The sequence below is a fragment of the Ambystoma mexicanum genome, chromosome 3q (assembly GCF_040938575.1).
Source record: "Ambystoma mexicanum isolate Mex_15411 chromosome 3q, UKY_AmexF1_1, whole genome shotgun sequence".
Taxonomy (NCBI): Eukaryota; Metazoa; Chordata; class Amphibia; order Caudata; family Ambystomatidae; genus Ambystoma; species Ambystoma mexicanum.
Window position 1 is genome coordinate 611,024,687 of NC_090926.1, and position 288,358 is coordinate 611,313,044.

Genomic DNA, 288,358 nt, shown 5'->3' on the forward strand with positions numbered 1-288,358 from the left:
GTCTCTGACACCAACGAAGCAAAAGCCACCCATTGGTAGCTTTTGTTTATTACAGCTGGCTGGCTTTTGCCGAAAGGGCAGCACAGGAGGCTCATCCATTTCACAAAATGGATGCCTCCTAGTGCTTCAAATTCTAGAGTTTGAGCTTCATTTGCTCATAACTTTACATAGGGACTTTGTTTACAAATATTTTTTACATATATTTTTGATGATGGGCCATCTTTCTAGACAATAATATTTTTGACAGCACTACACTTTTAAGCCCAGGGACTGCATCTCTCCTGCCCTAAACACACTTAATTGTTTCCCAGTGGCTGCATGGATTACGTTCAAATCCCTCTGCATCATCTACAAGGCTGTCTGGGCCTGGGACCACGCTATCTGCAACTTTCTCTTACAAATACTCTCCCTCTAGACCTCTACGTTCCTCTGGCACCAACTCTCTGTGTGTAAAACATTTAGCTAAAGAGTGCGCTGGAGGCCGATCTCTTTCTTCAGCTGGCTCCCTCTTGTGGAACAGCCTCCCCCTTCCTCTTTGACTTGAGCAGGACCTCCTCAAATTCCGGAAGCTCCTCAAGACTTTCCTCTTCACCTCCTCCTTCCCTTCTTCCATCTTCTGCTAATCTCACAGTAACTGTGATTGGTGACCAGGGCCCTTATGTGTCCTTCGGAGTCCTGGCCATCCACACCCAATCGCCTCACCGTCTTCCTACTCACAGCACTTGCCTCAGCACCCCCCTTCCTTCCTCCTGTAGGCTTGCACTCGCCTATCTAATTCGGCTCCATGCCTCATAGCACTTACTACACTAGGCACTTACCTCTGCTGCTCACCCAAGAGTGCAGACACTCCAGCATCTTCCCCAACTCCCATCTTCTCCCTGCACTTGCACGTTCTGAATACTCATAAGGCATAGTAGGTTTGTCTTCATCCTCCACTGTATTTATTGTTTCAATGCCATGTCCCCTCCCTGTTGCCCTGTGGGCGCTTTGAAACAGAATTGACTTGCTGTATAGGCGCCTAACAAATGCACAATAAAATAAAACATAAACAAAATAAATCACATTTATTTTTATTTATTTATTTATATGTTTGTAAAGCGCTGAAAGCCCGCGGGCATCAGAGCGCTGACAAGGAGACAGGACAATGAATAGTGAAAAACAGGACACAGTGTGTATTGACAGATTTCCTCGTGAACGATTTGACCTGTTTAGCGGAGTTAATTGAAAAGTAATGTTTTCAATTTTTTCCGGAAGAGAGTGTAGTTGGACTCGAGCTTCAGTGAGGTAGGAAGTTTGTTCCATTTTTTTATGCTTAGAGTCGGAAAGGCTTTACCGAGTCCGTGCTGCTTTTTTGTTGTGGTGGTTTGCAGTTGGCCTGTATTAGAGGATCTGAGCAGCCTTGTCGGCGCATACCACTTGAAATGTTTCTTGAGGTAAGCTGGTGCATTGCCATATAAGCAACGGTGAACCATAGTGAGGGACTTAAACGTAATTCTTTCTTTCATAGCCAACCAATGTAGCTCTAGCAATGGTCGTGCTATTTTTTTGGTCTAGCAGTGGTCTGATTTTTTTCAGTAGTATTTGGTGATATTGACAATTTTTCTTTAGGTAAACTGTATGTGCTTCAGCACCTAATGTAGTTTGAAGATATACTCCTAGAGTCTTCACTTTTCCTGAAATCGGAATAGGGGTGTTTTTAATGGAGAATGGAGAGTAGAGAGGGCTCAATTCTTTTCTGGCCTGTGTAGAACCGAATATCATGAGCTCGGTCTTAGAGCTGTTTAAACACATCCAATTTTCTTTCATCCAGCATTCTATGATGTTGTATAAAGATGAGAGTGTCACAGTCCTTGTTGTAATCCCCACTGAGTTCGAAGACTAGCTGGGTATCATCAGCAAAGTTCGTAAAGAAAATACCCATTTGGGAGAGCATGGTACAAAGGCAGTGCATATAAAGATTAAAAAGAAGAGGGGAGAGACTGGCCCCTTGTGGGACGCCACAATCCACCGGTTTGGTGTTAGATGTTTTATTTCCCCAGACAATCCTAGATTGCCTGTTTTGAAGGAATGAAGCTATCCATTCGGTTGCCCCTGGTGAGCAATTTCCTGAATTTTCCAGGGCTTCTTGGAGTTTTGTGTGATCCAGCAAATCGAATGCTGCTGAGAGGTCTAACAATATTAATAGGCCTGATTTTTACACATGGTTGTACATTAACATTTAAAATACTATCACCATAAACATCAGATGTTTTATATGTTGTAGCTTCACCATACACACATGAAGACTGAATAGGGTTTGTTTAAACAAAGTGGTTCTCAGGGTTTTGCAATTTGATGGTTTTGAATGATGGCACAAGCCATCAAAAACTCTGGAATTAAGGGATCTTTCCCACAATAAAGAGAAGTATACCATTTCTCTCCTTGTGGAGGGACCACTCTCCCCTGACAGCCATCTCCTCCCATACGATCCACCCTCAGAATAACAACCTCAGGGTCAGGATCGGGTAACAGCTGCCTTCCCCTGGCCATATGGGAGGAGACTGTAGGGTGGGGAGTAGTGATGACTCTGCAAGATTTATCACACTATGAAGATGACTTAGGTTACTCTTCATAGAAGGATGCATGTGCCAGACCCGTGGGATTCTCTCCCCTTGGTTCCTTTTCGCTAGGGATTTTAGCTTGTACCCCAGGTGCTTCCCTTCAGCCCCAATATCATGGATCCATGTGTCTGCCAGTGCCTTCTGGTACCCCTTCCAACCGCACCGGTAGCCCTTGTACCTTTAGGGTCTCTACCATCTCGCCCTAGTAAGTCTCGGAGCTCTCCCCCCTCTGCTTCAGGCTTCTCTCGGCTTCTCTGCATTTCCAGTGTGCTGCGGCATCTCCGGGGCACTCGCAGATTCTCAGCGGGTGCACCTTCCTGCAACTGTGTGCTCCTTCTGCTTTGCTGGCCAGGATGTCAGCTGATCTGCTTTGCCAGATGGTCCTTCCATGTCAAACCAAGTAAGAGCCTCTCTGCTTGCCCGGTAAACTCGCCTGCAACTGCTCGGGCCCTTTGCTGAGCCAAGTGTTCCCCACGCTCGTGGTTCCTGGTTTCCCACTTCAGCTTTGAATGGGTTTTGCCCAATTAGCTTTCGGGAACAACTAGACTGTTCATTCAGGTTCCCACGAGTGCTCGCTATGCTTCTACACTGCTTGTTGTGCCAGTACTGATCTTTAGGTCTTCCAGTGAGTCAGTTGGTCTCTCCCTTGTCTCAGTACTTAATGGATAAATGCTCCTTGAGGAGTACACACTGTTCCTCGACCCAATACTTCCTATATTTGTGGCATGACAAAAACATAGGGGAAGGGGGACAGGGGGATAGGAAGGTGTGCTAGGGTTAAGTGGGCTATGCGGATACCATGTTCTCCCCGGGTCATCAATCCTATAGGGGGCTTGCCTTCCCATGAGATCAACCGCTGAGTACCACCCCCAGGGGGACTATCGGTTAGCTGCCTCCCCTCCCTGGCCTCATGGGAAGGGGATCCCCCAAGTACAGAAGTGAAAACAGTTGGGGATTCGCCACAGAACCTGTGGTTCCTAAACTGCTCCCTCGGCTGCAGGCATACTCCTAGTGTCACGTGCCACATATTCGGGTTCCAGCTCATCAAAGTTTCCCCATACCGTCACAATCTCTCTTTTAGGTTAATTGAATTTGAATAGGTTTGTAGTATTTCTGTTTGCTTTCCGAGGGAGGGCATTTAGCAGAGTACTCATAAGGGCAGTCCGCCATTGTTCCTGTCTGCCTCTTGTTGTTGCCACATTCTAACACTTCAGCCCCTGATGTTTTGCCGGCAAGTCTCTTTTAACCCGGGGCTGTTCTATGTTACAGAAATTCCTAATTTCCAGGCTCACGGGCACAGCCGTGTCCTGGTGGGTCGCCATTTGCCTCAGAGAGAACAAATGTTGAATGCTGTCAATTCCAAGTCTCTGGGACTCTACATTTGCTGCGTCCCAGGTTGATCCCATTGCCACTATCTGCCAGTCTAAGTCTCTGGTGCTGGCTTGCGTTTTGCCAACAATTTTCCATAGCACACTCCTTGACGATGAACTGTTCCATGCCAACAATTTCCTGAGTAGATGCCAGTTTGTGATATACGAGGCAGTAACTGTGCTGACACCTGCAGGCAGGCGTGTAACAGTGTAGCGCTCAGCCAAACGGGTGCCTGAGAGTTCGGTGTGGCTGGGGCTAGTCGGTATTTATTAACATCGTGATGCGGCTCTCACCTGACCTGGTGACGGTCTGCGGCATAACATCCCTTCCAATCTCCCAACAAAACAAACAACAACTGCAACATTAGCCTGATGAGATAAAAACACTGTTACTGATACGATCATAACAACATTACTAATACTTGTGGGTCCTGCTGCTCACTCCAGCACATAGTTTCTCAGTCTTTGGGGAGGCCGGCGATCAGCTTGCTGGGGTTACCTTACCAGGTCGGGTTCCAGAGCCGAGCTGTCCTGGGGTTGCTTAGGCCGGCAGCGACTTCCTCCCTTGGTGAGCCTTCACCCTCGTCCTGGCCCGGGGAGGCATTGTGACTGCCTTCAGCTATCTCTTTGCCCCTCAGGGCCGCTCGGAGTTGACGGAACCAGCTGCTGTTCCGGGTAAGCGACTCCCTTCCTCTGGTCGCGGTGATCATGGTCCCGTGGCGGGCAGTTACTGTCCATGGAACTGGATTGTGTGGTAGGCACAGCTTGTGTGTGGGGTTTCTTCTGGCCAGCACGCAATCTCTGACATCCAGTGGCTGTTTTACCAGCCCTCGCCGGGCGGAATCCATAACATTTGAGTGCTCATGTCTGGCCTGTACTGCAGAGGGGTCTACCACTGCAGGCTGTCTGGACTTCTGCTCTGGGATGGTCGACATGACCTTCCAGACAAAGAGGGCCTCGCTGGGCGATACTTCTGTCATCAAGTGGGGTGTAGTACGGCAAGCCAGCAGAAAGTCTGTGAGAGAAGGTTCGAGCGGCTGCCCCCCTTCCAGGGCAATGCGGAAGGTTTTGTGAGGGGCCTCATGAACCTCTCCACATCCCCGTTGGCTCGAGGCCAGCATTGCGTTATTCGACGGTGCTCCACTCCGTAGGATGACAAAAACATGGCCAGGTCCTCCCTCTGGAAAGGGGACTCTGTCCGACTGCACCGAGCTGGGGAACCCAAATGCTGAGAATATTTCCTTCAGCACTGGAATGACCGTCTGGCCCGCCATGGAGTTGATGAACTGCACCAATGGGAATTGCGAGAACTCGTCCAGCGCCACCAGGAAGTGTTGCGACTGAAGAACGGTGCCAAAATCCAGCCTTTTCAAGGGGCATCACCCCAACGCAAGCAGTGTAATAGCGGGGCCTTTCGCTACCGGCCTCGCCGCCTGACACCACGTGCACTTGGCAACTATGCCTCCACCTCCCATTCCAGCTCGTGGAACCACACTCTTTCGCGTAAGCGTGCAACCGTCTTGCTGGTCCCTTGGTGTGTGGCTTGCTCAGTCCCAGCACCTCCTCTTGGAACGCGAGGGGTGTCACCAGCCATGTCCCTCGAAGTAGCACCCGTTCTGGGCCCAGTCCATTTCTTACTCTCCACAGCCCCTGGATAAAAGCTTGTGCCTCTGGCATCTGGTGTTGCGTCATGGGTAGGAAACCTTTCCATTGCATTCCAAGACAGGAGGCAGGGCATAACTCTCAACCATTTCTGTTGCAAAGGCGGGTGAAATCACCCGATTTTGTTTTTGGCGGGTGAGACGCCCATTGAAATGAATGGGCGTGCAGGAGGCTTGGCGGGTGAGTCAGCCCTTTACAAGGCGGGTGACACCCGCCAAAAGCGTGTGAGTTGAGAGCTATGGGCAGGGCTCTGCTCACTGGGACGGTCTGCCCGCAAAAGACTTCCCCCATAGCTCTCAACCATTTATCTCGCAAAGGCGGGTGAAATCACCCGATTTTGTTTTTGGCGGGTGAGACGCCCATTGGAATGAATGGGCGTGCAGGAGGCTTGGCGGGTGAGTCAGCCCTTTGCAAGGCGGGTGACACCCGCCAAATGCGGGTGAGTTGAGAGCTATGCTTCCCCTATTTATTAACATCATGATGTGCCTGTCACCTGACCTGGTCACAGTCAGTGCCGTAACAGTCAGGGTGAGCCCCGCCAGGGTCCCAGCTGGGCCCTGGCTCGGGAGCCCATCTTCATAGCTCTCAACCATTTGTCTCGCAAAGGCGGGTGAAATCACCCGATTTTGTTTTTGGCGGGTGAGACGCCCATTGGAATTAATGGGCGTGCAGGAGGCTTGGCGGGTGAGTCAGCCCTTTGCAAGGCGGGTGTCACCCGCCAAAAGCGGGTGAGTTGAGAGCTATGCATCTTAGAGACTGCTGAGGCTTTGCCCCGGTGTAGTATAATGAATCTCAGGAGGCAGGAAGCTGCGGGTTGTCCAAACAGGCTTTATTGCATCAACATGGGTTGTTCTTACAAATAACCCTAGCAGCGGTGCTCTAACAAAATGCCAACGTGGCCAACAACATATGGGGCTGCGAGTGCCTTGTCGGGTGGTTCGCAAGTCCTCTTCGTTTTCCCGTGCTCGGAGGAGCCCGGGGAGACGCTCCGCTTGCGTCCTCCGCTCGTCCCGTAATCGCGCGTAGCGCGCGGGGGCGGGGCTTCGTTACGCTCGAGATCTCGCGAGAGCGGGCGCTCTCGCGACATCTCTACACACCTCCCTTTATCACAATGGGAGAGGGGTCACTGTAACACAAAGTCATTGAATCTTACCGGTCTTTTATGCTCCCTTCTGGGCCTCTCACTGGTTCCCGGGCAAGGTCCCTGCGGAACCGGTTCAGGGCTTACATAGGGTTCTTCCGGTTGATTCTCTGATTCTTCTCTCTCTCCATCGCTTCTCCCTGGTTCTGGTTCTTCATTCCCCACATCCTCCATTTCTGCTTCAGTGCGTGGGGTTTCTGGAGTCTTAAGTCTTTCTTGTCTGCGTTGATACAAAGCTACTCTTTCGAAGTTCCACGCGCGCCCGTCTTCTGTGCGGACGTGATTTGTCCCTTTATGAGTAACTTGTATGGGTTGACTATACCGGGAACCTGTGTCTTGATCTTTTCTTGGTAGTTTGATTTTGACCCAGTCCCCTCTTTCGATGCTGGGCGCTTGCTTCGTTCTCCTTCTTCTGTCACTCCACAATTTCATGCGTGACTTGTTTCTTGTAATGCGCCATACTACGTCTGCCATATCTACCTCTTCATCTATTCTTATTTTAGACAGCCAAGGCGGGATAAGTGTTGATGCCGCACTCCTCCCTCTCAACATTTTGAATGGGGATACATGGGTAATGCCATTCGGAGTGAGTCTATGTGCTGCTATGGCTTCCTTTGTAGTCTTGAGGGGGTCCATGCCCGAGGCCATTGCAAGTTGGATGGCCCCTTTAATGAACCTGTTCGCCCTTTCCACGAGTCCATTTGCTTGAGGGTGATACAGGGCCGCCTTTTTTTGCTTGATGTGGTTCTTTTTGAGAAACTCCTCCATGTCTCTAGAAACTAGTTGCACCCCATTGTCCGTGACTACTTCATTGGGGAGCCCTTCCCTTTGAAAAATTTCGGTAAGCACCTCTATAACCGTTTCTGTAGTTATGTTTGGAACAAACTCTGCTTCCACCCACTTGGATAGGTAGTCGACTAGTACAATTCCGTATTTGTGTTCTGCTGACATCGCTTCCAGGGGTCCGATAAAGTCTATGCCCACTTTGGACCATACTGTTTCCGGTATCTCGGTGGGTATGAGAGGTGCTTGGCGAATCTTCAATCTTTTGTCGCTGTTTAAACACTCGTGGCATCGCTCTATCATGGAGCGAATCTCCTGGTCCATGGATGGCCACCAATATGCTTCCCTGACTCTGCGGCGAGTCATCGTGTTTCCCAAATGCCCCGCATGAGCCCTGCATAGAATTGTGCGTCTCATTCCTGTGGGGGGGACGATTTGATCCGACTTCATGATTATCCCTTGTGTTTCGGACAACTCTTCTTGTACTTTCCAATATGGCCTCATGCCCTCGGGTAGCACCCTTTCATCTGGCCAGCCTTCTTTGATCCATTTACGAATGGCGGACATGGTTGGGTCTTTCCCTTCTTCTTCTTGCCAGTGCTTTTCACTGAGTTCCAGATATTCTGGCATTCTTATGTCCGAGATGGAAGCAACAATGCACTCCCCTTGTAGAAACGGGGCAGCCTTTTCTTTGTTTTCCGGTAATCTCGACATGCAGTCAGCCTGCGAGTTTTTCCAGCCAGATATGTGGTGGATTTCGAATGTATATTCTTGTAATTTCGCGGCAATACGAGCTAGTCTGGGAGTGGAAGCTTTGGTGCCTCCGGGACTGAGCATATGGATGAGTGGTTTGTGATCTGTCACCAGCTTGAACTTGGTGCCCCACACATAAGTCCTGAAGTGCTCCACTGCCCATGCACATGCTAGCATCTCTTTTTCGATGGTGGAGTAGTTCTGCTCTGCTTCAGATAGTGCCTTCGATGCAAAGGCCACCACATGCTCGGTGTCACCCCTCCTCTGCGTAAGTACTGCTCCCAGTCCATACGCACTGGCATCGGTGGTGATGACTGTTTCCCACTTGGGATTGAACGGTTGAAGGCACGGGGCTTCCATAATGTGCTGTTTTATGGTGTCTATCGCCGCCTTTTGGGGTTCCTGCCACAGGAATTCGGACCCTTTCTTGAGAAGATCCCGTAGAGGTGACGTGGTCTCAGAAAATTTGGGTATGAATTTTGCGTAATATTCTGCTAAGCCTAAGAATGATCTCACCTCTTCCTTGTTGGTGGGATTGGGTGCTTTGATGATGGCTTGCATAAGGTTCTGTTTGGGGCTGATGCCCTTTTCTGAAATTTTGTATCCCAGGTACTCGACTTCTTTTACTCCAAAAGAACATTTCTCGTATCGTAGGCGGACTCCCGCTTCTTGTAACTTGTTGAGCACTAGTTTGAGAGTGGCATCGTGTGTCGGTTTATCACCTGCATACACCAATATGTCATCTTGGAAGTAGACCACATTTTTGACTTTTCGAAAGAGGGCATCCATCATGCGCTGAAACGCTGAGGCAGCTGATGATAATCCGAAGGGCATTTTGGTAAATTGAAATGTGCCGAACGGGGTGATGAATGCCGTGAGAGATTTTGATTCTTCATGGAGCTGGATTTGGTGATATGCGTTACGCATATCTAGTTTTGAGAAGATATTGGCTTCTTTCATCAAAAGTATGAGTTCATTTATGCTTGGAAGTGGATAATTGTCTGTGACGACTTCCAAGTTTAAGCTGCGCAAGTCTATACATACTCTTAATTCTTGCGATTGTGGTTTCTTTATGAGAACGACTGGGCTCAGCCATTCGGACGCTTCAATCTCTTCTATCACCCCTTCATTCTTCATTTTGTCCAATTGTTGTTTGAGGGTGTCTCTCGCTGTGGCTGGTACTGGCCTCACTCGGTGTTTTACAGGGATGGCATTTCTTTTGAGGACAATTTTGTGTAGAAAACCTTTGATGTGGCCCGGCTCCTCCGAGAACAGTGCTGGGTAATCGCTCTTGACTACGGTTTCAGTCCTCACGCCTATGGATAGGACTTGCTCTTCTGTGCTGGGGTCGAGTCTGATCTTCAATTTGTCTTGGTCATCCCACCCTAGCACTGGAGGCCCTTCGTGGCTGAAGTATATTCTGGTGTAAGTTTCCCTCCCTTTAAATTCGACTTTGGCGTTGATGTAGCCTAGTAGTTCAACTGATGCTCCACCGAAAACCGTCGGCTTGTGTTTCGTGGTGAGTACTTTTACTTTTTCTTTCCCGAGCATATCTTTGTATGTTTGTAGGGGTAGGATGGTAAGGTCCGAGCCGGAGTCTGCCATGACCCTTGTCTCTCTGCCGTCGATCTTGATCATGCAGTGTGGCTTCTCTCTCCTGGCTCTAGTACTGTTCACCATGATTACGGTGGGCCTTCCTTCTTCCTCCGACGAGGAATCCCTTTCTGCCATGCGTTCTGAGGTCAGACTTGTGACTTTCTTATTTCGCCACCTGCACACTATTGAGAAATGTCCTATGCGCTTGCATACTGTGCATTCTTTGTCTCTGGCTGGGCACTCTCTGTCGAACGCTAGGTGCTTTGTGCTGGTGCACCTATGGCACTTGAGGGGTTCTTTCTTGTTGGTTCTCCCTTCTCTTGAATCTGGAATGAACTTTTCCTTTCTAGGACGGAACCCTACTGCTTGTACCTCAGGGGAACTTTGGGTACCTGCAAACTCTTTTCTTCTTCCTGCTGTTTCTTCCACCGCTCTGGCTATTTCCACTGCTTTCTCTAACTGTACTTCTTTTTCCATGATGTACTTGTCTTGAACTTTCCGGCTGTTGGTGTGGACTATTAGCATGTCGCATATCTGATTTTCTGCATTCGTGCCGAAGTTGCATAAAGCTGCCAGTTCTCTCAATTTCGTGATATAATCGTCGACAGGTTCAGACGGTTCTTGTTTCCGCGTATAAAACCGAATCCTGTGGAGCACTGTGTTTTCCTTACTGGCGAACCTCTTTTCTATTCTTCTGACAGCCTCCTTGAACACATCATCATCGTCGTCTTCTACCTCTATCAGCGCCAGGCCCTCGAATATTCTTTGTCCTTCTACCCCAAGGGCGTTTAATAGCATGGCTCTGCGTCTTGCCGCCGTGAATCCTGCTCCCCCCATCGCCTCCACATACGTTGTAAACAGGGGCTGCCATTGTGGCCAGGGAATGGCAGGCCTACCTGGCGTCTGTAAAAAGGGTGGTGGCGGTGTTGCTCCCTGCATGCTTCTGCGCGGTTCCAGGAGGTCCTCGTCGCCAATTTATGTAGTATAATGAATCTCAGGAGGCAGGAAGCTGCGGGTTGTCCAAACAGGCTTTATTGCATCAACATGGGTTGTTCTTACAAATAACCCTAGCAGCGGTGCTCTAACAAAATGCCAACGTGGCCAACAACATATGGGGCTGCGAGTGCCTTGTCGGGTGGTTCGCAAGTCCTCTTCGTTTTCCCGTGCTCGGAGGAGCCCGGGGAGACGCTCCGCTTGCGTCCTCCGCTCGTCCCGTAATCGCGCGTAGCGCGCGGGGGCGGGGCTTCGTTACGCTCGAGATCTCGCGAGAGCGGGCGCTCTCGCGACATCTCTACACCCGGCTAGCCTGGGCCCATTTAAAGCCCTGGTTGAAGTTATTCTACTAGCAGCATGATGTCAGACTGTCAGAAAAGTTAGTAACTAGCTCTGTATTATAACTGTGAGAGCAAATTAATGATATCGACAGCAGAGTCATTATGAAAATGGTGAGCTCTAGACTACGAATGAATATCAAGAGTTCTGTTCGTCCCAGGGCATTCAAACGTGTGCATGGAAAACCTAATTATTTGAAAATAATTTTCACACAATTACATTTTTTTTAAACGGCAGATTTGTTTGCAAAATTTTGCACCATCTTTACTTTTTATATTTTAGTGCAATAAATGAGATTTCTCCAATGTATTTTATACCACACGATCGTCGTTTTCTTTCAATGATAAAGCGTGTTTCAATAGCTGTATCCCTTGGACAATGTGCTGTACTGAATCGGAAATGCTCCATTCCACGATGGCCTCTCTCAGCTGCTGGCGACTCATCGGTCTTGTCCTTCGTCTATGTCAATTCGGAACTCCTCTGTACTGCTTCCTTCTTGCTGTCAGCGTGCTACTTCCGAGCACGAATGGGAGAGATTTTCGCCGGGCTGGAAAGGTTTGAGCACGCCTTTGGTGCCTCAGATTGGGAGGGTGATTATGACGGGTGTTGGAGTCAGTGAGGAACAGGTACCGAGGTTAGTGGGGACGCCGTACCTACATCTCTTGTGCTTTAGCAGTGCATTATTTTCGGTAGCCAAATTATGGTAGTACGTTTATTGATGCGTTCGTTAAAGATGCGTGACCAAAACAAAATTATGTAGTAACTACGGGCGGAACATTTCCAGCTGGACTAAAGGTGACAAAAGACTGTTGGACTGTCTAACCTAGGAAAGCTTCCTAAATATGTCAAAACTGCCCTCCTGACGACATAAACATAATTTCCGTCCGTGGTTTTCGTTGTTTAGAATGTGGAATGCCAGGCTGTCCATGCCCAGTCAATATCCTCTGGGTACATATTTCAAATGTAATTTCTTCATAACTGAACTTAATGGCTGATTAGGAGTTTGTCTGTAGTGGTAAAACACCCTGGAGCTCGTGTTCTATAGCGGTGTAACGCTAATGGAAGGCGTAAACGCGTATAAGGCTTTAACTCCTCACTTTAATTTCATGCCCAATTTTCAGTCATGTGTATGGTGGAGAGGAGGGGCACAATACAACTTGTTTTTCTGTCGCCTCCATTCCACACAAATGCTCCAGCCATGCGGGCGCAAATGCTGGAGATCCGTGTTGGGGCCGTTGGCTTTGTGTACCAGCATAAAGCCCGGGGACCACCTAGGGATCCATTGTAAACGCTGCTTGCCATGCTCATAGCATAGCCAGCAGTGTTCACATGCAAGCATGAAATTGTAATTGTAAACGCTGCTCGCCATACAGCGTTCACAATTACAAGTGAACATTGGATGGTCTTTGAGTATGCCAGGCAGCGTTTACTCACTGTGCACGATGCAGTGCATTCATTTATGAGTGGTATACAAATGCAGTGCTTGTTTCTACCCTTTTTGCGTTTGTCTTCCTTTCCGTAGTGTGCGTCCTGTATAAGGAAGGTTACTGTGGGTGACCACTCCTAAAAATTGTGAGTTATTTTTCTAAAACTAATTTTCAGCTTGTTTTTTGTTGAAGCAATTCTATGTCAAGACCGGAGGCTCAGATTATACTTTCTTTCTTTACTGACATCTCAAGCAGCATACAAAAATGTTTAACCGTATCAACATGAAAGAGAACAACACAACCAAAAAACTACATTTCCCACAAAAAAATCCACGGGTGTAGTTTGTTCTCTTTATATCCATTAACTTCAAGGTCACATGACTCCATCCTCCAATACCATCCGAAACAGCCCCTTATCCTCTACGGTCCTCCTGTGTCCTTACTCTTTCTTTGCTGCTCGGGCAGCCAGATAAGTGCCTTTTCATTTTGCATGTACACAGAGTTGGAATAGTGTGAATGTCATTAATGTTATATGGTAGCGATATATAGTGGATAGCAATTGACGGAGCGAGTGCGCGCAGCTTTAAGCAGAGTTTGGCGGAGCATATCCGCATTGACAAGCATTTTGAGGTTGCGACCGCAACAGGGCTTCGTAGCACCGGTGGTGCAACCCTGTTAGATTGGCAGAGGGGGCACTGTGTCACACGACGACACAGAAGCGCGACGGGACCTGAGAGGTTCCGGCGCCCTGTGGTCATGGCTAATAGTAGTTGAGAAGGGAGACGCGTTGAGCGGTGTGATCATTAGTCAGGCGATTATCAATACATCGCCGTTACGGCAGTTTATAAGAAGCTGACATAGATAAGCAACGGAATGTTGCTCAATAGTGCCATCTGGTGGCTATTGAAATTTTGACCACAAACAGCTTGTTTGGGAGAATCTGCTAGAAGCAGGTACAGAAGCAGCAGCCTGAGAAGTGTAAGTGCTAAGCACCTCATAACGGGCGCAAACCCAAGAAAACCTGATAGTTAATAACCCAGACCCAATAAGCTGCATTAATAGACAGGAGAAGGCCCAGGACTCCTGCAGATAACCCACCAATAGTAGTATGCATAGCTCCAGTGAAGCAGAGGAACCCCACACCAGCAGACAGTGGTTGGCGGCCAATAAGGCTACAGCAGTATAATGCGTGCTAATAACCCAGACCCAATAAGCTGCATTAATAGACAGGAGAAGGCCCAGGACTCCTGCAGATAACCCACCAATAGTAGTATGCATAGCTCCAGTGAAGCAGAGGAACCCCACACCAGCAGACAGTGGTTGGCGGCCAATAAGGCTACAGCAGTATAATGCGTGCTGGGGGCAGGTGTGGGGGGCGGGAGCTTGGTGGAGGATCTCATTCATTCTCTCAAGGGATGGAAGCCCTGAGAACTGTGGCCCCAGAGAGCTTTTGCGAGGGGCATGGGGGAAGAAAGAATGCCCGAAAGCGCTGCAGCAACCTAAACCCTTCCCCCTCCCCGGGCTCGCTACGCAGGATCAAGGGTGACAAAAAAAGAGTGAGGTCTTGGGAGAGGAGGGGCTCCGTATATATGGAAGACGAGTCCTATTCAGAGGACACAGAAATGGAGGAGGAATGGGGCAATTCGTCCGAAGATAGCTTGCAAAGAGCAGGCACATCCTCTTCATGCCCCCCTGTAAGGCTACGAAGAAAAGGAAAAGAAGGGATGACGAGGAGATGGGGGAAGTGTTCGACCCCGACTCGCTTATTCATCCCAGGTCCGCAGAATGGGAGCCGCCCGCCAAGATTTAAAATTACGTAAAAAAGAGAATAAGGTGTTCCCTCTCCAAGGAAGCCAGAAGCACGTTAAGGGCGGAATGTCCCAGGCCCTGAGTCTCAGATAATATGGCAGATACGCCAGAGATTGATGAGAAAATGATGTTCTTTATGGAGCGTTATGGCAGGGACATCAGGAGGAATCGATAGGTCCTAGAGATCCTGCCAGGACAAGCTCCTGGATGTCCTGGGGCCAGTGACCAAGATCTGGCAGATGGAGGAGGAGGCCAAGCAACCTGAGCAGAGGGTGGACCTGGAAGTATTGTCAGGCTGGGCTCAGAGGGCTATATGCCTGCTTGGCAATGCCAACAATGCAGTTACAACAGAGAGAAGGAGGTCCATCATGGTAAAGATCGACCCAAAGATGGGGGAGTTGGCCACGGCAGAGTCAACCTCCAACAGTAAAGGGAAGCTGTTTGGAGACACCTTTATTAAGGAGATGGCAAAATACATCAGCACCTATGCAGCTATAGACTAGGCCCAGGCCTCGCTCAAGAGGGTATTCGGCAACCAGGTTTTCGGCAGGAGTGGCAGAGGTAGGGGCCGCTCTGCCAGCCGCTTCTCATCCTTCAAGCCCTATGCCAGCAATAGAGGTGAGTGGAAAAATCAGCAGGAACGCCAACCCAACCCCTTCTTTCAATCGAGAGGAAGGGGCAGGGGTAGAGACTGGGGAGGAAACAGAGGCCAATAGGCTGACACAGTGAGCAGAAATACAGAAACACACACACGAGGAAGCAGAGGGGACCCCACTAGTAGGGGGGAGAACAGCTCAGTATTTGGAGAAATTGTCAGATTTGTCAGGAGATACATGGGTCGGAGAAACGGTCCGAGGTTTCAAGCTAGAGTTCTGGTGGGAGCCATTCCAGAGTGTGGAACCGAGACCCAAAAGCTTATCACGAGAGGATGAAGATCTGTTAGACAGAGAGATCGCAGAGCTAGAAAGGAAAAGAGCGATCGAAAAGGTGCTAGATCCCGGGCAGGGTTTCGTGAGCAACGTGTTCCTGGTCAAGGGCAAGAAGAAACGCAGACCCTTGATCAATCTGAGGAACCTGAACGGGTTTCTGGTATACAGACATTTCAAGATGGAGGTTATCTATCTGCTCAGGGATGTGTTACAGAGAGAAGACTGGTTAGTCAGGCTAGATCTCAAGGATGCGTATCTGACGATTCCGGTAGCACTAGAGGACCGGAGATTCTTGCAGTTCTGGTGGAGAGAGCAGAGGTGGCAGTTCAGTTGCCTACCATTTGGTCTGGCATTGGCCCCTTGGGCATTCATGAAGCTGATGCGAGTGGTGGTAGCTCATCTCAGGGAGCAAGGCACCATGTTAATAATTTACTTAGACGACTTTTCCCTGATGGGGCAGGACAAGGAGAAGTTAATAGAGCAATCGGAGCAGACAACCCGTGTATTGCAGGAGTTAGGTTTCCTGATAAACTGGGAGAAGTCAGTGTTGGTTCCGGTACAGATTATCAAATTCCTGGGCTTTGTCGTGGACACGAAAGCAGCAACACCCAGCCTGCCCATGGACAAGGTGAATACAATCAAGAAGGAGATCAGGTCGACGATTGCGAAAGAGGAAATATCGCTCAGGGAATTAGCAAGACTAGTGGGGAGACTAGCAGCGTCCATCCAAGCGATCTTTCCAGGCCTGTTGCATTACAGGGCACTAAAGCGCCTTAAGATTCAACACCTGAGGAAGGGGTTATTTTAGGAACAGAAGGTGCCAATTTCCACGGAGGCGAGAATGGAGCTGTGGTGGTGGTTCGACCACATGGAGGCTTGGAACGGGAGAGCAATATTTGGCTCTGTCCCGGACCTGATCATAGAGTCGGATACCAGCTGCTGGGGCTGGGGAGCTTGGTGTGGAGAAATAACGGGAGGAAGATGGTCGGGAGAGGAACTGAAGCTTCACATCAATTACTTGGAACTTCTGGCGAGTTCCTTTGCAGTGAAGTGTTGGACCCAGGACAGGGTGAACTGTTGTGTATTGCTGAAGATGGACAACATCTCAGCGGTACGGTACATAAAAAGGTTAGGAGGGACAAGGTCCAGACTGTTGGCGGAGATGGCGAAAGATTTCTGGCACATGTGCATAAGGATCAAAGTCAGCGTCACAGCGGAATATCTCACAGGATTGCAGAATGTAGATGCGGACTGGAACTCGAGGCACCTGAGGGATGCCAGCAACTGGAAATAGGACAAGTCGGTTTTCGAGACCTTGATGGTGTTGAGGGGCCCATGCAATCCAGATCTCTTTGCGTCCAGGCTGAACAGGCAGTTGGAGAGGTTTTTCATTTGGAGACCGGATCTAGCAGCAGCGGCGACGGATGCGTTTTTGCAGACATGGGGTCCGGAGAAGGAGTACGTGTTTCCTCCTTTCGCTATGATCCCGAGAACGATAGCGCAGGTCAGGAGGCAATAAGCAACGTTAATTTTGGTAACACCAGACTGGAGGAGCCGGGTGTGGTTTCCGGATATGCTGGAGATGTCTTGCAAAGACCTGTTAATGTTACTGCTGTTCAGGGAACTGATTCTGAATCCAATGGGAGAGTGTCACCCTCTGAACCAATCAGGAGAGTTTAGATTGATCGCATGGACGATTTCGGGAACGCCTGGCAGAAGCCATGCCTATCGGTAGAAGCTACAAGGTTTATCGAAGAAGCATGGGAACCAGGAAAGCATATAGACTGGTGTGGCCAACATGGGCTAGCTGGTGTGAGGCATAGAAGATACATCCCAATGGGGCAGATGTCATTCAGATTGGGAACGTTTGGCAGTGCTAGCAGCGCAGGCCATGGCTTATAGAACAGTGAATACCTGTAGATCGGCCATCTCAGCAGGGCATCCTAAGATTAATAATGTAGTGGTAGGAGAACATCCCCTGGTATGCAGACTCCTCAGAGGGGTTAGGATGTTGAAACCTTCATTACCTAGATGCACCCAGACGTGGGATGTGAATGTACTATTGAGTATGTTCATGAGCTGGCCGGATAATAATAGATTAACTAGGAAAGCATTATCGGCAAAACTCACGACTATTTTTTGTTTTTTTTGTTTTGTTTTTAACCTTTTTGGTTTTTACAAAAAAGCGAAGTTTCAGGAGTAGTCTTTCAGGATGTGCTGCGTGAATTTAAAGAGAGCTATATTACGACACCACTTAGGAAGAGTGATCAAGTTTTGTGGGCTTGAGCGTGCTCATTGGGGTGACCAATCCTTGGGCTCAAGTTCCCAATGATCGTAGCAGACGGGGAGCCACTAGTATCTTTGTTGGCTTTCGTCAGGGCCAACGACAGGAGTTTGGCTGCTGTTCTGGACCATCTTGCAGAGTCACCGGCTATCAGTCGGGCCCAGCAAGTTTCTTTGTCTAGTGCTAGTGGATCGCTGATAAGTGGTGTCATAAAAGTTTGTCTCTCACGTAAGTGCTGGACATTTCATGAGGAGGTGGCAAACCGTTTCCACTTGATCTTGCACACCGCACAGGCGACAGTCAGACTTCGGAGCCAGTGTTCTTGCTGCTAGAATTTCCCTAGTGTGCAGTAAGTTTAGTCGAGCACGCAGAAAGATCTTCCTTAGGTTTTTTTTCTGGAAATTTCTCGCAGTATTTTAGGGGCACTTTTAGCTTGTTGTGAGTTGGCGGGAGGTGCTTTAGAGACTTATACTGGTGGGTTAAATTGACAGTAATTAAACTCACGACTATACTATGTCTTATATCATGTAAGAGGGTGTCAGATGTCAGGGCTCTGGACATAGACAGGAAATCATTTAATCCAGAGGGGTTAACCTTTTGGGTTAGCAGGAGAATGAAAACTGGTTTAGATTTGGTGTCATATGTAGCTTTCCCAGACCGACAAGTTATGTCCGGTCAGGTGTTTAAAGAAATATGATGCGGTGAAAAGTTCTGTTAGACCCGCACATGTTTCACAGTTGTTTGTAGCTTTGAGGAAACCATTTAAGGGAGTTTCGGGCCTAACTTCGCCAGATGGGTTAGATGGTGCATGACCCAGGCAGGCATTGATACTGAGGTATATGGAGCGCATTCAGTTAGGGGGGCCATGGCAACCAAGGCATTTAATGCAGGGGTTAGATTGGAGGATATTCTCAAGGCGGCTGGCTGACTGGTCGAGTGAGTCGACATTTAAACAATTTCACTTCAGACCCATTGAAGGCATGTCTACGTTGGTGGTAGGTAAGCTTTGAACAAGCATAATCCAAGCCTCCGGTCTTGACCTAGAATACTGATTTTCCATACTAGCATTATAGAAAGTCAAGATTCTATTAGAAACACTGAGGCGAAGGATTATCCCACCCATGTAATCGTTTATGAAATGTATTTCTGTGAAAGGTTAAGTTGTTGAGGAATATTGTCAGGAGGTTTATTGTAATTGCTTACTGAAAATGATATCGAAATATGTCTATGAATACCCACCCTAAGTCAGTATAACTAAGCAGCTTGTTTGGATTGCATTACAGGTACGGAAGGGAAGAATGCAGCAACTTGAGGATCGGAAGCTGGAGGTTTTGGCGCTTACCGGTTGAGGCGCAGGTTTTAAAGTTAAGCAGGTCGCAGACAAAGAAAGAGGAAGAACACAGGAGGACTGTAGAGGATAAGGGGCTGTGTCGGATGGTATTGGTGGATGGAGTCATGTGACCTTGAAGTTCATGGACATAAACAGAACGAACTACACCCGTGGAATTTTTGGTGGGAAATGTAGTTTTTTGGTTGTGTTGTTCTCTTTCATGTTGATACTGTTAAACATTTGTGTATGCTGCTCGAGATGTCAGTTAAGAAAGAAATCATAATCCTTTGCCTCCATGTATTTAATAGAATCTTGACTTTCTATAAAGCTAGTATGGAAAATCAATATTATTGGACACTATGCAATCTTCTGGAACTCCAGAATAGAGAATAATGGAAATATCTGCATGATCTAGAATAATGCGGACCTTTTTGGGCACCCCATAATTACTGCCAAAGTGATGATCGGGCCATAGCTGGGAGTAAGGTGATTGTGAGAATGGCTGGAGCGTTCTGAGGTATCATTGTGGTTGATGGAATGATTGCCTGTGTTTCTCTTTGTTTCCTCAAGGTGGCAAAGTTTTATATATTTATTTTGGCATTTTTAAAGTGCACCTAACCCTGGGGCATCTGGGCGCCATATACCTAGGTAACCATTGAGGTTTCCCTTCATGTGTTAATTATTTAGGAGTAATGCCGATTACTCAAATCCCTGCTACTGGCATAGTGCTTATTTACGAGATACCAACCTCTGACAGGAAAGCTTTTTCTAAATCTTTTTGCTGCTGAACCCCTCCCTTTGGGTGTAATATCCCACAATGCCTCGGTTAATTCGCCAAGTGTAGAGTGTGCCTCCTTATTCATAGCATGGTCGGTGTGGCAGGTCATAGGTACTGTGGCAAGAAAGAGTAGGACTAGGAATTAATAAAGATTGTAGCACAAGTGGCTGCATAGTTCCTTTCAAAGAAATTTCCTTCAAAGAAACCCTGTTATGTTCTTGTATACTGCACCTGTAGAGGCCAAGTTGGAGCCAGTAGATGTAGATCCCAAGGTGGAGTTTATTCATAGGATTCTTCGTGTCCAGGCTGTAATTAAGGTAATCATTGGATCAGGATTATAGAGGTAGCAGCACCTATTGGACATTTTTCTGGATCAACGGTCACTCATGGAATACACCTACTTCTGACATGCCAGCGCTTCCGTGCATGATGCCATATGTGTCAGCACTCGCTGTCTGTCAGTCCCTTCCTTTCGCAGGACACAAACTAGGGAAAGGAAGACCCAACACCACAAGGGTACAAACGGGCACTGCATTTTCAAAATTGTAGACGACATGCTCAGTCCGGTGGTAGGTTTGGAAGAAACACATAATGTGCACAAAGGCATCTCGTACATACATGGTTGTGAAAACGACAAGCTTCTTCACACTTTACCTAGAAGTGAGCATAGAGGCCTAGGCACATTGTTGATAATCGTAACAAGTACAGTTTGTATGGCCCTACAAATGTTGATGGGCCAAGGCGGTAAATGGACAAACTGTCGGATCATTAGTATAAAACCTAAAACCCGGTGCCTCTTACCTAAAGCAATTTGAGGTGATGAATGAGTCCTGCAGCATAGCGATACCACAGGATGATGTCAAAAATATGCGTGTACCACTTTGATGTTATCCAAGGAGCCCTGATGATAGAGAGATACAGGAAGTTGAGGGAGGGGCGTATAGAAAGGAATCCAGCCTTTTGATCCTCGATGCATCCAACCTCCATGCCCCCATAATGGGCCGCTGGGAGCGGAATTCTGTGAGCATCTTGTTCTATGGGGCAGCAAATGGGCCCAGTGTCAGAGGCCATCCTGGCACACATCTTCTTTAATATCTTTGGACGTAAATACCATTCTCTGTACAGCAATGCATACAATAAGCAGTGTCACATAGGAATTTGCTATGCAATTCTGTAGGTTTGCTAATCAAATTGCCACTTCAGTAGTACAACTAGCTATTTAAATTGTCATGTTCAATGAAACAGCAGCTCACCCTGCATTCCTCTCTTGCCCTCAAGGGCTCTCTCGGCCCTCTTTTCTCTGTTCACTGCAAGATCAAAGGGGCTAATGGGAAGAGAGAGAGAGAGAGAGAGAGAGAGAGAGAGAGAGAGAGAGAGAGAGCGCGCAACAGTAATCCTCTCTTCCACTCTTAAGTGCCAAAGGCCTGTGTGGCAGTGCGAGGCAAGAAACATTATTTTCCAAGTAATTTTCTAACTGGAAGTAATCGGGATGATATTTCATTAATCTATGTTCTGTTTGATATGTGTTAACACTTTTTTTTAAAAACAGTCCTGCAATTTCATGCCTAACAATGTATGTTGTTACATAATGCAGAATTACGGTATTGCAACTGTAAAACATTGCATTTTTTGTTTTTCAGTAAGGTTTAGGTTAGTGTAACTAAATCTCAGTGTCAACTATATTTCATTTTGTTGGGGAAGGTTCATCATATTGACAAGTGAAAACTTTTGCATGATCACAAGGCTAAATGATTTTGATGGCAATCCCCATTTCTGGGACCTGCTGTTTTGTATACATTTGTGCAATAGGTGCTCAACCCACGTACTGATACCAAAATCCTTGACATTCTATCTTCTCTCCTTTTTGTCTGATACCAGCTACCCTGAAAGTGAGATGGCCGCAAACTACAATATTCCACATAGTTTGCCCAGTTCTCTGCCTGCTGCGCCATCCACTCTGCTTAGTCTCTAACTTTCTTTCTTCTTGCATAATAAAACGCAAAGCTAACTAAAAGTTTACGCAAAGTAGTCCTCAATAGTTCCATCCAGTCTCCAATACCATACAACATAATCAGCCTCCAGAGCTCGCTTTGCTCTACGATTATGTTTGCATTATATATTACCACCTGAGGGAGAGCGAACCCACCCGGAAGCTGGTACGCAAGCGGAATCTGCAAGTAGCTACCCACGTTTTATGCTGGGCAACTACACCTCTGCCCAGGCTTCACCTTGTCCATGGAGGTGATGCCCCAGGACAAGTATCCGCTGGAGTGCCACTTTTGTGGGTGCGAAAGGCTGAAATGCTGTGCTAGGGCCTACGTGACTCTGGTTTAAGGACCTTTAGCAGGCCTGCCCTCCCTGAAAGTGGTATTTAACGCTATATTGGAAACAGTTTATATCAATGACAACAGGCAGGGGCCATCTTGTCCACCTGAAGTTGCCATTTACCCTGCATGCTGCAAAACCATGCTATGTCCTTAGTCTCAGGCTATAACTTTCCTTTGGCATTGTGAACTTTTTCATTGATGAAACTTCCGAACTTCTCCTTGCACAACAAAGGATGGGTAGAGCATATAATATACAAGACACTGCCCTGTGCAACACCGACTGCACCCAGTGCACAGAGCCTTGCACTGAAAACTGTTTTCAGAGTCTTTTTATCCTATCTGTGTCCATTCATTTTTTTCATCAAACATTTTATTGGGTTTTATGCATATATAAACAATACATCTGCTGGTACGCTTTAAGTAGCGTCCCAAGCCTCATGAACTTTAAACTAAAAAAGGGGTCTAAAAATCAAATGCACCAGTTTCATCAATTAACATTTCAAAGACAATATTTGATTTTCATGCTTTACATGTCCTTCCGGAATGTGACTATTCAGCAGTTCATTAGCCCGGTCAGTGGTAGTCCTCCCATTTCTGCCAATTTTTTTTGTTGCTTTAGCCGGACGCCCCCTTGCAGTGTACACCCGGTGCTCCATTGCAGCACACACATCCACGTCCGTGACCCATTGGTCGTAACTGGGTATAGTCTCTGAGCCCCAAAATTGTACAATGTTCCTCCTAAGCACTGCCATGGCGGTAAACAGAAACAACATTTCATATTTGGACAATTCACATTAATTGTCCACCCCCGCAGTAATTGTTTTGGCTTCCTCTGTATCATTTTACCCATGACCCTTGATATTTCATTACAGCATGCCTGCCAATATTGTTGCATGTGGCCGCACTCCCACAAGATGTGAAGGAAAGTATCTTCTTCGCTTCTGCAACGCAGGCATTGTGGATTCGAGACCCTGCCCCAGCGATAAAGTGCTACTCTCGGGTAGTATGTGCGATGCAGGATTTTAAATTGAACAAGCCGTAGCTTAGATGATATGGCTACCTCCCTGGGATACATCAGCGCCTCGAACCAGTCTTCTGACTGTAGTGTCCCCACATCCCGCTCCCATTTAGCCTTCTGGCTAACCAGTTCCGTTGTGGCAAAGGTAGTGATCGCATTATACATAGTTGAGGTGACTTTCTGCTTGATCTTTTCTAAGACTATGTTGCGTTCCACTGGAGTGCACTCGGGCATATTGATCATGTCTGGGAGATGAGCTTGTAATGCGTGTTTCATTTGGGTGTAGTGGTACCGTTCTGTGGGCGGGATAGAAAAACGGATTTGGAGGGTCTCGAATGTCGCTATTTTCCCTTCTCGTACAACATCCCCATTCTTTGTCATGCCATGTGTTGTCCAGCTGGGCCATCTGGGGAGTTTGTTTATTTTAGGGAGTCCTATGTTATTCCATAGTGGTTGTATGGGTGTCAGCTTCGTGTTCCATCCCATGTGTCTATGCGTTTGTACCCAGATTCGGGATAGATGTGCTAGCATGGATGGGGGAGGGGGGGTGACCGTCTTGGGTCACGATATAAGAGTTCCACCGGGGGTATTTCACTGCTACTGTTTATCGCTCTAATGTGTGGCATTGTCGCCTTCCCATGTAGCATGTGGTTTATAAACGTCATTTGACTGGCCCAGTAGTATGTTTGTAATCCGGGCAGACAGATGATGCCCCCTTCCTATATGGATCTCTGCAGCGCGGCGAGTGCTATTCTTGGGTGGCCTCCACACCATAACAGCTTTCGGAGGGCTCGATCATTTTTTTTTTTTTTTTTTTTTTTTTTTTTTTTTTTTTTTTGGTATTCATGTTAGGAGACATGCAGCGGGGCATTTTGTAGGGTGATCATTTTAAAGAGGGCCGCCCTGCTTAATGGGGTTAGTGGCAGGGTGTTCCAGTGCCACACATCTTCCAAGAATCTCGCTGTGACGGGATGCAGATTCTCAGATAGGTAGTCTGTGAGGTTTCCGGTAATCTGTATGCCTAGATACTTGAAGCTTCTCATTTCAACCCGGTATGGGCAGTCTGCGGGTATTGCAACGTCTACTCTCCCAATCGGATACAATATGGATTTGGACCAGTTAACCCGTAGTCCGCTGAAGGCTTTGTATCTCCTTTGTAACTGCGTGACAGTAGGGGAGGAGCTGTATGGGTCTTTTAGGTAAATCAGTAAGTCATCAGCATGTAGCGAGACTTTGTCTTCCCATGTGTCCGACCACCGGAAGCTCTACCACAACCCTGTTTCTCTCAGTATTATCGCAAGGGGTTCTATTGCAGTTGCGAAATTCGTGGCTGACAGGGGGCATCCCTGCCTAGTACCTTTCCCCAAGGCAAAGGAGTCCGACAGCCAGCCATTGACTCTGGTCCTCGCCCTCCGGTGGCTATAAAGGAGTTTCACCCAGCTCATGAACCGATCACTATAACCCATGCGATGCATTACTTCCCAGATAGCCTTCCAGTATACTGAGTCGAATGCCTTTTCAAAATCAATGGCGAGCAGCGCCAGGGGGCTCTGAAGGGAGTCGGCTCTTTCTAGGGCTAAGTGTAGTCTGTAGAGGTTCATGCGGGTTGACCGCTGTGGCATAAAGCTGCATTGGTCCGGGTGGACCATATCTGGGATGACCCGTTGTAGTCGGTCAGCCAATACTTTTGCAAGAATTTTTGTCTCACTATTAATAAGAGAGATCGGTCTGTACGAGCTGCAGCTCTCCGGTGGTTTGTCCGCCTTGGGTAATACTATTATAGTGGCTTCTCTGAGGTTCTGGGATAGTGAGCCTTGCTCTTCCGTGCTCTGGTACATGCGGAGCAGGTGCAGGGCGACCTCGACTGCCATAGTTCTACCGGGAAGCCATGCGGACCTGGGGATTTCCCAGACTGGAGCCCAGCATGGCATCTATCACTTCCTCTTCTGTGATTTTGGTCTAATACAAATGGCTCTGAGCCAGTTGTGTTGAGCCGTCTGACATGGGTGTGCCCTTTCTATCTGTGCTCCAGCCATGCTAGCATCTTGCTGGCCTTGTCCCTGTCTCGTACACCCTAGCACGCAATGCTCTGTGTGCTTGCTTAGCGTTGTCCAGAGCTATATTATGAAGACGTTTTTGTGCTAACACTAGAGCTTGGTTTGTCCCAGGGGTATCCAGATTTAGGTGGGCCTCTTTGGCTCGTTTTACCTGCAACTCGGCCTCATGGATTGTGGTGAGGTGTTTCTTTTTATGTGCCGTGGTCCAGGATATGATTTCGCCTCTTATTACCGCTTTGTAGGTTTCCCACGGCATTCCCGGGTCAGCTACAGTCCCTGTGTTCAATTCAAAGTATGCCTTGGTCATTTCCTGGAGCTTATCTACCAGCTCTGGGAATCCCAAATAATAGTTATTTAAGTGCCAGCGGGGAGGGGGGGTTGGCCTGGATGTGCTGAGTTCCATTACCAGGGGGGAGTGGTCGGATATCCCTCTGGGAAGTAAGTATGCCTTGTGTGCTTTAGGCAGGTCTGTTGCCGGGAGAAAGAAGTAGTCTAGCCTTGATAGCGAGGCTGGGCACCAGAGTGGTAGGAGTATTCTCTTCCCACAGGGTGTAAATCCCACCATAAATCCCCCATACCTAGGGCGCCGGCAGATGTGGCCAATTTTGTGCTTGTGGCGGGGTTTCTACTGCGTAGGTGCGATCGTTCTATTTCTATGCTTATGACTTCATTGAAGACTCCTAAAATCATGACGTCGGATGTGTCTTTGGTAATTAGGGGGGCAATATCAGTGAGTAGCGAGGTTAGCAGGGTTGCTGGTGCGTAGACTGCTATTAATGCGATGGATTGTTCCCAAAGTACCCCTGTTATGTAGGTGTATCCGCCACTTGTGTCTTGGGTGGCATTGGTTAGGAGAAAGGGGAGTTTCTCGTGTGTCAATATCAGTACCCGGCGGGAGCCCATAGTAAAGCCTGCATGTATTGCTGTTCGATAGTTTGTACGTTTAAATAGGGTGCAGTTCGTGCCTGCCAGGCGTGTTTCGGTCAGGAACACCACATCCAGCATGTGCCTGTTCAGGAGTTGTGTGACTAGTCACCATTTGATCCCGCTCCCCAGACCATTAACGTTCTAGGTGATGACCTGGAGGGTCTTGCCCGTTTCATTATGGGTGGCCATGGTCATCGAAAATGGGAATCTAGCATGTCATTGCGTTTGTCCCTAGATGTTCCTGCGTTACTCACATTGCACCAAGCCGTGTTGGCACATATAGGCATTGATTCCTGTGGTGCAAAGTATTGCCTCTGAGGAAGCGATGTTTGTATGTCGCGGCCTTGTCTTTGAGTTGTAGTGTTCGCCCTGCTTGACCCAGAAGAAAAAGCAAAATAACATTCCCATGTAACCCACGGAAAAAAACAACTTAAAAACATGAGCTCCGCCTCCCCCCTCCCTATACTCCACCCCTAAACGAGGTACCTGTCGCCCAAACATTGCCGACACTCAGAACTTGAGCGTCAGTCTAAACTTGATTGCCAACGAGTTATTATCCCAAAGTTGCTGCCTGTAGCAGGCCCTAACAGGCAGGTGTTGAAAGTTAAGTGAGGGCAGAAGGGTTAGGGAAAGAGCAAGAGAGGGGATCAGATAAGAGAAGAGTGGGAGAGGAGGTAGATGGGGGGAGGACCCATCCCAGCTCTCTGTCACCTGCGCTGACTATAAACTACCTTCGCGTTGGTTTGGGATCACACACCCAGAGGTGCATCTGAAAACTCTGTGCTGCTCCCATCCGCCTTAATCCACTAGGCTGGATCGTATCAGATTCAGCGTTCATCTTGATTTGCTGCTGGTTCCGGGGCCTTCAGACCTTGAGCTTCAGGGTTTCTCCCCGAAGGGACCCAATTCGGTCTAGGCCGGGACCTCCCTCCCTGTCTTGTTGGTCTCGCGGTCCAGCCGCCTTCGATGTGCGCTTCAGGACACTTCCAGGCCTCCTGTGGGTCGGTGAAGTGTACTGTGCTCCCTTTGTGGTAGACCTTGAGCTGTGCCGGGAACAGTAGTCCATATTTCACGTTCATGAGGGCTAACTGCCTTTTACGTGGTTCAAATGATTGCCTTGCTCGTTGCACCACCCGGCTGTAGTCAGGAAAGAATGCAATCCGTGATCCATTATGGATATTTGACCCTTTCGTGCGAGCCATTTGGAGGAGCACGTCTCTGTCCCGGTAGTTGAGCAATTTGGCGATTACTGTCCTGGATAGTGCACCTGGAATTGGTCTTCCCGAGGGCATCCTGTGGGCTCTTTCCACTGAGAAGAATTTGGAGAAGGAATGTGGCGTGAAGATGTCCGTCAGCCATTGCTCCAGAAAGAGCTCCATGCTGTGCCCTTCTTCACCTTCCAGCAGCCCGAGAATGCGCACATTGTTGGCCCGCAATCTACCCTCTCCTTCATCTACTCGGGTTTCCAGGTGGTTCATTGCTAGTGCAAGTTGTTGGTTGATGCCTCTGATGTTGTCCTCCACTCCAGAGATACGCTGTTCCGCTTCTCCTGTTCGCGAGGTAAGCTTCTGGAGATCATGCCGTAGAAAGGAGACATCCACCGATATACTGTCCATCTTGATCTCCATTGAGGAGTGAGAGCTGGCTATGGTGGCCATTACATCCCGGAGTGAGAGGGGTTATTCTTCCATGGGAGATGTTGGCCTTGTTGTTTGGCTCGTCGGTGCTAGGGTGCTGGCGATCGCATATTGATCCATGCTACTCTGCGTTGACATTTTCTTTTGCTTATCCTTGCCCATTTTGTGGGTTGTGTGGGACCTGGGTTCTATTGATGTTGAGCCTGGCTTGCTGTAGCTGATTTTTCGTCTAGCGTTATGCACCTACAGGTTTGCATATCTTTGCTCAGGCTCTCCCGGTTATGCTCGGTCGCTGCTGTTGTTGACTGTGGTTGCTGGTCACCAGCTTCTCCGTTCGCTTTCGGTGCTTGGTTTGGTTTACGTTGCCATTACTTCTCTTTGGTAGTCCCCTGGACTAGCGTGGTGTTTTTACTGGAACAAAGCTGGCCCTCCACCCTCCTAAGGTGTCGTGGGCCCTATGCAGGCGGGTCCGTCAGTTTGCCCTCATTTATATTTTGGCCATAAGGGGGTCGGATGGCTTCTCTATGTCCTTTGTCTGGCTCTTGTTTGTCAGACCATCAGCAGGCCCCCCCAGCCCAGAGCTTAGCCTGTGCTATGGTCGGAGGATCTTTGCCTTGTTCCTGCCACGTGTGATCCTGGTGCGGCACTCTGTTGCTTTCCAGCTCAGTTAAGGGCCAACATTCACATCCCACCAACAGCCACTCAGCAGTTTCTCTGCCTCTTTGCTCTGGGGGTGTCCCCACAGTGCCCTGGGAGTCGATGAACTCTATGTGGTGCAGTGATTTTTGTTGGGAAGGTTTTGCCGGGGGGGGGGGCACTTACTTGGAGTGTATCTTCTGATATCTGTGTTCGTTCCGCTCTGCCCAGCATGCCTGAGGCAGTACACGGTCTCCGCCGTATGCTTCTCTCCCCGTTCTCCGACCCTAAGATGGGAATGTCGCTGGGCCAGGTGCAAGCTCTGCGTGCTGCGGTCGTTAGAGCCAGGCTCGCGGGCCTGGAGGGTCTCTGGCAGTGGCCGTATATTTCGCTGGCCGCCAGACAAGCAGGTCTCCCCAGGGCTTTCCGCTTAATTAGCCGCCCGCTCTGTGTGTGCCCCCTCTGCCTCTCCCTGCGCACAGTGTCTCCTTAGGCGGGATCTGGGTGCTCCATTGCAACATAACAAATGTTTTTTACATTTATTGTACATATAGAAATGTAAATTCAAAAATATATGTAAATAGACAAATATTGAAAGGTTGAATTATTCAACCAAAACAATAAAAAATGACTACTGTATACAGTTTGAAAGTGTTTATCGCGTCACCCCAAATATGGGAAATGGCATGGTTACAGTTAACTTAGGTTCATTCATGAGAAGAGAGCATAATCAATCTTTCTTGGACATTTTCTCAAATGTACGGAAGCCATTAAGTGACTAAAATATGCTGCACAAAAAACGAACGTCACTTGGAAAAGCTCCATCTGATGCAAAGTGAAAATCAATATCAAGAGCTTCTGAAACCCAACAACAAACAGCAGTACGACTTGCCGACCAGAGGACAAGAGCAACTTTCTCCAGGTCAAATGAGATGCCAGAAAAAACTGAAGCCAGACTTTCTCATGAGGACAAGAGCAACATCCTCCAGGGCACATGAGACACCAGAGCAAACTGAAGAAATACTTGCTGACATGAGGACAAGAGTGTCAGAATCTGAAGAAACCTTCTTCCCTTCCTCCTCACCTGGGTCTTCCGCAGAGCTTTCTTCTGGATCCCTCTTCTTCCTTCTAGGAGTCTTTTACTTGGTGCTTCCCTTTTTGTCTTTCTTTTGGAGTAAATGGGGTCTCGCTCCTCAGGATGCCACACTGTCGGTAGGGTGGTCCCCAACAGTGTGGTCTCCCCTGGAGTAAGCCCCCAAACAGGGAAATGCCTCCTTCCTGAAAAACCATGTAGGGCCAAAGATGGAAACCTGGACTTGCAGCTAAATTCGAGGGTGAAGCAGTAATGTTGCTGTGATTCCGGGTAAAGCTGTACAGATACTGTGGTTCTGGGTGAAATAGTAAAGATGCTGGGGATCCCAGGTGACTCCACGAAGCACTCAAAATAGAGTAGACGGCGGCTGGCCACAAGAAGGTACATATCGGCTTTGGAACGAACTAGTGAGCAGATGTATCTGACTTGCAAAAAAATATGAAGAAAATGAAAACAGTTTTTGTTCAAATTTCTTTTCCAAACCGGCCCCCACTCCCCAGGGACGATTTCGGCCCGGCCACGGGCCGAAAGACCGAGGGACCAATCCGACCCTGGTGTTAACAACAGCAATACATTCCTTGCCTGCAAGCAGCATTTCGCCTCTGTTTGGAGAGTCGAGCCTTTCTCCGATACTGCGGAACAGTGGCCTGGGTGTTCTCTTTGCCAGGTGTGTAGGTGAGTACAAAATCAAACTGAGAAAAGTAGTATGCCCAGCGGGCATGCCGAGCATTCCGGCACTCCATCTGTTGGAGAATCCAGAGATTGGTTCTGACCGAGAAGCGATGTACTGCTCCTTGTAAAAGATGCCGCCATTCTTTGCAGGCCTGACATATGGAGAGCAGCTCCTTCTCGATCCCAGACTAGTCAAGTTCGCTTGTGGTTAGCATCTGTGAATGGTAGGCTATAGGATGTTCTATCCCGTCTCCCCCTTCCTGGAGAAGGACTGCCCCTATAGCACCATCCGAGGCATCTGTCTCTACCACAAATGGGAGGCTTTGGTCGGGTCACCTAAGGATGGGTGCTGTGGTGGAGGGGTGCTTGAGCCGGATAAAGGCTTGTTCGGTCTCCGGACCCCATAGAAATGGTACCCCCTTCTTTAGCAGTGCTGTGAGGACTAAGACCTTGTCTGAAAAGTCAGCTATCAACCATCGATAAAAGTTTACCAGTCCTAAAAAAAACACTGGATGTCTTTCACCTTCTTAGGGGTTGGCCATCTCACAATCGCCTGGATCTTATCGGGGTCCATCTGTATCCCGTCGGATGAGAGGATGTAGCCCAGGTAGGAGATTGAGGATACCTCGAACAAGCATTTCTCTGGTTTGGCATAGAGATGGTTGTGATGAAGATGAGATAGGACCTCACGAACAGGCCTACAATGTTCAGCGGATGAGGAAGAGTACACCAGGATATCATCCAAATAGACTATTACGCTCACGTATAACAGATCTGCAAACAACTTGTCCATGAACCTCTGGAACACGGCAGGGGCATTGACTAGTCCAAAGGGCATAACAGTATACTCAAAGTGGCCTAGGGGAGTTCTGAATGCTGTTTTCCATTCGTCAACAGATCTTATTCGCAACAAATGGTAAGCTCCCCTGAGGTCCAATTTTGTGAAGATGGATGCCCCCTAAACCGCTTCCAGGATTTCTCTAATTAAAGGCATGGGGCCTCGGTCCTTGATCGTGTGTTGGTTTGGGCCACGATAGTCTATGCAGGGCCTCAGCTCGACAATAGGAGGAAGCAAAGGTTACTGTATTGTCTGCCCAGTCTATGGAAGGTTTGTGGCAACGCAACCACAGCATCCCCAGAATGATGAGGAAATGGGCTGCCTTGACGAGGTCATACACTACTTCTTCCTGGTGCTGGAAGATGGTAGCTCAGATTGGCTGTGTCTCTTTATCAATGGGCCCAGAAGATACAGGAGAACCATCTACCCCTTCCAATCGGTCTAGTCTTTGTGCGATTGGGAAGTTAGTTTTCTTCTGCCCAACCGATGTCTACTAAGTTGCCGGCCACACCACAATCCAACATGGCCAAGGCTTCCCATTCTCGGATAGCAGAGGACAATCTCACCCTCAAGACCATGAGACGACTGTCTTCAGGACTCCTAGTTGCTCTGGAGAGACTACAGGAACTGATAGCAACCACCCCTGACCTATCCCTGTTTAGGTCCGGGGAGCAGTGTTTCCCGGCCGCCGTGGCAGAACTTCTGGGCAGTTCCTTAGCACATGCTTTTGGGAGCCACAATACATGCACACGCAGAGCTCCCTTCTTCTCTTCCGTTTTTCAGGGGTCAAGGGAACCCACGCGGTCCCGATCTGCATCGCCTCCTGTCCTGAAGTGGTTGGAGGCCTTTCACTGGGCTGGGATGGATTAACCAGCGGTTGCAGGGTTACACGGCTTTGCCTCCTTTCAAGTCTTTCCCCTAGATGGAATTCCATCTGCAGAGTGAGGGTTACTAACTCTTGCAAGGTCTGGGGTCATGCTGATCTGGCCAGCTCGTCCTTGATGTCTTCGTGGAGTCCACGGCAGAAAAGCGCCTGTTGTGCTGAATCCGGCCATCCTGCGTTAGCTGCCACGTGCTGAAAAGCAGAGACATATGTTTGAATGTCCTGTGAGCCCTGTCGGAGTTCTAACATGGCCTCGTAGGTTGAGAACTGGACTTGGGTTTCTTGAAGAGGGCTCTAAATTGTTGGGCGAACAAAGCATAGTCATTTATGACCGGATCAGACTGGGTTATCAAGGGCGTCGCCCAGGTCAGGGCATTGCCTACCAAGTTCGATACCAAAAACCCCTGAGGCCGAAAGGTGTAATACATAAGGCAGGCGTCCAGGAATTTCTTAAAGGTCTTCGGGTTGCCGTCGTACTTCCCAAAAGGTAACGGTAAAGGAGGCAGGTCACCCAGAGTACCATCATTCTTAATGCTACATTCTCTGAGCTGACCTCTGCCGTCAAACCCTGAATGGCTGTGACCAGTTAATGATATTGTTTCAATGAGGCCATAGTGTCCTTTGGGCGTTGCACGCTGTCGGAATCCAAAGAAACCTCCCTCCCTTCCTCCTCACCTGGGTATTCCGCAGAGCTATCTTCTGGATCCCTCTTCTTCCTTCTAGGAGTCTTTTGCTTGGTGCTTCCCTTTTTGTCTTTCTTTTGGAGTACATAGGGTCTCTCTCCTCAGGATGCCACACTGTCGGTAGGGAGGTCCCCCAACAGTGTGGTCTCCCCTGGAGTAAACCCCCAAACAGGGAAAAACCTACTGGCTGAAAAACCCTGTAGGTCCAAAGATGGAAAATTGGACTTGCAGCGAAGTTCGGTGAAGCAGTAATGTTGCTGTGATTGCGGGTAAAGGTGTACAGATACTGTGGTTCCAGGTGAAATAGTAAAGATGCCGGGGATCCCAGGTGATTCCACAAAGCACTCAAAATAAGAGTAGAGGGTGGCTGGCCACAGGAAGGTACAGATCGGCAGTGGAACAAACTCGTGAGCAGATGTATCCGCCTTGCCAATAACGCGGGCAGATCTAAGGAAAAAACGAGAAACGCAGGAAAGCGGAGCTCTGGAAAGAGCCTGAGAGAATGACAAAGCAGAATAAGGGTCGGAAAGGGATACCCGAGAACTGGGAGGCAGTCGTGCAGAATGCACAAAGAAAGGAGAGTGAAAGCGAAAGGTTACAAGATGCGGCTGGGAGCCGTGAGGCGAATGGAAAGAAAGGAAGTAGGAAACGAGAGGACTGCACGGGACAAAGAAAGAAAGCAAAGGGTCTCTAGAAAGGAAAGGAAAAATAGGAACTCCAGGGAAGAGCTCACTAACGGAGAAGGGCTGAGAACGTTATCACAGGCAATAGAGAGAGCGTAGGCGCACAGAAGAATCCAAGGTGCAGCGCACCGAAGCGCCGTTGCTGTGTCAGTATATGCCGGGTGGCGGCCATCTTGGGAAAAACAACTAGACCGTTACTGACAGAACAGTAGAAACGTGATGGACCACCCTAATGGCGCCTTCAGCAATCCCAGATCTTCCAAGTGGGCATGACAAAGAGCAACACCCTCCATGGCACATGAGACACCACTCGATCAGAACATGGGCAACACCGGGTACCCCGGATAGTATTACTATATTCATTATCTACTTCGTAGACTATTTACTAGAGTTCTTGACATGTTTCTGCTCTGCTCTTTTTCCTACGAGGAGAGAAAGCAGAGGATTCACAGGATGACTCCTTGAGGGTGCTATTTATATTTTTCTTCTCGCTGCATTTTCTGGAGCTCATGATCCTAAATTCACTACTGTCACTATCCCACCTACAGGCAATAAAGTATGGCCAAATTTCTTTCTGGAAAACAAAAAATACTTTTTGTTTTTAATAATGCGGGGGGGGGTGGACCACCTTACCTTAATTAATACCCTTATCCCACCTATTATGTACTTAAAATATACCAAAATCCCTACCAAATTCGAACAAACAATCTCAGTAATGTCTGCCTCGTTTAAAACAAACATCGGTCATTTCTTTACCCACACAAACAGCATGATCAGTTTCCTTCCCCTGCTTGGGACTTGAATGCACAGCAGGGCGCTAGCAACCCAAACCAACATGTCTGCCACCCTTCCAGGCCCCCAAATGGATCCAGTCCCTCTTTGTATTCCAACATCCGGTGGCGCTAGATGCACAAATGAACAGCTGCTAAGAACATTTAAATAAATAGCTGGTGCTCAGATAGTGGGCTTATCTCATTGCACGCGCTCTTACCTACTATGTGAATGCTGTGTGCTATGTGAATCATCAGTGCAGGAGTCATGCTTAAATAAGCACAATACCCCACGACAATCTTGCTATCATCATGCTGCCCAGCAGGATCGGAGGGAGATATTAATCCAATGTTGACGTCCTCAAAGGCCAGCAGTGGGAAATCCTAAAGTGGTAGTAGACAAAACCATCTGTCTGCTTGGGTCCCTATCTGGAAAAAGAACGGGAGCAATGTGGGATACTGGGGGGTGTATACTCCCAGTAAAGGGGGGTGAGGGGACAGAGCCAACAGACTTATAAAAATAGTAATTTTAATTGGAGGTGGGCACCTCATAAGTAAGTACTGTGATGAGGCAATGAGACACAGTTGATGTTAAACTCTCATTGTTACTGTTTATTAGGGGGTAAACAATTTAAGTGGACATTTACTCACCCCTTCTGTTCTTCACACGCGCACAACACACTGTTTCTTACTCGTCAATAGTCAGTAATCGCTAACCAGTGACGAGTGCAGATTACATCACATTTCTGACAGTCCATCACACGTTTCTTTTAACTGTATAATTGCTGGCTAGAATGTCACACAAAGCAGTTGTACATTTACTAAATAGCCATACACATGTGCTTTATTATATCTTTGTAAACTGCATATCTGGCCACTTCACCTGGTAATGCCACGCAAGCCAAAGTTAACCGGGCCTTGGGGACATAAACAAGTTAGTGTAACAGGTCTGTATTGATGATTTATTCAGACTGTCTCAAATGGAAAGGGTAATTTTGAACAAAAGAAAGAAATTAAAACCTGCATGAAGAGATATGGGGGAGGTTCTTGGAGATAATGTAAATATTGCACTTGTGCTTGTTCAGCCTGGCTCGTGTTTGTGAAAACTGGTATGTATTGTTTTAAAATAGAAAATCTAATTACGTGAATATAAAAAAGAAAGTTAGTGTAGCCCTCTGGTGTGGGCTGTAAAGCTATTAGTACCCCTACAACAGGCTGTGTGTGCTGCAGTGGCCTGGGAATACTATTTGGCCAGGAGAATGTGAGTCATTGCACATATTTCGGCTTGAAAAGTAAGTGTACATTTGTTATACATGTGGGCGTAAGGGTTTTGAATGGTTGGAAAATTATCATAGATGTTTTAAATGAGGAGGATAAGGGGATGGAAGGCAGTTAGCAAAACCTGAAATAGCATTTGACTCGGATCTCTGGAGGTACTTGGGTGACAATCTGCTTGGATATTTTATGTACAAGAGTCAGTGGATTTATGGGCATTTAATGATTGTCACATATGGTGCTGTTCATGGGGGGGTTATGCAAGATGAAGGACAGTTCCATATATCTGATGCTTTACTAGACACGTTCTTGGTAGCTAGCTGCACAAAAATGTATGAATGTGGATTGTGGGTTTTGGCGGTCCGTTAAATATATCTGGCACTGTACTTTGTGTTACTTTGAGAACAGTTACACTCCTAATGCATATCCCTAGCATTTTACATTACGTGTTTCTGGTAGGAGTTTTGACATAAATAGTGAACACATGGGTGATTATCGGTGTTCAAAGGCTCTCACAGATACGTCTTATTGTACTTTGTAAGTGTTGAGACCATTGACTCACTGATTTAGTATATGGGGGATTATCTGTTTTTAATGGGTGTTACATTCACACATCTTGCACTGTACTTGAAAAATAATTTACAGGAACATTGAAATACCTACTTTATATATAAGTGACTATAGGGCCTCATTATGGGCCCGGCGGTAACCGTGCCGGTAAAACTGGCAGGTAGCTGCCGGACCCCTAATGAATTACCAGTGCTTGACTTCCCAGTGCCACTGGGCCGTTCCAAGTCCGGTGGCCGGGAAGTCAGGCGCCAGCAATTTTGTTAGTCCCCATTCCCATGGACTCCATGGGAATGGGGACACGGTAGTGTTAGGCAGAAACCTGTGCAGTTCCCTTAGGGACCACTGCAAAAGATTTAAGACTACAGGTGTTAGCAGTAAACCCACTTAGTAGCAGTCTGTACCACCCAGATTTACCTGGTAGCTGTGGCTGAGCAGTCAGAATTCCTTCAAGAAGAGTTAGGCAGTATGCAAAGTATACTCAATAGGCACTTAGATACAATAATACAATCAAACACTGACCAGAGCTTTGGTATCAAAGTATATAATTATTTATTTATGAACACACAGTTGAAACACTCCAGCACTCTTATTGTAAAATATTCTAAACACAGTTACTATTATGATATATACACCCCTTTTTCCCTTATTAGAAAATCACAGTAAGACACCACTTATTTTCATACAGAGGTGAGTGCTTAACTAGATTGCACTCTACTAAGGTTGTGAAAAAGGGAGGGAAAAAGACAGAATATGCAGGGTTACACCACTCTACGATTCAGGAACACTATTAGCAAGGCAGAGAGCAAAAAGTCACTGGTGAGCCAAAGTCCAAAGGCTGGGCCCACTCTTAGAGAGAGCAGAGCACAAATGCGCCCAAGATCACACAGTTACACTAGGCTTAGAAAGTCTTGCAGAGGGTTCAGAAAAGAGTTTAGAGAGGCTTAGAAAAGTTTAGCCAAGGTTTCCCAGGCTAACCCAGGTTCGAAAGCCGGGGGCTAAATCTACCCCGTACAGTCGGTTGCAAGGGAAGCCAGGCGGGACACAGTACCTTAAGTGGGAAGGACCCTCCAGCAGTGGCAGTTGTTCCTGATAGTGGTTGCAAGTTGCGGCGTCGTCCAGGGGAAGAGAATATCTCGACGTGGAGGAAAGATGCAGGTCGTTGCACTACCAGGGCAGAAACCAGCCGCAGAGTTTTCCGGTAAAAGGTGGTACCTTTATCTCGCGGTCGTGGTAAAACGTGGTATCCCGGTTGCCGGGGTGCTTAGCACGGGCAAGGCGGCCACGAGATACGTCGGGAAAGCGAAAATACGGTGAAACTGGTTATCCCCACCAGTCAAAGGAAGAAGACTCTCCGGCGGGAGATCTCCTCTGTCGTTGGGAAAAGTGGTGAGACGGTCCAGCAGGGCTCCACCGGTCGTGGTGTCGTGGCAGGTCGGCTCAGCTTCTCCCTCGTCGGATTCTTAGGTCCTGTGGCGACTTTGAAGTTCCAGTCCCCAAAGCCCTGCTTTTATGCAGCAAACCCCCATTCACTCAGCCTAGCTGTCACTCAAACATGCTAAGTGGTGAGCCGGCCGGCTCACCACTTGGGCCAATCAGGACGGAGTGCGACTTGAGTTGCCTAGGCAACTCAGTCCAGGGTGCCTAAATTCCCCTCCACCCCTCCTAAGTACCCCAGACATAGTGGCACCACTTTGGAGGGCTTCTGTGGAGAAGCCCGCCAAAAAGTGGAACAAAGGGCTCGACTTGGGTTGGAGTCACAGAAGAGAACACAAACGCCATTTTAGAATCAAGTTTTGGCAAAAAATACCAACCGGAGAATTAATATTAATTAAATAAACCGGCGTTATGTTCGAGGCTACCTTAAATAATTAAATAAAGACAGTAGCCTAAAACAATGGGAAATCAAGTAGCCTAAAACAATGGGTTATATCTAAAAAGTAGTATCCACTGCCACCAGCCAAAACTCGATCAGGGGGGACGGAGACGTGCCCCCTCGACTAACAGACCCTGGGGCAATCGAATTGCCCCAGCCAGTACGTCCACAATATGATGGTTTGTACTGGTTCTGTTCAGAATTTAAGACTAGTAAAGTCAATGGTGACTTTACATGCCCTGGGAGACAGTAGTCAGTCCCAGGGTATGGCGTCTATACTGGGGGGTCACTATGACACCCCTGTGTTGCTGCACGGAGGGTGCTGTGTAACACACATCACAAAAACACATGAAACCCTATGGAGTAAAAGACCCCATAGCCCATTAAACACATTAGATTCAAAGAAACACACTCAAATCATGTCCAAGAGTGAGGGTAAAAGAGTCTCACACTTGGCAGGAGAAAAAAATAAACCCCAAAAATCCAGCAAAGCTGCTGGGGGACTCACTAGGTTAGGAAATTCAGCCTAAAAAGAGAATTCTCCCTAACAGGTAGCACCGGCACTGTTAACAATTGTACCATGCTCCCGTGAGAACTCTGCGAGCGGGTGCCGTCCCGCCTGTCAGGTCTGATCCTGGTGGGTGGGACGGGACCCACCCAGAGTTGTACTGTGCCAGTCCGGAAATAACGGTGATGGTAGGCTTACCGCCACTGTTGTTTCCATACCGGCACAGTTGTATATGTGTTTCTGTACTTACACGTACCATGTGGGAACATTGTCCATGCTTGCATAAAATAGATGGGTCAAATGTTTGGCTGTTGTATGTTAAGTTAAAAAGCTTTCATACTGCATCGATTACCACCGTAGATGTCTTAAGGCACATGACCGGACAGTGTTGAATTGTGGTATAGCAGATCACGGTCTGTGGTGGAAAGGGTGAGGGGATAAGAGAATTAGGAGGATAGAAATGATACAGGCAAACCCATGGAATGGTACAAAAGGGTTTCAGGGGTAGTGTTTACACTTGTGGTAATAGGGGTGCATGTGCAGTCATTAGTGGATCAAATGAATGTTTTATCGAAAAGAAAGGGTGTGAAACCCACCGTGATGCTGAGCAATTTTCTGTGAATGCAGTATCTAGCACAGTGATTTCACGCTAGAAGAATTGGTGCATGGTTGTATGATGGACTGGAGTTATGCTCAAATGAGGACTTTAAATTTGGTGTTTTTTTTTCACAAGAGTTTATTTTTTTGTTGTTTTATTAACCATTCCTTCTTGTAAACCAGGAGCATAATTTAGAGATATCAAACTGGCTGGCAGATGTGCTAGAACCAAGAGTCAGTTGTTTAAAGCTGAATGCAGGGAACACACACTGGGGAACACAAACTGGGAAGTGGGGGGCGGGGGGGGAAAGGGAGAGTCTCAATACGCCAAGAGCCATACCTACTTGGCAATTTGATGAGGCATGATATTGGCTTGTCTGTGTTAGGTGATGTGTGACGATGTGTCACTTATAGTGAGAACATATACCCTGAACTTTTTATCCTCCTGGCTGTGTTCAATAGACTGTGAAAAATGGCGAATGTGGATGTGTGACAAAAATGGAAGGTAGGGAGAGATGGTGCCACGTGTCTGTCTTTCTGTATACAGTGACAGTCCGTCACCCTTTTGTGTGAATGCTCTAATGATGCACGTATGTCTTTGGCTCAGTGGTGTTCAGGCTTTTAAGCCTTCCAGATTGCCATGCATTGTGAGTTTGTGTGTGTAAGCCATACACAAGGGAAGAAACAAGCAAACACCCTTCTCCTTACTCCCCAAAGCTACTAACGGTCAAGTTCTATAGACTGGAAAGCTAGTCGGAGCTATGCACACTTTTAAATGAGGGTGTGTTTTTTTTTTTTATAAACTTTTTATTATTTTCATCGTTCTAATCAAAAACATGAGAAAGACACAGAAACGAACACAAATCAAGAACAGCATCAAACTAAACACCCCCCCACCATGATGCCAATGGACCACCCCGCCCAACCGTATCCCCCGCCACATATTATCCGTAAATGTCCAAGAGCTTGAGTCTCTGGGGGCACCATTGCTCCCTAAAGTCCCCTTTCAAGTATGACAGTGTCTCTCCCCAATCTGCCGAGAAATTCTCCAGCTTGTTATTTACTGCATAAAATGCCCATTCCATCGAGACTATATCCCACATTTGCCTTAACCACTCTTGCTCCGTCGGGGGGCTTTTTCACCTCTGAGCGATGATGGCCAGCGTGAAGATAACTTTTGCCTTGGTTCTACCCTTCCCCTCTTCTTTGCCCCCCAATCCTCTCTTTCCCAGTAGAATCTCCCGTGGGTCCTGATTGGTCCCCTCTCCCAACGCCTGGGAGAGGGCCTGCGCAACCCCTCTCCAGAAAGGCCTGATGATGGGACAATCCCACCATATGTGGGCTGCTGAGCCCATTTCCCCACAACCCCTCCAACATTTCGCCTCAGTCGCCGGGTACATCGCGTGCAGGTGAGCCGGAGTATAGTGCCAGCCATACAAGTATTTATACCATGCCTCCTGCAGCTGTGTCTCCCTCTCCACCCTTGGGATCATCTTCCAAAGCCTCTCCCAGTCCTCCTGTTCCATGCTGAACCCCAGTTGCTGCTGCCAGCTCCTCCCTTGCTATAACGGGTGTCGGCACAGTCTTGGGGAAAGGTCAGAACTTGTTTACGCCAGTCAATCTTGGGATTGTGGGTCTCCAGCCAGGGCATTCCCAATATCATCTGGAACTGAGGAGCGCCAATGAGATCGAAGGTGATGTCCTCTTGGTGACCGTCCTGCCACAGAAGCGTGACCTTCTCTGTGTAATGTGTCACTGGGCCGGATGATAGCTGAGATCCATCAACTGCTGTGACGTTTTCCGAAACCTGCTTCTGTCGGAGAGGAAGGCCTATCTGGGTAGCCAGATCTTGGTTATTGTAATTTCCCACAGTACCACTGTCAATGTATGCCTCCAAGGCATGTCTTTTTGACAGTTGATTGTGGTTTACCAGGAGCACAGGGATGACTAGATGTGAGGTCTGTATAGGTTCCTTTTCACCGCTCGACAAGTGAACCCCTACGCTTTCCGGGCGTTGGAGTTTCTCGAGTCCTGTTTTTCTTCTTCACCGTTGTCAGTGGCTCCAACTGCTTTCCTGGATGGTTTCACCGGGCATTCTAGGAGATAGTGACCTGCCTTACCACAGTACAAACAAAGCTGCTGCTGTCTCCTTTTCTCCCTTTCTACATTGGAGAGTGGGCTCTCCAAGGCTCCGATTTGCATTGGCTCGGACTGATATTGTGATTTGGTTTGATTCTCACTGGGTCGCACGTAAACCGACCGCCCCTCGGCCTTCGCCCAATCCATCTTCCGATCCTGCAATCTGTAATCGAGCTGCACTGTCAGGTCGATGTATTCAGCACATCTTTCCGGGGGATTTACTACTTGGGCTAATACGTCCTTAAGTTCCCCTCGCCAGCCTTGGTGAAAGAAAGTAGTTCTTTTCTCCTCTGGCCAGTTAGTTTGTGCTATCAGACGATTGAAGGAAGCGATATGTTAGTAGGTCTTGATTACCCTGCCGTAGTGATAACAGTTCATTGTCCAGAGCCCGCCCTTGAGTATGCTGTGCAAATAGTTTCTCCATTTCACGCTGGAGACCTCCGAAGTCTCGAAGCAAAGGATCATCCTCGTTTACCAAGGGTATTGATCAGTCTGCTGCACTATCTCCCAAATATGAGAGTACATATGCTACTCTCGCTTGATCGTTGGGGAATGCCCCAGGTCTGCACAAGAAATGTAGGCGACATTGATTCATAAAGATAGAGTACTTATTCTGATCGCCTGTGAAGTGTTCTGGTGGGGCCAGGGGAACCCCCCTGGAGAACCACCTGTACTGGTGTGGGCTGTGGAGGCGCGGCAGGAGGGGCATACCCCGGCAGTGGGACCTGGCCTGCCTGTGCCTGGAGCATTTGCTTTGCTAGTTCAACTGTCCGCTCCCGATTCACAATTAGATCCCTCCTTAGCGCATTGGTTTCCTGTCTTGAGGCATGAACTTCAGCCCGTAACTCTCCCAGTAATCAGGCCAACTGGTCAGTTTCAGAAGTTCCATAACGCCCAGGCAGAGATTCGGAGAGGCTTCATGTTGTGTTATGCTCACCTGGTCTCTGCGGAGGCATTGGGGCACGGTTGCAGCCCTCCCGGGGGTGCGGTCCCTCGGGTCCGACTTCGGCCTCTGCGCTTATGTGGTGACTGGTGGTAATAGGTGATGCTGCTCGGGACTGCTCCTGTGTGGAGAATAGGGGGAGTGAGTATGCCAGCTTGTGCGCCAGATCCCCTTCTCCTAAACCGTGGGATGCGCTGTCCCTGGAAAGCTCACCTGTTGATTCGTTTTGGCGAGCACTCCAACTTGCTGCTTCTGGCAGGGGCGCTTGTATGATCTGGACTGAGTACCTTCACTGGTCCCTTGCACGTGGTAGTCAAGTCCTGCTGCGACTAAGCCACTAAACTTCAGGTAAGTGTTCCTGTTTGCTTTTGTCTGTTTTTGTTGTATTGTAAAGTTTGTTGTCTTGTATTGCTGTCTGTTCCACTTTTGATGTTTGCTCTTTTGCTTTCTTCCCTTGCAGGTGATGTTGCCGGCCCGGCAGAAACTGCGGAGCTCGAGGCAACAGCTGGAGGGAATGGGGAACGAAGCTGCAGCGGTACAGTAGCTGGTAAGTTGTTAACTAGGGGGCACACCGGGTTCAAATGAGGCACGACCCTAGGATGGATGCTCTAACCTTGTCTTTCTTCTTCACAGGGTCCGAGTTCGTGGATGCGGAGTGCGTTGCTGCGGCGTCGGGATCAAGGTCACTGGATGTCAGGAGATGAGTCTGCAGATGAAGCGATGCAGCACCGGTTTCCTGGTGGTGAGTATGCAGGAGAACGCCTGGTTTCAAATGTAAATAAACTGGTCCAAGCGGCGGTGAGCGTCGCGTTGCACGCGAGTGCACAGTAACGTGAAGCACCGGCCTTAATGATGGAGCAGCTTATATAGCTGAGCTTCTGAAGCCACGCTCACCAGGTTCAGCCTGCCTGCCACACCCTACCACACCCTATGAGTCTGCACATGAAGACCAGGCCTAGGGAGCCACACCCGATGAGTCATCACATGAGGATGTTCTCCGGAATAAAGGCTTTCAGCTCCTGGAAAGTTCTTGTAAAATAAAAGCACTACTGCACTGAAATAAAGTAAAAGCACTCCTGCACTGAAATAAAGTGTTCTTGCTCACATCTCTATATGAGTCCAGCCAGAGCCCCTGTGTTTATAGGTCCCAAAGGGACATAAGTGAGTCAAGTGACCCATTGCTTCCATCACTAGATGGTGTGGTTTTTGTGGCCATGACACACACAGTGGACTGCCAGCGTCTTGACTGCCAGCGTCCTTGGAGCTCTCTCCCTCCAGATCAGCAATGCAGGTTCGTATCTCCTGTGTTCGGTACGCAGCACACCTGCAGTCTTCCGCGGCTGCTTGAGACTGTGTTTAGTCCATTGGACTCCCATGAGCAATCCTGCGCGGACGTCTATAACGTTCCTGCTTCTTCCCTGGGCCGCTCATTAAGGTTTCTAAGGGCCACTTTGCCTCAGTACTTGCATGGATGGTGATATTCATATTTTTAATTATATTCTTCATGCTAGTACTGAGTCAGAAATACTATTTGTATTGTTTTCAGTCTTCTTTGTCTTAGTTGCGTCTCAGGAAAAGATTATAATTAGCTAATCGGTCTAGTGTATTCTTCTTAACATCACCAACAAACATATTAGCATTGCTAAAGGAACTCTTTATAGACTTTGGGGTCTCCACAATGAAAGAATGGTAAGGCTCAGCCATGGGATGATAATTGTTGCCCTTAGAACAACCTGGTTTTATCGGATTGTGGGGTTGAGGGTTAGCGAGGCTGTGCCTCAGGGGCAGATTCTTATCCCCAAGTGGATGTGGTGTGGTTGTCAGCTTGAGGGCTTGGGAGTTAAAGGGGCCGTATCTCAGACTTGCGTCCTTATCTCTAGGAGGGGAGTTCTTCCCCATGAGGTCCTCCTGCATTTTACTACCCACAGAGGGGTTATAGGTTAGTGGCCGCACCGCCCTGGCTTCATGGGACAGGGCTTCCTCCTGGGGTGAAGTGACGCCAAACAAAAGATCGTCACACATCTCATAAGGTGAATGTTTGGAACCTTGGTTAGAGTTATGTTGTTTATTTAAATACAAAAGTATTACTACACATTTTCATTTTTGAGGTTGTGTATCAAAGTTCATACAAAAATGTCAAGAACAGAGCCAACATTCCAGCAAATAACATGCAACGTCCTTGTGATCATGGGTCACCAATCCAAAATAGCCAGGACCTGCCTGATCCTTTTCCACAAAATAGTAAAGTATTCAATACAAGGTTTGTTGCACTCGCTCACGAAGGTGTTACAAATATCCTTGCTTGTATTATTACCCAGCATTCCTGCTGGTCGCAGTGCCAGCAGCTGAAGCTTGAGGGTGGAGGAGCAGTCAGACAAGAGATGTTTGATGGACTCAGACCGCATCTTCCCACATAGCCGGCAGTATCTTGCATTCCTCAGAATATTCCTACGAGCTCAACAACATTGAATTCGATTTTAAGGTAATCCCACACCAGGGAATTACCAAGGAAGTGGTCAATGTAACTGGGTGGGTTATCACGGTCTTGGATGTACTCCAGGAATTCAGTGGCGTTGCTCTTGGTAGCTAGATTCACAATAAATTTAGCTTTGCTCTGGGAATCTATAATTTCCTTCATAAGGTTTTTAAATTGACCAAGAGGCATAGCCAATACGTTGTCAGGGGCCAGGTGTAGCCACCTATTGGCAATCATCTTGGCCTTCACCAAATGACTAGAGGACATGAAGCTGGCTCTAGAGTGCAACACTCCATACATCAACCAGTTCAAAGTGTTTTCCTGAGCATTCACTAGCCTCCAAAACAGTGTCCAAATTGAAACATGGTAGCAAACAAAGATCGGTACCATGTTAATTCAAGATAGACCATTTCCGGAGATGAGTGAGGAAGGAGTCTCAAGAGTCTCTTGAGGATTAGCAATTCCAATTTTGTCAGATCAACATTGTCCCCATGTGCCCAAATTCCGGCACCATACAATGCTAATGGCAACATTTTTGCTTGGTACAATTTATACAGTATTCCAACAGAGTAGCCAAGCCCACACCCCTCCCCCCCACCCCGTAGGAAAAAATAGCCGGTGGTGCCGCCTAACTGGCATAGCTTAGTTTTAGTATGCTCGAGATGGAAATCGCTTTGTAGTTTGTTGCGCAAGTATTTGTAGTCAGAGACTACCTAGACTGGGCTCCCGTCCAACTGCCAAGTAACTCTTTGTGCCTTTCTCTGTAGTGGACAGAAAATCATAATTTTCATCTTCACTAAATTAACTTGTGAAGAGTTTAAGCATGATTGGAGATCACTAGGTGTAAGATAAAGGAGGACAGGATCATCTGCATATCCCATACATTGGATGGGTGTGGCACCTAGTTTAGGTAGTGTAGATAGTGGGCTAGCAGTGACCTCTCCGAAATCTGTCAAATACAAGTTGAACAGAAATGGGGCCAAAACGCACCCCAGCCTAACAGCCCTTTGAGTGAAAATCCAACCAGATAGTGCACCGTGTTGGTCTAGGCGAACTTTAACCCGGGTCTGCTCGTGCAAGCAAATGATTATTTTTAAGAGAGCTAGAGGGATATTCCAGGAGTGTAGCTTCCTCCAAAGCCTGCCCCTGTCCACAGAATCAAAGGCCATTCTGAAATCGATGAAAGCCACATATACAGGGGTTTTCTGAACTAGCCAAGCTTGCTGGACAACAGTGGCTAGATCCAGGGAGATGGTGGTGTTGTTGAGGCCCTTCCGGAAACACGTTTAATTATAGGGGATGATGTTACTGTCCTCTGCCCAGGATTTCCAGCTATTCCAACTGAACCCTCAACAAAGATCTTTGCCCGGGCATCCAGCATAGCCAGCAGTCGATAGTTGCCAGGTTCTGTGTAACTCCCTTTTTTGTGGACTGAGACGATGATGCTGTCCCGCCAGGAGGATGGAATAGTCTGGGCAAAGGTGATCCAGTGGAACAGCCAGAAGAGTACAGCTGACCAGGTTTCGTGGTCCGATTTTAATAACTGGCTGCAGATACCATCAGGGCCAGGGCCTCGCGATAACTTACTTGCACTAATCAGTCTACGAATATAGATTCTGCTTTTCCAAAAATGCCAATCCTCAGACATCATGTCGACCATAGCTTGCAGGGAGATTCTTCCCCCTAGAGATGACTCAACATACTTGTTCCATGCCTGTTCCGAGACCCTATTAAGTTACCACAAGCAAGTTTTTCTATTAATGATTTTCTAAAACAAGGTTCTATTGCTCGTGGTCGACGCATAGACAAGATCCCTACATTGGTCGCACTGAACCTGAAATGTATGCCATTTGAACCATTAATGGACCCTATGGCATAACTAGTTGGAAGTGGTGCATCATTTGCCAGTCTACGAAGGTCCTTGCGCAGAGGCCTTTTCTTGCCCTTAATATCTTTATTGAACCTATGTGGATGCAAAAGGTTAGGAGAAATTCCGGAGCGCGTTGCAAGTCTATAGGAGGTTCTTGCCGTAATTTCTTCAGTGCACCTTTCGTAATTGGCAGTGATCAGAGAAGCAACCCCGGCAGAGAATTGTAGCTCATAGCCCAGACAGGTTAAAATAAATCCCTCAAGCATCGTAGCAGCAGCCCCAATGTTTCAATCACTCCAGGAAAAACAGTTAAGTAGAGAGTTAACCCGCAGCGTCCCAGAGGATATAATACTAGTGATACTGGTCTCTAGATGCATGTTAACAATAAGTGGAAAACAATCACATTCCTGTCCGTGATCAATTGTGAAGCAATAACATAGTCAATAATACTCAAACAATTTTGGCAAATTCTGGTAAATGAGGATGGGAGTCCGAAGGATAAGCTCCATTGGCCATACTAAACACAGCCAAATGGAGCAAGTTGGCCCACTAGGAACCCTGTTTACAAGAATGGTCCAACCTGTCACCAACGGAGGGAGAAGAGGAGCGATCAAGTGTCCGAGACCTTCAGTTGGCATCATGTGGAATCCATGAGTTAAAGTCTCCACAAATGATAACTGTAGTGCCTTCAATAGTAGCGATGAGTTTTTCTAGTTCCTTAATGGTTGCCTCGTGGCAGCCAGCATAAGGAGGGTCATAGATGTTAACAAAAAATATTTCTCTCTAATTGTTAGATTTCTGAGGAACTGACGCTCTGCTGATGAGCTTATTCTGAGATGCATTAGGAATAATAGCCAAGCCCAGCGGTTTCCTGACTTCCAATGCAAGGCCTCCTTTAGGTCGACCCCAAGGCCCCTGTGTGGCCAATGATGAAAGAACGTTCCACCCATCAACAATTAAAGGATTGATGAGTCAAGTTTCCGGGAGTACTATAATGCTAAAATTGTCAATCTAATCGAGGAAACCATCATGTTCTAATAGATTCGAATGACCTCAGGTGTTCCAACTGAAGTGAAGAAATGGGGAGCTAGGAGTGCTGCGATCTCCTTTGGTTAACTAAATTTGTCAGCCAAGCCCAATGCCACCCCTCATCCCCAACCACGTCTCCAGCTGCCATCCCTCCCAAAACCTGACATTCCCTGTTGGTGGAAAAGCGACCCTATGCCTTTGGGTGTATATGATCAGCCATCACAGCGTCAGCACCAGATGCCCCAGACTGGGCGTTTTGTCGCTGTGTGACTACATGAGCATAGATGGGGGAAACACCTGCTTTGCTCCACGCAGGGAAGGGGCGATCATCGCGTAAATTGTTAACAGGGTATTTGCCCTGAGATCAGATCAGGACACACACCCACCTCTACAGCAATACATTCATAGTCAAGTTTGTCAAGTACAGTACTGTGACCCATAATGTAGGTAAGAGAGGCCTCCGCTCTAAAATATATTGTTGAAGTCGCCCGAGTGGCTGATTTACAAATGTCAACAATTCTTAGGTCGTCTCTTCATATAGAGGGTAAAGGAAGGAAGGAAGGATGGAATGGAACAGTTCCAATATGCTAGACCGATTTTAAATGAACATTTTTCGCATTGCAAAAGAGGTTTTGGATTGTTATGCCTTAGATTTCCAGGCAGCCTGTCTATTAAAGGGAGTTGCAGGTCAGCTGGTGCCATTCTGGTGGAATCAGTTTGAACCAGCACGTTAGATGTAGAACCGCCTTGTGTAGATACAGCCACCACAGGATGAGTAAACAGCTCCTCCGGGTCATCCGCCGTGTTCTTGATTGTTTCCCTTCTGCTGTTTCACTGTCTTTTTTGCAGGAACAGCGCTGGAGTGAGGATTATTCAAGAGTCGAACCTGTGAGGCCAACATCATTTCGGTCAATTGTTTCAAAGGGCCTGCAGAAGGATTTATTAAAGTAACAGTCTGTGGCAACAACGCACAGTAATCTTCCACTAATAGTGGCTCAGTGGACACGCAGCTGGTCAAGTTTACAGCTTTCAGGTGATGGCCACCGTCAGTCAGGATAGAAGTGGTTCCACTAAGGCACGTGGGATCATCAACTAATTGAGTAACATTGGGAGCAACAAGCAGGGTAGCCTTTCCTCTCTTCTTCATTTCGAGGTCATAATACATCACAGATTGAGAGTGAGGGTTTTTCTTCCTATGTTGGTACCAAGTGGCAGAATTCATGTCAGGCGCCACAGAAGGAGAGGCAGTTTTCTGTTTACACGCCAATTGCTCTGTAATTAATTTTGCAAGAGGTAATTCTATCCCAACCGAGATGGTCAGTTGCGTTGGTAATTAATTTAGATACAAATATAGAAAGGGGGAAACCCCAAAATACTACAGTATGAGTAGTAATTTTTCTACCTTTTGATTTGGAGTAGTTAGAGACCATATATAGAGAAACAAAGTAGAATTATCCACAACAGCACTTCCAAACAGTCAGTTAATACTTAAACATATACATGTTATTCATAATCCACGTGAAAACACAGTAAAAATCAAACATTTTATAAAAACAAAGTGCTAGTGACATAGAAAAAAAGCTAGCAATTTAATAGCAGCAGTTAATTCCTGATGTAATAGTGGCATCAGTTTACTTCATCCTTATGATTCATTTGACTTGTAGAGATGAAGTGTGATCAATAAAGATCTCAATACATATCTAGTATATCAAATTATAGTATTATGCCTCGACATGTTTCAGTTCTCAATCTTTCATCTCAAACTTTCTTCAGGAGGATTTCTCAATTAGTCACTTGGACTTTGTGATTTAATCTAACAACATCTTTCCAAAAAGTGCCTACAAGTGCGTTTTTGACATGCAAGTGCTGTTGGTAAAAAGTAAAAGCAAGATGTAAGCCAATCGAATGCTTCATATCTAAACAGTGTTGATCTGCACAACCCGAGGTTCAAGAAAAAAAGTCTTTGCCTCGCGTTGGAGTGGTGGTAGTCTTCGTGAACTACTGGGTTCTTATATGATCCTCCAGTGATACTTCTGTCCAAAATTGGGCACAGTCATCTGTAAAAATACATATCAATTGTATCAGACTACCTGGAGCAACCAAGCTCTTTGTCTATAAAGCTTGACAAACGTTTTCTGCCAGTCACGTTACTAAATTAGTATCAGTGGGATGTAAAAGAAACTTATTCTACAACAACTTTAATAAAGACTTGTTCTCAAAAAAACTGTTCAAAGTCATAAAATACCTCTAGATGATGAACAGAGGAAAATAGAGTCCGGTAGTATAGATGGTCTATGGTGAAATCTATAGTGGATCTTTAGGTACACGTCCCTGCTACCCCATCACCTATTAAATAAAAGTGGGGGCAGATGAATACTCCAGTATCATTCTTAAAGGGGTTTATTTCTTAAAAACAACGTAAAAGCTACATTTTCGGCGGGAAGAGGACTGCTTACCTCTCTCAATAGAAGAATGGATATTGCGGTATTCACACAGCTAGTTTGGTCCAACTCCTGAGTTAGAGTAGGGCTCTCTCTCTGGTGGACTAGTCACCACCCACTAAAACACATTAGAGAGGGGTGCCAGTTAGCAATTGTTGAAGATGGTAAACTTCCCACTCTTATGTTAGAAATACTAGTACACTATCTAACATCTCTGTGATCCAGTGTCATTCGGCAAAGAGATCTGAGTCTAGAGTGATCAATAGTCCACAGAAGGCAACAGAATCGGAATGTGACTTGCCTTTGGGTGCGGTAACTCTGTGTCCGCGATCAGAAAATAAAAGTGACCGCAGGGTAAAAAACAGCCCATGGATATGGATTCCATTGGCAGAATTAATTACCCTGCAACAACGAGGTTGAACGGCGCCGACTAACGGCGCTTTAAAATTTCCCAAAAAACACATTGAAAAAAATGGCGGGAATCATATTAGATGTAGTATACATCTTGAACTGAAATTCCAAAGGTGCCAAAGAATGTTCCTTCATTTGTGTCTATACATTGATCTGCACATAGCCGACTTAGGTAGTGGCCCATTAGTGGTCAGCTAGCAGAATGCATGGATAGACTGGCATACTTGTTTCCCAATTGGAATATTTCATAAATATTTATGCCTCCAAAATGAATTCATAACCCCTCGTTATTAGAAAACTACAGGTTGCTAAGTTAGCAACTCTTTAAAGTTCTTTTACTTGTAGAATCAAGGTCTCATACGTAACGTAGCAGTGTAAACTAAAAAGATGTTGCATATATAAAGGCTATCGCTAAAGTGGCTGGTAACTAGATATGTACCTGAAATAATTAGCACATTATTTAAGCTTGTGCCACTCGATAGCATTGTTGAGACCTCAAAGATCACTTTGTGTCTTGAAAATTAACTCTTGTTCTTTTTGCAAGAGCTTCTTATTTCTAATGACAGGGTTATCACCTTTTACCACTAGAAGCACAGTCCATTTGAAATTCTCAAAACCAAGGTCTTTTTCAACAAAGTGCTTGACCATTGGCGCTTGTATTGTTTTGTTTTTCAAGCAACTTTTGTGCTCAGTAATGCGGGTTTTAATTTTGCGATTGGTCTTACCAATATAGTGTAAACCACAAGAGCACTTAATCATATACACTACGTGGTCCGTATTACAATTAGAGAAGGCTTTCTGAACCCATAGCCTGTTAAGGCCCACATTGACCTCTTTACTTTTAGTTGTTAACTTGCATACCACACATTGGCCACAAGCATGGTGTCTGGGGGGTAGACCCCATTGGCTGGTAATGCTAGTTGCGGGGGGAATGTTGCTTCGATATCTACTCTGACTTGCACAATTCTCTATAGAGGTGGATTTGATGTAGGCAGACAGTGGCATATTGGGATTTGCTTTGGTAGTTCTTAGCCATTTCCAATGCTTGGTTATGATATTGCGGATGGTCAAGCTGTGATTTGTGAATGTGTTGACACACACTATTCTGTCATGTAGCTGTTTTGGGTTTTTTTCCTCGAAGGGCCTCCCTGTTATCAAAAGCGTGTATAGCTGCTTTTAAAATTAATTTTCTGGGGTATCCTCTCTTTTTCAGCTTTTTTAAAGACTAAACTGAGTTTATCCACACACTGGTCAGAAGCTAGATGGTAATTAGGGACCACCGGTGAGGGCTCTACTAGTGCCCTAACCACAGACTCGATTGTTTTAGATCCCAGATAGGGGAGCAAGACCATAAGCTCCTCAGTAAGATCAGAGCAGAGATCGTCGGCAATGATGGCAAAGCCACTACATTTAGCAGAGCAGTAGCCAGTACAGGATAAACGTCAGTCATTTTCTGATTAGTCGAGGCACCCAGCGTTGCAACATCGTTTAAAAGAAAGTTTTTCTGAAGGAAGTTTCTAGAGCGGCGATGTAGGTCCATGTTAATAGCTTGAGCGGGTGGAACAGAGGACTCTGACTCCTGCTCCTCCACCAACAGGGTTCCACCCTTGTGAACGTTGTCATCCATGTTCACAGGGAAGGCTACTGCATCAGATATAGATAAAACAGTAGAGTGCAAGGGCTCCACCCTCCCTTGTTTAGTAACAGCAAGTCTCTTGGAGGCTCTGGCACCCACACCTCTCGTTGCAAGTTGCTTCAGCCTTTTGACAGAGAGGTGAGCCAAAAGTCCAGAAAGTTAAACAGCAAGGGCCCTCACCATCAGATGATAGCCAAAGCAATTGGATCAATTAAAATGCAATGGGGATTGCTAAAAAGCAGCAAGAAGTGGGGAGAGCAAGACAGGAGTCGTTAACAAAAGGAAGTCAGAGGTACGGAACTCACTGTTGTTCGGTCGGAAACCTGCACAGGGATACTATGTGAGAATCAAGTCCCGCCATTTTGAATGAGTCCAACCAGGTCTTGGTCAGATAAGGCTGTTCCACCACAGGTCTCAGACCACCTGACCGACCCACGGAACACGAAACACACTGCAATACACACAATATTTTTGCATATAGCACTAGCAAACCATAAGGTGTAAGAGCATTCCTCATGATAAGGAGGGAGAGTCGGATTACAATGAGTAATGTTTTCCGAAGGTTTTAAAATTTGAAATGATTTTGGTTCTCAAGGAATAAGGCATACTATTCCATAGCCTGAAGCCTTAAACAGCAAAACGTTTGCCTCCAGCATACTGTAGTTTGAATTTGGGACACACCAGAAAATGCTGGTTTGTGTGTTGTAATAGTCTGCATAGAGTTTAAAAGGTAAGCCTATACTGAAAGTATATAGGGGCAGTTTTGTAGTAGCAGTTGTCCACTCAAGTGGCAACAATGAAGTCCATTCCTGTCTGTATCAGAATCACAAGCCGATGTAGTTATTGGAGCGACATGCACATTATAAGGGGAGTAGGTAACTAAATGGGCTGCATTGTTTTGTACAATGTGTAATCTGTAGATTGGCTTCCTAGGCATATAAAAAGCATTAGAGTATTCTATTTTGGCCGCAAGGATGGCACTGGCTGTCGTCTTTAGATGTGTTTCTCAAGGCATAATTTGTTTGAACAGTCTCATATAGCAGGTTGTGCCACTAACCAACTATCATATTAACTTCAGGTGTTAATGACATATGCAAATCATATATAACTCCTAAAGCTTTGACCATGGGGCGAAACATGTAGGTCAATAGAATTGATAAAAATAGTAATTTGGCTTATAACATATCTGATGGTCCTTCAGCAATTAATTAACGTTAGTTCTGTTTTATTACTATTCAAACTCAGCAAGTTGCAGTCCAACCACAGTTTAATTGATGAAAAGTTATGTTGGAGGTGATCATTATCCCTAATAGAATCGCCAGACAGCAATGAAACCTACTTTCAAGTCACTCTGAAGTAATGGCATGACGTAAATATTAAAGATTAACAGAAGAAGAGTGGACACTGAGGAGCTCTGCAGTGAACAGAACAGGTGTGGTTAGAAGTCTGTGTAAAGTTACAGTTAGATCTATTGGTTAAACATGAACTAACTCCTGGTAGTGTTTTATCAGACTCCCCGACCACAGATCCCAATCTTTCCAGTATGATCTCGTGGACCAAGGCTTCAAAGGCATTGAGAGATCTAGCATGATGATAAAGAAGTCGGGGTGCGCTGTCACGACCCACATCCAGAAACCCCCCTGGCAAGCCCATGGGCCAGGAGGGGTCTTGGCCCAGGTCTCCAACAAACGTAGGCATCCTTTGCCTAGGCCCTCTTGGGGCCAGTCCTGGCACCTTTGGCCCCAGGCTCATACTTAATAAAGACTTGTGTTTAGGGAACTACTTTATTTCAAGTGCCAGCCAACATGGAGGCATCCACATAGCTTGGCTCCTTCGAACCGAGCTATGCAGTATAGTGTTTTGGGAGTGGTAGCCTAGGAACTACTTTACCTGGACTACTTTCTTGAAGCTATTTAAACCACACCCGACTTGGATAACACGCTTCGCGTTACTTTGCAATCCTGCAACGTGACGCTCATCGTGTTCAGCTGTACCCGCGAACCTCGGAAGAACAGCATCTGTAAAGAGACAAAAGGACATCGTTAACAGCAGCAGCTTACCTGTAATTTCATCGTTAGCTGCCCACAGCTCCTGCGAACAGCATCCTAGGATCAGCGCGTCTCCCGGACCGGCGGATCTGCAAAAAAGGAAGAAACAAGACATTAGACACTTTTACAACATAACGAATTGTGCCGAATAGCTTACCTCGCAAGTCGCCCCTCAACCAGCATCGCCTCGGGATTTCATACACCGGGTGAGCACCGCAATCTATGGGAAAGAAAAGACAGGTTAGCAAAGGCAAGGCATCATAGCGCTGCGCATAGGGCCTACTTACCGCCTCAAGGCGCTCTTAATACGCCATCATTTACCGGCGAGACCCAATTCAGCCAATGCATCACATTGGACTTCCGTGCACCTAAGGAAGAGAAAAAGACATTATTTAAACCAAGAAAGGCATGCAAGAATAACAACAATATACAACAGCAATAAGACCTACCTGAAAGACTCAAAATGGGCCGGCATCAGTGAAGTAACTAGATCGCATTCGCCCACAAAGGACAATGCGCCCCTGCCAAGAAGGCAGGACGGAGAGCACACCTGAATTAACAACAAGGTGGGGAGAGGTCCAGAGGGGCTGCAGGCATACAGGGTGGTGGGGGGGTTGCTTACCCCAGTTGCCCAGTCTTGAACATTGCCCACCTGTATTCCAGGCAGAACTTCCCCGCTGGTCACACCTGGGAACCGCAGAGAAGGATACCACAGTCTCTACGGCTGGGTGGCGTCCCTGTGGATACCAGGTGAGCGTAACATGCTCGTCCATGTTCTCTAATAATTGCTCCCTGAGATCTATTAAGGCAGTTTGAATACCTATCGCTGTTGTAAATCCAGATTGAAGGTCTTTCAAGAGTTCAGAGGATTCACGAAAAGACTGATGTTGTGACCATCTTTTCCAAAGTATTTAATACAATTATTATATTGGTTTATAGTGCTTGGGTTCGTCCAGATCCAACATAGGTTTCTTTAGTAGTGAAGTTGTCCAGGTGTTTTATTTTTCAAAAGAGAAGGAATGCTACCCGAGCAGAAAGAACTGTTTATAAATAGCATTGAAAATGGAAGTAGATCATGAATACAATCTTTTACAATAAATGAGGGGCAGGGATTAGGTGGGCAAGAAGTGGGATTAATATTGATTGCTACAAATTGAAATAAACTGTCAAAGGAGATTAAGGACCGGGTGGTTATTTATATCGTGAGAGGGGGGCTGTCACTCATGTTAGAGCGAATGGTCTTAATCTTCTCTTTGAAGTAAAGTTGTATTTCTTGTAACCATTCCAGCACGATGTGTTTAAAATGCTTGTCTTCAAACTGTCGGGCTAGCCCTGGGGCTGAAGGATTGCTGTGGAAGGGTGAGGCTTTTCAAAAAGGCAGTACGGTGACTACTTTCAATAGAAAATATAAGCAGATATGACCTTTTTGGTTGGGAGCCACACTATTTTTACTCAAGGAGGGCTTGACAAGAATGTTTCTACTCCAAGGGGGCTCAGCATAAAAAAGTTTTAATACCACTGGTTTAAAAGGAGTGGGTGAGGGTTTATTCTGTAGAAGTCGTAAAGTCTGAAGTATCTTATCATAGTTTTTCAACCGTTCTATCTCATTTGAGAAGAATGTATTTTTTGATGGAACCGTTTTGGACTTGTAATTAGTATGTACACCATGCAAATGGTGAGGGATGCTCTGGTACATTATGACCATCTGCATTATTGCAGCCTTGAGGTCCAGAAAGTTGGGCAATCCGCATTGGATGCACACGATGAGCACTCCGTCAAACTGCTTGACCTGTCCGTTCCCTTGTGGATGATGGAGAGACAAGGTGTGGTGCCTGACACTCCATTTCTTTATAAAGGTTGACATTTAACTGGAGAGCAGATGAACACTTCTCAGTCCCCAAAACCTCAGGTGGAACTTCTCTCCTGAATATTTCTTACTACGAAGTCATAACTTTCTGCATAGTACTTAGTACATAGTGCTCAACAAACATAATATATATTTTTATTTGTTTTTTTTTATAATGCGCGTAATACCCGAGTTCGGTTTCTAAGCGTGGATTCGGGATTCATACCTTTGTTACTCTGCAAGGTCTTGCTTCCAAGACCAGCACGTTCCTGTGCTATCCCCCGTCCAACTAAACCTGGGTCTGTTTCACAAAGTAGACTGACTTTTGGCACCCTGGCAATTTGGCAGTAGTGTTTGAAAAGGCCCCATCGAGAGTCAGATGTCTACCTAACCCAAGGATCTCCCAGGAGCCCAAGTGGAGCTGGGGATGCTCTGAAAACATTGCAAATGTTGAAGCAACTTGAACACACCCTCACCCATGTACCTGCTTGCTGGGCCACTCCAGGCAACCAGATGTTTTCCTTAACTGCTTTCTTTGAGGCCGCAATCCCTAAAGGAATTGCATTTGAATTATTGACAACTGCCTCCCAAACCCCTCTCTATGGTACCACCTGTTCTCCCTTCATCTCAGTGCCCACCTGTGTAAGCTCCTCTAGCATCCCATCAAATGGTTTATAAACCTCCAGGACACAGAGTGGGGGTCACCATCCATGACCTTTCCTAATGCAGCGTCTTCTCCCCTCTTCCAACAAGACATTTTCTCTTGCTCCTCTTCCCACTGGTATTGCATATATCCACTGAAGAGGTGATGATTTTCTCATCTCAAGCACAATTGACCAACCCATTCGAGGCATTCTGGATAACCAGTTGGTGACATTTCTCTGGTCATCAAGAAATGGTGTAGGCATACTCCTGGAGGCCATTGTAGATGGGCATAACCTGGGGTGCTCGTGTGAACCCGGCCTATTCTTAACACCTGTACTATGGATTGGTGATCAATCCTCAGAAGAAAAGGTTGCCCTTGCTGGGAAAAGCGGTACAGCCCCTCATCACCTCCCCCACCTCGTGCAAAGATCATGAATTCACTGTACCACAGAGTAGTTCACCCCTGGCGGCCCTTGAGGCATAGATATACAATGATACACTTGGTGAGAGTGTGCGGACAGCCAGAAGGTAGGCATGAATGGGGCAGGAGTGTATTTCACAGTGTAACTGAAATGTAGTTATCCAAATGTATAAAAGTCTATTTTCCAGCTTGTAGCCTGGAACATCCTGCCTTTCGAGGCACTAGGGAAAGTATCAGAGTAGTTGATAGTTAGAGATCAGTTTTTAACAGTCACACCAACAGAACCAATGCAAGATTATGAAGAGTCTGCCTTTCTGTGGTTTTGCAGACAATCCGAGCAGTTGCAGATATCGAGCCAAAACAGTGCCCCTTTGTATTTCTCTCACGCCAACTTCACAGCCTAATTTTGTCACCTTAGATGTGCAAATGTCACGTGCCAAAACAGAAAATGATCACAGCCCCAATAGTTTTCCAATTTAATTTGAATGGGGAATGTACATTGTAGTGTATATGTCCTTGCCAGTTGTTTTAGCTGTAGGTGGCAGCACAGGAAATTGAAGGGGTTTCTCAAACAATCATGACTGCTAACTGTTGTGTACCCAACTGTAAACTATGTTGCTTCTCTTCACAACTGCATTTATTGGTCTTTTCTATACGTTGTGCCCTGAATTATGTATTAAATGTCTTTTTAGCATGTTTCAGGGGACATATGATAATGTGCCAGGCCAAGAAAAACCAAGTATCGATGGCCGCGAGCTGTTCGCCTTTGGGATAATAGCAGATGTTCAGTATGCCGATAAAGATGATGGCTATAATTTTTTGAAGACAAGAAAAAGATATTACAGGCACAGTCTTCGCCTCCTTCAAAGTGCTATTAAAGAGTGGAATGACGAAGCCAGAGTGCCTAGTTTTGTGCTTCAGCTTGGAGATATCATAGATGGCTACAATGCCAATGTGCAAGCTTCAAATCCATCACTTCAAAGTGTCTTGAACGAAGTAGCAAAAAGCAAAGCCCCATTTCATCATGTGTGGGGAAACCATGAATTTTATAACTTCACAAGGGACTTTTTAACCAGCTCTGAGCTTAACACAAAGTGTTTGGAGGACAAAGCACACTTAGTTTTAAGAAAAACGCTGAAGGGCATTCCACGCGATCCGAGTTCTGAGGAATACTATGCATACCACTTTCGCCCTTTTCCATCCTTTCGTTTTATAATGATTGACTGTTACGATCTCAGTGTCATTGCGAGGCAACCTTCCAGCAAGAAATATCAGGACTCCATGAAGACCCTTAAGGAGAAAAACCCAAATGTGGACCTTAATGACCCCTTAGGTAAGTGCTTTGCGTAGAATAAAATATCTGCATTGAACAGATGGGTAGGGTGTTTTGGTGAAGGCAATATTTATTCACTGTGTTAGTTTGAAAATAACTGATACAGTGTGAAATATAATTGCATTAAGAGACGGTTACTATGGCAGTTTAAAATATTAATAATCCAATGGTCTTTTGATGAACATTGGATGGTGGATTGAAATGACCAGTTTTCTTTAATGTTTGTGATCACAGTAAGTGACTTCAATGAAAATGGCACCTGCTTATTTGTACCATGCCCTTCATTTAATGAACAGTCGCACTCCATTTTTTTCTTCTTTTATTTTTATTTATATATGGTTTACATATGAAACCTTTACAATTACATTTAATGCATATCTATAAACATTTATACAAGACATATATAAAATCAGTGCAAGAGTATAAAAATTCAACATTATTCAACATTATCAAAGATAACAATACATTCCAAATTCATGCAAAGCAGGGCATTACAGACACTCATGGTTTACAAATCAAATCAAGGGTGCATAAAGGTCTAGAGATTTGATAAAGCCAGCACCCGCAAGGCCCTCCACGATATTAGAAATTGAGAGACATCTTGACCAAATAAACAAATCGGTCCCCAGAAGTCCCAGGGTGTTGAATTTTCCCAAATGGAGAGCCCTAGAACCTTTCAATTCAACACAATCTACGAACAAATGGCAAGCAGTTTCAGTCACCCCTGTCATATGGCAAAAGCGACAGAGGATATAGGTGTCTTTAATCGCATTCCTTCTATAAAGAACTTCCTTAGTATGAAGAATATTCCATCAAAGTTTCAGGAGGAGGGAGCAATAGTAGCGATTAGGGAATTGTCATAATGAAGGACAGGGTTCCTCTCTTCTTGTATTAAAATTTTAAATCAGTTAGAGAAGGATAAGAGTGGCATTTTTCAATTGTACTATTCCAGTCATGGGAATAAAGAAGTTTTTTTCACCTTATCCAGATTTGTCATCAGAGTAACCCTGTCCGTACACAAATCCAACAAGGGCCTATCACATAGGTCTCTAAACTTTGAGAGCTATAGATTGCGAACGAGCATCCCTGTTTGAAAAGAATTTTTCCCAAATCAACATAGAGAAAATCCTCTTTAGGGCAAAACAAGGAACGGAAAAGGGCTAAAACCCGCCAGAGGAATTTAGCTCTCAGAGACACAAGACCCAATTCAAACCTTATAGCCACGGTTGGAGTTTCATGACCTTTCTCCAAAAAATACCCTCTAAGGAGTCCCAGAAAGTATAGATATCCAAAAAATTGAGTTCCATGCCATATATTAACTTCGGAACAACCTTTCCTTCAAAGAAATCTACCACTGGCTTAAAGGAAAACCTGCCGTACTTATTGTCCAACTTAATGGTCTGGGAAATAAAAGGGCAGGCCTTATGTCTAATAGACCGTCTAATTTCACCGACTGAAGGTTGAGCCAAAATCAAAAAACCCATATAAACCATTTTTTGTGCTCTAACAATCGGTTCCCCACCAGTTTTCCACACTCGTTTGTTCCCTTTTTTACATTTCGAAAACACCATTGTACGGGTTTTGCTGGGGTTAATTTTTAACCCATTCATTGTAGCATATGGTTCAAACATATATATTAGTCTTTGTAGACTTTGGTGTGAACAGAAAGGAGAAAATCGTCAGGATAGGCCAACCACGAGAACCTGAGATCCCCCAATTTTGCGCTCACCAACCCAGCATTCCTGAGAAATTCCCCAGCATCTGCCAAATACAGGATAAAAAGGCTGAGGGCCAGAGAGCAGCCTTCTCTCACCTATTCGTGTTCTTATTCTTCTGGAAAGAGTCCCTTACAAGTTAAGCCTTACATGAATCCCTGAGTTATCATACATCGCCATGATAAGTTTAAGTAGACCTATGGGGAGACCCCACTTAGAAAGTTTAGCCCAGATACAAGGCCTAATGACTAAGTCAAAAGCATTTGACAGGTCAATTGAGGCAGCATATAGAGTACCCCCAAATTTGCTCCATGCTGAATCTTGGAGTGCGGCTAGAATAAAGCCATTTAAATTGGATGAATGTGCGGCCCTGAACCCAGTTTGATATTTATCTAAAATATGGTTCGCTTTAATCCAGTCGTTAACATGTGAGAGTAGCAGAGAGTCAAATAGCTTGCAGTCCGCATCGATAAGGGAGATTGGTCTGTAATTCTTAACAAGAGACCGCTGACCTCTCTTAAAGATGGGAACTATGTGGGCACTTTGCCAACTGATAGGTATTATGCCAGTTTTCACTACATTTTGGAAGAGCATGGAGAGTAACTTAGCCCATATTTTCGGTAAAGCTTTCAATGTGTTGTTCGTCAAACCATTAGCTCCTGGTGCCCTTGAATTCTTAGCTTTGACAATTAGCCTAAATACTGTCTCGTAATCAATAATAGGCTCCCATAGGGTGTTATGTACAACCTCCCCAGTTGCAGGTTCTTGGAGTCCCTCTTCCCCTTGTCCAAAAAGCTCAGTGAAGAAATCTACCCATAGAACCTCATGGATAGAATTCAGTTGATCAGTAACTGAAGCAGTCTCTTCAGAAGAGAACCCAAAAAGCCCTGAGATCCCTCTTGACCAGGACATGGAGCATGAGCTCAGCATCGTTTTGCGGCAGTCTGCATTGTTTTGCTATACAGTAGTTTTTATATCTTTGCCGTATTGATACGCTCTTAGCATTTTTATCAGACTGTTCAATAGTGAGATTATTAGTTTCTCTGAGGAGTTTATGTACATGGGAGTTTTCTTTAGCAAGCTCCCCATCAAACATGTGGACATGGTCTCTTTTAGAATGTCCCTTTCTCAAATTATCATGGACACTACTATGGAGAACTTTCAAGAATCTATCAAAATGTGGTGTGTTAAAAACCACTTGTTTCCATAAAAGAGAGGTATGATTCAGGGAAGACAGAAGTTGGCCATTAAAGAGATTAATAGTCCAGGCGACCAGCGCACCCCCCTGTCTTGTCCCACAGTTCTCAAATTACATGGACCCCCAGTGGGGAAATTTTTGGTTGGGAGACAGCAAGAAACAGTCAGAGTCCCATGGTCACTCCAATTATTAAAGTGTACCTGGACTTCAGAGGAAAGAGGAAGGTGGGAATGATGATCTACAAAAAAAAAATCTATAGTAGAAGTTGAAAGACCTCTCTGCCAAGTAGGGAAAAGAGGGTGGATGGAGTCAAAGATACTGTTCAGACATATCAAACCCACAGATTCCAGGGAAAGATTCCAAAGTCTACCCCAAGCATATTTCTGGCTCTGATGAACAGAGTCCTCCAAATCCTGTCCCAAGGCCCCATAGTCATCATCAGAGGACATAGAACAATCAGAGTTCAAGTCCCCTGCAACGATCACTTTCCCCTTAATGTTCAGAGTTCTCCAAGCTAAAATAATTTCCGTTAAACTTTCCAGAAAGGACTTAAGGAGGGCTAAGCTTTGGTGCCAGTAAATATCAATCGGAAGAATATCAACCAAGCCCTCTCTAGAGGCGGTCTCCATGGCCAATATACCATTTGACATGTCTGGGATAATCATACTCCAGAAACCAAGAGAAGACCTTAACCAAATAAGTAGGCCCCATGACGCTCCCCCCCCCCCCAAAGCTAGTTTTGGCATTTTGGGAGTAGATTTCATAACCATCAATATAGGGGGACGAGAGCAGCCAGGTTTCCCGCAGATAGAAATAGTCATTAAGTTTTAGCATAGCAACTGTATTAGTGTTTGTCAGGAGATGTAGATTTTCCTTGTATTCCAGGACATAAATCCCAATTTGCTGGAAACTGCTTTCTTCATTTCAAAGCTCGCACTTATATTACATAGGTCAGTTCCACAAAGCAGAGGCAACCGGGCTCAGTTTCGAGCAGCTCCATAGGTCCTGGCCCGGAAATGCCTCCACTGGGATTGAGAGAACCTTTCCGGGTGATAGATCATTGTCAAATTTCCCCTGTACTCATCGGATCTTCCAAGGATTCCGGGAATTTGACTTGCTTTTACCAATTTAATTTCAAAGCCAAGCTCCCGCAGGCCCTCCATTTCTCCCGGTATCAGATCCAAAACCACTCTGGATTTCAGGACAATGTTACTAAGATCCGCACGATCCTTGAGAGGAAAATAGATCCTTTCTAGGTCATAACTGGAGACCAGAGACAGTGAAGGAATTTGATGTAGAATTTTCAAAATATTCCCTCGATTAAGACATATGGGCATATCACTACCCCAGAGACTTAGTAATTGTAGAATCTCTAGGGGCTCTTTATTTCCCAGTGTTTGGGGCAGGGAATCCGAAATATCCCTACTGAATTGGTTTAATGAATCATTTTGGGTTTCAGGACCCCTTGCACCCTGTAGTATTGTCCCTCTGTGTAGAGTAAGGAGTTGTGGGGAATCTATCCTGGTTACCAAAGGAACCTGAATTAATAGGCCTCATTTGAGTGGAATCCAAGGTCCTAGGGACATAAAGATCGCCCACTGTCTTGAAACCCAGACTGATCGGCCGGTTGGGGAAAACGGGTGTCAGCAGCATAGACCTTATCTATACCTGCAATAGAGTTAACGCCCACCAGAGGGGTGGACTCACTCTATCTGAATCCAAAAGAAGTTGTTTCGCCGAGGCAATATTGACAAGAGTCAGGGGATCAGTAGTTATGGAAATCTGAGAGTCCAAAGACTTAGAGATACATGGCAAATTCTCAGAGGGAAGAATATCTATTGGGTGTTCTTTATGAATATTAGATGGAAGCAGACCACTCTCTACAGGGTCAGTGACCTCTTTTTTTTGTCTTTAGATGTATTGGGAACAGGGGAGCCCTGGACAGAGATAGCAAGGCCCGGGACCGTGAGACCATTGCTATCATCAGGAGCAGGGATATTTATAGGAGGATCTGTCTGGATGCTTATAGCTGTTTTCAAGGGGAATTCATTTACCTCGTCTGCAGAGATACCACGTTAGAGGCCATGAAAATGGGTACCTCTGCCACCTCAGAGGTCAAAACCCCCTAAGTAGACATAGTCGTCTGTGGGGGAAGAGAGAGAGCGTTGGCAAGACCAGGTTTTTAAAGAATTTATTTGTTAACAAATTCATTTTTTAAATATTTTTCTTGATTTGTTATATAGATCTTTTCTCTAGTGGGACATGGCCTTTAGAGGAAAGGTCTTCTTTCGTTAAATCTATGGAAACAGGATCCTTCTCAAGATTTTTCAAGACTTTTGTACCTGAAAAATATGCGGCACAACTCCCTTATCCCGCATATAATCTTCAGATGTAACAGAGGCACGTGCAACTGTAGGAGCAAATGGATAGGCGGTTTGGGGAGTCAACTTATCTAAGGCTTCCCCAGAAGCAGTAACCGGTTTCGTTAGATCTATAACAGGGACCTTCTCCAGATTTTGCAGTGCTTTTGCCCCTGAAATGGAAGCAATGACATCTCCCTCATTCCGCATATATATTTTAGATGACTCGGAAACAAGTGCATCCAAAGAAGTGAATGGACCGGGAGTTGGGAGAGGCAACTTATCTAAATATCTCTCAGGGACACTAGCTGCTGCCCAACCCAAAGCCATCGCAATAAAACCCCCCTCAGAATTTGGCTTAGAGGGCAGGGAAGAAATGGAACGTTGCTTGGTTATTGTGGGATTATCTTCCATAATAATCTTCACCAGTTCTTCAAACCTATCCAGCCCCTCTAGCCTAGCATACATGTCTGAGAGTAAGAGAGAATGTGATCTGACCTCTGCCCAGATATTATTATAGAGACTAACAAAAGAACTCAGCACCATATTTAAAGTGGAAACTGTAGGATGGGTGAGCCTAATCCTTTCATCAGCTTCCTTGAGAGTGTGATGCAACATTGAGTCACTAGGATGTTCCTTTATCGGCTCTGGGAGTAGACCCCTCTCTATTAACCAATTTTGCTTTTCTGTATACTCATCGATAAAATTGGTGAGTTGGGATGGGGAGCCCATAAATGATGCATCACATGTCTGTTGGGTTAATTATTATTCTCAGTAAGTCTGGGTTCCAGCTTACTCTCGGCAATCGCTTTATCTGCACACTCAATGATGCTAATATCATCAATGTCATTGTGTGAGGCCTCCTCAGTATCCAATCGTTTCACTACTTCAGCCATGGGCAAATGATCTAGAGAAGCAACTGAAAGGGCCGAAGAGGGAGGTTTAATTAGGGTGCTAGTAGCCGTTCTTTTCCCAAAATAATTAGAAATATTTTTTCCCGGAATTGGTTCTGCCAGCGTACCCATCTTAGATTTTATTTTGGAAATGCTAAGCAATGGTTTTCTTAAAGGAGTTTTAAAAACCAGAGCTCTCAGGATGGAACTGTCAGAGTTCCTAGCAATGGAGGGGGATACATTCATATGCGTAGTTGGGCTCTGATTTACCACATCACCTAAGGTAGAAACCCCACCGAGTAACTTAGAAGGAGAGGTTGTGTGATTCGTATTACCCTCCAGATGTAAAAAGTGTACAACAGTGGAAATTCTTGTAGCAACAGGAGTTTTTATACAATTAGGTCCAAGGTCAGCCATAAATGGGGCAGACAGGGTAGTATTGGACTGAGGGCAAAAAGGGCCAATTTGAATAACATTCACAGTTTCATTATCCACTTCAATAGCAGGATCCCCCCTAGTGGAGCAACCCCTGTCACTTAAGGGCTAAAGTGGCTGCTAGTTGCTCTTCATGAGCATCAATCGAGATATCATGATTTCCATTGAAAATACAACTATTGTCACACATTGTGCGTGGGGTAATGCCCAAGGAATTAAAAACCTCAATCCTATCCTGGGAATGCATTTGGGTGTGCACAACACTTTTTAATGCAGCAATACCTACTGGGCAAAGATTTGGAATACTAGAAAATTCTCCCGGCCAGTTCTCATCTTTGCCTAGAAGGGCAGTAAAGGGGAGGTGGGCTAAACTATCTTCTTTGGAGTCTGGAATAAGGGACTCCTCAACAGACTTCAGAGGGTCAGAAGTAGCCTTCATGGCTGACTGACTCCTGAGAACCCTGCATGTCATTCAAAAAGTCACAGAAAATACTCAAGAACCAGAGGAGTAAACAGAGCCCAAAAACGGTTAGCAGTGCAACAGGGGCAATATCTCATAGAAGCAAAAAGATCACAGAATTCCTAAACAGATAACGTTAAAAAATCTTCATAAAAATGCACTGAATAAGAAAAATGGCAGAATCTGGGCAGAAGTATTCGTAGGCCCACTGCTATAATATACAAACGCCCACCAGAGAGTCCATACTGGACATAATTAATAATAGAATGCAGCTTCCCGAAAGGAGGCAATAGTTAAAGGATAGTTCCGGGACTTTTTTTTTATTGTCCCTACGGGTCGGCCATGTGCTTGTAAGCATAAATCGGTAGATCGTAGGAAACTTTCCTATGGACCTTACCCGACTTTTCGCCCATTATCGCACTCGAAATCAGCCTCCATTTTGTGATAATCCTATCATTTCGCCCCATCGACCTGGCTCACCTGCCTTTGCGGCACTAAATCAAATCCCCCGCCCCTGAAACAGACTTTATCAAAACATTCATATTCCCCGCCTCTATCCGTGACGTGACTGAGCTGCATAGGCAAACGCGCCCAGGCGTCTTCTACGCGACTCCACACAGACCCCGGAAATAAACACAGATCAGCTCACAATACAGCGCACCACAATTCGGAATATGAAACTGTACTTTGAAATCAAACCGCAAGATTGTAAATGTGGTAAAGTACATTTATTTGACATCAAATGTTTAGAGAATATTCAGCGATTTGCATTTTTATTTGCTCATGTTCCAAAAAGTTCGTATTGAGGAACGCGATGGTCCTTTGCTGTACACGGGGTCTTAGAGCATCTCACAATACAGCGCCACAATTCGTAATGTGAAACCGTGGTTTAAAAGCAAACGGCAAGATTGTACATTTGGCAAAGTACATTTATTGGACATCAAATGTTTAGAGAATATTCAGCGATTTGCATTTTTCTTTGCTCTCGATCCAAATTAGTTCGTCTTGAGGGAAGCGATGTTCGTGTGCAGTACACAGGGTGTTGGTTTACGATAAAAATAAGCTCTTCGGTCGCACTGATAATCGCATGGCTGTTCCAACAACGAGGCACTAGGCCACCACAACGGTAGGTATGTTGCATCTAACCGTTAGTACCGCGTAAGGGCATACTTGTACTTGGCGATCATCCCATAAAATGGTCAGGGTGGTAACGTTGTTCACGCGGAGAAGCAACTGGCGGCTGTAGAAGCCGTCCGCCGGTGTCTGGTACTCGTGACACAGACAGTAGTGAATGATGTACCTAAAAACATAAAAAATGAAATTAGTCTCACCATCAGATCCTTATTAAAATTATTCATTTCATAGCGAGGACAGCGCTACTGGGTGTACACAAGTGTTTAAAGGCGTGGCGAGGCATGGAGGGGGGGGGGAGTGGAGTACAAGGTAAGTAGCATAAAATAATAAATAAATAGGGCCAGCTGGTGGCAAGTGCAAGGTAAGTGCAGAACAAGTGCTGGGAAGGGGGGGGCTGTAGGATACTGAGACAGTCCCCCAGTGCAGGGGTTGACAGGGAGGCAGTGCAGGTGGAGAGTGGAAGGGCCCAGGACCGAGGTCGCAGACAGTGGACCAGTTGTAGCAGGGGAGAGGGAGAGAGAAAGCAGAAGCAAAGAGGAAGGTTTTGAGGTACTTCAGTAAAAGCAGATGTTTCTCCTCAAGATAGTGCGCGGTAGAAAACAATATGCCACATAGAACGAACAAGTACAACTGAACCCGTCTTTAAAGCCACTGTATAGTAATGAAATTGCGGTATAAACTCATCAAAAGTTACTTACATTATATTTGCATTTTCCATTGTGTCTCTGTGTAGGGCAGACCCGAAACACCACTCCTTCTTTGCCGACGTTACTTCTTCTAATGAACGTGGCTCATTGTTTCGTTTCTGAAATTTTATTCATTATCTTTTCTTAGTCTTTCGGGATGGTCCCGGCCTGTCAAGGTCAAATCACAATAGAACCTTATACTGGGTCGTGGGCCGTTCCGCCACCCGAGCAAAACATCAAAGCAGCTGACCTTCACTTTGAGCGAGCACACATTTCTAGTTTGGGCCTGCAACATGAGGAGACTCGAGAGAACAGACAATCAAATTACAATCATTTAAACCGTGATGTGTATTTCTCAATGAGCTCTGCTTTAGGTGGACATGGAACAGAGGCAATGTTGGGTGGCAATGCAGTTGTCCCCTGCATAGGTTCGTTCACCACTCCATGTATGTGCCTATCGAGGACATCTACGATAAGTCTCTCAATAAACTCATATTGCATATCCTCAAACACTGGTTTGATCACCCATTGTTTACTTCTTTTAGTGAAGGCCTTATTGTAGCGAAGCGTCCCTAAAGTTCCGGTCGTCCTACTTTGTTGACGGCCAACATTATGGTTATGTGCCAAGACCGCTAGAAGAGTCCGATTTATCATGCCTTCCATGCCAAAATGCAATCTTTTGGGCCTGTACTTTAGGCACATATTGTGGAACACCTCCAAATCTCCTGTGTGGCAGAATTCCGTGAGTCCCCTCAAATCTCTTGTTATAGTTTTATCAAATACAATCTTTTAAATGGCCTTGTGAGTGGGTGATGAAGGAATCAACCACTTCTTCTTCCGTGCCTCCTCTGTGGACAAATGGCCATGTTCACATTTGTGGAAATGCTCATTTGTCGACCATCGATGTACGTTGCTACAGTGCAACATTACTGACCGCCATTTTTCCAGTAGAATTTCCAACGACCCTTCACATGTTTTTGAGCTCCACCAAAGATGGTTGCTGATTGGCTTGGACCACTGTGAAATACCTTGCATATCTTTTTTTTTTCCTGCAGCCGACAATTTTTTATTGATTGTTTTTGCAAGATGCCATACGTCAAATTGGTGATTTATATTTTTGTACTCTTCTCTCATTGTCTTGGCAATTGAAACGTGTCTGTCCGTGGCTATCAGGTCGTTCACCATTCCCCGCGATTGTAGTTCTTGCAATGATGCTACAAAGCCAACTTTCTCCATGGCCACTGAGGATGTACTTTGTGACACCTGCACGACCACCAAACTCACAATTTTCTTACTTTCCATGTCCTGAAAGTGGTAGGTGCAGTACTTGGCTGAAAATCCTGGGCTGTCGCACTGTCCATCACCGGCTAGCCTGAAGCGTTTGCCCGCGAATGTACTTTCCATTGACATTTTTTCCATTCTCCAAGCTTCGCTGATGGCTGGAAATAGATAATCGGTTTGGTATTTGTAGAACTGACTTTTCGCAATGAAATGGATTCCCACAAACTGAAAGAAATACTGTAACTTTTTAAAACTTGAACCACTAAAAAGTGTGGCCGCTGCACAAAGTAGATTGCCTGCTGGCAGTTGCCCCAGCATGGGTTGTGCAGACCATGCGAACGGATGATATTGTGTACAGGTGGCATGTATATTAAGGTTAGTGCCTCGAATTGCACGAGTCACATTAATCAATGGCTCCCCACATACTTCCCCACCAACCCAATGCCCACATTTCATCATCATAATAATATCCATCAAACAGCTATCGAATACAATGAATTTGGCCTCTTTCCTTATACTGTCACTCTGCATCCCAGCTGGTTCGGCCTGTAACGTTGAGGACATGTCACTCGCATGAAAGGTACAATCTCTGATATCGTCTTCCGCTATGCTGAGTGATATTGATGGTGTTTCATTGTCGTCCACTTCATTCTCTTCCATTGCAACATCTGTTCCTTGTCCGGAGATGGGAGAAAAAAACAATGTCTTCAACTTTCGCGCGCTCTTATTTTTTGCGGGTGTGGATTCTGTGAATTGATCTCCGACTGCATCCAAACTACCAGGAGGACATTCACTATCAATGGCTGGTGGTGGTATAGCTCCGTTGTCAATCACTTCATATTCTTCCCATTGGCACGATGCATCTCCAGTCTCAAGTCCCTGCCAAAAGGTTTGACAAGCAACATCTCGTGTTCGCTTCACTGTCTGTGTAGATCTAGTTCTTACACCCACTCGCAACTAGAGGACAGATTAGAAAAGGGATGTTCAGTTTAAACACAACTTACAGTATTGAACTATTGACAGTGAAAGACAACATAATATAGTGAACAGGACACTAACCTTCTTTTGCTTTCTTTTCTTTGAAACTTTCTTGCCTCGAACTTCAACATCTGGACGCTGTTGCTCCGACTCGTGTGTGCATGTCTCCACTTCCTCTCGCGCTGCAACGACTATATTTTCATGATAAGCACATCCATCACTCACTGAGGCTCCATCGACTCCCTGAAACATAGAACTTTCATTAGTATGTATAATAATATTGAAAACACAAAATGTACTTGGGGACCAATACCCATACGTACATCTCAATAGCAAAACACGAATGAACGCATTGTGTAGAACATTCAAACGACAATAGTTCACGCATTGTTGATCTAGTTAGATTGAACTGTCAAGATCCATACCTCGGGCTCCGCATAGACTTCCATTGATGATATTATTGAAGATGACGCTTCAGCAACTCCCTGAAACACAGTAATTGCATTAGTATGGTTTTCTATTTTGTTTAAAAGAACATAAACTTTCTGCAGGCGTCAACGGCTCATCTAAATAGACCTGCACAAATGATCAGTTGTCTAAAATAAATAATGGATATCTAAATATGATTCGATTTGCTCCATCGTTGGAAGTGTCACCACCCAGAGATCTGCATCAACTACTAGGGGTGATGTTCTTGTTGAAGAAGCTCCGTCAGCTCCCTGAAACATAGTACTTGCGTTAATAAAGAAGGAAGTATAGCGGATGTAATCACGTCATTTGATCTCGCATGATTGATCTGTCAGTATCCATACCTCGAAATGCATAAGAACATCAAGGGACGCTGTAACTGCGGTGCACACTTCTGCAAGCTGTTGCGCCGACCCGTAACTGCATGCTCCCCCTTCTTCTTGGACTAATGCTCCATCGACTCCCTGAAACATAGGACTTTCATTAGTAATGAACACAATATTGAAAAAAGAAGACACATAGGAGGGCGACGACAGAAGGACATACCAATGGCTAAAAACGAAAGAAACATTGTGTGTAACAATCACGCTACAAGAATGCAAGATCTGATGATCTCCATCGATGGAACTGTCCGGAAACGTACCTCGAGCATCTGAGTGACATCTACGGTTGTCGTCAATGCGTTGGACTCCTCAGCATCTCCCTGAAAGACAGTACTTGCATTATTTTGGATAACAATAATTATAACTGAAAACAAAGACTAGAGGACGAGTACTGTGGTGTACCATTAGGTAAAATAATTACACGATCAATTAAAACTATTGATTTACATGCCTAAAACAAGTCAGTGTCAGAATAGCTAAGTAAGATTACCCGATAGGCGCTTGAAGTGGCTGATGACTGCAATAACGACACGGATGGAGAATCTTCCGCCTTCATATTGAGTGGATACATAAATGGGGAAATTATTGTTAGCTAATGCTACACACTACCGCAAGGCCGAGAGACAAATACGTAAACTTGACTCACCAGTGGAGGGATGTGGACGAATAGAGTGGGAATAGCGGTTGAGAGCAATTTTCGCCTCGCTCGCGGTGTTTTCTTCTTTATTAGCAATGATGTGGAGTACATGTCTGGGCTAAAGTGCCTGCTGCAGATGCGGTATCGATCACCCCTCTTGTCCGCAAAGACTTCTAGGACTCTACTTTCTAGCTCAGAGGCTGGATATCCGCAATATCGGACCCATTCTCTTATCTGATCTATTGTCTTAGGGAAAACATGCATTATAGTACCTTCAGATTTGTTATGGGTCTTCGAAGGGCAACCGCCAATGGAACAGGCAGGCATTATGGAAAGTTCTGAAAAGTAAAGATCAACAATTCTCTATGAATACCAATGTGTTAAAACATTAAATGACACATAAAAGGTTCAATGCAAGGTCCGTTTTGGTTCTTGGAACTATACACGTTATTCACATGCGGATAAGTATTTCAATAACTTTCAAAAAATAGAAAAAGTAATTTGACTAAACTCAGAACATGTGACTAGTTCCTTGCATGTACTGTCGTGAACGAAAAGAAAACATGGATGCAATTTGATGACTACTAGCAAATAGATATAAATTAAAAAATTGGACGCAAAATGATTATGGTACATGGACTTACCTTGACGAACAAACAGTTAGATGCAGGGATCAGAGTAGTTTCTTGTCGTAGAACAGGGAGCAGTTCACAGGTTGCAAACTGACGAGTTTGCTCAAAGTGGTCACGGAAGTTCACAGAGACGAAGAGCAGATAACCAGCACCTTCACGGGTTGACTAGCAAAGCGCAAAGAAGTTCTCATTAGAAATATGAAGTGGGTTATAAAGAATTCGAAACAGGGGTGTGTTTGTGAATGAATGACGTGTATATGTCGTGGCATTATGCGGATTGCAGGGGGGCGTCCAGCGTGAGGGGGGATGCTTGGCAGGAGACACGGGGTCTGGAGGTAGACATGGGAACAACAACCCATGCTCTATAGACCACTTTGAAGTGTACATGGTCTTTGGCACCTCTTGGCCTTTATCGCTCCCTGACAGCTCCACTTGCCAGCAGCGCAAGTACCCTGGTGCGAACTGCCTTTGATAGGGCGGGGGGGGTGGATCGGGGCGGTGGTCGTGCAGACAAGACACAGGAAGACTCGTGAATGGAGACACACTTATGTGGATTGCAGGGGGGCGTCCAGCGTGAGGGGGGATGCTTGGCAGGAGACACGGGGTCTGGAGGTAGACATGGGAACAACAACCCATGCTCTATAGACCACTTTGAAGTGTACATGGTCTTTGGCACCTCTTGGCCTTTATCGCTCCCTGACAGCTCCACTTGCCAGCAGCGCAAGTACCCTGGTGCGAACTGCCTTTGATAGGGCGGGGGGTGGATCGGGGCGGTGGTCGTGCAGACAAGACCCGTTTGCCGCAGGGCCTCACCAAGGAGAGGCCATCTAACTGAATGTAAGAGGATGGCTGCAGGATCTACTACATGGAAGGCAGGGGGGTGAGTTTATAAATACCTCACCCTCACAGGAGAATATACACTAGATTCATTTAAAAAATCAAAACAACCATTGTTAAAATATATGTTGGGCTTTATTTTAGATTTTAATTAAACATAAATAATAAACATTACACATTGTAAAGTTGAGGTTGCAGCACATCGAGGGAAAATCCGCGGTATTGTCCACTGTCACTGGGGAAATGTTGTCTAATGGCAAGTACCGCACAGGCAGGTATTACTCTCCGAACGCGGTGTCCGAGCCTCCCGTGAAGCCACCAAGTGAAGCAACGATAGGCCACCAGCCTGTACCACCTGTGAAAAAAAAAGATGCAAACTGTATTAAACTGACCAAACTTTCTTATCAATGTCGATTCAGGTAACGCATGTCATTTTTCTTAGAAAAAAATTATATCTAGAAAATGCACTATATGGAACCAATTTACATGCGTTCGAATGATATGTAAATGTAATTTTATATGTGGGAGACGACCATGAAATAGTGGTGGCATCACTGACATCACAAACAGAGTATACTTACTCGTTACTCGGATTACGCGGACGAACAGTGCCACGAAGTTCGTGCATAAGCACCATCATCATCCTCAACACTGTCCGTGAGAGGCAGGCTTCCCTGAACTCTGGCAGCTCGGTGATGCATTGCGGACTTTGCTCGCCTTCCTGCAGACTTTGCTCGCTTTCCGAAATGTAGGCCAAGCACCCGGAATTTTCACGGCAGCAGCAGTTCTCCTCCTCAGTTGGCATTAGCTCGCACCGATTGCACGTGCACCAGGTGGAGACGCCGTCCATGCGACATGGTCCAGGCTCTTCATCCGTTGACTGGTCCTCCCAACTGCCGTCCGAATCCCCATCGTTTTCGCGTGCTTGCCTTTCCAGTAGTTCCTCCTCGGTGTACTCGGGCTCGTACATATACGGCATTATTGTGGCCATTGTGCGGTAAAGATAGTAAAATAATTTACAGAGATGGTACAGGTGTTCACACGGGCTACAAGCGGCGAAGGTAGCTGACCAGAGCACTGAAACGAGTCACAGAATACTCAAAGTAACACAGAGAGAGGAATGGAATCGAAAATCTGCTGCTGTATGTTGTGAAACGGTCTGTTTATACTTATTGGGGAAAGAGGCGTCCTGCCATTTCCATGGCAACACGTCAATAGCTGAGGCGCAGCGATTGTTGACACGAGACGTGCTTGAAATGGGCAGTACGCGTCTGCTGATGTCAGGCTCAGGGGCGGGGGATTTGATTTAGTGCCGCAAAGGCAGGTGAGCCAGGTCGATGGGGCGAAATGATAGGATTATCACAAAATGGAGGCTGATTTCGAGTGCGATAATGGGCGAAAAGTCGGGTAAGGTCCATAGGAAAGTTTCCTACGATCTACCGATTTATGCTTACAAGCACATGGCCGACCCGTAGGGACAATAAAAAAAAAGTCCCGGAACTATCCTTTAATAGTCAAGCAGAGTTAGGCACCAAATTCCTTTGATGGCAACTGAGACTTCCAAAGAGAGTTTTATATATTCCCAGGTTACAGGGTAAGGCACGCCCTGCCAGAGTCCGACTCTCCTCCCTCACCCTGTGTACCTGAAGAGAGTAAATGGTAGTGGGGAAGCCCCATAGAAAGCACTCCAGTAATAGTTTATTATCTCTGGGCACTCACACTTTAGCTTCCGGGAGCATATAGTATTGCTTGCAAGTGTTATATCCGCCCTACGTCCCGCAGCGCGGTGACGTAGGGCAGCTTAATAAAAGCCCCGCCCCCTCGAGTGGGAGGCAGTTCCGGGCAAAGCGTAACCAGCGTGTGTGTGTGTTCTTCAGCGCTCCTGCCTAGGCCGCGCTCCAGCCCACGCAGCCTCCTGGACCGGAGCCAGCCCCTTCGTGCTGGGCCTCCGGAGAACACAACAATGGCGACGAGGTGAGCGAGCATCCACGTGCTCCACCACGACCTTGCACGCGGAGGCCACACGGACGCTCCGTGTGAATTATTGGACACCCGGTGGGGGCCCCCACGATCACGTGACCCCCACGATCACGTGACCCCCACCCCCCAAAAAAAAAAAAAAATTTTTTTCTTTTTCATTCCCCTCCCACACCTCATCCTCAGGGGGTGAACATTTTTTTTTCTGCTCTTCTCGTGTCATCCCGGTCATCACCTGCACAACGTCTCCTGCATGGCACACAGGCCACGAAGCGCCAATCCATCGGAGTACAAGTGCCGGTAGGACACTGCCCCAACACAGGGCGCGCACGAACCCAGAAGGCGGAGAATCGGTGATCAAGCGCACGCAACACCATGGCGACTGGGTCATCGACCCCTGGACCCTTCACACCGTCCAGGATGGCGGCAAACCTGTCTATGGCGTCACCACCGCCTCGCACGCAGGGGAGTTCGTCGACGTTGATCCAACCATTCGACCCATTCACAGACCCATCGTCCAGTGGGCCCAGATGGCAGCTATGGCTACAGAAGTTTGAGATGGCCATGGAATGTAAGGACGTCACGTCATCCAGAAAAATGAAAGCTCATCTACTCCTCAGTGTGGGCGACGAGGTGCTGCGCATTTTTAACTCCTTGGATGTGGATGACGGCCAAGATGCATACCGGAGTGCGAAGGACGCTCTAACAGCACATTTTCTCCCGCAACTAAATCCAGACTATGAAACCTTTATCTTTTGCACAACCATCCAGGCCACCGATGAGACTCTCGACGCCTACCACACGAGGCTGAGGAAGCTGGCCATGTCGTGTGAGTTTACGAACACTGAAAGGGAGATCAGGAGGCAAATCATAAATGGAATTCACTCGGAGAAGCTGAGGCGTCTCGTGCTCAATGAAAAGGGCATCCCTCTACAACGCATCCTGGAACTGGGTCGACAGAGGGAGCTTGCCCACTCCAGGGCCGCCAACATGGAAGTGACCCTACAAAAACTCCAGCTGTCATTTTCCACAGCGATGGTTGCTCAAATCTCGGACAGACAGTCAACGAGGAGCGAAAGTGGCAGCGGCTACACCCAGAACAGGTGGCAGCCTCGAGCACCAGGACCAACCGAATGTGGATGGTGTGGCGGTCAAAGGCACGGAAGGCGAAACTGCCCGGCGCAAGGCACCACGTGCGGAGCATGCGGCAGGAAGGATCACTACGCAAAAGTGTGCAGATCAGTGAACACGCCACTACAGCCTCCACAAGGATCCCAGGAAAAAGGGTCATCGGAAAAAAAGAAACAAGCCAGCGCGAGGAGGGTAGCGGTAGTCAACTCCTCGACAGAAGAAGAAGGGGATGACCTCTCAGCCCTACGACAAACAGCAGGCACGGAGAACGAAGGAAAGGGCCGAAAGGTGTACTTAGTATCGACACTAAACCAAGGGCCAGCACCGTTGAAAAGAACCGCCAGGCGACGAAAATGCATGGTCAACATACAAGGCCAGGACATACAAATGACCATTGACACGGGGGCCTCGGTAAACGTCATGCCAACCACCGTTTTCCAAACCCTCGCACCACGACCCGAGCTAAAATCCACAGACACTCGGCTATTTGCCTACGGCAGTCGGAAACCTCTACCAGTCATCGGGAGGTTCCGCACCACTCTTGAGCATGGCGAACAGAAGTTATGGTCGAAGATCTATGTTGTCAAGGCGGGAATTGAAAGCCTGCTGAGCGGAGATGCGGCTGAAGAACTGGGCGTGGTCAAATTCATATGCCACGTTGACGACACTTCCGAGGTCGAGAACTTCCTCAGGCAACACCCCAAGCTACAGAGGGGGATAGGCTGTCTCAAAGGAAAGACCATCAAACTACATATTGATCAATCAGTGCAACCACGCGCGGTAAGACACTGAAGGACACCCTTCCACATGAGGGAACAAGTTGAGAAGGAGTTAAGGTCACTCGAAGCCGCTTGTATTATTGAAGAAGTCACGGGACCAACACCGTGGGTTTCCCCGAAGGTGGTCACCCGGAAGCCCAAACAGCCAGGAAAAGTTCGGATCTGCATTGACATGCGCCTGCCCAATGCAGCCATCAAAAGAGAGCGACACATAACGCCTACAATTGATGAAATCATCACTGACCTCACTGGATCGTGTGTGTTCTCGAAGGTAGACCTAAAGGCGGGGTACCACCAGCTGAAGCTACACAGAGAGTCGCGCTATATCACCACGTTCTCAACCCACCTAGGTCTGAGGAGGTACAAGCGCCTGAGTTTCGGCATATCGTCGGCCGCGGAGGTTTTTCAACAGACCATCCAGGAGGTCATCAGAGGCATACCAGGGGTATTGAACGTGAGCGATGACATCCTAATACATGCACCGGACACCAAGGAACACATCATGAGACTCAAGACACTACTGGGCAGGCTGGAAAGCGCCGGACTCACAATCCATCAAGAGAAGTGCGAATTCCTAAAACCGGAAATAACTTTTTTTGGATACAGGTTCGACCGCACCGGCATATCACCTGATCCCCAGAAAGTGGCGGACATACAAGCTGCCAGCCCCCCCACGACTCCCACCGAGGTGCGCAGTTTCCTGGGAATGGCCACCTACTGTGGCAGATTCATTCGGAACTTAGCAACCCTATCCGAACCGCTGCGGGAACTAACAAAGGCCAGCACCAAGTGGGACTGGGGGCCCGAATGCCAGGAAGCATTTGAGAGCATAAAAGACTCCCTGTCGACTGATACCAAGATGGCCTACTACGACACGGACCTCCCGACCGAACTATTTGTGGATGCCAGCCCAGTCGGACTTGGAGCAATCCTGATGCAGGTCACGAAAGAGGGCACCAAAAGGTCGATTGCATATGCATCCAGGGCGCTCACAGCAACGGAACAAAGGTACTCCCATATAGAAAAGGAGGCAATCGCCGTTCTATGGGGGTGTCGACACTTCCACATGTACCTATATGGGCGTAAGTTCACGGCGATCACCGACCACAAGCCCCTACTACCAATCTTCATTGGGTCATCGGCACACCCACCAGCCAGAATCACCAAGTGGTTACTACACCTCCAGCAATATGATTTCGAACTTGTCTACCAACCGGGCAGTGGCAACCCCGCGGACTTCCTGTCGAGACACCCACGACCAGCCACCCAGCAGGAAGTGCTAGTCGCCGAAGAAACGGAGGAGTACATTTGTCATGTAGTCCACACCATGAGGCCCAAAGCGATAAACATTGAGGACATTGCAACAGAAACCCAGAATGACCCCTGTTGCGATCTGGTAAAAGATGCCATCTTGTCAGGCAACTGGAAAGACTTCATGTCGCACACACGCAACAGAACCGAGGGGGCCAAGGAGTTCCTAGCAGGCATGTTCACGGTTCGGCAAGACCTCTCAATCACTGAGGGAGGGCTCCTGCTAAGGGGTGACCGCATCATCATACCCCCGAGGCTGCAGGACAGGATAGTTGCTCTAGCGCATGAAGGACACCAAAGGCTTGCAAGAACAAAGGCACGGGTCAGACACAGGGTATGCTTCCCTCACATCGACGATCGTGTTGAGGACCTAATGAACACATGTCTACCCTGCCAAATAACGAGTGGACCACCAGACCCAGAACCGATCCTATCGGCCGAGCGTGGCCGGGCACGATGGGAAGCGATCAGCATTGACTTTTGCAAAATCAGAGAGGGTCTACATCTACTGGTGGCAATCGATGATCACTCACGCTATCCAGAGGTCGAGATACTGGAGTCCACCGCCGCGGAAGTGGTCATCCCGGTAATAGAAAAGATGTTTGCCACCCATGGTCTGCCCACGACCATTAAGAGTGACAATGGACCCCCATTCACAGGGGAGGAATTCAGGTCATACCTACAGGAACTGGGCATTAAATATCACCACATCATGCCAAGGTGGCCACAAGCGAATGGGGACGTCGAGCGATTCATGAGGACCATCAACAAGGTACTCCGAGTATCAAAGGCAAACGCCAGCCCATGGAGGGTCGACCTATTCCGGTTCCTAAGGAACTATCGGGTCACCCCCCACAGTACCACGGGCATACCACCTGCTGACCTTATGTTCGGAACTATCATCAACTCGTCGATTCCCCATCATCCAAGCAGAACCCCTGACGACGTCGACCATGCACGCGTGGAAACGAGGAGAACACGTGCCAATGCTCACATGAGCGCCAAGAGAAGAGCAAGGCCCTCAAACCACAGAGTGGGCGACCAAGTCATCATGTTGCGAAATCCCACGAAATCCAAGTTAGACACCAGGTATGAGGAACTGCCATGGACTATCAGCAACCGGCGTGGGACCATGATAACTGTCACACGGGGAGGTCGGGAAGTAACAAGGAACGCCTCCTGGTTCAAGCCCGTGCCCCAGCACCTCTGGACGGACTGCGAGGGGCCTCACGACGACAATGAGCAACAAAGCAGCGACGTGCCGGCGCAAGACCCCGAGGAGGAATCCACAGGGGATTGCAGCTGGCAATCACCGAGACTGCCCAGCAGTGAGGACACATGCAGCGAAGGTGAGCAGACTTACGAACTGAGCGGGGACAGCCCCCAAGCGAAGCGGTACAGTCTGAGAAAGACCACGAGACCGCCTACGAGGCTGAATGACTATGTATGCTAAGCCAACAGCAGTGGCAGGAGTTTATAGTTGAGCATGTTGCTTATGTTTGTTTTGTTAGGTTATTTTGAAATAAAGGAGGAATGTTATATCCGCCCTACGTCCCGCAGCGCAGTGACGTAGGGCAGCTTAATAAAAGCCCCGCCCCCTCGAGTGGGAGGCAGTTCCGGGCAAAGCGAAACCAGCGTGTGTGTGTGTTCTTCAGCGCTCCTGCCCAGGCCGCGCTCCAGCCCACGCGGCCTCCTGGACCGGAGCCAGCCCCTTCGTGCTGGGCCTCTGGAGAACACAACAGCAAGCATCTGGAAAAGCCGTTTCTTGAACAATGGGGCAAGTGCACAGGTCACAGCCAAACAGCTAAACAGTGGCTCCAGCCCTTACAGCTCCAGGGCTTAATGCCGTGAAGGCGGCTGTGCGAGGAATAAGAACGTCCACAAGAGTCACGTGACCAGACACGTGACCGCTAGGGACTCCGCCTTCCACAAGCAGCAAGAGCGGAACGCTCGCAGTGCTGCCTAACAGCTGTTCAACAACGCAAAATTAAAGTCCAAGCACGGGCATCAGAGGGACTTCAAAGTAGTGGAGCTCAACCCAGAAGTGCCAGCAAGTGCTTTTGCTGGGATTGGATTCTGCTGTGGTTTGCTGCCTCTTACTCTGGTGCTCGCTCGTCAGCCACCCTCCATTAAATAATGATTTGTGTCTTGGCTCCCCTTCGATGGATATGGATATTGAGACACATACACAAGGTCTTTAGGTGAATCTTTGGTTTTTGATCAGCCAATTCACTTTTGCATACATGTTCATACCAACAGCAGAAGGTGAGCAGGAGCAACCCAATATTAAAATTTGGATATGAAATGTCTTATATCAAAATGTTATGTCACAGTGCATCGAGAGTAAATGCGATCAAATTGAGATCTGCAAAGCTTGCAATCTATGATTACATATACAGCCAATTAAAGCACATGGTGCACAGATAAAACATGTTTTCTTATAGTAATTATGACATGAGAGTAACATATGAAATGATTCCCGAGTGTAAATGGAATACAGGGTGAATTTACCTTTACTGATCAGTGCAGTGGTTTATTTATCCATTTAATTATTTTGCTGTTTCTGCAACTTCCTGAGTAGTCAATGTTGCACCTAGAAACCTCTATGAAAACCCAACAGATGGGACTCTCGCTCCTGCTCCCTGACCTTTCTTTTTGACTAATTGGGCCAATCCCTCAGCATTGAGTGAGTGGAGTAATTTGCACTGGTTAATTATTGCATCTGTGATCCTCCCCCAGATATGTGGCCCTATGTGATGCCATCAGTGAAGTCATCGGTGTTACCAGTGTAGCACAGTGGCAGAATTATGGTTCCTTTCAGCTTTTGTTGGTTTCCACTGCCACTAAAACATCCCTTTAGCAGTTTTTGCGTTGAATTTCCTTGGTTTTTGTAATGCCAACATTACCGTAATGTCCTATAGATATATAGGATTGCTGTTATGAAGTGATTGAAAATGCAGTTCAGCTGGATAATTCTTATCCTGGTTTTATGTAAGCAGGATTCTGCAAGTTTTAAGTGTGTTGGATTAAGCCTGCACAAGCTAACATTGGAAGAGAGAATCGAAAAGAGACTCTGCGCCAGTTTGAATCAAAACTCATTAGATTTAGATCTAAACTACCACATGGCTTTAATGCAAGCAGTGGCTATAATTTGTTTTTTATAATTCCTTATGCGTCCTTTTGCAGAATATATATATTATAGTTGCAGGGACGTTAAGGTGAGAACTTCACGCATCAAAAATCCCTGAAATTCAGCCAAAGCCACCTTAACTTGGTGCCCCCTTTTGCGCAGCCTATGACCACAATAATGACATCACAGATAACATCACTGATGCCAACACTAATTACATTGTACATAACTGATTACATCAATAACGGAAGTTAGCTCATGAAAACTTTGATTACCTTAATAACAATTTAGGCCGCAGACTTGGCCATGAAAAAGGCTGGGGTCACTGGCCAGGACCAAAGGCTATAGCTAGTGGTCAGTTAGTGTACAAAAATGCCAATGTGCATGGTTAAAAGCCATGCCTAGTAGCCCATCACTGTTTTAAATTATACAGTGGGCAACGTTGAAAGCTGTAGTCGGTGGCCATGGCTAAAGGCCATAGCGAGTGCCCATTCATTTGTTAGAATATACAGTTGGCACAGCCAAAGGCTGTGGCCCCTGACTAGTACTGTGTTGAAGACCATGACTAGTGGCTGGTTAGTGTATATAGTATACCGTGGGCACGGCCGAAGGCCATAGCCAGTGGCTGGTTAGTGTTGTATAATACACAGGCCATCGCTTATTGCAGTTTATTATTTTAAAATATACAGTGGACATGGCCAAAAGATGTGCAAACTGCTTATGGTCAAAGGGCATAGCTAGTGAGGCCCAGCCAAAGATTGTGGCCACTGGCTAGTCTAGTACTAAAGTCCATGGCTAGTGCCTGATCAGTGTATATAATATACAGTGGACACGGTTGAAAGCTGTAGGCCACAATCTATGGTTGGTAGCCTGTTAGTGTTTTAAAATATTCAGTGCACATGGGTGAAGGTTGTAACCACTGTCCAAAACTGAAGGCCATGACTAGTACCCATTCATGTGTTAAAATATATTTGGTCATGCACACATGCTTAATGCTGGCTACTGTTGTAATTAAATTGATGTCATCAGTGATGTGATCTGTGATGTCATCATTGTGGTCATAGGTTCACACCTTTAACATCCCTGCAACTAAAGTATTTTCCTTGCATTTCAAGGGCTTTGTTATTCCATACATAATTGACAATAATACAGACAATTGAGCTAATGAAAACGATGTATCATGTCTACAAAGTAAAATGAAAAGAAATTGTGCAACCACATTCCTCCAAATAAACCTGTTCATAACAAACTTTGTTTGCGTATGTGCTTAACTTTTTTAAGTGTTTACATTAATATGTAATGTTAATTAATAGAAAGTTATTAAAGTGTTACCGTAACTGTGTACAAAGACTACACTCTATAAAAAACAAAAAGAAGTTCACCCACCAAGAGACAAAAGGCAAGAAAAGAAAAAAGGAAAAAGGTGCTTGGGAGAGGGGTACAACCGCTGTTACACGATATAGTGAACCAGAATGTGTTTTCTGTACGCGCGGGTACGCCCACACGCAATGACGTGTTTGCGCCTAAACTATTGGCCAATCGCCCAAATAAACAAAAAGACGCGCCTGCACGTTGCTGTAGCCACATCAAGGAAATGCCCAATCACTTTGAAAGCTGTATTGATGCATCTACGTAGCTTTGCGCCTGTTTGTAACAGGTAATCCGATCATGTGACAGTTTTTTTTTACTACAACCAATCACAAAGAGCTACACAAATAGAACAGTAACAACAATCAATGACAATCAACCTCACAGAAATACATTTTTTCCCCACCCAGCCTCGTTCATAGCCGTGACTGCAGACCTTGCTTTGTATCCGCGACTACACGTACATTTTTCTGCAAGCTCAAAATCAAACTAAATTGGCCTTCAAATCAAATAAGTGAACTAAGTACATAAAATAACCCAACCAAATAAAATTCTGTACTGTATCATCCACATAAAAATGGGATTATTACACATAAATTGTATGTTTATAAACGCGGCTTTAAATATACCTGCGTTTCCGGCCACAACTAATAAAAAGCCGAATAGTATCAATGTGCCTACACACGTGCTTTTTAATAGACACGACTACAAATACAAAACGTCCCATTTGCCATAATATAGCCACAGCTGCAAAACTGTCACATTTACCAGCGGGTAACAAAGCTGCACACAGAGTGGCTGCTCCATAGCCACTCTGTGTGTAGCTTTGCCATAAACCAATCAAAAACTTCAAAACACACACATCAAACACGCGCTGCACATACAAACTATTAGAATAAATGTCATTCGAAACAGAGAAAGACTGCAGATATCATGGCTGGGTTGAAAACTCTGTGGCTCATTGGAGACAGTTGGCTGTTTTGGTTTCTGACTTTTTGTGAGAAACTAAATATTAGCAAGGACCTAGGTTTGAGAACATTTTACAATAAAATGGTTTGGATTGCAGGGAAGGCGTTGGGTCCACGTTTTTCCGAAATTGTTAAGTCTGAAGTACAGGGCAGCCAGACATCATACTATTAATTGTGGAGGCAGTGATTTTCGAAATGTTTGAGGTGTGTCCCTTACTTTAATGTTGAAACAAGACATGGGAAAACTAATGCATCTATTTACTCACACCATCTTTATCTTTTCCAATCTGACTCGGAGGCAAAAATGGAGATGGACCACCAGATTTAATGCTAATATTGAGAAATCCCAAAGAAATGTTTTTCAAGCAGTTTAAGCATTCATGAGACCCCACAACCAAGTATGGATTTCGAACAACATACAGTTCTACATAGCCAATTTCTACAGACATGACGCAGTAGACTAACTGATGAAGGAAATGCGGTGCTACATCAAAACAGTACTCCACTCCAGATGCGGTAAAATAGTACTCTCAGTGTACCCCAAAACAGTAATATTAACGACTACTTATGACTACAAATACACAAATAAAATAAACCAAAACACATTTTTTATTATACCTGCGGTTACAGTTCATTGACTTTTTTCATAACAGCGGTTACAAAAATGTTTTTAAAAAGGGGGCTCACTTCAGGTTTTATACTACAATACAACTTAAAAGATCAATACAGTACACCACTACTCATGTACTTATGTAAAGTAGCTAAGGATAAAGAAAGCAGAGAATAATACATAACAGTAAACTGGGTAGGCAAACATTTCACAGCCACACAATATAATACCATAAGTGAGAATACACAACCTAAAATACATTGTATGGGGCATCCAAAACTAGAGTATGATTCCTCCTTTATGTATTAATTTTGTCAGACTATGTTCTTCTCTTTTTCACTAAATTCTTGCATATACAAAACTCTAAAAACACAGTCGAAATAAAAAAGACTCCAAAATACCTACCAGGTCAGTGATTTATTTCACCCCCGACGTCACTATACATATAAAAATGACTTTAAAAAATAAATAAAACACTGATATCCCAAAATATATAGCCGCAGGCACCTCCTACCAGTGGATGTCTGTAGTCCTTCATAGCCTCCGATACAGCCACGAATATCGGCAAAACGGCCATAAAAGAAAAATCCTTTCCTACCCTGCAAGTCCCTCACCAAGTGCTCCCCTCATCTGAGCCAGCTCCCCCCACTCCCCAGATTGCCCACTCAACTCCCCTGCCCTCTCCCTTGCCCCCCACAATAGACACAGTTTTCTTTCAGATGTCGGCTATTCGCGGCTATCGCCAAGGCTACAGATAGCTTTGTGTTGCAAACTCGGTCCCTGGACCCCCTCCAAGTCCCATATTTCACTTGGTGCCCATTAGCAAGGTCCCCCTCCTCCCCAGCTGTAGCCTGATGGCATTTGCATGTTTTTTGACCTGCAAATAGCTTTTTTCCTGCGTTTCATTTTCCCATAACTTCCGCTATTTTTTTAGTAAAATATTTTTATTGCCATTTGTAGACAAACATACAATGTTAAATACACATTGTTGTAGTCCTATTATAGGATAATGTCTGTTATTTCCTAACTAATAAAATAAAAACATTAAACAGTGCCTACCTTCCGGCTATGTTGTGATTGTGTCTCTTTTCCTCTTAGGTGGTGGGCTGTTGTAAGGTTTGAAGATATTGGTCTGGGGAAGCCCCGTTGGGGGGTGTGGTCAATGTCTTATCTGTGATGTATCGTGTTTGTGCTGGGCAATACGTGTGAGCTCAGGGGGCTAGTCTGTCGAAGAGCATGTCTCTTATTAAGGCTTTCCATGATTCGAACGTGACGTTTGTCACCCTCATCTCGAGTGATCCCCGAGTTCCAGGCGCTGGTTTCCGCAGTTGTCCATCTCTTTGATCCAGGTTTCATATCTTGGGCCCCCAGGTGATTTTCACGCCATTGTGATCGCTCTCTTTGCAAGAATGCATGCCATGTCCATTAGTCTTACTATGTGCTTGTGTTTGCTCAATCTGGGGTATGTGCCTAGTAGGCACGTGCCTAGTAGGCACTCTTTCAGGGTCCATTCGTACCTGTTCACTCACGCTTTTTTTTCTGCAGGCTTGTTCAATTTTGGTCCAGAATCCTAGCACCTTGCGACAGGTCCAGAACATATGGATCATGTTAGCATCTTCGTTGCCACACCATTGGCATTGCGATCGGGCTTGTTTGTTAAAGCTGGCTACCCTGTGTGGGGTCATGTAAGTTCTGTATAGAACGTTCAACTGGATTAGCCTGAACCTGGTGTTTCTGAACACCTCTTTAGGGTAGAGTAGTGCCCTTTCCCATTCGTTCTCGGTCATGGGGATTTCCAAGTCTTTCTTCCGTTTTTCTTTCAGCGACGTGCTGCGGGATTGGGTCTGTCCATTATTTGGCTGTATAATCTGGCTACGGGTTTCCAGCTGTCGCTTAGGTTGTACATTTCTTGTAGCAAGGGGTTCGGTGTTGGTTCCTCCGGCCATGTGCCCCATTTCTTATTTGCGGTGTGCTTGACCCATTGGTACCATAAGAACTGGCCTTTTGCCAGTCCCTCCTGTGCGTGCAGTGAGTCGAAGTCCCTGAAAATTCCGTCATTGAACATGTTCCCGCAGGTGTACAGTCCCACCTTTTCCCAGCTCCTCATCGCAGGTAGGTCGGTGAGGGTTTTGCATACATTTGCCAGTATAGGGATTTCAGGTGAATATGGGTGGTGTAATCGAAGCACTGAGCTGGTCTTGTTCCACACTTTTCTGCCTAGCTTTACCATCATGGGGATGTTTGGGGGTTCAATCTGTGGGTTCCGTAGTATTTCTTTGGGGTATGTTGGAGCTGTCAATTGTTGCAGTAGATATGTTTCAGCTGTTGGTTCATCTGACAGTCATCTCGTCACGTGGCTGAGCTGTGCCGCTAAGTAGTACTTCTGGAGGTCGGGAAGTTGTATCCATCCTTCCTTGTGTGGTAGTGTCAGTATGTTTAGGGGTAGTTTGGGCCGGATCACTTCCCATAAGAATTCTTTGAGCAGTGTTTCTAGTCTCCTGAAAAAGGGTGGTTTTATGTAGTAGCATATGTTTATGAAGTAGTACAAGAATCTCGGAAGGATTATCATTTTGATGATAGCTGCTCTGCTCATCATTGATAGTGGTAGTTTGGAGGTTGCCGCTTTCCCTTCTGCTAGGTTATTGTGCTCCATCCACATGGTGGCGGCTGCCGGTGTTTCCAAGAATATTGCACGGCCTTTACAAATCACCTTCAGTCTGGATGGGTACAGTAACATGTATTTTAGATTCAGTTGTCTGAGCCTGGCCTTGATTGGAACACACTAGTTTCTCGCCCTTGGCACTGTTGGTGTATAGTCGGGGTAAATGGTGATCTTGGAGTTATCTCGTTCTATCACTCCTCCCTCTCTGGAGTATTTTGATATGGTTTCCCCATCTTGGAAGTTGAGGATCTTTGCGATTATTGGCCGGGGATATGAGAGGGAGCGGTGTGCCCTTTCCACAACGAAACCTTGTGTTAGATGTCCTGCTCCGATTTCTTGCTGTATCAAGGTTTCTACGTAAGCTGTTGGGTTTGGTTCTTCTGTTCCTTCAGGTACTCAGAGTATCCTTATGTTACTGTGCCTGATGCGCCCTTCTGCCTCTTCGGATCTTGCTTCTAGTGTGACCACTTTCCTTTCTAGTTCGGCCATTCGGGTTTTTAGGTCTACAGTGTCTTCTATAGTGTCTTCTGCTGTCTCCTGGAGGGCCACTTCTGCGTTAGTAACTCTCTCTGCAAGGTTGCGGGCGTCTTGGTGCATGAGCTGCATGTCGGACTTCACCTCTTCGATTTTAGTGTCTATAAATGTTCTTAGTGTGGCTATGGCTTCTAATACTTGGTTATCCCTGTCGTCCCCGTCCATTATTGTTTGGTGTTCAATGTTGGAGGTTGCTGTGTGTGCTGGTGTGTGGGATTTGTTTGTGACAAGAGTCCATTGTGGCTGTCTTCCCCTTGCTTCTGGAGGAGGAAATCGTGGTGCTACGTTGTGTACATAGTGTGTTATAGGTGGTAGTTCAGTGCCCTTGGTGTCTGCCTTGCTTTTTGGTTTAGGCGTGATCTGTGGCCTTGTTTTATTTGTGCTATTTTCTGTGCATGTTATGGTTGTAGTTCCAGTGCTTCTTGAGCTGCCCTTTTATAATTTTATCCGTTATGGTGGCAGTTTGTGCGTGGTGGGGTTGCTTGATCTTGCCCCCCTCTGCGTTCCGTGGTGCCCTGTGGGGTTATTCCAGTGGAGCCTCTGTTTTGGGTTGTTGCTATGAGGGTCAGCGTTATGAATTGAGGCAGTTGTGGGCTGGAGTCTGCCGGTTCCGATTTGCCTTATTTTAGCCCCTTATATTTCATGGGCAAAGCGCTTGGTGGAAGCAGTGTGTGGGCAACCATACTTGTATTGTTTTGCGGGGTGGTTAAGGTGCGTTGTAATATTGATCCCAATTGTCTTTATTTGTTGCTTTCTTTAGTGCCCCCTGTTGCTGTGGTTCACCTTAGTCTCGTTGGTCCCAGGTGTGGTCCCCATGTTGTGTCTCCCTTTCCCTGCAGCTTCACGGTGGGGGCGGCAGGTCACTGATCCCTTGTCGCACACCCCATGGTCTTGTTTCTGTGCTGAGTCGTCAGGTGGGATCCTCTGCGTCTCCCGCCTCGTTGTGGGGGTTCTGGCTTACGGCTGCCGGCTGTCCCGGTCCTGGATGTCGGGAGGAGCTTGCGCATCCCTCTATGGTAAGGTGGGGCTCGGGCGCCTTCTTCCTCTCTCCTACGCTGCTTCTTTCCCTCCCCAGGCAAGGTGTAACGGAGACTACGGATTGGCTTTTCTCACCTTGGTGCCTTGGCAGCGGTCTGCTCTCCTCTCCTCAGCAGCGTAGGCTATTGGTCATGTCTGCCATTTTGCGTGGGTCTCTGGGGGGGTCGGCCCGGGCAAGTTTTAGTGCCTTCCCCGGGTCTGATTTTTTTTTTTTTTTTTTATCGTGGTTTGCTTGCGCTATGTTGGGGATCGCTTCTGCTTCCCCCAAGTCTGTTTCTTTAGGATTGTGGTGTTTGTTAAACACTGTTTCAGGATCGGATTATGGCAACTCGGCCGGAGCTCGGCGTCTCTGCCTCCTTACGCCATGAGCGCCAGGCCACGCCCCTCATAACTTCTGCTATAGCTGTGGATATCGCTTGCATCGAGAGAAAAATAAGATGATGGTCGTTTCCCTGGTTTCGGGTTAATCCCGAAATATCTCTATCTATTTTTGGGAAATGTGTACCCCCTTCTCTGTGAAATATTTAAAAAACTACTGCATGGAATAGCCCCAAACCAGGCATGGATCGCGAGTCAACGCTTCATGTCAAGTTGTTTCGGACCTGGTCTAAATCCATGTTGCGGTTTGGGCTGTGCGCTTTGGCAAAAATGTACTCTGTCTATGGGAAAATGAATGGGAAGTAGGGTGCACTTTTGGAGAAAACAAATTGGTTTTGACGCTTAATAACTTTCAGATTTTGTTAACATATTTTTAGGAAACATTGCAGTCTGGGGGGGCCCACAGGTTTTTTTTATCACTTCTGAAATTTCAGCCAAAACTGTAGCTCGAATCAAAAGTTATTAACAATAGAATTTTGAGGGGTTCCTATGGGAGTCGCACTCACCTTAACTATCGGGTGGCTATCGCCACCCTATTTTATTTATATATATATATATATATATATATATATATATATATATATATATATATATATATATATATATATATATATATATATATATATATATATATGGCTGTTGATTATGTTCAAGCACGTTTAGACCTTGACAAATTCTTTCGCAAGATCAAGCTTAAGAAATTCTTCATTATAAACCCTACTGTCATGAAGCCTTCTGTACCTCGGATTGGTCGCACTGACCTCCTCATTTCGGACATTCCATCGCTGTTGGATTTAGCAAGTCTTGAAGATACCCAGTTCGATCCTGCCAATGTTGATTTTACAGATTTTGACATTGACCTTTACTGGGATACACATACCAGGCTCAAGAACAAATCCAAATTCAATCCGCAGTTCCCCGTGGGTGGTTGCTAGGAAGCCTTTTATGATTTATGTGTCAGTGATTTGAGAAAATTACGGACTAGTACTGACAGAGGCAAACATAATCTCAATGTTTCACAATTAAAGGCCATAGGTGAATTACAAAACCTGTCCAATATTGTCATCAAGCAGGCTGACAAGGGGTCTAATATAGTGATCCAAGATAGTCCACTATGTCTCTGAAGCCAACCGCCAACTTAGGGACCGACTGTGCTATGCTAAGATATTACAAAATCCCTTTCATGATATACAGTCGGAAACTAAATAATCTCTGTACCAAGTGGGCTGACAATGGACTCTTAGAGGAGGAGCTAGTTAAATTTCTTGTTCCCTCCAGTCGCACTGTTCCCACTATGTATTTTCTACCAAAGACACACAAATCTCTCACCCACCCACCCGGGAGACATATTGTCACGCTATGTGGTTCCTTTCTTGAACACTTGACCCAATTTATTGATGAGACGTTGTTTCCTTTTGTTTCCGTTTTGCCATCTTATTTGCAGGACACTAGGGATTTCTTATAAGACATCAATGATACTCCCTGGGAAGAGGGTCTTCTTTTGGCCACCCTCGACTTTGTATCATTGTATACATCTATTGATCATCAAGTGGGAATGCAAGCTTGTCAATTTTTTCTTGAGACACGTTGATTGAATTACCATGGTCACAGTTCTATGATTTTGGAGATGTTGTTCTTTTGCCTCACCAATAATGTCTTTTTATTTGATGGTACTTTTTACCGGAAAGTCAGGGGTACCGCGATGGGCAGTACCTTTGCCCCATCGTATGCCAACCTGACGATGGGATGGTTGGAGGCTACATTCTTACACGATCTTCTTGCATCCAGTTTTTCCACCCAAATTGTTGCCTGGATGATGTCTTTGTAATATGGAAGGGGACCGAAACTGATTGTCAACTTTTTGTGAGAACTATCAATACTAATATGGTGAATTTACATTTTACTGAATGCCACAGCATTACTGAGGTCATCTATCTTGATGTTGTGGTAACTTTGGATACGTCTGGTTTCCGCACAGTTCTCCACAGGAAACCTTCCAATACTGGTTTACCCTTGCACGCTACCAGCTGTCATCCGGGGCCATGCAAACAAAGTATTCCTTACCGTGAATTTATTAGTTACCGCAGGAATTGCACCGACCTGCCATCATTTGACTATCATTGTGCTCGAGCTGCCACCGACTTCCTGCAACAAGGGTATACCAAAAGGAACATTGAAATGGCCTACACCGAGGCCAGAGGACTGTGCAGGGATAAACTATTGTTTGGCATTAAATCGCACAAGACTGCTACAGATGATGAACCCAGACTTATTGTCTCTTTCGATAATGCCTCCAAGTATGTACGTAGGATTATTGAGCGACACTGGCGTGTTTTGATTTTGGACCAAGATCTATGCCCTGTACTCTCCAAACACCCCACGTATAAAAGAGTACCATCACTCAGAGACAAGTTAGTCTCCAGTTTTTTGTCACCCATTGATAAAAGTCCTCCCTCTTCCAATTGGCTGGCGGTCTCCCCCATTGGCTTTACTAAATGTACCAAATGTAAAGCCTGTGCCCACGTTACTCCCTGCAAATTTTATTTGCATCCGGTCACCAAATGTAAGCAAATCATCAATTACTCCATCAGTTGTGACACCACTTATGTTGTCTGTTCTTTCATGCCCCTGCATGAAGTGGTACGTCGGGAGCATTACCTGTAAGCTAAAACTCAGGATTCTCCAGCATCTCAAGGCGATTAAAAACTCAGACCCCACGTACCCTATGTCCAAACACTTTGTGCATGAAAATGCCAATGATTCTAATTTGCTTACATTTTTTGCAGTGGCACACATCCCCATTCATACTAGGGGTGGAGACCGTGTTTTAAAGTTAAGACAATTGGAGACACGATTTATTTTGGACTTTGATACCAAGTTCCCTAACGGACACAATCTTGATGAGGAGCTCTATACGTTTCTTGGGACGTAAGGCTGGCCGACATCTTCATTCTCTGTTATGCCCTCCCTCTTGCTGATTCATCTCGATTTTCTTTTGGTTTAGGTGTCTCTAGCTGGCATTTCTCTCCATATTTCATATCCTTGGCTTGACTGTATTTTATCGGTGTTCTTTTGTGTATTTTTTCTGCTTTAGACTTATGTATGTCTATTTGTCTATCTGCTGCAGCACGATTTGATGGGACTTCAGCTCTTTATCGTTTCTTTTTCCCATTATTTTTTGTTGTCCTTTTACTTCTCTTATTCTTGTGGTTCCACCTTCTCTTCGATGTAGTTGCACAGTCGGTTCTCTCTTATTATCTGTACTTTTGCATTGACAATCGTTCCCACTCTTTGCTAATACTCCTTATTCTGTCTTTTCATTGCACCTTTGAAGTTTTATGACTATGGGCATCTTTCACATCATTTCTTCTTTTCTGGCCGGCCATGTACTATGTAAGTTTATATGTGTTTCTTGCTATCATTCCGGCTCTTGTATGCTGCATTTTTCGAGGTTGCTATTGTCTCTTCTATGATGCTGACACCTTGCACATTTTTGGAATTTTTGACTCTGTATAAATGGCCCGGTATATTTTGCACATTAGTATGCTGCTATGCACTTGCACTTTACTACCATTTTTAATACGGCCATTATATTGTCTTTTGCATTGTTTTAGACTTGTATATTGCTGCCTCGATGTAACGCACTTGCGCTGCACTATTATGCTGCTCCAACTGCATGCACTTGCACTTTATTCCATTCCTTCGAATGCTGCTATCTGCATTGTTTACACATATTGCCATTGTCACTTACGTTTTGCATCTTTGCACATCAATTGGCTGCTAGAATTGCTTTTAATGTCTTATTATACTGGTTCCATCGGCATTAGTAATTTATACTTATGTCTTATGATGCTCTGGATTTATGTCATTTATCTTTTAGTGCGGTTGCTAGAGGGTGTGTTTATTTCCATTTTATATTTTATATAATGGTTCTATTTATTGTGGGTGGATATAATCTTTATTTGACTGTGCTAATACATCATTAATCATAATTTATATTGTTATCTACATTCTATGGTACCTTGGAATTATAGACCTGCCCTACATGGAAGGCGTGCCACAGATTGCACTTCATGGTCATTCCGCCATGACGTGCATTTTTATGCATTTTTTATTGCTGTGCCATTTGGCCCATAATATTGCTTATCTGTGCTATTCCATTCCATCATGGCCACCACCTTTTCCATTTGCTAAGGCACCCCTGCAGTTCCAGTGAAATAGCAAAAGGACTGCACTTGTTAAACTACAAAAGTGCCTCAGTCCTTCTTCTCTTCACGTGAACAAGCACTCAGTAGAGTGTGAAACGCGTTGTGTGCGGGTCGTGCGTACCGGCGTCCTGCCTCTGTGTTGGCCGCTGCTCCTCAGCCGTAATTTGTATCTTTGTAATTTTGCCTTTTTTTATGGTTACATTAAATATTCTAAGACCTTTACCTTTGTGAGCTGGTTTATATATTTTTTTATGGATTCTGGTCTTCCAACTGACCGCGGAGAGTGCGGTTCATTCCTTCCTCTTATATATATGTGTGTTTTTAGGGGTTGGGGGGCGGTTAAACCACCAGAAACTTACTCTACAAACATTAGAAATGATAACATTAAGGTTAACAACATAAACATTATCAATTAATTCAATAATGTGTTATGTGAATATTTGTATTTAAGAAAAATGTTAAACTGTTTTTGTTTGTTTTTAATGTTTATTACATTTGTGCTGCTTTTATTAGTATTTACAGATTGGTTTATTTACTAAATTTAATTTACCACACACTACATATTTACATTTTTTTGAATGCATAGTATTATCTGTTTTACGTTTGATGTCACTAACTGTGTACATTATAAATGTGTACATATTGATGTTCTAAAAGAGCTCATGTACAAGCTCGCATCTCTGGAGCCATAAATAACACGGCTGAACTTTTTGAATTCATCCAGGAACTCGCCAATCGTACTTCAGTATCATCTTCATCTCCCTCCCAGGCCTTATGCTCTGCACTGGGCTCCCATTTTTCCATCCAAAACCCTTGACGTACTGTCCTCTGTCATCTGCTCCCTCTCCCACCTCACTCCTTCTTTCTCCTCTTCAGACTCCGTCAACCACTCCATCCTCATAAACAGTCTCTGTGACACCCTAGGTATCACGGACAGGGCACTGGCGTGGCTTACCTCTTTCCTCTCTAACAGACCCTCCCATGTTCAAATGGATCATTTTCTCTCCTCCACCTCACTCTCTTGCTGTGGCGTCCCTTGGGGATCCACCCTATCACCATGGCTCAACATCTACCTGGCCCATTTGATCTCCACTTACTCGCCTCATTTCCAGTTTTATTCAGACAACACACAGCTCTCTTTCCAGCTGACCTCCCCTACCTCTTCCTCCTCCTTTTTCTGCCTTATACCTGACTGTCTGATTCAGGCATGATGCTCTACCAATGATCTCTGCCTCAATGCCAGCAGGACAGAGATCCTTCACATTGAGACGTCTGCTCCAAGTTTCTCCCGCACTCTCTGGCCAGACTCCTAGGGTACCCTACCTTCACCCACATGTGAGGCAACAAACCTTGGGATCATCTTTGACTCCTCTCTCTCCTTCTCCCCACACATCACGGACCTTGCCAAGAAGTCCAATTTTCAGCTTCATCTAATCGCATTCTACCTTTCCTCACAGTCACCCAGAAGCTCCATGTCTCGGAGCCCTGGTTCTCGCTAGGCTCGACTACTGGCATAGCCTCTTAGTCAACCTTCCTCTTTCCTCCCTTCGCTTCTCCAACTAATCCAGAATAGGACTGCAAGACTTATCCTTGGACTCAAGCCCAGGCACTGCATCTCTCTTTAAATTCTCTCCAGTGGCTCCCAGTTATTGTAAGGATCAAATTCAAAACCCTTTGCATCATCCATAAGGCTGTCTGGGGCCTGGGACCTCTCTACATCCAGCTTTCTTTCCCAAAATACCTCCCAGACAGAATCCTTCGGTGTTCTGGCTCCAACTCTCTGCAGGTCAAACGTTTCTCCAAGCAGAGAGTGAGAGGTAGATCCCTGTCCTCGGTCGGCGCCTCCCTCTGGAACAGCCTACCTCCCTCCCTCAGACTTCAGCCTGATCTTCTTGAGTTCCAGAAACTTCTCAAGACCTTCCTTTTCTCCACTTCCTTCCCTCTTCCCCTCCAGTGCTAAATCCTCCACCTGCTGCTGTGACTGGGGCCTGATCCCTTCAGAGTGTTACTGGACCAGACCTCCCCCCACCAGTCACTCCCAGCATCCTTTGCCAGCACTTGCCCACGGGCTACCTTTCCCAGACTATCCCAACCCAATCCCCCTGTCCACTGCACTCTCCGCCCCCTTTCCCCTGGCACTTGCCGCCTTGGCCTGACCAGCACTTTCCCAGCTCCATCTGTGGGGGCACTCTTCTCCTGCATTTCTCCCACTACCCTGCACCCCCTTGCACCCCCTTGCACTTACCACCTTTGTTCATGCACTTGCACAGTAGGATTGTCACAAGCCAATGTAACTGTTTCTTCGTTGTTGTATTTTTATGATTCCCATGTCCCCCCCACCACACCCCGGCCCCATTTCTTGTCTTGTGGCGCCTGGAAACGCCTGTGTATAAGCGCCATACAAATGTCTAATAAATAAAAAATAAATACATTATTTGTTAAAGTAAATGTTACTAGGTTTTGATTGTAAATGACATTTTAATCGTTTTTCAGTTGAGTGTATGTTTTATATTCATTTTATATTTGCAATGATTATGTGTACTTTGTATTTGATATTATTTTTATTAATTTATATTTGGTTTAAGCAAACCTTTACAAACATTCGTACTCAAATAGGATAAAATAAATAAGTATACATTTACAAAATTAAAATGGAAATTCCTGTAGCGAAATAAAAATAATCTCATTAAATATATAGAGAAGAAAAAAAAGATCCGAAAAAAAAGCGAAGAGAGGAACTTGAACTGTCTAAGCATTAGACATCTTAAGCTAGTTATTTTGGTGTAATGTATGATATTGAAATGTGTGTATATTTTGTAATTTTAAATTAATGGTTAAATTACTTTTATCATTTAAAAAGTGTTGTGTATTTCATTTCTTTAATTACCCTTTTTGGAGAAATCCTTCATGTGTATATTATAACTTCAGTTTGTTAATATATAGTCATTTTGAGTGCATGTAATTATTACTTGATATTTTTTTTTTTTTTTATTATTATTTGAAGAAAAAAAAAAAAAAAAAAAAAAAAAAAAAAAAATATTATGTGCTTATACGTTTCTGGCAGAGTTAAGGTTACTGTGATAATTGATTTTAATATAATATCTTTTTTATTTAATAAAGTTTATTTTGTTGTTACCTTAACGTTATCATTTGTAATGTTTGTAGACTTTGTTTTGTTTAACCTGAACTCTTTAGTTACATTATTGTTTTTGATTTGTAATGTACATACTCCCCATGTCTGTGTACATTTTGTAGTAGGTTCATTCTAAGCGTGCGTAATGTACATACTGTACCATGGCTGTTTACATTTTGTAAAGAAGCTGTACATTCTTCTGAGCGTGTGTAATGTACATATTCCACATTCAGTATACATTTTGGATAGAATTTCTACATTAATTAAGAGCGTGTGTAATGTACAAACTCTACATGTCCGTGTACATTTTGTATACGAGCTGTACATTCATTCTAAGGGTGCGTAATGTAAATACTATACACGTCGGTGTACATTTTGTAAAGAAGCTGTACATTCTTATGAGCGTGTGTAATGTACATACTCTATACTCAATATATATTTTGGATAGAATTTGTATATTCATTATGAGCATGTGTAATGTACAAACTCTACGTGTCCTTGTACATTTTGTAAAAAAAGTTGTACATTCATTCTGAGCTTAATGTACATATTGTACATCTGCATTAATTTTGTAGAGAACGTGCACAATCAAAGGTGTCATAAGGAAGGGATACCGCGTCTCATCCTTCAGTGTCCCACTTCCACTCCCCGAAGACACCCCCCAACCAGGTGATCCTCCCGCACTGGTCCACCCCCAGGAACTGGATACAATAGCAATTGCGTGTCCTGGCCACCTGGATGACAAATCCCCGGAGACTAGCGGTTGAGACAATCTCAGGTTTCTCACATACCCTTCCTCCATGCGATGTAGTCGCAACTGTTTCACAGGGGAACCAGGAAAGGAAATCTGCATTCCCCTGGTCCTTACCTTTTCGGTGTTCCACAGTGAAACAGTAGGGTTGCAGGTCTAGACATCATCGCATAACACGAGGTTTGGAGTCTTTGCGTTGGCTTATCCAAATTAGGGGATCCAGCACCACACTCACATAGAACTGGACTAGGACTGAACTGTATCACAGAAAAAAGGTTTATGGTTTTATCTCTTTTCTTATGGTTTCCAGTCTCAAAGGGTTTTCTATTTTTCTGGCTGTTCAAGGGCGAAGAAAATGACAATGATAATGGATTTCGTCTTATTTTGAGGAAGGCAAGGTTAAGGCCAAGAGCTGAAAAGACAGGACTCTTGATAGGATTTGGTGTTTACCAATCTGCAGTGTGTAACAGACTGATGACAGCAAATGATTGGGGTTTGGCTAGATGGACCAGCCCTGGGAGATTCTGGGGTGTTCCCTGGTGGATCCCTACTTCTCTATCAACGATTGCCCTCCTGAGAACTCACTTCCCGCCAATGATGCTCCCGAAGACCCATTGATGGGTTTCGGTTTCTTCGGATTGTACTTTAGAAGGTAACCCCTTTTATACGTTTCAAGGGGCGTCTTGTCTCCAGAGCAGTACGTATAGACTTTAATCACAACTGCCAAGGTGATGGTTAGCTTTTTACTGTTCTTTTTGTTTTCAATAATACATTTTGAGTATTTTTGCATTGGTTTCATCAACGTAAAGAAAACAGTGGGCCCAATAGAGGAGCATAAGTGTTCATTCCAGTGAATAAGACAGAGGTAGGGTTGCGCAAATGCTCTATGCTGCCGCGGATCTTGTTATATGGTACGTTGTTACTGAATTTATTACCGCTATTGAGAGTTCCGAGTTCTAGGAGCTCTAGGAAGACCATGATTTTGATTCAGTAGTTGTGTTTCTTGAGCCATCAGGTTACGGGTGGCCGGCAAGCTATTTCCGGATATTGCTCTGAGTAGTCCAGGAAGGGTGCCCATATACTGTGACATTTATTTGTGTTTTCGGTGTGAATGGCGGTTATTTTCTCGGCAACTACCGTGTCACAACATTTTGCCCACCACATGGGAAGCGCCGGGCCATGGGCATGCTTCCATGGGCATGCTATGGTGATTTTAGCTGCAGTCAGTTGGTGAGTGCCTAGGTCCAATATGTGCCCCATCAGCAGGAAAGCTCCTTCTGCTGTGTCCCCTTGCAGAACTATCCCCGGATCCCATGGGATGGTTAGTCCCGTGATCAGTCGAATCTGTTTCAGCACCTCTCGCCAGAACTGGCTAGACTTGCGCAGGACCATAGTAAATGAAAGTGAGCCGGTGTTTGGGCATCCTCTCCAGCATTGAGGTGGTAGCGCTGGATTGCTTTTAATAATTCTGCAGTTATGTACCGCCTATAGCACACCTTCACCGCCTCCTCCTTGTTTGTGACACATTTAGAACTTTTGTGCAGTCGGGCCCATATGCAATCCCATTCCTCTAAGTCTAGGTCTCGTCTCAAATCCATACATCCCTTTCACATTTAAGCATATAATTTTCTTTTTTTATTGCGGTCAAATTTGTCAAATAGCCGGTATAGGGTGAGACTTTTCCCTTGGGGCTGATGTTGTTTGGGTGCGCTCCAGAGCAGTTGGGTCACTCCGTTAGTCCTTGTGTTGCTATGTGACATCCAGTGCCTGAATTGTGCATATTGGAATCTTTCAGCCTCCGTTACCCGGAATTTTGTTTTACACTCTTCGAATGTTAAAGGGGTCATGCTGACAAAAAAAGTCTGTTACGTGGGTTAGTCCCCCCTCCCTCAACTTGTCAAACCCCTGAGGGGGTAAGAAGTCAGGGTTGTTCCAAATCGTGGATAAAGGGCCCAGTGTGCCCTTGCATCCCCATTTGCGGGCTGCCTTTCTCCAGCTTTCTATCATGTTTTTGGTAGATGTTAGTGGACCTGAATTTGGGGTGCTTCAAGGTGTTGTGGTGTGTGGGAGGGTTGCTAGCGGGACTGGGCTCTAGGCTTCCTCTAGTTGTTTCCAGTGGGGTGGGTTGGTGGTTGTTTGCCATGCGAAGGCGTGTCAGAGTTGCGCTGCTCGGCAGTATCTAGATTCATCCGTAACCCCCAGCCCGCCCGTGTTTGTGCCTCGGAGCATAGTCCGCTTAGCTATTTGTGGTTTTTTCCTACCCCATTTGAATTTCAGTATACTTTTTTGCAGCTTTTGGAGATCCCTCTCCGGGATGAAGACTGGGAGGGCTAAGCAGTGGTATATTAGTCTTGGGACTATGTTCATTTTTACGGCTGTTATTCTCTCTAGCCAGGATACCTCTTGTTTGTGCCAGCACACTAGGTCTTTGCGCATTTCTCTGAAGAGCTGTGGGAAGTTAGATCGGTATGTTTTGTTTGGGACTTGCACCCTCAGCTCAGGGGACGGGGTGTTTTGTTGCCACTGCCGCTCTGTGCTTTTGTGTAATATTAATGGCTAAGGCTGCTGATTTAGAGTAGTTGACCCTGAACCCCCATTTATCGAGTTGTCTACCTGGGTTAGGGTGAGTAGGATGTCTTGGATTTTGATGGCAAATGATTCCATAGAGTGCGCGAATATTGATCGTGAAAGGGGGCAGCCTTGACGGGTGCCTCTGGAGATGTTAATCTTGGGTGATCTGATGCTGTTTATTCTCAGTGAGGTAGTGGGGTGTTGGTAGTTGGCCAAGGTCCATTTTATGAATTTTGGACCAAATCAAAAATGGGATAGTGTTTGGTTTATGTACCCCCAGTCTAGCAGGTTGAACGTCTTATGTGCGTCGAGTGAGATGACCACTAGTTCCGTACCTGTTCTAGTTGCACTTTATAGGGTACATCTAATGTTGTCCTGCGTGTTGCGCCTGGGGATAAATCCTCTTTGATCTGGGTGAATTAATTCGGGGAGAGCTGTCCGTAGCCTGGTGGCCAGGATCTTAGAGAAGATCTTGGCATCATTGTTCGTTAGTGTAATCGGCCTGTATGAGGCACATTGCTCTGGGTCCTTATCTGGTTTTGGATTGAGTACCATAAATGTTTCCTCCATAGAGAGGGTGATGCTGCCTGTCGTTAGAAAGGAGTTGAAAAGAGTAGAAAGTTGGGGGGCTAGAATGTGGGCGAATATCTTATAAAATCGAGCCGTGAGCCCGTTGGGGCCCGGGGCTGCGCTTTTCATGGTTTCTATCACCTCTGAGGTTTCCTCTGTCGTAATCGGGGGCTTGAGGACGTCCAATGAGTAGGGTGGGACTCTTTTTGGATAGTTTGCAAATAGTGGACTTGTGCTTCGGGTTCCATAGGGGGGCCTAACCATTGCCTCAATTTTCTCTCCCTCTGCATACCGGGTTACTCCGTCTGGGCCTTTCAGTTTTTGGATATTATTCCTTGTGTGTAATTGTTTTAATTTGTAGGCCAGGAGGCAGTTCGCTTTGTTATTAATGTAATAGTATTGAGTATTGCTTAGTATATGCTAGTGCTCTCGCTGATTTATCAGCTAGGTGCATCTCGATGACTGTTTTTGCTTTAATGAGCTCCCTGCCTATTTTAGTGGTTTGGCGCTTTTTGAAGCTTTTCTCTAGCTCCTCCACCCTCTCCTCTAATTTAGTTTGTTGGAGTTGCTCTCTCCTTCTTTGCGCCTTTGCAGCATTAATCGGGACCTCTCACACCACTGGCTTCATTGCGTCCCAAACCCTGGCTGTGGGGCACCCCACATTTGAGTTTTCCTTAATGTAATGTGTGAGTGTCCCTGTTAGCTCATTCCTAATTGAGACGTCTAGCAGGATCGAGTCTTGCAATTTCCAGTATCTATGAGTGGGTTAGGGAGGCCCTGAACTTGCAAGTCCGCTGTAATGGGTGCGTGATCTGATAGCACCCTTGTGTGAATTTGGACCCTCTCTATGCATGGGAAGAGGGTGCTGGACATCCGGATTAGGCCTGTTCTAGACCCTTATGTATGTGTGAATAAAAAGTGAAGTCTGGGTTGTTGGCAAGTCTCCAGATGTCCACCGTCCCTGTTTCTCTAAGGAATTCAGCGAGTCCAATAGCTCGGGAAAAGTCTGCCCTTGTGGGAGGTAATGTTTCCAGATTTTCAGGTCTGGGACTAGGTTGAAGTCGCCTCCAATCATGAGGGGAACTTCAGTGAATGCTAATATGATTCGGATGATGCCGTGGAGGAACTGGTCTAGAGCGTTATTCGGGGAGTATATGGAAGCTACAGTTAGTGGTTGCCCCTTTACCAGTAGGAATTTACCCATGGGATCCCGCTTCACCGTAACACACCCCTCTTTTTCTCACCTGCTTTGGCAAAATATTGCTTTGTGAATCTATTGATGTTGGTTTGCTTCTCGTATGCCTCTAGGAGGCGAGTTTCCTGTAGGCACACTGTCAGCTGAGAGTTGGGCTAGCCTTAGCTCTACAGACTTTCTCTTTCCCTGGAAGTTGAGGCCCTGAACGTTCCATGTTACTAATCGTAATTCTCTGCTCGTGTCAGCTGTCATGTTTGCTGTTGAGTTTTCCGCCCGCTATGCCTGTATACCCCAGGGTATGCCTTGGATTGCCCCTGTTAGTTGCCCTGATGCTTTTTTGAATGGTTGATGTTTTGTTGCTGTTGTTCGCTCCTACTCTCCCCCCCGGGTCCAACCCCTCCCTCATACCTCTCTTCCCCATACCCCCTCCCACTCTTACCCCCCGTTTAATACATGATGTTGAGCCCAGCCCTCAACCCACAGGGTATCCGGCACAAGCTCGCCACCAACCTTATTAGGGGCCAACAGGGCCCCTTGTAAACATTGGCAAAACATTATGCTTGTGATATGATTAATATTAGTTCAAGAACGTTGGGTGGCCCTTGTCACATCGCTGCCCCCGGCCATAGGCTGGGGTTTTGCACCCGGTGATAACAAAGATCTGGTGGAGGATACCCGAGTGCCTGGTTGGCAAGTCTTCGCCTGTTAATGGGTAGTAGTTGCAGCATGCACTGAGGCATCAGTCCTGAGGTTACAGAGAGAATTGTGATTTTCTGCTGGGGAGATGCCCCTTATCAGTCTTTGTCTGTTTACTTCTTTTGTGGTGGGCCCCTGAGTCTGCGTCTGCGGTCCACCCGTGACCAGTTTGCTGTGGAACCTCTCGCTGTAGATTCGCTATGAGTTGTTCCTTTCTCAGCCTTTCCGCTCTCCTCTTCAGGACTCAGAGTTTCTCTGCCTCTTTCATATTGTGCATTTGACACTGTCTGCCCTCCTAGGTGAAGGGGGGAAAGCCCCTGCGATGTGGTCATTTCATTTCACGCAGCCATTCAGTTAATGGCTTTAAGGCTTTCCTCTTCAGGAGCGTGCTGCTTGTTAGGTCTTCATAAAGCAGGATAGATGCGTCCCTGAATTGGATGTGTTTCGAGATTCTTGCTTCCTGCATTATCTTCTCCTTGACCCTTTAAAAGTGCACTCTTGCCAGCACGACCGGGGGAGTGCAGAAAGCTTGTTTTTATCTGGTTCTGTGTACTGTCACTTTCTAGCGGGGTACTATTTGGTAAAGTTAGGACTTCATCACCTCTGTCCTTCCGGTATACAGGCATGGTTAATATTCGCATTGACATATATGTATTGATTTTCAAGGACGGAGGGCTCAGCAATGGATATTTGAGGCATTTAAAGACAATACACATGCTTTTAAAAACAATGCGACTCTTCAACGGCAACCAGTGGAGAGATAGCAGAGCTGGTGTAATGTGTTTGAATTTCTTATTTTAATAGCAATTTAGCAGCAGCGTCCTGTACTCTTTGCAATCTGGATATCATAGAACCTCGTAGACCTAAGTAAATAGCATTGCTGAATACAAGGCGAGAGATAACCAAAGATTTCATGACCAGAACCTGGTGTGGAAAGGATAGATAAGGAAGACGTTTCTTTATTCTCCTCAGCGTATAATGACCTGATCTTGATATTGCTGATAATCTGTGTATTCAGTGTCAGTTTATTATCCAAGATAATGCCCAGCTTCTTAACTTCAAACTGAATCGGGATCACAGGAAGAGGTCCATGTTTGATTCTTTTTAGTTTATGACCAGGATTTCTCTCAGCAGACAATTCGTAATTTTATCTGATAAGACATCATTGTTCGCCTTAAAGTCTACCAGGATTTGGGTGATATTGACATAGTTAAAGTTGAGAACGTTCATCAGGGGTCGTAGATACAGATTTAAAAGGAGACTGGACAGGGCAGAGCCCTGGGGAACACCACATGCCAATGTCTGTAGATAAGAGAAAAGGAGTCTAGTTAGGTCTTTTGGGTACAGTTGTGCAGGAAGGATTCAATCAATTTATGCACTGGCCCCTTAATCCCTTGTTTATTTAACCTATCCACCAATAGGCAATGGCCAACATTATCAAATGACGCTGACAGGTCTAATACAATTAAGGCTTCATTTTCATTTTTATCAGCCTTGTTTTGAAAGTGGTCAAGAACTGATGTAGATACTAGTTCCGTGCTGTGCATTGGACTAAAGCCCAAATGGGCTTTGTCCAATAAATTGACTGATTCAATGAAGTTTTGTATCTGGGAAATAACGTCCCTCTCGAGCTGCTTAAAAAGAAAATAAAAGGGAAGTTGGGAGATGAGTCTATAGTTGGACAGCTCTGTGGGATCTGCTGAAGGCTTTCTCAATATGGGTTTAATGACTGACCATTTTCAAGTTAAAGAAACAGTTCCAGAGTAGAGGTAGGAATTGAAGATAGCGAGAACCTTATCAGCAGATATTGGACATATTTCCTTTGGCACAAGATCCAAAGGAGACCCAGATCCTTTTGCTGTAGTCAGCAGATGAAGCATTTTTAAGAAGCTAATTTTATTAAAGGTGTCCATGATGGCCGTCTGTGGAGAATCTTTCTGGCCCGTCAGATTGTGACATATCAGTGACTGGATTGATATAAAATAAGCTGTTCTTATTTTATCAATCTCACCAGTAAGATATGAGGCCAATTGCTCAGCCAGACTTTGCGACGGGGCAGTGGCTGAAGTGTTCAAATGTTTGAAGGTATTGGAGGCGGATTCATTCCTATGTCGGTATTGGGCCTTATTTGTTATAATTATATTCATTTTATAGGGCTAATTGATGTTTTGTTTCAAGGCTCGGAGTGTCTTCATTGTTGAAGCTGTGCCAGTGCCTTTCTATATTGCTTACTTTACGGTACTGACTATTAAGCACAAGTAAACCATATTTGTTTCTGAGCCTGAGTCAACCGTGGTCTTGGTGGGACAAGAGAAGCTAGCCTATCAATTTTGTCCATCATCAGATTGTCAAAATTATGCAATAGCATGTTTGGGTCATTTTGCTCAATTGGGTTTATTAGATGTATATAGAGTCCAAACCATCAATAATGGTTTGTCTAGTAATCCTGGTCCAACTTTGACTGTATATTGTGCGATTACATGGGAAGGGTTTAATTTGTGTCAGTGCCCCAGGTACTCGGAAAATAATACTGCAATGATCTATCCAAGACAGTACTACATGTGATGGTGCAAATATATCAGAAGGGCGCGCAAATACTTAGTCTAAAGAATGGCCTTGGTTGTGCGATGGGAAATTAATTATGTGAATATGGTCAAAGTCCTGTAGAGTGTTCAAACGGTGAGTTACATCTCTGTCCAAGCTTAATTCCGTTAAAAAATGAGTGTCCTGAAACTACTGTTCTAGCATCTTTCATAAAAAGGTCTATTAAGGGTTGCAGGAGATCATCAAAAAAACTGTCTAACACCCTCTATATACCAATAGAAAATTCAGCAGGTCATCTTGTTTAGATTCTAATGGCAATAATTCAGTAGTGGGAATCGCAGGGTAGGATACAGCTGTTATACACAAATGAGTTCTATATGTAACCCACTTGTGAGGCAGAAGACGTATCCTTAGCCTCAAGTCCAGGAACTGCATCTCTCCAGCCCTACAATCTCTCCACTGCCTACTGGTGACCGCAAGGATCAAATTGAAGACCCTTTGCATAATCCACAAGGCTGTCCGGGGCCTCTCTACATCCAGCTTTTCCTCCCTAAATACCTCCCTGCCAGAGTTCTTCGGTCCTCTGGCTCCAACTCTGTGAAGGTTAAACCTTTCTCAAAGCATAGAATGGGAGGTAAATCCCTTTCCGCAGCTGATTCCTCCCTCTGGAACTGCCACCCCCTCAGACTTTTCCTTCCTCCTCCCCTCCCCCGCCCTTGCTAACGTTCCTTCTGCCGCTGCGACCTGATCCCTTCAGAGTCATACAAGGGACAGATCACCAACCTACCAGTCCCTCCAGCATTCCTTGCCAGCACTTACCCGTGGGCTCCCTTCCCTGGACTACCCCCAACCTGGTCCACTCTGTCCACCGCACTTATCCTCCTTCCCCCTCCCCTTTTTCCCCTGGCACTTGCCTCGTGGGCCCTCTCAGCACTTGCCCACTCCCCCTCACTTGGGCACCCCACTCCTGCACTTCTCCCTCTACCCCCACCACTACACTTACCACCTTGTCTTGCACTTGCACGGTAGGATTGTCACAAGGCCAATATAACCGTTTTTTGTTCTACTTTCTTCCATGTTCCCCTCCATCTTGTCTTGTGGCGTCTGGAAACACTTGTGTATAGGCGACATACACATGTCCAATAAATAAAAATAAACAGCAAGACCCCCACCTTGTTTCATTACACAGGATTTAGAAATTAAGCTATAGTTACTAGGTATAAGTATAGTTCTGAGAGCACAACTGGATTGTCATCCTGGATCCATGTCTCCATTAGGAAGAGCAGGTCCAAGTTGGATTCACTCGTGAATTAAAAACCTATTTTTGACTGCAGATGGAGACATTGATGCTCTTTAAGGTGAGCCTTCTGTCAAGTATAGTTACCAGATAACTGTGCGCAAACGTATGAATGATTTAGACAGCGTGTTTTGGTCAATTGTATGAATGATACAAATTATACGAATATATTGTTATTGTTATTTTGCATTTATATAGCGCCTTATATACCATTGGTATGGTCTGAAGGCGCTGGTAGGTTGAACGCCCTTGGGAACCGAGGTTCGGGTCAGTGGAGCGATTCGAGAGAGTCAAAGGTGCGTGTGCGCACCAGGTATGTGTGCAGCTGGTGCGGAATTTCTGTGGTAGCTGCTTCCTAGCGATAGGTGTGGTGGTTGAGGAATCAGGGGTATGTGTTCGGTCTGGCAGGAGTTATCCAGTCCGGGTGAGGCAGCGTTAGGCCTGACGAGAACGCCTGGCTGGGGGTGAGAAACCAGCAATGTTTACTTAGAGTGATGGGGAGTGAGCGGCGGATGTTGATATGAGAACAGTTATACCGAATGGTGTCATAGTATCTCTGTGTTCTACTTGAGTGGTGGTGTAAGGAGAGAGTAAGCGTGGGGTGTGAAGTGAAGTATGCTCTTACCACAGTTCCTTGTGTTCCACATCAAAGTCTGCACATCACGCAATTCAGAGGGGTCCGGCCCGTGCGATGTGTTTTGTTTCTCATCTGCTCTTATGCACTTTTCATCGGCTCTGCGAATTCATCCGTATAGCATACTCTTCCATCTAGCATAATCATGCGCTCTGGTCCATTCATTCATTTGTTTCGTGCGTTCACCCGCTCCCCAGGCTCATCTGTTACGCCCTCATTCGTTTCAGAGGCTCATCTGCCAATCACTCGTCAGTTCTGCATTCATCAGGTCCATTCACTCTTCGTACAATGTACTTATCTGTTTTGAGTACACTCGTTCTCTCGCTCTTATTCTCGTTCGTTCGACGCATACCCGTTCTCTCGCCCTACTCGGCTGCTTACCACACTCGGTCACTTGACATAGTCAGCCGCTCGCTACACAACGTCGCTCGCCAGATTCAGCTGATAGCCACACTCAGCCGTTCCCTAACCTAAGCCCTCCGCGGTCCATGTTCTTCCCGCAGTACACTCAACTGTTTTCTACATTCATGTGTTCTCCATATTCTTTCAGCCGCATTCTACATTCATGTGTTCTCCACATTCATCTGTCCACCACCTTTATTTGCTCTTCATATTCATTCGCTCTATACACTCACTGCCCTCCACAGTCATCCGCCCTCTGCAGTCATCCGCCTTCTGCAGTCATTCGCCCTCTACCGTCATCCGCCCTCCACAGTCATCCGACTTCTACAGTCATCCGCCTTCCATAGTCATACGCCTTCCACAGTCATCCGCTCTCCACAATCATCTGTCAGCAGCGTTCATCTTCTATGTGCATTCCACACGTTGGTACTCAGTCGATCTCCACTTCCGGCCTCTCACCCTCTACTTTTCTCTACTCATTATGCGCAGAGAGTGTTCTTCACTTTCTTCAGCTCTGTATGCTCTCCTCGCTCAACAAGCTCCTTCGGTCTGCATGCTCTTCCATTCTCCACCTTCCTCTACTCTCTACACATAGCCGTTCTCCATATTCGGCCCGCTTTCTACAGTCAATTGGTTTACACACTCGGACCACTTTCTACAGTCAATTGGTTTACATACTCATCCGTCATCCCCATTGGTTTTGCTCGTATTATACATCAGGTCTGTGGACTCAACCGTCTTCCAGACGCACCTGTCAACCGCTTTCATCCTCCACATTCATTTATACTTGTCTAGAGTCGTCTTTATTCATTCGCCCTTCTCACTCATCCGTTCGCCACACTCATCGGCTTTTCAAGCTCGCCTATGCTCTATTTTTTCTTTTATCCATTGAGTAATTCATATTATTGACTTCACTGTATAGATCTACATTAATCGTTTTAATTTATTTTGAGAATATTTGATAGTCTTTTTTTTTTTTTTGCTTTTGCTTTTGCTTTAGGTGCTTCGCTGGGTCGGTGTTATTTTGATGAAGCTAGAACGGAACCGGTTGGTTTTAGGGAAAGAGCCAGGTTTTCAGTAGTTTGCGGAAAGCTGTTAGCTCCTCGGTTAGCCTGATGTGGGGTGGGAGAGAGTTCCACAGGGTTGGGGCTAGGGCTGAGAATGATGCTCCGCCCAACCTGACTGAGTTTGTCTTAGGAATTACTAGGAGGCCGGCTGTGCTTGATCTGAGGGTGCGAGTGGGGTGATAAGCTATTAGTTTTTCTTGAAGATATTGTGGTCCAGTTTTATGTACTGCTCGATGGGTGAGGCATAAGGTTTTGAAGGCTATCCTACGGGCTACTGGGAGCCAGTGCAGTGTCTTGAGGGCTGGGGATACGTGGTCTCTTGGACCAAGCGCAAGTAGCGCTTTGGCCGCCGCGTTTTGTGCTCTTTGAAGTTTGTTCATTTGGTAGGCATGGATTCCGAGGTATAGGGGGTTGCCGTAGTCCAGCCGAGAGATGACGATTGATTGTACCGCAGAGACTCTGTTAGGAAATGATAGATATGGAAAGATGCGCCTAAGGTTTTTGAGGTGGTAGTGGCAGGACTTTGAGACGTTGTTGACTTGGCGCGAGAGTGTTAGGTCGGAGTCTAGGGTGCATCCAAGATTTTTGACTGTGTTGGAGGGTGTCGGCGAGTTGCCCATGGCGGTTGGCCAGGGTAGTGGGTGCGGGAGAAGATCTGGGTTGCCGCACACCATGATTTCTGTTTTGGAGGGGTTTAACAGGAGGTGATTTTGGGTCATCCAGCGTTCGATGTTAAGGAGGCAGGCTGCCAAGTCAGGTCGTGAGTTAGGATTCGTGTTCAAGAATTTTAGAATTAGTTGTGTGTCATCGGCGTAATTGTAACATAGGATGTTGTGTGCACGAATTATCGGTGGGAGGGTGATCAGGTAGAGATTGAAAAGGAGAGCAGATAGACCCGCTCCTTGTGGGACCCCTGTGTCGACTGGTCGGGCTTGGGAGGTAAAGTTGGAGAGTGTCGTTATTTGGTGCCTGCCCTTGAGGAATGAGGCTATCCATTTGAGGGCGGTTCCACGTATTCCTAGGGAGTGGAGGCGATCAAGGAGTATTGAGTGATTGATCGTGTCAAAGGCGGCTGATAGGTCGAGAAGGATTAGTGCGGCGCATCCCGCGGAGTCAGCAGTCATTTTAAGGTCGTCCCAGATAGAGGTTAGGGTGGTTTCAGTTCCGTGACAAGTTCTGAAGCCTGATTGGGCGGGGTCTAGGAGTTTGTTGGCTTCAACAAAGGTGTTAAGTTGAGAGTAGGCGGTTCGATCAATGAGTTTGGCGAGGAACCTGGTGTTTGATATGGGGCGGTAGTTTTTGGGCTCTAGCGGATCAAGCGAGGGTTTTTTAATCAGGGGTTTGATGTGCACCAAATTGAATGCGTCTGGAAAGGTACCGGAGGAGAGGGAAGCATTTATGATGGATCTTGCGTGTTCTCCTGCGCAGGTGGAGGCAAAGATTTCTTTAAGGGTAGTGGCTGGGCATGGATCTAATGGTGATCCGGATGGTTTGCGGGCAGATAGCAGTTTGAGAAACTGTTCTGTTGTTAATGGACTGAAGGAGTCGAACGTTGGTTGCGTGGAGGTTGCGGCTGATGGGTTGGGTGGTACGGGCTGAGGATTGTCTAGTGGATGTAAGAGTGCTAGTTTGGAGGTTAGAGTATTTGTCCTTTCTATAGCTGTGGAGTAGAAGTGGAGGGAGAGTGAGTCACAGAGTGATTGCGATGCGGTCGGGATGGTTGTGTTACAAGCTGGATTGGTGAATTCGGAGATAATTTTGTGGAGTTCTTTACTTGGGTTTTTGCAGTTTAGGATTCGGGAGTTGTAGTGAGCCTTTTTTGTTTTCCGGATTTCGGCTTTGTATCGATACAGGTGTCGGGCCAAGGTGGTCCTGCTCTCATGTGTTTTCTCTTTATGCCATTTGCGTTCTAGGTGTTTGTATAGTCGTTTAGAGGTCTTCAGCTCAGGAGTGAACCATCTGGGGAAAGGGCCACGGCGAGTTGATGGTTTGCAGGAGGGGGTGAGGCGCATCAGAGATGCGCTAAGCCATGAATCAAGGGCCTCAGGGGTGAGATGGTTGTTGAGAGGGCAGGATGGTGGTGGAGACTGGAGGAGAACCTCGGCTAGGTCTGGGGTGATTATTAGTTTCTTCCAGCATTTGCCTATATTGGGAGGTTCGGATATGAGTGAGGGGGTGGGTTCGGGTGAGTGGATGGTGAAAGGGAGAATGAAGTGATCAGACCTGATGATAGGGGTGGGTGGCATTAGCTGAATCAGGTTGTTGGAGCTAAAGATGGCATCGAGAGTGTGTCCTTTATAGTGGGTCGGTCCGTTTATGTGAATATATCAATAAAATCTGGAGATGGACAGTAATCGGAAGGAAAATTAATGATTGGTTCTAATACCTTACTATTCAGGGCCAAATGGCCGTCATCGACCGATTTCAATGATTCATTTGTCCTGGCGTGGTCACTCGATAGCTTTTCAGCAGTCAAGCAATGAAGAGAACCAAATTATAATTACAGAAATATCGCTTAAACTAAGTGCGAATGCAATAAAAATGAATAAGACTGTGTAAACACACGTGAATAAAAGGCTAACAGTTGAAAATAGGTATGCTTTGAAATGGTGCAATCAGTTTATGGTAAATACAATGAATCGCTCCAAAACAAAATCGGTAATACACACGGTTTCCCTCGCAGCAAGCAACTAGACAGGTTTCAATTATGGGTCATCTAATGCACGATCGCGTTCTAGTGTATTTTAAATACATGACTGCTCTCCAGCAGTCAAGCAAAAAAGAGGACTACATTGTAATAACACCAACATTGATGAAACAAAGTGTGAATGCAAATGTTGCATATCCTGATTTCAGCATCTATGTAGAGGAATCCATAAAGAATGCCCTAGAAGTGATGTAAGTGATGTACAACTGTTGTGACATATCAGGAGGATGTACCCTCATAGGGTGTGCACTTGTAACACAGGCAATCCTTATAAAAACACAGCTGCTGCATGATAATTCACTGGCCTACGTCGCCAGACTCCTGATCTGAGAGACCAAGAATTTAGAACTATGAAAATCATGTTGACTTACTAGCCATTTAGGAACTGTTATTTGAGGGCTGAACCAAGACTTTGTGTTTCAGTGAAAACAACCAAGTGCCATATCTTAATTACTCCTCTTTGAGCAAGCCCTCACAAGCAGTAAACTGTGTTCTATTCCGGTCTATTGGAGAGGGTGCAGATTAGGGCTAACCCCTGCAGTTCCTATGAATTAGTAATGCAGAACATTTCCTTCAAAACTACTTTGTTTTGCGCCTCTGCACCTCGGTACTGATGTTTGTTTAAATATGGAGGTGCAGGGGGAAACTACCAGTAATCACCCGTGGAATGTGTTTTGCACATGTTACAGCTTCTCTGCTCTTGCCCCTCCCCAGATATCTGCAAATCTTTCAACTCAGAGCCACAGGTTGTTTAACGTGGTTCTGGTGTCAATTGTTCAGCTTGTTGATGAATACGAGACAACCAACCGAGGATATCTGCAAACTAAATAGTCAAAACAATTGCACGTTGGGAAGTCTACCTACTCCCTTGACACAAATGTCTACAGTTTAGGTGTATAACAGAATATTTGGAGGAGTTACCCATCCACCCCTTTGCTACCATTTTTATTAATTTGAGTTTTTATAAAGTGCAACATTCACGATAGGCTATCTTTGCTCTAACAGCATAAAGATATGACGTTTGGAATGGGAAGACTTGATAGCATTAGATTAATGGTGGGTATAGCTGGTTTTTACAGGGCATTTCTGAAGGAAAGCTAGTCTTATGAGCTTCGAATGTACATCAGGAGAGCATCTCAAAGAATTCTGTCTTGGTGCGAAAACCCACTGACGCCCTTCTTTATGAGGTGGGTTTCGGAAGGCATAAGGAGTCTTTTTACTCCATAAATGCAGAGATCTTTATGGTATTTGTTTCTGGAATTTATCTGGAATGGAATGAAGGCCAATGCATAACAAGTGTGATGTACAATGAATAAGGTCTTAATTTGTGGTTCCTTCTTGGATGTGTAGTGGGACGATCCTCCAGATGATTTTGTGTCTTGTTAGTGGGCAGTCCCTTTCCATGAGGCTAGGGAGGTGGACTGCTAATCAATAGCGCCCCCTAGGGCCTATGGCGCCAGGCTCATATGGAGAGTCAGTCCTTGCGCCTGTGGCGCCATGCTCATAGAGTAGAACTTACCTGATGCAGACCATGCTGCAAGCTTACCTGATGCAGACCATGCTTGAAGAGCTCCAAGCCAAATGTGACTTGGAAGGGACTATTTTACCTAGGGACAATTTTTTTTTTACTTGGGCGGGGCTGGGGAGGAATACTTACCTGGGACTACTTTGGAGGCTATTTAAACCACGCCCGAAGAGCAGCGCACGCTTCGTGTTATTCTGCATCCAGCAGCGTAAAGCTCACCGTGCCTGCAAGTCTGCATCAGTCTTCTGCCACGCCCGCCTCGAGTTTGGAGCTCCTAGAAAAAGGGAGAAAGAAGGAGAAAAGGTTAGAACAAGAGCAATACCTTTGATCCTTACCTGAATTCCCGATCCATCGCGCCTTCGAGCTGGAAGAAAGAAGTTATTTTATGCGCGTCGCCTCGCCTGCTGCAGCGCCGCGCTGAACTCACTGGCCTTCGCAGCATCTTCACATTCCATCGCATCCTCCTGCATGTTCCCGCCGCATTCCGGCACCTAAGGAGTAGACAAGAACAGCAAGGTGAGCCAAGGGAATACACAGAGGAATATTAGTAACCCCCCCATAGACTTACCTGATTTTACCACCGGGGGTACTATTCCTCTTCACGGGTCGGCGCAGCTTCCACTGCATCTTTGCCGAACCCCGGCCCCTAAGGGGAAACAAAAGGACAGCAAGGTGAAACAAAGGGACTATCAAGGGGAACCCTCCTCACCACATTAGACTTACCTGATTTTACCGCCGGAGGTATTATTCCCCGAGACTTCATACTTTCTCTCAGTGCCTGAATAAGGGAGAAAGCAACAGGTTACATATAATTATTTATCGAACTGTGTTTGAAATACAAATCCTTACCAGAATATTACCGGTTGCCACGAGGAACTCTTCACTAGGGTCAAGCTGCAATCTGCAAGGTATCGGACAAGAGTGAAAGTCAGGCATTTGAACTCTTACGAACTACATACTTTTTGGAGTCAATATTGTTCTGGAACTCACCAATTCCTTCGAGCCAGTGAAGCAACTGGTTATCAACGCGCCCCTGCGCTCAATTCAGGATGGAGAGCTCATCTTTTCAAACCATCAGGTGAGACTATAAGAGGGGACATCAAAGGGGATCCGTGAGGAGAACAGCGGGGGTGCGGGGATTTACACTCAACTCTACGGGTGGTTAATTCCCTTTCGCCATTTGCAGAAGAATATTCCTACGGGCCAAGCAAACGAAGCTAGATGGGCCAGTCCAGTCCGTCATCTCGGCCCTACACGTCACATTGGTGGAGACCGCAGCTGTCCAGTTCAGATCGACGCTTCTGTGGGAGCCAGGTGAGTGTAACACCTGACCCTTCCTTACATATGGTAAAGTCTGAGGCGATGTGTTATTGTAATGTGTCAGACAGTCTCACTATGATGGGTACTGGGACGAAGAAGAACCCAAGAACACTACCGTCGGACAATAAGTGTCCTCCAGGTATTATGTCTTCCTCAGCTTCTTCCTCAGCGCTCCTGTTTTTAGCTTCTCCTGGCACTGTTAATCGATGTATCTACACTTAACTCTATTGTTTTATATGATTGTTGTCTTTCGCTCTGATTACACTTCCATCTTTTTTCCCCTCCCCTTGGACTCTTCCACCCACCCCCATGACCCTGATCGGTATGTTCCAAGAGTGTGAAAATCAGTCCCCTTCCTCCTCCTCTTGGAGTGCTAAGAAATTACTGTGTTCACATCTGACATCTTATGATTCAGTTATAAATAAACAATACCCCCTCCGAGTTCCTGGGTCACTCGGTACCATACATTGTGCCCACTGCTGCAGGATACTACACTTTGAGCATCTTGGACCACCTGTCTTAGGGTCTACTGGGAATATTGTGTTGGGTGAAACACTTGAGGCTGGTGGTGGGCTGGGAAGCATGAGGGAATGCGCCTTTGGTACTTATATAACAGAGTTGTCTTTTACCCCTCCCTCCTCCTGCATCCCCCCTGCCTCCTATGGTCTCCCAAATCCCATGGCTCTCCTAACAGGTTGTTTTATATTGTATTGTATACAGATTTATAAAGCGCAGCAAAGACCCGAAGGAGTCGAGACGCTGGGGGCAGCGAACCACCAGAGAGGGAGAAGCAAGCGGCCAGGATCAGAACAGACAGGTTTTTCGCTGCCTATGGAAAATGGATAGTGCCTGAATGCTCCTAACGTGCAGAGGGAAAGCATTCCACAATGTTGGAGCCAACACCGAAAAGGATCTGCTTTCCGCACGAGAGCGAAACTGGGAACAGTCAGCAGAAGCTGGTCGGTCGAACGAAGGTCTCTTAGGTTGAGAAAGAGACAACTTTGACTGAAGGAACGTAGCGCCTGTGGAGTGGATGGCATGATGGACCATACAGAGGATCTTGAACTTCACCCAAGACCTGACAGGGAGCCAATGGAGACACCGACATATGTCCTGCGAATGCGCTAATCTAGGGGCGCACAGAGCCAAACTGGCTGCCGCATTCTGGAGGATCTAAAGTCGATGGAGCAGAACCTCTGGCTGGCTCAGGTAGATGCTACTGCAGTAATCATTGGCACCCATAATGGCAGCCGTAACAATTTAGCTCCTCACCTTGTTGGGAAGAAATGGGAGCCCCTTCTTCAGTACCCTAAACTGCTTCGCAAGACCGCAGAGATCTGTGCCTCTCTAGAGCCTGATGTCATGATCTTGATTCCAAGACTTTTAACTACAGTGGTAGGTTTGGGACAGGGTCCGAAACAGGTGGGCCAATAGTCAGGAGTCCAACCATTGGGTGACTAGCCGATCACTAGTATCTGAGACTTTTCACCGTTCAACTTTAGCCAATTTTCGGACATCCAATGGCAGACACTGAGAGGCAATCTCTCAGGAGTACAGAGGGACTTTCCTTAGGGGAGTTGAGGTGAAAAAAGATTTTGGAATGGTCCGCGTAGATGAAGAAATACACACCGAAGCTGGCAATAAGCCTAGCCAAGGCACCCATGTTCATTGAACCAAGTTTCAGTAATGCAGAACACATTGGGCGCATGAGTTTCTAAAATATATCTGAGGTCATCCCGATGCGCAACTGTATAGCGGGCATTGATCATAAGAGCATTTAGGACAGAAAGTGAACCAATAGCCTTCTGAGGAGCATGAGCTGAGGGAATAGTAGTAGGAGAGCGTAGAAATCCCTCGGGCCATGACAAGTTATCCAGTGCCAAGGCCATGAGTGCACTATGTGAATAGGATATATGATCTTGGGTATGGGCAAGGCCAGCATCGTCAGGAGCTCAGAGTCCGGATTTAGCACAGACGGGCACAGACGGTCTTGCCTTAAGCGCGCCCTTGGCATGCTGACTGTCTGGTGCGCTGGCGATTGCTCCAGCACGTAAAAGCCGAGCGGGATGAGAGTGAGGCAGAGGTCACTCCCCCCCCATGAGAAAACGAAACGGGACTAGCCGACTCACGGCATCCTTTTAACATATTCACATTAGCGATTGCACAGAAGTAAAAATAAGTACTGTCAGGTTAAAACAATGTTATTGTTTGTTTATTGATTTGTTATCACACAGAAAAGTAAAAATAATAGTCTGCAGAGCGGCTTTAAACTGGTAATCCGACTGCTGACTTCCTCAGGTTATGAAACGGCTGCTTTAAATTGGACTTTAGTGTTACTTTTCTCCAGGCAAATGAAATTGCAGAGAGGGATGTTGTATCTGGTGTTCTCCCACTTCTCTATTTTCTCTTCCCTGTAACTATTTTATTTGTATTTATTCATGTGAATGACAGGGATGTTGATTTCATATCAGAAATGACTTTCAATAACGCATTTACAGATTGTGGGGGCATTCACACGAAAGGTTCCAGTACAATATCACAGATGAGAACAAGTGGTGTGCCAAACGGTGGAAAAAGTGGCACATATACCAGGGACAATACATACAGGAGAAACAAATATATATTTTTAAGAAACATGTGACGTACTAAGGAAACATTAATGTAAGTGGGCATGTGCTTCAAACTATAGAAGAGTACCATTTAAATATACAAAATTACATTATTAGGCGTCATTGGAGCCAGTGGTGGGGTCAGGTAGGGAGGATGGTGGAGAGTTAGCAAGTAAGTGAAATTTAAGCCAAGATGTGAAGCAATCCACAGTTGGGCTATCTTTGATTGTTACGGGCAGTGTGTTTCAGTGGAGTGGGGCGAGTAGGGAGAAAGAGCGGAAGTGAGAAGATGCACAGGAAGGGTATGGAATGGTGAGCTTGATGCAGAGGATGGGTGAGAGCGAGATGGCGAATAAACTGGGATACAATCAAACAAGTAATGAGGAGCCAAGACCATTGATAGCTTTGTAGACTAGGAGAAGGAACTTGAAAAGAGAGTGCTGTACATGGAGAGCCAATCAGCATGTTGTCCATCAGTAGACATAGAGAAGGATCTGGGAAAGGTTGTAGAGAGTGCGGGTAGCAAAATTGAGGCATTGTCTAGATGGAGAAAAGAGTAGAGGGGAAGGCCAATGAGTAGTTGTGAGCAGTAGTCTAGTTTGTGGAGCATGAGTGGGGAGATTGGATTTTTTGTAGAGTTGTTACTAAGAAAAATAATACTTCCGGGATGTTTGCAGCTGTGCAACCTACCCATGGTAAATATTACAATTGTTGTTGGCTGCCATATTATTTGTACCATGGATGAGGTAGTGGCAGCCCTGTTGTCAATTTCCTTTAAATAGGGACAATATGTTGTGATGCACAAAAAGCTGAACCCTTTGTTGTCCACCAAAGTTTGTCTGGTGAACTCTGCACACTTGCTGAAAAGAGTCTTGAAGCTGGATTTTAGCTGATGAGATGAGAAAAGGCCTCAACATTTGTGAAAGTGTGTTACCTCTAGAAGTAACATGATGGCATAGGCTACAGCTCTCTGCCAGGCTAGCTCTTGCCACATTATGGTCTGCATCAACCATAAGCAATGTTGATGCAGAAAAGAGGTTCCTACAGCTGGAACACATAGTATTGTCTGCATAAAGACTAAATTCTACCCTTAATGATGTCTCCACTGGCCTTGGTGCCAAGACTTGTCTAGCATGTTTTTTGCAGATTGGGCAAAACATTAAATAATTATTAACAGTCAAAAATGTGTCTGCAAAGAGAACTGGGGAACAGAAAGATGACACAACTGACCCAGGATCACACAGTGTGGTCAAGGAGGGAGCATGGATTTGTATTCAGGTATTTTTGTTTAACAGTAACCATCTTGCCCACTGAAACACATCTCCTCTCGAGGATTGGTTTTATAAAGACGGTATGGTCCACTTTGGGGCTGTCTGTGATAATATTGAAGGAAATTTACCCTGTGGGGACGATGCATGATTATTGTAAATGGAAAGTCCTCACAAAGATTGTGTGTTAATACTATTTTTGAAGTACCCACAGGGTTGGTGTGAGTTTCTAAAGATCCTAAGTCCTCATAGAGATGGTGTGTGATAATGGTGATGTAAATGTCCCTTGCAAAGATAGTTATAATAATAATGATATAGATGGTGTGTGATAATGATAAAGAATCCACAGAGATGGTGTATGTCAATATCAATGTTGAAGTCCCCACAGAGATGGCTTGTGATTATTGGGATATTAAGTCCCATACAGATGGCGTATTGTGCTGAAGTCCCAATAGGGATGTGTCTCCTGATATAGATGTTCAGATCCTCACAGATGTGCTGGGTGATAGTTAAGTTAAGGTCCCCACAGAGATGGTGTGTGATGGGAATGACGTCCTAACAGAGGTGGTTGTGTGAGCATAATGATTCTAAGCACATCTCCTCTTGAGGATTGGCTTTATAAAGATGGTATGGTCCATTTTGGGACTGTGTAGATATTGGTAAGTTAATTACCCTATGGGGTGGGTGCATGATTATTGCAAATGGAAAGTCCCCTCAAAGATTGTGTTAATATTATTGAAGGACCCATAGGGTTGGTGTGTCCATAAAGATGATAAGTCCTCATAGAGATGGTGTTTGGAAATGGTTATGTAAAAGCCCCTCACAGCAATAGTGTATGTTAAAAATGTTAAATCCCAGATGGAGATGGTGCGTGAGGATGATGATAAAGATTCCACAGATATGTTGTATGGTAATATTGATGTTGAAGTCGGCATGAGATGGCATGTGATTATCAGATATTAAAGTCCCCATACAGATGTTATCTCTTGAAATCCCAAAAGAGATTGTGTCATGATACAGATGTTCAGGTCCTCACAGAGGTGGTGTGTGGTCATTTATGTCCCCACACAGATGGTGTGTGATAAGAATGAAGTCCTCACAGCAGAGGTGTGTGATTAAAATGATTGCAAGCCCTTCTTCTTGAGGGTTGGCTTTATAAAGATGCTCTGTCCCCTTCGGGGCTGTGTGTGATAATAGTGAAGTTAATTTCCCTATGGGGAGGGTGCATCATTATTGCAAATGGGAAGTTCCCATCGAGATTGTGTGTTAATACTATTTTTAAGTACCCATAGGGTTGGTGTGTGTTCATAAAGATGCTAAGTCCTCATAGAGCTGTTGAGTGATAATGGTGATGTAAATCTCTATCACAGGGATAGTCTGTGATATTGATGTAGATGGTGTGTGATGATGATGAAGATGATGAAGAACCCACAGAGAGGTTGTATGGAAATAGCGATTTTAGCTCTCCACAAAGACGGTGTGTGATTATCAGGATATGAAAGCCCCCATACAGATGATGTATTGTGTTTAAGTCCCAAAAGTGATTGTGTCTCATGATATGGATGTTCACATAGAAAATCGTGGGTGGGATATGGTTTTGGGACATTTTTCCTGGAATGCAGGGGTGAGGATGCACAGTTGTGGTGCATTGGATGAGGGAAGAGTACATGCAAAACTCAGATGTGTATACACGCAACTCATCATGAACGCAATTCAATGCCATACCACAGACTTAATGTGAAGACTTCTGCTTCTTCATAGGCAATTTCTTTAGGGACAACATAATCATAGCAAACAATTCACATGGGAACATCAAAATTATCAGGCACCATCTTGGCTGGGATTTTAAAATCATCACACACATACCTTGTGGTCAACCAAAAAAACCAGCACATCTCATCTCTATAGGGACTTCAATATCATTAGACAGCATCTGTTGGAATTTTAGTATCATTATACACACACACGTTCATAGTGGGGTCTTTAAAAAAAGGCATGTGGGGAATTTAACATCAACACAAACTATATCTGTACGGTCTTGAGTGGAATCATGTAGCACTTGTGTGACAATGTCAATACAATCACATCCAATCCTTAGAGCAAACGAGCATCATCATTCACCAAACCAGTGGGCCTTTGATACCATCACATCAGTTTGATACTAACTCTGTGGGGAGTTTGATATTATGACAAACCGTCTCTGTGAATTTGGATAGCATCCCACAACATCCCTGTCAGAACTTCAATATCTCCTCAAACCATCAATTTCGCAGTCAATAAAAATCTAACCATGTAACAACATTAATATTGTCAGAATCCCTGAGAGGATTTCAGTATAGTTGTGTCTATCCTTCAGGGACGTGTGTATCATCAGACCCAATCCATGTGCAGACTCAAATATCCTAGATCATTCACACCCCAGATTTCAGAAGCATCGGGCATCATCACTGCGAGGATATTGAAATAATCAGGCACCTTTCTCTGAGCTTCAGCATGATGACATGCCATCTCTGTGAGTACTGTACTATCTTGTGAAACAGGAGACTAGATAGCAAACCTAGTCACGCAGCTGCTCTCCGTTATACCCAACATGGGTAATGCAATTTATAGCAAACAGTTCTTCCAATATAAACATGCTCTCCTCTTGAGCAACTTATGCCAACTTACACAAAAGTTCCCAAAGAAAGTACGTGTCTTAATTAGATGGATAGTTGTTTATCAACAAAAATGTTTAAAAAAACAAACACTAATTCAATCTTAGTGGGGACGCGGCTAACACATCTCATGGTGAGAGTAGACTTAATGTGCCAATGCATTTCGGAGATTTAATCTCCTTCATAAGGGCAAGTCTGTAATATTGTCATATCATAACGGCAAAACAAATAGTAACATAACCAAGTCATAGAATGTGGAGCAGTCATATACCAGAACGTAAAGATTAATACAGTAACAATGCAAAACAAAACATGCAGTCAAAAAATGAAAGAAATGTAAAAAAATCACATACTAGAACGTTGGTAAATTCAAATAAAGTTGGAGAGCAATATGGGGAAAAGAAAAGGAAGAAAACAATGAATGTAACAGTTCTAGATAAACATGGGTGATCACGTAGATGTTAAAAAGAGAGGGAGTATACCTCTCGCGTTGTGCACAGCCAAAACGTTACAAGGCTATGAAAATAGCAGGCGTGTGGTCTTCGAATGGAACACACGATCCAAAACTGGACAGAATGGCAATCTGTGGGTATAAGGCCAAAGTAAATACATGAATAGATATCAGGGCATCCTGATTATAAAGGGAACTGTAGGCAAGCATACATGTGATCGCTGTACGAGAGTTGCCACAGCCGTGGAGATGCCGCTTAGCATCGCCGGTTAGATGCCACCTTGGGTCCCAGACAGAAAGTCTGGGAATCCAGACAGAAAGTCTGGGAATTGCGACAAATATGCAAAGGCGCAGAAAAGCACTGAGTACTAATTATTAGATGAAATGACAGATAACAAAAAACAACTGTAGGTGGCATTGAACAGCGTAGGCATACTACACATGAAAAATGGTATATGGTTAAGACAATGAATCATCATTTCGCACGAGAACAGAAGCACTTATGAAGTGGCAAACTCGTACTGTACATGTGATACAGTAAAGCAAAACAACGGAGGTATCATACACAATGTGAGAAACCAACACATAGAATAGATGAGTAAGTACATCAGGTATTAAATATAACAATGATGGTTAATCTCTTCGTTGAGCCCATTGGGATAAAGGCTCCCAAGTCTGTCGATCCAAATTGTTTCTCTTCTATTGAGCCGCAGGCCCATATCCTCATGTAGATTGACTTTGCTGAACACTTCCAGTATCAAGCACCTGATTTGTGTCAGGTTATGGCGTTTCTCACTCCAGTGACGAGCCACTGCTGAATTAAGATTTGAGTTACGAATACAGGAGCGATGCTCGTTCCAACGTACTTCTGCTGCTCTCGTAGATTGGCCTACGTAATATTTCCCACAGGGGCACTTGATGCCATAAATGATATTTACACTGTCACAAGTACCAAATGTAAGATTTTTTTTTTTTTGCCTGTGTGAGGGTGGTATACGATGTTGCCCGTTATTACCAGATTACAGTTGGCGCAGCGCAGACAGGGAAATGTCCCAGTGCGTTGGGTAATAGGTTCTTTCAAAGGGGGTCTTGTGCGAACCAATTCATCTCGTAGATTCCTACTCCTCTGGTAAGCAAATACTGGCAGTTCGTCAAATAAATTCTGTACATAGTTCTTAAAGAGTTCCAATGTTTTTTGATGGAATTTCTGATCTTGTTGCTCTGAACAGAAAATCTCGAAACGTATACTGGTTATGTTACCATTTGTTTTGCCATTATGATATGACAATATTACAGACTTGCCCTGACGAAGGAGATTAAATCTCCGAAATGCATTGGCACATTAAGTCTACTCTCACCATGAGATGTGTTAGCCGCGTCCCCACTAAGATTGAATTAGTGTTTGTGTTTTGAAACTTTTTTGTTGATAAACAACTATCCATCTAATCAAGACTCGTACTTTCTTTGGGAACTTTTGTGAAAGTTGACATGAGTTGCTCAAGAGGAGAGCATCTTTATATTGGAAGAACTGTTTGCTATAAATTGCATTACCCATGTTGGGTATAACGGAGAGCGGCTGTGTGACTAGGTTTGCTATCTAGTCTCCTGTTTCACATGTTTTTCGAGTCAGGGTGTCTCCAGACTCATCACAGCCAGCTCCTGTAAATGTTTCTTGATTTTTCAATACTTCATTCAAGATTTTTACTTTGCAGAATACCGTACTTAGAGTGTATCTACCCAGTGGTGCCCACTTATCTTTTTTTAGTACTGTACTATCTTGCCATATCATCCATGTGAGAAGGTCAATATCATGATGTACCAGATAGGAGGGCATACATATGATACTTTTCCGTTATCTGTGGAAACTGTAATATAATGACACTCAAAGTATATGCAGACTTTATCGTATAACATTACTGTGAGGATTTAATTTGAATTACGCAATATTATTGTGGTGAAGTCATTATCACCACACACCATCTGTGTTGGGACATCAATATTGTCACACACGCCATCTCTCTGGGGACTTCAATATCATGACACATCTAACTTGTGGGGATGTTAATACAAGCACAAACCATCTCTGTAAGGACCTCAGTACCATTGCATAACACTAGTTTGAGGATGTCAAAATAATCACTCAGAAATCCCAAGGGTACTTTAATAATCCAACACTAACTCAGTGGTGCCTCAGACCCCAACCCTGTAGGGACTTCAGTATTATTACACATCATCTCTGTGAGAATGTTATTGTCTCAGAATACCCCTTTCAGGACTTCCATAGCTCCTCATATAATCCCAGTTGAGTAGTCAATATAAATCAACCGTTTAGCAACTTTAATATCTTACAGATATAATACATCTCATACTGCAGGGACATGTGTACCATCATAGACAATCCCTGGGTTGACTCAAATATGATTACAGACCATGCATGCCCAGAATTATAGGCATCAGAGCGATCACATACAAAATATGCAAGAAATCACATAAATAAATAATAAACACAAGCAGCAAAAACTGTATTGCAACACTTTGCACTAATAAAATCGAAAGAGGCAACATATAAGCACAGAAGCACCATATAGGCAAACAAATAAAAACAAATATGCAACAAAGGCAACCCCCCAAAAACAAAAATGCAAACAAAGAAAATAAAACTTACCGTTGGGCATAAACAGATAAGATATTCAAACCATACCATAAACCATAAATTAAAATAAACTACAAAAATTATTTCATCCAATGAGGAGTGGTCCAGCACAATTCTCAAATTAGAGTCAGGTGGTACAATTATCAGACTCTAACAAAAGACAAACAATAAATAAAAATGCATCCAATCTCATAAAGTAGATACTCATTGGATTATATAAAACCTATGCTGAATCCACAATTACTTTCAGACTTGAGGGTCTAACTAAACAATTCTTACTACTCAAAAAGTATGGGAGGTGGTTTCTTCCACAGCCAACAGCTACGCAGTCTATGTTCTGAGAACACCATTCCTCCACTTGAATCCTCTGAAGGACCTTCAGATCAGGTGATCTAATAACCCCAGGCCCCATCCTCCTGTGTAACCACAATAAGACCTTGTTCATAAGGGCCTCTCTGGGTTCAGTCCTGGTTTCTCAACATTTGTAATGATGAAGATTCCTCTCTCAAAGATAAATCCTCTTACATTCTCATCAATAATCTCGGGCATATGGGCTTTATCAATACGAAAATTCCAAAGGAAACATGTTTTTTGTTTAAAGCTAGCATATCTAGAAGGGCATGGTTGCACTATCCCACCATATGAACTTCTGCCGCAGGAAGTATCAAAGGCTGGACATGAGAACAAAAAATACCTCCTGCCTATTAACAGATTTATGAGACATAGGATTGCCAACGGCTTCAACTATAACAGTTTGAAAAGTAATAACCCTTGTCCCTTGGAGGACTGTGTTCCCACCCTCTTCCACCAACGTACACCAGAATAGAAATATCCTTGAAATTATTGGACTGGGTCAAATCTTTCGCACCTTGAAACACTTGTGTATAGGTGCGTTATAAATGCCATATCATATGTGATAATACAATCCTTCAATGACTGCCATTTGCCCAATTCATTCCATTCCCTATCTAGATTTGAATGTAGTACAAATCATGATAGGCAATTCCCAGTAATCGCGGGGTCTGCTGTGAAGACGGCTAATGTTCCCACAAGTGGTTCATCAGCAGACTACATCCCCCTGCATATTCAATATTCCACTTTAATGAGTTAATGGACAAATAGGGTTTTAGAAACCGGGGCTGGATGTGTCTTATAAGAGCTAGAGTCCACACTGGTTCCATGATTCCCCCCTATGGTCAGTCGGCTTTGAAGTTTGTGCAACCACTTCACAGAAGGTTTCGGCGCCAGCATTCTTCTGCTCTCTGTCGCTGTTTATGCATGGCACTCAAAACAAGCACTACCCAAAGCCGATTCCTCCTTAAAAATTAGAGGGTGCAGGGACTACGAGGCTCAAGTAAAACAAGGTGAGACTCCTTGGCACTTGGAGCTCCATGTGAGACACATTTGTCAAACAATGTTGAATGAGTAGACCGTTTAGCATTGTTCTCATTACCGGAAGTCCCAGTACATGCTGATGGTAATATTCAGTGCTGGGGTAGCATAAGGGGCATTGCTATTATACTCATATATTCTAAGTTATCAGTCAGTAAGAAGCAACCCACTTCTCAGTACTTCAGACCAACCAAGCCGTCCAAATATGCACTCTGAAATGACTACAATGTGCCACCTACCAAAACTAGCAGAGACGCAAACTGTGAATCAAGTTTCACAAATCATTGAAGTACAGTTTGCATCCTTCCTCATCCTCTAACAACCACAGAATCATTTGTCATCATCACTGTGAGGATATTAATACCATGATGCATATCTGTGGGTACTTCAAAATCATTACGTACCATCTTTGTGAGTGCATGCATATCATGATATATCATCCCGGTCTGAACTTCCATATCATGACACCAGCTTTGTGGGAATCTTAATGTTGTGACACCCAAAAACTCCAGCATCATTGAATAACATGTGTGGGCACTTCATTTAAATTAAACACTATAACTGTGGTGTGGGCAATATCATTACAGTCACCATCTCTATAGGGACATTAATATTATCAAACACTCTCAATATGGTGGTTTTCATAACATCAAGAACTATCCCTTTGGGAACTAAATTATGGTCGCACAATCTTCCTGAAGGGTCTTACATTATAACACACTATCACATTGCAGATTTTATTTCCTTTTGAACCATCCATTTAGGGACACTGAGGCCCTCATTCCGAGTTTGGAGGTAGCCATAGCGCTATTTGCGCCATGGCTGCCTCCAAAATCGTGTCTGTGTCCGGTCTGGGTGAATGAGGACTTACCGGGACATTCGACCTGTGCAGACCCGGTAAGTCCCCATTCACCCGACCATTCCCATTTGAGCCCCCATAGGGCTCAATGGGAATGGGGAAGGCGCTAATTATGGGCCTGCTATAATTAGCGTCCTGGTCCCTTAGTGGGACCCGTAAAGAACGTGTGGTCCGACCACACGTCCTTTGCGGTTCCCGCTAAGGGACCTCGGAATTGGGCGGTAAGGGATTACCGGCACCGGTCTCCTTACCGGTGCCCGGTATCCCTTACTGCCCAACTCGGAATGACCCCTGAGTCTCATAACTAGTTGGCCAGTACTGGTAATAATGGCAGTATGTGCCAAATACTGCCATTTTTACTACACGTCAATCCAGAGGTATGTGGAAACATACTTCCAGCGGTATTGCAATGGAAAATTACCAGAGGTATTTTGAGTTGAAATTTCCAAGAGGAAATCCAACAATGTCGACCTACACCCCAGAGGTAGAGGTAAACCTTTAAAAATTGTGCCAACAGTATTTTAAACTTTTTTCTCTGTGTAGAAGGGAAACACATACAGTGAAAAAAAAATTAAATGGTACCATTGTAAGGAGACTAGAAATGTGGCCATTTCTGATCCTCTCTCATAACTTTACATATCCAATCAATAGAATCAATTGCATGATGATTTTGCCAATTTAAAGAAATCTACATTAGTGGTATTTACCACTACAGTACATTATCAATTTCTGCCATCAATATGATGGAGGAGTGGGATGAGAACAGAAACCCTGAGTGCAGCTTGTGGGAGACCACTCACCTGCTTTTCCTGCGAGGGATTAAGAGGGGACATGTGAACCACCCTGTAGTGCACATCTCTTGAAGTGAGTTGATGAGATACATGTTATCAGGTGACACCAGGAAGGAGTGAAAGGAACTACAAAACCCTGAGAGTAGCCTTATTTTGTTTTTACAGCATTTAGTTTATTAGAAACTTTCACCAAAATGTGATAAACAATTAAGAGCAATAAGTTAAAAAAAAACAGAGCAACAACACGATATTATGCTCATTAAAGTACCATAAAAAGTTAAAAGGATACAAGGTCACAATGCAAAAATACACAATACGTACAATTTTAAAATTTAATCGAAAAGAAATCTATATAAACGCTTCCCTTCTCAAAACCAAAGTCATCCTATCGGCTAAAATCCAGCTCTCCCTGCGGTCTGCTTACTCTACTTAAACCAATTTAAACATTTCATCTATGAATTTTGTCAACGTAAAAACCACTTTAAAATGTTCTCTCCAGCACAAATGATCCCACCATTCAGATGCGCTACTGGAGGGTGTTTCCTGTACAAACTCCCCCAAGATTTGTGTTCTCAAGTTTGTCGAAGATGGACAGTAAAGTGTCAAGTGCTTCAGTGTTTCTTTGTGGGCCTTGCAGAGCCTGCATTCTCCCTGGTTGTCTGACATGGTTATGATCATTAAGGATCTCTCAAGTATGATTAAGGTTCACCCTCAATCTCATAAAGATAGCACGCTTTTGCAGACTAGGTATTTTTAAAAGGTATTTAAGCAATGTTTTCAAAGGTTTTGATTCTTTACCTAGATGTTCAAATAATTTATATTGTGTCTAAAGTGTTTCTGTGGAGATCCTGTCCCAGTCCCATATTTTCTTTTTAGTAGTGTCGGGGTTGGACTTCAACAGCTCCTCAGTAACGTCGGCATAGTGCAATATTGCGGTGCAAAGCTACAGCCACAATTCCAAAACCCCATCCAACTTACTTCCTTCTTTGGGTTTTAGTACATAAAATTATGTGGGCGGCTTCTCTACGATTATTTTCCGGTACAGCAATAGGGTCTTCCAAGCCACTATAGCATATATTGAGAGTCCTCCTAGTTCATGCCTTCTGATTACTATTGGAACACTTCTTGGTAAGTGGAGTATTCTTTTGAAAAAGAGGCCTTCAACGTTGGCCAAATTTCACATGATGATCATAGCGAGGCATCCGATCAATATTGTTAAGCGACTTCAATTCAGCAATCCCACTAAGTCAGTGCCTCGTCTGGGACGCCCACGGGAAGCCCTTATTTATATATTTTTATGACAAGTTCTACTCTGGATGATAAACCCTTATATAACACCCCTTCTTAGAATCCCCCTGACCCCACTGAGCCAAGAAGTAGGTTTGTTTTGCAAATTAAAAAGGTTTATTTGAAAAATTAAACAATAGATATATATCACACTTTTATAATAAATTAATATTTGATATCACACTTAGACATATGACAGTGATCAACAATGGATGATGTTATACTAGCACACTGGTTTAATTACTTAGGAGTAGTATAGAGGATAAGGTAGCTGAGAATGCTTTATATGGTACAAGGAAATGCAAGGTGGAAAAGAAGCAACACAGGGATAAACTTGATATGATTTCAGCAAAAGATAATAGAATCACTTTTTCTCTGACAATTCACTCCCCCCCTATGCAATGTAAGGAGATGGAAGTAACACACCCAGTCTTCAGGAATACAATCACAGTACAATACGAATTCAGTTCCCCCCTAGCCAGCTTAGAGAAACAGGGAAGATTTTAAACACAGTCAAAGTACTTTAAAGGTGGTATGCAAAGAAGGGAAAAATATGCTAAAAATGAAAAAATGATTTTAATTCCCTCTAGAGGTTCAGGGTGAGTGAGAGATACTTTAAATCAGTTCAGGCCAGCCCTATCAATGATTCAGGGCTGGTTACCAGGTTGAAAACGGAATTCCGTAATGGAAGCAAAAGACAAATATTTTTACACGTGGCTGAAATGAAACAAAATGTCAAATCGCGGCAATTTAGTCGCGTGCGTCGAGCGCAATTACGAAGGAACTATAAGGAGTAGCAAGTCGGTTTAGAGCTTCAAAATAAAAGTTACATCTCGCTTCTATCACAAACGGTTCAAGAGATACGGACGATTTTGTGAAGGTAGATTCTCAAAATAAAAGTAAAGCTCAGAATGACAGATGACAGTTTTGCAGCTTTGACTCAAAAGGAGGAACACTATTTCTATGATGCAGTTCTCAATAGGTTAAAATAGTTTGAATTAGATTATTTTAAACTAAGAGATTGGTTTTGCACAGTTCTGGCTGAGTACTCACACTATATTTTGGACAGGAATGCGACTTTGTCACGGATCGGGTCAGGATTGGCTGCAGTTCTCTCGCCACTGGGTACTGGTTCTCTGGTTCTGCTCACAGCGATCTGGGTCAGCTCTCAGCACTGCACAGCGATCTGGTCTCTCTGGTCTCTGGAGATTGATGGATTTGAAGTCTGGAGTCTCCCGGCAAAGCTTCCCGCAAGAAAGTGGAAAGTGAATGTCCCTACCTGGGTTCCAGTGGCTCTTTTTATGTCTTTTGAAAATGGGTGTGGATGCTAACTTTCTTTGCCCAACCCACTCACGATTTGATAGGTCAAGGATTTCTCTTTCACCTGATTTGAGAAGGGAGCAGTGAGTCAGAGTGAGTCAGAGTCTTACAGTCTATTGAAGAAACGCCCCTTTGCTTTTACCTTAGAAAATCCTTTTCATAACTAAACATTTCCCAGATACACAAGTGGTTGACATTACATGTACAGATTGCAGATGACTTGAGGTACATTCTTGTTCAACTCTGAACCTCCTAAGAGCTTGCATTCAAAAATGACAACTTATTTTCGTGTTTACTTGGTTTACCCATATCGGACGTTTACCAAAAATGGCACAAATGTACACCACCTTTCTACACATATTCCAGTAAATTTTCATTTTTCTAGCGTGAACCCCGTGTCTGCAATCTCCATAATTCATGGGGTTTTGCCTCAGAACATGGTACAGAGTTCTAACACCTCTTAAAATGCGCACAGAAAAAGCACAAGAATGATGATGATGATATTTATATAATGTTTACAAGTCCGCACTATGAATTATCCATCTTTTTAAAATTATGCTCTGGCTCCAAAGGGGTGTGGTTTTCCAAAGCACATGGTGGAATTTCTGGTTTATCCACTTCCCCCAAGCTCAGCTTACTCACAGAGGCACTTCTCCTCCCACTTCTCTCAAGAGGAAGCTATTTTACGACCTCCCCAATATAACATTTGCCTGAGCCCAAGACAGTGCTTTGTTCAGTTTCCCGCAGTCCCCAGGTGCTCCTCCCCTAATCCAATCGGAGAGGTGTCATCTCCTTTTGGCAGGGGCAGCAGAATGCAACCAGGCCTGGGAACACAGCTGCTGATCAAGTTTCAACTCCTGTCGGGGGTAGTTGTCAGGCAGAATTCAATCTCTTTAAGCCAGGCTTCAGCTAAATGTCACTTTGGTTCCCAGTTTTCTACATTCAAACCAAACTTGCAATTTTTACACATGCAGCTAGAACACTGATTCTAAGTTCAAAACTATGACATTTAAACAATTGCAACCTATGTGACACTCAAAAGTAGGTCACTCATTTATTCTAAACAATTTGATTTTAGTGGCTTTAAACCCAAATTCACTTAAGCTGCTGACATCCCCAGTGTGGGGAAAGAAAGAAAGCCTGCTCCTTTCTTGCCAGAGCATCTTCCACCCTCCTGGTGTGCTCTAACAAGTTCTAATGCTCTTTTTGGAGGTCACCCAGCCCCTGAGGGCCACGTGATTTCCTTCAATTTTTTTCTTTTAATTGACAGACTTCCTGTCCTAAGGTGTCCCTTTCCTGACTAAGAGCCTGCATCTGTGCCGCCAGGTCGTCCCTCTGCCTTTGAAAGGCACCAGATTTCTGGCGTTCTTGATCAAACTCTGCCTGGGTATCCAGGTCTTTCAAAATTAATTTATTGTTTTCCTCTTTCTCTCTGTCTAGTCGGATTTGACTAGACAGAGAGAAACCTGCTCTGTTAAAGTCTAGTTGTTGCTCCAGCTTTTTCTGGTTCTGCAGTAGGGAGTCCAAATCTTCTTGGTACTCCTTCTGCAAGGCCAGAAATCTGGTATCCTGGTCAGCCTTTTCCTGTTGCAGGATATCCATATCCTCCTTTATCTTATAATATACTGCCTACTATCATTTTCTGACTCCTGGCTCCTCTGCAGCCTCTGCTCAGAAGAGACCAGGTCAGATTGGGCCTTCTCTAATGCCATCAGTTGCCTATTTGCCAGATCTTAGCCTTCAGCACATTTGCCTTGTATGGCTCCCATATGTAAATATAAGTATGCCGCTACCCTGGCAATCTTGTTGTGCTCATCCTTGGCCTTAGGGGCCATATATAGTTCACTCAGGGCCACATGTAAGGGACCCTGATCTATCCATATATCTGACTCTGTTTCAGTGATCTGCGGTGCGATTGCCTGCAACCAGACCGCCTGGTCCTGATGAGCCCACTCACCTCTCACGAATAGCTTATGTAAGAGGTGTTCTCTGGCTATTTTGATATCTACCAAGGTCGTCATTCTGGAACTTGATTTCCTTCCTGACTTACAGAAGTTTGTATTTTATTTTGCAAAACAGACCGTTTCCTTAGAGCGTTCCTTTGAGGGGTGTTTTTACAGTGTAACACGGCGTGGTGATCCAACAGAATTTATATATTCTGTCAGTTAGCACACTGTATTAATCTGCACAAGTGATAGATCTAATCCAGAATCCCCGGCTATGAGCCCCCACTCTGTTAAGCGACTTCAATTCAGCAATCCCACTAAGTCAGTGCCTCGTCTGGGACGCCCAAGGGAAGCCCTTATTTATATATTTTTATGACAAGTTCTACTCTGGATGATAAACCCTTATATAACGCCCCTCTCTTAGAATCCCATTGAGCCAAGAAGTAGGTTTGTTTTGCAAATGAAAAAGGTTTTTTTGAAAAATTAAACAATAGATATATATCACACTTTTATAATAAATTAATATTTGATATCACACTTAGACATATGACAGTGATCAACAATGGATGATGTTATACTAGCACACTGGTTTAATTACTTAAGAGTAGTATAGAGGATAAGGTAGCTGAGACTGCTTTATATGGTAAAAGGAAATGCAAGGTGGAAAAGAAGCAACACAGGGATAAACTTAATATGATTTCAGCAAAAGATAATAGAATCACTTTTTCTCTGACAATTCACCCCCCCCCCTATGCAATGTAAGGCGATGGAAGTAACACACACAGTCTTCAGGAATACAATCACAGTACAATACGAATTCAGTTCCCACCTAGCAAGCTTAGAGAAACAGGGAAGATTTTAAACACAGGCAAAGTACTTTAAAGGTGGTATGCAAAGAAGGGAAAATATACTAAAAATGATTTTAATTCCCTCTAGAGGTTCAGGGTGAGTGAGAGATACTTTAAATCAGTTCAGGCCAGCCCTATCAATGATTCAGGGCTGGTTACCAGGTTGAAAACGGAATTCCTTAATGGAAGCACAAGACAAATATTTTTACACGTGGCTGAAATGAAACAAAATGTCAAATCGCGGCAATTTAGTCGCGTGCGTCGAGCGCAATTACAAAGGAACCATAAGGAGTAGCAAGTCGGTTTAGAGCTTGTTCGAAAGCTTAGAATCCCAGCTTCAAATTAAAAGTTACATCTCGCTTCTATCACAAACGGACGATTTTGTGAAGGTAGATTCTCAAAATAAAAGTAAAGCCCAGAATGACAGATGACAGTTTTGCAGCTTTGAATCAAAAGGAGGAACGCCGTTTCTATGATGCAGTTCTCAATAGGTTAAACTAGTTTGAATTAGATTATGTTAAACTAAGAGATTGGTTTTGCACAGTTCTGGCTGAGTACTCGCACTATATTTTGGACAGGAATGCGACTTCGTCACGGATCGGGTCAGGATTGGCTGCAGTTCTCTCGCCACTGGGTACTGGTTCTCTGGTTCTGCTCACAGCGATCTGGGTCAGCTCTCAGCACTGCACAGCGATCTGGTCTCTCTGGATCTCTGGTCTCTCTGGATCTCTGGTCTCTCTGGATCTCTGGTCTCTGGAGATTGATGGATTTGAAGTCTGGAGTCTCCCGGCAAAGCGTCCCGCAAGAAAGTGGAAAGTGAATGTCCCTATCTGGGTTCCAGTGGCTCTTTTTATGTCTTTTGAAAATGGGTGTGGATGCTAACTTTCTTTGCCCAACCCACTCACGATTTGATAGGTCAAGGATTTCTCTTTGACCTGATTTGAGAAGGGAGCAGTGAGTCAGAGTCTTACAGTCTATTGAAGAAACGCCCCTTGCTTTTACCTTAGAAAATCCTTTTCATAACTAAACATATTTCCCAGATAAACAAGTGGTTGACATTACATGTACAGATTGCAGATGACTTGAGGTACATTCTTGTTCAACTCTGAACCTCCTAAGAGCTTGCATTAAAAAATGACAACTTATTTTCGTTTTTAGTTGGTTTACCAATATCGGACGTTTACCAAAAATGGCACAAATGTACACCGCCTTTCTACACATATTCCAGTAAATTTTCATTTTTCTAGCGTGAACCCTGTGTCTGCAATCTCCATAGTTCATGGGGTTTTGCCTCAGAACATGGTACAGAGTTCTAACACCTCTTAAAATGTGCACAGAAAAGGCACAAGAATGATGATGATGATGATATTTATATAATTTTTACAAGTCCGCACTATGAATTATCCATCTTTTTAAAATTATGCTCTGGCCCCAAAGGGGTGTGGTTTTCCAAAGCACATGGTGGAATTTCTGGTTTATCCACTTCCCCCAAGCTCAGCTTACTCACAGAGGCACTTCTCCTCCCACTTCTCTCAAGAGGAAGCTATTTTGCGACCTCCCCCAATATAACATTTGCCTGAGCCGAAGACAGTGCTTTGTTCAGTTTCCCGCAGTCCCCAGGTGCTCCTCCTCTAATCCAATCAGAGAGGTGTTATCTCCTTTTGGCAGGGGCAGCAGAATGCAACCAGGCCTGGGAACACAGCTGCTGATCAAGTTTCAACTCCTGTCGGGGGTAGTTGTCAGGCAGAAACATTTCGATTTTAGTGGCTTTAAACCCAAATTCACTTAAGCTGCTGACATCCCCAGCTATTTTCAATACATACATTAGACAATTACTTCCTTCAAGTCATTTCAGAATATAGTTTTACATTGTATTCACCTCTTAGGAAGTCTTTCTTTGGCCTGGTTTGGTTCATTTTGTTCAGTTTTACACAAGTGTCTGGTGGTTTTAAAACGCCAGCTTTCTGGTAGTGGTGAGCACCAGTATTGCAACCCTTTTTGACATTAATAACAACAGATTTTGAACAGCACCATATTCCTTAGCACTGATTTCGCTCATGGCGCTTCTGGCCCCTCGCGTTCACACTGGTGGGTGGCAGGTCAGGCGGCCATTTTGTTGTGCGAAAAAACTGTGCAGTTCTCCAGGAATCTGGTGCAAATGTGGGCTTTTCCACCCTCTCGGATTTCCTAAGCCCACAGCACCAATTGTTGCAGCATAACAGTCCAAACGTGGGTCAGGACACCCAACAAGATGCTATAATTGGAATTACATTTTGCTTATAAAATTTTAAAACCGGGAGGAGTGGGAACTTGTCAAACGTCTTGTGTATGATAAGCCCTTCGGTAGCTAGGTTCTTCATCTTGGCTTTTAATTGCAGTTTGCAAGGGTTATTGTCTAGGCTAGAGTTTATCTGGATTCCCAGGTGTCTAACATTTCCCACTATATTCACCCTTTCATTTCCCAGTGGCCAAGTGAAGGGGTTACGTTTGTGCCCTTTTAGGCTTTCTAGAACCAGTATCATCGATTTCGATGCATTTACTTTCAGGCCGTTCTTTTGAATGTAGGCCTGTAGGGCATTTAATTTTCTAATTTTCTTTGTAGGCCGATTGGTGTCTGATCCAGAACAACCAAGTCATCTGCATATAGCAAAATATCTCCTGGATCCCTGTTAATCCTAAATGGAAATGCACCATTGCCCTCCATCGTCGCCTTTAAATTGGATATAAATAAATTAAACAGCTCTTGGGCGAGTGGGCAACCATGTTTCAAGCCATCAATGTAGGGATTTCTCTAGATAGAAGGCCCTTCTGGGACAGTCTGACCTGCATAGACGTATTAGAATACAGTGCCCTAATTGGAGCCAAAAGGTCACTGGGGCAGTCCCATGCAGCCAATTCTGCCCATAACAGATCACGATCAATACTATTAAATGCCTGGGCAAAGTTAACAAACGATATATACATTTTCCCCTTACAAGTCCGGGTTGTCTCCCATCATAATGTCCCGAATCAGTCATCCAGCACTTCAGTCTGACCAGGATGAGGGATGCAAAAATCTTCCCCAAAACATCAAGAAGGGCAATAGGATGGTAGTATTTTGGATCTGCCATACAACCCTTCATAAAGATCGGGACAACCACCAACCTTTTCCAGTAATCTGGCACCACCTTCCTTGCCATGATCTCATTGAATAGGCTCATAAAGAAAGATGCCCACTTTCCGGAACTTGTCTAAGCTCTAGATTCAAAAGACCATCCATCCTCAGGAATTACTATCAACCCCAGGTCTTCCTCTTTCATAATGCCCAAGTTCCACTTTGCCCCTTCCGTTGTCAAATGCTTAAACAGCAAATGCAACCCTGTGAAAGAAATGGTTGCGGTGTACCAGCAGATTAGCTGTCCTTTCAGATGGGCTTAACACACAATAGATCCACTGTGCCAAGTGCACATGCACCACAAGTTGCCACTGCACAACCTGCAGGCATCAGTGGTCACCGTTTTGCATTCCACTTTCCACAAGTTGAACAGGCTATGTGAGCAGTGCAATGCCATCACACATTATTGCAACACTCAGCACAGTTTTAGAAGGGGTATTATTAGCACTGTGTCATTCACAGCTGCTAACTAATGTCTGCTCCAGGCTACAACCTTTCAAGGAGCCCACTAATTGGGTTATCCATCATAACATCACTGAGTGAGGTTCTCTCTCTGGCATACCTGTATAGGCCTAACCTGACCAACACAGTGATGGCTCTTGCTAGTGAATGTGGTACTGAAGTGACATGGCTGGTGAGAGACCTGCCTTTAATCTTGCAGGAGGATCCATGGGTAGTTGGATATAAAGATAACATTGAGAAGCTGCTGACTTCCTTTGGAAACCTTGGGTTCAAATTAAAAGGGGCTGCACTTAATCTGCATGTTTTAGGGGAATTGAATTCACAGCAATCGTCATGAGGAGGAGAAACTGCACATTTACAAGGATTCTCTGCTGCAGTGCTTGCAACATCAATAAGAGAGAATGCAGGTAGCAGAAATAACATCAACCAGTCAGCATTGTGCCAACTACAGCGGGCATGTCAAGGTCCTGGGAGAGGAAGCTGTGGGACGCACTCCTCAGTGACAAATGCATTTTGAATGCAGATAGATCATCAACAGAAAAAAGACAGTGGACCAGCAGCCCGACAGATACTTGATTCCCATGTACTCTAAACATCACCTCTGGGAAGGGATGAAGGCACTTTTAAGTATTGGTACATCAAGTGCTCTGTCTTGTTAGCAGAACTTGTGTGAGTTGGTGTACAATTTCTAAGGTGCCCCCTGCCATTGTGCACTCAAAGAGTTTTTACTGAGACCGTGGCTATTGGTTCTAACCACAGGTGTAGCCTCAGTGTTCCATGTTTAATAATTGACAGTTATAAAAAGCAATGAGCACATGACAGTGCAAGACTTTGGAATGACATCCACACACGTTGAACTTGCCAGCACGGATGAGACATCGATTAGTTTAGCGATTAAAGTCGGCTGCCCCCTCAGACCCGCTGCCACTGTCAGTGATGAAAGACATTTCCACTGATCTTCTGGGCGAGATCACCAAGGCCATTAACGTGTCCTGTCAGTTAGGTCACATCCCTAGGGAGTTGAAACAAGCTATAGTCATTCCTCTTCTCAAGAAGCCCTCCTTCGACCCTTCACTCCCTTCAAATATTCATCCAATTTCACTATTGCCTTTCTTCATGAAGCTTCTTGAGACCTTGAACTCTCGACTTCGTTCATCTTTTTTGGAGATTGCAGAGTTCTTTGACTCCTTTCAGTCCGGTTTTCGGTCAGGCCGGGGCACAGAGTGTCCTAGTGTCGGTCCTGGACGACTTGGCTGGGATGTTCGATGTGTGTGTATTGGTTGCCCTGATTTTGCTCGATCTGTCTGTGGCATTCGATACCGTCGACCATCCCACCTTGCTGGCCCTCCTAGCCCAGGCTGGCATCTCCAGCCATACATATATATATATATATATATATATGTATCACACCCCACACCACACCACATATGTGCACACACTGCTGCAAGGTCAGGTCTCTACATGTGCTCTGCCATCAGCGCAACACACATGCAACACGCTGCAGCCCAAGCACTGTGCACACACTGCCCCAGCACCACAAACACACACGCACAGCCACAGCGGAGTGGGACTTTAAAGTGCTAACTGGGCATACTTGATTTTGGGATTACTGTGATTTCTGGGCATATTGGTAATTGTGTTGCCCCCTTCTAAATACTATTGTTTGCATGTTTGCGTATGTTAATAACTCTGGTATGATGATAAATATTAATGAGCACAGATGCATCATATGATCCTAGTTCTGACCTATCCAGCAGTATTGGGTGATGCTATTTCGTATTCTGCACTTTAATTTGTTCGATTTACCTTACACGTTCTGGTTTTCTTACAAGCCATTTCCCTACCTTAATTCCTGCAATACAAACTGGTTTCCATCCAGCCCAATCTACATAAAGGGCCCTTCAGCTTCTTACTAATATTCTCATATTCTCCCTTCCTCCTGTAATTTTAATATGTCTTCTAATTATTGTGGACCCATCTATAGCTTTCGATATGCTGAATCATTCTAATCTTTGTTCCTCTCTTTGTTTCTTTGGTGTATCTGGGTCTGCTCTTTCCTGGGCCAACAACTCATCTTCTCACTACGTTTCGGGTTTTCCTAAGGCTGAGTGCTTGTCTCTTTATTATTCACTCTATGTACTTGTCCTCTCTATTCTGTCAGCATATGGAGGTTGTTATTGACCTCCTCTCAGCTAATCGAAATGTTCAGAGTGCAGTCAATAACTACTGGTATTGACTCCATTCTGAACATACTGACTTCAAAAGCAGTCACGGAAACAATAATGCAATGTCCAGGCTAGATGTCTTTCAACAAAACACTTCCCCTCTAGGAGGACCTGTTTTCTTTCACTGAAACATCCTACTTAACATACCACAGAGAAAGCTAAAACATGGGGGGAAATGCTTTCACTTTCTTAAAGAGAAACCGTTTACTTTTACACAACCCCAAATATATGCTCATGTTAATCCCTCTCCAGTTTAACCAAGTTTGCAATTGAAGTGCTTAATTTAGGAAGACAACCGTGTTATTTAAGTACCACGAAATAAAACCACATTTCATTTGAGTTTGTCAATTTATTTTCTCATTATTAAAATAACGTTTTTTACTTCGCCATCCATACAATACCACTGTGTGCTGATTATAGACATCTGAAGGGGTCTTTCCTAACTACATTTGTGCAAAGCAGACCCACTTTTAATTGTTACACTTCAGTTCTTTCGTAGCGTTTCCCTAATCTGAGCGTACAATATTACCCTACAATGCAAGTAATCCAATTATGGCGCAGGACAAGCAAAATGATGGCTCTTCCATGTTCTTCTCTGTCCTAGGACTTTTGGAAAATCAGTTCGTTCAGTATAATGGAGGATTCAGCAAGGACCAACTGGACTGGATGAAGGGGGTTCTGTCTTTTTCCGATGAAAAAGGAGAAAAGGTTGTGGTGGTCGGTAGGTTTCCATTACTTACATGTGCTGATTTTCTTTTCATACATTCGCCTGCAAGCAAAATACCTTTGAATGCATCTGTATCATGGCCATTGCCTAGCACGTATAGATTCTGATGGAACTTTTCTCTTTTCTGTTTATTTGCTTAGGTTTTCGATTTTAGCCAAGTGATTCGAGCGCACGGTACAGGTTTTGAGTTTCAATGCAAACTGCATGATTATCGAAAACTTGGCAAACGTACTAGAGTTTTGTTCTATATCTACCCAAGACACTCTTTGACTGGAGTAATGCTATTCACATCACCACAACCTCCTTTTTGTTGAGAAATGATAGCATAGGACATGACTCCCATTCCTTCCGATCTGATAAAACTGCATTTCGACTGCAATGCAGGATTTTCCCAATTATGATCCTATTCACAGCCAACCTCTCAGAAGTAATGCATGCACAGTAAGATGAAAGAAGACTAATTTGGTGCCAACAGTAAATCTGTTGGTACCAAATTTCAGGTACTCATTTTGTCCAAGTATTTGTAACGCTTTGAGTCAGTTGTATGGCTGCAGAGCCTCACCCCACTCCTTCCCTTTGCGTTCTAGGTGACACATGGATGTTTCAAATGCATTTTCAGTTTGACCCGCAGAAGTAGTGTTTCTCAAACATCAGCCAACGTTCTATGCAATATTTTTGGAATGTTTCACTGCAACTTAGTCGAATTGTCAACACTGGCAGGTTACTGGTAATAGCAAACTGAGAGTTTACCAGGTATGCCAAGGTTACTGGTAGTGTCAAGTTGGGCGCTTACTAAGAATGTCATGCTTACTTGGAATGTCAAACTGGGAGCTTACTGGAAATGTCAAGCTAAGCAGTGTCATGTCATGCCATAACCTACCAAGACATTACCTATCGTGACAGAACATATAATATACGGTGACAAAATGAAAGCATTTACACAAGTGTTGGGGCTGGCCAAATTGCCACATTTAAACTAATGTCTGTTCACTTTGAAGTATCATGGCATATGAAGACATGCCATATCATGATGTATTCTGACATTTCATATCCTGTCCAGACATAATCATCGAGCCTTATTTCGGAAAAAGTAATTTTCCATAAAAACACACTAACAAACATTTCCGTTAACAAAGACAACACACAAGGGAACTCTGCAAATATTTCAAATGTACATTACGTTCAAAAGTGACATAAAACATAAATCCAACCTTCCAATTAACTTTTTTTTACATCACTTCTACTTGTACAATGTGCTAAGTTATTTCATTCACATGATGCACAAAATCAATATAGTTAGATAATCGATCAGTATCAATTTAAAAATCTTACTCTCAACTAAGAGAAACAATACTTTCATATTCATTAAGTGGCCATTTTCCCCAAATCAATCAAATTTAGCTTGTCCATATTTTCCCTTAAACCGGGTAGTTTTTGTACCGAGTACTACCCAAAAGTCACATTATGATATTTGTGCAGTTTAAAGGGTTACTCAACAAAGCCAAAATCGTGAAGGGAACAGAGGAGTGTACAGCATATAGCGGCAATAGTGGCTAAAGGAGATATAGCTGCAAAATGGGGGAGTCAAGAAATAACCACAATGAGGATGTGGGAGATGGGAATGGGTGAATGTAGCAGATTGGAGGAGATTACATACAGGAAAAGGTGGGCCATACGAAAGTACCAAAAGACATGGGGCAAATGGGAAGAAGAGGAGTGAGACAAAGGGAAGGAGAAAACAGAGGTCATAGGAAGGGGAAAGATGGGGAAAAGAAGGATGGGGGAAGAAGGGGAAAATGGGGAGGAGAGTCTGATAGTACCAAGGGGAGTAAAAGTGTATCAAAGTAAGATCACATTGGAATTGTTCATGGATATGTTGTTGCTTCTGGTTTTGTATAGGAAAACTTCAATCAAGTACGGGTATAATTAAAATAGAAGTGCCAAAGTCATCAATACTGTTCTGTATTGTATACATTTGCACTTTTCTAATATCAGAACTAACAGTTTTTTAAGCGGTTCACGATTATTAGAACAAAGCAATGTCAAATGCAATAAAGTTTCTGGGGAATAATCATCACATAAATGAGCAAAATTACTATTTTAATTCCTCCCCAACTCTAGCCACTGTAAATAATGGAAGTATGTAAATAAGAACCTTGTAAGCATGAAACTGCTCCAACCTCTCCTGGCTCCAAACAACATCCACCAGTACGCAGATGAACCCGCAGCTCCACCTCAAAATCTCCATCTATGACCTCCACAGGCTCAATGCCTGCCTCACTTTGATACAGTTCCGGATGTCTAGTGCTTATCTGAAGCTCAACCCCTTCAAGACTGAATTCGTACTACGGACCAGCAACATCGAGCACCCTGGCATCCAAACCTATTTCTCAGCTATGAAACTCGAGGGCTTTACACAACATCTGACCATCTGTGCCAAGGCCCTTGGGTTCTACATCCATGTACATCTTTTCTTCAAGAAGCAAATAGAAAGGAAGACACAAAAAGCTTGGTGCCAATTTACCCTCCTGTGGAAAATCAAGCCCTTCCTCCCAGCAGACAACTTCAGATCTGCTGTCTAAGCCTTTGTCTTCTCCCACCTGGATAGTTGTAATGCTCTCCTGGAAGGCCTTGCATTAAGCATTAATATCCTTCTGGGCCTTCTTGGATTTAATATAAATGGTGGTGGGTCCAGAAACCAATTCATACATCCTACAGCCTTAAAGTGTTTTCACACATCTAAGCCAATGGATACCATGACCTGGAAGGCCTTCCAGCGACTTCCCTTTCAAACCTGAGATTCGTTTTAGATATGATATAGCAGGACATCATCAATGGACTTCCCACATTCAGCCACATAACGTTGATCCTCACCAAACTGCATTGGCTACCGCTGCAACCATGTATAATCTTCCAATTCTTCTGTATCATTTACATTTGCTGAATTGAACTCCGCCAGTGCAGGGAGGAGGTACAAGAAGACGGACCTTTCTTGTCTATGCCCCCAGGCACTAGAACCTCCTCCCTGTCAGCACAAGACTCGCCCCCTCACTTCTAAATTTCATGAAGGAGCTCAAGGCCCTCCTTTCCAAGGAATGGCTCTTCCTTAACACCTATCTCCACCTGCGTCTAGGCGATCTGCTCCTACCTGTTCCTCCACTGGTTGCTTGTAGATACCTTGCTGCCTAGTAGCAACTTGAACAGGCATTTAGCTTCCCTTGAAATCCCAGTGTAGGTTAAGGATTGGGGTATTGGGTTCGAAACAGCTAGTTTCGGAGATCACTCGTAATGCCACCTGTTGTAATGCTTTCATTGAGGCCAAACAAACCTTAGGCAGGTTCCCGAGGAGAGTGTTTCCATAATAGTATTGGAAGAATGTGAACTTTAATCACTGAGCTGAGGAGTCACACTTTCAGAAGACTTTCTTTATGCGTCTGAGTTGTAGTTGGAATTGTGTGCCTTTCATGTTTTTCACAAGTAGATTGCAGTGCTGCTTGAAATCCAGAGAAAAGCCTAGGGATTTTGCATTAGTAACTAGTGGTGGGCAGTCTCCTCTTACTGACAGCTATTACAGCCAGCTCTGGTTGGCGACATGGGACAGCGAAGGTTGCGAGTTACCATTGGGCTGCATGGAAAGTACGTATACGAAAGAAAATTGGGCATTTTCCTAAAATCGGTGGCCACGGTAAATGCAAAGTAGAGAACACATTGGGTCTTCCACAATGCAGGAATGTATCTTCGATTAACTTTTGCCCATGATTTCAACTGTTTAAAGCCAACTTTGTTATTAATCACTTGTTGCACCTATTTATGTAGAGGTTTTTTTGTCCTTCATTCTTTCTAATTGAAAGCCATATAATCTGATTTGATCCTAAATTGACATGAGGCAAAGTGGCAACGTTGGAGAGAGCAGAGAGAGAAAACAAAATGGCGATTCTGGTCATCTGAAATTGGCCTCACTCTAGTTGAACTAGTTGAACTAATAGGTACGTAATAACTAATGAATATATATTCTTAACACTGTAAATGAGGCGGTTGGTCTTCGGCCAACCAATTATCATTCATTTCCGGGCCCTCAAGGGGTGTTTGGTTTTTCTGGACTGACAAACCCTCCTCTAGGCCGTAAGCCAAACGTCTCATCCATACCTTGCATCCTCCTCCGACCAAGTATTTGGATTAGATTCGGAATCTGATTCAAATTCTGACTCATGTACACTTGTTGTCTCCTCATTATTATCAATATCAATTGCCATGAAATCTTTAATGGTTTCAGATTTGTTACTATGGCGAGTGCTTGATTTAGTGATGTATTTTCGTTTCATCATTTGCACACACACTTCGCTGATTTCAGTACATACTATGGGGAGACAATGTATGCAACAACAACATGTCACGAATATTCCTAGGATTGCTACTAGGATTGCAAATAGCTTCCAACCCCAGGATCGCAACACTTCCCAGAAGCCTATGTTCAATTCCCAGCCACCTTCAGGGGGGGTGGAGATCAGAGCTTAACACATGCAATTTTCTTATCGCTCCAAAAATCGTGGGGGGAGTCACTTACAAATACGCAACACGCTGATCCCACGATTTTGCAAACACCGCCGCGATCAACTAAGATTATATCAAGGGCCATTCTATTTTGCAGTGACATTAATCTAATTCCCTTTTCTTCGAGAGTCAAATTATATAATATATCAGTGGTTCCATTTATTGTTTCTTCCAATATCCTAGACAGTCGTCTTATGTTATAAGAGTTTATCGCCTGCCCCCAAAATGGTATGAATGATTTTGCTATGTCCCCTACAATCAACCCGTCTTCAATATTACGGCGAGGTCGTGACCTGGTCAATTTGGTTATGTCTGATGTTTTTAAAAGAAACATCCCAGGAAACAGAAATCCCAAATAACACGTGCCTCCCCAGTTCCTAGGTAACCAAGGATATGCTTTTTCTCCACATATGAAATACACAGGATCTCCCACATATATTGGTTCCACTTCTTTATCAAGGAATGCTATATTCCTGCATCTGGTAATTGTTCCTACCTGGAAAGAACCCTTTTTCTTTAAAGAGAATGGGACAGAATGAGGGTTATAATTCACTGTATATGAAGGGGGTTCTGCATCCTTATTCCCCTGTGGGTTCATGTGGAACGTGATCACAGAAGTTTTATAAGGTACAGACAATCTATCCTGTGGCATTATTGCTGGTGTAATTAATCGTCTTTTGTGGAACATGGAGCAACCCACCGGTTTCATAATCACTTCCTCGAATTCATTGATATTTGTTTTATCCAGTTGACCAGTTTCACTTTCGTTCCATTTCCCATAATATAGGGCACTCAGAGAAGCATAACATGCAGAAGTTAAGGGCAGGGGCTGTAGATACCATCCTATTCCCTGACCAGCATGCTGCGGCAGTTGGGCACAAACCCAACAATTATTTTTTCTTAGGATTGAGTGTGTCATATTCATTATTAACAGCAATGTGTTGTTCCCATATCCTTCCCTATGTTTCTATTCCATTGGGGACAAGGTATAGGAAATCACATGGACTGGGCTTTCTGTTGTGGAAATGTTCATAATAGGCAAAAGTACTTCAAGAGGGTGCGTTTCTTCTAGGTACCATAATACCGATATGGTCAATATTGGGCTAATATACTCATTATACACATTATTATGGTTAGACCCAACATACAAGTCTTTTTACCATGTCCTTTTTTTAACCATACTATGTACTATGTTTAATTTTCTATCAGCATTGGTGCAAGAGGGGGCATTTGCTGGTTCCGACATTTCTTCTCTTCCTTCTTCTGCTGTGCTCATCGTGACTATCTCTTGTTCATGTGCTTCCCAGGATGTTGACAGTGTTCAATCAATATCTACAATCTTTTATGCCAGTTTGCTACCTGCCTGCATTGCTTTTTCATTTGGCAAGGCCTTCATACATTTTCACATTGCTCTATAGTTTCAGAGCAGCTGCCTTTGTACTACGTGCGCCCCGCTTGTTCCTGACACATGGATTTAGCACAGAGGAGTTGCGGTTCGTGAGCTGTCTAACTTGCACAACTCTTACGCCACCCTCCTCTAGGCCTCCGGTTCCCACTTCATACGAAAATAGGAAACAGAGGCAAGAAATTCACCAAGACATGAAAATGTGATCACTCCTTCTTTCTGCTCCGCAGGTTGTACCGATTTGCTCCTGGTACTGTGTGATCAACAAATAGTGCGGGTGCACTTCCAGTCTCGAGCTTGGAGTCAGCCTGGGGCACAATGGCAGATGATGATGGGTGCCCAGGCGACAATGCAGGCTGTGGCGCAACAGAAGATGGTGTGCGCCACAGAGGTATGCTATTGATGTCGGCCAGCAGAGATGCAGAATCTGCTGGACAACATTGAGGCACTCTTTGCTCTTCCGTTTTTATGGCAATCTCATCAGGCTTTGTTTCAGGATCAGGCAGTTTCTGTGGCAAGGGACTGGCAATGGCATTTTTCGTTTCTGGAACTGTTGCAATCTCTTTCTGGTCTTTGTCCCGATCAGTTTACGTGTCGAATGGCGATGGTACTTTCTTGGCGTGCGTGGCATGAATCCACGCCTTGCGTCCATCCATGCATTTCGCTGTCTGCGTGGTCAAGAGTATTTAATACGGTCCACGCCACCTGGGTGCCAGTGATGTTTTCCGTTCGTACTTTCTGACTAATACCCAGGTTCCTGGCTCCAATGCATGTCCTGGGCCAGTATACCTCACTGGTAATGCCTCCTGCACCTGCTGATGAATCAAACAGTTTTTTTTTAACTAACAAATTACAATAAATGCTGAGTACAGGGTATTCTACCTCTATCATTCTTTTCAGCTGAGGTGCGCACCACACATTCGCCGGTCTCCCCATTATGATTTCATAGGGGGAAGAGCCCAGTTCTGGCCTTCACTGACGTTCGCATACACAGTAACGCTATTGGTAATGCATCTACCCAACTTAGTTTGCTTCCTGCACATATCTTACTGATTTTGGACTTCAAGATTCCGTTATGCCGTTCAAAAAGACCGGCCGAACTCGGATGTCTCGAACAATGGAATCTTTTATCGATCTGCAATCCTGCACAAATCTGCAGTATCACTGCACCTACAAAGTGCGGACCATTGTCCAACCATATGACACGGGACAGACCAAAGCGAGAGAAATACTCTTCTGGCATTACTTTCGCCGTGCTCATAGCTGTGCAATCTTTCAAGGGATATGCTTCCACCCATTTGCTGAATGCACATATGATCACCAAAACATACTTCAGATTTTGGCATCTCTCCATTTCTATGAAGTGAAAGTGAATCACTTCGAATGGCATAGGGGGAGGTCCAAAACATCCTGTTGGAGTCACCGTTCCCTTTCCCACATTGTGCTTTAGGCATGTAATGCAGTTTTGTACCAGCCTTTCGGCATTCTTTTTTATAAGTGGATTTTCCCAGACTGTGGCTAAATGTTGGACTATTTTCTTCGCACAGATCCGTGTGGGACTATGAGCCATTGTAACCATTGCGTTTACATACGCATTTAGCAACATCCAATTCCCGCTTTTCTTGTCCACCCAACAACCCTCCAAATCCAGTTCTGCAGAGCCCTTGGCCCATCCCTGTATTTCGTCGGCGGTAGCTTCCGCCTGCATTTCTTTAACAGTCACAATTCCATTTTCTATCATGCAGGGCACTTCCTCCGATTGTACTGTCAACATTTTTGTACTCAAATCAGTGGCAGTCTGTTTCGCAATCTTGTCTGCAAATGCGTTTCCTTCTCCCACTTTACATGTCACCTTTTTATACGCCTCGCATTTCACTATTGCCAGACGCTTTGGACACGTAAGTGCAGACAGTAATCGCACAATCAGAGAACCATGTTGAATTCTAGCCCCATGGAATGTTAAGAAACCTCTCTCGGCCCATAATCGGCCAAAATTATGAACTACGCCAAAGGCGTAGTGGTTATCAGTATAGATATTCACGCTCAAGTTCTCCGAAATTTCACAAGCTCTTGTTAAAGCAATTATCTCTGCTGCTTGGGCAGAGTTATAAGGAATTCTTTTACTCTTCACAACGCTTTTTAATGTCGCAACAGCATATGCGGCAGTTGATGTGCCGTCAGGTAGTTTAAAACAGGAGCAGTCACAAAACAGTTCCCCTTCTGGTTCTTTTAGTGGTGTGTCACTCAAATCAATTCTCCCTTTTGTTTCTTCCTCAGTAACCATTAGGCAATCATTGGGAGGCAATTCAGTCCCACCACTGTTTTCCCCGGGCACTGGCATTAATTCTGCTAGATTAAAAGCGCTACACCTCATAATTTGGATGTGGCACGCGAACATTACAATTTCATATCTAGTCAATCTAGCAGAGGTGAGGTGTTGCGTCTGCGTTCTATTGAGTAGAACGTCTATGGCATGTGGCACCATCAAAATTAAGGTGTGCCCCAAAACCTGACGCAGTAGCCGCTGCAACAGCTCGCAAACATCGTGGTAGTACGCGCGCTACAGGGTCCAGGGCAGAAGAAAAATAGCCGCACTGCCTATTTCTTCCACCTTGTTCCTGTGTTAAGACAGACAATGCGCATCCTTCGTTCTCATGCACAAATAGCCTAAAAACCTTTTCATAATTCGGTGTGCCCAAAACTGGAGCAGAACTCAAAATGGTTTTTAGAAAATCAAATGCTCTCTGACATTCTTCATTCCACTGCAAAGGCATCACAGCATCCTTTTTTGTTAATTCCACCATTGGTTTCACAATTAAAGCGAAGTTTATAATCCATTGACGGCAATAAGAAGCCATCCCTATTATCGCTCTCACACCTTTCTGTGTTGTTGGAATAGGAATACCAGAAATACTCTTTATCCTCTCTGGCATTAATCTTCTCCCTTCCTTTGAAAGTAGGTAATCCAAATAAGCTACTTCTTTCTGACAGTACTGGAAATTCTTTAAGCTCGCTTTATGGCCATGGATAGCTAGATGAGGCAATAATAGAACAGTACATTCTTTACATATCTCCTCCGTGTCAGCAGCGATTAGTAAATCGTCAATGTATTGTAGCAACACACAGTCTGCTGGTAATTCTAACATATCTAGCTGTTCTTTCAATGCTCAACTGTATATACTCGGACTTTCAGTATAGCCTTGTGGGATGCATGTAAATGTGAATGATCGTCCGCCTAGAGTGAAAGCAAATAAATACCTGCTTTCTTTGTGTACTGGAATGCTGAAGAAGGCGTTTTTTAAATCGATCACACTAAAGTATTCTGCTGACGCAGGGATCATTGTCAAAATCGTAGTGACATCTGGCACTAACAGGGGGTCTTCCACTTTGTTCAGTGCGCAGAGATCAATTATGAAACGGAACCGCACCTCATTACCCTCTTTCTTGTACACGGGAAGAATGGGACTGTTACATACACTACTTCTTCAATCACTCCCAATTTCACCAAATCAGAAACAATGCTTTTCAATCCTTTCTCTCCTTCTGCTGAAATTTTATACTGTGGAATACATGGTAGCATTATTCCTTCTTTTAATGTAATTTTCACTGGCTCTATTTTCAAACATCCCACATCATTGTCATTCACAGCCCAAATGCAAGCTGGTACCTTACTCAATTTCTCTGATAAAGGTTCTGTCACAAATTCAGAAGTCGGCATAGTCTGGGGAGAAATAGTCAAAAATACCCCATCTGGTGTACAGTGAATAACTGCGCTTAGTTTTTTCAATAGATTCAATCCTAAAAGATTTTCCCCACAATGCTCTGTTAAAGGAAAATGGACAATGTTCAGTGAAAGGCCCTATTGTCACTGCTACTGATTTGGACTCGGGGTTTATTACTGGGGTACCTGCGAACCCTACTGAAATAGTCTGTCGCCCTGATAGAGGTATGTCTGGAACCAAGTGATGATCTATCGGGCACTTTTGTGCCCCTGTGTGTGAGGAATCTCTGCTCTTCATTCCCGATTTTCATCTCTACGTAGGGTCCTTTCTGATTCACGGGAATTGACACTGGTTCCGACCCTTGTCCTGGGCTGTCCTATTGGGGTAACACATCATTCGATATGTAGTCTCCACTGTTATTATAATATGCACCTGTCTGGTTATCAAAAATGTTCCCCCGCTCTCCCTCTACTTCCCGTTTGTACACCCTGCTGATTTTGACTTTGAGTAGTTTGATTCGGAGCCTGGCCTTGATTCTGTGCACCATTCCTATAATTATTTTGGTGCTGCTGCATATGATTTCTGTTGTGACCATTTGTTCCCATGTGCCCTCTGTGAGGCCTTCTCTGACTATATCTGCCTCTATTTTGCAAATGCGGACATTGTGCCCGCCAGTGTCCTTCCTCTCTGCAGTATGCACATTGGTTTAATCCCAAAGGCCCTTCATGCATATTCAAATTTCCCCTACTCTGTGCATTTCCCTTTCCCCTGTTGTGTCCTGCTACCTGCTGGAGTAACACTCGCGTTTTTAAAGTTTGTTCTATCCTTTGCTTCTCTTTCCTTCTCGTTATTTACCCGGTTCTCATAATATTTGGCCATGTGTAATACTTCTCCTAGCGTTTTTGCTTGCCATGCACTTTCTCAAGTCATTATCAAATTTTGAATCGGAAGTATTAATCCCATCACATATTTATCCACAAATAACCTTTTCCTTGCTTCCGTACTCACATCCTGTCCACTGAAATCTGTAAATACTTCTTTGAATCTGTTGAAATAATCTGTGGACAATTCATCTTTACCTTGAACACATGCCGTCATCTTGTCCCATTGGATTCTTTTCTCTGGGACCAATTATTTTAACTTCTGCAATATTCGTGCCGGTAATGCTAACATATTCGGCCCTGGCTGTGCACCCACTGCTTTATTCCTATCTTCCAGTATTAAATTTGTCCACGTGGCACCAAAGGCCATCTCGTCATCTACCTTTCTTATTCGTTTCCATATGTCCGCTGGCAAAATTACAGGGAATATTAGATCTGTCACCCATAGTGAACACCGAGGACTGTAATAAAGACTCCACTTCTTTATAAAAACCCAATGGATTTTTCTGTATGTCAGGGATTGTTTGTTTTATATTATTCACTTCCTGTCTAGAGAAGGGAACATGCACATATTGGGCTGTGTAATGTACTGGGATCACCACAGGCGGCGCATTGCCTACTGCGGGAGTCTCTACCTCCGGTACAAAAGTAGGGGGCACTTCTTTCATGGGGAAAGCCACACTCACTATTCCTCCCCCTTCCCTCATATGCAACAATATTCCCAGCTCTCTTATATACTGCCAACAATTCAGGAGGGCTCACCTTTTCCTCACGTATATCTTTGTTTATCAAATATTCAACCATCGTTTGTAACGCTCTCCTTTTCATTGATAAAGTGTATTCATCAAATATTCCATGTATTTCCATTGTGGGAATACTGGGATCTGAAATCCATTTTAGTGCCTCCCGCATACATACTTTTATCTCTGCACTAATTTGCGCTGCTGGTGACGAAAATCACTGCTGTCTACCCCTCTCAATATTCTTTCTCTTATTTCCCGGTGTGGCGAGTACTTCAGAATACTCTTCATCCAATTCATTCTTTATTTCAAACAATCGCTTCACATGCTCTTCTATTTCTTCATCTCTCCCTCTACAACGGGCTAATGCATTCAAATCGAACAATCGTTGTGGTGGTAACTTCCCAATTAACTTTTTCCATTGTCCCGACAAATATTCCCCCATGTCTTTCATTGTTCCTTCTGAAGTTATATAGGGACGCTAGCGTGGATATCCCATCATTATCGTCTATATACATTTCCGCCTGTTCTTGCAGCTCACGCTTTCTCTCCTTTCTGATCGCGCTGCGAGTTACTCTCGTACATTCATTCTGCTCAATTCCACTCATGGGAGGGGCGGTCGGAACAGTGGCATCCTCTTGATCGGGAGGTGCGGAGGGGGCAGTGAGAGTGGGATCAGTCTGCTGGGGCTGTGGTAATTACGAAACACTCGGGGCTGGCTGGCTAGTGTGCAGTGCAGTGTGTGATGTAACCTGTGGCTGTGCTGGCGTTGGGAAGGGGCTGAGCAACGTGAGGGGGTTGAGCGGCAACTACTGACGTAGTCTTTTTAGTATCGCTCCTCGGGCCCTGTTTTGTTTGTTAAGATTCTGTTTATTAATTCGTCCGATGAGTGTAGCTCTCTTTGTGGATATAGTTTTTCTATGTTTAATTCATCGCGCCGTCTTGTCTTTCTCAAGCTATTACTCCACTCCTCCTCCTCCTTCTCCTCAGCTTTCTCCGCCTTTGATTTATGCATGCGCGCATGTTTCTCTGTACTTCTAAATCGGAGCATTGCTACCCTCCTCCAGTCCCTAAGGATATTAAGTGCCCCAGGGCGTGCTCTCTTACTTATCAACACCTTTTCCAGGTTATCTATACGTTCCATCTCAAAACTCCCATCCCTCGGCCACTGAAGATTTTCCTGTTTTCTGGTTTGCTTATGCCACGTTTCACAAAACATTATCGCTCCCATACCATACTTTATGTACATATCATAAGCCGGCGTTCTTCCCGGTGGTGCATCCTGGCCAGTTTCCAAAGATTGTTTGCCGCAGCGGGAAAATCGCGCTAAGGTGGACAATACGCCAGGCATGTTTTAACCTTACTCTTGGCCAATCAAACTTACTCTGGGTGTTTGATTTTGCAAAATCAACTCTCAACCAATGTCAGGATCACTTACGAATCGGGGCACGACTCACCTGATTAGTCAATTCGTCTTTTCAAGACACAATTCGTCCTTATACTGACGCAACCAATGACGTCGTGTCTGCGTATCTCGGCTCTGCCTCGTTTTGGGACCCTCGCCTCCTTGTTCGCTTGTCAGGGACGTTGATCAGGGATCAGCGGTGTGCAGATCTGCAAAGGAGTCTCATCGCTTTCGCAGGGGCACCCCGAACACCTCTTGATCCCGGCTCGATCGCTCCCGTCCTCGCCGTTCTTCGCGCCTTCCTTATTCTGCAACGTACACGATGGAACAAGTGGGGCAGGGGTCCCTATTCGGGTGCCATCTTGAAAGGGGCCCCTGAGGGACCCTTGGATGTGGAAACAAGGCACAGTTGCCACACTCTAATAGATACGCCAGACACGAGGTTCAGTTCCCAAAATCTAGGGTTTATTGCAATACAAAGAAGTCCCAGTTGACCAAATGGTCCCACGCCCCGTGACGTGTATCTAACAGACCTCGGGGGACACAATAGAGAGTGAAATGTACATCAGTTACATATATACAAACCAAGCACCTTACAATCAGCAATGACGCAGTATGACACATTTGATGCCATTTCCCTTTGAATTAGAGGCGATGATTGACCAGTATGACACCTTAGACCACCATATTTAGTAACGGTTTGCAATCTTCAATTTTACAGACAACATTCTTTATTTGCGAGAACACAGCGTTTCTGTTTTTCATGGGCAAGCTGCGCGTAGGAGACTGGCACATACCAGACATCACTATCTCTTAGTTTCGATTCTCGCTCTAAAGGTCAGCCCGCTCTCCGGGGCCTCACTGGGCTCAGAAAGGGGGGCCATAAAGCAGATCATAATTCAACTCTTTAAATGCTAGTTTCGTACATTGCTATTCTTTCAGGAGACTCGCTGGCATTCGTGTACTGATTAAATGCCTTGCTCCCTGTCTTCAAGGATATGTGAGGGAGGGAATCGGGCATTTCTGCCTGGCTCTCCAGTGTAATGTTTCAACATGTTTCTTAGCCTTGGACCATTGAATCGAAATAATATCTACAGCAAAGCAGTTTTACATGAGGCAAAGTGGCAAAGTTGGAGAGAGCAGAGAGAGAAAACAAAATGGCGATTCTGGTCATCTGAAATTGGCCTTACTCTAGTTGAACTAGTTGAACTAATAGCTGCGTAATAACTAATGAATATATATTCTTAACACTGTAAATGAGGCAGTTGGTCTTCGGCCAACCAATTATCATTCATTTCCGGGCCCTCAAGGGGTGTTTGGTTTTTCTGGACTGACACCTGTACTGACACCTGTACCATTGCCGTTGCTTTCGTTGGCTCACAGGGGCCTGCAAGTGGGTATTGTTAAATGTTGCCTGGCTGGCGGCGCTGTCTATGTTTAAGCGCTCGTCTGAGGAGTGTTCTTATTTTAAAATTCCTTTAATTTCTCACTTTCTCAAAGGACTCACTAATGTGTTTGCCGGCACCTTTCCAGGTGCTTGGTTGGGATTTGAACCTTGTTCTGAAATTCCTTATGGGTGCTCCGTTTCAGCCTTTATATTCTTGTCCTTTGAGGCTGTTAGCCCTTAAAACTGTGTTTTTAGTTGCGGTCATTTCCGCTCGCAAAGTGAGTGAGTTGCAGGCACTTTCAGTTAAGCCTCCCTTTACTGTGTTTCATAAGGACAGGGTTGTCCTTAGAGTTCATTCTTCCTTTCTTCCAAAAGTGGTGTCAGAATTTCATTTGAGCCAGAAGGTTATTCTTCCGGCATTGTATCCTCCTCCACATCCTCGTAAGGAAGAGGAGAGGCTCCATAGGTTGGATCCTAGGAGAGCTTTAAGTTTCTACATTTCTCGGGTCACAGTGGACGATCAGCTCTTTATTGGTTACGCTGGAAGGCGTTTGGGACAAGCTGTGACTAAGTAGACTTTGTCTAGATGGATTATCTTGGCAATTTCTGAATGTTACCGCTTGGTGGGTAAGGACCCTATGGTAGGCTTACGGGGCCATTCTACTAGGGGTATGGCTGCCTCTACTGCCCTGTAGAGGGGCGTTCCTATTCGTAACATCTGTGATGCGGCCACTTGGGCTTCGGTCCATACTTTTGTACGTCACTACTCCCTCGATTCTATCCATGGGCAGGATCTGGCCTTTGGCAAGGTAGTCCTTTACTCTGCAATTTGATTGGGCATTCTAAATTTCTATATTCTAAATTCTTTTCCCTCCTCTATACATTGGTACTGCTTTGGGAGTCTGTCATAGTTATGGAATACGTTGGAGGACCGAATCCCCTCGAAGAACAAGTTACTCTTACCTGGTAACGTTCTTTCGATGGGATGGTCCGACGACGTATTCCATATCGCTCCCTCCCTACCTGCCCTGCTACAGAATTTCTTATGTGATTGCAGCTTACGTTTCCGCAAGGCTCTCTGTGGTCATACTGGCAGTGGTTTAGTGCCACACGTTCTGGGGAAAAAACTACAACTGAGGCTACGTGCGTCCTACTTATAAGATCTGGTGACGTCTGCTCGATGGAGGCCCTCGAGGACAGCGTATCGACATCATTGAGGCAGGTTGCAGACGCCGAAAGATTTTCCGAAGCAGCACAGCTGTAGTGATTACTGTCATAGATATGGAATACGTCGTCGGACCATCCCATCAAAAGAACATTAGCAGGTAAGAGAGTAACTTGTTCTTCTGGTGCCTTCATTGGACCGCAGGGGCACTTATGTACAGTCCAGAGAAGTTTGGGAAGTTAGTACATGTGTGTGTGTGATGCTGCGTAACATGTACATCAGGAGGAATGTACCATTGCCTGCTGGGGAGTATGTGGCACAGGCAGATTCAGAGGAGGGTGACGAGACATGGGCTGGTAGACCGGCACAGGATGGCTGTGCAGAAGGAAGGCATGAGCTCATGCAGCATCAAGAATTAATAGACAATTATTTCTGAAAACAATATCCACAGTACACATTGTAAATAGTTCATCACTACATTGCAATCTGACACAACCCAAAAGACTACTGATCTTTACTTTTGATGCAATCTACATTTATTAACTCTGTGAAACCCATGACCTCCCCAATCTCCAAAACCCATGCCCTCTTACCTCCTTCAATCCCCAAATCTCAAGCCCTCCCACCTCCCTCAATCCCCAATGTCATCTTGATGTCAGGCAATTATTTTTACTGCGCTTTTGCTGGCCAGAAGGTGCTTTTGGTATGGAATGACCTCCTATGGCCCAAGTACTCCCTACGTGTGATCTTTCTGTGGGGGAACGGTGGCAGGGCTGACAGATTCCAGGCCACGCATGTGTTACATCGTCAGATGGCGGTGCATGCGTTAAGCTCCCAAACCCTCTGGCCCACCACAGTATTCAACACTGTAGACTCAGCTAGGTGTTGGCGCTGACATGCCATTTCCCTAGCTATTCCCTTTGTGGCCCCTTGCAGGGCATCCCGCATAGCCTGTGCATGCTGCAGTTGGAGCTCTGTGAGCTCTTACATCCTCTTCTGCCGCTGCTCCATTCTTGTGAGCCTCACCCAGATGGCAGATAAGGCATGACTGGGCAGGGCAGCAGGTGGACCAGCATCGTCACTGTCTGAATCATCGTCACCATCATCACTGTCATCAGGCGTGAGTGACTGCAGGTCTACAGCAACAGGGGATTGGGGAGGACTGATCACAGGAGAATCAAGGCCTGGAGGGGGTGGCCTGAATGAGGGCAGGTCAACTCCAGTCCCACCCCTCACCTGTGACAGAGCTGATACTGGAGACTTATAAAGGGTACCTGGTGGTAGTGGCCACCAGTGGTAATCCTGCTTGACTTGACCCAGGCACACTGATGGCATTTGAGGTGAGGGAATTGCCAGATTTGCAGCTGAGGGTGGTGATGGATGATACAGGTGATGGATGCAGCAGCAGATGTGGGGGCAGGCAGCTTGGTGGTAGTGGCCGGACTAAAGGGGTGACAATGCCGGTAGCAGTGGCAGCTGCTTCCGGGTACATATTTAATCCCGTTTTTCTTTGGCTAGGGTTTTGCGTCGACTGCCTGATGTCTGGAGTGCATGGGTGGCAGAAGAGGTGATTGGGGCTGCAGGGTCTACAGCTACGTTGATCGGCACGACATCTGGAGGTACTACATCACTGCCATTGGTACCTTCACCCGTACTACCTTGTTTTCCTGTAATAAGGCTAAAGACCTAGATTCAGTTGTCATGTATATTGTGAGAGGTACATGCACAGGGAATGATCCATCTACGTTTCTGGGTCTCATGCCTGTCCTGTGCACTGGGGCTTGAGTTGCCTGTGCACCTTCAATATTACTTAGCTGGTCTATGACTGATGCAGGGTGCATGTGTGTCATCGTCCTGGTGTGACAGCTAGGGTGTGTCTCTTCGGCTTTTGGCACAGCAGGATACAGTCCTAGGACTACATTTGTGGAGGGTGTCTGTCCAGCCATATGTCTCCTGCCATGATTGTGATAGTACTATGATTCATGGTGTGGAACAATTTTTTTTTTTATTTTTTTTTTTAATGCTGTATAGCACATGCGTTGGCTTATGTGTAGAGGCCTGGTAATAACAATCATCTGACATGGTGCATTTGGCATGACCGGGGGTATTTCTTGGTTGCTGCTCATGACATTGTGCATTTCTGGCTGTCAAGGGTGCATGGGGTGACTAGTCTGTTGATGTCTACAGTTATCACATTTGTATACATTTTTTGCCACATGGTGCAACTTCCAGGTGTACACATGGAATGGGTCCTCTTATGTATTTCTGTGGCATTGTTGACAGTGCACCAGCAAGGGACTCCGCATAAACATTGTCACCGGAGTGTTTGCCTAATGCTGGCTAGGCACATGCACTTCCTTCACATTTCCCTGCCCCCATGGTTTGCTTTTGTACACACCTGGTTCTGGTTGGCTTCCTGCTCCCGCCTCTGCTGCTCCAATTCCTTCTCTCCCTCCATGTGACTATCCCTTCCATGTGAAGATTGCTTGCCACTGTCTCATCTCACGGGGTAAGGTGCAGTGGCTCCACTGTGCCTCCTCCAGTGGCAGTCGTCTCACATTGATGAGAGGTGAGGAGACGGCGGACACCCGCCTTTAGGTCATTTCACCTATTCCTGCCGTCTTCCACGTCACGCTGCATTTTGTTCACTGCCACTACCTTGTCCCTTATCTTGGCCCATATAGTGCTCTTGCAGAGAACCAATGTTTTACACTGATTTGCTGCATCATCTATAAGGCAATGGCCCTCAAGGCACCCAGCTAACCCGTGGAGATACTCGGCATCTATGGCAGACAACGCACCACCAGAAGCCAGGACACGTGCAGACTTGAAATCCGCCACTGCAAAAAGGAAAGTACCCGAAAGCAAGCCTTCTCTGCCTAGGCCCCAAGATCTTCTCCCCGCCAGCATCAGACTCGCCACTACACTCTTACAATTCAGAAAAGAACTCAAGACCCACCTTTTCAAGGAGTCCCTCCTCCTCAACACCTATGACATCACGTTGCCGCTCGCGCCACTTGACTTGCTTGACCTCACTGCCCCTCTTTTCCCCGCCACCTTTTACAGCTGTACTCCTCCTCTGTGCCCCTCTGTATCTTACCCCGGCTGTATATCTGTTCTGTTGTTACCTCTGAAAAGCACTCCATTATGCAGCTATACGATTGTATACCTCTCTAAAGCACTCTGTTATGCATCTGTATTGTTGTATACCTCTGTAAAGCGCTCTGTTGCTTCTCAAAGCTAGGTCCGCACTCAATAAATACCATAATAACAATAAGCAGATCCTCGGCACTGGCCACCTCCTCATCTTCCAATACATGCTGCTCTGCCTCAATGAATTTGGGTTTGCGGATCCTCAATTCTGACACCCTCGTCTAGCCATTGTCTCCTGGCACACCATCGTCTAGCCCTTGTCTCCTGGCAGGTTTCCACAAAGTTTGGTAGCAGGATGGCAAAGGGAAATGGTGGTTTGAAGATGGATTGTGTTTTTAAAGATGGCCACCGCTGAGCTTCCAGTTTGCGTATTGGCACTACCAGCGGTAATTCCGACAGATTTACCGTTCTGTAATTCCTCAATTATTCCGGCGGTAACTGTAATTCTGCCGAAATCTGGCAGATTTACTAGTGGTTTGTGCATGCTCCTGTGAACCTGTGATTCAAAAATAACACACACATAAAGAGCTATATTATTTTAAAACGTGCATGTGTAAAAATATGCGCATAAAGATTAAATTGATCTTAAAAACTAACGGATTCTAAAAATCCAGAATAAAATTATTTTACAAGGATTTTAACTTTGAACTTGAAATCCACAGTATTTTGTTAGCGCATTGGTACTTAGCTCTGGATCTTGAAGTGCAGGTTGCTGAATTGAATTCTTCCGCTCACAAACATGAATTCTTTCTTCCAAAAGAGTTGTGAAGGTTTTTATAAGTTTATATTTAACATAAAGACTTCCTACTGGAATCTTTGGACTAAAGTTCAGGATAACACAAAAACATGACTTGCTCATAAGACAAAACTCAATGAAAGGCAGTTTAGAATTTAGGATTAAAGCTTTGTTTACCCCTCAACCAATCACAGCTCCGGCTCAACTCCACCATTTTGGCTTGGGATTCCCACTGCTTCCTAAAAACTAAAGTTAAGGCCTAACCAAAAACAGATAGAGTGTAACAATAAAGTTCTTGAAGTTATCTACTCAAAGACAGAGTGCTTTAGGTAATAAAGTTCTTACTTTAGTTCAGAGACCTGACAGAACCCAAACACATCCCTCTCCCCTTTTCTACCCAGTAAAGAAGAGACACCCTCAACTACAGAGTACATTTATTGGACCCAAGAGGATCTCTGCTGTGCGGGGAGGTGTGGTCATTTTGGAAGGTGCTGAAGTGTTGTCTAAGGGGAGGTTAGCAAGGGCTGAGAAATTGAAGGCTAGAGAAGGAAATGGAGTTGTGGGGGTGGATGATGAGCAAGTTGGAAGTGAGGAGGTTGAAGTGAGTCCTGATTTTGCGGTTTTCCCGGGTGTGGATGGTGAAGGAAGTTCCAGGGTCATGGTGAGAGAGAGTATTGGAGTGGGTACTCCCAAGAGAATTGCACGTAAACCGGGGTGGTTGCGTGATTATGTGCACTAAGCCTTTATACGATTTTAATTCTTTCAGTATTGTGTATTGGTTCTTCGGGGTATGTTTTTTTGGTTTTATGGGGAGGGAGATATGTAATGATCTGTATGCTTTGTTATTATTACTTGTATGTCGCCCTGTCCCATGAGCTTAGCTCTTGGTTCTTTGTGGGCTCCTGAGACAGAGACGACGGTTAGTGGCACGCGAGCGAAGTGGCGGTGGCTCGTTGAGGCTGCGGGTGGGCCTGCTGAATAAAGCCTTAAAACTACCTGCCTTCTACTCCTGCAGTTCTTTACAGTGCTCTATCTCTCAGCAAAGTTACAATAGAGCTCTAAGCCCTTCCCAAGTGCTGAACTGGCTCCAAACCCGGCAGAGACATTGTTTGGAGAAGTATTTGTCCCACAGGGTGAGGACGGTTTTAGGGCTTATTTGTGTGTGTAGAGTGTTCCGGTTTTGAGGTAAGAGATGGACACACATTGGATGGTGTGTGTTTGTGAGTGTGTATCTTTTGCTGGTAGATGTTATTTGTTATTATTAAGGGGGGAGATATGTAGTGACTAAGCTTCCCCTGGGCTCTGAGTAAAATGCATGGAATGTTGGGGTGAGTGACAGAGAATGCAGCCTGAGAGAATGTTGATGTATGGTTGAGTGTTCTGTGAGAGTCAGCTGGAGATGTAGACCCCCAGAGAGAGGATGCCAGTGCATGTTGCCCTCAACTTATTTTGTAGAGAGAGGTTGGAGTGCCTGAGGTCGTGAGGCTTTTGTAGCGGTACATTTCCAGTGTTTGGTGTTCTTCGTCCACTTGGTAGAAAAGGAGAAGGGCATTGTTGGTGTGAGTTTGGTACCACTATGGTGTGGGCGGGTTTCAGGGTGTGTAGTTGTGGTGGTTGTAGTTTTGGGATTGTGAAGCACGCGCATGGGATGGTAGTGTGTGGCGTGTGTGTGGTTAGTAATTACTTTATTCCGTAGGTGTTATTTGTGTTCTCTAAGGAGGGAAGATATATAGTGACCTGGTTTCCCTGTTGCTTTGTTAGTATGAATGGAATGTGGAGTGAGTGACATGGAATGCTGCCTGTGAGAATGTTGTATGGTTGAGTGTTCTGAGTGAGTCAGTTGGAGATGTGCAGCTTACCTGAGAGGATGCCGGTGCATGTTGCCTTAAGTTCAGATGTACTTGACATGATAAACTTAAAATGATGTACTGGAACTTTAATAAAGAAGCAACTAGAACATCACTAGATGTCAGAGTCGTCTATGGAGAACCTGAGCTTTACACTATGCCAATGACACACAGCTTTCTTTCAAACTTCCCTCTACTACCTCTTCTTATCCCCAACTGTCTGTCTACAATTCAGGCATGGTGTGCAGCGAACGACCTCTGCCTTAATGCCAGTAAGACGGAGATCCTTCTGATTGGGACTCCTGCACCCTCTTTTCCTCCTGCCCTCTGGCCACCCTCTTTGGGCCCTCTACCCCAACCATCTTGTGAGGCCAAAAACCTCAGGGTCATCTTCGATTCTGCTCTCTCCTTCATCCTTCACATCATGGACCTTGTTAAGGATTTCAATCAGGCAATACACCAGGGTCTCAGTCTAGCATGCAATGCACAAATGAAATACTTATTTTATTGTGTCTACAGGTTCAGTATTCTGAGTGATATACCACTCTTCTCCAGCATGGGGTCTGGCATGGATTCACATGCTCATGAATATTCCCCGTCGTCAGGCTGGGAATCCTCGGTAAAGGAAAAACCAGTATCAGTTTCGTTTCTGATCTGTCTTTCGTAGTAACAACTAATCACTGGTCTCTGCGTCATACTGACCACAGCCAATGACTGCCCTCTACCTAAGCACCGCCTCTGGCAGCCATCTTCAGATTTTTACCGCACGTTCATGTGTTGGGATCCTCGTGCTATTGCTCTCGAGCGTTAGTGCTATTTTTTCACGTTTTTTCTCAAAAACTTCGTTTTTTCGGTCAAAAGAGCCTCAAGCTCCACCGACTCTCCATCCGATCAACGGGGACCCGTGTCGGATTCGTCTGCGCCCCTCAAGGGTGAAGATTTCGTCGAGCTACGCTTTTGGAGGACTCCAGAAGTTTCTCAGGCCCGGACATGGCCCAGGAGAAGGGAAGCTCGACGCCCGGAAAGCTGTTCAGGATCTGCCCTGGATGCCAGCTGCAGAACGTCTTTAAGGAGGACGAACACTCCTGTTGTCTCTACTGCTTACATGAGGACAAGACGCACGTGGAGAAGGACTGTGCGTTTTGCGGCAATATGTCGGAACGGACCATGAAGGACCGCCACCAACGTCTCGCCAACTGGCTGGAAGGGAAGAGCCCGTCAGGCGAGAAGAAGAGGAAGAAATCCGAGCGGTCTTATAAGACCTTTGAGGACGCCCCGGCGACGGGGGTCCAACACAAGGCCAAGCACCGGGAGCGCTGAACGGTCAGGCTCTACGGGCGCCAGGCAGGGCGCACCCTCCCCGGCACCTTCAGCCACGAGCCAACGCTCTGGGTCGGGTAAGAGGAAGGGCGAGCACCCGGCGAAGCTCCTGGAGAGGCCCCGGTCGAGCTCGAAGGCCCCATCGGAGGGGGAGTGAGGCAGTGTCCCCCCCTCAAGGATAAGGCGGTGAGCGCACCTAAGGTGGTGAAGGCCTTAATCCATCCAGCCACGCCCTCTATCGATACTGTCGCGGCGGCCCTGGCTCAGCCTGTGGAGGCTACACCAGTGGTGGCGACCTCGGGGCTCAGAGTCTCCCTGCCACCTCGGAGGGAGTCCTCTTTTGTGCCCATCGATAGGACCCCCGTGAAACCCCCGGCGGGGAAGAAAAAGGGGGGGCAGGGCGTCGTCGTAGATTCGGCCTCAACCTCAGAGGAAGAGCTGATTGAGGTCTTAAGCCACGGCCTTGTCGTGGAAGAAGACCGGCCCGTCGGGATGGTTCCCGACGCAGGTGACGACGACATCGTCGAGGGTGCCGACGGGGCTCCTGATCGCCCGTCGGATTCCCCTCTGCCAGTGCCGCAAGACACCTCGGCGGCCATTTTGTTGGCTATACAGTCCTTATGTTCAGAGATAAGGACGAGACTACCGTTGCCGACGGAGGAACCTCTCCCGTCGGGGGATCCTGAACCGGGACCGTCTGGTGCTCCCCCGCCCAAGAAAAGAAGGATTCACCCTCCACCTCCTTTTCAGCCGTCGCGCCCCGTCCAGTCCTCCTCCCCGTCCACCCGAGGGGATGATACGGGGACTGACACAGCAGCGACGGGTACGGACGACGAGGTATACGACGAGGATCTACCGTCGTCACCTCCCACCAGGGTTTCTCCGCCCGACGAGATTGGATCGTTCCACTCCATGATCGCCAGGGCATCCGAGCTTTTCCAACTCTGCCCTGAGGAGAAGAAAAAGGAAGGATTCCTTTATCAACGGCGCGAGGCCAAGAGGAAGACGGTCCTCGCGGTGCCTCTACTGGACGACATTTGGGATGAGGGCCTCGCCCTCCTCAAGAACCCTTCCACGACGCCAGCTAGAAGAGACCGGTACGAGAAGAAGTACCAGGTCCCGGACGCGGACCCCCTGTGCCTCCGGGCGCAGCCTACCCCGGACTCCGTCTCCGCGGGGGGGGGGGTGCGGCCTCCACATCGACTTCCCCACCGGACGGCGAGGGAAAGAAATTGGACGCTATGGGACGCAGGGTCATCTCGTCTGCAGCGACGACGATTAAACCGGCCAACGCCTTGGCTATCGTGGCCCGCTACGACAGGGAGCTATGGTACAAACTGGCTCCCCTGCTGGACTTCCTACCGGATGACAAGGGGGCGGATGCCCTGGAGATCCTACAGGAAGGCAAGGTGGCGTCGGACCACGCCATCACTATTGCGACGGACATCGCCGACACTGGGTTTCGCCAGTTGGGCAACGGCGTGTGCCTTAGGCGGCGTGGATGGCTCAAGGCTACGGACTTACGTCAAGACGTATAGACCAGAGTCCTGGACATGCCGTTCGATGGGAACAACCTGTTTGGGAAAACAGTGGACGATTCCCTTCAGGCCATTAAAGCGGACACTGAGACGGCCCGGGCCCTTGGGGTTCTGCAGCAACGACGGACGTCCTTTCGGAGCAGCGGAGGCAAGGGCGCCTCCAAAGGTTCCGGCGGCGGTTTCTCCACCTACCGTCAAGCGGCCCGCTCGTCGTCTCAGGAGGCCTACAGAGGACGAGGCAAGTCTGGCGGACCCCGCCGTCGTCGCCAAGGAGGTCAAGGCGGCAAAGCCTCGTCAAAACAGGATTGAACTGGCTGTGGGGTCGGGCCCCCACCGAAGCACCCCGGTGGGAGGCCGGCTGGCGAGCTTCGTCAGCGTGTGGGAGTCCATCTCCACCGACCGTTGGGTGCTGGACGCCTTAGCCCGGGGCCACGCGCTCGAGTTTCAAAGGAGGTGCCCGCGCGTCCCCCCCGTGGCCAGGAAAGAGCTTCACGTCCCTCAGCTTCTCCTGGAGGTAAAGGCGATGCTAAGGAAGGGCGTCATCAAACTCGTCCCAAAGAGGCTTCGGGGCTCCGGAGTTTACTCGAGATACTTCCTCGTGAAGAAGAAGACGGGAAGATGGCGCCCCATCCTAGACCTGCGACGTCTGAATAAGTTCATCAAGGCGCAAAAGTTCCGGATGGTCACCCTCCAGCACGTCCTGGGTCAGCTGGAGGAAGGAGACTTCCTGTCGTTGTTGGATTTGGAGGATGCCTACTTCCACATTCCCATCCTAAAGGGGCACCGAAAATTCCTCAGGTTTGTGGTCCAAGGGCGTCACTACCAGTTCAAAGCCCTCCCCTTCGGACTACGGTCGGCACCCAGGGTATTTACCAAGTGCCTTGCACCGGTGGCGGCGCAACTGCGCCGCGAGGGGATCCACGTCTACCCCTACCTGGACGACTGGCTCATCCGAGCCAAGACGAGGGAGCTCGCCGTGGAGCACACGGCAAGGACCGTCCAACTTCTCACGGACCTGGGATTCTCCGTGAACTACGCCAAGTCCCACCTGGTACCCGCGCAAAACGCACTGTTTCTGGGAGCGAAGCTCGACACAGTGTCCCTTCTGGCCTCCCCGTCGGAGGAAAGGACCAGGTCCATCCTGGGCAAGGTACAGCGGATGTTAGTTTCCGACGCGGCCAAGGTGAGGTCCATCAATTCCCTCCTCGGAATGATGTCTTCTTGCATCTACCTCATTCCCATGTGCAGGCTCCGGATGCGCCCGTTGCAGGAGTTCCTGGACGCGCGCTGGATCCAAACGACGGGCGGCTTCGAGGAGAGGATCACACTCGACGAGAGTTTCCGCCGAGCGGCCCGGTGGTGGGGCACCCGCGCGCATCTGACGGCGGGCATGGACTTCCAGACCACCAGGAGACAGTGACCACGGATGCCTCCCTGGAAGGGTGGGGAGCGCACACCGAAAATCTGCACGCGAGAGGCCTCTGGCTCCCGACGCAGAAGTCCCTCCATATCCAACGTCCTGGAGCTCCGTGCAGTGTTCTGGGCCCACAGGTCCTTCCTTCCTTCCGTCCCTCAAGGGCAAGGTGGTGAGGATCTTCACCGACAACACCACCACCATGTTTTACATCAAGAAACAGGGCGGAACCAGGTCCCAAGCACTGTCCAAGGAGGCGCAGGACCTGTGGCATTGGGCAGTCGCCCAAAGGATGTTTCTGGTGCCGTTTCATCTGGCAGGGATAAAAAACACCATCGCCGACTCACTCAGCAGGGAGCTGCGCTCGTGCCACGAGTGGGAACTACGGCAGGATCTAGTGGATCGCCTCTTCCGACGGTGGGGCACACCCCAGATTGACCTGTTCGCGACGGCGACGAACTCCAAGTGCCGGAGGTTCGCCAGCAGGTTTCCCCAGGCGAGGAGCATGGGCGATGCTTTCTCGTTCCCCTGGGAGGGCCTGTTCCTCTACGCGTTCCCTCCTTTGCCACTGCTAATCCGGCTCGTCAACCAGCTCAAGAGGTCACGGTGCAGGATGATCCTCGTCGCACCTGCGTGGCCGAGGCAGATATGGTTCCTGGACCTTCTGGACTTGTCAGCGTCCCCACCAATCAAGCTGCCGGTGGACGCGGATCTACTCTCCAGGGAAGGAGGCGCCATCCTCCACCACAACCCGAAATCGCTGAACTTGCAGGCCTGGCTCCTGCAGCGCTAGAGTTTGGAGGATACGACATACCGGCCGACTGCAGAGAGGTTCTTGCAAAGGCCAGGGCGTCCTCGACTCTTAAATGCTACGGACACAAATGGAAGAGGTTCTCTGTCTGGTGCCATGCACAGAAGATTAACCCTCTACGGATTACGGCTCCCCAGGTACTGCCGTACCTGCCGACGCTGGCCAAAGCTGGACAGGCACACGCTTCATCTTGCTGCGATCTCCCGATACACCAGAACCACGGGCCGGACGTCCCTGTGGTCTCATCGTCTGGTGAAAGAGTTCATGAAGGGACTGTTCAGATCGTTCCCGCCGGTGAAGGCGCCGGCCCCGGCGTGGGAGCTCAACGTGGTGCTGACCAAGCTCATGGGACCTCCGTTCGAGCCTCTGCACTCGGCCCCGTTGAAGTTTCTGTCGTGGAAAACAGCGTTTGTTGTGGCCATCACCTCCGCACGACGGGAGGGAGAGATCCAGGCCCTTTCCTGCAAGGCCCCGTACTTGACTTTTCACGACACGAGGGTAGTGCTCAGGACGCACCCCTCCTTCATGCCCAAGGTACCGTCGGACTTCCATCTCAACGAACCCTTGGTGTTGCCTGTGTTCTTCCCGTCGCCTTCGTCGCCGGCTGAGAGGACTTTGCACTCGCTGGATGTGGCTAGAGCGCTGAATTTCTACGTGGATCGCACGAAGTGTTTTCGGAAGACGTCACAACTCTTTGTGAACTTTGGACCTGTCAATCAGGGGAAGGCTCTCTCGAAGGCTTCCATTTCCAGATGGCTCTCCGGCTGTATCATGTACTGTCATCGGTTGGCAAACCGACCGCTGCCTGGCCGTCCGAGAGCCCATTCCACCAGAGCGATCGCAGCTACCACGGCGTTCCTTTCTGGTGTGCCCCTGTTGGACATATGCAGGGCTGCTATGTGGATGTCGACGCACACCTTCACGAAATTCTACTGCGTCGATCGGGATTCCAGGGAGGAGTCCAGGGTCGGCCAAGCAGTGCTGCGCAACCTGTTCGCCTGAGGTGAGCCTGGTGAGGAGGTAAGATGCTTAATGTTGAGTTTGATGTAATGCTTAATGTTGAGCCTTTGCCACCTCCCGTGGTTGTGCATGTGTGTACTGCTATGTATTCTTTATTCATGAGCATGCTGGAGAAGGAACAAATTCCATTACCTGTAACTGTTGTTCTCCAGCATGGGTCTGGCATGGATTCACATGCAAACCCTCCCGCCTACCCCTCTGCGGCTCTTCACTTGGTCATACTGCCACTTCACGTGCTTCCAAATCTGAAGATGGCTGCCAGAGGCGGTGCTTAGGTAGAGGGCAGTCATTGGCTGTGGTCAGTATGACGCAGAGACCAGTGATTGGTTGTTACTACGAAAGACAGATCAGAAACGAAACTGATACTGGTTTTTTCTTTACCGAGGATTCCCAGCCTGACGACGGGGAATATTCATGAGCATGTGAATCCATGCCAGACCCATGCTGGAGAACAACAGTTACAGGTAAGTAACTTGTTCCATATCACACCCCTTCTCAAAATACCCCCAGGTCACAATGGACCAGGAATCAGGCTGGTTGGTAAAGGTAATATTTATTTATTTAAAATTCAAATCAAACATATGTTTTAATGTATATGGGGCAGCAATCACCAATATGGTGACAATATAAATCAGAAAGTAGGTAAAGCAGTTGAATTCACTTATAGCAACACAGAATATAAAACACAGGGAAAAGAACAGTTTTGACTTGTTGAAAAGATAGCGCTTAGGTTAAGATTTCGCCCTGCAAATTTCTCAACTCACAAAGAAGCAATCAACACAGATGTAAGTAAGCAGCAGGCATTTAGAAATACGGAACAGTGTATAGGGTTTAAATGCAATCTTTCCTCCCCAAACAAGAGAGAAACGTTTTGGAAATTTTACACTTTTAAAATGACACTCGGAAATGACTTAGAAAAACAATGAAAAGTGTGCAAAAATCCTTAAATTTATATTAATCTCTATGGGAGCAACACTGAAAAGATCCTAACAAACATAAGCTATAATATGAGCAACAAGACACACTTTGAACCAGAATGGAAGTTTGGAAATGCTTTGAATTGAAATTTACACATGTAAAACTTAGCAGAAATGCGAATTCCCGCCTAATTCCCACTAAAAGGTTTTTAAGACAAACGGGTCAAATACACTATATTTGGATGCGGATGTAGCTAAAGGTCTTAGGTTTAAGTCAGAGTTGAAATTAAGTCTCTAGCTACTAAATTGAAGAAGTTATGCACGGGAGAATGAGAGGAATTTTTTTGAAAAATTGGGCAGTGAAAACAGAAACGAACTCAGTTTGGACAAGAAAATATTTACTATAGTTTACTCTATGACTAGAGCATTCCGGTTAGAATACCAAGGAGAGACAAAGTAAGCTTTGGAGTTGATTCATGACTTCAATGCCAAATCCCCAATGTCCTCTCCTGGCGGAACCAGTCGGTTCACTCGAAATAGGAGTGATGGGTTAAGATTTACAAAAAATGAAAATGACTAAAGAAATGGCACTTAGCAAGATAGATCAAAGATAGGATTGCAATAAGGATTCTGCCAATATTATAGGTTCTTAAGGTACAGACAGAATGGATTATAGATTGGGATAGGACAAGGCAAGATATGCTATGGTTTACTATGATTCCTGTTTATACTTGCAGTCCACTTTAATTTAAGATTTTGGACCGTCAAGGGTTCTGGTCATCCGCATCGGGTCTACGGACAGCAGGGCACTTCTGGCAGGATAGATCAGCTGGGCGGTTCTGGTCAATTGGACTGGCACCTCAGACTGGACTGGATTGGATTGGCCCTCCTGGTTATTGGACACTATATATCAGCGGGGTGGCGAGTTTCAGCAGGCAAGCATGAATGGTAGCAAGCCAGAATGGATCAGAATTATTTCCCTTAAGTTTTGGGATGGTTTCAGGATGTGGGCCTAGCTGGAAAAGAGTTCAGCAATGCTGAGGCCTTGGCTTTACAAAGAAATTTGGAATCGGGAACAAGATGGAGAATTCAGGAACCGGGCGCCAAGCGGAAATCGGGATGGAGTCCGGAATCAGTGTGTTGTGAGGTTCCCTTATTTATCCTGCCAAATGACATCACTAAGTTTATGGTAGGGGCAGATTTATAACCCACACCCACAAGGCTATGATTGCTCAAAGGCACAGTTCCCGCCTCGCTTTTTTTATGGTTGGATGGCAGAAAGGGTTGGCATATTTTATGATGTGACTTGGGAACCTCCCATTGTTATTAGGACCAAAATTTAACTTTACCACAAATACATATTTATATACTTATGCCCTCTAAGAAAATCGGACACATAAATTAGATATTTCGTGGGTCACATTTACATACAACTCCCAGTCGGTGGGACCCGGTCTTGTCTCTGTATTGAATTTTGGCAATTTTAATCATAAAGGTTTGCCCTGACAATTCCTAATTCAGTACATATATGTGCAATCACCCCTAGAACATGGGTACACAATATTAGATTTGCAGCATTAATAGTTTCTGCGCAATTAGTCCTTTTTCATAACTTCAGTTCCTTATGCAGTAAGAAATCCTACCAAGTCTTCAAATGTCTAGCATAAGTCCAGATTTATATGTATGTATTTTTACTTGTTTACTTATTTTGGCTGCCATGTTAAATGTCTTGAAGTTCAGTGGCAAAGAAGCATTTTAAATCCAAAAATCACAAGTTTTTCATCCTTCACAAGTGTGAGCAAATGGCCAGTCCTTTGAAATTCAATGAGAAGCCTCTCCCAGCATCCTGCCCCTCCCCTGGAAGGATGAGTGTCTAAGCCCTCTATTGCCTTTGCCTGGGGCCCAGCCGCATGCCTAATGAAGCGCTTTGTCATGAGTATGCGAGGCCTCCCAGCAGCAATTAGTCCTTTCCTGCCAGCAGTGAAGTGTTAATCTTTCCCAGGCTAAGGACTGTCAAGCAGATTTTTTTTTAAATAGTTAATTAACTCAAAACTGGGTTACTTTAAGTTTCACCTAAATCTTTCCTTAAACATATAAAGTGAACACAGTTATAGGTGGATTTTTACATTGGCAATCCTTTGACATTTCTTAAAGAATTACACCTTTAAACAAAAACCTGCTTTCACAACAGGCGATTTTGCACTTTTTTCATGGAAAAGCACATTAAATTGAGTTCTTTTAAATCCGCTTTTCCTATGCAGCACATACATTTTATTCAGCACCAGTTCTTCCCTTGAGTGCTGGTATTTGTTTGCAGTCTGGATACGTGTATCCTGCCTTTGTTTAGAGTTTCTCTCTCTGCACAGCTAATTCTGTTATTTGTTGCAATGTTTGCTGCTTTTTTCCTGTGGAAATTAAAACAAATGGTTATGGGTTGCTTTTTCCTTAAATACATTTTATAGAGCTGCCAGTCAATGAGGCCCTGTTCCTCTGAGCCACACTGGAAGATCCTGGGCATTGCAGTAGCCTTTTAATCTCAATGATTCAATGGAAATGAATGGATCTAGCGCCAAAAACAACACTTTTTCAGGTTGCAAAGCTAACATTTTAAAAGGCATTTTCGGTTTTCAGCACACTTCTGCTGCTTTGCTCCATGTTGAATGTGGCAGAGCCCACTTGCATGCTCCTGCAGTGAGAACTCTGTTTTCTCTCCCCCCCCCGACTGTGTGTGGCAGGGTGTGCAGCCCTTTTCTGGTTGTGACCCAATACAGTTTTTGAAGATTTTAGCGCACAGGAGTCAGCGCATCCATTTTAGGCTGTTTCTTTCACCATTTGTAAAGTGATGCAGTGGGGCACATTGGAATGGGTCAAAATATCCCACAAACTTACTAAGACGTCCCACTTCCAGCTCAACCTCCACCACCTCAAAGGCTTTCCTCACCTTCCCCCAGAAAGTCAGTGTCTCCAGAGCTATGGTCCTCTACATGCTGGACTACTGCAAAAGTCTCTTTCTCCATATCCCTCTTTCCTCCATACGCCCCCTCCAGCTAATCTAGATTAGGGCTGCAAGACTTATTCTTAGCCTCAAACCCAGGGACCGTATCTCTCCAGCCCTAAAATCTCTCCACTGGCCCCCAGTGGCTGCAAGGATCAAATGCACGACCCTCTGCATCATCCACAAGGCCTTCTGGGGCCTGGGACCACGCTATCTACAACTTTCCTAACCTAAATACTCCCCTGCTAGAGCTCTACGCTCCTCTAACTCCAACCCTTTGACTATCAAATGGTTATCTAAGCAGAGAGTGGGGGCAGGGCTTTCTCCTCTGCTGGTGCCTCCCTTTGGAACAGCGTCCCTGCCCCTCTCAGACTTAGAGCTGGACCTCCTCAGGTTCTGGAAACTGCTAAAAACTCTGATCTTCACTACCTCTTTCTCTTTCCCTTTCCTGCTAATCGCCCCACTGTGCCACTGTGACTGGTGGCCTGATCCTCATAGATCTCACAGGATCCCAGGTGCTTCTACCAAGTTGATACCAGCACACCCCTACACCCCCAATGCACTGCCCTGTGGGCCCTTGTTTGGTGGCTCTTCATCCCACCATTGGGAGTCGCCTGCAATTGCACTTAGCCTGAAGGTCTCCTCCTTGGCTCCCCTAAGCACTTCCTTCCCAGGACCCCCATCAGCACTTGCCCACTCCTCTGCTCCCCCCTCCTTATCTCCTGCATGTTTTCTCGCTGCACTTGCACATCCGAATGCCACAAGGCATAGTAGTACCGTGACCGTATTTTGCATTTCTTGTCATTATTTTCCCACTGATCCCTTCCCATTTAGCCTTGTGGCACTCTGAAACACTAATCAAGTGTATAAGCGCCTAACAAATGCTCAATAAAATAACCTAGAAAAGGTCTGGGATGCCCCTGACCATTTCTTTAGTCAAATCGTCATTAATTTCTAGAGGCTCAAACTGAATGTTCGAATCCCCCCAAGAGAGTGACATAAGCATTAGAGATACCAGTGTTGTTGCACGCATCTATTCGGGCTGCTAGCAATTTTAGTCGTATTGCCATTTTGTTTTAATGGTCTAATATGTGTTCAGCAAAAGTAATTTTATGCCATCTGGAAGAGTGATGGTTATTGCTGTAAATCATTGCTTCCAGTGCCTTTTGTGTCAACTGTTGCATTTAGGAGTGGGTCCACTCCTACTGCAATTTCTGCACTATGCCTATGCAATCTCCCTTTAGCAGCGGGAATAAAATAGGATCCAAGACCCTGCATAAACCTATTGTCAACTGTCCATGTTTCTTGGAAACAAATGTCAAGTGTTCTAATAAAACTGCACCAGGAATTATCCACAATGTTTCTATTTAGACTTGTTATATTCCAAGACAATTTCTGCACTTCAGGAAGGGCAGTGGTACGTTCTTTAGCTAAGGTTGCACTATGCCCTAACCCTTGATTGCTCTAGTCGGCAATCGACTTCCTCCAGATCCTTGTCCATATCATCTGCTTTTGTTAGTATAAAGTCTGTTGCACCTAATTGGGTTTCAGACTGTGTAGTTATCGAATTCAGAGGACTATAAAGTTTGTTTGTTTTATCAGCCTCTCCGGTAGGTTTTGGTGGAAGGTATCCGGATTCCGGTGAGAAATTAATTTTTCAAGACTAAACAAATGTAATCTTATTTATTTTATTTATTTGTATGTGTATACAGGAGGATCAATGCTCTTTTGATAACAGACGAAAGTACAATAGTTAGGAAATCAGATTTGACGGTAAGCAGTGAGCTTTTTACAATCGGGTGAGTTTGAGGGACATTTTGACCAGGTTGTGGAGGGCAGTAAATGGAACAGTTACCAGGGACAATACATAAGTAGACATACATGGATTAAGGACAATGAAGATTGGACATTTTTAAGTGCAGGTAGGTGGTACAGCCAACTGTGCTCGAGATGTGACCATGATGAACATAGTGCTAGAGTGGAGGCAGAGAAAGTGAGGGACAGAGGCAGGTTAGAGACGAGGGAACATTTTTAGCTAATAGGTTGGTGAGAGGTAGGTTAAGAGGGTAACTCTGAGGTGAGGAGATATGCTTTTAGTTTGTTTTTGAACAAATGCATGAGTATTGTTTCTCGGATGACCGGGGGAAGAGAATTACATGCAAGTGGAGTAAGAAGAGAGGAGTGCAAGCGAGAGGAAGCACACGTAGGGCGAGGAGCTAAAAGGGTAGTTGAGGAGGCAGAGCAGAGATTATGAAAAAGGCTTGTAGAGTTGGATAGATACGTTGATGCCTTACCGTGAATAGATGTGTGAACCAGGAGAAGATATTTAAATCCGGCCCTGTTTTGCATCGTCAGCCATCCAGGCTGGTGATGGTATGAGGAGGGAGTTCAAAGAGAGTCCTGGTAGCGAAGTTAATGATCTTGTCCGAGGAAAGAAAGCATAGTTGGGTAGACGAAAGAGGATGCTGGCACAGTAGTCCAGTTTAGAGAAAAAATGAGTGGTTAAGAGATGTTTGGCGGTGTTGAAAGGAAGGAGTTTCCCGATGTTGCTAATATTAAGGCGGTTGAGGCAAGTTGCTGTTCCAGTTTTGGAGATGAATAAAACAATCATGAACAGGCTGGCGTATGGAACAACTCGCAATGTCCTGACTAAACACTGAAAAGAAACCTCTTTTATGCCTTAACCAATGGATACATATACTCACCAAAGACTTGTTTTCTTTCATAGCCTTCGAGAGTCTTGGGACATTCACCATGAAGACAGGATTATTGCTTGTTTGCCTAAGAGCATTTGTAGTCATTTCTCTAGAGTACCTGCTGTTTCCCATGTATAAGAGTCCCTGTGAATACGTTTATCTCTATGACCGCTGGACTGACTACAGTTGTAGATGGGTCCTTGGTTTCCTTACTGGGTGTGGATTTCTTTGCTGTATATAATTTGATAGCCTTTTCAATCTTATCGGGGAGAGAGGGTGGCACACACTTTTTTTATTTTCTGCCATCATATTACCCAATTTCAGCAACAATCTTTTGCTGGAAACAGACTGAAGTGCATTACTGTGCTTAGCATTGGAAGATGCATAAATTGGGGCAGCCTATATTTGGGGGGTAACATGGATTATTTTATAAATTCTATATCTTTAAGCATCTGGCTAATGTGATCTATTAGTTTGCTATTTCTTGGGATAACTTTGTGGAGCACATCCACACAGATGGAATTATCCCTATTGGTCCTGGAGACTGCACTGCAGTGGTACCAAGGTTTATGGTTCCTAGAACAGACATTGATGTGCTCTTTTTGGTGTTGGTTTTATTATATTTTTCTCTACATCCAGAGTATTCTTTTCTCAGCATGTTGTTTTCCCAGGTGGCATATCGTACTTAACACGCAGATGTAATGGTTGAATTTGGCTGTAAGGTGAACGTCTCATCCACTACGGTTAAGACTTCATATCTATTGGAGACAGGGATATTAGATGAAAATAATGTTCCTTCTCCTATATTATCCTTGCCAATGCTACCGCTGGGATATAAAATCTGTTTTCCCGACTTGTCATGTAGTTCTACCAGAACAAAATAGTTTAAAAGCATCTTACAAGACGATCAATAAAGCAAAAGTTGGCTTTTCCCAAGGTACCTTTCTATTCCATTCAGTTTTCCCTCGTCATTAGGATATTTCCTGAATTTATTTTCTCCTGATCTTGGGTGATCCAGGGGGGTGTTACAATATCCTTTCCTAGATGTATTGGTGCCAGCCTCCACAAGAAGGTCAGCATTAGCGTGAATAGCAAAATTAGAAGAGGGTTGGGCTCCAGCCCACATAATTTCTCCTGAACTCTGATCCTGTGAGTATAGACGACTTTCTATTTCACCAATTAAAACATTGGCCTCATCGATCGGTTGGTTTAATACTGGCAAGAGTTTTGCAGACCTAGTTGGAGCATATGTAATTACTTTCCTTTGTCATTTTTCTCTTTGTGCAGATGATACATTTAATGTTTTTTTTAGATTTTATTAATTTTATTCCAACAAACAATATAAACCAAACTTGCAGTGCATATAATAACATCTTAAACATACATTGCTTCATCATGTCCACCTCTTCTCCCTTTCCCTCCCCCCCTTTCGAGCCTACTCGCTATCATGTTCTGTTTCCGCACCTTGTGATTTGGATTCCTCTCCTGTGATTTCCGTTGGGTCTCGCGTTGGCCCAAATAACTGTTATTAGTAGTTTCCAGGCCATCGGGGTCTCTGTTTCCTCCTCCCCCCAACATTGCTTGCTTCTTGCCACACCATAGTTTCCGCTTCAGCCCATTTCTGTAAATCTTTCCACCATGCTTCTAGTCGTGGTCTATGGCATGCCTTCCGCCCCATAGCAATTCTCCTCTTTGCGAGTAAATATGCTAAATCTTTTAATTTGCTCACATGCTTAAGTTTACGCGGTCTAGGAAACCCTCCTATGAAGCAGGCCCACACTGTGTCCACCACAATCTTGATGCCTTTTTCCGCTAGCTTGTGTGCCACTTCACCGCAAAAACACTCAATGACTGGGCATGACCAAAACATATGCACCATTCCGGCATTCTCCTCATCACATTTGGAACATGCTTGTCGTCTTGCATCTTTGAATTTAGCTATTCTCTGGGGTGTCATATACCATAATTGCATCTGTTGTAGTCTCGCGTTCCTTGAGACTTTTTTGTGATACCCTTGGGCCCGTTCCCACATATCATCACTCATTGGGACTCCCACTTCCTCTTAACAGTCCCGTCTCAGTTGTGCCACTTCCTTTCCCACTTTGGACATCATCATCTCATACATTCTGGATGTCTCATGTCCCCTTTCTGCTATGTCATATATTGTATCTATGGTGGCGTCTGGTTCTTCTCCTAGTACTACCTCAGACGGTTATAGGTTAAAGTACCGAAAACAAAGGATCGAAAGACAAAAGGTTTGAATCAAAAGGATCGAAAGTAAAAGGATCGACATCCCGTACACATAATGTAAACGGGTCATTTTCTCGAAACAAAAGGCTTGAACATTGATAACCATTATAAAGGTAAAGGAGCTAGAGAAAGGGTTAAAGGACAGCATCTAAATGAAGAGTAAAGCACCTTGTTTGGAAACCATAAGCACAGGTGACGGTTGAAAACAAACTGTCAGTGCGTGAGGGAAGGTGACAGAGAGAGAGCAGCTGACAGATACGACCGAGAGAATAACGCATTCGTGACTAAAATAAAGTGGTAAGTAAAACACATGAAACATGCAAAATTAGAAAATCGTTAGCATGTTACAGTAAAACAGTTACATTAATTTATACATTTTACTGTTTCAGATACAATTTCATACGGATATGGAATTCATTAAATCAGATGGGAAGTTCGCAATTGGTATATGAGGGCTATATCTACAGCAGGGAATGTACAAGAAAGGAAATAATTTACTGGAAATGCAAGGATTATAGAAAATTAAAATGCACTGGAAGAGCTATAACCGAAAAAGAAAATATACGTTTAACTGGTGACCATAATCATATGCCAGACAATACAACCATCTTAATTAAAAAATCGATAAATGAGCTAAAACTAAATGTGGAAGAAAATAAAAATGAGGCGACAAGCTCACTAATAAACGAAGCCTACGAGAAATTACAGCTACATGTTCCCACACAGATGCCAAATACAAAATTTATGAAATTACCAATGGCGCCTCAAACATATGTAAATATAATTGTACCGGAGATTTTACAGAAAACGGAGAAGGGTGAACAATTTTTGTTGAAAACATTAGATGTGAACAGTGAAAAAATGTTAATTTTTGCAACTTTATCTAATTTATCACACTTGGAGGATTCGACTACATGGCACGGGGACGCTACTTTTAAATCATGTCCAGCACCATTCCATCAATTTTGCAGTATTCACGGGACAATCAATGGGACAGTTATACCTTTAATTTATGTTTTAATGCCTGGAAAATCAGAGGAACTGTACAGATGTATATATACATTAATCAGAAAAAACATCTAAAACAATAATCATAGATTTCGAGCAAGGACAAATTAGAGCTTTTTCTAAAATATATCCGGACACTCACATTCAGGGCTGTTTTTTTCATTTCGGACAATCATTGTGGAGAAAAATTCAGAAACTAGGATTAAGGACAAAATACGTAGAGGACAGTGAATTCAACACCAAATCAAGAAATTATATGCATTAGCCTTTGTAAGAGAGGACATGGTAGTAAAGTATTACGACTCATTGATTTCATCAGAATACTATAATAATCATGAAGAGGAATTAAGCAATTTAATGGACTATATAGAGTGCACTTGGATTGGTCAACTGACAGGACATGGCACAAGGAGAAAAGCGAAATACGAAATAAACATATGGAATTGCCATAAATCTGTTAAAGAAAACTGGCCAAGAACCAATAACATACAAGAGGGATGGCACAGTAAAATCAATAGAGAATTCAACACCAACAATCCCAACTTGTGGCACTTTATAAACAACCTAAAATATGAACAAACTGCTCAAGAAATAAAACTGGCACTTACAATATCAATGGAAAACCAACCTAAAAGCAAAATAAAATACAGAGACTACGAAGAACGAATAACCAGCATTGTGAACAGTTTTGACACTATAGAACCAATGCAATTCCTGGAAGCTATAGCATATAACTTGAGATGCTAATAATTTTTTTTTAAAAACTCAGAGAGGGGGGCGCTGCTGCGCAACAAGATGGCTGCTTGAGTAAGGAGCTCCTCTCCGGCATGAATCCTGATCGAATTATCCCCTGTTTCCAGACTGCATTGAACCTCGTAAGCTACCCGCGCTGTTCCCGGAGAACATCCTGAGCTTGCAGGCGAAATCCTGACCGAATCGGACTTCCCAAGCCTGGGAACCCTGGTCGACCTTGAGGACACGGGCCTGAGCCGCTTCGCAACTCCACAAGAATCTACGAGGACGCAGCGGCTCCCTCTAACACCGGGCCTCACAGTGGGTGGAGCGAGACCAGCGAACTGCGGCCACGATACTTCGCGCCACACATTCTCTGGGCATACTGTGCTCTGTCCGGCATAGGGCACCCTGCAACGTCCCTCCCACTGTGGAAGGTGCTCGCGGCGGGGCCTCCCGGACCCTCATTACTGCGCCCCGGGCCTCCTTGGGGCCCGGCTACCGGCTTCCAGGCCCTTCGCTTGGATCGCCCGTGCATCCTGACGCGGCGGAACTTTGCGGCCGCCCCTGGTGGCAGCCCAGCGTCCTGGATTGGACGTTCCCGATGCCATACCTCGTTCCCAAGGTGAGAGCTGCATGGGACTGGGCTGGCACGGCAGCTGGGCGCGAGGCACGTGTGGGGCTCTCTGACCTGAATCAAACATATCCTGGGGCTGCCCCTGACGGACACGGCTGGTGTCCCCACGGGTCACCCTGTGCTCCCCTTCATCTGGCTCGGAGCTTCTACCATCAAATTACATTGTGAAAATTCACGCTTGTCAGCTCTAGCGGTCATTGCCCCGCTTACGTCACGGAACACGCCATCTTGAAACAATCGCTGTTTCGGGCGCACCGGGATCCCTGCGGGCCTTGCACTCTCCTGAGCCGTCCTCCACCACACTTTTACACACGGCCCTCTCATCCCACCAGGCCCATGCTGTTTCTCCACCTCCACAATGCCTGGAAAAAACGTGGGCAAAACCAGGAAACGGGACCGATGGACTCCTTTACTAGCTCACAATCATCTCCTGAACGCCCGGATCCTCAATCTCCGGCCTCATCCCTAAATGCAGAAGATACGAAATTTGATCACCTGCTGACAACAGTTCAAAATGGATTCCTGGCCATTAATGTCAAACTTGATGACATTGTCTCCACGATAGGCTCCCTAAAAACTCCCCTAGACAAGGAAAGTGCCAGAATCACAGAAGCTGAAAGCAGAATTGGCACGAATGAGGACTCTACTCTGCAAAACACCCAGGACATCGCACTCCTTAGAGGGGAAATGAATAAACTCTGTGATAAATGCGATGATTTGGAATCCCGATCCAGATGGAACAACGTATAGTCGGCCTCTTGGAGACCTTCTGCAAAGGTCCGATGGAGTCCCGAATCGAAGACCTTTTGAAATCTCTCCTCGGGGAGGAGGCACTCTCACCCCAGTTCCTCGTTTAGCGGGCACATCGCTCCCTCGCTCCACCACCCAGACCAGGGGCTCCTCCCTGCACGGTGATTGCTAAACTGTTGAACTACAGAGACAGGGACGCCATCCTCAAACTGGCAAGAGAGAAAGGACCCCTGAGGTTTGGTAACGACAACATCCATGTATACCCGGATATACACCTCTGCAGGGGTCCAGACTCAAAGACGATCCTACGAAGCTGTCCAGCGCCAGCTACGTTTGAGACAGGTCCCCTACGCCCTTCTCTTTCCGGCAAAACTTCGTATACAACATGCTGGAAGAGCACACTTTTTCGAATCTCCTGCCACAGCTTTGGCCTACATGGAAGCCTCGATACCCCTCCCACTTGGGAGACGGGAACTTGACCAGAACGACTTGCAACAACCTGTATAACCTATTTTCCTACTCATTGGTCCCAGCCGCAGTCAGAACAGGTCTATGCTGGCCACTGTGAATGCTGGAAACAGGATGTAGCAGGGAGAACTCCCCTGCCCTCCATCCTTTAACAATGCCGGATGAGATGCGCCCAACCACGAAGCAGAGTTGCTGCACTCGTCCCCTTCTTTGGGAACATCCACAAGTTAGTTAAAAGGGTTCATCATCAAGTTGGGGATGATGGTGTGGGAGGGGGTGGGTACGGTCAACAGGGGACTGTTTCACTGTTCGAACACTACGTTAACGCTGCAGGCAGCCCTGTTGGGCACCAGGCACAATGTTCAGTTGGTTTAACCATTGGTAAAATTGCACTCACGGTTTCACTTGCTGTCCTCCACTACGAGAAAACCCACTCTCTCATGCTCTTGTATGACACACGGAAATGGCGCAGAAAACTAATATGCTCGGGGGGCTTAAACTAAAACTGCTCACCTGGAATATCCGGGGGTTAAACAACGGGGCGAAAGCCAGAAAAGTAGGCGCTTACATTAACAGACATCACCCACATATCGCTATGCTCCAAGAGACTCATGCATTAAAATCCACCAACGAAAGTATCCTGCGACAGTGGGGGAAAAGTAGGTATTACACGGAATACTCCTCCCAAAATAGAGGTGTCATCACGCTAATACACCCCTCACTGGGGTTCTCCACCGAGAAAAGTATAATCGATCCACAGGGCAGATATGTTGTAGTCTGGGGCACTGTGGCTGGCAGAAAATTTATATTGATCAATACATATGGTCCTAACCTAGATGAGCCAGGATTCTACACACGCCTCCTTGCAGAGATGGGCCCTACAACGGAAGCCTGGATATTGTGGGGAGGAGACCTTAACACTATCCTCGACACTACGTTAGATAGGTCCTCAAATAAACCTAGAGCCCTTACTAAAGCAGCCAACATTATACACCAAGCCTAGGAGGAACTTGCTTTCTCCGATGCGTGGAGAGGGACCCACCCCACAGATAGAAAATACACCTTCTATTCCTCGGTCCATGATTCTGAATCCAGAATAGACTACTGGCTCATCTCCTCCCCCCTCATCAACTCCATCGAATGCTGCGATATTCTTCCGCGCACACTCTCGGACCATTCCCCCGTCACTCTAGATATACTGCTCCCCGACATCTGTCGCTCTGCACAGCGATGGAGGATGCCCCCCAATATATTGAAGGACCCGAATGTGGTGGAGGCTCTATATACTGAGATGGAGGAGTTCTTCCAGCTAAATAAGGGCTCAGTGGGCAGCTGGGCTTCCATCTGGGAAACATTTAAGGTGTGGGTAAGAGGCAATCTTATGTCCAAGACGTCTGGTCTCCTCAGAACCGTTAGAACCAACTTGGGCAACACCGAATCAATCCTGCAATCGCTCGAATCTGCCTATAGTAGGACCCATGACAAACATATTTTGGCGGACATTAGTCTACACCTCCAAACCTTTAACGAACTGGCTACCAAAGAACAACAATACATGTCCATCCCGTCCAGTGCACGCAAATACGGGGAGGGCAACAGGGCGGGCCACCACCTGGCCGATATACCTCGCAATGACCACACCCACACCCCTATTGCAAGCATTCTAACAGATGGGGCAACGGCTGTGCACGGGGAGGATGAAATAAACTCTGTGTTCACGGACTATTACATTAATCTTTACGCCAACCACGATAGATCCACACGAGACGACGTAAAGTCGTACTTAAGATTTCCCTCCCTAGGCTAACTTTAGAAGACAACTGGTCCCTTGAACAACCCATAACGGGCGACGAAATTGCTGAAGCGATCAAAGCACTAACAGCGGGCAAAACTCCAGGGCCTGACAGCCTAAACGCCGACCTGTATAAGGCATGCTCTCCCATACTCGCCCCAATATTGTACCTTGTTTGGGAAGAGGCTATGAACGCTGGCTCACTCCCTGAGTCCATGTCAGATGCAGTCATCACGGTGCTCTTGAAACCCAGACGCCCGGCACATGAACGCTCCTCCTACCGTCCGTTGTCCCTGATTAACACGGACGCCAAGATTTACGCGAAGGTGCTGGCCACTAGACTGCTCCCTTAAAATGACCACCTTAATCCATCCCGACCAATGCGGATTTATACCTATGAGATCCACGGCCCTGAACCTGCGCAGACTGTTTAGTGTTCTAGCACAGATCAAACTAGATGCACAAGCAGCAGCCATTTCACTTGACGCCGAAAAAGCGTTTGATTCTGTATCGTGGTTTTACATGTTTGAGGTTCTTCACAAATTCGGATTCGGCCCTTATCTGATAGGTTGTGTCAAACTTCTCTACTCCTCTCTCAAGGCCAGAGTTTTAACCAATCATACCCTATCCAATCAATTTACTCTATGCAGGGGAACGAGGCAGGGATGCCCCTTCTCACCCATCCTTTTTGCCCTCACCATCGAACCAGTGGCGGCTGCAGTGGGAGCTGAACAAGACCTTAGGGGTATAAAAATGGCAGGGGTATACCAAGCCATCTCATTGTATGCAGACAATGCACTACTATATTTACGGGAACCAGAAAAGAACCTATCCCCCATTTTAGCGGTGATCACCAAATTCACTACACACTCAGGCTACAAGATCAATACTTCCAAATCCGAGATCTTTCCGTTGACATGTGCCACTACTTGCCCCACAAACACTCATGGCCTGTCATGGGCTCCCAATCACATTTGATACCTGGGAATCCTGGTTTCTCACAACAAGAACTCTCTCTATATAGATAACTATGAATCCACGCTACAAACCATACACCCTAAGCTTCAAATTTAGTCCAGACTCCCCATATCTCTTGCCGGCCGGATAGCGGTCCTCAAGTTGACAGTACTCCCTAAGCTCCTATACATCTTCTGTAATGTACCTATATGGCCGGGCAAACTCTTCTTCGACAATCTGCGTCCATGGCCACCACCTTCGTGTGGAACGGTGGCACGAATAGAATGAAATGGAACAAATTGGTCGAACCTATGATATGGGAGGCTTCGCCGCCCCTGATTTTGAATTGTACTTTTATGTGGCACAGGCACACTATGCAAATTTCTGGCAGGACCCCTCGAATAACACACCACATATACCCATCGAGCGTCATTCGGTCCGTCCAACCGATTTGAGATCATCATATTTACGAAGTCACATAAAGATGATTGCAAGTTTGACCCTGCCTCCTGCACAGTTGTGGCATGGGCTGCAATAAGCAAACGTCTACACATAGACTGCCCTTATGATTCCCAAGCCCCGCTCTGGAACTTCCCGGGCATTAAGCCGGCGTACGACATTGCCATCCAGAAAAACTGGCTACCCGAATATGAACTCACAATGGTAAATTTGTAACTCCTGAAGACTTCGCAAACTCAGTGGGGAGCAGCCAACTAGCCACCCTACAATTCCACTGTATGAAAGCCGCATTCAAAGAAAGATGGCCTTCATTCCCAGACGAACCCCCCGAGCATGTATGCTACCAATCATTGTATTCTCAGGCAGGCACTGGGGTGTACAAATTATACAATATTGTGCAGGCTCATACGAAATCATCGAACACCATCAAGGCATCGTGGGAAAAAGACATGGATACTACAATCGAGGAGGGGAAGCGGTCCAGATATTGCCTCCTATCTGAGAAGATCTCACTTAATGCAGGCCTGAGACTAATACAATGCAAGGTTCTGAACAAACTACATTACACTCCAGCCAAAATGGCTAAGTTCTACAAGACCACCCCCGACAATTGCCCGAAATGCCACGCCCCTGGTGTGGATTCGTTTCATATGTACTGGGCCTGCCCCCAGATAGCGGGTTTCTGGCTCGCAGTGGCCAACATCCTTGAGGAAATAACACAAATCCCTGCACACCTCAATCCACCTAATTACCTGTTTGGAGACATTGTCAAGGTCCCGGAAAAAACGAGGAGACTGTTCAACCTCGCCTGCGCAGTAGCGAAGAAATCATCCTTCAGAAATGGAAGAGCGGCCAGGCTCCAACAACAGAACAGTTCCTTGCGACCCTCACTTACGTGAATGAATGTGAGGAAAACTATGTTAGTATGATATCTGCTCCGTGTAAACCAAAAGACATTTTGGCCCCGTTCAGGGCATACTTAGATGAAACCTTCACAGACTCTGAAAATTCGGACAATGATAGCGTGGATGATGTGCCATGCCACACAGCTAGCTATATGTAACTTCTTTCTATGGGTATATACGAGGACATGCACCTAATGTAAAAGTCTGCAAGGGGAGTTGGGTTGTCATTTTTGCAATGCGAATCTGTATTATGTAGATGCGAGACACGCAGAGTGTACTCTGACATGCAAATCAAAAATAAAGTTCTTAAAAAAAATTTAAAAAATTCAAAACAAACTCGCAGAGAAACGCCACTTCTGGACACCGGATGGAGACACCAAATGCTGGAAACCGTGAAAAAAAAAACACATCCAAAAGAGGAGAAAACCATAATCCAAATCAAGAAACCATAAAAAAAAACACATAAAATCCAAGTCGGAACTCCTTAGTAAAGAAAATCGATGACTCCAAGTGAAAAAAAAGACTAAAATCCGTGCAAAAAAAGGATTCAATCCAAGAGAAAACTCATCCTTGCAGGAAAAAAAAACCAATAGAAAGCAGTCAGTTGAAAAAAAAAACACAAATCCATTAAAAAGTGGGAACGCGTACACCAAGCCATAAAATCCGTGCAAAAAAGGCTTCAATCCAGTAGAAAAAGCATCCATGCAGAAAAAAAACCAAGAGAAATACATCCGTTGAAAAAGAAAAACAGAAATTCATTGAAAACTGGGAGCGCGAACACCAAGCATCCGGACCGGTAACGAAATACTTCAAAAATGGCGACTATGTTAGCTTACGCAACGTAATACGTCACACGTTAGAGACAAATCAAAACATATATACATTACTTTCAAGTTCAAAAAGTAAACCAACAGCACCACATGATGGTCAAAAAATAATACGTTTGTAATACGTTTGCATGTTGCAAGGCATTAAATATATTTAATTATTTAGTAAAAAAATCAAATATATATATTTAAAAATGTTAAATGACTACATATATAAAAAACGTTTTACATTAAATAAAATGTTGAACAACAGTTGATAAACATGAGACATCAAAATAGGTCAAATAAAATATATTTAATGCAAACATAGTGTGTATGTCATTATTACATGGAAAAGAAATGTGAAAAATTTCTAATACATTTCGACCCTTTGACCAATCGACACTATTGATTTTCGAGACAATGTAGTCCTAACTTTTGTATTCAATCCTTTTGCAATACTTTAACTGGACACCACCTCAGACCATGTCCCCTTGATTCTCCGTACCACTCTATGATATATGACATACTGGCCTGTGTGTAACCCTGCTTCCTCCCCCACTTCAAAGTCTATTATAGATGATACATTTAATGTTGATAACAAACCAAAGGTCAATTAAATAGAAGCACTAAAATTAAGTAAACATGTGAATAGTTTAAACTAGTTAATGCCATCATTAATACAAGGACCATCTAATATCAAATTGATTAAGCGGAATGCTGGCTCCTAGTATTCCTTGAACTTGCTGTTTTTGGGGGAAGACAGTGGGCCTTTTCAAAGCGATTGTGCCATTATAAAACCCTTCTGTGAATCAGGTCCAGTGAGTTTAATTCATTAGATAAAATACAGTCGAGCAGCATATAAACAAGTCAATTCTTCGAACAAGATTGATTTCCTTTAGTCAGTGAAGGGCACGTCATAGGACAGCTCAGAGGGCCACCATAGTCCAACTCCCTTTCCCTAACATCTGGTTGCGCAGCTACGTTTCTGGTTTGCTGGTAGTAAAATGCTTAGACACACGAAAAGAAAGTAAAGAAAGCTGGACCTGTGTGTGTTCTAATCGCATCCTTCATCTCCGAGTTCAACAACCAGTGTAAAGCACCACTTGTCATGCAATAGGGGTTGAAACCCCCGCACCTTCATGTGCTGGGCCCGGCCGCAAATATAATGTAAGAAAGGGGGGTGGGGTAGGGGGGTTTACATAGGTGTTGAGGTCCCCCACTGTTCTCCATAACAAATGTGGAAGCATGAATGCCTATCCGGTGTGCCCCTCATCAAATGGGCAAATGCCTCAGGGTGATCCCTACATCAACTGAGTCCAGGGTTCTGATCTTCACCGCCATTGTTATTTGTAATGCATTCATTGAACAGTACATTTTACACCAGTGAAATTGATTTATTATTTGCTTTAATGCATCCCCTGTTTTTTTATGTATTTAGTTCTTGCTTTATGAGCTACAGACTCTCGCAGGTGCATATCTGTTTGTCCCATTGGAGAACTACATGTCCTAGAGTGCATGGGGCATATTGGTATGCATAACACACACCAGAGGCAGCATGAGTTGCAGATGCATTCCCAAAGACATTCCATACTGTGAACCGAAACTATTTCCATTTCTCTATGAATGCCTCCCAACCCCCATGGCAGAGTCTGCCCTCCCCTTCATAGCTTACTAAGTGCCACCTTTTATAGCGCACCTGCAGAAGCCAGAGGTCAAGGAAACCAAAGCATTGCAGGCCAACCACATATTTGCCACTGCTGAGCATGCAATATTTCAGGTCGCAATTAGATGCTGTAACCGTAAATTCCCTAGAGCCCACTCACTGAGGCAATGGGTCTCGTATCACAGCAAAGGGTGTATTGTGTCAGCTGGTATTTCAAAAGATTATGGTAATGCTGTATGCATGGCAAGATTGCAACTATTACCATACAGTACATGCTTGTTTGGAAGTCATGCTGGAAGTGGTACAGGTAAGTCAGGTAGTCGTCCTCGTGAGTTAGTGCTGCAGTAGTGCTTCACAGTGACACCCCGCCAACACCGTGCCCCCACATCACCAGCTTCTCCAACAGCACTTTTGAGTGTCCCTGACTCCCCTCGCTGGTCTCTTCTACCACCCATTCACACATGCCAGAGTGGGAGTGCCAAGGTCTACTTCACTACAGGTTTCGGGTGTCAAAACGACTTCGCTACACAGTGTCAATTGACAACCAATTATCCTGGGCCACACCTATTCTCTCTTCACCCCCTTGGTCTGCCTTCTGCCCTTCCCATGACACATCCCCAGACAGAACTCCTGAGTGATGAATATGAACTTGTATCAGCATACATAGCTTTGTTTATATGAATCAAAATTGGCAATACCTTTATGCATGAATATCTGCAAATAAAGAACACAAAAAAGATTTGCAGTTAAATTTTAAAAAGTTGTCATTTGAAATGATTAAAGATTACTAAAAACGCATCACATGTGCACACATTAGAGCACATACTGTATGCATAGCAAAGAAAGCAAGGTATGGTTTGAAGACCAGCGGTTTGAGAGATGTTTTCAAACTCCCATCACCATTACATTTCCTGTGTGCCGGAAGGGGTAGTACAAAACATTCGGCAAGTTAAGTTAAAAAGGGCAATGCTTATCTGAATGCGTGTGGCCATGGGCAGACTGTTCAGTTGCCATTAGGAAACACAAACGCATGCCATAACTAGTGCACGGTATGCAGACAGATAAATACCAAAGTGGAGGATACCTCGTGGCGGTAGTGGACCACGCTACCCCCAAATATGCTATACAGTGAAGAGAAGGTCCGCACCTTTACCTGTACAATAGTTTTACTCTCTGTGTACAGTACACATTGTGTCATCACAGGTGCAGAGTTAGGGCATTGGTTAACATAATGCGTTCCGCTGGGAGCTTGCTCCTTGCAAATGAACAGAACTAGCATGGCCCCCTTTGGTAATTGGACTAGTTGAAGTGTTCAGTACACGCCATAGGCAGGCATTGTAATTCAGCAACATCTTCAAATTGGCAGTACATATCTGCAGAACAAGAGTGGAAAAACCAGGCGGAAAAATCCCAATTAGTGTTGTGCATTATGTCATCCTGTAATGAGTCTGTTAACAAAAATTATGGTACACAAAATAAACTTGCTAAACGGCTGGTGGGTTGGGAAATGAGCATGTTACATGTCTTGAAAAGTACGTGGAAATAAAACATTAGAAGAATGTCTGCATGACGCTGTGTACTGTGCACCAGAGTACTAATTAATGTCATGTTATCACACAGGCAGGAGCTCCACGGCTTGATTTCCGCAGACGCAGTTATCAATCTTGAATTTGTGTCCCTATGAACTGCTACATCCATTATTGTAGCTCACATGCACTCCACCTTACATAGCGATATACAGTCAATGGGCATGAGGAATCATCCTGTCACCCTACTGAAGTCAATGAAATGAGTACAACTGAATCATCCATGCCTCTAATAATACTGTAGATGTTAGTATCACATTTATTGGGTGGTGACATTTTTAATTTCCAGGCCAGGGCTGGTGGGAGCTGTGGTTGGAAACATTGCGCCCCAGAAGTATCTAAAAATCCTATTTTTGTCATTTTTCTGCGGGCTTACCCTCCTCTGCAGTTTATCTCCATGCACAGACAGAAATTAAGTTTAATTTTAATGTTGTTTATTTGCAGATATCAATTCATGAATGTATACTGTGGTTTTTGATACATCTAGGCATGCAAGCTGAAACGTTTCGGCATTCATCCAGTTCACTCGAGGGTGGCATTTTTGGCCTGTGGTGTCTGCGCAGTTCAGTTTCCGAAGGAGGACCCAGGGGGAGCCAAGCCAGTGGTTGCACAATGACTTTCCAGGAATATCTAGAGAGCATTCACAATTATTCATTCATCTTGCCTTTTATGTGCTGAATGTGATTCACTTGATTGAACAGTATGTGTGCAATTTCTTCAGGGGAGTGTTTATAAGTACTATTGATCCCTTGATCATCCTCCAGAGTAATGGGCGCCATGAGTAATAGAGCAAGGGATTCAGTGCTCTTCTCTGGAACCATGGGGTGGGCGCAAGGGATTCATGATGGCTGCTAAATGGAGCAGACACGGCAAAGGGTTGTAAGGAGGAATGAGTATTACTGGGGTGCCAATATATCGTGTACAGGCTTGTGGTGCGGTGCTGTGGGGGAAGCTACCACAGGCAATGCAGACGTGGTAGGCATTGTGAGGCCGGCCATGAATGGTGTCACATGGGGGCAACAGTAAGGGAGGGTTGGCAGGGTGTCGGTGTGAAAACAGTGGTACTGGGATGCTTGGTAACGGAGTGTAGGGAGTGACAGTGCCAAGCTAGCTGGCAGTGCCGTTTTTGGGTGCTGGGTGCGAGTTATGGAAGACCGGTATCTTGGTCAGGGGCTCTTCAGTATAGGGCTGTTCCTCAATGACATTTGAAGTGATTTATTTTTCCCTTCAGGTGGTCCCCAATGTATGTGACACTAGCCTAACCAAGCCCTGATTGGTATAGAAGTTCCACAATATTCAAAGTGGTTTGCGAGTAGCAGTATTTGGTACATGCATCTGTCAATTGCCCTACATTTTAATTTTCAACTGGGCAAAGTCTTCATTGCAACAGTGGGTAAACTTTTATTATTATGGTATTTGTTGCGTGCAGACCTAGCTTTGAGAAGCAACTTAGCGCTTTACAGAGGTATACAACAATACAGATACATAACAGAGCGCTTTAGAGTTATGCAACAGTACAGATGCATAAATGAACGCTTTTCAGAGATAACAAGAACAGATATAAAGCTGGGGGTGGGATTTATATGGTTGTGATTAGGTTTGATAGTCTTGAAGTGGGCCAGTTTATAAAGCGTCCTTTATTTCCCAAGGATCCAGGATGTCTAGTGGGGTCTGCAAGTTGTAAACCACTCCAAACCCCGCTACGTTGGGCAAATCGTAACTGGAAAAGAGGCCCCTTGCAGTAAAAACTCACACATTATGCAAAAGACACTATCCAGTGGGCCAAACATACCTTTTGTGAATCTGACAACAGACCAACAGCAATATTGGCAAACATATTAACTGGCCTGCAGGAGGAATTTCTGCCACAGTGTGGTACAACCATAATTAGCAGTTGACTGTCCATGGGGACTTCTGGGGACATGGACGTCCTTGTCATTGGCATGTTTAGATCTCCTAGTGAACCAACGCTAAAACCCAGATAGAGGACAAACAGGGGACGTTTTACAATATCAACAGGAGCTTATCTAAAATATTCCATGACAACAACGTGGCATTCTAGTCCACTAGTTATACAAAAAAACTGTTTTTAGATGAGCCCGCCCTCTCAAAGATTGCACAGTATATCTTTGACTATTTGTATGCTCATCTGCTCATAAAGAACAGCGGAAGGGGGTCCTTCAGAAAAAAAACTCGTTTGCTAATATCAAGAGCCCATCTTGCTCCTCGATCATACTTGGCACAGTGAATTCCCCGATGCCACATAGCTGTCTCTTACATGGATACAGAAGTATGCAGTGACCTGGGCAAAATCATTATATCGAGGGAAAGTGTCAGGTAGGGAACAACCTCCAGTTTTTCGCCATCGGTCCAGTAAAAGCGATAGCTTAAACACATCTAGTGCTACAAGATGGAGATTGTATACAATGTCCTATGACTCCACCAGCAGTGCAGCACTAGTTAGCGTTGTTTTGCTCCTAAAACATAACATCTGATCCCATGAGGAGTGGGTGCCAAAATTGGACTTCACCTAGAGCGGCACAAAAACTGGCACCAACCTGAAGTGTAAACACTATGCAAGCAAAGTAACAAGCAGGGTTGCGAGGCAACATCCCTCATAATGGCTTCCTTAAGTGCTTCCAGAAAACATTCTGATAGGACGGAATTATGCAAACACTTGACTGGATTCGTAAACTTCCCAGCCATTCCAATATAATCAAGTAAACACTATAAATATTGACAGAGATCTGAGAATGGAAAGCCCACCTGAAAAGTCATGAAGCATATCCAAGCCATCCAAAGAGCCAGTTTCCGCAATCCCTCAGCTATGCGCTATGCAGACCCATGGACTTGGCTCACCAGTATGCATCTGGTACCCGATGCCCACAGCCACGATCCTGCATGTTACTACTGCCTTGCTGACCCTGGCATAGTCCACCTGGTCCAGGTCGACTGCCCTGTGAATTGCATCATAAAATGGCAAACGCAAGAGCCCATTGTTGATCAGTGTTAAAAAGAAATATGTGCTCGGGTCAAATATCATAATCAGTCGAAGCAAAGATTTTTTGTTAACCTTTAAAACATGTAGTAGACCCTCCGTTGTGGATCACACAGCCTGATTAAATGCGAACACCACGATATTGACTGACTAAAATGTAATAAATGCAGAGATGGTAACAAGTAATCTCCAGACAAGCCTATACAGAGAAGATTGGGTGTAGCGTAGGATGCCATCCAACAAGTAACATCAGTGGTCTGCTGAAACTCCCAGTGCTTGGTGAAACTGCACACTGGGCATTGTGGACTGCTCCGTCAATGTAGAGTATGTGGCACAGCTATAAGAAATTTGGAATTCAGGTACAATTTATAAGAATGATCCAAGCACCATAAAACAACTGCTAATGCATAGGACAAAGCTTAACATAGAGATGAAACTAACATCCTTTGTGCCCTATGCCCATGCTACTTCCTGATGCATAGTAGCAATTGTGAAACGTTGCACACATTGGGAATGGATGAATCCTGTGCATTTTATGCAATTTCCCTGTTCAGTGGATATATGTGCTTATTCATCACTAAGTCATGCACCTAACCAACCCACTGACGGAAACTTTTAGCAATTAAGGAGAAGCATCACAGCATAAGAGGATTCAACCCAAATCAGTATTTGGTCGCTTGGAAGCGAGGCACTCAATGCGACATTTGGATGCAGGAATTCAAAACATACACGATTTAACTCGGTATAGTGTTACCTATCATCGTTCACAGAATATATAGTTTAAGCAACATCACTTTAATATGAAAAAGTGGAAACTAATACCGCTTTCTCCATTGGGAGGTTTTTACTACTTAAAATTACTCCTCTCCCTGCACTAGTAGTTTTGTAGATGATCCCACAACAACTTGGGCAGGCGGCTCTGGCTGGAAAAAACAACCAAGGTTTCAGAGAGAGGCACTGACATGCCCTAAAGATGGGTGATCTATAAGCATACCTGATACTCTAGAAGACTGTATAGATAGAGCCATAAAACTGATACGTTTCAGTGGTGAAGCCAAAAGCCAGAGGAAGTGGCTTGGACAAAGCTTGGGTGAGGTGGGTTTTGAAATGCAAAATGTTCTGTTTCTACCTTATTGTAAAAGGCAATCACAAAGAATATTAAAAAGCACCCTGTAGCAGGACTATCTATGAGGCTCCTAAAGACTCAGAGCATGACCTCCCCTGAAATGCAGCTGAGAATTGCCAGCTACAATCCCTCGCTCCCTATTTCAGAGTCCAGCACCTTGCCACACAGAGGTAGTCATTTATAGTGATGTACAAATTGCGTGTAAAGGACAATAGAGCTAACACCTGCATGTCCACGGTCCTGTCTGAGCAGTGTTTCATGTTTTGGCCCTTCTGTGTAAAAACCCGGGGGCACAAAACAAGTTTTTTTTTAAAATTAATTTTTATTGATTTTTAAAACAAACAAAACATAACCATCACTCCCGACATTTTCGGTTACAAGTTCCTCAGGCATACATTTTTTTTAATTAATGTCTTCCTCCCTTCCCCTATTTTAACTTGAGCTTCCACTACCGTTCGTCAGATTACCCTTCTTCTGGGGTTCATCCCCTTCCTCATTCTCAGACTTGTCCTGTTCACTAGAATTGGCATGGGAGGGTCCCGACAATGAGGCTACTTGTCTCCATGCTATCAGAGGCCCCACTTCGCCATATTCCCCTCTGTCGGCTGCCTCATAACATGCTACTGTCTCGGCTTCTGCCCATTTCAGGAGGTCGTGCCACCATACCTCAGGTCTGGGTCTGTGGGCTGCTTTCCAGCTCATGGATATTCTCGTTTTGGCCAGGATGTAGGCCAGGTCTTTGAGTTTACAAACGTGTTTTAGGTTGCGTGGTCTGGTGAATCCCCCCCATCATGCATGCCCATATAGATTCCACATCTAGCTTGATTCCCTTTTCAGCTAATCGTAGCTTAACTTCCTCCCAGGATTTTCCCATCTCCTGGGCACGCCCAGAACATATGAATCATCCCGGCATCCCCCTCCCTGCGCTTGGGGCATTTTTGTTGTTCTTTATTACCAAATCTAGCGACCTTTCTGGGGGTCATGTATGCCCTTTGGGTGACATATAACTGTATCTGCTGCAGCCTTGCATTTCTAGACCCCTTTATGTGATATCTCTGAGCTCTTTCCCACTGCCCGTCTTGCATAGGTTCTGGCACAAAACAATAGTTAATGCTGGCTGCCATGTTGGGTACAAAGCGGGCAGCTTTCACATAAATGCCTGTTGATTCCATCTGGTTTTCACAGCTGTAAAGAACGGATGGAATCGTAAGGATTCCAGTATCTCTGCCTATATGAAGATTTGATGCGGAAGGAGATGCTGTTGTATTTTAAAACCGGATGTGCCAGGCCAAATTCAGACTGGCTGCCCATGCACATATCACCTGCTGCATCAAAACTAAGACAATGGTTAAGAACAGTGCTGGCCACTCTTAGTAACTTGTTCAGGAAATGCACTAGAATCCAGCCTTTCTGGTCGGCACTGGTCGCTAACATCTCTTGGGATTTTGGTGGCAGTTTTCTATTTAGCCTTTGATCGGTATGGGAATAGAGCTGACCTTGCCGGTTCATGTCATCATACCACTGTTTTCTAGGTGCTGGGCAATATTTGTCAAATGGAAAGGAACAACTCCCTGCTATTAATTATGGCTTGAATCGGCCAAGCATATCAAACAGGCAAAAGTGTTGGCATTGAGAGTGCAACTAGAAGTAACGCACATAGAAAAACTGTGACCGAATAGATCTCCCTCCATCCGGAAGGAAGAAAACAAATCCCAAGATGGGGGTTACAAGTGAGGAAATATGTCCGCCAAATAAATGACACAAACAGTAATGAGGAATAGATTGATTCAGTAGAATACATTGTGGCAATACCATACAAAGCTTTCTTCAGCTACCAGACTGAAAAGGGAAGAGTAATGTTCACAGAGTGGAGGAAGAGGGTAATTATCCGTCCAAACTAACATCTGAACCCTAACCCGTAGTAGCCTATGAGTGATCAATGAAAGAATAGATTTTATGAATCTAATCACCAAGGGAGCTAAGCGCACTGTTAGATCGCTGTTTACTTATTGAATTTCTACATAATGTGGACGCTTATCAGGTGGGTGGTCTTCTAAATTATTTGGTGTAACATTGTTATACTTGCAAAAATGTCTGAACATTTCAGTTAAGTGTTTATATTTGAAAATACGATACCATGGATGAAACAGCAGTTCTTCTTCTATTACAGGTCATCTTCCAATCCACCCAGAGTCTGCTGACAGTGTTTGTCTTGCTTGGAATTATTCGGAAATCCTGTCTCTTCTACAATGTCATAAATGTGTTGTGGCTTATATAGCAGGACACGATCATGATGGTGGCTATTGCTTGGACTCTTGTGGTATTCACCATGTCACCTTGCAGGGAATTATTGAAACTCCACCCGGTAGCCATGCCTTCGGTACAGTGCATGTCTATGATGACAGGATGATTTTAACAGGAAGAGGTTCTGTTTCAAATAGAGTTATGCGATACCGAAATGATCCAGTGTTTGTAGAAACAACTCAGTAGTTGTTCTAGATCTGATTCTTAGTGTGCTCATCCTGATGAACTGTTCATTTTTTAATTCGGACTTCATGAGAGTTGTGTTTTTAGTTTTCAGGATGGAAATGTAATGACAAAACAAAAATTCAACAATGCTCTTTTTAATTTTAGACATCTATTGTTAAAATGACAACTAATGAATGCATTATATTCCTTGTATTTAAACTTTGGTAAAAGGAAGAAAATGATTTACTCAATTGCAAGACAGGTTTTTATTTTTTTTATTAATCTGTTAGGCACAGGCTCTGCAGCAAGACAGGAGGATCCTCACTCTGGAATCTGGCAAAAAGGAACACAATGACGCCAGCCAGTGGCAAATGTAACCCATGAAGGATTTGATGCCTGTGAGAGGTCCCATCACTTCGTAGATTCGGAATGCTACAAATCCCCTCCATGTTGAAGAAAGCTTTGAATATCTGTTACAGCAATGGTCTGCTCTTGTCTTGGCCGCAGATGAGCGAAGCATTATTTCTTCAAGGCCGGAACAGGTTATGGTGCTGTTCTCGAAGAAGCAACCACTCTAATTGAGCTACTCAACAAAAGATGCAAACTTCCAAAGCGTTAGAACTTGCTAACATATCACCTAATCAACTAGAATCATTATGGCCAGGAATCATTATAACCTCCGACCTTAACTTTCTCTTTCGAATTAACATTGACAGGTGGTGCTCTGAGAAAGATAGTGTGTGCTTGTGGGTTGTGGTGGTAGTAATATATTGTGTTTACTGAGCAGGTGTTGTGATATTGTTAATGGTCCTATCAAACTGAATCTGATAATGGACTTGGTTTAGGTTTCTTTGGGTGGGATGAATTGTTTCCTTGCATGTCCTGCCTTGCTGCTTTTTATTTTTCTGTATTTAATTTTATTTCGGTTTTTGTTTAACAGCTAAGTATGTTGTACTGGATGATTTTTTTCTTGTTGTTTATCTTATTTATTGAATGTATTCTTTTTTGCTTTTGTCAGCACCCTGATGCCTACAAGCCTTCATCAGTGCTATACAAATAATAAACAAACAAAACGAATGCAACTCAAAGTAGAAACCATTTAATAGCATTTTAGTTCATTTGAAGCAAACTTAAATCTGCGTGAGATTCCCCTAGAAATTCATTTAACTTTGAATGTGTATAATAGGAAATGGATTATGCGCTTTTAATGAGGTAGTTTTACCTTGATTTCTAAACCAAGCAAATAGAGACAACAGCTGAGCAGGATTACACCTAAACATTGAGCTATTTTGTTGGTGGTAGTAAAATAGTTAATATGGTATAAGGAGGACGAAGGAAAGCTCATGCGCCATGCACTAGTCTCGAATGCTGCTATATAGAAAAAGACTTGTATCAGATGGGATAAAACGGTGAATAGGCAGGGGCTCAATTAATAGGTTTGTTAAGGGAAGGACTTCTCAGCAACTCAAGGCAAAATAAAGCTTCATTCTGCTTCAACCTCATTATTCCAGCTCTTTTATGAGCGGCCTTTGTCAACGCAAGGGGTAACCAGGAAAGTGTCCCTCCACTCTGACACCATCACTATATAACATGTCAGACAAATTTAACTTCTATGAACAATGAAGCACTTGGGATCATATATTAATTGTAATCTTGAAACATGCATTGTCTCAGGAATAATAATAACAAGTTGTATAAATAAATAGTTGACTTTTGCAAATGCAAACCCAATTTGTTCCGGGTAATTCTGGTAAAATGGACCTGCCTCCGTATTCCTTAATCATTTTAAACTTTGTTCCGAGACTTGCTTCATCCTAGCGATACAGTGAAGATGCGCTATAACTACCTGAAATATAGCTTGGACCTACTTAAACCAGAGTGTTTACACAATCATTTCAAAAATGTTTATTTTGGATATAAATAATGATACCTATTGCAGTGAATCAATCTATGTATCTTATCCATACTAATACATAATTCTGTGTGTGTTGATATATCTTTGAAAAGATGCATACTATCAAGAACTTAAACCAAGGATATAAACGGTATAATGCATACAGCATGCCAATGATTTGTTTACAAGTTTTAATTCTGTTCCTCAAAGATAACCATCCACGCCTCTACAGAGTGTATTCCAGCACCTAGTCATTACGAAATGAAATTGTATACTATATAGACACCAATATAAACAAACAAGCTATAATGAAACTTTTTGTGACTGGGACAGTCTTTGTCAGATGAAGTGCAAACTACTTTACTTATTCCCAAATTCTTTGTCAGAATGTATATATTGTCATTCATCCAAATTAATATTTTAAGTAATCCTTGGGTAGATGGGTGCCAGGTTCACAAAGGTAGCTGCTATCCTGTCATTTTGGTGACTTCATGTCACTGATAGGACAACTACCAATACGTATGTGAACCCATCTGAGGATGATGAAGTGAGACAAAATCTAGTGGCTTGTAAACTTTACCCAGGTTGCCTGACTTAAAAGTGTTGATTTGGATGAATTAGGATATATAAATACTGACAGACAATGAAGAATTTGGGAATAAGTAAAGTGGTTTGCACTTTATCTATCAAAGACCGTCCCAGCCACAAAAAGTTGTATTTTCAACACAGAAACTGACATTTTAAATAAAAATTCCCATTGTGAATTATCAGAATGAAAAACAGTGCTTCACTTTCAGTTCCACGGTGAAAAACAAATGCTGTGTGCAGATCAATGGGACTAAAACTGCGATGTCCAGAATTGTGTGTATATTGCAACTGTAAATGAACACGTAGAGAAAAGTGTTCAGCTGCCAAAATGAACATATTACAAGGAAGGCCTGAACTGTGGTAGCAGGATGCAGGAATATAATGCTTCACATGGAAAATATATGCCCCTGATTTAAAAGTGTATTCTCGGGGCGTGGCCTGGAGCACCAGTGATGCGGAGGCTCCATTAATGGCCTCTGTGGAAAGCCCGCAGCGCGGCTGTTATTAGGGCGGTTTTCGGCTTCTGTAAAGCTAATGCCTGTTGCGGCATGCGGAAAGCCTTTGCACCATCTGGGGCGAGAACGCAGACCTAAAATGCCTTAGTAGCCCAGAACGGGAACGAAGAGCCTCGAAGGCCCGCCGCCATAGGATTTCAAGATGTCAGGCGGACCCGAAACGCCCTGAAACAACCTCCGAGAGGCGCTGGAGGCGGGGACCAGATGCTCCGTGGGACAAGAGAGCGGCCCTCTGGCCCCCCCGCAAACGAGCCACAGGCAATGGGAGTCTCCCTCCGGAGCAAGTGTAGTGCCGCTGCCCTAAGCGGATGGTCTGCCCACTCAACCCACCTGCCTCCAGAGGGGCTCAGCGCCCTTCACTGGCCCCTACGGAGGAACAGAGACAAATCTGATCCGCCCAGTCCTACGAGTAACAGTGAGGTGGGGAGCGCGCCCACCGGGCTCCGTGGTGGTGCCGGTGGATCCCTGATGCCCACCCAGGGAAGCAAGGGTCCAAGGCCCAGCAGAGGTTCCTCCCCAACGGTAAGACTCGCCCGTGGTACCTGCCGAGATCCTGGTTCTCCCAACGGCCACCTTACTTCCTCCGACAACGGGCTGACCTTGGGCCCGCAACTATTTCCTGGGGCGCTCCGGCCCATAACATAGCATTGCTGCTCTCGTACCCCCCACAAGACTCTCCAACCAGCTGCCTCCTCCGACCCGGCAGCCACATAAGCTTCTCCAGCCTGCAACTACACTCTCTTTGCCTGCCTTGGAGCACTCGGGCCCCAAGAGATGCTGAAATCCTCTCCGGTCCCCCCCACATTGGGAAGGGGGGACCAACGCTTGGCGGCGGCCCCTCTCCAAACTACAAGCATTGCCACAGGGTACGTGGAACACTTGAAAGTCTCCAATCATGCAAGCAACAGCCTCCAGCAGTCCCTTAACGCTAGGTGGGAAAGCCACCTTACTAAAGCCTCCCTTGCGCCCTTTGGGGGAGAACGCTGGGGAAGGAGGGAGTGCCAATAGGGGGGCCTGGTGTCCGGCCCTGGATGATATTGCAGCCTGACCCCATGGGCTTCAATGATGAGGCACAACCAACAAGAGAGCCATCATTAATCTGGGCTGAACACACCAACCGTGGCAAACGGAACAGAGGTGAACATACATTCCAGGAGGAACGGCTATAAAGCGGTTTGGGAGGATCCACCAAGATGCTACTCTTTCCCCCTACATCGCTTGTGTGATGGCTCTGCTCCCCCCCTCGCCCATTCATTTCCTGGGGCGCCCTGGCCCACACACCAACCCCCCTCCATTCCTCTCTAGGGGGGGACACATCAACCTCACCATGGTACTCCTCCCCCGCCAGCTGCCCCGTCACCCACACCAACCATAGAACAGAAACTGGAGCCTGTGTAGACACACACAAATTAGTCACTTCAAACCAAGACCTGGGTAATAACCTACTTACTCTATTCCTCCCAAGGAGTTGCTGCGCTTTTTCCTCCGCCTACGAAGGTCGCTATGGCTAAGCAGCTAAAGTCTAGTAAGAACCCAGACATAGCCACAATGCTACTGTCAGCAGATAAAGGAAAGAAACAAGACCCCCCCAAGCTCACTCCACAGAAGTCGCTGGATGACAGGGGGTCCCTCGCGACCAAGGACGACATCCTAGCCTTCATGGCTGATATTAAATCAGAATTCAGATCATACATGATCGAGCTCACCACAAATCTAGAACGCACTGTCCAAAGGATGACAGAGGCAGAACAGAGACTGTGGAACATCCAACGCTCAATCAGATCCCTACAAGAAAAGTGTGAAATCTTGGAGTTTAAACAGGAAGGAATTGAAAACGGGGCCCGACACAATGACCTACGGAACCAAGGGATACGAACCGCAGTTCCAGACAAAGCCCTGGCGGAATATGTGGGAGACCCCTTCCAGTCCTTGCTTCCTCAGCTGGACAAATCCCAGCTCATTCTGGACCGCGCCCACAGGTTGCGCCCGCGCAGAGGGGTGGAATCAGACCCCCCCCCCCCCGATTTCATAACTAGGGTGCACTTTTTCACCACAAAGGAAGCTGTCTCGGCAGTCAGCCGCTCGCAAGACGAATTATCCTTCCAAGGCTCTCCCCTACCAGATCTATCAGGACCTCTCCCTCCTCACGCGCCAAAAGAGGAAGGCCCTTCAGCCTTTAACTCTCTTTCTTCAGGACCACCAGATTCGATATAGATGGCTCTTCCCGACAGCCCTACAGTTCTCCTATAAAGGCACCTTACGGATAATTGGCCACCTCGAAGATGTGGGAAAAATCATGCATCCAGTCTCATCCACGCCTCCATCCTCAGAAAGCACTGCTGACAAGGGTTCCACCTCCCCATTGAAGGCTGGGCAGACTCCATGGTCCAGTGTCCCAAGACACGGAAGGAAAAGATAAACCATCACAGGAAGGAAACTTGGGCAGGAGCGCCAGGTCCCAAGAGACCTGAGACTTCACTACATAGCCCTATTTTACTTGTCCACCCATGAGCCCAGGTGACGGGACCCTGTTCTTCCCCCTTGTCTGGGATCTTCCTCTACCCAGGTGGAACCGCGCTGATCATGAGAAAGCAGATGAATCTCTACAGTCGTTGCAGTGGGCCCCACCCCACGGCCCATGCCCATTTCCAAGGTACTATCCACCTATGAGTCCTTGGAATGACGCACAGTTCTTGTTCCTGGCTCCAGCCATTTCGGCCGGGAGCAGTTGTTTGGCACAGTTGGCCAGGGTCGTTGCCGGATCCATAAGACCGCCCCCCCCCCTTTGGTTAAAGCTCAGCCCTCCCGTTGGAGGTTTGGGTTAAAATTCCAAGAGCAGGATGGTACACGGCTATGGACTCTTCAAAATGATGGCTGACTCACACTCATCCCACCCCCCCATCCGAATCCAGCAGCAATCTCACTTCCCACCCAGGAACACCACACCCTGAGATTCGTCTCCCTCAACGTCAGAGGACTAAACTCTTCTGCCAAGCGCAAATCGATTTTGCAGAAGCTACAAGATGAGGATGCAGCTGTGGTCCTGCTCCAAGAGAGAGAGGAGGTTGCCCTTAAGGTTTTTGGATTGGTGCAGGAAAAATTCATTTTAAATTTTAAAGGCACATGTTATTATTACAGCATGTGTATACTTTTATGGCAAGTGGAAAATGTCAACTTTATGTTTTCCTATGTCATATGGTATAATTAGTAAAAGAAGTGCTGGTGGGACTTCCTGTATCTAGTCAGGAACGCCACCGGCAAATGACCGAGCTGTCTCGAATTTTAGAAACCCCTTCTTGTACTAACACAGAGTACAGAGCTCTATTTGTTCTCTGCGTGTAGTAACATGTGGAGTATCGAATAAAGTACTGCACCATGCTCGGCTGATGAAGACCCAAGGAATTGGAACTGGATTGCCTCAGCCCTAATGAGGCAGAATCAAAATTAATGCCCGGTTGCATCTACTAACCTAACGACCAGTTGTGGTTCCTGAAATACCCGAGGGTACAAACATTTGATGCAGAATAACTGGCTGGAAGGTTTAGACATAATATGTGTTCACGAAACATGGATAACTGAACTTCCTATCTCAGATGCCTATGACATAATCCTTTAATCCAGCAATCAAAAATGACAGGGGGAGACCCAGGGCCGGGCTTTTAACACTAACCTGGAAAGGCCTAGGTTATATAATCATGGAAACCAGAAACGTATCTCCCTATATCCAGATGACTCTCATAAAGAAAGAAGACAAACATAAGGGTGGAAAAGAATTAATTTACGTCATCAACGTATACTGGCAGCACAAAGCCACCAAACCAGCGTGCTTTATTGACTCAATAACTCAGTTAATTGATGAGATAAACGAACAAACCCAACCAGCAAACATTCTAATGTGTGGCGAACTGAACATCAACTGCATAGTAGAAAATATACTCCCTTCAAACAGCTACGCAGAGTCCTCGAATGTGGCAGCACAATGGTGTGCTGAAATGGAGGCCAGAAACATGCATATGTTAAATGTCAATACCACAGGAGACGTACCAGCCAAAGCAGTCTGGAGGAGAAATAATCAAGAATCGATCCTGGATTATTTCGTCTCTGAAAGCCTACACCGACGGGTATTAACCCTACAAGTCTTAGAAAAACTGAGAGTGACCATAACATGGTAAAATTGTGCTTTTCCAAGTTGGCTATAAAGTCTCATGACTTCTGGAAGAAAACTATTTCAACTGACTCAAGCAGTATAAGACTGAAACTAGATGACAACAAGGTTAAATCTGTCAGATTGGCCTATCAGAGAGAAGATGACGTACTGGAATACAGCCATCTCCTGACTCAATTTCAAGAAAAAAAAACAAGTTCTTCGCATGATGGGATTTGCACCTAAACACACATTTGATCTGGAGGTGCTGAAACAAAAGCGGGAAATGAAAATGCAAATTCGGACAGTCCTAAAACGAAATCATTCTGAATCAAATATTGAGAAAAAACACATAACCCAGACGTACAAAAATTGGCTAAAGTCACATAAGGCAATCATGAACCAACGAGACGCTGAAACTATGTTATCAAAACTCACAAACAAAAATCCTAGAGAGTTTTGGAGCATTATTAATCAACTCGAGGCCTCTCAACATGCCACTCAGTCAAATATGGTGTCAGAAAATTATTACATTACCCATTACAGTCAACTGTATAGTAAAATGGGTAATACAAAAGAACCAGCGTTTCCTCACTTGACCTCCTGGGATCTCAAATTTAAGGAAACTAACATCCTGAACAGCATAAAAAAACTAACTACTTTGCGAGCCCCTGGACCTGATGTGCTGACTAACTATACCCTAAAACTTAATCCGGAAGAGTAGAATGGCCTATGTCACCTGTTAATCAACAAGATTGCTGCTTCTTGCTCCACCCCGACATTGTGGAAAAGTGCAGTTATTGTCCCTGTATTTAAAAAGGGAAACTGAGCCAACCGTAAGAACTATCGTCCAATTGCACTTCTCAATGTGCAAGGAAAAATCTATTCAACTGTTCTGCAACATCAACTAACTGAATGGAGCCTTCTGAGTGACCATATTGACAGAAGACAAACTGACTTTGTAAAAGGGGTTGGTTGCAGTTTGAACCTTCTGATTGTGAATATCCTGAAAATGGAAACATTACGAACTGGTGGAAGGATTTATCTTGCGTTTATTGACTTTGCTCACGCGTTTGATAGTATCGACCGTGAGATTATATGGTCTAAATTAACCTGCTGGAACTGCCCTCTAAGTTTACCTCTGGCAATAAGAGAGCTCCATATGAATACAAACATCAGGATTCGACTGGATCGAGCTGGGAAATTATCCACAGCAATATCTACTTACTGTGGAGTAAAACAAGGGAGTCCTCTGACTTCCATCATTTTTAACCTCTTTTTGTCTGACATTGCCCAGACCCTTGATAGTGCACTTGCGTTTCCTCCTAAAATAAATGGACGTCATATAAGCCGTTTACTCTATGCAGATGACCTAATTCTGCTAGATGTAACTCCTATATGATTACAAAGACAACTACACACTCTAGAAATATACGTCCAGACCAACGGTCTCAGCATAAACATCGCTAAATCAGAAATCCTGGTACTTAAAAACCTAAGAGGGGAAAACAGAGGACACCCATGTAGGTTTCGCTGGCATCTTGAAAAAAATCCCCCGCAAGTCAAGTCGATCATCAGATATTTGGGGATGTTAATCAACTCAAGTGTGAATGATGCTCCATGGGTTGCGAGTGTGAAAACAAAATGCCATCAACTGGCAAATCAAGCATCAATCCTGCACAAAAAATATGCCCAATACTCAATTTTGCCAGTCCTTGCTTTTTATAAACGAAAAGCAGTCCCTGCGCTCATTTGTGGAGCCGAAAGTGAGCTCACACCAAGTCTGGAACACACTTGAAAATATTTTTTGGTCTAAGGTGTTAGGATTACCACGAGGAACCCCCACAGCATGTATCCGCCATGAACTCAGCTTAATATCCATTCATGCTAGAATCTGCTGGAACATGCTAAATTTGTATCGTAAAATCACAATTAAAAACATCCCCCTGCAATTTAAAATCTTGCAAAATGTGGAAAACGCCATTCAACAGAATGTATTTACAGCCTGGTTTGATCGTTGCTAAATAATTCTAAATGATTTAAATACCTGTATTGACACACTTCATACTAATCCAAACCTAGTTAAAAAACTGTTGTGGAGAAGTGATTGGATCGCAACTGGGGACCAAAGAAGGAGTCATAATACCATGAAAGATATCCCTAGTGACAAAAGATCCTTTAACAAAATACAAAATTTCTTAAAATTGTTTCCTGACCCGCACCGACGAGATCTTTACATCAAATTTCATCTGAATCTGTTTAAAACAAAAGAGAAAGACAACCAGTGGCGGAAAAAAGGCTCAAGATCGAAAGTCTGTAGACTATGTGGTCTGTATGATGAAACATTGTAACATCTCTCCCTATTCTGCACAGATCTATGCACAGAGAGAACTAAGTGCCTGGGACAATGTATCCTGGAAAGACCAGCTTTAAATGCCAAAGAATGGTGGCAAATACTATTTGATGAAACAGAGAAAATTAACAGTCGCTTTAACATTTTTCTTGGAAGCTCTTAATAAGCGGCTTATAAATCAACCTGTTAGTGTCACACAGTTGCCGGCTGCTATCGCTTCTATCTAGAAATCAGTGGTTTGATTGCTCCTTTTTCCTTTTTGCTTTTTTCTCTTTGTTTTTTCTCTCTCCTTTTGAAATCACTTATGTAAACAAGGAAAAGGAAAGAATGAACATTTTCTTTCGTTTGCCCCTCAGAAATTTTTCTTTCCTTATTTACTTAATGTATTTGAGCCCAAAGTTATGAGGAAGGACCTTTTGTAATGTTCTCATGTTTTTCTACTGTTGTGACTTGATGAAATCATATTTTAAAGGTTTGTAATAAACCATCTAAAATAAAAAATAAAATAAATAAATAAATAAAAATGATCAATGACATCTATCTAGAGATCCAAGTCTGGATGGCCACTCACAGTCTGTGTTTAAACGAAGACAAGACCGAACTCCTGATCATTGCCTCCCAAGCTCGGTTAAACAAACTAGACAAACGCTACTCCGCTTTCATCATCGATGGAAACACCATGGGCCTGATTCATGTATTATTTGCGCCAAAAAAAAATGAGATTTGTGCGCCATTCTGCCTGCAAATCCCCATTAGTTAAACAGGGATTTGCAGGCAGAATGGTGCTCAAATCCCCTTTTTTGGCGCAAATAATCCATGAATCGGGGCCATAAATGTTTCCAGCGAACATAAAATGCTTGGGACCTACCTAGATTCTACCTTATCTCTTAAAAAGACAATTTAACTCCACAGCCTCATCTACTGCCTACACCAATAAACTCATAAATCCCTGCAAACATTTCTTATCAACTAACAGCTGTATTACATTAGCTAGAGCTCTGATCCTTTTCAAGATGGATTATTGTAATACATTATTCCTTGGCTCATCCTCTTGGAACTTAAACAAACTTCAAGTTCTCCAGAACAATGCCTTAAGATCAGTCCTAAGCATCCCACGCTCGAGTCATATCTCCGCATTCAGGAGGCATGCACTTTGGTTACCCGTTTCGCGACAGAATCACACTTCGATCTCTTGTCATCACGCACAAATGTCTTTCAAACACGGCCCCTAAATATCTGACAAATATATTTGCCAGACGTCAGTCAGACAGACCGACCAGATCTAACTACCTCAACCAACTCACCATCACAAAATATAATTTAAAAACTGCAGGAGGCTCCAGCTTCCCACTGTTAGCGGCCAAATGTTGGAACTCTACCTCCAGCCATTAGAGCAGAACCCTCATTCTGGTCCTTCAGAGCCAAGACCAAATCCTGGCTATTCGCCCAGACTTCCTTCTAATAGCGATATCTATCCCTCACTCAACAGACTGTATAGGCCTGGTTGATCTAACTGCTCATTCTTTAACTTGTATCCTTGATCACTGTATTTATTGTAAATCTAGTGTACAGCTTGCTTCATGTCCGATATTGTGCCTTGTAAAATTTCATGACTCTCAGTATTGTAATTTGTTAACATGCCCATCATAGCACCTTTGTAAAAATGTGTTGCTTTTCTATATTGTGATTTGTTTGTGTAATCTACCTGTAACTTTCCATGTACCTAAGTATAAGCGCCCAGTTACCCTTGGGTTAGGTGCGCTATATAAGTAAATAAACTAAACTAAACTCAAACCAAACGGCCAAGGGAGTTGACAAATGGGTCCACATGTCAAGATAGGTAATTCCCTACATCGATCAAGCGCTGGCACAGATCCAAGGTCAAAGGTGTGACCTCTATTGACTTGACCTAAGGCTACTGGACAGTACCTGTGCATAAGGAAGACCAGTACAAGCTGGCCTGTACCTTCTGGGGCAGCAGTACACGTGTACACGAACCCCCTTTGTATACATAAACTCCGGCAATGAGTTCAACATCTTTCTGCATAAGGCCATGCCCGATTTGGGCGAAAGGGGAAACCTGGCCTATGTAGATGATGTTCTGATAAGAGATCAACAGTGGGGGAACATATAGCAGAAATCTGCTATGTTCTGCCCCAGTTGCAGAAAACCGGAGCAAAACTGTCCTTTCAGAAAGCACTGTGGTTTAAAACCCAAGTGAATTTCTTAGGCACGAGATCAGCCCTGATGGTCTCAGTCCCCAGGTGAAGATGGTTCAAGCCTTAGTGAAATGAATAGGCCCTACTACGCTGCAAGAATTAAGAATCCTTCTTTGACTCAGTAATTATAGTCAAAAGTTCATTGAAGACTATGGAAGGGCACTTGACCTTTGGTCCATTTATTAAAGGTTGCAGTCAAGTGGGAGTGGGGTCCAGAACAATATGAGGCAGTTAAACAACTGACAATCCTTTCCCAAGCTCCTTTTTTTGGTTTACCCCATCAAGAACATGGAGTTCTTCTTGGAGACAGAGTTCTCAGATACTTGCCTAACAGCGGTATTGTACCAAAAGCATGTGCAAGGTCAACAAAGTCATCTCGTACGCGAGAAAAAGGTTGTCTTCAGTGGACAAAAAATTCAATGACTGTGGAAAGGCACTCCTGGCAACAGTGTAGGCATTGAAAAACTACCGCTCATTCATACAATGATTTCTAACTTCTCTGCACTGCCAATGGATTCTAGCAACAGACACGCACCATACTTTTTTTTATTCCTCACCTGCCACAAATCTCTTACCAAGGCCAGTAATCTTTGAAGTCCCTGCACGACCTCGCTGTGTTTCGCAGTCCCACTCGCAATGCGAAATTCCTCTGTACATGTGTGTGGGGAGCGCCAACGGATTAGATCCAAAGTCAGAGCTCGACCCTCTGAAAACTCTGTCTTTCTGTCTCCTGAACCCAGCACGAAATCCCAACTCGCCTCACTTTTCCTCTTCAGGAAAACTCTTGATTCAGCCCTTTGTTGACGTGGCTTGTCTGCCTACAATTTCTACCAATCAGAATAAAAAGAATGTGCCCTGTGTCAGCCTTTGTTTTCAATACAATGAGACTTGATTCCAGAGCTACTGTCTCCTTTTGCTTCCTGCATATTTCTGCTCTCTACAAGCTGAATAAAACGCTAGTGTGCATTTCCTCATGGAAAAAATGAATTTTAAACAGTGCGCCCAACACATGGATTTTACCTCATTGTGCATAGACTGCATTATCATGTTAGAAATTAGCACTTTAGTAGTGTTAGTAATGTTAATCAGTTATGTATTCCTATGTAGTCTTCACACATGAAGCATCCAATATAAATTGCGCACCTCATTATTTTAACCTGGCAGCACACTACGTTTTTCTATGTGTGCTCTGAATGCCTGCAGTTTCAAACTGGGCCTGGCTGTGTACTTTGTATGCTAGCAATAGCGCTATATATTATATAGTGGCGAAAATGCTATATACTGGCAATAAAAATGCTATATACTATACGCTGGCAATAAAAACCCTATATATATCCTTACAGAACATTAGTAATTCCAGAAGTACTTCCTGGATTGTGTCCATGCAAGGCTTTCCAGTGGAGGTCAGATATGGCCAAAACTACACGAGTCCTCTAGCACAAGGATTGGCAGACTTGCATGATTGTGCTCATGAAAACTGTCTTCAGGATAAAAGTCTAATGACCCACAACAATATAGAGGCGTACTTAATGTACATGCACAAGGTCTATGAAGAAGACAGAGGTTGGGGGTGTGTGGCTAGAAGGCCATGCAATAAGATGTGTTTCCGGAGGTGCTCCTGCTGATCCTGTGGAAAACGGAATAGAAGCTATGCAGAAATATCGTCCTGAATGGGAAATTTGGAGGCACTGATGCATAAAGACGTACTGCATACTTTGAGCGTGCAATGGGCATCATTGGTACTGTCAATTGCAAGTAACAAGCCTTCAGAAGATTTTAACTGTCCTCCGTTGAGAAACCAAAATGGCGGCACCCCGGGAACAAAGAGAGGAGTCGCAGAGACAAAGGAACAGAGTTGAATAGCTTCCCGTGGCGGTGCTTGGGGCTGATTAAGCAAGTGGCAGTAGTTGGAAGCAGAGGAGAAGAGCGGCTACACTTTAAAGCCACTTGGTGTGCATTACGACGAGAGCCGGGAAGACATAGTGAGAGGATACGTAACGCACCTAAGAGAAGAAAGGTGCACCAAGCTTGAGGGATGGCCAGACCAGCAGATGCAGCTTTGCATTCGAGCGAGCGGCCCGGAATGTCAATTATGGTGGTGGAGTGCGTGTCACTGGGCTGTGCTACTGTATCTGAATGGGGAAGTAGCTGGAAACGGATACACAGTTGCTTTAATACCTGAATGCTGAGGCGGCGCGATACGGAAAGTAGCTACAAAAGACCCTGGCGCACCACAGACACCAGTCATTGATGCTCCACAGGCCGGGCGCTTGCAATGCAGGGCTGATGGAACTTCTCACAGACTTACCGGGATATGGTAAAGCTCCCTGCACCACGCTGAGTCCCGACAGTGGGGTTGCAACCAGGCATGCGAGCTGCGGTACACAAAGCAGACCGCACAGTGCAAGCTTGTTACACTCGCTTGTGCCAAGACAGAGAAATAATCTGGAGGCGGCCTGAATCGGATGCGGAAGACTGGGAAGCTGGTTGGCAGGGATTGGCAATTGCAGATAAAAGCGCTGCAAAGCAGACTTTTGACATAGCGGATACAAGAGGAAGCATCATTACGGCTGCTAAACACGGTACAGGCACAAATCGCTGTGGAGTCTTTAATCCTTGCCTGGAATAGTTATACCATAAGGTGCCTGTGTAACTGGCTGCAGCAGATCACAACAGTTAATACACAGCTACGAATACAGCACTCCCCCTTGTGGCGCATTGGATTCTAGAGGTGTGCAGACCATATCAACCCGTTGGACGGTTGGTAAACTCAGGAGGCAGTGGCGAGTCAGAGTGCCCTTCGTCCTGGCAACTCCCATAAAATGGCAGCTCTGTTGGAATGCTGGGATAATCTGAACCTCTGCATTCAAGCAACTTAGTTGAACGAAGGATTCTAGTGTTGGCAAGCCGGGGAATGGTGCGGGCCAGACTTGATTATAAATGCGGATGCCTGGAAGTGTCTAGCTAGCTAGCGGTGCAGGCTGTATAGCACATAGGATGGAAGATGATAGCAGTTGACGGAATATAGAGCATGCAGATGTGCCACTGACAGATGCTATAGGCCTCTGGTAAATGACCGACAGTGAGATCGGAAGGAGAAGTGCGCAGGGAGGTCAAGAGGACGAGTATACCCCCGCATTCAGTTCAGTGGTGTTCCATGACCAACACCAGTGGCAAGGAAGAACCGCATAACTAAGCAACCGGGAAGGTGGGGAGCACAGCACATAGTGAACGGAATAAACTAGCTGACGAAGACACTGCTTGCTGTCGCACCCCACTACTTTAAGAAGTAGGCGGTACCACTTGTGACGGCAATCAGAGCAGCAGAATATTTGGTAGCAACAATGGCGTCTAAACTGAATAAAACCAAGGGAAAGCAGTCCTCAATAAAAAAATGTGCAAGCCGACCCAGATAACGGGACAGAGCCAACAGGGAGAGGAAACCCACAGACAGAGCGACCAACAGACCCTGGAGGCCATTGCAGAGTTGAAGTCCTCACTGTAATTCAAAATGGACGCTGTCAGTGTGGATGTGACCCTCCTGAAACAAGATGTCAGGTTGGCTGAACGCACAGGAGTGCTGGAGTGAGAGGCGAAGACAAATACGACCAGTTGCACCGCAAATGCCAATGAAGTATCCACACTGCAACAAGTGCACAATCTGAAGAACAGGGCTAAAGAGGAGGAAGGACAGGCACGCCGGAATAATGTACGCATTGTAGGGCTCCGAAGGGAGAGGCGGACCCAAACCCCACAAATGTCATCGAAAACATGTTGCTGCAAGAGATAGGAGCGAAGTTACTCACCCAGGGGTTCACAGTTGAGAGGGCACACAGGGCCCTGATGAGAAGACCGCCACCAGGAGCCCCGCCTCGACCGATCATTGCTACAATATTGAACTACAAGGATAGGGAAAAGATCCTAGAGCACTTCTGGAAGGGTGGGACGATGAGCAGAGCATCAGCGACTATCACGGTGTACCCGAATTACACGATCCTGGTACAGAAGCAGAGGCTGAGCTATGTGTCGGTCAAAAGGAGGTTACGCGCAACTAATCTAAAATACATGCTGTTATACCCGGCAAAACAGAAGGTCTTGTATAAAGACAGATTATTTTTTTTTAGAGGATGCGAATACATGGATGGACACACCAAGCTTCACGTCGGAGGCAGATGACCAAGCGAAGAACGGAAAGGATGAGTGTACCTGCATTGCTTCAACATTGTACTTTTGAACAGTTCAGATACATTTGTGTAATTATCCGACTAATACCATTGGACTTGAGACAGAAGCATAGCCTTGAATAAGATAGTAACTAAGATAATGTGCTGCCAGGGACGTTTGATTGCTCGAATAACTGTGTTTTATACTGTTGGATAAATGCAGGAGACACAGGTGCTGCTCAGGTGTAAGCAGCGCTAGGAATCACGCTATCACCCCAAGTAGTTATTTTAGTTAGGATACTGGTAGTGCGGTATCCTCCCGCTGCGCTCCTAGTACCAGCAGCGGACCGAGAAAGGGACGAGATAGGGAGATGCCTCATATCCAGGGTTGGAACTGGGCAAAAGTTGGGAATGGTTGGAGTACAGGGATGAGTGGGAGTTGGGGTAGTTAAAGGAAAGTTGTCCTATATCGATACACAGGGGAAGGGAAGAGGGAGTGTGCATGGTGGGAAATAAACTAAAATGGTTGTAGAATATGGGTGATCTCAAAATTGTAATTCGGAATGTTAGAGGGTTGAACAGCTATATAAAAAGGAATCAGGTTATGACATATCTTAAATGCCAGAAAATAGATACAGCGCTCCTACAGGAGACTCCTCTGACCAAAGATAAACTGAACACGCTAGCACGGAAGTGGAGTGGAACAACGATGGGCTCATCTTACTCAGCGTACGCTAGGGGGGGGCCCTGATCTGCGTTGCACCGAGGGTCCCGTTCAAGGTCCTTCAGTCTGAGGTAGACAGAGATGGCAGTATGGTCATTCTTAGGGGATTGGTTGAAAGTAAAGAAATATGTGTCATTAATACGTATCCCCGAAATCAGGGTACCGCTACTTATTTTAAATAGTTATATCCCAAGATTAGCCCGCAAAGGGACTGTGTGATGATATGGGGAGGAGATTCGAATTGCACTTTGGAGCCGACAATGGATAGGTCAGATGGTAAATTCTCTTGCCCATACCCAGCTACCAAGGCGTTGAATGTACTGTTGCATATGCTCAAACTAGCGGATATATGATGGACAATGTACCCACAGGACAGAGTATATTCACATTACACTGCTCTGCAGAAATTATATACAAGGTTGGACTATGTGTTTGTTGTGGAGGAGGCACTGCATGAGTTTACACAAGCCGAATTTAAAGCGAGGGTTCTGTCGGATCATGCCCCTCTGGTGATCTCTTGACAATTGTTACCCCCTCAGGCCAAAATCCCAACCTGGAGACTTAGGGTGGAAGCTCTGAAAGATACTGGGTTCTGTGAACATATGAGAGCTGTGGTGCGGGAATACTTAGTACAATACCAGCAGTGTAGACTCAGCCGGTACACTTTGGGAGGCCTTTAAAGTGGTAATAAGAGGAGCAGTGATGGCCCAATCTAAGGGGATGGAAGAGGTAATACGAGATTTACAAAAGGCAGAAAAGAAATTGGAATCTATAAGGCGGGCTGGTAATCGGTCGCTTGAACAGGCTAAGGAAGTGTCCTGTCTAAAATATGAATGTAAAGAAAATTGGGAAAGGTTAGGTAAATTAAGCTACCAGAAATACGTCGAGAGACAGCATGCAGAAGGAGACAAACCTGACAGACTGCTGGCCTGGTTGTATAAAAGTGACACAGCACGGTCGCCTATCAGAGCTGTGAAGTGGGTGGATGGGATATTGCAGGAAACCCAGGAAGGAGTCGGAGTGTTTTTCTGATTATTACAAGCACCTGTATAGTGAATCCATGGATGGAGTAGAAGAGGACATACAAGGAGCGTTGACGGAGATTGATCTCCTTAAATTAAGTAAAGAAAAGTGATAGTTTAGAGAAGCCCATTGCGATTAAAGAACTAGAAAATGTGATCAAAGAACTACCTACTAATAAAGTCCGTGGGGCGGATAGGCTCCCCAGAGAATTTTATAAGGAATATAGGGCCGATATCCTCCCCCCACTGCTAGCAGTGTTAAACAAAGCACTAGAGTATGGTAAATTACCCGAGTCCTTTCTTAAACCTAATAAGCTAGACACAGAATGTGGATCGTACAGGCACCTGTCATTGCTGAACCAAGATGGGAAGATCCTTACAGCAGTTTTGGCACTGAGGCTAAGACCAGTGATAGGTAAGCTCATCCACCCGGATCAAACAGGGTGTGTCCCACACAGGAATATTACCAACAACCTGAGAACATTACATCATATAATAGATCATACCAATAGGGGTACACAGGAGGTATCAGTGGTGTCACTAGATGCTGTGAAAGTGTTTGACTCAGTTAAGTGGCCCTGGTTGCTGGCTGTTCTGAAGGGCTTCGTCATGGAGCCCACATACATTAAGTGGGTAAGGTTATTGTATAACGCACCAATAGCGAGAGTCAGGATGGGCTCCACTGTCTCCGAGCAATGGCAGCTGAGTAGAGGCACAAGGCAAGGTTGTCCATGGTTCCCAATGCTCTTCATACTAGCGTTGGAACCATTAACAGTTTACTTGAGAACAGAGTTTGGAGAGGTGGGTATAAATATATCGGAAAGAAAGCATTTAATTACGCTGTATGCGGATGACATGCTCCTGTACCTGCAAAACCCAGAAGAGAACTTACAATATGTCCAGATGTGATGATACGATATGCCATGCTGTTCCGGAATAACGGTTAACCCCCAGAAATCATGTCGGTATCCCCTGGGATGGTATAGATGGAAGCCCATACGCACACTACCGGTCTTGCCAATTAAATAGGAGTTGGACACATTTAGGTATTTAGGGGTGGACATATATCATGACCCCATGGAAGAGCATACGCACAATACGGTGAAGGCGAATGACAAAATTTAAAAGAGCATGTTGCTCTGGACGTAGTTACCACTGTCCATGATGGGGCGCGCATCATTACTGAAGTTGGTGGTGCTGCCGAGACTCCTACACTATTTTGCTAATATCCCGATCGCGATACCTAAGGGGTGTTTCAAAAAACGACATGGCATATGCAGGAGCTTCATATGGCATTATTCGAGGAACAGGGTGGCTCTATGGAAGCTCCAGAATCCATATGAACAAGGGGGGAATAAAGCTGCCCAATTTTGAGATATATTTTGTGGCTAGCCAGCTACAATTTGTGGCTAAATGGCTGTCGGAATGATCAAACACCGGAATCGAGGCTGCTACGGACGGTAGGTGCTCCCTTCTTTTTAAACAAGGTTATATGGCTGCCTAATTCGTACAAAATCAGTGAGCACCTTTTGATACGCCTTGGGTTTGCTGTGCGGCGCAGGGTGAGGGAACTGATGGGGGAAACACAGTGCCGTATTCACTGCAGTTCCATTAGTGACGCTGGAAGGGGTGGATGAACAGGTTAGGTGGAACGTGCAGAAGAATGGGGAACCCATGGGAGTAGCGACGGTAGGGGACGTACTAATAGAAGGGAAGCCTACAGATTTCGAAGAGCTGGCTATGGATGGTGCACCAGGGGCAGTACATCTCATACACACCTGGCTTTTGTGGGGTATAAGACAGAGGTGGCCAGAGTCCGACATGTCCTTACAGCCGGACGAGGTGATTGAGTCATTCTATAATATATCAGAAGGGGGACATGAAGTCTTGCATATATATGAGTTATTGATGTCTAAGGTTGGAGGGGAGGTGTATGAGATTAGACAGAAGGGGGAAGCGGACCTGAGAGCCACTCTCAGATGAAATGTGGAGTAGAGCTAAAAGGTATCACAAAAAAGTATTGAGGAATGCACAACTTCAACAGATACAATTATATCTGACCCCGAATAAAATAGACAAGTTTCATCAGGCAGGTTTTCAAGCTTGTCCGAAATGTGGGCAGGTGGATGCGGATTTGGTCCATATGTTTTGGGCATGTGTGCAGATCGGCAGATTCTGGAAAGAGGCGCCCCAATTACTGGGGAAAGCGGACATCAGCCTAGATGTGGATTCTCCCAGGGGTTGCCTGTTGGGCGGCTTCCCGAGGCCCAAATGAGCTAAGCATGTGAGCAAGCTTAAAGACCTAGCGTATATTCTGGCGAGGTGAAGAATAGCAATGAGGTGGAAGGCCCAAGCAAGGCCTGTGGCACGGGTATGGTGGAGGGACTTGTTAAAGTGGGCCAATGTGGAAACCGCGGTGTGGCAGGAGGCGTCCAGCAAGGAAGAGGAACAGGAAGGAAGAGGGGTAGAGGTGCAGAGACAATTGGTAGCTGACCTGACAGCCTCTGACCAAAACCCGATGGGAATCTCTGTATAAATTGTAACCGTAGGGATGTAGAGGGAAGTACGGAAGAAGGGAGGTGGTGGTTTGTGTGGGATGTAGGACGGGATGGGGAGGGTTGTTGGTGGGCGGGGATGTAGTGATGTTATAGTATGTGTTTTGTGTGATGATTAGCAGTGAGCATGTTGTTATAATCATATCTAAAATCAATAAAAATATATATTTTTAAAAAGAATACAGAGGTGGGCGGTATACCCACAGTTTGTTGATGGATGCTCCTATCATGTAGATAACGGGGAAAAAGAACCAGTTGTAGGCATTGGGAAAGCCTGGGTGAATGATGCCCAGGAGCCTTCTGGTTACAAAATAGGACCCCAAAGTAGTCAGGTGGCAGAGTTGATGGCCGTTTATAAAGCCATCCTCGCTGCAGAGCAGCACCAGCTCTGATTATGTCAGGAATGGGTTCATTGAGCACCTGATTAACTGGAAGAATCAAGGCATGCTTTGTACCAACAACAAACCCTTAAAGCATGGCAAACTGATCCAGTTAATTGATAATCTGGTGTGATGACCATCTATTGGAAGAAAATAAGAGTTAATTCCAAAATAGAGGGGCCAGACAAGACTGTTTGTTTGTTTATTTGTAGTGTGCACCTTGCACATTGTAGGGTGCATGTTTAAGAGGCAGTTACAAGTTACAGCAAATAGATACAATATACATTTTACACATATTTACATAAAGTTCAGAGCTTCGAATAGAGAGGAAAGGAACAAATCTAAGTATACAGTATAAACAGTCTATGTACAATGATCAATCGGTAATGAGATTAACAGATGTAAGGATTATAGAGAGGAGGCTAGGGCATCCCGTTCATGTAACCACAATGTGGTTTTAGCTTTGAGGGAATGGATGTAAGGAACGTTTCTGAGAGCATTAGGTAGGGTGTTCCAGAGCTTAGCCGCGAGGACTGGGAAGCTCAAGCCTCTGGATGTCTGTAGCTTGAAACTAGGAAAAGTCAGAGTGTGAGCCTGAGAAGATCTTAGTGGTCTAGTTGCTGTGTGTTTTATGAAGCTTGTGGATAGGTAAGCCGGAGCTGCGTTGTTCTGGGCCTTGTGTGTTAGAACAAGTGCTTTGAGGGATATGCGGTGAGTGATGGGTAGCCAGTTCAAGTTGTGTCTAGTGTTGGATATGTGGGAACACCTGGGGACGTTGAGAGGTGCCCTCATGGCGTTGTTCTGCATGACCTGGAGTTTATCAATGTTTCTTTGACTAGTCCCTAGGTAAGAGGGCGTTGCAGTAATCGATTTTGGACATGATGAGGGTTCTGGCGAGAATCAGACAGTTCTCCGTTGTCAAAAAGGGGCGACATGCTGTAATCAATTTACAAGTATAGGATGACGCTGAGACAACTGCGTTGGTTTGTCGATTGAGGGACAGAGTAGAGTCTAGATATATTCCAAGTGTTTTGTGACGCTGGAGACTTTGATATCGTTCCCGTCAATGATGAAGGAATTGTATTTGGGGTCAAGTTTAGAGAGTTTGTATTGAGAGCCAAGAATGATTAATTCCGTATTTTCATCATTAAGGCAAAGCCCATGATGAGCCATCCAGGCATGGATGTCACTGTAGACTGCATTGAGTGCTTTAGCATCTGTTACATAATCGCCAGTGATAGGGATGAGTATCTGGGCGTCATCCGTATAATTAGTGTAGGAGACACCCAGATAGTCAAGTATATCAAAGAGTGGTTTAGTAAACACGTTATAAAGTGTGGGAGATACACAAGATCCTTGTGGAACTCTGCACGGGACGTGGGCTGAGTCAGCTGCGGATAGGGGAGAGAAGACCCTCATGGTAATGTTTGCCAGAAAAGAGCTGATCCAAGATGTGGCTGCGTCAGAGAAGTGGACCGCAATTTTGAGGTGGTGGCAGAGGATTTGGTGATCGACCAAATCAAAGGCTGCTTAAAGATCAAGGAGGAGCAGGAGCGCCAGTTTTCCCTTGTCTTTCAGCTCCTCGATTTGGGTTTTCAAATCAATAAAGGCTGTCTCTGTACCGTGTCTGGGACGGAAGCCAGATTGTCTAAGCCCTAATAGATTGTTGGTTTCAAGATAGTCCTGGATTTGGAGATAGGCTGCGCGATCCAGAATTTTGAGAAGGTGGGGCACCGTGGTGATGGGCCAGTAGTTAGAGGGATTACTGGGATCAAGATTAGGTTTTTTGATTAAAGGGATGACCCAAGCATCCTTAAGGTTGTCAGGTACAATGCCCGATTTGAAGGAGGCATTAATGAATGAGGTAATGAATGGGGCGAGATCACGTGCAGCTTCCTTTATGACCGGTGCAGGGCAGGCATCACCTTGGCAATTGGAAGGCTTAAGCTTGATTATGATATTTTCGACTTCCTTGATGGTGAGGGGTGAGAAGCTGAAAGGTTTGAAGGAATGTTTAGGAGAAGGGGTTTTGTAAGACGGGGGTTACCCGTTGAGTCAGAGAGGTAGCTTTTTTTAGTATTAATTTTGGCTTGGAGCATGGCAATGTTGTCAAGCAGTGCCTTTTGAATATTGGAGCACCATTCAGTGTCTGGGGTGCACGTATCAAGCGGGGCGACAGGAGACTCCAGTTCCTTGAGGATCTTAAAGAGTTCCTTGGTATTTGATTGGGCTTGAATGATCCTTTTGTTATATACTTCATTTTTTGCAGCTAGAATGGCTTCTTTGTAGGTAAGGGAGGCTGTGGTAAGGTTGTTTTTGTTGACTAGAGACGGTGGGAATGATCTGGCTGACCAGCTAGCTAATACCCAAGCTGTGCAGGAGGATTTCATGGAAAAATAATCCCTGCTGGGTGTAATTGAAGTAGCTGCTGTCACCATGTCACAAACACGTGCTGTGAGAAACCGGAGGGTATTCTCACTCCTATTCCCCTGGTATCCTCTACACAGGCGGACAGGGAAAGGCCATTGCCTTTTGATCCTGACCCTGGGGGTGGACAAGTGAGGAAAGATCACCTGTGTGCAGGACCCTAGGGGATTGAGAGTGGGGTGTCTTTAGGCGAGACATGTTATGCCCCTTATCCTAATGTCAACCAACCTAGCCCTCTGCCAACCTTTAGAGGTTATTGTAGGTCAACTCCCCTTTTTTCCTCTCTTGGGACACCTGACAGTAGTGAGACAATAAAGAGACAGCTCAGGGTAAAGAACACCAAATACTCTCACCACTCTAGTACTGAGATGAGGAGGAAGCAACTGAGAGTAATGAACACCATTCACTTTCACCATTTAGGTACTGGGATGAAGAATATGCATGAAAGGTATGAAGGTCAGGCATGTCATCTTAATCAGAATCAGGCAGAATTGAATAATGTAATAGACCTGCAGCCCATTGAAGGACCGCAGGTGTATAAAAGGCAAAGCTATGAAGGAATGAAATTGAGAGACCTAGGCTTCTTGGACAGAGATCACTGTAAAACCCTGGGAGTCTGGAGGTAGCCGTGGTGGGACCCGAGGACGTGACTGGTAGCTGGCCTACATCCCCAAACCGCGGCAAGCCTCCCGTGTGCGGAGGGAATCCTCCTGTGTGAAGTGGGAGAAAAGGGTTGTGCAGCGAGGCACGAACACCAAGGACTCTGTGTCTGGCCTTGCAGATCCATTGAAGCCGCCTACGCCGACCGAGCTCTTGTCCCCATGCGAGCTGGGCTTGCGGAATCCGAAGCAGCAGTTAGAAGGAAGAAGGAAAGCAGCAAGGACCACCGGAGGAAGACGCTTACAACCGGTCAGTGCTGAGGAATTTACCCAGAGACCAGAGCACTCTGGGTGGGCTGCAAACGTTGTAAACAGCGCTGAGGGAATAAATACTTCAGTTACGAATGGAACTATGAAGTTAAATGAATGAATGAAAGGCAAATGGCGCAAAAAGCAGTAAATCTAATATTGAATAACGAACTGAATGAAAACAGCAAACCTGCTAATATTGAAAACTGAACTGAATGAAAACAGCTAATCTGTTAATATTGAATACCAAACTGAATGAAATACCAACCTGCTAATATTAAAAAAATAAACTGAATGCAAATAGCGAACCTGCTAATGTTTAATCATATACTGAAGAAAAAAAGGAAAGTAAACCGAATGAAGATCTCTGACTGCAAGTCAAGTTTTAAAAACTGTTTGGTTTTGAAGCTGCCTGTGAGAAACTATTTGTTGAATATCGAACTGCTGATAGGCGAACTAAAGGTTCCTGGTTGCATGACCTGTAATGGGTGGACTGTGTGGTCTGACAACTGCGCCAAGACCAGAGAACCCCTATACGCTGACAAGGAAACATACTATTGTGTCAAAAGGAAAACGACTATTGACATATAAGGCTTGGGGAAGGAAACCCTGAGCTGTGAAGAATTGTTGGAACTTAGCTTAAAGACAAAGCTTCAAGATACTTCTTTTTGTCACATCTTTTGATATTGAACTTGGGGAACGGAACCCTGAGACTTGCTGCCATGGAACTGTATTGAACTTGGGGGAAGGGCATCCTGACAGTTAAAAACCTGTGGAACTATATAACCTGAAGTCCAAGAGATGGTAACTTGAACATTGTGTTGAACTTGTTGATATTTGGGGAAGAGAAGCTGAAGAATAAGCTGGAAATAGCTCAGTACTTTTGGAACACTGTTTAATTTTTGGTTGACATCCCTACACATTGTTTTGATGTTAGTTGTGAGGGCAAGCGTAGGTTTTGGACACAGGCAGACTTTTACGTTGAACTTATTGACACAGACTAGCCTTAGTTTCTTTAGGTAGGGAAATCCCACCTTATCGTAGGACAAGTTGGGCCTTACCCCATCCTGACATTTAAGTTAATAGAAAGTATTTCTGTGACATTGAATTTGTTGTCTGTGTCTCCTTCCATGATGTGAACCTCACAGTGCCAACAGTGAACTCTCGACTGCTGAGTGACGTAAAGATACCCCAGATGAAGATTTGATCACAGCACAGAAAGAGGACCCGATCATTGGAAAATGTTATCGATACATTGAAAACCCAGTGAGTTTTCTTCTAACCGAGTCGGATTCCACTAGTAAAGAGGATCACTTGGTGTTAATGAAGAAGCATACCCATGACACGGCCACTGCCGGTCATGGGAGGTTTCCTACGACATTGGAAATCTTGTGCGAGGTTGTCCACTGGCCACACATGGGCCAGGACCTCAACATTTGCCTAAAGGGGTGTCTTTTGTGTGCTCAATTCCAACCCAGTTTACTCACACATAGAGATCCACTACAAAAAGGGGAATAACACTGCCTTGGTCAGATTTGCAAGATGATATCATGGGGCCAGTGATTCGTACCTCCAGAGGAAACGAGTACAAATTGACTGTAACATGCTTGTTTGCAAAGTGGGTAGAATGTCTTCCTGGCCCAAATTGTAAGGCAGAGCCACTGCCACACTAATGATCAACCCCATCTTTATTCGTTTCGGCCTCCCGCAAAGGATTGAGTAGGATTGAGGAAGTCGTTTTACCAGTGAGGTGATGGCGAAGATGTGGGTGATTCTAGGAGTAAAAAGAGAACTCCACATTGCCTACCGCCCAGCCTCGAGCGGGGGATGGAGATACAACAAGACAATTGTGAGCTTCTTAAAGACATTTGTGTCAGACTCTAGAACCAGTTGGGACATTCGATTGCTGCTCGTCCTGATGGCAATTGGGTCTACGGAAAAAAAGTGGTTGTTCCCAAGGATTAGGGAACTCCCGTCCCCTGCACACTATCTAATATCTGTAAATACAGATCAATAAGTAAGAAGATTTTGATAATGATATGCACAGCATTTTTCAAATAGTAATCAATAGCAGTCGGTCAATATAGTTGAATGATAATCTCACAAGATCAAATTTTATCAGAAATTCACAAATGTATTAACATTGTTGTGTATAATACAGCCCAACGCGTTTCGAGTTTTTTTTCACTCTTCTTCAGGGGCAATAGCAAATTTCATTAAGTTTCTACAAAGACAAGGAAATATGTATATCTTAGCATATTAGATACAATCATCTGTTTCATATTTACATAAAATAACTCAAAACATTCTACAGCGATCAATAACGCAAATTATAGAAGCTACTGGGTCCATTGAAGACAAGAACCTATCAGAGCTTACATAAGTCCAACATATTTATATAACAGTAAACTGAAGTTATTCTTTCAACAATGTGTTGCCTAAAAAACCTTGAAGATACAGGATTTTGTAGTATGAACCAGAGTAAACAAAAAACCAAAATATTTCCTATAATAGATAAGTTCATCAAAGGATGCTGCTGCACTCAGAAAGGGCAATAGAGCCCAAAGGTAGAAGGATAAGTTACCATCCACGGTGGGATGATTAGAAGCTAGTGAAGTAGGAAGAGGTAGTAGTATGTCACAATGTGCAGGCTTCTAAGGCCATCACAGATCTTTCTTATCTAGGGCAAGATTTCAAATAGAAGACAAAATTGGGTAAGAAAAAGCTCTCATCTAAAGGTGTGGGTTTTAAGAAATGTATCTCCTTTTTGAAAAGAAGAAACTTACATGCAGTCATATGAAGTAATACTTCAAATCCGGAGCATTAGCAACCCCAGTTGAGAGGTCCAATAAGTTGGTGTCTTCAGAATACCATTTAGTACAAAGGCGCGTGGTTGTACTGAATTCAACTAAAAAGGTTAAGTAAAGAAAAAAAATCAGGTAAGATAACTAAGTAGATAAGGTCCCGTCATAGATTTCAAAAGCGGGTATAATGACTTACTTGTGAATTGAGGTCCAAAGACAAGAGCGTCATGGTGGGTTGCATCTGCCAATCTAGGATGTGACTCTACCCTGATTTCACTAAGTTTAAATACTGCCTGCGTGGTGACGCGAAAGCGTGCATGCACAACAGTATCTGTGTATAATGCGCATGTGCGCCATTCTACGCGAAGTCCTGAGAGGTAAGCGTCATAACAATGACTAAAGAGATGTACATGCGCGGTAAACGTCAAAAACAAATGACGAAGCCACACGCATGCGCTGTTTGCAGAAAATCGCGTTGACTAGTAAGTAGGTCTGGATCTAGCGAGCCAGGGAGCAAAGGATAAACTCATAGATGTAGAAACCTAATAGTCAAGGATTAGTTACTGAAGACGTAAATGAAATACATTCAAATATTACTCGGACTAAGGTTCCGATTGAAACTAGTGCTGGATGAATTTTCCCGGATGTTAATAGTACTCCACATTTAAAAAAAGCAGAAACATAAGACATAAGATATTAACAGTTTCATAATTAAAATTTGCTGTTCCAATCTGGATGCACACTCTAATTTTGTTTGAGAACATGTTAACGGTAAAATTCGGTATAGACAATTACATAGTCATCATTTCCTGTTCTTTTGCAATTGGGTCTACACCATCTTCTGCAACAAAGATTTCTCCCTTTGAGCTTATGACTGGGCCAAAATGGTGTTACCTCAGCATCTGCTCTATAGAACTCAGGAGCAGACACTGATGAATTCGTCCACCACTCATGAGTATATTGAACATTTAAGGAAGCAGTTCCAGCACGCTTCAGCTCAGCGCAATTTAGAAAAGTCGGGTGAATTAATACCTGTACAATTTTCAAAGGAATCGGACCAAGGAATGGAAATTCCTTCCATCTTGGCATGGGAGCTTTGAAATTGTAGATACAATATCACCTGTTGTATACAAGATGTGCATCCTAAAAGATAGACAGAAGAGAAATGGGTCCACATCAATCAGTTGAATAGCTATCATCCCAGACAAGCTTTTCAACTGATTGAGTAGCCCAATGAAAGGTGAGCTGAGGGACCATCTGAGGAAGAAGAGTGAGGATGAAAACCCTGGATGGAGACTTATAACATGTGAGTAGTTTTTCATCGGTAATGTTAAGAAGGAAGTTGTAAAAAATGTAAGTGTCTATTATGTGAAATGTTATGTCCTTTTCTATGTAATGTTGTTTTTTCAAATGCTATGTCCTATCCTCCAGGGGGAATATGTTTTGTAAAATAATACTGAACCTCTTCCTATTTCTAGATAATTAACCTTTTTCCATTCCATCCTGGGGATCCAGAGGATTGGATTCCGGGGATGACCTCAGGGACCCAGGAAAAGGAGTGGGTTCTATACCCCCCAACAACCAAAGACAGAAAGGAAGGCTGGAGCACCCACTACCTAAGGAAAGAAAATTAGCCGGATGGACTCCAACTAGAAGAAAAAGAAATCCCCACTTTCCACTGCTCTTTCTCACGAAAGATCCAGATCAAATTGCTGGGGGTTGGAGGTTAATGATAGCCGCAGCACAGGAAAGGAAAGGCCAGGTTAGGCCTCTGATCTGAAATACATCGTTCACATGGAAAGGCACACTAAATAAATGACAGGCCTAAAACCTTAACAAAGCGAAAGGGCCTGGTGAGTGAAAGTGTGTCTAACTGAAAATGACACTTTACTTTCAGCACAAAAACTGATATCATTTTAGATAAAAAAAAATACCCATTGTGAATTACCAAAATGAACAACAGCATTTTACTTTCAATTCCCCTGTAAAAAAGAAAATGGCTGTGTGAAAATCAAGTGTGTGTATTTTGCAACTGTAAATGAACACCTGGAGAAAAGTGTTCAGCTGCCAAAATGAACACATTATAAGGAAGGGGTGAACAGTGGTAGAAAGAGGCAGGAATATAAGACTTCACATGGAAAATATATGTCCCCGATTTAAAAGTGTATTTTCTTTCAGATGCAACATGTGAATCTTTTTTGAGCACAAGAAAAACATGCATTTATTTTAAGTTGCTGGGCAGAATTCGCAAGTGGCTTCTCTGTGGTAGGTCTGTGGGGCTTCTTATCTGAAAGACATATCTCCTTGAAGCTTCTGCATGCTAGGTATTTACGATGGGCCATCAAAGGACCTCCATCTAAGGGTCAAGCCCTGTCTGACCCTGTTCGAGACTGGCCGAACAGTTGGCCCTCTTTCTTATGCATCCACCCCACCATCCCACATAAATCATCTGGACTGGGTGCTTCCGGTGACCACTTGCGCCTGGCTTGGCTTCAAGGAACACATGCAATCCTTTTCTGTGAGTAGTCATCTCACATTTTTCTCGTTGCACCGTGTTTTGAATTCTGCAGCCATTGTTGAATCATGTATTTTAGTGTGCCTGTCTGAAATTCGAAGTTAGGCATTGTCACATCTCCTGCCACTGTTGAATCATGAATTTTAGTGTGCCTTCCTGAAATTCAAAGTTGGCCATTTTCACATCTCCTGCCACTACTGAATCATGTATTTTTTTGTGTGCCTACCTGAAATTCGAAGTTAGGCATTTTCACATCTCCTGCCACTGTTGACTCATGTATTTTTAGTGTGCCTGCCTGAAATTCGAAGTTGTCTGGTTGTTTAGAGTGTCCCACCCCTTCACCCCCCTCTCGCCCTCTTTCCTCTTCATCTCTTGCACTTACTTGTTATTGTGCGTCTTACCCTTGGCTCCCTCCTCCACTCTCTCCTTCTTCATGTTTAGCACTTGCTTGTTGTAATGACCGTCAGGCACGTGCAATATTCCTTGTCATATGTTTTAATAGTTTTGTATTCCTCCTGTACTATGTCGTACCTCTAAACGCATTGCGCTTGCCCATTCTGAATATCCAAATGCGTATTAAGAATGTTAATCCTTTGTCTTACCCTTCCTGCGTTGGAGCACTTTGAAACACTTGTTTGTGTATATGCGCTATGTAAATGACCAATAAACAAATCCAAACAGGGCCAGCCTGGATGGGGTGCAGTACTCAAAGAAATACAAACTATCAGATCAAAATTGTGGTAACCTCAAGATTACAAAAATAAATGGCACACGCCAGCAGCGCCTCATGATGTCAGAGGGCTGAAGTGGGCCATCTGCTGCAGGATAAGAATCTCCTCAGCCCATCAGATCTCAAAGAACAAAAGGCTAATGCTTTTACCCCAGCCTTAAATCAACATTCAGCTCAGAGATGGGAGAGACTCTGAACCACATGTTTTCAGGGAAATGAGACCAAGAACCAAAAAAGAAACTGTTAAACTATCTGTATAAATATATGGTCATTAACTTACATTACAGTGTCATTGTATTCAATCATTTTGAGATAGTAATACTTAACAGAGTTGTGGCAGATCTCCTTTTAGAGCTAATTTTCAGGCGATGGTGTAATGTGAATTTCATTCAAGTGTGATTTAGGGAATTTTTGTTACAAAACAAAAGGTGTTCCTAGCTTCCCCCAAACAATTTGAAATCTGATGGTTGGGGAGCTAATGGTATGTTAAATTAGTTATTTGATTATTATATTTAATATTCCCAACTATGTTAGTTTTCGGATAAAGGGTGAAAAACCATAGTGTGCCATGCTCTACCGATTCGTCATGATTAGGGAAACACAAATATATCTATATTATAATGTTTTTTTGTAAATTGTAAACATTTGTCATGTTGTGCCTTTGAGTGGAAAAGCTGACAGCTAAAAAAAAATGTAAATGATAATTGTGTACATCTCCACTTCACTTTAATCATGGAACTCTCCTGGCCTATAGGCAGACAGGGGTGGAACCTTGGCAGAGGGAGAGAACTGCAGAGGTCCAATGAAAATTTGAGGCTAATAAGTTGACACCTCCTAATCTTAATATTTTGTGGGACGGACAGGAAATACAGAGAAGGAGAAAAAGGAGAGATGCTAAACATCTTGAAGGAGAACTGCCCTTAATCCACCTGGGCGTATCCTGAGACAGCTGCCTGACATCTTGAGTGGAGAGGCCTTCACATTGAGAGGCCTTAAACTTTGCCTGAGAGAGAGAAACTAGGGAAGCCAACAGCTGACTGGTCCCCTATTCTTAGGAGAGCCAGATGAGGGAAGAAAGCTGGCGACAATCACGGACTGAAGTGACCAGACGCTTTTCTGCCCAGAGGAGTCCTGTTTTCCCTGAATGTATAATAAAAAGAGTCCAATGTAAGTAGAAATGATCCATTTGAAACCAAGTGTGTGGGGGATCTGCCTGCCTGAATATCTTCCCTTTATAGTGGGGGGGGGGCATATTGTGTATACCCTTAGCATATTTGACTGTATATTCATTTAACTAACTCCCGAATTGATTGATGCAGGGGGAGCTTGGAAGAGTTAGAAACTTCCACCCTCCTTCTTAGCGGGAATAACGTTATCGTCACGTAAAGTAATTGGGAGCCTTTATTTTTCCTGTCCCCCCACTTTTCTCTAATGAACAGGGGTGTCCTAGCCACAAAAATGAAATTCCCATCTGATACCATTCCCAAACCTTGACTTTAAAACAAAAAAGTATTTGTATCATTCCCAAGCCTTGCCTTTGCAACAGAAAGGTGCTGGTTGCAAAATGAAATTCCCAACTGATACCACTTCCCAAAACCCTACCTTTCAACAATTGTAATTGTTTATTTGTAGAGCGCTGATACACAAGTGAAGTGCTTCGAAGCGGGATGGGAACTAGTGAATACAGTCACCATTCTTGGCCTTGAAGATGCTGAATGATCTAACAACAATAGCTAGCATACTAGGCGAGAGGCATATCTACTAGTGAAGTGCTTGACAAATGGCGTAGGGAGAAAAAGGGGGGAAGGGAAGAGGGAGACGAACATACAGTTAAATAAACAACAGTACTGGTCTGGCGAACATTTCAGTTTGCTTGGTGGTTGGTCATCCAGTGCACCTATGCATGAGTATTTCAAGCACGACCAGGCTAGGGAGGCGAGACAGAGGGACGACTGGACAGACCGACTTTGCTAGGCCAGGAACATTCAAGGTTGTATAAGTGCACAGAACAGGAAGTGCAAGGGAGGGGGACAAGTGTGCCCAGTCTAGCAGGGGCCAGGGTTAAGTGCAGAGCGGTTCCTCCTATCATGGAGCATATTGCAGTAGTGCCAGGCAGACTGCAGAGGCCCGGAGGCAAGTGAAGGAGTGGCGGGGGAGCCTGGGACCTGTGAGGCTTTGGAGGTGACCCAGGGGACCAGTTAGCTAACTGAGCAGGTTTGGGAAGAGAAGGAGGGAGGGAAGCAAGCAAAGAGAAGGAGTTTAGCAGGTTGAGATGGAGAGAGAAAGAGGAAGAGAAAAGGAAGGTCTTGAGGAGTTTCCGGAACTTGAGGAGGTCCGGCTCAAGACAGAGAGAGGTAGGAAGGCTATTCCAGAGAGAGGCACCTGCAGAGGATGGAGATCTACCCCAAATCTCTGTTTGGAGAAACAGCTCACCCGCAGAGAGTTGGAGGAGGATTAGTGGAGGGCTCTAGTAGGAGAGTATTTCAGAAGAGTGTTGTAGATAGTGAGACCCCCGGCCCCAGAAAGCCTTGTTGGCTATACCTAGGGTCTTGAACATGATCCTTGCAGCTACAGTGGGGAGAATTCAGTGCTGGAGAGATGCGGTCCCTGGGTTTGAGGCCAAGGATAAGTCTTGCAGTGCTGTTCTAGATAAGTTGAAGAGGTCATAGAGTAGAACGGAGAAGATTGAGAAAGAGACTGTTGCAATAGTCAAGTCTGGAGAGAAGCAGGGCTCTGGAGACAATGAGCCTCTGGCGGAAGGTGAGAAACTGTAGAATACCTCTGAGGAGGTGCCGCTGATAGTGGGACTTTTTGGACATGTACGAGATGTGAGAAGAGAAGGAGAGAGTAGAGTCGAAGATGATCCCCAGATTTTTTGCCTCACTGATGGGTGGGGGAGCAGGACCACGGGAGGCTGGCCAGTGTGAGAGTGGGAAAGTGGGAGCAGGGGTCCCGATGAGGACAATCTCTGTCTTGCTGGCGTTAAGGCAGAGGTTGTTAGCAACACACCAGAACTGAATTGCCGACAGACAGTCAGGAATGAGCGAGGAGGAGGAAGAGGCCGAGGGTAGCCTGAAAAGGTTTTTGCCACCAAATGAAATTTCCAACTGTCACCATCCCTTAAACATTGTATTTAAACAAAAAGGTGTTTTTACCGAGACATAATTCCTAAACTGTCCCCACTCCCTAGAGCTGGCCTTTAAATACAGGGGTGCTGCATGTAACTGATGCCTGGGGTTTGGTGTTTGGGGAGAGACGTGCTTTGCAAAAGTGAACCCCAGTGTAATTCTCCATTGCAAAATATACACTGTTTCCTGGGAGTGAGTAAGTGACTATGATAGTAGAAATGATTTTTGCATTGCTTTTGGTGTGAAGAAATAGAAATTCTATCAATACAAAATATCTTCACAGTCTGTGTTATTCAAAACTGCAAGCATTTGCAAGTGTGCAGGGAAACCCCACGTATGAAGCAGTGTACATGTAATGTGTGACCTGTTTTAAAATCGAAACAGTGCTTTGTTTTTAATCTAAATTTCGTCAAGTATTATTTCTTGTTGAAGTTTTGTTGGGTGCCACAGAGAAGGTTGTGTGTGTAACCAGTATAGGAAATAAGTAATTGAACCTATACTTTAAATATATATTCAGTTTATACCCCTGCCTGGTTCTTGGCTCATTGTTGGCACGGGGGAGAGATCTATGTGGCTCTGTATGAGTCCGAGATAGTGCTTATCGAATCCAAAAAAGTAATGGTGTGTTGTGGGCTCTCTTAACGGGGGTGGGGGGGGTGAAGGAACTCCCTATGTTGAGTGTGGCCTCCTAATTTATCGTTAAAATATGCAACCCGTCATCGTTATACTCCAATGTATATAACCCCTTCTAATACCGCTCAAATTGAACCCCATTAGCCTCTGCATCATAGCGAGCTACCCCATGGTCAGTCTTTATAACTCCCACTATCCTACTCGTCTGGACTGCCTGCAGTTTCCACGCGAGGATCTTATCCGCTCAGTCCCCTTTCTCAGAATATTTTTGCTTAAGGAAGAACAATTTCTTTTGTGTCATGCAACATTCATTCCATGATTTGTATTCTAGCCGCTTTCCTACTTGTTCTGGACACAGTACTCCCTAAGGGCCCCCACCCACACGACTGCACCGCCGCAATCTTACTTCTCGGGCCCTCTTCCATCATTCTGGATCTTTTCTTGTCATTTCCCCCCCCCCCCCCGCTGATCGTTGCCTTGAAACCCTCCCACAGTTTGGCTAGACCAACCTTCCCATTATCGTTAATTTCAAAGTACTCCTCAATTTTGGTGCACAGGGTCTGGACAGACTATCAGACTATTTATCTTGTAAGAGGGAGTCATTACATTTCCACTGTCCCCTACGTGGACCTGCCCAACCGTCCCCCACCTCCACCCGCACAAGGTCAAGGTCAGACCAAAGCAGTGAGAAAATCAGAAAAACATGCTCTTGCAGGCCACAATCAACTAGAATATGGTTGATCCTCGAGAAGGAGTCGTGAACCCAGAGTAAAACATGAATGGAGGGTCGCCCATGGACGAGAGCGCCAGGGATTCTACCACCCACAAATTCATGGTTTATCCGCTGAAACTGTATGGCGTCTCCCTTCCTGTATTGACTTGCCCCTGCCGGCCCCATTCTCGTCCTATCTCTAGTATGGTGAAGTCCCCTCCCACAATCAGGGGGCCCTGTACAAAGGATATAAGTCTGTCCTTCACCCTTTCACAGAATGCAACTTGTCCTTCCTTTGGACAGTATACTGTGCCCAGGGTCAAAGCATTCCCCTGAACTGTACCCCGCAGAAACACGTACCTACCTTCCGGATCCTTGAGCTCTTTCTCCACCTTGAAAGCCAACCAACGAGACAGGATGACTGCTACTCCTTTTTTTTTGCCGTGAATGAAGCATGATGGACTCCCTCTATCCTTGCGGACCTAAGGCTGGGCTCCCTCCCCCTTAACCAGTGCATCTCTTGTAGGAATAACACATCTAGCTTGGCACGAGGATACTCACAATGCAACAGAGACCTCTTTGTTGGGGAATTAATACCTTTAGAATTTAAGGACCCAATCGTCAATGCTGCCAATGAACTAGCCATCAACGAAGACAAACCTCACCAGAGATAACTCCACTGTTTTCAGGCTCTTACAAACTATACGAGCCAGCTCTATGCACACATGCCATCCCATCCATGGACAAAGAAACCTGTGAAATTACTTGAACACCCTCTTGGTCCAACCCATTTGAAAGCCCCATCGCCCCACCCAACCTCCCCAAGTGCTTTCCCCTCTCCCCCACCCCAGACGTCCAGTTGGGATCCGCAGCCCACACTGGCACCCGACCAAACCCATCCTATGCTCTAAACATCCTCACCCCCTCCACACCCGATCACCTCCAGAAAATCCCTACGCTCCTTACTACCCACCCACCAAACCAATTAAACCTTTACATTTCCAAAATTCAAAATAACCCATTTGAGTGCATTCCTCACAGCACTGCCAGATAACGTAACAAAAACAGAATTGGAATCAAACCAAGGTCTCTTTCAAACCAGCACAGGGGCCATTAATGTGGGGGGTATTCAACTTCTTGAATTTTCTCGAGCCAGGAACCTGCCTCCTGTCCCTTGAAGGCCCCTTCCTGCCCCCCCACCTTAAGCCTTCCTCGGGGTCGCATCTCTGGCCACTCGGGGGGATCCCCAAGCTTTGCAATAGCTCCTCTAATGTCCTCCTCCGAAACCAACCTGTATTGCTGGCCTTCATTCTCAAAAACAAGATAAAAGGGAAACCCCCCGTGACAGCATATCCCCTTCCCTCTGAGCCACTGCATTAACAGGGAGCACATTCGCCTTCTGACTAGGGTGAAAGAGGAGGGGTCCTGGAAAATCGTAATTGGTGCCTTATTGTAGGTAATGGAGTTAGACTTCCTCAACTCTTCTAAGATCTTGGCTTTTTCCGCATAATAATGGATGAAGACGGATCGTGGCCCTCCAGCTCTACCCCCAGCCCTATGCGCCCTGTCTATGGCAGGCTCATTTGTCGCATGGTTACCATTCTAAACCTTCCAGCCATCACCTCTTTGTTTTTGCTTTGTCACCCCGAATGGGACGGGTATGCCCAGACGTGGGTCCCGTGCCTGCTGGGCCTAGAGACCCAAGCTACTCCTCACTGATGAGCCCCAACACGGGCGAAACATGTTTGGGGATGCTTGTGGTCTTGTGCAGAAGGGATGTGGCCAAGCAGTTCGGGCTAAACTGCCCCTTTTGGGGTGGGGCCAAGCCTGATTTGCATATGGTCTTTCCCCTTCTGTAATGGCTTGGCAGGCGAAGAACGGTGGTCTGGAGGGTTGCCCAGAGCATTGCCAGTGGTTAAGATTCATTCTAAACCTTCCAGCCTTCACCTCTTTGTTTTTGCTTTGTCACCCCGAGTGGGACGGGTATGCCCAGATGTGGGTCCCGTTCCTGCTGGGCCTAGAGACCCAAGCTACTCCTCACTGATGAGCCCCAACAAGGGCGAAACATGTTTGGGGATGCTTGTGGTCTCGTGCAGAAGGGATGTGGCCTAGCAGTTCGGGCTGGACTGCCCCTTTTGGGGTGGGGCCAAGCCTGATTTGCATATGGTCTTTCCCCTTCTGTAATGGCTTGGCAGGCGAAGAACGGTGGTCTGGAGGGTTGCCCAGAGCATTGCCAGTGGTTAAGATTCATTCTAAACCTTCCAGCCATCGCCTCTTTGTTTTTGCTTTGTCACCCCGAGTGGGACGGGTATGCCCAGACGTGGGTCCCGTGCCTGCTGGGCCTAGAGACCCAAGCTACTCCTCACTGATGAGCTCCAACAAGGGCGAAACATGTTTGGGGATGCTTGTGGTCTCGTGCAGAAGGGATGTGGCGTAGCAGTTCGGGCTGGACTGCCCCTTTTGGGGTGGGGCCAAGCCTGATTTGCATATGGTCTTTCCCCTTCTGTAATGGCTTGGCAGGCGAAGAACAGTGGTCTGGAGGGTTGCCCAGAGCATTGCCAGTGGTTAAGATTCATTCTAAACCTTCCAGCCATCACCTCTTTGTTTTTGCTGAAACAGCAGTCAAACCACGTCCTTCACATCGAGGGCAATGTCCTGTTCTGTCTCACCTTCTCTCTTAGGAAATCCCCAAAACCTAAGATTTTCTCCTCTGCCTATTCTCAGTTATCCATCTTGAGGGCTCTCTCCTCGTCCCTCCTCTCCAGGGCCAACAGTCTGGTATCAATCTGCGCTGCCAATATATCAACTGAGGACTGGTTGGACTCCAGCTCTTTTATTCTATCCTCCGTTGTGTCCACTCTGCATTCCAACTTGTCCAGTCTGTGACCAATGTCAGACCTTATTCCCCTGATCTCTTCAAGCAAGGCTGCAATGTCTCTTTTCGTCGACATCGTGTCACCACCGATTCCCCCATTATGGGTGGATGAGGTGTTCCTGGTCCTGGAGGGGTCTCACAAAATCAGTATGCCTGTAACACCTCCTTCCAGCTCATTAAGGAAGACCCAACAAACTTCAAGATTCTATTTACAGTGGTCGGCTGCACTCTCTCCAAGATTTCAGGCCCGGGCCGGTGTCAATGGCCACAGAGAACCCCACTGGAGCTTTAACCATGTCTAACCAAATCGAGGGAGACAGCGCCCCCCCCCATTTCTCCGTCGAAGCGTACTCGTCACCAGGATCTGCTTGACATGAACCAGCGGTCCCCACCGGCAGGAGTGATGCAGTGCCGGATAGAGCCTAATTCAAACCAGTTGCTACAGTGATCCACAGGGCACCTCCAACCAGAGGGCTGCTGGAGGGCCACCCCCACTGGAATCCTGTGGGCGCGGTACACATCATCACAAAGTTCCCTCCGCCTCCAAGCATCCCTACACAGCCCAGTATTGAGGGCCTCCACTGCCACTCCTCCAAGTCTTTCCAGTAGCATCAAGCGATCCGCCACCTCACTCGTACTGTTGCCCCTGGCCTCACCTTGCAGGGACGCTTCCCAGGATAGGGTGGCTAGGGTCGGTCACAAACCCACCTACGAGGGTTTGAGTGACTGGATGCCCCCCCACACTGCACTTCCACCACTGTGGCTGAGGCACTGGCTCCTCCAGTTCAGACCTTCTGCCTCCAGGCACCCTGCCTCTGCTGCCACTCTGCACTAACTCCCACAAAGCCTCCAACACTGCGCCACCACCGGTCCAATGAAGCCCCTGGGACCTCTTGTGCGGGTTCAGTCTGCTCCTCAGCACCTGGGGCCCTTGAGGAGGCCACACAGTCCCCAGGGGGGTGCCTGGTCTGAGAAAGCCTCCTCACTGCCCCCTCACCAATGCACCCCCCAGATTGTCCACCAGGCTATTTTGTAAAGGCTCTCTAAAGGGCTCCTTCACCAATGCTGCACTCTCCTACATGGAGGCCCTGAGGCCATTGGTCCTGCTTGTACGGCACTGCCCCAGTATCACTGCACTCTCCTGAAGCATATAGCCCTGGCCCATCTAGGACCCGGTTGACAAAGGGTCCGCCGGCAAGACCTCTACAGGGGTCCTCCCTCACTGGCCCACTGCAGGGACAGCCCCACTACAGATGGTGACACCAGGAACCTTGTGGATGCTGGACCACCAGGATGGCACCCGCCCCTTAACACATCTGCACGGGTGAAATACCTGCCCATGGGACTCCAGTCCCAGAGAGTGGGGAGAGGGAACTCCTGTAGGGCAAATGGGCTCTGTGTGCACCGAGCCGAATGCTTCCCTTTGTCGGCCTCACTGGGAACGGGCCACCCACTCCCAGCTCATAAGCAGACCCCTGGCCTCACCTATACTCCAGGTGGAGAGAACATGCAGCACGGAGACCCAATCTTCTCCAGTTCACAATCGTTAAGCTTGGGGCTAGAAGCCCGGAATTTCACCCGAATATGCCTCATGTGTTCCTCGACCCGGTGGGGTCACAGATTCTGTTGCACATTAGCTTTCGGGGGACACAGGACCCTTCTATGGCCAGCAGAGAGAGAGCTGTGCAGAGAGGTTCCTGCATCTCTGCGACACCTGGTGGCCAACCCAATGGATCTCTTCCACATACCAAAATGTTATCAAGGTAATCAGTAACTAAGGGGGCCAAATTATGTTTGAAAGAATCAATGGGAATTTGACCTGGATGGTGCCACCGATTTTGGTGGGTTACTTCTAGCATAATTTCATGTGCAGAAAAGATAAATGTAATGCAACATTCTAAGACCTGAAACAGGGGCAGTATCTATCCTAAATCCCCAAATATCTCTACACCATCTAGTACTGAAAAATGTGAACGCCAAACATCAGATCCATTTGCACACTCTTCAGCAACCCTCAGCCCACAAGTTTTTGTCTTCCAGAAACATTTGCTGTCTTTTCCATTTACTGATTTTTGCGGGTCATACCAACTGTAATGCACATGTTTAGTTTTCTGACCTTAGTCAAATGCTCAGTAGCTCTAACTTTACAAGCAGTGTCTATCATTAAGCAAATCATCAATGGTGTCAAGAAGAACAGTTTTGAATGTCTCTATTCCTTCTCAAACCAGGAGTTAATAGAAAGGTAAATACTTATTTACTGGTTTAACAAAAGGCCAAATGGCTTTCCTCAGAAAAATTCCACAATTACAAGGAATGTCCAATCGGCCATAAGGTTTATTACAATAATCTAAATCAGTTGGTCAATTACCCTAGTCATAAATTGGGACAAAAAGTAATCTTATTTGGCATGCATCCATTTGACCAATCTCTGATTAGTTTTGACATCTGTAGTATTCATCAAACTATCACTAAGTGTCAAAGTTGGGAGGTTAAGTCCATGAACACAGGAGAAAATGGCAGGCGGTCATGGTCACTATCAACCCTAACATCTGTTTCAGAATCTTACAAATGCCAGCCAGGATATAGTCAATATGTATAGTTCTATTTGATTATCTATATTTCAGACATGAAGGAGAATCTAAAAGGGAGCCTGCTGTTGGCTGCTAAAAGAAAAATTATTGGACCTGTAAATTAGTACTTAGTCCGCTAATTTGGTTTTCTTGCATGGAAAATTCCATCCACTCTACAAAATTTTGCAGGATTCCAAATACTCACTCCTCTTCTGCAAGACTGCTGGTGTATTCAAAGGTGACCTTAAATCCACCAGCGCCATAATCAGTAGTCTGATGGAAGAGGCCATGCTTCAATTATAACTATTAAATGATGACATCCTATCATTATTTTTCCCCACTGTTTTTATCAAACTGATTGTACATGATAACAGCATGGAAAGACCCACATTTTTGTTAAAGATAAGTGCCTGGTGGTAGGCAAACCAGTAAGCCCCATCACTCTGGCATGGTGAACTTTAGATAGCCAAATAGTTAAGGCCAGAGAGGGGTGTCCTGTACTAGAGCTATGAGCTGGAACATGATTTGTGGCATAACTACGCTTTAAAATCGATTCTTATCAAGCTTTGGATTGTAATTGTGACCCGAGGGGTGGGCAACAGATATTCCTGATCTCCTAATTATTTTTGTTTGAATAGGGCCCTTAAATATGTCTGTGCCCAGGGCAATACAATGCCTTATGAGAGCTGGTCTTCAAGGGGGTCAGGAATATTGACACAGTGCCTAGTGGCTGGTCTGGTGTTCAGTGTTTCTACATTCATGCTTTTTGTAGGTTTGATCATCTCTGCTGGAGACATCAGGATCGGAGGGGAGAAGGTATTGCTTGGAACTGGCTGCCAGTGTTCACTGCTGGTTTGGTTGCACTGGCGTTTCCCACTGATGGTAGGGGACCATGTGTGGTTTGCTGTTCTGGGGTTATGATGTGGCCTGAAATTGGGAAGCGTGGTTGTGACAGGGGAAAATGGCTCCAAAGGTAATTGAGGGGTGATCAGTGTTGCCCATCATGGGTGACCAGTATTGCCCATCATTGAAAATATCACCTCCTCAAACATGTCCTGTTGTGTAAAGATTAAACTGATTAAACTGATTGTACCAAGGGAAGATGTACGGAAGGACCAGAACCGCAAAGATCACAGCAGTTGGATCATCATTAGCCATACAAGCTATCTTATATGTCTTCATTAGACAAAGTTCTTTTGGGTCAAGCTTCATCATAGAACTCAATGACCTACTGTAAGTTTGATTTTGAAAGTAACCGGAGGATAGTTCACATAATGGGGCTCATTTTAGATACACCCATGGAGCATGAAAAAAGATGTTAAAACCTGATGTAAAATGGGGATGCCAGGTTTAACACCTTTTGCATGCGGAGTGGTGACATGGAATGGGATGATGGTTTTGCCTGTGCACTCCCATTCCGCCTGCAAAACCCAGATGGTTTTACTCCACCATGACATTTTACTATTGACTTAAAGCCCATGGGTTCTTATGGAATCCGCCTCTTTTGAGCTTCTGCTGTCTTCTAGTACTTTAATATAGGTCTCCTGGTCTGTGTGTTAACTTGTACAGTCCCTCAGGATGCCTCCATTTGCTCCATTATGTCCACCGAAGTGGAGAGGTTTTTGCAAGAGTGTTGTTTATTTCAGTAATAATGAAATGTTTGAATTCTTTCAGCAGATCCTGTTGTGGCAGTATCCTCTCCCACTGTGAAAGTGAACACGATGAGGTCCTGGATGTCTTAGGGAGAAGATGAGAGGAACCGATGTGAGGAACTTGGAGATGTGCATCAGCCCTGTCTCTGTGGAGTGGCTGCTTAGAAAAGGTAGTCTCAAGGTAATGGGTGATTGTATTGAATGACATGTGCAACGATTTAGAAATTGTGAGGGAAAAGGGAGACCGGTCTACAAATGGTGGGGCTGTTGGGGCCAGCAGATGCCTATGTTGAGGATAAGAAGGGCAGTTGCTTCTTTATACTGAGTAGATGATCCCAGTAGTGAGAGAGATGTTGAATAGGAATGAAAGGTAGCAACAGGTGAAAGGCCTTTGATCACCAATGTGGATGGGGCAGAAGAGCATGTTGTGAAGCAAAGGGGAGGGAGGTATAAAGGTAGTGAGGATTGCCTTGACTTTGGAGGGGTATGCTGCAAACTCATTGGCAGAGAGACAGAAGGAGACTAAGCAAGGACAGCTTGACCTCAATAGAAGAGAGCTTGCAGCAGTGACAGCATAGAGACCAGAGGAGGTTTGTATACTACTGAGATTTATCAGAGACAAGGGCTGAGAAGAATGCAGACAAGGATTTGTATACTAAGTAAACATACCAAAGGAGCCAGACTGGCGGTGATGAAACCCCATCGGTGTCTTTGGCTGTCGGGTAAGTGGGGTTAATCAGGGCTAGGGGCAGGAACAACAGAGAGTTCAAGGTCTGATCACTGCAGTAATGGTCGGAGGGAGCAGCCACGGCAGAGTTACAACATCTGAAAATCTTCAATATAAGAGATCTTGGCTAGACAGAGAGCCAAAAGTGAGGACTGACTTCAACTAGATAGGGAGATAGTTTGTGAGGTTAAATTTGCATTTGGTGATTCGGGTGGTGTTGAGGGGGCACAGCACTGTTAAAATGGTGGAAGGAGTTGTCAGAGGAGAAGGGTAGACAGGTAAGGTCCATGGAAACTGAATAAACTAGTACAAATTGGTTATCAACTGAGATGTTAGGAAAATTGAACTCTCCCATTAACACAACGCAGACTTCAGTGGGTAAGGAGTCGAGGTGTAGGTTAAGGTCATAAAAGAAAGAGTTTGTTGGCCAGTGGGTTGGAAGATATAGAGGTTTGTGTGCAGAGATGGAGCAAGAAGGTAGATTGCATTATGTACAACAAAAGACTAAAGAAATTCATATGGAGGAAGAGGGACAGATGGGTAGGTCTCACTGATCATGAGGCTGACTCCTACACCTGATCTAGCAATTCAAGGGTAGTGTGAGAAGATGGCATGATCAACGTGGCAGGCAGGCAGCAATTACCATGCAAAGAGTTCCAGGTTTCAGTAGTGGACCAGAATGCAAGCTTAAGGCAATGAGAGTTGAAAGTAGTCAATGATGGAGTATTTATTGCAGAGAGATTGGGCATTCCAGTGCCTGAGAGTGGGGTTAGAAGGGAAGAGAAGAAGCTCAAAAGGAGAGCTGGGGGATAGATGAGTTTGGGGCTGGTGCTATTAGGGTTGTGTGTGCTGCCTTTTGCGTGGGGTGCAAAGGACCAGAATAAGATATGAAGAGGAAGGGGCAAGTGAGGAACTGAGATTTGATAATAGCAGGTTATGGATAAAATTCCCATGAGAAGGGGAGAGGGAGTGTGATAGGAACAAGGCTTAGTATGTGGATGCACATGGGGAAGTTGGGATGGAGCTAAAGAGAGCCACTAAATGTGCTAGTAGCGACAAACCAAATTAAATAAAGGGTCTGTATTGACACCATCAGTAAGAAAAAAGCCAGTAGTGGCCAGCATAATTAATAAAAGGCAATGCCAACCAATGTAGTCAAATAAGGCCTACTAAAACCCTATGACATTCAGTAAAAAACTTTTATTAAAGAGACGTTATGGTTACACATAAAACCGAAAAAACCCTGAAATTCGCCAGTTATGGTAAGCTAAGCAAAGTAAACATAACTTGCAGCACCACCGTGCACTGCTAAGACTAACACCCAGGACATCAAAGATGACATCACAAATGTCATTGATGACATCACTGATGACATATGTAGGCCACATGGTTTTCTTCAGTAACAGTCAGGAACTAAAAATTCAAAAAGTACTATATTTGTAGACTTATCCTTCAAATATGTTCTTACAGTAATTACCTTAGGGTCCACTCACAGCATATGAAACATATACATATGGAAATACACAGGCTTGAAAGACAGCAATGCTTTCTATGCATGAAGATAATCAGTAAGGTTATCAACACATTTTATAGTTCTGCTGTTTTTTTTATTATTGTACTTTCAGTGCACGGTGGTGGCGCGAGTTATGGTTGCTTAGCTTACCATAACTGGCGAATTTCAGGGGTTTTTCGGTTTTACATGTAACCATAATGTCCCTTTAACAAAGTTTTTTCACTAAATTTCATAGGTTTTTAGTAGTGCAAGTTAACCATAATGTCCCTTAAACAAAGTTTATTTACTCAATTTCATGGGTTTTTAGTAGCTCAACTTAACCATAACGCCCCTTTAACAAAGTTTTTCACTGAATATATATAGATATAGATAGCATGAATTTGATAGGTGTTTAGTAGGATTCGCTTAGTTTAAATACATGTAACATATAACATACTGAACCCCCTGTCCTACGCTAGTGGTTCAGATGTTCGCGCACTGTGCGCATGTCCGCGGACGGACTTGGTCAACATCAACACTATCCAAAAACTCAGGGGGTATCTTACATTGTTATATCATGCAATAAAAACACTGAACATGTTCAAAAAGCAGCATATAAATAAATTACATTCAATAATAAATAAGAAGTGAAACTGTATATGTAAGACACCAACAGTTCAATTACATAGCATATGCAACATAATGGAACATACCAAAAGCAAATAAATGTGCCTCCAGCAGAATTACCTCACAGAAACTGCACAGGAAAAATCAACAGCACACCTACGCAGCAGTTACAGCAACATTTGAAAAGAAATTAGTAAGTACACTACATTAATTTTATATATTTATAAACTTTCTGTATTAGGTACACTAAAAGTAATATTTTTTGTTATTTACACAGAAATGTCTAGTACTTTGGAATGGCTAGAAGAAAAATGTCCTCGGGATGAAATGAGTGAAAACAGTGATACTAATGGTAGACAGTACACTTCTCTAAAGAAACCAATTAATAACCATTACTTTATGTGTACTTAATATATTTTTTAACAGACCATACAGACATTCAACATAATACAGAAACAGACACCTTGGAAAATCATCTGCAGCTTGTGGAGCAGAAAAGGGAAAAGAATACAAACCCAGAGGAGCACCACACAAACACATGCTTTGGTGGATTAAAGATGCTCCTAAATTTGGTCAAGACAGTGATGCCACTGTTTTACAGTTCATCCAAAAATATGTCACTTGTGAAATCCCTTCACAAAACAAGACATAGTGACCTTCATGCACAAACTTTACAATTTCAAAGACACAAATGTGGGAAGTATTGTCATCGCAAATATAAAAACAAAGGGAAATACTACACCAAATGCTGCTTTGGTTTCCCTAGACCAATTTCAACAACAGGTCAAGTAAACAACTTCATGTCTTCAGTTAGACATAGTGTCAAAGGTAAATCACCTAAGAACATATATTACATAAAAAGAACAGAAGAAACCAAAATACATCAATGATTACAATGCAAATTATCAAATATAAATGTGCAGTACATTGCAGACAATTCCACTGCAGTTGCACGATATGTCACAGCCTACTTAACCAAAGCAGAAAAACCAGAGTTTCAAGACCTCTGAGATGACATATCATCTGACAAAACACTATCACAGAAATTGTACAGCTTAGGCATAAACATGCTCTCCCATAGAGAATGTGGCTGGTCTGAAGCTGCAGACCATTTAACCGCTACTGCCTTGTGTGGAAAATCTGAAAATATAGTATGGCTAAGTCTTGGTCCAGATAAATCTAGAAACATAGTTCTCAAATCATATGAAGACATAGAAACAATAGCCAAAAATGATCCCAACAGCCGAGACATTTTGAAAACATTTACTAGACACATACTACCCAAACAGAAGTACCACTTTGGAAACCATGTGTCTATACCACATAGCCCTAAACTTCACATACAAAAATAATATTAAACCAGATGAAAAGAAAGGTAGATACAAAGTGGAAAATTGTGAAGGCAGCTTAGTGAAACTTACCAAACGAAGCTTAATCATCAAATTGTCATTAAAAACTCCTTAACATAAAGAACTGGATTACATGTCCCTGCTACAACTTTTTAAACCATGGAGAAAAGAAGAAGATTTACTAGATACCTATGACTCTTATGAAGACGCTTTCAAAGCAAATGAAAGCACTATAACAGACGTAAACTTTACAAAGTACAAAACAATGTTGCACAATGAACAGCAACTCGAGGAAGAACTCCAGGCCCAGCTAGATGTGGACACTCCTGACAGTAGTCAACCTTCTGTAACAGGAAGCCAAGAACCACTTGGACAGACACTAATAGCAAATGAGGCAGAATTAGACATGACAGAAGTAGAAAACACCATGTGTCAGTATGAGCAATCTACAGAAGACTTTGCTGTACTAAAATAACAACTAAACAATGAGCAGCATAGCATTTTCCAAGAAGTAACACAACAAATTGAACATGGTGAGCAACATGAAAGTAAACATTGTATCTGGCAAAACTATAAACCTATACTGCTATATGTGAGTGGTCACGCTGGTTCAGGCAAAACATTCTTAATCAAAATCCTCAGCAAGTTCCTCCAGCAGTTGACAAACAACAAACTGTCAGCAGTTGTAACTGCCCCCACAGGTTTAGCTGCCTACAACATAGACAGTGTCACTTTACACCGATTACTACTCCTTCCAGTAGAACACCAAAACAAATTAGACTATTACAAACTTTCTCCAGAAGTTGCAATGGAACTGCGCAGAATTTTCAAACAAATGAAAATGCTGCTAATAGATGAGGTAAGCATGGTCTCCAATCTAATGTTAGCCTTCATCCACCTCAGTTTACAAGAGGTACTGAAAAAAGACTATGAAGAACTCTTTGGAGGAAAACACATTATAGTTTTCGGAGATCTTGTTCAATTAACACCAGTTAAAGGTGAACCTATTTTTAAAACCTTCGGGCACAAACTATGCCGTAAAACTCTTGGCAGCATAGGAAATGTCAACCTTTGCCAACATTTCCAATACAGAGAATTAACTGAAAATATGCGTCAGTCTGCAGAGCTCACATACGCCAACATTTTAAAAAGTATTAGAGTTGGTGTACTCAAGAAGCACAATCTATATTAAAAACCAGGCACATCCATGCAGTCTATGGCCATAACTCATGTGCTACTGATGTCATGGAACAATTAGCACACAAAAATGTCAATTGTATGTCTTTGATGCCAACTCTTGCAAGCTGTTCAAAATCTATAGAAACAATGTTAAAAAAGAAATTCAACCAATAGTTCAAATTTGCTCCACAGACAAACTGGACGTACATGGTATGACACTACCCATGTGTCAACAAGCCACAACAAGGCTAAACACCTTGGAAAACTCTATCTCTAAAACAGCTTGTTTGGAGAAAATATTAAAATTATCTTTAAACTGTAGAGTAATGCTTAAACGTAACCTTGACGTGGACCAAGGACTAGTTAATGGAGCACTTGGTACAGTTGTTGGCTTTCAAACATACCCACATGACAACAACATTCAGTTTGTCAATATTTTCTTTGACAAACTATCAGCATTTAAAAGGATAGGACTCTCACAGCCCGCTTCCTTCTTTTCAAAGACATGTATGTACGCAGAGAACAATTTTCTCTAACTCTAGCACACGCAGTCACAAATCACAAGGTCTTACCCTAGATTAAGCATTGATAGATATTGGTAGCACAGTCTTTAAGAAGGCATGAGCTATGTAGCACTATCACGCTTACGTACACTTGACGGACTATTTCTAATAAACATTGATGCAAATAAAGTAAATGCTGATATTCCTTGCATTCTAGAATACAATAGACTGCTTTCACTCTACACCCCCATCTAAAAACCTATCCTGTTCCGCAAAAAGCAAAACGTTGTAAAAGAAAACTACTTCAGAATCAAACTATGCAGGTTCTCACAGCAATTCCTCCAAAGAAAGTAAAAGAAGCTAATACTTCATCAAGGACTACAACCAAAGAAAAATCTACTGCTCAAACTAACTCAACTACCTCTTCAAAGAAACAACGCACACTCCGAACAAATGACTTGGACACAGAACTGTCAGGTCCATTCAAATGTTCAAATACCACTGGTGTAAAGTAGCAATCAATATTATATTCCAATTGCCACCAATTATTGACAACATTTGCTTACACGGGACTGACCAATTGTGTTTGCAAATGTTAGTCCTTCACAGAAATGCAACCAACAATCCTGACAACACTTACAGTGTTTCTGGAGTAAGGCAGGAATTGGACTGCTGTGCTGGAATGGTCAAATTCACTATGAACACACAAGAAGATCCACAAGAATGTTTAATGTACTTACTACAAGTACTAGAAAATGAAAGCATACCTATAAATGAAATCTTCCATATTTCATACATGTGGAAACATACATGCACCCTTTGCAGCCATGTAGCACAAGAAGTCCCTAATGAACGCTTTGTATATGTATCCATACCTAACTGTGAATCCATTCCATTTCAGCAACTTGTACAAAATGCAAACTATAGCATATTATGTACTACCTGCAATTCCGATAATCGCTCCACTTTACAAATACAGACACATAGTAAATACATAATAGTAATGCTTTTACGTTACAATGCAGATGGTACCAAAAACAACTGCAAGCTGACTGGATTCACACATGGTCAAGTATCACTTGGTAACAAAACCTTCACAACTATAGGTATAATCTACCACGCAGGAGCCACAACCAATGCAGGTCACTACACTGCATATATAAAAATGAATTGTGGATAGTTCGAATGTAATGATACTACCATTACTCTAAAACAGAGATTACCAGCAAATCTTGTAAACGCTTACTTAATATTCTTAAAACCAATAAATGCAACCCGAAATGCCTAGAGTCTTCAATACCAACATTCTGAAGACAATCCAAAAAACAAACTAACACTCATCATCTCACTATCCTATAAACACTATTACACTACTGCCAATCTGTAGACACATTTTTGAAAACATATCCCCTAAGCAGCCCACATACCACAGTCAAAATGTTTGGTAGCATGGGTGTTTTATGCTGCGGTGGTTGTGGCCAGGGCCTAGAGTCTTGGCACTGTCCTTCGGCCATGCACCCAAGACTCTAGGCCCTGGCCACAACCACCACAGCATAACACACCCATAGAAGCAAACACCTACCAAATAACCACAACCAAAAACATAACACATCCACCTCAAAACCTATATACTTCAATTAACATTCTAAAAATAATTACAACCAATGCTCTACTAATGACCCAAAACCAACATCATACTAAAGTAAAATAGCCAGTAGTGCGCCCAGTGCTTAGTATGTCCGCGGACAACCATGGTGACCGCGGACACCGCAAACACATCAAGGCCTTCTCCCGCCTAAACAAATACAGCATTTGACCCATCTCTTACTCCCCCACCCTCTCCAAGCACTCATACACACCAACACACTCCCCAAAACTGGATTCATGCTCACTTCCACGCCGCGCTCTCCGCAGATATCCGCGGATCCAATATGGCGGTCGCATCAAAACAATGTGACGCACCTCATGCTTCACGCCAACCAATCAGCAAACACGTCACGTGTCCCCGGACATGACGCAAGCCGATTGTCCAATCGGTGTCCTGTCCGCGGAGCGAACAGGGAAGTGTGTCCGCGGAGCGGACATGGATATCACTAATTTTTTTAGATCCACTTTTTGGTCATTTTAAAAGAAAATACTGAATGGATTTTCACCCAATTTACAAAAGCACACTTTTGGGACCAGGCCACCGCTCCTGCCGCAAATTTGGTGAAATTCTGTCCAGCGATTTGGGCTTTAGGCGTGACCAATATTTTTTCTCCATTCAGTCTATGGGGAAAAAGAAATTTTGGGACCCCCCCTATAACTTTGCCCCCCTGGACCAAACCTCACCAGACTTTTCAAAACAATCCAGAGTGGGCCATATACTATCTTTGCAAAGTTTGGTGAGGATTTATCCAGGGAGAGCAAAGTTATAAGACACCCAAAATGTGTTCTTCTTATGGGTTTAGAAACTCACAATTTGTGATTTTTGTATTTTATTCTTTTTTTGCAGGAGAGGTTAGGAAATAAGGTGGGGAGCAAAATAAGGGAAGGGACAACAACCACAGATATAGAGGTGCAGATGGACCGAGGAAAATGTTGGGCATTAATTTTAAGGGGGGGCAGTGTTTCTCATGTTCCTTGATTACAGCCTTGAAAGCACTTCAAAACTGCTCACCCCTGCAGAGTGGTGTGTTGCAGTTTATGCACAGTACTGTTGTCTTGGAAAGATATGGATCAACAGCTTCTTTTATGGCTTGCTGGTGGGATTTTCTGCTCCACAGGAGTAGCCTGTGTGGTGGTAGCATTGGATGAGGAAGATGAGGTAGAGGAAGACATTGTACTACTTCCTGAGAAAGGAAAAGCCATTCTGAGACAGTCCAGTGGTTGGATTTAGTTTGGTTGCGCATGGAGGTGCTCCTGTAGGAGTACTGTCCATGTTGTCCGTGACTCTCAGAGCATTTCACCTTGGTAGACTTAGCCTTTAGTACACGCCTAACGGTGGTGAAGAACTGCCACACCCATGATTCTCTCTGGGTGCTACAGGTAGCCATGTCCTCTACTTTATCTTCCTGGTCCTCTTGATTGTTTTCTGCATGATTGTGCTTTTTCCATTGTGTAGGCCCTCCAGCTGGTGGTGGTGGGTTCTGGGGAGAAAAGATGGCAATAGCTGATGGAATTTTGATGATAAATAGCAGTTCTGCTAATATTCTTAGAAGCATGTGCTCTGTCCTAGATTGCAAATGTATAATGAGTAAAAATAGGTGTAGGAGCTGTGCAAGGGTACATTTTCTGCTTGAATCTTCCTAGATCAGCTACAAATGCAGTTTCAAACTGTTCGCGAAGCAAAGACCCATCCGCGAAGCACTAAACTGTTTGCGAACACATAATCACACCGCACGTGAGCATGCGCACATCGGCGAACACAAAAACAGTGTTAAAAGTTGCAAAAAGTTTGTAGAAGTGTTAAAAATGTTGGTAGGATTTGGGGAATGGCACAGTTTTAAGGTCAAACTTTCTACATTGGCCAGAAATGCTGCTATATTGGGGGTAAGTTTGATATTAGGAAGTTGTAGCAAATTAGGGTGCACTGGAAAAACGTTGTTAAAGGGACGCTATGGTTAAGTTGCAGTAACAAAAACCTATGAAATTTAGTGAAAAAACCTTGTTAAAGGGACGTTATCTTTAAGTTGCAGTAACAAAAACCTATGAAATTCAGTGAAAAAACATTGTTAAAGGGATATTATGGTTACAAGTAAACCCCCCCCAAAAAACAGAAATTTACCAATGATGATAAGCTAAGCAACCATAACTCGTGCCACAACTGTGCACTGCTAAGATTAACACCCAGGACATCAAAGATGACATCACAAATGAAATTAATTTTCATGAAAAGTTCTTACAAGGGGCTGTGTTTACAATGTTGGTAACAAATTGTCTGGGGTGATCAGAAGACCTATCATGAAGTACTTAATGTATTAAAGAAAGCACTCATCTAAACAGCATATTATATTGGAGTGTTGCTGTTAATACAGGGACCTAATCATACACACACATAAGCAATGGCTGCAGCATGCATCATATAAGTGAAATATTTTTTATCTGTTCATTTTGGCTAGTGAAATAATGAATGCTACCTTATCAGAGTTTTGAGTAAAGTTAAACATGGAATAAATACCTAATAATTGAAGGCTTACTACATACTTGTGTTAGTACAAACAATACATATGAAGACCCACAATGCATACAAATTAGAGGCACATACAGGGAAACTTAATTGAGGAAGAAAGAAACAACATCACCAAAGAATTTCAACATTCAACATGTATAAAAATGAATTGTATGTTTGAGACATAACCATAAAGAAAGTACTTTAAAAACATACAAGAAGGTTAATGTCTAGATATATAGCATCTTTTCAATTTTCATTTTTTGACTGTCGGTGAACAAACCCGCCTGGCTTGCATATGTCAGTGAACAAAAACAAGTGGCCCAGATATGTGATGTCATCAGTGATGTCATCATTGACATTTGTGATGTCATCGTTGATGTCCTCGGTGTGATCACAGTTACATGGACAATGCTGGAAAAGACATTGTCCATATGACTGTGAACCAGGGATTGATCCCATGTATTTCGTACACCTATTTAAGTTTATATATATATATGTCATTTTGGACATCCATTTTGTTAAGCACAGGGAAACCACATTTCAGTTTGCACACTATATGTGGATATCTATCGAGACTACACCAGTGAAACTAGACCTCAGATGAGGTATTTTCTGAAATTTGGAGCGGCTAAACTGCATCGCATTACACTGTTTGAGATTATTTCATCCTATTAACGAATACTCAGTCTTGCAAGGAAACGTGTTTTGGCTTATCCAAGTTGGCCTTGAGAACGACCAGGTGGTCGAAACACGTGTCGGCTTTACATCACAGGAAATAAAATCTCGATTTTGCATTGACTGATCCATCATAATGATGTATTTTCACAAAATTACTTATTTCTATAATTCCCAGTGGTTTGACCGCGAGTCACCTTCCCAGATCTTTAACACATCACTAATTACATTGTATATAACTGATTACATCAATAATGGAATTAGACAGAACATCATTTATAAGTTAGCTCATGAAAACTTTGATTACCTTAATAACAATTTAGGCCATGGACTTGGCTATGACAAAGGCTGGGGTCACTGGTCAGCACCAAAGGCCATAGCATGTGGTCGGTTAGTTTACAAAAATACCAATGTGCGTGATTAAAAGTCATGCCTAGTAGCCCATCACTGTTTTAAAAGGTATTCATAGAAACAGTCGAAATTAAAGAACGTGTGGCATAATTGTTCGAATTTCGGCTTCGCTAAAAGTTTGTACAGATAAAAATGTCAAACAATTACACTGTACGATCCCATTATAGTGACAAGGGGGAGCAGGGATGCAGGTGTTTCTCCCGCTCCTTTTTTTCGCTATAATAGGATCAGGGTTGTGGGGTTATCTCCCACTTTCGGGCAGGCAAACAAAGACATTTTAATAAAAGGGCCCTGCAGCACCGGTTCGATCCACGTAAGTGAAGGGAACTGGCGTTGCAGGAAGACAGGGGAGTTCATCATACACGGTCGTGTAACGTACCTCTTCTTTTCTATTATTAATTCTGCAAGCTAACTTCACTTTTAACTTACCATTTAATAGCGTTTATGCCCGCACATGTAATAAGAACATTCATTTGCCAATACGAAATTAGAGCACTTTTACAAACAAATTAATTTCGTTTTTTTGCAGCGCACACATTTCTCTTTCGGTATTTTCATGTATATCCTTTTAAAATATACAGTGGGCAACGTTGAAACTGTAGTCAGTGGCCATGGCTAAACGCCATAGCTAATGCCGATTAATATGTTAGAATATACAGACGGCACAGCCAAAGGCTGTGGCCACTGGCTAGTATTCTGTTGAAGACCATGGCTAGTGGTTGGTTAGTGTATATAATATACAGTGGACACGGCCGGAGGGCATAGCTAGTGGCAGGTTAGTGTTGTTTAATACACAGTGGGCAACACTTATTATATTTTTTTCTTTTTTTAAAATCTAGAGTGGACATGGCCAAAACATGTACAAACTGCTCAAGGTCAAAGGCCATGGCTGGTGGCCCATTTATATGTTAGAATATATAGTTGGCACAGCCAAAGATTGTAGACGCTGGCCAGTATTGTGCTAAAGTCCATGGCTAGTACCTGATCAGGGTATATAATATACAGTGGACACGGTTGAAAGCTGTATCCCCTGCTAAAGGCCAAAATGTATGGTTGGTAGCCTGATAGTGTTTTAAAAGATTCAGTGCATATGGGTGAATGTGTTAAAATATATTTGGACATGCACACTGACCATGGCTGAAGGCCATGCTTAATGCCAGTTACTGCTGTAATGTAATAATTGATGTCATCAGTGATGTGATCTGTGATGTCATCTGTGTGGTCATAGGCTGGGCAACTGGGGATGCGAAAGTTAAGGTGGCTTTAACTGAATTTCAGGGGTTTTGTTGCATTACGTTCTCACCTTAACGTCCCTGCAACTAAGGTTTTTTCCTTGAATTTCAAGGTGTTTTTTTACAATGTATTCTCACCTTAATGTTCCTGCAACTGAAGTGTTTTCCTTGAATTTTAACGGATTTGTTATGCCATACATATTGACATTAATAATAGATCATTGGGCTAATGAAAACAATATATAATGTGTAGAAAGTAAAATAAAAAGAAATTGTACAACCACATTCCCCCCAAAATAAACCTGTTGTTAAAAAACTTTATTTGCATAAGTGCTTAACTTTTTAAAGTATTTCCATTTATATGTACTGTTGATAAATAGAAAGTTAGTAAAGTGTTACAATAAATGTGTACAAAGACTACACTTAAAATATCTAAAAACAAATCTTTATAAGACTACTGCCCATATATACATATGTAGATATGTTTTTTTTATTGGTTTTGTAGCCGCGGCTGTCAAAATACATGCACAGCTAAATGCAGCAACAACTGGGGGTCGGGGGATTCTACTCTCGGCTCTCACATGGGATGGCCACGGGTATAATAAAATACATAACGATATGTCATTTTTTTTACACACACTGTATTGAAAGGATCAATTAAAGGTTTTTGATCCATATTTACAGTATGTGTTTTTATTGTCTATTTTAATAACTGAAAGGTTGGCCCTGAAAAGGACCATTTTGGTGGATAAGGAAAAAAGAGGAAGGAAATGGGAAGAGAAAAACACTAGGATTTGTACATATAACAAATCTTTAAAAGTGTGGTTGTGGAATATGTCCTCAAAGAACGAAGCAGAAATACTGTTGAGTATCCAAACGGGGTAGTAAAATCCTATAAACTGCCATGCGCCGCGGAATGCCTCACGGCATGTAGCTAGAAGCCACAGGTTTTAGAGGAGTGTGGCAGGGCAGGACATGTCACGCGGAGGGGGTTGGTGCCAGTAGGCGCCCAAAACATATCCCTCCCCAGTTTCATTAAGCCCCTCTAATCATGATGCAAGTGTAAGGAACTCATGGTGGCAACAGTAAAGACAGACACAAGTGATCACAGTTCAAGTGTGTTTATTAAACTGCATAAATGGGTTGAAAAAAACAGCTAATCTAAACCTATATCTAAGATGGGAGCAAGCTACGACCATCAAATAATAAGGCAGTCCTAGTCGTGTCTTGTCAAAATAAAGGGGACTATAATTGTACAGAAGTCGTCAATCTTCTAAAAAATCTCAAACCCTCCCCTTGTAAAGGCGATATCTGCCCACCAAAACTCATCAAGGATTGCGGAGACTGCTTTGCGCCGCTCTTTACGGCTTTATTTAACGCGTCTTTTAAAACAGGCATTATCCCTGCTAGCCTTAAAGAGGCCTGGGTCCGGCCCCTCCTTAAAAAAAACCACCCTCGACCCCCTACAACCTAACAACTACAGACCAATAACCACAGTGCCATTCCTCCTGAAACTACTAGACAAAGCCGCACATTGCCAAATCCAGCACTTTCTGGAAACCCACTCCATCCTTGGGTCGAGGCAATCAGGCTTCCGGAAAGGACACGGCACAGAAACAGCGCTGGTGGATCTGAAGAATCAGATCACCCAAATCATGGACAAGGGCAAGCCAGCCCTCCTACTCCTCCTAGATCTCTCAGCCGCGTTCGATCTAGTTGACCATAAGACCCTCACCTCACACCTCACTCTCTCTGCTAACTTTTTCAAAGAATCAGCGCGATGGGTCACTTCCTTCCTAGAAGGTAGAGCCATGAAAGTCTTCTCGGACATAGCCAACGCCACTCCCAAAACAATCCACTGCGGGGTCCCTCAAGGATCCTGCACTGCACCCACACTCTACAACCTGTTCACTAAACCCCTTTTTGACAAACTCGACTCATACGGCATTACATACACTAACTACGCGGACGACACACAAGTGCTTCTACCCCTCTCAGGCTCATACCACGACGACGCAAACGCACTCCACTCGATCGATACCATCATCCAGGCCTGGATGGCTACAAATGGCCTCTGCCTTAACAGAGACAAGACTGAAATCATGATATTAGGTCAACAGAGCACCCTAGACAAACTGGACATACTGTACGCTAACTTCTCCATTGACAACTCTATCATCCCGTCTCCACAGCGGTTAAGACACTGGGAGTATACATAGACTCCTCTCTATCCATGAACAGACAAGTCAGCGCAATCACCTCCTCTTCTGCGCATACCACTAAACTCATAAACGCCATCAAGCCATACCTCTCCAAACCCAACTGCCTCTCCATAGCCAGAGCAACCATTGGAGCCAAACTGGACTATTGCAATGCCCTCCTAGCGGGCACTTCAGCAAAAAACCTAAACAGACTCCAAGTCACACAAAATAATGCTCTACGGGCCGCCCTTAGCATCCCAAGAAGAGAGCATATCTCTCATGCCAGACTCTCAGCCCAATGGCTCCCGGTCAAAGAACGGATTACACTCAAAATCCTCACCCTCACGCACAAATGCCTCTCCTTCTCCGCCCCGTCCTATCTATCAGAGACCATCTCCAAACCCTCCTCCGCCCGACCCACCAGGACGCAATACACCAATTTACTCTGCATCCCACGCATTAAAAAAGCCAAAGCCGGCGGCCTAAGCTTCCCCTACATTGCAGCCAAGACCTGGAACGCTCTTCCTGCAGACATTAGAGCGGAACACTCGCTCCCGATTTTTCGTAGGAAACTGAAGACCTCCTTCCTTGCCCAATAATCTGTGACCCCCACCATGCCTTGTAAATACTCTGCTTTGCAATTTGTACAAATATCATATTGCCTTTGTAAATAATGTATTCCTTGTTATTATTGTATTATTGCAACTAAGATATGCCTGTAACAAGCGCCACGATGCCCCCGGGCTGACGTGCGCTCTACAAATTTGAATAAATAAAAATAAATAAATAATCTTTACAAAGAAATACAGAAAAGTGTGGGGTAAGGTTTCTTGAGAAAGAAAAGAAGTGTTCACAAATGATAAGTCAGGATGTAGGAGCCGGGGGTCTCCCATCCTCACGTTTTCAGCACGGGATAAGGTGCGATTCCAGAGCACAGCACACCATCAAGCTTTTGTCAGCACAAGCCTACAGTTCCATTCTTAGGTATCACGACCTCTGGTGGTTCAGCCTCTTTTCTACAAAAAGTCTCTTGCCTCTGAGGACCTGCTTCATACAAAATAATAAACAAAGAGTTGCTTTCTGTTTATACGTTGGGTGATGCCTTTTCACCTGTGGGTCCCCCTCTTCCGGGCTCAGACGCCTCTTAAACATTAGCCTCCCTCCGCCGGGTTCACTGTGGCTCGTATTTTGAAGGCTTTCAAACAATCTTCTCTGTTACGTTCACAATTCTTAATGTCTTTTTAAACAGTTCACAGTGAACCCCCCTTTATCGGGTTCACTCTTCTCAGCATACATGTTCATTAAGGTACTTCAAAGAACAGGGGGACGAGGGGAAGCAAGCGAATGAGCCACAACGGTCCATCTTCGAACTGAGCATGACAAAATAGAGGAATTTGCCTTTGCTCCGCCTCGAAGTTCCTTTACTCCACATAGAGCAAGAGTGCACTGAGGCCTGTTCACGAAGCAAGAGTTGAAGATTTGTTCTCCAGCGGTCCAACGGCTACGTTTAGTTCAGAGCAAGCCGGGAGACTGCAGCAATGGATTACATTTTGCTAAAACACGCTTGGCATGCAACAGAGAATTAGATCATTCACAGAAAAGGAAGAGTGGCAGAATTTACCGTGGTGCAGGGGAGTTGCTAGGTCTGGAAAAGACCCGGGGCTAAGCTGATGTCGGAACTGTTTGGACTTGGGGCTAGCTAGTCTTTTGGCTGTAGCTCCTGAGATTCTATCTGGGGCTACAACCAAAAAATCAGGGGCTATAGCCCCCTTAGCCCCCCCTAGCAACGCCCTTGCCGTGGTGAGCTGGCCCCCCGCAGCCAGCAAAGGCTTGTGGTGCAGTGTTCGTCGGGTGTAGACTCGCTCTGCATGCAATGTGCAGAAGCTCATTTACAATAAAGGTGCACACAACGCAGATCGGATACATGGCGCATGCCGTCAACAGGGTAGTGAGCACGAATGAAGTGTGCGCAAAAGCGCCACGCTCCATGGAGCGGTTTCAGGGACACAGGCACAACAGCTTGAAGCTGAAGCTCGGGAAAGGCACAAAAACAAAGACAGAAGAGTGCTGGTGAAAGGGAAGGGGCCAATTGGGGCAAAATACATACTTCCAGGTTATAAATACAGCAGTGCTTTCTCAAGGTTGCAGGGCAAGAAGCAGAAGCACAGCTTTGCCTGCAACAAGCAGCCCTTGCGTCAAGTCCAAGAATCCAGGCCTTGGCTGCAGTACACGTAAAAGAGGCCCTGCGGTTTTCACACTGTTTTCAGTGGTGCTTTATCCATGAACAGCTGCACGCTACGTTAAGCCTCGCTTTGCCCTCTGCTGGGGTATGCACTAAAGTTTTGTGGGCATTTTCAGAATAAGGATCAGCTTTGCGTCTGTTCATCAAGCAGCCTCATGGCAAGGTTTAAGCCATGGCCACAAGAGGAGGAAAGGAGTGCAAGATACTGGCATGGGTGGCTGCAGCTGAAAAGAAGCTTGCCTTGGACTGGGTGCAGAACACGTTGTGCCAAGATGCTGAGACAGCAGAGGGAAGCGAATCACCCAGTCTGCTCGAGGAGGGAGAGAATGAACGGCATCGGATCCAGACATCGCAGCGAGCACTGAACCAGCCACCAGAAAAGCAGCCAAAGGTGCAACCGGAAATAAGAGCAAGGAGAAAAGAAACAGCACAGGTACTGGAGCTGGAGGAAACGATTGAAGAAGTGCTGTCTAAAAAGAAAGGAAAGTATGATATAAAAGTATTTAAAAAGATTGCAAGGATGTTTAAGAATTGGAGAAAAGAAAGTCAAATGAAAAAGATATTGTAGCAAATACGAATGACACATTAACAAATGCTAAGAACACATACAAGCTGATGAGGATGAATGGGAGCACCTGAGGGCATAGGTTAAGAAAAAGATCACAATTCAAAAGAAAGACAATGATATGGAAGATAATGATAACAATGGTGCCTTTAAAATAAACTTTGGGAGACACAGTGGGGAGAATGGTGCAGAGCAGAGTTAAAAGACCTCTAGCATGGCACATTGAGTACAGGGTGAAAATGAAAATATGGAGGAAAGAGTTTATTGACATATTCTCATTATTAAATTTCCAGAGAAGGGGTTTTGATATTAGTAAGGATGACAAGATGGATAATGAAATTAATGTTTTGAACAAGACACCTGAGGAACATACTTTCCAAAACTGTCTATCAGCATTTCAGATGTTGGGGACCATAATTCTGGAAAAATGTCCAGAAGAAGGGACAGCACTGCTAGCTGACCAGAAAACAGTACACAAAGTTCACAAATCATATGGGGGAGATGCCTTGCTCAACTGTGACAGGGAGTACAGAATGTTAATGGACAGTTATCCTGACCTAGGTTGGGGTGAACAGGAAGCACATTTATATGTATCCAATGTGTTGAAGACCAGGCCAACCAGGGATACACATACATGCCTGGACATCAAACAGGGAAACCCCAATTTTACAGCGGCCAGAAATATGGCGACAGTTGTGAACAACAATAGAAAGGGTGGCAGCCCTTTCACAAGAGAAAATGTGGGGGTCAAAGACCTACATTAGGAATACACCCCAGTTTACCCCCACAACACAGGAAGCCCCACAGAATGGAAGTGCAGCAATTTGCTGGAACTTCGAGAAAGGGCACTGCAATTGGGGTAAAGTGTGTAGGTATAAACACCAATGTGGTAAGTGTGGTGCAGGGCACAGCAGTAGCAAGTGTACAAAAGGCTCCATGAGGACAGTGGAAGCCAAGCACCCCTGATAGGTCGGACCTGGGCCTGGGTATATCACCAGTAAGGCTACAGGCAATGCTAAAATGGTTACAAATATTCCTGGATAAAGAGAGCAGACATTTTATTTTCCAAGGTTTCAAGCATGGTTTTGCCATCCCATTCCAGGCCAGGGATAAGAGGAAATCCAGAAAAAACTTAAGTCAGTGAAGGACGAACAAGAAATTGTGAGGGGAGAGATAGAAAAAGAAATTGACTTGGGCAGGGTGAGTGGCCCATGGGATAAAATACCTTTTGCAGAATGCATCTCTCCCCCCCACCCCCAGGGCTAGTACCAAAAATGGAAGATGGAGAATTCAGACTGATACACCACTTATCATACCCCCCCCTCGGCAGATCGGTCAATGATGGCATATCAGTGATAGAAGCAGCTGTGTCTTATACCAGCTTCCAGGAAGCAGCGGAGGTGGTAAAAAGAGCTGGTAAAGGAGCAATGTTAGCAAAGGCTGACATACAATCCATTTTCTGGCTGCTTCCCGTGCACAGGAGCTCACAGGAGCTCACAGCCTTGGCTATGTTTTCACTTCGAGCATAACTTTATGTGGACAAATGCTTACCAATGGGTTCTGCCATCTCATGTGCCTTTTTTTAAAAAAAACAGAGTTGTTTTTTGCAATGTGCCCTATAGACGGCAATACCAGGCTCATCTAGATTATTTTTTATTCACACGCCCAAAAGGGGCTGGCGTATGTGAAAAGACATTAGAAAAATGTAAAGAGATCACAGAAGAGTGGGGCACAGGAAAAAACTACAGGCCCAGCCCAAATAATGCCTTCCTTGGGCATAGGAACAGACACCGGGAAAGGGGAATGCTGCATCCCTATGGAAAAACACTGAAGACTTACTAACAGCGATAGAGTCCCTAGCAAAGAAAGAAAAAGCGACAGTGAAGGAGCTCCAGTCACTTGCAGGAAAGCTCAACTTCACTGCTTGAGTAATATCACAGGGCTGCTTCTTTGCAAGGAGCATTGAATTAAAAGCTAGAAGGGCAACAATAGGGCACCACCGCATAAGTGTAGTTAGGTTAGTTAGGAATGTTTAAAAAAAGATCTAGCAATATGGGTGGATATTTGCATTTCCAATGGGGCGGTCATATGACGCACACCGTTGAACAGAGAAAACTGGAGAGTTTTATTCACGAATGCAGCAGGCAGCAAAGGTTTTGGGGCAGTGTTGAACACTAAGTGGCGCGCAGGGCATTGGCCAAAGGCATGGCAGTCTTACGTTTGGACCAGGAACATCACTTTGCTAGAAGACCTTCCCATTTGGATTGCCATGTTCCTGTGGGGCAAGGAGCTAAGTAACAAGGAGCTGGCAGTGTGGTCAGACAACATGACTGTGGTACAAGTATTATATAAAGGGGCCAAAGCATGCTAGTTCGTTTTGGAAGTTCTGACAGCAATAACACAGGAAGCTCTGAAACACAACATTGAAATAAAGGCAAAGCATATTGTGGCCGAAGAAAACTCAGTGGTCGAAGTGTATGAAAAGAAGTAGTGGAACTATGTTCCCTGCTAGCCTGGCCCCACTCCCTACAAACCTCATCACCACGCCCCTACCTACGCGCAATCCAAACCCCCAAAAGAATGCGCCTGCTGTTTAAGGAAATGTTCAATGAAGTGCAATTTGCCAGATTTAAAGAAATAGAAAATGAAAATAATGTCATAACAGAAAAATATGTGGGCAGATTTGTTGATTGGGCATGTATGCAAAATAAAAAGAAAACAGGGGCGTTCGCACACATCACAGCAGCTGCACATTACTTTAAATTGTCATGAAGCGTGAACCGACCCACGGTGCATTAGTTAAATACACCCTTAAAGGATGGGCCAATTTGGAGGGGGCAAGGATAGATATGAGAGGCCCTTTGAATTTTAACAAATTGTAGGTGCTGTTAGGCACCCTGGAGGCACCCTGGAGGGCATATGCGCAGACACTTCTGAAGTAATGCTTTTTAAAGCCAGGTTCGCAATGGCATACTTTGGAGCCTTTAGAGTGAGCAAACTCATTGCCAGAAGTGGGACAGCAGGGGATGGTTTGGCCATAGTAGACGTACACATGGGAAAAGAAAGCATGGCAATATGGTTGAAGAGGTCTAAGACAGATCAACAAGGGAAGGGGAGAATTATCAGCTTACATTGCATAGATGGTAGTAAATACTGCCCGATATGCATCACAGAATGGGCCTCATTACAAGTACATCGGTCCGGAGTTAACGGCGCCGGTAAAACCATACTGGCACCGTTACCACGTCTGCCCAATCATGACCTGCGGCCCCGGAAATAGCACCACCCCCAACCGCCGCAGCAGAGTTAAGGGTCCCGTAAAGTCCGCCTGCACGGAAACCCCTCCGTTTCCAGCTATACAAAACACAGCGAGCATCACAACTAGCGCGGACATCGAAACACCGCCTGAAAAATGGCGTTAAAACCGTGATCACGGTGGCGGTACCGCCGCCACCGCGAACATGACGTTAAACAGTGCCTGCAGAACTGAATCAGGGCACAGGTGCACGAAATCAGCCCAGCTGGACCCAGCAGCCCCCTGGGAGCCTACAAAAGGGCCACACCCAGCCCAACACAACACAGAACCATGCAGGCAGAAGCTCTAGTAGCACTGGGACTGGGCCTTCTCAACCAACAGGCAGCACTGCACATGTTGGCAGTAATGGTGCAGAGGAGGAGGCGGAGGCGGAGGAGGCGCAGGCGGCAACCAGCCAACCCTGCACCTATGGCAAACCCCATTGTCCAGCCGGCACAACCCCGCAGGCAGCCTGCAATACCACGCATCAGGGCCTCACCCTGGAACCTTACCCCATGACAGATCCACACACTATACTGGCTGGACCGTCCAACAATCCTGTACATCACCACCATGATTGAGGACAACATCAATAGCCACATAGACACCCCCACCGCTATCCCACCTCCTGAAGGTTGTGTCTGTACTGCATTTCCTTGGTACTGGCACCTATCAACACATGGTTGGTGAGCTGCACGGCATATCACAACCCTGTTTCTCAAAAATCCTGGTACAGGTACTGGATGCCCTGTTGCGCCATGTGTCGGAACAGATAGCCCTACCCCGTACCCTCCCCGAGGTCATTGCCACCAAGTTGGCCTTCCATGGCATAGCAGGCATGCCAAATTGCATAGGTGCAGTTGACTGCACCCACATTGAGCTGACAGTACCACGTGCAATTGAGATGGTGTTCCGCAATAGGAAACAGTATCACTCGCTGAATGTACAGATGGTATTTGATTCCACGCAACTGATAACACACTGCTGCGCACATTTCCCAGGCTCAACCCATGACTCAATGGTACTGCAGAATTCCACGTTGCCACGGTACATGGAACGCTATGCCGGACAAAGTACATGGCTATTGGGTGAATACAGCTGCCAATGCACCGACCCTGTTGAAGTGGTGTGTGTCCAGGCCAATGAGCAATGTGAGTGTGCTGCTGTGATTGCACATGCATCACCCCCCTGCCATCAACTGAATAGACAGCGGATCCTAAACATCACAAAGTAACACATGACAGGTCACCACAGTGTGCCCGTACACACCCTGCCACATGACACACACAGCCGATACTATCACTGTCCCATACACCTTGTGCCACTGCAATCACCCACCCACAAAAGGAACACCTCCCTCCCAATGCACATGTTGCCTGTACATGAGACGTCCTGCATCGACTACTTCATCACAGTGGAGTGACTCTGCCATGTGTGCACATCACTGCACAATGCCATACTCACAATCAAATTTCACCCGCAGGGCAGAGTACACATGCACGTCAACGCGTAGGTCAATGTCCAGTTGGCAACGTCCTCTGTGATGGCCAAAAAACACTACCAACCACTGCATGGCACATATGCATGAATGAACAATGACACAAGATAGCACAGCATCAGATGAAGACATGATACCACTAACACTGACATGTCCCCCAATCTACATCCCATGTAGGTGATGCTGGATATGCACTCACGCCATGGATGATGACACCTGTACGGAGGCCAAGGAACAGGCGTGAAGAGGCATACAACAGGGCACATGTCTGCACACGTGGCATGATTGAGAGGACATTCGGACTGCTGAAGGCCTGGTTCCGCTGTTGGAGCAGATCTGGCGGATCACTGCTGTACAGCCTAGTGAAGATGGGTAAAATCACGCTCGTATGTGCCATGCTGCACAATATATGCCTGCGCAGGAACATCCCTATGCCCCCAAACGCAGATGAAGAAGATAGGGATGGAGATGGGGATGGAGATGGGGGTGGGGATGGGGATGGGATGGCACCACCTCCTCCTGGGGGTCCACTAGATGGCCAAAGAGCACGGGATGAACTGATTCACTTTTACTTTTGAGACACAACACATTCACAGCAATGCATGGATATGGTGATACCAATAAATTAATTTTTGTACTGCAAATGAAATGATCGATGTCCACTCATGTAGGTTTTGTTTTTAAATGATGATATATTGATGAATTAACAACAGGGAAGGAGGTGCATTGGTTAGGGAAGCTGTACACCCGTGCCCACCCACCACCCAAACGTACCCACCCCCAACCAGGCACCCATGTTCTAACCCCCAAACAACCTCCCCCACCACCCAAACGTACCCACCCCCAACCAGGCCCCAATGTTCTAACCCCCCCAAACAACCTCCCCCACCAACCAAACGTACCCACTGCTCACACCCTTCAAGTCCACATGTGTCCTGCAGTGCCCCACACACATGCCATCACTTCCGTGTGCACTTCTGTGCCTGTGCATCCTTGCCCGAGAGCCCTGTTAGCCGACTCGAGCGCCTCCTTGGACTGGCAGTAGTGGAGCTGGATGGGGTGGTGGTATTGGATGGCACAGAATCAGGAATAGATGGCATATGTCTAGTATTTGCCTGTTGGCCAATCAACATGGACTCTATGAGCCTGGAGGTGTTGTCATTGCCCTCTCACACATGGTGTGCCAGGGTGAGTATAGTGCAGGCAAAGCGTCCAATGGACCTTGAGAGGCGACGTACTGACGTGCTGTAGCACTCCCTCTGAAGCCTAGATTCCTCAAGCTGCCTCTCCACCAGCTGGGTGAGGGTAGCCTGCTGCTCCTCCATCCGCTGCATGCAGGAATTTAGCTCTGCCATTGATGGGGTGGGTGACCTCATGGGACTTCGGAGTGCTGTGGGGCTGAACTCCAGCTGATGGAAGGATTCCAGGTCATCCAATGTGGGCATCTCTCCCTGTGGGCCAGTATCAGACTGCTCTGCCGGGGCACTGTTGTCACTACAGGCCGCCTCCTCTGCAGTGCAGCTGCCTTCTGTGGTGGTTCGGGTGGGCATGATGGGTGCACGTGGCACCTGTGTTGTGTCAGGCAGCGTGCAGATGGTGGGGATGTCGGTGATGGTGGCCGGCACATGTGTTGCAGTTGCTACTGGGGGCAGGGATGCCGAACTGCTGGCAGCATCCTCCTGTGCAGGGGCGGTGGCTTGGACACGTGCCGGTGCTGATTGCCTGGGCTGTTGTGCAGTATCACTGTCCCTTGATACGGCTGTGGGGACACAGAGGACATGCAGTTAGTTATGTGGTGGTGCCTGATGGGTGCATCACATGCATCATACAGGTTGATCATTTAATAGTGGCAGTTACATGCATCTGCTTGTTGGGGGTATGCATTGTAGTGATATTGGTTGCCATATGGATCATGATGGGTCCTTTGGCCCAGTCATGCACTGCCTGGGGGGTTGTTAATGGGTCCTTTGGCACAGTCATGCACTGCCTGGGGGGGGTTGTTAATGGGTCCTTTGGCCCAGTCATGCACTGCCTGGGGGCGGGGGTTGTTAATGGGTCCTTTGGCCCAGTCATACACTGCCGGGGGGGGTTAATGGGTCCTTTGGCCCAGTCATGCACTGCCTGGGGGAAAGGGGGGGTTGTTAATGGGTCCTTTGGCCCAGTCATGCACTGCCTGGGGGGGGGGGGGTGTTAATGGGTCCTTTGGCCCAGTCATGCACTGCCTGGGGGATAGGGGGGGTTGTTAATGGTTTCTTTGGCCCAGTCATGCCATCAACATATACTCATATTGCATTCATGTTTTTCCACTTACCAGCATCTGCAGGTGGGCTCACTCCTGCCTCAGCCTCCCGATCCCATGGATGCTCTCAAGGTGGAGGACACTGCTGCAATGCTCCTCCCATGCTTGCAGTCTCAGTGGGGAAGGGGGTCCTCCACCTGTCCCACTGCTGCGTTGGCAGTGTGTGGAGATCATGTTCCGAACCCTCAGCCTGAGGTCGTCCCACCGCTTGTGGCAGTCCTTTACACTCCTTACAGTCACGCCCACAGCGGTGCACTTGCGTGCTGCTTCCGCCCACACTTCCTTCCTCCGCTGCTGTGTGGCACGCCGTTGATCGGTACTGAACAGCATCTCTGCATGCTCCACTATGTGCTCCACCAGAACAGTTAGCTCCGCCTCACTAAAGTGCTGCTTGCGCTGCCTCTGGGCTTGAATCCTGGCAGACATGATGGTGGTCCCTTTTGCCTTCTCACAGTGTGGATTCTGCTTGTGCTGACTCTGGATGCCAATGGATTGTGCTTTATATGATGGCCACCTCTCTGTTTCCTGTTTTGGCGATCACGGTATTTCCGTTTCCGTGTCCGTGGCGACGTTGGCGGACACGGGTTTTGCGCTACTTGTGGCAGCGCTATGTCCATTTCCGTGGCTTTTTCCGTGATGGCGGTAACAACGTTTCCGTGTGGTGCGCGTGACCGACAGCACATAATCGGAAAGTCTTTCCGCAACCTTGCGGACGCGGAAACTTTGTTACCACCGTCACGGAATCACTGCGGTCCAGACCTGACAGGTTGTAATGAGGCCCAATGTTTTCTCAAGGTCCGCCCTTCATTGGGGGGATAATTTCTAATCCATAAGAAGGGTAGGGCCCTCAGCAGATTTCTATTTCAGGCCATAATGAAGAAAGAGATTGCAGCGGCATGGTGGAATCGAGCAGAATATGGCACCCACTCATTTCGCATAGGGGCAGCAACAACTGCATGGATAGCGGGATTAAGCCCTATACAAGTGAAACAGATGGCGGGGTTGGACATCAGATTGTTACAAAAAGCATGTAAGGAAACATCTGGCCTGATCAAAAAACATGTTCTTAACAGGTGAGGAACCCTACAGGTCAGCATGGATTATAGGAAACTCCTCTGTATCACAAACTGGGAGGTGGCTGGAAACACAGGGAAAGTCCTACAATTCTTTTCGACAATCACAGCCTGGTGGGGTTACCCGGTAATGTTATGGGAAGATATGCATGTTTAACTGTAAGATTTGGATGGCTTCAGCGACCATCTGGAATATATGGTAATACACTTAGAAGGCAACGACCTGGTCAATTTGGGAGAAAACACCTATCTTATGACGTGCACATCTTTATCGGGCATAGCACAATGTTGGAGAGGGACATACATCGTTGCATCAGAAATACTCCCAAGAAGCCAATGCTGGGGAGCCAACGCCAACAAAGCAATCGACATACCCAGAAGAAATCTAAATAAAGAATTTGCGGTTTTCTGAAAGGGCAGCGGCCTAAATTTCATCAGGGACGGGGCAATAGCTTTGAGCAAGCTTGAATTGTTTCACAAAGATGAGATTCACCTGTCAATAAAAGAAATGGATCTTTTTTCAGCAGACATCAATAACACAGTGGTAGAGAGAGGATGTAAGTGAGGTCCTTTTGGGGGAGCCTGAGTGGCCATAGACCCACTAATGCATGGCAGCACGGGTCAGGGAGGAGGCTACCCTCAGCACAACAGGAAAAGGCGCCAACCAGAAGGGCCACAGTACCCACTTACACAGACCTGGGCCTCTGGTCTGCAATAATAACACTTGTGCAAAAGGGCCTACTCACTCCTGACTACAGTGCCCAAAAGCATGCATCTCATTGTTTGGTTTTGTATATGCTATTGTAAATAATAAAGGCTTACAGCCAAATAATGTTTCCCATAAATATTGTCTCATGGTGATATTTTCAGTGTGGGACCAGTTGCCTTATGCCACTACGCAGCCCATTGCGTGTGGCGCGGAATGCCTCAGAGCATGTAGGTAGAAGCCACAGGTTTTAGGGGGAGTGTGGCAGGGCCAGGACAGGTCACTGGGGGCGGGGGGTGGTTGGTACCAGTAGGCGCCAAAACACCCGCTCCACTTTCATCAGCCCCCTGATCTATCCCCTCATCGGGATGCAAGGCATCCTGGCGCTGGGCATTTGAAGTACAAGGTGTCAGAGCACCTTGTACTTCAAAGAACAGGGGAACGAGGAGAAGCAAGGGAAATGGGGGGGGGGGGTGGAAGGGACAAATGGAGAGTAGTTACAAAAGAAAAAACAGATAGCACAACAGTCCAAGAGACGGTGGCTGAAACCGGCCACTTTTGATCAGGCACCTCTTGGGAAATGGAATATGGCCCCAGGGCAATTTTACCCCATAAATACAGGCGGCAGTGGCAGAAGGTTAGCCACAAAAGCCTAGCCCCGAATGGAACACCACACAAAATAGAGGAATTTGTCTTTGCCACCCAGCCCGCCCTATAAAACAAACACAAGAAAAATACTGGCCACCGCACAATGCAGCTGGGAAAGAAAACAACGGTATGTTATCTGAGAAGTCGAGGGCTTATGATTTGCAGGCCTGGGTCAAGAAGGAGTCAGCCCACAGCACAAATAGAATAGGTGCCACCAAGATGGGCCACAGGACTCACACAGATCTGGGCCTCTGGTCTGCAATCAGTAAAGCTGGTGCAAAAGGGCATACCTCCACCTGACCTCATAGTGCCCAAAATCAGGCTTTGCTTGTTTTGCGGTGTGGGTGTAATCCCCACAAAGAGGAGGGGACACAAATTCCCACAAATGGGAGGGGACATAAATACATTGTTAGCCAAAAGGGAAATGTTCTGGACTCATCAGTTAGATGCAATGACTCTGACCGGACTGAACGAAGAGTTCTCACTGACACCATTCCTTTAAAACATTGACTGTCCCTAGGAACTCACTGATTTGTAACTACTTCAGCCAGTTCCATGAATGTTATGATCCAAGCTGTAGACGAATGTTTGAGTTTGCATAGACATATTGTTTCCTCTAAAGTATTTGATCAGGCGTATCATATATGAACGTACAAGACCTGATGACATTGCACTCTTGTTTTTATCACTGGACATACTTGCACTAATGGACCATAAGTGTATCATTATGACCGTTCATAACCTAATGACATTGCACTCTTGTTTTTATCACTGGACATACTTTCACTAATGAACCTAAAGTGGCAAATATATAATGGTTGTGTTGAGCTATCCCTTGATAGTGCGCCGAAAAATAATGGAATGGCAAGTAGTGATGATTAATCAATTCCTGTTTATTTTTGTGATGTTAGAGCCTTTGTGGATGACACGTGTTTCGGCAGAGCTGCCTTTATCGAATCCAGGCTATATAGATAGCTCATAAATCACTGCATAATGCATAAAGGTGCTGAAGTTCACAGGGATGAATCCCTCCTGATACAAAGAAGTCCTCCGTATGTCCGAGTGTCCTGGCAAATACTGTTAACCACATGATTGTGAATAATTGTGAGGATATCATCTGTGTAAACCATTACTTGAATGTCATTGAATTCCACTATATATCACTGAATTATTCCACTATATATCGCTGAATTATTCCCACTGTGAACATGGGTCTTTTATTTTCAACGCACTGCAAGTACTAATCACTGGAGCTATATGTGATCATCACCCTTGCAAACATACCACACAGTACATGCCTTGACTAAGTGTCAAACTGTACACAAGCGTTCTGTAATGAGAACCGAACAGCACACTTATTTAAGTTAGTTGATATACAGCAGTACCAATTAGTATGAGTAACCTCAAAAGGAATATGCACGCTCTTTTAGATCCGGTGATACATGCAAGTCATCTGCTTCACAGGTCTAGACAAGTGTGAACAGGCACATCAATGGCCACCCATCAAGTTTGTTGACATATGACGCCATCACGTTCTATTACGTGATGTACGCTATTGTTAAAGGGCCATTATTAACCTCAGCAAAAACACGGGGAGATAAACAACGCACGCGTTGCTGCGGTAAGTCATTGCATTTAGTTCTTAATGTTTGGGAATCCATATAGACATTAGAAACAGAATATTAATTCCACACTTGTTTAAATCAAGGCTGCAGACAGGGACATTCTGCTAACCCTGTGGTTGATAACTATCTCCATGATCACAAGATAAGCCGCGTGCGGTAGACTTTTGTAACATACTTAATAACAAACACATACATTTGGCACCTAACTTAAGCATGTATACTCCTTTTAGATAAAGGTGATGTGAAAATATAAAAAGTCTGTAGAATGTTCTTCGATTGAGTTGCCATTAAATCCCATTATTCGTAGTATTGGCACAAACCTACAATCTTAGAGATATCCTATAGAATTAAATGTTCGCGAGGGCCCTGAGACTAGGTCAATAGCTGAAGAAGATTCTGCTGCCCTCCAGCATATCAACCTACAACGTTGGCAAGCCTTTGAGAGGATTTCTATTCACAATGTACGTGATTGTTCATTTGAGCTAGTAGTAAGTGAGCCACATACTGATTGCAGTTTTTTTATTGACTTTGTAGATTGAGTATAGTGTTGAAGTCTGAAGAAAGAATTGAACACCAGAAATTGAATGAATTATTGCTCCTGATGAAGGGAATTGTCTTCCTGAAATGCATAGAACTCTTCTTTTATACATATCATTTAATGTGAATAAATGTATTTTGAAGAAAATTATACCTGTTCAGTACAAAATTCTTGACACATAACTCGTAGGGCATCATTATACTTGTACCTGAATTGTGTTCTTATTACTATTCCAATTGTTGACTGACCGTGAAGTCATTATATTTAGAGTGCACGGGACGGGTTTGTCCACAAATTGAGGACACTATACTTTGCACGTTGATCAGAGCGACCTTCGTGTCAGAGCCGCATTTTACTCCCCTGCACCTATTCAGTTTCATGAAAAGTCAAATCCCATTTGAAGCAGAATAGCTCAATATGGTGGGCATGTCCAACACTTTGTGAACATAGGTCTTAGTCCTCCAGATCAGAGGCGTAGCCAGGATCGTCTTGCAAGGGGGGCCTGAAGCTAATGTAGTTGGGCCCACCACTGTGACATTAACGCTGCGATTTACAGATTTTGGGTGGGCCTTGTCTGCTCAGGCCCTACCCTGTCTATGCCTCTGCTCCAGATTATTTGGATATTTGGAACTGACAATTCAGATATCAGAGAGCATTTTCCTGCCCAGTATACATGACAGGGGCATAGGAATACTGCTGTACAAAGAGAGATTGCAGGGCAGCGCTGTAAAAAGAAGACGTCTAAATAGAGACTGCTTCAGAAGGATAAACTGCAGGGCAGAATGAGGGACTGTAGCGGCAGAAGGAGAACTCACCAAGGTGCACATGCTCCAAGTCTCCAGAGCGTAATTAAAGGCGATAAAGGCGGGCATAAGGGTGTGATGCCTGGCTGAACACCTTTTTTAAGCTCCACTCCATTTTTGTGGTTTTTGAAAGCAGAGGGTGGGCACGGAATGGGAGATATGTTTCTGCTTCTCTTTTCCCCCATGTCTCCAAAAAACACCTGGTTTTATGCCAGCAGGACAGCCGGTGTAACCCCAACAGATTCCTATGGAATCAGCTGTTTACGCCATCTAATAGTGGGCAGATTCCATTCAAAATACTGAATGTCGTACATAAATGGCAGGCAGCATTTACTCAATTGGCACCGCGAAGTACAAAAAGAATGTGAAAAGGCAATTTCACAAACTCTTTTACACCTACGTTTTACACTTCGGAGTACAAATGAATTCAACTGCACGAAGGGTACCTGTTTGAACATTAGTGCAAACGTAAGTGGTCCCCTCCGGGCAATGTACTCAAAAATGCGCTCCAGACTGTGTTGAGACATAAAAGGCAAGGTACATACACCCTTGCCCCACATGAGAGTCCTAGCCTGAAATAATGCACGTGAAGAAAGTGACTGTTGCCCAAAAGTGAGAGACTACAACAGCATACCAAGAAGGCAGGTGCAATGACATCACGGGGCACATCCTGAGCAACAGAAAACAGACAATGTAGGGTTTGAATATTGCATACTGAAGAGAGAGGTTGCAGGTAAAAGAAAGACTATACATGAAGTTAGAGCAGCCCAGAAGCAAGCTTGCGGGAGATTGTAGCAGGAGATGTATGTGAATACTGCGCGGAGTTTACTGCGCAGGCCGAAAATGACGATTTTCTTTTTCTTTAACCGCCTTTTCACAGCATATATATCCCGGGCGAGAGACGGCCTACTCTCCCCAACAGTAATTATTTACGGTACCCCATTCCCCACATATACATGCTGAGAAAATGGGGTCGAAAAAAAAAGTCTGCTTTTTCAGCCGCGCAGTAAACTCGGCGCAGTAACGGTAGGAGGAGGCTGCGGAAGAATGAGCAGGATTGCTGGGCCGGCAGAATAAATGCTGGCAGGGAACAGATAGAGTGTAGAGGAGGTTGTCTGCTGGATAAATAGAATGCAGCGAAAAAATAGACTGCAGACCAAGCAGAGACTGTAGAGAAAACGTGTGACTGCTGCGGCGAAAAAGAAGCGATAGACTTCAAAAATAACTGAGGCATACAGCCAGGGACGATAACTGCAGAGGTTTATAATGGTCTGTCTGTCTTGGAGAAAAGTCGTGCACATCTGCAATCGGTGTAGCTGGCTTTACACACTCATTGGTGCTGGATGTGAGGCGGAAATGAATATCAGAAAAAAGGAAAGAAGGTGCTTTAACAAAAGGACATAGATGGACCCCACTTTAGAATGAGAGTGCCATCTCCGGGTGACAATGGCAAGTCTGCAGGCACTTTCCGAAGCAAAACTCTGTGCCGAGTGGCTGGAGCTGCCTGTGAAAGATATTTGCAGGCACTATTTGCAAAAAACATGGACAAGATCATTCTGAGGAAGCAAGATCATATAACCTGGGTGTGACGTAAGTTGTCAATATGCATACACCAGGATCGTAAGAGATTTATTGAGCAGAAGCAAAAAGCAACTCCTGGTTATCCAGCATCAGCCAGTCAGCAGGATCTGTGGAACGAGGTCAAAAACCGCTCTCGTGACATGCACCCTGTAACTTTGTTCATTATAAATGACCCAATATGCTTTAAATGCCTTGTACATGTGGCCTCATGCTCCGCTATAAACATTGGCAAACACACTGAGTTGATATGGCTTTCACTGCCGCTGTGGGGGCGGACATGGCCGGTAAAGGGGCGCCAGCCGGAGCTTTTGGAGGCCCGAGTAAAGCAATGGCATCGGCAAGGGCTGGTGGCCGTTACCCACCATAACCGCTCCTACAGTGGGGATGAAAGCCATTTGAACCCTGGGGTTTAACCGGAGTGCCTACAGTGGGGATGAAAGCCATTTGAACCCTGGGGTTCAACCGGAGTGCAAATGTTTTCTTTTTTTCATAGGGAGATTGCAGTCGCTTCGCAGTCAATCTCCCAAGGGGAAAACAAGTAGAAAAAGATGGCTGCCGCAATAGGGAAAAGGGACTAAGTGAGGCACAGATTCTGCCTGTGGTCATTAAAAGAATATTCTCCAAACACTGGGCCTCATTCCGAGTTCGGAGGTAACCACGCCGCTATTTTCGGCATGGCTGCCTCCGAACTCGTCCAAACTCCAGTCTGGTGAATGGAGTAATTACCTGTCCATTCCGAGGTCGGAGGGACCGTTAATTCCCCATTCACCAGGGCCATTCCCCATTCCCATTTGAGCCCACATAGGGCTCAATGGGAAGGGGAAAGGCGGCAATAACAGTACTGTAAATTACGGTACCATTATTGACCCCGGAGTCCCTTTGCGGGTCCCTTCCTTAACGCCTGGTAAAACCAGGCGGTAAGGAAGGGCCCGCAAAGGGAACTCGTAGTAGGGCGGTAAGGGTTCAACGGCATCGGTCTCCTTACCGGTGACCATCAGGGGCGTTGCTAGGGGGGGGCTAAGGGGGCTATAGCCCCTGATCTTTTGGTTGTAGCCCCGGATAGAATCTCAAGAGCTACAGCCAAAAGACTAGCTAGCCCCCAGTCCCAACAGTTCTGACATCAGCATAGCCCCAGGTCTTTTCCAGACCTAGCAACTTCCCTGGTGACCATTAACCCTTACCACCCTAATCGGAATGAGGCCCATTGTCTGTAAGACACGGCAATCGATGCACTGATCGTTGTAGGTGTTGAATTGAAATTATGACTGGGCAAGCTGCGTTTAAACGTCCGTTTTTAAGCAATAAATCCGCGAATTCATGGAACTAAAGAAATCGCAGTGATCAAAATGGAAACATAAACAGTGTGTTAGAAAAATCATTTAGCTATTACTGCCACCCCGTGGATCTTGGGAAGAATGCAATTGTGTGCCTCGCAGTTGACCTGATTACTTCCTCATCGCACCGTTAGATACCTCCAGCCTCCTCAGGAAATGGGATTTGTGGGAGGGGTATTTATTTAAAAAAAAAAATAAGATTACAATCAAAATGGTGGGGAGGTTACGAGAAAGACGGACGAGGAGATATGTTTTTTTTAACATTGATCTCTAATGATGTCCCTATATTGCTTGTTAAAACAATAGACAGGTTTTGATTGTTCAGGTCGGAAGTTACAACAATGAAGCAGTAGGGGTCAATGGATCAAAAAAGCTACAGTAATCACTCAAAAGAAGGGATACAACTTCTTGCTATCGATGAATGGACTTTGCATATCCCAATGTATTGTACAATGCACCTCATTGTATAGGCTTGTAGAGCGCGCATTGGAGAGGTAATCACGTTTTGTTGCTGAGCACTTGGCAAGTGGAGTGAGGATCACATGCCTCCAGGCGGTTATGTTAGTGCTGGGGCAGCAGCGATGCAGCTTCCAGTGAGACCGCTGTGTGCACTGTTGCAACGTCAGATCATGCAGCGTGGAGGCAGCAGCAGAGGAGGATGGCAATGAGCAGGCTTGGACTAGCCAACAGGCTAAGTGGTCAAAGTGGGCCACTTTTTTGACCAATGTGGGCCAGTTTAATGAGTTACTTCACTTGTTTTGACCATTGTTGCTGGATAAATATTATTTACATTGCACAATTGGCATTACATTTTATATAAAAACTCCCCCTTGGTTACCCCTCAAACAGAATTGCCCTTTGCAACTGTGGGCCACTTTTACATTGGTGCCCAAGACAATTGTATGCCCCAGTCTGACCCTGACAATGAGCAAATGTGGACTTTACCTCCACAGCCCTCTCCCTCGTCCCTTTACTTATCTATGAGGCACCAGCCTCTTTGACAGGATCCTATTGTCAGTTATTTTAATCTCGCTCCCTATCCCTTTGAAGATATATAACTTGCAGCATTCCACAAACGCCCAGTAAAAAATAAAATGCTGTTCTCTGAACAAGGACCAAAAAGATGTGCTCCCAGGTTCTATCTTCCTACTGCAGGGTTCGGGGAGAACCGATTTTGTTTCCATTTGAGTTGTCCAGGTCTTCAGGGCAGGACATAGACGTGAAGTAAGGGGCCCAAGGCTGATGGCACAAAGAACCACTGGCAGAGTGTGGGCCTGCGGCCGGGGCCAGCAGCTCACTCTGCATTAAGGGTCGGGAGAAGCTGGTGGGAGAATGGGCTGGCCCAAATTCAGGCTGGTAACAATCTGGGCTGCCCGTAATGCGAAGCGATGGGCATATCGGCCATCCTGCGCAAGTTTACAGGGGCCATAGAAGGCTTCTGGAACTCTCCCTAGGTGATGGAGGGGGTGTATGCGTGCCGAGGCACATGCCCTTCGTTTTCTAAATTCGTGGTCTGACAGAGTGAAGAGACTTTACAGGGTAGGCAGACATGTTTGATTGGTGGGGCAGGATTCCGACTGGACAAGAAAAGAGAGATGCCTACAGCTACATATATGTGCTCACGGGGCCCAACGCAGTCCAAAGATCCAGTTTGTCCAGATTCCACTGGAGTCAGAAATCAAGAGAGAAATTTCAATGCCAAAGAGGTAAATCCTGACAATCAAAGATGGCCAGTTGGAGGCAGGCTTCAACACTTTTCCAAGGTGTGGGAACGATTATTGTCTGAGGTGTGGGCATCCAGGGTGGCACGGCTTCTATTCTGGATAGCGTTCGGATCACTGCCAATTGCATCTGGTCCAAAGGTAACAAAAAGGCACAAAGGAACAAGGACAAGAGTCTGCCAATGAGCCTGGCAGTTTATGAATCACTAGGAAAAATACTTCCCAGGCACAAGAGTAGCAGGAGTTCTACTCCGTAACAGTTTCAGCACCTGAAATCTTCAGGAGAGTTTGGACCGGTGCTCTATCTAAAATCCCTGTACCAGTTCATATGCAAAAAGAAATCCAAGATGGGAACCCCACAAAGTGGATTGTTAGGTTCTTCTAGACTTAGAGCGCTCACTGGCTTACTGCCATCTGCCGATTAGTCCGGTTCACAGGATAAGAATTACCAGCGGTTTGCAATCCGATAGGAGCATTTTAAGTTCAAAGTCTTGCCATTTGGACTGAGGACAGACCCCAGGGTATGTACAAAGTTCTTGCCTCCAGTGATGGCATCCCTACATCTAAAGGGAATACAGATCGTCCTCTACCTCAAGGATTGGTTTGCAAGGGTAGCATCCAAGGCGAAGATATCTGCTCAAGTACAGAGGACATGCTAGTGTCTGATCTGAAGCAATGGGCGTTTCTTGTAAACTGGGAGAAATCTCACCTGGAGCAATCGCGATCTCCTTCATAGGAGTTTTACCTGAACATTGGGAAGGTGTTTCTTGCTCACGATGAGGCGAGGCACTTACTGAAGCTCCTGATGGAAAACATTAGTCTAAAACAGCCAAAGGACAGAAAACTGTTACAATTGCAGGGTCAAATGGCATCCTGCATGTTTGTATTGCTCATGCCTTTAGTGCGCCACTTGCACAGGCATTGGGTCTGGGCATCAGGCCTAAACGGCCCTGGTCCTTATTACCCTGGTGTTATGTCACAAAATCAGGGGTTGTTACAGAAAGACAACCTAGGGATGGGGGTGAGGTAGGCGCTCCCTTGCATGACCACAATTACTACTGATGCCAACAGCATAGGTTGGGGGACCAGGGTAGTGGAGAAATATCCTCAGAAGAGATGGTACTCACTGGAAGCCATTTAGTCTGGAAAAAGTAAGGAGCTGGCGGCAGTAGGAGCAGCCCTACGAATATTTTATCCATGGGTAAAGAACCAAGCAGTCATTTGTCAGGATGGGCACTGCATGAGCAATGGCATATGTGCATTGTCAAGGAGGACAAGGTCCATGAAATAGCCATCTGGTGGCAAGGGGTGGGTAGAGGCCTCCCTGCTTTCCTTCAGGCAGTCCACATCATAGAAGTGGAGAATGTGGTACTGGACCAGTTTAGGAGGGTCTTCCTGAATTCTGGAGAAACGTCCCTTATGCCAGAGTTCTTCTTAGCCATATACAGGAGGTTTGGGGATCCCCAGCTAGACCTTTTTGCAACCCTGTCCACAGCACAAGTGAGACAATTCTACTCAAGTATGATGTCTCCGGGAGCCTGGAGAGTGGATGTGCTTTGCTTCGGATGGCCTTCAAGACTGGTTTATGCCTTTCTTCCAAAAGCATAGGTACTCCGGGTTCTGAGGAAAAGAACCATGGAGAGAGCAACAGTGTTTCTAGTGGCTCCCCTTTGGCCCAGGTGAGGGTGCTACCTGGTTCTGATGGAGCTGGCAGCTGATCCAGCATAGATCATTCTGATGTGTCCTTTGTCTCTAAGGTTCACGACGGGCCCTGTAGGGGCAGGGTTGGGGCCATGGTCGGTATGGATGGTGAGAGGAAGGGTTTGCTGAATTTAGGCATCTCCAGTGAACTTTTCTCCTCCTTAAAGAAATCCAGGCAACCGGCCACCCTGAAGTCATATGATAGGCACTGGGCAAAACCTTTGACCTGATGTGAGAAGGGTTGTGTTTCTGTGTTGGGAAGTGGTATTCCTGAGGTCATTCAGTTTCTTTGGATGATTTCCAGATAGGGCCGGCTGTGTCATCCCAGACAGCCAGTGGGGGTATCAGAGCCTTTAGGGAGCTAGAAGGATACTGAAAAAGGGGAGAAGTTGGTAAATAGATTGTCCAGGAGTTTTTCTATTGACAGACCAGTGGCACACGCAGGTGCTTCTTCTTGTGACATAGCCTTAGTAGCATTCAAGTCTTTGTGCCATTAGGGTCAATTGATATCAAGCATCTTCCCCTTGCCTATAGGCAAGGGGGAATTGGGTCATTGTTGAGTAAACCCCCCTTTCTTGTCTGTCCACCCAAATGCCCTAGTCGTGAGGGCAGAATGACATTATTCTGGAATTCTTTCAGAACCCTTCTCCCGAGGAGGAGGCCTGGCACTGTCTTTATTTATTTATTTATTGGACATTTATATATGGCGCCTATACAGCAGAAAGTGTTTCCAGGCACCACAAGACAAAGGGGCAAGGGGAGGATAAACAACAAGAAACAGTCCTACTAGGCCTTGTGACATTCGGATTGTACAAGTGCAGTGAACAGGTGCAAGCGGGGGGAGGAGGCCCCAGGGCTGGGGCAGGGTAATTGCTACGGGAGCCCATGGAGGGCAAGTGCGAAGGGAGATAGGGATAAGAGTAAGTGCGAGGAGCCGGGGTGGACCAGACTCAATAGGCTATTCTGGGGAAGGTGCCCGAAAGCAAGTGCTGATAATGGGAAACTGTGTACGACTGGTAGGAGGAGGGCCTGGGCCCTGTGGGACTCAGAAGAGACCAGTCCACCAGTCGTAGCAGCAGGGAGGAGTTAGTAGGGGAGAGTGAGAGGGAACGGAGGATGGGACGAGGAACGTCTTGTGGAGTTTCAGGAACTTCAGGAGATCCAGCTCAAGTCTGAGAGGGTTAGGGAGGCCTTTCGAGAGGGAGGCTCCTGCTGAGGAAAGAGATCTGCCCCCCATTATCTGCTTGGAGAAACATTTGACCTGTAGAGAATTAGAGCTAGAGGACCGAAGGACTCTAGAAGGGAGGTATTTAGGGAGAGAAAGTTGGATATAGCACGGTCCCAGGCCCCAGAAAGCCTTGTGGATGATGCATAGGGTCTTGAATTTAATCCTTGCAGCCACTGGGAGCCAGTAGAGAGATTTTAGGGCTGGAAAGATGCAGTCCCCAGTCTTAAGACCAAAGATAAGTCTTGCAGCCCTATTCTGGATTAGTTGGAGAGGACAGAGAGAGGAGAGGGGCCGATTGAGGAAGAGGCTGTTCCAATAGTCCAGCCTAGAGAGAACCAGAGCTCTGGAGACATTCAGTTTCTGGGGGAAGGTGAGGAAAGGGAGAATGCCCCTGAGGAAGTGGAGCTGAAAGTGGGTCTTCTTGGCAATGTCGGTGACATGAGGTGAGAAGGAGAGAGGGAGTCAAAGATGACTCCCATGGTTTTTGCCTCACAAGAGGGTGAGGGGGGCCCAAGGAGAGCAGCCAGAGATTAGGGGGGAAGGAAGGGGCAGGAGCCCCAATGTGAAGGTTCTCAGTCTTAGTGGCATTAAGACAGAGATCGTTAGCAGTGCACCATACCTTAATAGCAGTCAGACAATCAGGAATGAGAGAGGAAGGAGGGAAGGTAGAGGAAGGGAGCTTAAAGGAAAGCTGTGTTTCATCTGCATAAAACTAGAAATGAGAAGATAAGGTGGAGATCAAGTGGGCAAGAGGGGTAAGTTAAATGTTTAAAAGCCACAGTGAGAGGATAGAGCCCTGAGGGATGCTGCAGGTAGAGAGTGAGGTAGAGGAGAGAAAAGGACAGATTTGAAAGGGAAGAGGTTAACCAAGCCAGTGACCGGTCCATGATATCCAGAGTATTGCAGAGGCAATTAAAGAGGGTGGCATGATTGACAGTGTCGAAGGCAGAGGATAGATTAAGGACGATGAGAAAAGAGTGAGAGCCGGTATCGAGAAAAGAGTGAGAGCCGGAGTCGAGATTGGAGAGCAAGTCGTCATGGGTGTTGCAGTTTCCGTGCCTCTGGCTGATCTGAAGCCAGACTGGTGGTCACTGAGACAGCTAACAGCTTCAGTTTGGTGGGTTAGTTGGAAGATGGCCAACTTCACCAATAGAAGGGGGTAGTGGAAATAGAGCAGTAGTTAGCCAGGCAGGAAGGGTCAGCAGATGGCTTTATTAAAGAGGGATTGCACAGGGGAGTGCTTGAGAGATTGATGGAAGGAGCCAGTGGAGGAGAGGGCTGCAGCAGGGGAATCAAGATGAATATGAAAGTGTCTGAAGAGGAGAAGCTTAGAGGGAGAGGTCAAGAGAGAAGAGTTGAGGTCGGGCCACTCCGATAGGAAGAGAAATATCGGCCCAGGGGTCCTATAGATGGTAGCGAGAGTGATCGATAGGGTAGGGTAGGGGAGATGCAAAGCTTGCAGACAAGGCATTCAAAGGAGGAGTAGGATTGAATGGGTATGATAGAAGCAGGGATCCATTCAGGCAAGACAAGGGCTATGCCACCTCCATGCCGGTTATGCCTAGACTTGGAGAGGATCTTGTAACCCTCAGGAAGAAGAGTATTAAAAGCAGTGACAGAGCTGGCATTAAACCACAGAGTCTTCAAGGAGGTGATATATGTCAGAGGAGTACTTAACAGCAGAGCCAGCATTATGGGTAACTAAGTGAAGCTGGTTATCCCTTTAAAGGTTTTCCGAGGAGGGCTACAGGAATGTAGTACTACCACCAGAGGGGAGAAGAAGGAGGGGAGCTGGAGGAGGGAGGAGTGATAGGAGAAGGGCGAAAGTTGAAAAGAGACAGAAGACATCTTTCCAGAAGGAGGAGGTTGGGTTGAGAATCCTGGGTCATGATAGTGCCATTCAGGTAGACATCGATGATGCACCTGGATGATAAGTGTGCCAATAGCACTTCCCATCTGGTTCCACCAGTAATAGGTGAAGAGTAGAAGGGGGAGAGGACAGACACCATATATGGGGGGCCATAGGTCAGGGGAGGGAACAACAAAGAGAATGTTGGTGATAGTCTGCCCGGAGAGAGCATTGACATAGGTGTCGGCAATGGGCAGACCAGCGTTCGAGACCAGGAGTGCCTTTTTAAACATTTTCCTTCCAGGCTTCGAAAGGGAGAGAGGATAGATGATAGAGAAGCAATTAGAATAGATAGGGGAGATGGAGAGCACCATAGGGAGGAGGAGGGATATGGATAGGAAGGCCAGGGTAGGGAGAGAGACAGAGAACTGCCCAATACACGAAAGAACTCACCAGGCAGCCTAGCAGCCAAGCAGGAATAATGGAAGCCGATTTTTTTATTTAAAAAAAAAAAATTGAATTAACATTTAACAAACAACACAAACCAAACTTGCATTGTGTACAATAACATGTTTGTTTTACATTGTTCAATCGTGCTCACTGCTTCCCTTTTCCCACCCTCCATTACGAGCCTACTTCCGCTGACATTTTATTCTGCATCCTGTGATGGGGGTTTCCTATCTGTGAGGCCCGTTGAGTCTGGTACAGACTCAAATAGTTCCGCTATCAGTAGTTTCCAGGCCATCAGGGTCTTAGTTTTCTCCTCCCCTCCAGCATTGCTTGTTTCCTGCCACACCATGTTTTCCGCCTCCGCCCATTTCTGAAGGTCTTTCCACCATACCTCTATTCGAGGTTTATGGCAAATCTTCCACCCCATAGCTATTCTCCTCTTCGCAAGCGCATATGCCAGATCTTTCAATTTGCTTACATGCCTGATCTCACCCCAGAAGCGCCCAATGACCGGGCATGCCCAGAACATATGCACCATGCCCGCATTCTCCTCATCACATCTAGGGCATGCCTGCCGTCCTGCATTTTTGAACTTGGCTATCCTCTGGGGTGTCAGGTACGCCCTATGCATGATATACAACTGCATCTGCTTAAGTCTTGCGTTCCTGACACCTTCTTGTGATACCCTTGGACTCGTTCCCACATCCCATCTTCCATCGGGGTACCCACTTCCTCCTCCCAGTCTAGTCTCAGTTGTGCCACCTCCTTTCCTACCTTGGACATCATCATCTCATAAATCCTAGATACTTCGTGACTCCCTCCGCTATATCGTATATGATGTCCACAGTAGCGTCTGGTTCTTCCTCCAGCACTAATTCGGACCACGTCCTCTTGATCTTCCGCACCAGTCTATGGTACGTAATATACTGGCCAGTGTGTAGTCCAGTTTCCGCTCCCAGCTCCCCGAAGTCTATTATAGAGCCCTCCCGCCATATGTCCCCCATTGTCACTACTCCAGCCGGCTCTCTGTGGTTCCTGATTAACAACCTTACCTGCTCTTCCCCACCCGCCAGTGCCACCAGCAGTATCTGAGGGGAGCACAGGTCTGGGTTCCCCATCAGCTGGCAAGCCCTCCGCCATATTTTCCATCCCAATAACATCATCTTGGGGCACCCCCCCATTACATCCTGGGGCAACCATATGATCTCTCTCAGGTAAAACGCGACGCAATCTAGTCTAAACAGCCTGGTTTCTGGGGTCACATCTTCTGAAAGCCATTTGGCTACATATTGTAGCTGACTGGCAACATAGTAGACTTCATAATTAGGCAATTTTATACCTCCTTTCTCGTAAGTGTTCTGTAGTTTCCAGAGGGCAACTCTGTTCCGTGTCCCATGCCACAGGAAGTCTCTACATATGCTGGCCAATCTACTAAAGAACTTCTTTGGTTTCATAAACGGAATATTCCCGAAGTAGTACAGGAGCCTAGGCAGGACCACCATTTTTAACATTGCACCACGTCCAATCATTGCTAAGGGCAGTTTTACCCAGAACTGCCTACAGTTCTCTATTTTGGTGATGGCTACTTCTGTGTTGCACTTATGTTCCTCCTCAACTGTGTGATATATATCTATCCCTAGGTAACGAAACGTGCTAGCTGCCCATGGTGCTTGTAACACCGGTAGTTGTTTCAGTGGGATCCCTTTGTATCCACCCAATGGGAACATGCTGGATTTATGAGGGTTCACCGCTATTCCTGACATTCCTGCGTATCTATCCATCAGCTCCAAAACATATTGGAGGTTTTCCTCTGGGTATCGCAAATACAATAGCATCTGCGTATAGTGAGATCAGGTGTCTTTCCCCACCCACCAGAATGCCTATCATGTCATATTGTTGCCTTAGGTAGATCGCTAGGGGTTCCAGGGCCAATATGTAGAGCATAGGGGACCATGGACAGCCCTGTCTGGTTCCTCTACTCAGCTTCCATCTTTCCGATACCACTGACCCTGTTTTAACCCTGGCCAGCGGCTCACTGTATAACATTTTAGCCCACTGTAGGTACCCCTGACCCATCCCATAGCCAGCCAAGGACGCCAACAACCATGGCCATTTAACCGAGTCGAAGGCTTTTACTGCGTCTAGCGACACAATTGCCAATTCGTCCTCACTGTTGTTTCCGTATTCAATGACTCTATGAAGCCTTCTAAGATTATTGGATATGTTCCTATTGGGAACATATCCCGTCTTGTCCGGGTGTATCAGCTTGCTTATTACTCTCCTTAATCTGATTGCCAAGACGGCGGTCAATATTTTACTGTCCTGATTCAACATCGATAGAGGTCTATAAGAACTGCAGCTATGCCCTGGCTTATTTGGTTTGGGAAGTGGTATTATGATCGCTTCTCTGAGTGACTCCGGCAATCAGCCCAGCTCATACGCCTCATTCAACATGTCTAACAAAGGGGGGAGCACCTCATCTTTAAACGTTTTATAAAACTCACTTGGGAGTCCGTCTGCCCCTGAGGTCTTAAAAGTTGGCAACTGTCTCACCACCTCCTCTAGCTCTTCCAAAGTAATCGTTGCATCCATCTCTTCTCTTTCTTCTGCACTGATCTGTGGCAACCCTATGTCTTCCAGCGTTTCTGTTATCATTGCACGATTATCCTCCACTACATCCCCATACAGCCACCCATAGTAGTTTGCAAACTCTTGGTTTATTCCCTCTTGGGTATCCACCACCTTACCCTCTTCCCTCGTTATTGATCTAATCGGGGGTCTGGGAGTCTCACTTTTATACAACCATGCCAAAATCCTTCCCGGCTTATCTCCTCCAGCATGCTGCCTCTCTATGCATTTTTTGTAGTTGAGATTACAAAGTCTGTCCCAGTGCACTGCGCACCTTTGCTGCAGTTTTAGTATCAAGTCACTATCTAGGTTGGTGCCATTTTCTCCTCTAAGTGCTCTCTCCAGTTCACCTTCCTGTAGGTCTGCCAAAACCCCTCCTTGCAATCCTTTGGATTTTGCTATAGCCACTCCCCTTATCACAACTTTAAAGGCCTCCCACAATGTACCCGCTGAGTCTACACTGCCCGCGTTCGTCTCAAAGTAGCTAATTATTGCCCTGAGGCGCCATGTTGGGATCCTTGCCCTCGGGGGACGACATTGCCATCCAAGGATCAGAGGCGAGTGGTCCGACAGGACCCTCGCTTTATATTCAACCTGCGTGATCTCTGTCAATATTACTGGAGTGACGAAAACATAGTCCAGCCTCGTATGTAGTTGTTGCGGAGCAGAATAATGCGAGTATTGTTTTGCGTGAGGGTGACGCACCCTTCATGCATCTTTTAACCCAAAATCATTCAGCAGTGTCTGTAGCGCTTTGGCCGGTGGGGCAGGTCTGTCCAATTTCCCATCTGACCTATCCTCTTTAGGGTTTAGAACACAATTAAAGTCCCCCCAAATCACTGCACTCCCCACACACATGATAAGATTGTTACACAGCGATTTAAAATATGTTGCAGTGTTTTGGTTCGGGTCATACGTGTTTATTATACTTATTTCCCTGTTTTCTACCAATCCCCTCACCACGGTCATCCTCCCGTCCGTCTCCACAAGGGTCTGTAACAGCTGAAACGGGACGTGGGGCGCCACCCAGATGAGTACTCCTCTGGCATAAGCCGAATATGACGAACCCACCACCGTTCCTTTCCATTTCCTCCTAACCATCTCCATCTTGTCTCGGGTCAGGTGCGTCTCTAGCAACAGGGCAATATCTATCTTCTGCCTCCGTAGGTATAGCATAACCTTATTTCTCTTCAGGTAACTGTTGAGACCCCTGACATTGCAGGTGACTATTTTAAGGTCCCCCATAGTTCCTCCGTATCCCTCTTCCCCCCCCCACCCATGCAGTCTAGCTCCAGTTTCTCAGCTCTTCTATATAGGCTCTTTGCCCCAACTCAAACACCCTCTAACTATAAACTCAACATCCCCCCCACCTCCCTCCTGCCCGCTTCCCTACCTTCCCCGAACAACACCCACCCCAACTGTTGCCCAGCTCCATACCTGGATCTCAGGCACCCCCGCATCTAGCCCTTTCTGGCAAAAGCTTGTACTCACGGCTCAGCCGGGTAAAGTCGCGCTAATGGCCGCCTTACTACTAATTCTTGGGGGTAGTTAGTTGCCCTCTTGTCACCCCTGTTTATTCCAAGTTTGCTACGCCTAGGCTACCGTGCTCATTTGCAATTTATATTCACTATATTCCAGTCTAACATGGTCATGGAGTCCAAAGGCTACACATTGCCAACCAAATGTCTCAAAGCGTCATACTAGGGCTCCCCTCCCGCTTATCCTTTAGTGTACATGATACAGGCTCCCCACTTTTCACGTCCCTGGCGCTCCTGTTCTTCGCCTCGCTCGGGACAGCCCTGCAAATCCAACCACGACGCTGCTTCCTCTGGGGTGTCAAAAAATAGCGCCCTGCCATTGTGCAAAACATTTAGCTTAGCAGGGTACAATAGCAAGTACTTGAAACCAGCCGTGCGCAGCCTTCTCTTGACTGCCACGTAGCTATACCGCTGCCTTTGCACCAGCATAGTGTAGTCAGGGTATGCCGTGATCTTGGAGGAAGCTCTGTCTATCGTGCCACCTTTACGGAAATACTCCAGGATCTTCTCTGTCATTATAGTTCAGAATTTTCGCAATTATCGGTCGCGGTGGAGCTCCCGGTCGTGGTTTCCTCATCAGGGCCCGATGCGCCCGCTCAACCGTGAACCCTTGTGAAAGCTTATCTGCTCCAATTTCTTGCAGGATCATGTTATAGTCTGTGGGGTCTTGGCCTTCTTCTCCCTCCGGCAGGCCAACCACCCGGATGTTGTTCCGTCTCGCCCTTCCTTCTGCTTCCTCCACTCGGTTTTCAAGGTTAGCAACCTGCTGTTTAAGTACATGGCCCTCTTTCGCATTGGCTGTGCTTACATCCGTATTGGTCTTCACAGTTCTTTCCAGGCCGTTAGTCCTTTCCGCTAGCGCTCAGAGGTCTTGCCTCAGCAGTGTGACTTCGATTCCTACAGCATCTATCTTGTTCTCCAGGGCCGTCCGTAGGTCCGCCATAGCTGTACCCCACTTAGTGCTCAGATCCGTTATGGCCGCTAGGATCTGATGGTTTTCTCCTCCTGGGGTGCCATCTTCAGTAGCCGCCACCGCGTGCTGTGCCGGGGTCGAGGGAGTCAGCTGTGCCTTTGTGAAGGTCTCCATAGTGGGTTGTTTGGTCTTGGCCTTCGCCCCTTTCACTGACATCTTGCAATCCTTCCTTCGCGTCTAGTATCAAGTCTACAATATTATTGTGTCTTCGCCAGTACAGTTTAGTGCTGGAGTGTCCTTCTCAGTGGTTTGCACTAACCAGTGGTACATAAAGTTGTATTTCGTGTGGGCTGTGTCCCCCCACGTTTCTTTTCTGGCTACTGTAGTCCGTGCTCCAATGGCATGTTTTAGAGGCCAGTGTATGCACTTACATACTCCCACCTCAGCGCCTTCGCTCTGGATGTCAGGGTACCAGTTTGTGCAGGTGTCTGTGTCGCTTGGCAGTGCTTCGCTATGGGCTCTTTATCTGTTTGCATATCCCAGCCATTTTCAAGGCCCCCTACGTCACAGCAGCGCCTGGGCCCTTATTGTGAAAGGGCAGATTTTCGGTGTGCTTCGTGTGCTTATATAGCACTTTGTTTCATATGACCCTTCATTCCAGCAACGCTCTAACTGGACAGTATATCAGGCCACGTCCATGCACTGCAACAATGAGGCGCTTCCCATCACCCATGCGTCCTTTTCACCCTGTGCAGCTCACCTCTGGTGCTCTAATTCTGTTTACTTTTGTGCCCGGGGCCCTGCTGCCCTTATTTGCAGTCTGCTCGTGAGTCGCGGTCGGTGTCCTCCGTGGAGCTCGCCGCCACCCGCTATCTCGTGTTACAATGTTTATAGGTGGCTCTGGGCTGCACAAACATCAGGCGCCCGTCCTTTGTTACACGGCCACTGGTATTTTTTGCTTCGGTCGTTCCGCACTTGTTGTAAATCGAGCTTCTGCTTCTGCCTGCTTTGTTTGTGCTGTCGTCCGCTGTCCGATACACCAGGGGCCCCCACCGCCCTTATTTGCAGATCGCTCGGGTCCGTGCTTTCTGCAGATCTCACCCTCGCCCAATGTTTATGAGCGGCTGGGAGCCGCGCTGACATCCGGTGCCCGTTCTCCTGTACTCGGCCACCGTTACCGCTCCGGCCCTTCAAATCCCAAAGCGCTGCCACAATGTTTCTTTGCACAAAGCAAAACTTGAAAGCAGCGTTGCGTGTCCATTGGCAGCAAGCTTCTTTTTGTCGTCCACGCTGTTTGGTTTCAATCAGTCCCTCCCGGGGTTGCAAGTACAGTTCCTTTGTTGTCCGCCATCTTGGCGACAATGTATCCACGCAGCAGCTTCCCCGAAGTTCTTTTTCAACTCGATTCCCAGGTGCAATAAACTTGCTATTCAGGATAGTTGCAGGGCATACCTTTAGATATCCATGCCTTCAGTTATAGGACGCATATGCCGCTTTTCGGGCATAATTTACAAGATCAATGCCGGATCAACAGGAGCTGCACTCGAAGGCACGTTCTACTCCGTGGCCATTTAGCCACGCCCCCATGGAAGCCGATACTTTACACAAGATTTAAATGAGGGCAGCAGAGTTAAAGATACCCAGATTTGGTAGTTTAAACAGACATTAGGAATGCCAGAGCAGGGCAACACCCAGCAGGGAAACTCCCAGATAAGGAATTTCAAAGATGTGAACCAAAGTGTCAGAGTACCCACATTACATGGAGAATATTGGGTCAACAGCCAATCTGTTGGTGACAATTGGAGTATCAGGACAGGAAAAAAACATTTGGAGTCGCCATTAGCCAATGGATTTTAACAGCCATGTAAATGGTTCATGCATCCGCTTGTCTGCCTATACCATCTCAGGTCCTGGGTAGACCCACCAGAGGCATGGTAGCCTCTTGGACAAGCCCTCCAGGCATGCACCTCCAGATTTGCCAGACAGCAACATCGGCAGATCCGGATACATTCATAAAACACTACAGACTGCATGTTGACTGTCAGGCCACTGATTCTCTGGGCAATGTGTTTTTCAATCTAGTATGTGTTGAGTTAATCCACAAAAGACTTTGTGTCGATAAAGAATAGGATGGGGGTTTGCAGGGCCATCTTAAGCACTTTTGGGGCCCTGGGTACGGAGATCTTTGGGGCCCCCCTCCACCAAACCAAAGGAATTAATTGATCAAGAATATCTGCCCCGGCTCCCCTTGCCGCAATCACAACCCATAGGTGGATATGCCGGCTCACAATATTAAAAATAAGGATGTTTACTCCCTGTAAATTACCTTACCCTCTTCATTCTTGCTCTAATCAGAATGATAAACAAGTACCATTTGAAGGCCAACATTATCAGTCTACGAAGAGGTTACTTCTGTTCTATCATAGATACAGGAGACATTTTATCAATAGACTCCATGAAGGTATGCAGCCTGTAGTATTAATGCAGGACTGTATATAAAAGGTACATGTAACCCAGACTAGACGGGGAACTCACATTTGCTGCCTCGCAGAACGCAAAGTGCTCAAGCATGGATAGAGGCGACCAATTGGTAGGAAGGAAAAAGCTACACATGCCACAGCATGTATAGTGGATGCAGATTATAAACTACCAGGAAGATGTCTGTATCCAGACAGATTGAGATTATAAGTGGTATATGGCTTTGAAATAGTGTTGTCATTAGAGATCAAAAGAATAAAGTGCCGTGGTGTGCAATATATAAATGCTCACTATTATAGTGGAAGCAACACTATAGCCAGTGAAACCATGAGTGAGGCTGTTTTGAAGATCATACCCTGAGAAGGAAATCTCTCTGAAGGGCTGACAATTTTGAAAGGTTTAGGGACTGGCAATTTCGAGAGGCTAGGCAATACAAGACTGAATTAGATGCTCAGCATTAAACACCCTGGTTAAGGGGTCAATCTGGGATTTGAGCCAATTCTGCAATTATCAAACATGACCATTTAAAAAAACAATGGTTATAGAAGGGTGTAACACAGAATGATTCTAGCTTTATTCTCTCCATAATCAAGAGAAGTATATAAGTACCAGCATACTAATCAGTGTAATTTAACAGATTTGATCTCAGATGGTCTTTTGTATTGGCTTGTGAAATTGTCATTTATAAATGTGCAGAAAAATCTTTGACTTTTACAAAAATGCAAAGCATTTTTTGTGTGTAAACGAGCAAACTTTAAAATATGCTTGCCCGAGTCCTGAACCATCTGGTCCGCTCCCTTCTGTTTACACCCCTTCAAATCAAATGGCCTACATAAGAAGAAAGATCAAGCAATGGGCTAAACGATGCCACCAGCATGCAATGAGGCAAACTTCACAGAAGACAGTACTATAATGTACAAGATATTTGATGATTTGACCAGGATCGCTTTATTGTCTTCTGGCAAGGCCAGGATACAAGCATGAAGGCTTTGGTTCCAAATTTGGATACTTATTCATCTCTTGGACTAACAGTTTACGCTCATCGTTGGATGAGATTGCCCAGGTTTTACAACACCCCATCTGAGCAAGCCAATTTCTAGACCTTCACCATAAGGATGACATGTTCGTTTTTATAGCAACCCCTATCTGGTGAAGGTACATTGCTGATAATTGCACCTGTTGCGATGCAAGACCAAGTACATATGCTGGCAGGTTTATAACCTTCAGACATAGGAAAGGCTCAGCCAGCCTTACAGGAATGTGCTATTCTAATATTGCATATGAACAGATATCTCTGCAATGAGTGCTTAACACACTGAGCTAACTTGCGAATCATTGTGGCACTCAATTCACCAATATGGATTTCAAATTTGGCTATTGCACATGATCAACATAATTCCCACAGGAAGGAAAGAATGCTACAGGAGTTGTGCCGCAAGGAACACACAAACTATGTATACCACAGTGAACACAGAAAGCATTACATGATAAATTGATTGAGGCAGAATGTACTTGCCAAAACAGACAGGCAATAGGTTTAGAGCCTCAGCACCATGCCATAAAATATCCTGATGTGTGCTATTTAAGTCTGGTGAACAGAGGAATCTTACATCTTTAGATCAGGCAGCCTTGTAGGGCCCGCTCCAAGGTGGAGGCCCTGGGTAAGTGCCCCTTTTGCCCTCCCATAAAAACGTCTCTGGGGGTTTGGGAAAATACTTTTTTTTTATGAAACATTTTTTTATTTTTCCAAAACAGGTCTTACAAACATACATCACATTCCATGCTATGACATATCACGGCAGTAATAGGCATACACAACAGTCATGTATATAGATACATTAGATCAGATATATTGATAGATTGAGTCACCTCAATTCTTCCTCCGGCCCACGCCAGACATTCCAAAAATTCTCAGACTGTCCCTTCTTCCCCCATATCTAATCTGCTTTCGTTGGGCAGCCCTGTGCAGTGTAAATTCTGTGCTCCGTTGCTGCACACATATCCACATCAGTCGCCCAATGGGCTAGTGCTGGGCATTCTGGTGCGCCCCATCGTTGGGCTATGTTGCGTTTTATCAGCCCCACTGCAGTGGACGAAAACAGTTTTTCCCATCTATTAGCGGCATCATCGTCGGGGACAACCAGAAGCAACATTTTAGGATCTAAAGATACAGTTCTTCCCAGGAGCACGGTTAGTTTACCACAACATTGTCTCCAGAAGGTTTTGATCCGGGGGCATTCCCATACGGTGTGTATGAAGGTGCCTTCCCCTATTCAGCCTAGAGGTGATGGCGATTTCACGCGGATACATTAATATTTGTATCCAGTCTTCTGGCTACATGTTTCCCACATCCGCTTCCCATTTTGATCTAAGAGCGGTCAGCTCCGGGGTGGCGAAGGCCGTCACAGCATTATATTGGATCGAGGTGACTCTAGTGGGTATATGTTCCATCATGAGATTGTGTTCCAAGGGTGTGCAATCAGGCGTGTTGGCCAGTATCGTCAGATGTCTCATCAGGGCGTGGGTAAGTGTCACAACCTTAACCCCAGGCCAGGGAACTCGGGGCCTCTGGCCCTCGCCACAGTCTTTCAACAAGGCCCCAAGGGCCCAATTGTGTCCCTCTCGGGTGTCCTGGAGCCAGTGCTGATGCCGTTGGCACCAGGCTCATATGGCAGGTGTAGTTTCCATTGGACAATGGACCAATATGGCTGCCCTCACAAGGATCAATGTGGAACTGCAGCATGCAGTCTAGCATCCAGGGTGGGGCCTGCCCCGAAGGCACCTGGGATACCTGCTGGCTATTTAAACCACACCCAAATTGAGGCACGCGCTTCGCGTTATTCTGCTCTTGCAGCGTGACGTTCGCCGGATCCTGCTCAGCATCTTTGGCCTGCATGGGCGAGAGAAGAAGAAGAACCACATTATTCATCCTTACCTGCTTTGCATCCAGCTCCTCTAATAATCCGAAGTCTTCCCTGGAATTCGTTATCTTCCTCCAGCAACATCCTAGAGAAGAAGGACGAGAAGAAGACAATTAGTAAGCGACGCTCCATCGCCTCCAGGCTCCGCTTAATTACCAATCTCTCCTGGAAGTCTACGGCCGTACGGACACCTTCCATCTGGCGTCCTGTTCCATCTGACCACATTCTTCCAGGAATCTTTCGGCGACCTGCAAGGAACAGCAGCACAGGTCAGCCAACTTCTAAGGACGCTCATAGCGCTGCGCCTTGCGCTTTCTCTTACCTTCTCCAGCTCAGCCCTCTATATCAGCTCGATGTCTCCATCATCCCTTCTGCATCTGCAAGAAAGAAGGTGAAGGTTATTCGGGGCAACCACAATTACGGACATTCATTTTCAACCATACGAGAGACTTACCTCAAGAGTGAAGTCGAAGCCGGTCTGGACTCCAGGGCCATGCCAGTGAAGTAACTCGGTGGAACGGTGCCCAGCGACGATGCGCCCCTGTTCAGGACGGCAGGACGGAGAGCGCACCTTAACAAAACACAAGGTGAGACAGGCTCCAAGGGGGATCGCAGGGGGAGCACGGGGAAGGTGGGCTCCGAGAGAAGGTGTTGTAGCTAAAACCGAACTCCTGTCTTCTAGAACTGGCCCTCGGCAGCACGAGTCCCCGGAGAAGGTGCAGCGGTCCCAGAAGCGTCCCAGACCAGTCCGGTGGCGTCCCTGTGGATACAAGGTGAGTGTTACAGTAAGTTGCATATAGTGATAATGCTCAGTAACTGGGAGCCCAAATTTCTGCTGCAGAGTTTCGAACGGAGCGACAGCTCCTTCGGTAAGGATGACGCCTATTTTGATGACTCCCGCCTCTCTCCACTGCGGCCACGACACAAGTTTCCCTATTTCCAGAAGATTGCTATTGTGCCAGAGAGGTTGCACCAGGGTCACCCTATTCTCGCACCCGATATATGCGTGTGTTTGTTTCCAAAGTATGGCGATATGCGCTGCCATCGTTTGTGATGGAGGACTACTGAGAGTTTGGTAAATCATGTTCAATGTTTTGGCACCCCCTTAGTTCGGCCTTGATATGCAGCAGTTCCTGATCATCATGTAGCAAATCATTGATCACTGCCATTTGGCTTGCCCAATAATAGGATTGGAGTCGCGGGACCCCCATACCCTCCTCCCAGACCGACATTTGTAACGTGGCTAAAACGATACACGGTTGTTTCCCCCACCCATATGAGTTTCCTAAGGACTCTCAACTCGCTCAAATTCTGATTCAGGTACCTTAAGTGGCTCATTCTGTAGCACATACAGGAAGCGTGGTAATTCCATCATCTTAAAGAGTGCGGCCCTACCCATCAATGTTAGGGGGAGGAGGGTCCAGTGTCAGACATCGTGTATGAGACGATCGTGACGTCACAAGAAATGAGCGTGACGCACTGGGAAGGGTGATGGAAGAAGAGAATGAATAGACCTTATAGAATCTGATGGCGAAGTAAAGAATCGAGAAGACTTTCATATGCGGAAGGAAGATTGCATGTGTAAAGAACCACTGCAGAAAATGCAAGCCATTTTATAACTGTACAGATTCCGTAACACAAGTAAAGTAAGTCATCATGAAGGCTGGCTATACCTTGTCAATAGACTGCAGGTGGTGCTGCCAATATATATATATATATAGAATCTGGACATTCAATGTCACACTTTTAGTAAGCTCAACCCGTGGAGAAAGGAGGTTTGATAGCTGTGTGTGTGTCGCAGCAAAGAAATAAGCCGAGGCTCGAAGATGGACCAAAGGAAGACTGCTTGGCTGTTACGCTCACCTGGTATCCACAGGGACGCCACCCAGCCAGTTGGTTGTTGGTGCCCTTCTAAATGATTCCCTGCTGTGGTTCTCGGTGTCGATGGGATTCCGCCTGAAATGAAGACTATATTAGGACTGGGCGACCAAGGTAAGCTTTCCCCCAACTCCCGTGTGTTTCCAGCCCCTCCAGGTTCTCTTCTCACCTGGTTGTCGGAATCGGTGGGCTCTCCGTCCTGCTCTCTGGGCAGGGGCGCGTTGTCTTTTGTGGGCGCGGGCGGTCCAGTTACTTCACTGACTGCGGCCCTTGTAGTGTCTTTCAGGTAGGTCTTATTGCGATTGACGGCGTCGTTATTCTTGCATGCCTTTTCTCTGTTCTAAATGTCTCATTTTTATCTCCCTAGCAGCACGGAGTGCCTGCTTGGAGAACTGGGTAGGCTGGTTCTCACCAGTAGATGATGGCGCGCTATAGCGCTATGATGCGGTAAGGAGGCGCTTTGCGTAGCGCAGCGTTGTCTTGTCCTCACTGACCTGTGCTTTTCTCTTTTTCGTAGGTCGCGGTGATTTCCCAGCGCAGATGGAGTTCCGGAGCTATGCCGGCCGAAAAGCAACCAACTAAGTAAGTCTTTAAGCACTTTGTGGTTGTAATGTCTCCACTACCTCCTTTAATGATGTCTTTCTCCTTTTCTCAGGTCCTTCGATCCGGGCGGTGAACTCCTCCAACAGAGCTGCCCAGGAGCTGCGAGCAGTGAAGGATGATGAATGCAGGTAAGATTCTGCTGCTAACAATGTTCTTGGTTTTTCTGCAGGTCCGGAATTCGCAAGGCTTGTGAGAAAACTGGACACGGTGAGTGTCACGTTGTTAGAAGCAAAGTAACGCGAAGCGTGTTGTCTTGTTCGGATGTGGTTTAAATAGCCACTGTAAAGTAGTCCAGGTGAAGTAGTCCCTAGGCCACCACACCCAAAACACTAGACCGCATAGCTTGGTTCTAGGAATCAAGCTATTTGGATGCCTCCATGTTAGCTGAAAGCCTAAATAAAGTAGTTCCTCAAGCAGATGTCTCTCCTTACTTATGAGCCTGGCGACAAAGGCGCCAAGACTGGCCCCAAGAGGGCCTGAGGAGTGGATGCCAGGCCTTATTAGCGATCCAAGCTCTGATTCCACCTGGCCAAGGGGCTTGCCAGTAGGGATCAGGGCTAAGGGTCGTGACAGCACTCCCCCCCAAGGCCACTCCCAAGGTGTGTCTCCTGCCTGGTCCAGGTTTAGTTGGGAAGTTCTGATGAAACTTCTCGATCAGACGTGGTGCATGGATGTTCTCACTGGGTACCCAGGATCTATCTTGAGGCCCAAAGCCCTTCCAGTCGACGAGATAGTACAACTTAGCTCTAGAGTACTTAGAGTCCAGGATGCCCTTGACTTCGAATTCTGGTTCTCCATCTATTAGTATAGGTTGAGGTGGTGTCTTGATTCGTGTACCGGGTTGCATTGGTTTTAAGAGGGACACATGGAATACCGGATGGATTTGTAGATTAGGTGGTAAGTCCAATTTGACGGCTGCTGGGTTGATAATTGCCTTGATGGTATAGGGTCCCAAATATCGAGGACGGAAGGTCCTTTTTCCGATGCTGGTCGGAGAAGTGCTTTTGTTTTTCTTTAGCATGAATAAGATGTTCCTTTGCCTTTCTGAACGCCTGAGTGATGGTTGTATGAAGAGTCTTTACTGCAGGCATTTCCAAGCTGGCAGGAAGGTCAAGTTCTGATGTACGTGGATGTCTGCCATACAAGGTGTAAAAAGGTGTTTGACCCGTGCTAGAATGTACGGAGTTGTTATATGCGTACTCGGCTATTCACAGTAACTCCTCCCAATCTCTCAATTCATGGTGCAGCATGCACCGTAAATACTGCTCGAGGGTCTGGTTGGTCCTCTCGGTTTGGCCGTCTGTCTGGGGGTGGTGACTAGTGGATAGCCGGACGTCAATCTGTGCCATTGTGCAATATTTTCTCCAAAAGTTGGATACAAATTGGCTGCCTCGATCGGAGACCACAACTGATGGAAAGCCATGCAGCTTGACAATGTTTTCCAGAAATACTTCTGCTAGGGTGGATGCGTCCGGGAGGCCCTTGAGAGGAATAAAATGTGCCATCTTTGAGAACAAATCCACGACTACAAGAATGGTGTTAAAGCCTTGACTCGGTGGCAGATCAGTGATAAAGTCGAGGGAAAGAGTGTGCAATGGAGCGCGGGGGATGTCCAGTGGTTGTAGGAGACCCGATGGTTTCTGTTTCTGTGATTTATTTTGTGCACAGACGCGGCATGACTGAACATACTGGACAATGTCCTTACGCCAGGTAGGCCACCAAAAGTTATTTTTCACCGTGGCTAAAGTTTTAGCGATTCCAGCGTGTACTTCGATCAGAGAGTCATCATAACCTGAAATGATATGCTGTTGTAACTCCTTCTCGGGTACATATAGCCGGTCCCTAAAATAAGGTAACTGATCCTTGATGCAATATTGTTCTCCTTGAGTTTGCCATGCGAGGAAAGCATCCGGGTTCATTGACTGTCGAATTTAGTTTCGTAATTCGGCGTGTGATAAAGTTGTTGTGATACCCAAGAGTTTGTCTTCTGGTATGATGGGTACCGGGTCTGGAGTTGTATACACCGTTTCATCGATGCCCATTCGAGATAAGGCGTCAGATTTCCCATTCTTGACCCCTGGTCGAAAGGTGATCACGTAGTCATATTCGGCGAAGAAGAGGGCCCACGGTAACTGGTTTGAAGACTGGGCTTTGGCTGTTTTGAGATAGTGCAGGTTCCGGTGGTCTGTGATCACTGTAATGGTGTGTCTAGCTCCCAGAACACAGTGTCGCCATGCCTTGAAAGCGGACTTGATGGCTAGGAGTTCTTTGTCCGTGATAGTGTAATTAATTTCCGGGGGTGAGAATTTTTTTGACCAGAAGGCCACAGGATGCAGCTGCCCAGTTTCTGGGTCCCTCTGTGAAAGGGCCGTTCCCATTGCCTTACTGGAAGCATCAGTTTCTTCGACATAAGGGAGGTCTGGACGAGGGTGCCGCAGGATTGGAGCAGAGGTGAACCTTTGTTTCAGTTCCTGAAAGGCTCTTTCTGCTTCCTCAGTCCAAGCAAACTTTTTATTGCTTTTTCGTAGCAGTACTGTGATCGG

At 45.4% G+C, this 288,358-nt stretch overlaps 1 protein-coding gene across 5 annotated transcripts; it reads left to right on the top strand.

Annotated features, from left to right (window-relative positions):
* The first annotated feature begins 11,696 nt into the window (after positions 1–11,696).
* Positions 11,697–192,738, top strand: LOC138582830 (manganese-dependent ADP-ribose/CDP-alcohol diphosphatase-like). Of its 5 annotated transcripts, none has more exons than XM_069654501.1 (5): positions 11,707–11,871; positions 18,970–19,198; positions 57,439–58,079; positions 137,206–137,322; positions 191,342–192,738. In XM_069654501.1, the coding sequence occupies exons 2-5, from the start codon at positions 19,134–19,136 to the stop codon at positions 191,659–191,661; spliced, it is 1,143 nt and encodes a 380-aa protein (XP_069510602.1). In that variant the 5' UTR covers positions 11,707–11,871; positions 18,970–19,133; the 3' UTR covers positions 191,662–192,738. The 5 variants fall into 5 exon arrangements, with proteins under 5 accessions (XP_069510605.1, XP_069510601.1, XP_069510602.1 ...); XM_069654502.1 differs by having other exon boundaries at positions 11,714–11,792; XM_069654503.1 differs by lacking the exon at positions 11,707–11,871 and adding an exon at positions 12,778–12,809.
* Positions 192,739–288,358: the final 95,620 nt, after the last annotated feature.

Excerpts from the sequence above, each read along its gene's own strand:
- LOC138582830 (XM_069654501.1), top strand. The coding sequence starts at position 19,134 with ATGGAGTCATGTGACCTTGAAGTTCATGGACATAAACAGAACGAACTA. Across the intron at positions 19,199-57,438 it reads CTACACCCGTGGAATTTTTG|CATGTTTCAGGGGACATATG; the intron begins GTGGGAAATGTA and ends ATGTCTTTTTAG. Across the intron at positions 137,323-191,341 it reads AGAAAAGGTTGTGGTGGTCG|GTCATCTTCCAATCCACCCA; the intron begins GTAGGTTTCCAT and ends CTTCTATTACAG.